The following is a 231651-nucleotide window of genomic DNA, read 5'->3' as shown; positions in this document are numbered from 1 at the left end:
GGTCTAGGCCATTTGCATTCCTACCCCAACTCCCCATAGCCTGGCCAATTGAGTAATATTATCAGCCTCTGCATTTTTGCCATTCTGACGGGTGAGAAATGTTTTCACACAGTAGTTTTAAATTGTATTTACCTTGGAGCACCTGGGTGGCTGTCATTTAAGTGTCTGACTCTTGATTTCAGCTCAGGTCATGATCTCAGGGTTGTGAGATTGAGCCCCAGCATGGATCCTGCTTAAGATTCTCTCTCTCCTTCTTCTTTTATCTCTCTCCCATCTCTAAAAAAATAAATAAATGAAAGTTTTTTAAAAAATTAAAAATTGCCACTTGACGGGATGAGCACTGGGTGTTATACTGTATGTTGGCAAATCGAACTCCAATAAAAAAATTAAAAATTGCATTTATCTTATAAATAAAGTTGAACATCTTTTTATCTGTTATGGGATCTTTTTCTTTTTTATGCTATTTTAATTCTTTTTTTTATAAATTTATTTTTTATTGGTGTTCAATTTGCCAACATATAGAGTAACACCCGGTGCTCATCCCATCAAGTGCCCCCCTCAGTGCCCGTCACCCAGTCACCCCCACCCCCCGCCCTCCTCCCTTTCAACCACCCCTAGTTCGTTTCCCAGAGTTTGGAGTCTCTCATGTTCTGTCTCCCTTTCTGATATTTCCCACTCATTTTTTTCTCCTTTCCCCTTTATTCCCTTTTGCTATTTTTTATATTCCCCAAATGAGTGAGATCATATAATGTTTGTCCTTCTCCAATTGACTTATTTTACTCAGCATAATACCCTCCAGTTCCATCCACGTTGAGGCAAATGGTGGGTATTTGTCGTTTCTAATGGCTGAGTAATATTCCATTGGGATCTTTTTCTTAATTACAGTTGACACATAATGTTACATTACTTTCAGGTGTATAGCATAGTGATTTGACAAGTGCATATGTTACGGTGTGCTCACCACAGTGCAGCTAGCATCTGTCACCATACAACACTATTACAATACCATTGACTAAATTCCTTATGCTGTATCTTTTCCCCCATGATTTATGCATTCCATAACTAGAAGTATTTAGGGGACATTTTTGTATCTCTTTTCCTAGCTGCTTGTTTAGGTGTTTTGTTCATTTTTCTGTGTGACTTTTGGTCCTTTATTTTCTCATATTTTATTTTATTCCTATTTTACCCATTTCCCCACCCACTTCCCTTTTTGTAACTATCAGTTTGTTCTCTATAGTTAAGTCTGTTTCTTGGTTTGTCTCTTTTTTCCCCTTTGCTCATTTGTTTTGTTTTTTATTATTTAATTTATTTATTTGATAGAAAATGAGAGAGCACAACCAGGGGGAGGGGCAGAGGAAGAGGGGAGAGCAGACTTCTGCTGAGCAGGGAGCCTGATGTGGAGCTTAATCTCAGGACCCTGACATCATGATCTGAGCCGAAGGCAGATGTTTAACTGACTGAGCCAACCAGGCGCCCCCATTTGATTTGTCTCTTAAATTCCACGTACAAGTATAAAATCATACGACATTTGTCTTTCTCTAACTGACTTATCTCTCTTAGCATTACACTCTCTAGCTCCATTCATGTTGTTGTAAATGGCAAGATTTCATTCTTTTTATGGCTGAATAATATTCCGTTCCATGTGACGTATATGTAGTGCATCTTCTTGACTCATTCATCTCTCAATGGATGCTTGAGCTGCTCCCATAATTTGGCTATTGTAAGTAATGCTGCTTTAAGGGTGCATGTATATCCCTTTGAGTTAATGTTTTTGTATTTGGGGGGTAAATACCCAGGAATGTGATTACTGGCTCATAGGGTAGTTTTATTTTCAACTTTTTGAAGAACCTCCATACTCTTTTCCACAGTGACTGTACTAGTTTGCATTCCCGTGAACAGTGCAATTCTCTCCACATCCTCGCCATCACTGATGTTTTTTGTGTTTTTTATTTTAGCCATTCTGACAGGTATGCAATGATATCTCATTGTAGTTTTGATTTGTATTTCCCTGATGATAAGTAATGTTGAGCATCTTTTCATGTGTCTGTTAGCCACTGGATGTCTGCTTTGGGGAAATGTCTATTCATGTCTTCTGCCCGTGTTTAATTGGATTATTCATATTTTGGGTGTTGAATTTTATACATTCTTTATACACTTTCGATACCAACCCTTTATTTGATACGTCATTTGCAAATATCTTCTCCCATTCTGTGGGTTGCCTTTTAGTTTTGTTGATTGTTTTCCTTCACCCTGCAGGAGCTTTGTATTTCGACGTAGTTCCAATAGTTTATTTTTGCTTTTGTTTCACTTGTGTCAGGAAACAAATATAGACAGATGTCGTTACAGCTGATGTCAGAGAAAATACTGCCTGTGCTCTCTTCTAGGATTTTAATTGTTTCAGGTTTCACAGTTAGGTCTTTAAGCCATTTTTAATTTATCCTTGTATATGGTGTAAGAAAGTGATCCAGTTTCATTCCTTTACATGTAACTGTCCAGTTTTCCCCAACAGTAGTTTGTTGAAGAGACTCTCTTTTTCCCATTGCATAGACTTTCCTTCTTTGTTGAAAATTAATAGACCATATAATTGTGAGCTTATTTCTGAGTTTTCTGTTCCATTCCACATATTTTTGTGCTAGTACCATATGTTTTGATTACTATGACTTTGTAGCATAGCTTGAAATCTGAAATTGTGATACTCCCAGTTTTTAAAAACGATTGCTTTGGCTATTTAGGGTCTTTTGAGGTTCCATACAAATTTTAAGATTGTTTTTTTTTTTACTAAAAGATTTTATTTATTTATTCATATGAAAGACACACAGAGAGAGGCAGAGGGAGAAGCAGGCTCCATGCTGGGAGCCCAATGTGGGACCCGATCCCCGGTCTCCAGGATCACCGCCTGAGCCAAAGGCAGGCGCCAAACCTCTGAGGCACCCAGGGATCCCCAAATTTTAGGATTGTTAATTCCAGTTCTTTGAAAAATGCTGCAATAGGGATTTCATTAAATATGTAGATTGCTTTAGGTAGTATAGACATTTTAACAATATTTGTTCTTCTAATCCATGAACATGAGATGTCTTTCCATTTCTTTGTGTGATTTTTCAATTTCTTTTGTCAGTGTTTTATGGTTTTCAGAGTATACGTCTTTCACTTCTTTGGTTAGGTTCATTCCCAGGCATTTTATTGGTTTGGACACAATTGTTAATGAGATTGATTTCTTAATTTCCTTTTCTGCTGCCTCATTATTAGTGTATAGAAATGCAACAGGGGCACTTGGGTGCCTCATTTGGTTAAGCATCTGACTCTTGATCTCAACTCAGGTCTCAATCTCAGGGATGTGAGTTCAAGCCATGCATTGGGCTCAACACTGGGTATGGAGCCTACATGAAAAATAAATGCAGTAGATTTCTATGCATTGATTTTGTATCCTGTGACTGATTAATTTATTCCATTTCCTGAATTTTTTTTAATTTTTTTATTTATGATAGTCACAGAGAGAGAGAGAGAGAAAGAGAGGCAGAGACACAGGCAGAGGGAGAAGCAGGCTCCATGCACCGGGAGCCCGACGTGGGATTCGATCCCGGGTCTCCAGGATCGTGCCCTGGGCCAAAGGCAGGCACCAAACCGCTGGGCCACCCAGGGATCCCTCATTTCCTGAATTTTTTAAAGTTCTTTATAAACTTGGTGTATTAGCTCTTTATCTGTAATATATACTGTGAATATTTTCTTCCAACTTGTCATTAATTTTTTTTTGATCATGCAAAATCATTTTCATTTTATTGTCATGTAGTCAAATGTATCAGTTTTTTTCTTTTATCGCCTCTGGATTTTGAGGCATAGGTTTTTTTGTTTAAAGATTTTATTTATTTATTAAAAAAAGATTTTATTTATTTATTTACTTATTTATTTGAGAGAGAGTACAAGCAGAGAGTACAAGAAGTAGAGGGAGATGGGGAGGGAGAAGCTGAGCAGGGAGCCCAATGTGGGATTTGAGATCATGACCTGAGCTGAAGGCAGATGCCTAACTGACTGAGCCATCCAGGTGTCCTGAGGCTGGTTGTAAAAAAAATCCCCTCTACAGATATCTCCCAGGAATTTGGTTGTCATGATCAGCTTGCACATCCCTCCTACCCACACCCACTCCCCAGGACAAAAGTACTGGTTAGGTCAGTTCTTAAATACCCACTTGGGAAATTTGGTTCACTCTGCCTATTTTGGGCATCTTTCTCCTCATCATTTACCAAGGACCAGGTCTTGTTATCTTCTGAATGAGGGAATCCATCACCTAGGTCTTATTTGGGGAACACACGATCCCAGGGAACATGTACCAGATTAGCCTTCCCATATGAGAACTGCTCCTCCTATGGTCCCTTCCATGCCCTGGCAGGTCCTGAATGACACAGTGTTTGAGGCAGAGGTCTGTGACTGTCTCGTATCCTCTTCACTCCCACTTCCTCCTCTCTGTGGCCCCCCGGCTAGGCTGAATGCAGAGTCTTGCAGGTTTACCCTTGGCCTGGAAGAAAGGAATTCTGCTTGTGTTATCATGTGCCAGGGCATGGAAGGATGCTGAGCTGGATCAAACAACCAGCTCTTATTCCTTCTTATTTCACCCCAAGGGTTGGAGCAAGGTATAGAGAGAATAGACAGCTGAGCTGGCCTATCTTTACCAGCTTGTGGGAGATCATAAAATCTCCTTACCTAGAGGTGTTGGGACATCACGGTTCCTCAGTCACTTGATTCTTAACTTCTTTCCCTTTTCCTCTGTTTACTATCAGGTCATCTGGAGCTTGAATGACCTGACTTGGAGTCAAGGGTGGGGGTGAGCATGGGGTGTGGGGATTGTGGCAGCTGGAGAGGGGTGGGTGTGGCTCCAGGTTCCAACCCCGGGTCTGACAGCACTGGCTCCGTCACAGTGAGGTCAGCCACTGGCGACGGAGATGCGTTGTGTGTTACAGAAGAGGATCTGGCTGGTGACGAAGAGGACATGCCGACCTTCCCATGCACACAAGAGGGTAAGGGCTCTGTGGTCTGCCTTCTGATCTCCTTGCCCCTATTCCCACGCTGGTGACTTACCTCCCTACATGGCTACAAAATCCTGGCTGTCCTTTTCCCCACTGCTTCCTGGAGGGTGAAAAGGCAAGAGTTGCATGGGCCTGGGTTATGCAGTATGGATGATGTCAAGGTTTGACACGACTGACATCTGTCACCAGGGTTCCTCTTGAAACCTGTCAGGGACCACTGCCATCTCCCCCAGGGCTTGTCCTCTAACTGACCCGGAACTGTCCCCTTCACCGTATCCCATGCCACCCAAGTGGCTCATCCACTTGGCCTACCGGGCCCCCCTTGGCACTTGGATAATCTCAGAAACCAATGCCACCTGAACTGTTACTTAGAGAAAGACTTCTTGGTGGGTTTCAATTAGCACAGCTGTTCTCAACCTGTGCTATGTATTGTAATCCCCCAGGAAGCCTGTAAACAGCCCTCAGAAATTCTGATTCCTTTTGATCCGGAGTGTGAAAGGGGCATAAGGATTTTTAAACATTCCTAGTACTCATAATGTGCAGCTGAAGTCAAATCTGCCTTAGAAATTTCACAAGTGGCAACATCATTGCTTTGCCACTGGACATTGGTCACTTGCAAGAGGAGCCAGGAATACCAGGCTCCCTTCTTCTTCCATACCAGGGACCCAACTGGTGGGCTGGAACCTTTTGTTCCATTTCCAGGAGAATTGCTTGTCACCTGAGAAGTTTAGGGACTGAGGGGTTTCCCAGGGTGTGTGACTGGCTTGTACCATGTTGCAACATTCCCACGATGGGAGACTCAGTACTACAGCCTAGAAAGTCCTAGGCCAACTGAAACAAGTTGGTCACCCAGTGGTGAAACAAGGCTGGCTGCCCCATATCATGGACCATCTTAAGGCCAGTGTATCAGGAAGAGGTGTTTCCCTACACCACCGGCTGATTGATGTTGGGCTAAGAGAGAATGATGGCAGTGATGGGGGTGTTCTTTGAAGACCCCGACTCTGCTCTCTTCTATTGTTAAAAACTTGAGGACCTAGAGAAAACAGTGAGATGGTAGACATGTGGATGGGAGAACAGCTCCCTTTCTGAGGCTGGTTTGATATGTGATGAGACAGTTCAGAGCAGGGATATGGAACTGACCCTTCACCTGCAGCCTCAGCCAGCGGTCTCCTTTGTCTCCCAACAGGCCGGCCAGGGCCCCGCTGCAGCCGCTGTCAGAAGAACCTGTCTTTGCACACATCGGTGCGGATTCTTTACCTCTTCCTGGCCCTGCTCCTGGTGGCCGTGGCTGTGCTAGCCTCTCTGGGTGAGTGCAGGCTCCCAGCAGCATCTGGATAGTCCAGCATCTTCCTGGTGAGGGAATCTTCATACTTGTTTCAGACTTCCAAGACTGGCCTCTGATTTCCGGCCAGTAAGTAGCTGTGTGACTTTGAGCAAGGCACTTCCCCTCTCTGGAGCTCTGTTTTCTTGCTGGTAAAATGAGAGGACAGGACCAGCTCAGTGGTTCCCAGTTTCGGCAACGTGTTAGGATCATCTGGGAGATTTAAAAAAATACGGATGCCTGAGCCACACCCCAGATAATGTATATCCACGGCTGAGATCACTGGATGGGGCAATTTCTAAGCCCCTTCTATGGTCTTTGTGAGTGTTTTGCAAATGAGGTTGGATGCCTGCCTGCTTCAAGATCATCCCCAGTATTTGCTAAAATGCAGATTCCTGAGTCTCACTTGGTCCTTGCTTGTTAAAGCAGCCCAGGGACCTGGAGTGTGGTGGCTCTCACACACACCACAGTTGTATGACTATGGTAGCCAAGCCAGATGATGGCATGTAGTCAGGTTTGGGCAGCCTCTGCCTTCTGGATGCTAATAGATGATGGTAAACAGAGGGAAACAAATTTGATGCCTTCTGGCTGGAGTCCCCTTCCACTCGGCTTCAGATTTTAAAAATCCAGATGTCTTTACTAAAGGAGGCCAGTAGGTTTATTTGTTCCAATGGACTAGATGCCAGGGACAAGGCCGGGACTTGGTGAGACAAGTGAGGAAGGCGGGGGGAGGTAAGCCTCAGTCTAGGTGCCACTCTGTACTTGTATAACCCTGATGATGAGCACCTCCCTAAAAGGAGGCACCCGGTCCTAGGCCTGGCTGGAGATATTCAGCAACTGGCCTTCTTGGCTTGAGGGCAAGAGGCCAGCATGCTAATGACTTGAATAGACACTCCAGTCATGTTCCAGGAGTCCTGAAGGTGCTACTTAATCCAACACAAGCCAAGTACCTATTTTGTGCCGGGTGATAGGAACCCCAAGATGAGTCCCTTACATTTCACCATCAGAGGGAGCGGTTCTTGATTTTGTCTGCACGTTGGAATCCCTCAGAGAGCTTTTAAATGACAGTGCCAGGGACGCCTGGGTGGCTCAGCAGTTGAGTGCCTGCCTTTGGCCCAGGGAGTGATCCTGGAGTCTTGGGATCGAGTCCCACGTCGGACTCCCTGCATGGAGCCTGCTTCTCTCTCTGCCTGTGTCTCTGCCTCTCGTGTGTGTGTGTGTGTGTCTCATGAATGAATAAATAAATAAAATCTTAAAAAATAAAATAAAATAAATGACAGTGCCAGAGCTCGTGGCTCCAGATGAATGAAATAATAATCTCTGGGTAGGACCCAGCCTTACTAATCTAGAGAAACTCCTCGGTGATTCCAGTGTGCAGCCAGATTTGAGGACCATTGATTTCAAGAACTTTCAAAGCCACTCACCCTGTTCAGCCCCACCTCTCCACTAAATCATCACTTCATGGGGCTTGGCTTCTCAGAAAGCGGCCAAAATCCAAGCAAGGAAGGACAGTGGCTGTCCATAATTCTGAGGTAGCAAACTGGACGTCAGAGAACTTCCAGAGGTTCTGGATCAGGCCTCAAAGGGCCTCCGCTTGCAGCACCTGCAGGACTATTAATAAAGCTCCGAGAGGAACACTTGAGCCCAGCGAGGAACAGAGGCACTGATCCGCTTCAGAGGGTATGGAGAGTTACCAGGTGCTCACCAGGTGCCGGGCACTGTTGTGTACATGATATCCATGAATCATCTCAACAAGCCCCAAAATGGGAGGCAGGCCTCATTCTCCATATCTGGGAAGGTGAAATGATTTGCCCTAAGATCCTGAGACAATGAACAGAAGATCATAATAATTGGGGGTGAGGAGTGAATTCGGGGAATCTAGGGGGAAGTTTAGGTTTCCTTTTTGCTTTTGCCTCTAGCCTGGCTATCCCAAGTCCCTAGAGCAGAGCTGGCACCAATCCGGCCTGGTTGGTAGGTGCTCAATAATATTCATCAAATGAATGACTAGAGATTTGTAAGTATATATGTGGAAAGTCCTAGTCATGGTGTTATGGTCAGGACCATGGATAAAGTCAGGAGTATTGAGCAAAATCAATCTTCCTCATAGGGACTTGTTTAATTATCTGTTGCATTCCATCCTATAAGCCAAGAACTGTACTGGGCATATACTGCCTAATAAAACTTGGGCTTTGTCTTTATGGAGCTTATCATCTAGAGCAAGGTTTGGTAAACTTTCTGTAAAGGGCTAGGTAGTAGATATTTTAAGATTTATGGGCCACACATGGTCTTTGTCAAAATCACTCTGCCATTATAGAGCAAAAGCAGCCAGAGACATAAATGAATGGAGATGGCTTTGTTGCAACAAAGTGACATTGGTTTAGATTAAACATGCAGATCCTGATTTGCTGACCCTTGGTCTAGAGCAGTAATCTATTAACTTTTTTTTTTGACTGTGCACCCCATCAGTGAAAAATTTGATTTAAAATGCATCAGAAAACTAGATGGGTTGATGAATGGCTAAAAAGTAAAAATAAACCGAAGTATAATAAAGTAAATATCATAAAGTGTTAATTATAGAATTTAAGTAGTAGATACACGAGTACTTACTGTACAGGTAGGATATTCACTGTACAAGTCCTTTGATTACTCTGAAAATTTTTATACTTAAATATTGGGAAAGAAAAAATGATAATCTCACACCTGCAAAATATATGTATCTGTTTATAAATTACACATGTATACTCTTTCTAGTATACATCATGAGACACAATTTTGAAAAGATGTGAAAAAATAAGATCTAAAAAGTAAGGAAAAGAGTAAACAGACATTAACACATAATTGCAGATCATGAAATGCACAGTGAGGAAATGAACAGGGTGAATTATATGAATGAGCCTATTGGCTTGGAGATAGATTTTATAAAGCCTTAGAGTAGGAATCAAAGTCATTCAGTCTCTCTACACCCCTGTTCCTCTATCTATATAAGGAATTTTAATTTGAAGGAGGCTCAAATGGAATAATAAATACCATAAACTCTAAGTACATATATATATATACATACACACAAGCATATGCATACATACATATAAACACTTAAGGGAGATATTTAAAGAGGTATAGATACAGATTTTTAAGGGATATATGACAAACTCTGGCCATAAGAAGCACCTTCCTTTACCACCACTGAAAAGGCCCATGGAAGGATTAATGGTTTTGTTTGCAGGGAGGCTGATAAAATTACCTTCTCAACAAACAACTGCTGTTTCTCTGAGCTAAGGCCCTGCCCCAGTTCCTCATCTATATTTCCATATAGTTTTCAGGAAAGTGGACTCTCTCTCAGAAGACATCTCCTTGGCCCAGGCCATTTATGACAAGAAGCTTATGTCTATGCAGGAAAATCTCCAAGGACTGGGTAAGTGTTCAGTGTCCAGATGTGCTCATGACTGTGATAGAAGACCGTATTAATGAGGGATGGGTGAGTGTTCTCCCCTGGGCTATGGTGCCCTGGAGTAAGGCAACCAACCTTCTAGGCACAAGGGAAGGACAGCTATGTATGGCTCCCTGCATTCCTGTCCACCCAAAGGGGGCTGCTGCCCTGGGATTCACCCAACACTGGGGCCAGGGGTTCTGTGTGTGGTACAGATCTAGCCTGAGCCTACAGGTAGAGGAGGAACCCAAAGACAGTCCATTTCTCAGTCATTCTCATGTATCTGAGATGATTATTATTTTTTAAATATCTATTTATCTGAGAGTGAAAAAGAGCACAAGGGCAAGCAGGGGAGGGGCAGAGAGACAGAGGGAGACAAGCAGACTCCCTGCTGAGCAGGGATCCAACGTGGCACTCTGTCCTCTATCCCAGCACCCTGAGATCATAACCTGAGCCAAAATCAGGAGTCAGATGCTTAATTGACTTAGCCACCCAGAAGTTATTTTTTTTAAAGATTTTATTTATTTATTCATGAGAGACACAGAGAGAGAGAGAGGGAGAAAGAGAGAGAGGCAGAGACACAGGAGAGGGAGAAGCAGGCTCCATGCAGGGAGCCCCACGAGGGACTCGATCCCAGGACTCCAGGATCATGCCCTGGGCCAAAGGCAGGCACTAAACCGCTGAGCCACCCTAGAAATTATTTTTAAGATCTTCCAAAGCCTCTTGACGAGTTTACCCTTTCCTCACTATTGCCTTAAAGTGTACACAACTCCTAATGCTCTCTATCTCCTGCTTTCACCAGGGACCTTCTCTTTCTGAGACTGAGACAGAAGATGCGATAATAGAAGGGGTAGAGGTTGTCTGCCTAATGGAAAGGGAAAATACTATCTGAGTGATATTTGGCAAGCCTCTTCTTTGTGCCTTATTTCTCATCTGTCACAGGGGGAAATAATCCCCACACTATCTTTTCCCCATAAGTGTATTGATAACAAATATAAAGATAATTGGAGAAATCTTAAGATAAAGTGTAAATGGGTGGTCCTTGGCACCTTCAAAGAGTTATGAAGATATATTCTCGAGAATTTGGTGGCAAGATGGAAAAAATATCCCAAATTTTACATTTCGGGTCATAGTAAAGATATTTGGTAAAAAATAATATTTCAGAGAGATGGTAAGGCTTTTCCAAAAAGGATTTCCTAGCAGACTTAGGATAGGAAGAGGGATTGGGAAGCCACTTGACAATTCATTATGTTCTGAAATATGTAAAGAAGCAACTTTTGTCCCATGAGCCTTCAGCAACTCAAACTGTTGTCCCTTTCTCCTGAAGATCTGAAAGCCCCAAACAACTGTTCTTTCTGCCATGAGGCTGGGCAGCTGGAGAAGGAGATCAGAAAACTGCAGGAAGAGCTGGAGGGAATTCAGAAGATGCTTCTGGCCCAGGAGGTCCAGCTGGACCAGACCTCTCAGACCCATGAGCTGCTCTCCACCACCAGCAGTCAAATCTCCCAGGAGATGGGCAATTGTTCCTTCTCCATCCACCAGGTCAACCAGTCCCTGGGGCTGTTTCTCGCCCAGGTGAGAGGCTGGCAGGCCACCACAGCTGGCCTGGACCTCTCTCTGAAGGACCTCACCCAGGACTGCTATGATGTCAAGGCTACAGTCCACCAGATCAACTTCACTGTGGGGCAGACTTCAGAGTGGATCCATGGGATCCGGCGAAAGACTGATGAGGAGACCCTGACCCTCCAGAAGATTGTCACCGACTGGCAAAACTACACCCGGCTCTTCAGCAACCTGCGCACCACCTCAGCCAAGACTGGAGAAGCCGTCAAGAACATCCAGGCCATCCTGGGGGTCTCCTCGCAACGCATCAGTCAGAATGCCGAGAGCATGCATGACCTGGTGCTGCAGGTCATGGGCCTGCAGCTGCAGCTGGATAACATCTCGTCCTTCCTGGATGACCACGAGGAGAATATGCACGATCTGCAGTACCACACTCGCTATGCCCAGAACCGCACGGTGGAGAGGTTCGAGACGCTAGAAGGACGCATGGCTTCACATGAGATCGAGATCGGCACCATCTTCACCAACATCAATGCCACCGACAACCATGTGCACAGCATGCTCAAGTACCTGGATGATGTGAGGCTCTCTTGCACGCTAGGCTTCCACACACACGCCGAGGAGCTCTACTACCTGAACAAGTCCGTCTCCCTCATGCTGGGCACCACGGACCTGCTCCGGGAGCGCTTCAGTCTGCTCAGTGCACGGCTGGACTTCAACGTCCGCAACCTCTCCATGATCGTGGAGGAGATGAAGGCTGTGGACACGCAGCATGGAGAAATCCTTCGCAACGTCACCATCCTTAGAGGTAAGGGCCAGACCTTGGCCACACCTGCTACAGAGCTCCCAGAGGACCGTGGTGATCTTGCCCGACACAGAAATACCTGGTTTCAGGCAAAAGTCCTGGTAGGCTCATACAATCCTGTCGCAAATGCCTAAGGCAACTGGAAGCTTTAAAAAATACAGTAGCCCGCCCCCTTTATCTGTGGTTTCAATTTTCTCCTAGTGAAGTATAGTCAGAAGGTCAATGGTAGCCTAACGTATGTCACAACGCCTTTGTCCTTCACCTCACTTCATCTCACCTCTTAGGCATTTTATCACCTCATGTCATCACAAGAAGGGCAGATGCAGTGTGATAGATATTTAGAGAGAGAGAGACAACATTCATATAATGCCTAATTTATAAATAAACTTTATCACAGGGAAGTATCTATAGGAAAAAACAGGCTATATATGGGGGTCTTAGAACGTATCCACCAGGAATAAGGGAGAACTACTGTACTTATAGACCTCTTTTGTAAAGATGCTATGGCTCCTAACTTTGCCTGCCATGCAAATCTGGATTTTCATATGTCAATTTGTGTGATTGGGTCCACACAGAGAAATAGGGAGACCTCGTCTTGGAAACTCTTTTATCTCATTTTCTCTCTTCCCACTCCATCACTGGTGCACTCAGCCATCTGCCCCTCAGATGCCCATCACTCTGAGGCTCTCTTCTCCTCTCACCTCACCCCTGCCTTAGATAGGGTTCACCAGAAAAACAGAACCAATAAGAGAGAGAGAAATTATTTTAAAAATTGGCTCATGTAATTATGGAGGCTGGCAAGTCCATAATCTGCTCAGCTGATGTTCTAGTTTGAGTTGGAAGACCAGAAGCTACTGTAGAACAGTAAGAGATGATGGGTCAGTTCGAAAGTGACCAGGCAGGAGAATTCTCTCTTACATAGGGGAGGGTCAGCCTTTTATTCTATTGTGGTCTTCACTGATCAGATGAGGCCCACCACACTGGGAAGAGCAATGTGCTTTACTCAGTACCAATTTAAATGTTAATTCCATCTATAAACGCCCCTACAGACACATCCAGAATAATGTTTGGCCAAATGTCTGGCCATTCTGTGGTCCAGTCAAGTTGACACATAAAATTAACCATCATAAGTCAACTGGGCATCCATACACATCTCTTTAACTCCTATTTAATTCCCAAATGAAGATCATAACAAGGCTACAATTCTCCCTAATGCTCATGATGCGAGTATCCTGTGTACAACCAAAGCCACACTAACCCCTTCCCCAGAAGAGAAGGTAAAGTCCTTGAGAGCTATTTACTCTTCCCTTTAATATCTCATAATTTAAATACTATGATATAAAGTTAACAATATTAAAACACTGTGATATGAAGTCAATATATTTTATGTTTTGTTACATGATAAGAGGGTAAGAGAGGGAAGAAAGTGAAGATATTTACTGTATATATATTTATATATTTATAACACATCAAGGAGGAAATACTCTTGACAAGTACAGTCCTTATTTTTGTAATGTAACGGGTCACATGGTCATAGCTGGTATGTATAACTACCTTCTTCCACTGCCCATCTGCATTTTCTTTGCCCTTGGCAAGCACCTTAGCTAGTTGTTAGTTATTCTTTACCTAGTAGGGTGATCCAAACCTTCATTCCTGGAGGGCCATTACTAGTCCTTCCTACATTGGATTGGGATGTTGTAGTTTTCCACTGAATTTATTTCAGGGCATGGTAGCACCGAGAGACACCCTGTAGGATCTTCTGAATTTCAGACATGCTCTCCCTAACCTCTATTGTAGAGTAGTGTTTCTTCTTGGTAGTCAGGATCAGTCATCTCAATCAGCACAATAACTTCTTTGCCTATTAATTCAGAGGCATGAGAAGCCCAAAGTGACCAGGCAGCGGTCTTAATTTGCAGTTCAATGGAGTCATTGTTGTATCCCCTGGCAGAAACATTCCTTCCTTTGGAGCTAAGATCTCTAAGCCAGCATAGCATAAGGTTGTGGGAATAAGGAGCAAACATTTTGCTAGTGGGCCGCTAGGGGTGATAGTGGCTGATGTCTTTCCCATCTCCAATCCTTGATCCCAGGACCAGTGAATCCTGGCTATCAGCCGAACAGCACTATACACACTGGACACTGATTCAGGCCACATACAACCATGCAAGATATTGCCACCTAGCTAGCACTGGAACTGAGTTTTCAAAAGGCCATTTCAATCTCTGTAAAGCAAGCTGTTTCAAGATGGGGGGGGACCATGATAACACCAGTGAATTCCGTGATCATGGGCCCATTGTTGCACTTCGTTTGCTGTGAAGTGATTTCCTTGATCATGAGCAATGCTGTGTTGGAAAACCATGGAATACCATGATGATGGATAATGCATTCTCCATGGTATTTTCTGGCTCAAGCATTTCTTGCAAGGCGGGCAAATGTGTATCCAGAGTAAGTTTCTATTCCAGCAAGAACAAAACACTGCTCCTTCCATGACAGAAATGGTCCAGTTAATTAACCTGCTACGAGGTAGCTGGCTTATGACCCTGTGGAATGGTACCATATTGGGGATTTGCTGGTGGTCTCTGTTGTTGGAAGATTAGGCACTGGGCAGTAGCCATAGCTTTGGCCTTGGCGACTGGAAGTCCATGTTGCTGACCCCATGCACAAATTCCATCTCTGCCAGTATGGCCACTTTGTTCATGAGCCCATTGGGCGACGACAGGGGTGGCTGGAGAAGAAGACTGACTGGTATCCTACAGAATAGGTCATGCTATCCACTTGACTATTAGAATCCTCCTCTGCTCAGCTCCCCCTTTGGAGAACATTCATAAGACACAAATATCTTCAAATTTTTTTGCCCTCTTCAGAGAGGACTATTCACACATCTCTTCCCCAAATTTTCTTGTAACCAGTTTTCCAATTGTGTTTCTTATGAGTCCCTGACTATCTAGCCAACCCATTGGCCAGACTCCATGAATCAAGTTATAATCACATGTGTGACCATTCTTCTTCCAAGCAAGCACAACAGCCAGGTACACTGCTGGAAGTTCTGCCCACTGGGAAGATTGTGAGTCACCTCTGTCCTTCAGGGTTGTCCTGAAGAGAGACTGATGTTGCAGCTGTCCACTTTCAAAGTGATTCTTGCATATCCTAGGCCAGAATCTTCTCTTCTTCTGTCAGCTGGTCGGAACTCCCCATAATAGGTGCAGGCTGGGAGAGAGAAGGTAGTATAGTAGGAGTGAGGACCATGGGTATTTGGGCCACTTTATCCTATAACTTACTTATGCCTTCAGGGCCAGCTCAGGCCTGATTACATATACCACTTCCATTTGAGGATGGAATGTGACTCTGTGTGCCCAGCTTTAGAGGTTGGTGGGTCAGAAAGTACCCAGTTTAAGATGGGCAGCTCAGGTCCCATGGTAATTTGGTGGCCAATGGCTAGCATCTAGTCTTTACGTAAGCCCTATAAAAATCCAAGAGCTGTTTCTCAAGAGGAGAGTAGTTAAACACAGGATGGCCTGGCTTTGCTTCAAAATCCCAAGGGTCTATCGTGCAGTTAGCTTATAGGGGCCTGCCAAAGTTCCCAAACAGCATCCCTATCTGCCATTGCCATTTTAAGCATCATTGGATCTGCTAGATCATATGGCCCAAGTGGCAAAGCCACTTACACAGCAGCCTGGATCTGTTGAAGAGGCTTTTCTTGTTCTGGGCACTCAAACCCAGCAACTTTGCAGGTCACTCAGTAAATGGGTCAGAGTAACACAGCCAAGTGAGGAATATATATATGTTGTCTCCAAAATCCAAAGAGGCCCACAAAGTGTGCCTCTTTTTTAATTGTAGGGGCCAAATAAAACAGCTTATTCTTCACCTTAGAACGGGTATCTTAACATGCCCACATCACTGGACTACTAGAAATTTCATTGAGGTAGAAGGGCCTTGAATATTTGTCATATTTATCACCCCCGACACCGCCGACACATAAATGTCTACAAATAGAGAGCTGCTACTTACCTCCTCACTAAATTCAATCCATATAATACCATCAATGTGTGGGCCAGAGTGATATCTGGTGGGAGAGAAAGGAGATCAAGTTCTCTGTGAACTGACGTATGATATAGAGCTGGAGCATTGAGATGCCCTGAGGCAGGGCAGTGAAGGTGTATTGCTGGTCTTGCCAGATTGAAACAACCTCCTGGTAGGCCTTATGAACAGGTGGGGACAAAAAGCATTTGCCAAATCAATAGCTGCATACCTGGGGATGTGTTAATTTTCCCAAGCAATGAAAGTGTATCTGATAGAGCAGCCACTGTTGGAGTCACAACCTGGTTAATCTTACAGAAATCCATTGTCATTCTCCAAGGTCCACCTGTCCTCTGCACAGGCCAGATAGGCAATTTCAAGTTCTTAATGGGGCACTAATCTCTTCAGTCCCTCCAGGAATGCGAGATTGCTTTTGGTTTACTATTTTCATAGGTAGAAGCAGTGCTTCTGGGCCTTCTCCACCATAATTTCCCTTACTCCATACATAGATCAGGGAACCCACATGAGATTCCTCCAGATTTTCAGTATGTCTATTCCAATTACACATTCCAGAACTGGGGAAACAACCCAGGGTGGATTCAGGGATCCACTGGGCCTCCTGTGAGATGGACCTGAGTTAAAACCCTATTGATCACCTGACCTCCATAAGGCCCTACTCTGATTAGAGAACCACAGTGTTGTTTGGGTCTCCAGAATCAGTGCCCATTCAGAGCCAGTGTCTAGTAGTCCCTCAAAGGGCTGATTATTTCCTTTTTCCCCATAGGTCCCTTTAGGGAAGGCTGGAGAAATTAGCAGTATAAATATTTGGTAGTATCCTGGGGTCCTTCCTCATGGGTACCCAGCTTCCCCTTCATTTAAGGGAGTCTGGGTTTGTAAATTGGCTCAAGTCTGAGAAATGATTGAGGAGCCATGACTGCTTTTATAATTCTAGACTTTTGTTCACTTGACCTAGAACTTCTCTGCTTATACAGAGCAAGTAAGAATTTGTTAGGCTTCCTACCTATTTCACTTCCAGGCACATCATGACCACATAGCTAACACCACAGGTCTGTGCATGTCAGCCTATTCCGATCACTGCATTGACCCTGCTGTCCATTATGGTATCCATGCTGTCCTTGCCTTAGGCAGTTGAATGCCACCTTTGGGTATCCACCACCCCAGGATCCAATTACTCTCACTGTGGTTGGGTTTCCCAGTTCAGTGACTGTGGTTCCCCCTGTAAGGTCTGGCCTACAAAGAATGATCACAGAACTCTTCAAGGATTCAAAGACTCTGTTCACAGATTTATTTCTCACAGTCATGGTAAGAGGCATGTCTTCTGGACCTTCCCAAGGTGGGTGAGTGGGTCTCAGATGACAAACACACTCCAACATCCCACCTTCCCTGTTTTTGAGTCCCTTTCTTACATGAAATCAAGGACAGCCAGAATTTCATACTCATTCACTGTAGGTCAAACTTGGGCCTATGTTTTAGCCAACCCACCAAACAAACTACTAACAAACTGTTAGACCCTTTCTAACTCCCCAAGATGTAACATTAAATAGAAAGATCTGCTTAGTTAGCCCATAGAAATAAATTCTGTCTAATGCAATTTTAATGTTTCTTCCACCATTATCCCACATCTTTTGTATCCATTATCACAAATACTTCCCAGATTGCTATCTGTATGAATTAGAAAAAACTCAGGTAGTTCTTTTGGAGTATAGGGCACCTCCTCATAGGTCATACTTTGTACCTCACCTTTAGGGTCCTGCTGAGAACTGAGTCTAGTTATATGTCTAGAAGCAAAGAGGAGTGGTGGGGCTGGATCCTCAGGGGAATCAGCATTGTCTTGCTTGGCAGTGCCTTAGAGGAGGCCACTGCCCTCTTCTCAGGCAATGCAAGCTTCAGACAGGAGTTGAGAGGCCCCCTTTTTATAAGATTTATTTATTTATTGTTTTAGAGAGAGAGTGAGAGAGCAAGTGTGGGGTAGGGAGGGGCAGAGGGAGAGGAGAGAGAGAATCTCAGACTCCTCCCTGAATGTGGAGCCTGATACAGAGCTTGATCTCACCACCCTGAGATCAAGACTTGAGCTGAAATCAAGAGTCAGATGCCTAACTGACTGAGCCACCCAGGTGCCCCAAGGAGGCAATTCTGCTGGGGGTGGAGAAACAGCTTCCACTGTCAAAGATAACTCATCAGAATTTAGGGGTCCATCAAGATCTTCCCGCATATCCCCATTCCAACTTACAGGATCCCATTCCTTCCCAGTCAACACCTTTACTTTAATAGTAGATACCCTGGAAAGCTGGAAATTCAGTCTGCATTGCAATTCAGCCAGTCACAGGTTGAGGTTGTAAGTTAGATATTCAGCAGTCTTATCCCTATGGCTGCAGGAGATATGAGCAAAATTAGAAGCTTGCAGTTCATTTATGTGACACTTGAGCTGGGAATTTGAATCACCAAGCTCAACTTTTTCTTTCCCCACTTTGTCCAGTAACATTAGGAGCAACCAATCTCATTATACTTGTTATTCTGACAAAAAAAAATGTTCGAAAGTATCATACACATGGTCACCCAGATCCTTGCCTCTCATGAGTGGTTGATGAGAAGTCCCCAGTACGTTCCATATCTCTATTGTCAGTCAGATCATGCCTTGGACTCTTAGGCTCTTTTTACTACTAGAAATAAAGTCATTAGCATCTTTAAATCTTAGATCAGAGAGTCAACTGCAGAAACCCTAGATCAACTTAGAAAATTCATCTTTAAAATTCTGTTCCTTTAGAATCATTCTTGGTACCAAAATTTATATTAATTCAGGGTTCTCCAGAGAACAGAACCAACAAACAGTATATATATCTTGTGTCCATTAGGATCTCTGAAAAGAGAGATTGATTGATTTACTATAACAAATTGAAGGAGTTGGCTCAAACATTATAGAAGCCAGTAAAGCCCAAGATCTGCAGGGTGAGTCAGCAAGCAGGAGAGCCAATGTTTATTTCGTCTGAGTCCAAAAGTCTGAGACCTGAGGAAGCTGATGCTGTAGTTGCAGTCTGAAGGCTGGCAGGCTCAAGATCCAGGAAGAACCAATATTTCAGTTCAAACCCAAAGGTAGGTAAGAGCTGACGTACCAGTTTGAAGCAGTCAGGCAGGAGGACTTCCCTTTTAGCCTTTTTATTCTATTAAGGCCTTCGATCGAATGAGGCCCAACCGCATTGGGGATTTATTCAGTCTACTGATTCAAATATTAAGTTCATCCAAAAAACCCTCATAGGCATACCCTGAATAATGTTTGACCAAATATCTGGGCATCCCATGGCCCAGTCAAGTTGACACATGAAATTAATCATCAGACTTGAGAAAGAAAGAGGAATAAGTCAGACATAGCAGGGTCAGCAGGGATGAGCAGAAGAGTTCTAGGTGGAGGGAGCAATACATACCAAGATCCTGGGGAAAGCATATGGCATACACATTATCTCCTTTCATTCCCAGGAGCCCTGAAATTGTGAACCCAAAAAGCCTACAGTTGAAGTACTGGATATTACATGGAGGTCTAGCCAAGCTCACACAGGTATCAAGAATGGACACAGGATTCAGATTTGAGGAAGTTCAGATCCAAAGTTGCAAGCTGCCTTGAATGGCCTTCTCCAAGGACATAAAACCCTGTCCCTCTAAAAGCATCTGAGCAAATGCAACGTGCTCCTTGGTGACAGTGCAGGCTGCTCGGTGTAGTTGCTGTGGTCTAGTCCTGTCTACTAGCCATCAATTTCCCCAGCAAGAGGCTGGCCTCCTCTTCCCTTTGGGGTACCTCCATCCCCAGCTTACCCCTAGATTCCATATCAAAGGTGGGTTCCCTTGCCCACTCCTTCAATTTACTTGAAATGCTCTATGGCTTCTGCTTATGAGAACTTCATTACAAAATAAGCCCTGTATTAGCTGCTCAGGTTGCTGTTACAAAGTACCAAAGACCAGGAGGCTTAAAGAACAGAAATGTACTGTCTCACAGCTCTGGAGGCCAGAAGTCTGAGATTGAAGTGTCAGCAGGGTTGATTCCTTCTGAGGGCTCTGAGGCTCTGTTCCAAGCCTTGGTTTATAGATGGCTCTGGCTTCTCCTTGTCTCTTCATCTCCTCTTTGTGCGTGTCTGTCTCTGTATCTAGTTTCCCCTTTTCATAAGGACACCAGTCATATCAGATTCGGGGTTACCTAGTGGCCACATTTGAAATTGATTCTATGAAGATCCTGTCCCCAAGGAAGGTCATATTCCAAGGTATTAGGGGTTAGGACTTCAGAATATGAATTTTGAGGGGACACGATTCAATCCCTAACAAATACTATTACTTTTTCATCCTACTCCTTCACAGCAGTATTCCCAACAGTTTTTCTCTTGGAAAATAGTCCAAAAGACTCCTAATCAGGATTCCTTTATACTAGGAATCTGGACGGCTACACTCAGGCTCCCTGGGCCCTTCCCAAGGAAACGTAGGTCTTTGTGGGAAGAATATTCAACCTGAAAATATAACCAGTCTTGGCTCTAGATAATATAATTAGTTAGCCACCGAGATCTGGCAGTTCCAGAATTTATGCTTCACATTTGAGGGGCCAAACATCTGGGCCTACTAACCTAGGGAGCTCTAAGGTGGAAGGAAGGAGGACCCCACAACCCCAGACAGCTCTGTTCTCTCTGCAGAACACAGACTTGGAACCAACCTCTCTGATTCTCTATTTTGCTTTAACCATTTAATCTCAAACCTATATTGCCTTTATTTTATATCATTGAGCATTTCTACTGCCACTAGGGTTAATTTTTTTTTTTTACTTAATCTAAATTGATGGTGTTGGGTGGGGGTAGGTCTTGTTTACCTGTTGTCCTATTTTTGCAACAAACCCAGGTACCAAGTGTTTCTTGGGTAACTGAAGCCTCCCCACAGTATTTCACCTAAAATATGTATCTCTAGGATACATGCTCTAGGATGCATTTTTCCAGCAAAGACATTACTAGGTAGTTCTCACAGTTCATTCTCTGGTAATTTTGTATTTTTGTGGCATTGAGCCTAAGAACAAATGAAATATAAAGCTTTCCCAATGACAAAGCCCATTCATGCACTTTATTTCATTTCAGCTACACAACTACCTTAGCATAGTAGACAAGGCAGTTGGTGTCTTTATTTTACAGAAGGGTGACCTGAGACTGGGGAAGGTTAAGCCATGAACTCAAGGTCACACTATGATTTTAAATTCTGACCCCTTGTTGTGCCTCTAAGATGCACACATCCAGAGCATGAGTTTGCAGATACCAAAAAGGACTTCCACTCAGGTCCTGCCTAGGTGTAGGGTATGGGGCAGAATGGAAAAGGGAGACATGATATTCAAAGTCTTGGAGGGGAACCTCATTCTAAAAGCCTACAGGAGTCATGGGAATTTATATTTGTCAGTGTGGAAGATGTTGACTGAGGGCTGGACTCTTAAACTACATGGGAAAGAAGTCTGACTTCTAATTTGCTCTGATTCTTTAGGCAGAATCTTTTAATCTTCTTAAGCCTCCATTTTTTATTTTTGTTCTTTATCTGAAAGTGGAAGGATAAGACCAGCTGTTCTTTGAGAACTCCTTCAGCTCCATTTGCTCAACAGAAAGCCTGGGATACTTCCATAGTGTTTGTGCCTCTCATAGGATAGTTCTCTTCCTACTCTGTAGGATGATTTCTGTGTGTATGATAGACAGTGTCTATGCTAAGAATGTTACTTGAGAATTGGAGACAGGAAACCATCATTGCTTATTAGCCACGTGACCTTGGACAAGGCTCTTGGCTACTTTCAATTCATTTTCCTCATCCACAAATAGGAATATTAATACCTACCTTGCTTGTATCCCATATCATTGTCAATAATGGGTATGAACAATGGACAAAGAAGCTGAGAAGCCAGAGAGAAGTTTTTGCAAAATGTAAAAGGGTGTCCTAATTTCAGGGGTGATTCCAAATCTAATTTGCTTGATGATGGGCTCCTTGTCTCACTCACCAAGTACCCAGCAGAGTGCCTGCCCTTGGAAGGCACTCAGGAAACATTTGCTCAGTGAATGCATAATGAAAGCATAAACAAAGCTAGAGACTGAGGGTGGGCAAGAAAGGTGACACTTGCCCTATTTCTTTTTTCTCTTTGAAAGAGACAGGCCACGTGCTTGAGGAGGGAAGGGCAGAGGGAGAGAGAGAATCTTAAGCAGGCTCCAAGCCCAGTACAGAGCCCCACGTGGGGCTCGATCTCACCACTCTAAGATCATGAGCTGGATGCCTAACCAACTGAGCCACCCGGGTGCCCTAACACTTGGCCTATTTTTGACGCCCTTGTACTTACAGTACATGGTCCTGGAGGACTGTTTACTAGGGCGCTGCCACCTTGTCATTCTTGAACTCCAATTCTTGTCTCTCCAGCACCGCTGAATGAAGCTGAGTGCTCTGTTCGACTTCTCTGCCCTGTGTCCTTACAGCAAACACACGCACAGTCTCCTTCCTCCTGAATCTTGGCAGCCCTGCACTCCAGCCCCAGCGAAGCTGCCGAAAGTCTGCCCCACTTCCCAGCCTGACAGCTGCAGCCTTCTCTCTGGCTTCCCAGCTTCTCTGCCCAAACTAATCACTAATCGACAGATCCCTTGAGAAGAAAAGTGGCAAAGAATGCCAGGCTTTAAGGAGTCTCCCTTCTCCCTGTGATTTTGGTTGATTCCGGCCTTTGATCTCTCTTCAAAGCCATCAGAAGGATGTCTTGCCTACTTTATCTGATGATTCCGATTGTTCTCAGTGGGAAGTTTGGTCGCTGGGGTCTAGCACGTCACGGAAGTAGAAGTCCATTGTCATTTTTCCCCAGGTTCCTCAGGCAACAACAGCCGGTATCGGTATCGACAGTCCCTGACCCAGGCCAACATATTCACTGAATAGAGTAACCCTGAGGTGCCAGGAAGGACAAAGACTTCCCCAGCCATCCGGTTTGTGAATACCAGAGCTGAGACCCAAACCCGGGTCCCCCCACCCCTTTGGCCAGGCTAGCGTACCTTCCATGGCACCAGTCTTCTGAGAGGCGCCCCTTCTGTTTCTATTTCTTTCCATCCTTGCCAGCTGGCCTGCTGCTTTGGTTCGTGAGCAGACCATGGGCCCCTCCTGCCCACGCACCACCCCACCCCTGGGTGGGCAGTGTTGGGTGCTGACAGACTTGGTGCTTCTGCTCACATACACCCCTCCACTACCTCCTCCCATTCCCTGTGCACACCAGGGGGAGACCACCTACTTGTCCCAGACATGCAGTCAGTTGTGGCTCTACCCTAATGGGCCAGGATGGCCTAATTATAGTCTCTGGCTTCCTGAGTAATTATGGGCCTCCCCAGAACTGCAGGGTACTCCGTGCCTCTCCCCCAACTCAGCCATCGCTGCTCAGTGTCCCCCCACAGCCCAGAGCACGATTCAGCCCTCCCCTCCTTCGTCCTTAGCCCTACCGATACCAAGATCTGATTATGGGCTGTGTCAGGGGCACCCTGTCCCGCAGAGTGCCTGGGTCAGCCTCTGTCCACATTCCTGGCTCCAAAGCTAACCACTAAACTACGGTTGTTTACTTCCTCCCAGGCTAGACCCAGGTCCCGCCGGCCCTCCCCTCCGACAGCATGATTCATGGCCAGACCAGGAGGGACCTGCAGAGGCTCAGCTCACCTTCGGGTTCCCCTTCCCCACTCCGTGTGGACCCTCCCTCTCCTCTGGGCAGCACTAGGCAGGAGGCCCTGGCCGTCAGAGGCCAAGAGGGGCTGGAGGTGGGGGGAAAGGAGCCCAGAGCCCTGGCCACAGTGTGATGAGGACCAGAAGAAGCAGGGTAAGGGGAAGGAGCCTGGGTTTCTGAGCTTCAGGCCTGGCTTTGAATCTGGTCTCTCCCCCTTACAGTTAGTTGATGATCTTGGGCAAGCTGCCACCCTCTGCACCACCGTTCCTCCTCTGTAGAATGGGCCAACAATCTCCGTGTGTGGCGTTGACATGGGAGAGACTCAGTAGACACCTGTTCCCTGCTTTCATTGCCCTATCCTTCTCCAAGAGGAGGCAGGTCACAGAGCAGTCAGAGAGGGAGCCCGGGGCTGGATGGCACAGGTATGCCACCACGGGGCAGGCTCCAACCACCGGCCCCTGATGTGGGCTGTGAGGGAGGCCTTGTTAGTAGCCCCAGAGGAGGCCACACCCCGCCCCCAGTGTCCTCAAGGTGACTGTCTAGGACCTCCCTCTGTGTTCTCAGAGATGTGGTGGGTGGTGGCAGCCAGAACTGGGGGTACAGAGAGGGAGGTCTCTCTTTTCCTCTGAAGTCCTCCTTCCACTCATGCTGGAGGCTGCTGCCTCCTGGGGCAATGAGGTGGGCAGTGTGACCCAGGCTTCTGTATGCACCTTTCCCCGGGCATGTGGGCGCCCAGCCTTACCCATCCAGGGAAGCCGCCAAGAGCTTCCCCAGGAAGAGGCACCTGCAAGGACTGGAGGGGGGCACAGAAGAGAGGGCCTTTACCCCCTGCCTTCTCTCCCTTGCTACCGGCATAGAGGCCCTTAGCAGTCCTCGCAGTCAGCTGCTGCACCCGGTGGGCAAGAGAGGGGTGGGCACCTGATGAAGACAGTGGCACGGGAGAGAGTGAGGGGGCCCTGCTGGACCTGGGGGCTGCTCAGAGCAGGGTCACCTTGTCAAGATGAGATGAGACTTCTCATGCTTTTCCTGAGTCGAGGTTGGAGATGGGGACGGTGGACACATCCGTGCAGGGAACAAGAGTGGAAGCTGCGGAAGTAAGTGTAAGGAGAGAGCTGGAGAACCGGGCAGAGGGTGAGCCCAAGGAAGCAGGCCGAGGAGGCAGGAGGAGAGGGGTAGCGAAGCGACAGGGGCCCTTCGGAACTGTCAAGTGCAACTCTCCATTTCATGAATGAGACATGAGCTCCAGCGTGGGCAGGAGCCCAGCCAGCACTGCTCCAGGGCCCTCTGACGCCCAGGCACCCAGCAAGCCTCCAGGGGCCTCTCCACCTCTGAATGGCTCTGCTTTTCCAACCTCAGCTGGCTCGGGCGCCAAGGCCAGAGCTGGGGTGAAGACCGGTGCCGTGGCTTTGCCAGCTCCCGGCAAGTCCTGCCAGGCCCTGTACCAGGTGGTTCTGGCTGCCTCGCTGCGGGGTGGGGTGAGGGGCTGGGGGAGGCCCTCTGAGGACCGAAGAGCGGATCCTGCCTCCCGGCTGCTCCCAGGCCAGGTCCCCTCCGCAGCCAGCCAGCCCGGTGACGGAATCCAGCCTGTGCAGCTGGCAGGCCATGTGAACCCAGCCCACACAGGGCCGCAGCCCCCCGTGTGGGGGAAGTGGGCAGGGGCAGGCGGGGGCAGGGGATGGCTGGAAGGTTTTTATTGGCCCTCAGGGGGGCTGACTCTGTCTGGGCTCCAGTTCCCAGTTTAGATCCCAGTTTCGATCTTAAGAGGCTGGTATTCACCGACACTGTTCCATAGAAACACCGGGAGGCAGACACAGGGAGCAGCAGGGGTGGGGAGCGCTGAGGGGGTGGGGAGGGTGGGCAGCAGGGAGCACCAGCCAGGATTAAGAGCAGTGGCATCTTCGTTAGCTGGGGAGGAGGCCCTGACGCCGCAGACCTGGGTCACGGCCACTGGCAGGGCTCCCAGCTCCCAGCTGCAGGCTCCCTCCTCCCCGAGAGGCCTACCTGGGTTCTGGTTTCCGCTCAGGGGCCCCTGAGGATACTGCTTCACCTCCCTGGGCTTTCGTCGCCTCCTCCGTGAAATGTAGGAGTTGGACTGGCCCCCACCTCGCTCGAAAATGCTGCAAGTCTTTCACAAGAGGAATGATGTAGCCACAGAATTCTCAGGGAGAGCTGAGTATGGGCATTAGAATTCATCCCTCAGGCCAGCCCTCGGCCTGCTGCTCCCACCACCCCTACCCAGTGTCCTTTGCAGAGACCACTAAAGAAAGCCAGGTATTCGCTGGGCCTTTGCTGCATGATCCTCACGAGGCCGGGGGGTCCTCTTTGCTCCATGCTCCGGGCATTCAGGGATGCCTTGGGCAGAGTGATGGCCACACTCTGCTTTGTATCCTCAGAGTTGGCACAGTTCGGGAGGTGGTGACCCTGAGACTTACATAGTGAGAAGGGTGTTACGGTCATCTGGCTTGGGAGCTGACCTGGGCTCTTTAGGGACAGACCACATCTTCATCTCAGCATCTGCCCCAGGCACTAGGCCAGAGCCCGGTGGGAGCAGGGGGGTCCACAGCTGTTGGTGAGCTTTCCCTGCCATGTGCCAGGCTCCCTGCCCAGGGCAGGGGATGTGAGCTGTGGTCCTTACTCTCTTCCGGGGTTCCACAGTCTATCAGGGTTCACCAGATAGGCACCACAGGTTTGCTTTCACTGTACCATGGCTTTTTTTTTCTACATGTCACCTGAAAGATTCAGCAAGTAGTAGCCGCAGAAGCTTAGAGAATAGGTGGGGGTAGTCAGGGTGGGCCTCCTGGAGGAGCTGTCCTTTCTCTGGGCTGTTGTGCCCCATGCACTAATCCTGGGAGGGGTCTGCTTCTCGTGCCTCACTTTTTTGGTGTTCTGACCTATGTCACCTGACTCCATCTCCTGTCCCAGATGCCTGACTGTCAGGGGCAGAGCCTGGGGTTGAGACATCAGTGGGGAAGGGGGTTGTATCAAAGACCATGAGGGGTGCCTGGGTGGCTCAGTGGTTTAGCATTTGCCTTTGGCTCAGGTCATGATCCCAGGGTCCTGGGATCGAGTCCTGTATCGGGCTCCTACTTCTCCCTCTGCCTATGTCTCTGCCTCTCTCTGTGTCTCTCATGAATAAATAAATAAAATCTTTAAAAAATCACGAGGAGGTGTAGAAGGCCAGGCGGCCTCCAGACCTGGACAGACAGTCCCGGGACACTCTTGGCCTTTTCCCAGAGCTGTCTAGTTCTCTTAGTTCCCAAACTGAGCCCTGAGGTCAGAACGATGAATTCCCACTGCACACCAGGCCTCATGCCAGACACTTCTATGCCTTGTCTCTGAATCCCCGCTAGCCTGCCGGTGAGTCTTCTCATCCCCATGTCACAGGGGGTACAGCTGACTTAGAGTCACTTAATCAGCCCGAGCTTCCAGAGACTGCAGTTGGCAGATCTGGCATTGGTGTCTGGCTGACCCTTGGGCCTGTCCCATTGGCCTGTGTTGCCACACCTACTCCGTGGGCAAGCCTCATGAGACCCGTCCCCTCGTGGACTGACTTCTTCCCTCTCTTCTTTGGCCCTAGGTGCTCCTGGCCCTCCAGGACCAAGAGGACTCAAAGGAGACTTGGGCGTGAAAGGGCCCGTTGGCAGCAGAGGACCAAAAGGAGACCCAGGCAGCTTGGGCCCCCCAGGCCCCCAGGGTCCTCAGGGGCAACCTGGAGACCCAGGACCTGTGGGAGAAAGGGGGCCGGTTGGCCTTCGAGGTTTCCCAGGTCTCAAGGGATCAAAGGGCAGCTATGGAAGTGGAGGCGCAAGAGGACAGCCAGGCCCTAAGGGAGACGTGGGGCCCCCAGGGCCAGAGGGGCCCCCAGGGTCTCCAGGGCCCCCAGGGCCTCAGGGAAAACCAGGGATTGCTGGGAAGACAGGGTCACCGGGCCAGCGGGGGCCTGTGGGGCTGAAGGGTGAACCAGGGATTCAGGGGCCCCCTGGACTCCCAGGGCCCCCAGGCCCACCAGGAAGCCAGAGTCACTACTAAGGGCCCCAGTCCCAGACACTGCTACACAGAATGCTGGGAAGGGCCTTGGGGCAGAGCCGGCCACCCAGAGAGCCACACCTACAGACACTTGTGGCCCTTTGATCCCAAGGGGCTGCCTCCCGGCCTGCCCATGCACCTCCGGGCCCCCCAGTACTGACTGTACCATAGAAAGCAGCCCCTCACACACACACGCACACGTACACACATTGCCCTGCTGGCCAGGGGGGCCAGCCGGGTTTCTCTGGCTGGGCAGGAAGAGACCCCCGTCTCCTGTGACTGAGCCTGCCAGGGAGGTGGCTACCTTGGGAGGAAGGTCTTGAGTCTGTTTCTGAATTGCTGACCAACTCTGCTTTGCAGCATCTTCAGAACCAACCTAGCCAGAAGTTGCCTTTGGTCAAAAAGACCCAGGAAAACCCGCAGGGGATGTGGTTCGAACTCTAGGGACAAGGTGGCATGTGACCACCCAAACACTCTCGTCACGACCATGGGAAGAGTCCCAGGAGCTGCCCCTGCCTCACGCGGACAGAGTGACTCCATGTGTGCCACCATTCTCAGGCTCTGGGCCCGGTGCTCCCAGGAGCTCAGCAATTTTTTTCACGTCTTCAAAAAATTCCTCACTTCTTCATCCTGGCCACCTTCTCTCAGGAGCATCCAGGAGGAAATGCAAGAAGGAGTCTCGTCTGCACAGGAAGGCTATCTAGGCCCCAGAACATTCTCCCAGAGTGGTGCCCAGCAGCTGGGACACTGGTGGAAGGGAGGCAGAGGCAAGTGTGAAGAGGCCGCGGTCACTGGGCCACAAGGGCCACCGGGAAGTTCCCCCAGCGAGGTGAAGGCCGCCCACAGGCTCAACTGGTTCCAAAGATTCCGACCACCCAGGGCTGGGGGCCTGGAGCCGCCTCCTCCCTGGCCCCCTCCTCCTTCCCAAAGCCTTAATGCCAGCTCCTCCTTCTAACAGGTGTGCAACTGGTTTGCACTCCCACCTGTCCTCCCCCTCCCCCGCCACCACTGCCATGTAATTCTGTTGACATGATATCATGCGACATAGTAGTAATGACTCAGTAAAGAGCTATTTCCAGGAGGGAGGTGTCTTCTGGTCCTTTTGGCCCAGCCAGGGGCATAGCTTAGCCTTTTGGGGTTCTGCTCGCCTGGCCTTTGACGGGGAACCAGTGGACGAGGGGTCCCCTGGATACTCACTGTGGAGTTTGGGGCTAACCCTCTGGCCCTCGATCTAGAAACACTGAGCCCTGCCAGGAACTCACAGTGGTCTTGTCAGGGCCAGGGACCAAGAGCAGGAGAGGGAATTCCCCTTCAGGAGCAGGAGCCCGGGGAGAAACAAGGTGAGCTTTCTTATTGTTGCAGCAGGATAAAACGGGTCCCGGACACCTGAGGGGTCCCTTCCCGAGGCTGCCTCTAAGACGAGCAGATAAAAGGGAAAAGGAGGAAGAGACCAGGCTAGATCCTCCCCCACAAGGCCTGGCTCTCCAGGATCCAGCAGAGGACAGCTGGGGACCCCCCTCCGTGAATCAGCCAAGCCCGCCCCAGGAAGCTGGAGTGTGTGAGGGGGCTCTGTCCTCGGGGGCTGGCTTCTACAGCCACTCGGGCTGTTATAACAGAATACCACAGATCGATGACTCATGAACAACAGAAATTTATCTCTCATGGTTCCGGAGGCTGGAAGTCCATGATCAAGGTGCCAGCAGATTTAGGGTCTGGCAGAGACCACCTCCTGGTTTGTAGATGGCCATACTCTCACTGTGCCCTCACATGGCAGGAAGGGGGGGGTGTCACTTTTATAAAGTCACAAATCCCATCCATGAGGGCTCCATCCTGAAGAACTAAACACCTTCCAAAGGCTGCCACCTCCTAATTATCGTCGCACTGGGGGTTAAGAATTTCAACATAGAAGTTTGGGGGAGACACAAATATTCAGTCTATGGTAGCATAGTATGTTATTTGCTAGCAAAACATGGCCTGGTTCAAGTCCTATGCCCTGTTTTGCTTCTGTATTTTGTATTTTTGTATTTTGTACTTTCTCCCTAGAAACAAAACCAATAGACTGTACAGTAGTCCCCCATTATCTGTGAAGGATATGTTCCAAGACCCTCAGTGGATGCCTGAAACCACAGATAGTACTAAACCTTATATAGATTATGCTCCCCCCCCCAAATATACATACCTATGATAAAGTTTAATTTATAACTTAGGCACAGTTAAGAGGTTAACAACAGCAATAATAAATAGAACAATTATAACAATATACTGTAATAAAAGTTGTATGAACGTGGTCTCTTTTTCTTTCTCTCAAAGTATCTTATTGCCCTGTACTCACCCTTCTTCTCGCAAGGATGTGAGATGATAAAATGCCTATGTGATGGGAGGAAGTGAGGTGAATGACGTAGGCGCTGTGACATAGGTGTTGAGCTACTATTGACCTTCCGCCTCTAGGTCAGAAGGAGGATCATCAGCTTCTGGACTGCGTTGACAGTGGTAATTATAACGTGGGAAGCAAAGTGCATATAAGGGCAGACAACTGTACACTTGTGTGTGTGTGCGTGTGTGTATATATATTAGGGCGTGGGGGAGTGGGTGGGCAGAGACAAATCCAGAATGAGAAGTCCCATGATCTGCTGTCTGCAAACTGTAGATGCAGGAGAATCAATGGTGTAGTTCTAGTCTGAGTCCAAAGACCTGGGAACCAGGAGAGACCGTAGTGTAGGTTCCAGTGCAAGGCAGGAGAAGACCAATGTTCTAGCTCACACGGTCAGGTAGAGAGAGAATTCTCTTCACCTTTTTGTTCTACTCTCTCGCCCTCAACAGATGGGTTGATACCTACTTGCTTTAGTGAAGGTGCTCTTCTTAATTCAATCTACCAATTCAAATGCTAATCTCTTCTGGAAACATCCTCACAGACACACCCATAGAAGTAGTGGTTAGCACAGAGGCCTTGTGCTGTGGGTCTCACCTCTAGGAGGGGAGGATGGCACATAGGGCACGGTGATAGCTCTCCCTCTCCTGCAGTGTGTGAGGTGGGCCAAGGGTGGGAGAAGAAGGAGTCCCCGGGAGCAAGTGTGGCAGGTGAGGCTGAGTAGGCCATGGAAGGTGTCACCCAGGCGGTGGCACGGAGATGGTGGGCCTTGAGGGAGGCAGCAAGGATGATCCAGTGGTGTCATTTTACAGCCTGGGTCCCCAAGAACACCTCTGGAAATTCAAGCTAATCACTGTCCAGGGTGGGGTTGACGGCATGGCTGGCAGGGCCGTGTTGAGACACACCAACATGAGCCAAGAGCCCAGAGAGCTGGGCTTGGCAAGCAGGAGCTGGAGGAGCCCAAGCTGGAGGGCAAGCCAGTGTCCTGGAGTTAAAATCCAGAAAAGTTAGATCTGCGATCAATTCCAAGGGATGAGTTGGGGTCCAGAATGAGAGACAAGGCTGCAGGGATCAAAAACTGAGCGATTTGAGAGCATAAAAGCAAACACGTAAGAAAAGCTCATGTGTCCTGGACAGTTGGCACCAGCATCCCTGGCTCTGTGGTTTGGAGGGGGGTCAGCTTGATCCACAGGCAAGGGTGAGGTAGTCACCTGGAGCCCACCTGTGCAGTCACACAGCCCTCCACACACACACACCCAGGTTGACACCTCCACTTTCCCTGGTCCCAGAAGTCCTCTCAAGGAAGTAAAAGAGGGGGGATTTAAGATGTGGGCACAGCAGGCAATATCAGCACTACAGACGCTTAAGACCAGCTACCCATGGGAAGCTGCCAGCATCCCAGTCTCCTGTCTTCACTGCAGAGGATGATGGTCTCTCAGTGGCCACTGATTTCTCTTCTCGGCTCCCCTCTGTCTCCTTTCTCCTGACCAGCATCTTCTATTTGTGTAAGGCACAGCTTAACAGGGCTACTGCTTTCCACCCAAAGACTAGTCTTCAGTTTCTAATCCCCAGCCCTAGGAGAGTCATCAAATTGCTAACCCTGGCGCTTAGTCCAAGGTCTACCCCAATCCCATGGGCTAGGACCACACAGGGAGGGGGTCATGTGGTAAAATTAGAGGCATAAGAGCAAGACTGACTGAGTGAAGCTGGCCATGAACACTGCAGTTGACAGTAAAGGAATAAGAGAATTACAACGACAATAATAAAAGTAGACACGGGTGGGGGACTTACTGTGCAACAGAATCCCACTCGAAGGGCTTTGCATGTAATAACACATCTAAACCTCACTACAGTTTATAATGTAGCTCTTCTGTCCATGTGTACTATCATCATTCCCTCTTTACAGGTGGGAAAACTGAGGTTTAGAGAGATTAACTTCCCAAAGTCATATAGATGATGAGTTTTTAGGTGTACTTATATTGAAACTCAGCGTTGGGACACCTGGGTGGCTCAGTGGTTGAGCGTCTGCCTTTGGCTCAGGGTGTGATCCTGGGATCCTGGGATTGAGTCCCGCATCAGGCTCGCCACAGGGAGCCTGCTTCTCCCTCTGCCTATGTCTCTGTGTCTCTCATGAATAAATAAATAAAATCTTAAAAAAAAAAAAGAAAGAAAAAGAAACTCAGCCTTGGGCAAGTTACCCTCTCTGTGCTTCTGTTCCCTTCCCTGTAAAATGGGAGTTATAATTGCACCTACCTCCTGACCTCCTGAGGTCATTGAGTGGGTTAAGTAAAAGGATACTGTAAAAGAACAAAAAACAAAAAACAAAAATACAGCTGACTGAATTTGAAGATCTAATTGGCTTAATTAAATGATTCATGAAACCAGCAGCATCCCCTCTAGTAAATAGGGAAGCACTCGGAGGAGTCGTACAAAATGGAAAGTTTTGTAGGAAGGAGGGTGAGGCAAAAAAATTATAAGCAAAAGAAAAGGAAGGATTATTTCAGGCAAAATCCCCTTCCCATGCTGGGAAGGGTAGGGGGTGGGGGTTATTATGCAGATGACCCCATCTTCCTTTGAGGGAGGGAGAAGGCCCCACAAATGACCTCACTGAGGCTCATCAGAAAATGCCTGATGGACAGGTTAAGCCTTACATTTCTAGGGGCGATTGAAACTACAATTAGGTTAGATATTCAGCCCAGGTTTGATGGCCTGACCTGGCCCAACTAGCACCACCATTTGGGACCTGGGGTTTTCTTTTTAACAATGCACTTGGCTAATTGTTGGCTACATTAGTCAGCTCAGGCTGCCATAACAAAGTACCACAGGCCAGGTGGCTCAACCAATAGAAATTAATTTTCTCGGGGTTCTAGAGGCTAGGAAGTCCAAGAGCAAGATGCCAGCTCTTCCTCACTTGCAGATGGCTGCCTTCTTGCTGTGTCCCCACCTGGTTCTGGGATGGGGGAGGGGAGAGAAGCATCAGAGGAGGAGGAAGGGAGTGAGAGAAAGCATCCTTCTCCTTTTCTTATAAGGCCACAGTCCTAACAGATTAGAGCCCCATCCTTATAATCTCTTTTAACCTCAGTTACCTCCTAGTATCCTATCTCCAGATAAGTCACACTGGGGGTTAAGGCTTCAGCCTGTGGATTTTGTGTAGTCACAGTTCAGACTGTAGTACATGGCAGTGGTGATTATGCCATTAGCAGCCGTTACCATGAGGGTCGTTATGCAAATCCAGAGCTTCTTGAATGGCAGTGGCACTCAACCCTGTCCTCTGCGGACAACTGGCCAGAACTCCAGCCCCTGCAACTCCCACTCCCACATTCTCTGCATTGTTAGGTCCAAGAGTGAGCTGGTGAGTCACCAGGCTCAGCCTCTCTACTTCACATGGCAAAAAGCAAAGGCTGAGACAGGTCAGGAGTTTGTCACCCATCTGGGATTAGAACTCAGGTCTCTCGGGTCCTGGTCCCCACAACCTCTCACATTTCTGGTTGTGCTACAACTCTACTCAGGCCACTTTGCTGTTGGTCACAACCATTGGGCAGCGCCTGATGCACATTCTCCAGAAAGTACCCCCAGTCCCTCTCTCTTATCAAATGGCCCCTCCTACTAATGTGACTCTTCAGAGTGTCCAGACTCTTCAGAGTGTCCAGACCATTTTAGGTGTTGCTGGAAAGCTGACCGTGGGTGTTGGTGGGGAGGGCAGCTGGAACCATAAAGTGTGTAACAACACTATGAATCAGTACACTGTTCTGTGCAAAATCTGTGTGAGATGGATCCACCCACATCACAGTGGGATGATTGGATGGGCTCCATGACGGAGTTCCTTCATGGACATGGAACTGGAGCAGGTCACGCTTCTGCCCTGCTGGGCCTCCTATTCCTGTGGGACTGCAGGCTGACACTGCCCCTCTCTGACTTTTGGGTTCTCTGCTAGGAAACAAAGAGAGTGGCCCAGTCTTAACACCATCAGGGAGTCACCTGGAATGTGCCATATTTATCTTGCCATCCTAGCCAAGTGTTCTTCCTCCTGCCCTGCTTGATTGCTTTCCTAGAACTTGCCATGGCTAAGGCATTCTTTTTTTTTTTTATAGTTTTTTTTTTATAAGATTTTATTTATTTATTCATGAGACACACACACACACACACACAGAGAAAGAGGCAGAGAGAGAGGCAGAGACACAGGCAAAGGGAGAAGCAGGCTCCATGCAGGGAGCCTGACGTGGGACTCGATCCTGAGACTCCAGGATCACATTCTGGGCCAAAGGCAGATGCTAAACTGCTGAGCCACCCAGGGATCCCCGGGCTAAGGCATTCAGGTCTGAACTCAGACTAAGGGGTGATAGCCTGCAAGATTTCAGTCACTGGATAAGACTCATGGCCTTTGCCGGCAGGTTATTTTAATCTCCACCAGATTTATAAAGCCGTGAAGAAACTTCTGGGCTTCCTCCTACGGAGAGCAAAGGGGCTTCCTAGAGGCCACAGGACAGGGATATGTCTAAAAACCCCAGGCCTGCCCACCATTCCTCCCCTGGCCACCTCACTGCCCCTCCAGCTAGGGCAGGACATGGCCCGGAGCAGTGTGTCCAGACCTTCCTCCAGGGCTGAGCTGGCAACGTGTGCTGTGCCAGCCTTGGACACACCTGTCAAAACAGAGCCGTAGGAGAGGCAAGCAGAGAGCTGACAAACATGGTCTGACCGCACCGTGCTTTCCAGCAGGGCCGGGCTGGGCTGGGAGGGAAGTGGCTGGACACACAAGCTACACACTGAGCAGCCTCGCAGGGGCTGGTTTGACCTGCAGAAGCATAGATTGTTTGTTTCCCTTGCCATCACCTGTCCAGTCCCTTTGTTTTCTTTTGGACACTTCAAAGTGCAAGGCTCTGTGTTTGATGTGGTAGGAGAAGCACAAAGATTAGGGCAGTGCTCTTAGCAGGCACAACCACCCAGGAGGCCATACAAATGCAGACTGCCAGCCTCCACACCACTGCTTCAGAATCACAGATGGGGTGGCCTAGGAGGAGTGGGGGGGGGGGAAATCCCAGGGAATTTTGATACCACCCCGCCCCCAATAAAATTTGAGAATCACAGGTGTAAGAGATATAGAAAGTGAACCATGTTTTGGTTTGTATTTTTAATTTGTGAATGGTATCTCATTCAATTCTCACAAACTAAAAGTATTTTCACTTTATAGGTCAGAAAACAAGGCTGAGAAAAGTCAAGTAATTCACCCAAGGCCACACTGATGTTATGTGGATTTGAAGGATTTGGACCCAGAATTCATAGGAGTCAGCTACAGTGAGATACTTCTTACAGAATGGTAGGATTGGGAATTTAGTTGGGCCTGTGCTTTGCAGCTGAGAAAGCGGAGTTCTGCAGAAGCAGACTTGTTCAAGAACCCAGAGCGAGCTATTGACAAAGCAGTCAAAAGGCCCTGAAACTCAGGGCAGCCCAGCCTTTCTGTCCCAGCTGCTTTGTCACTAACATGTTGGGGCACTGGGAAGAGCAGTGCAGGAGTTAGAGGCAGGAGCATGCTTTCTGCTGTGAAAGCTGGAGACTTTGCAAAGGAAGCCAGGTGCCTACCCTCAGCCAGGCCACCAACCTCCCTGTGGTCTTTTCCCTAAACCCAAGATCTCCAAAATGGGCACCCAATTAAATTCTCCAGTGTGAAGAACAAACTATTAAATATTAAAATATCTACTAATTGTGTTTTATCTATACTAAGTCATACTTCGTTTCCATGTAATCAGATCTGATATGAAGTCAGCCAGAGAGTTTGAAGTGACCAAGAATATGATTTGAAAATTAATTTATATTCACAATCTTTAATAATAAGCAATGCCCTAACTGCAATTATGCCTTGAGACATTAGCCAATATTAGAAACATAAAAACAATGTATAAAATTTATTTACATATATTAGGGAATCTAAAAATTTCCCAATTTTTTTTTACTAAAGGGGTATGAAAAAAATATTTGAACACAACTGTCCTAAGTCAGTTCTGTTGCTTCTAACATTCTCTCTTGTGATAAAGCAGAGCTCCCAACTTGGAAAGAATCCCCATGTGATGATTTTAGATTTGTAGTCTAATGTTTCCTTCTTCTGAACTTCAAGAACTTCTAAATGCCCTAGAGAAGCCTGATTGCTATTTACACTATCCTGTTCCCCATTATCCATCATTGTCTTTATTTCAGCTTCATAGAGCTCCCTTCATTCAGACATGGAAACATTTAAAAACTTAATAGGTAGTGTGAAGGTCCCACTGAAGTTGTTCACTCATTTGACAAATAGTTCTTGAGCTGCAACTAGCTGCCACATACTGTACTTGGTTTAAAAAAAAATGGTGAGCTCCAGATTCATTTTAGCTTCCTGCCCAGGAACACTTTCCAAACCACCTCACAGAGAAGCAGGGCCCGGGGCATCTGGGTGGCTCAGTGATTAAGCATCTATCTGCCTTTGGCTCAGGTCATGATCCCGGGGTCCTGGGATTGAGTTCTGCATCGGGCTTCCTGCTGGGAGCCTGCTTCTCCCTCTGCCTATGTCTCTGCCTCTCTCTGTGTGTCTCTCATGAAAAGTTAAACAAAATCTTTTAAAAAATTATTTTAAAAAATGAGAGAAGTAGGGCCCAGATCGTAGTGGTCTCACCAGGTGGAAGGAGTAGAGGCTGGACTTTGGGGCTGTCCAAGGCAATTGGAATTGGGGGCCAGACAGGGTACTGGGAAGGAGGAAGCTGTGCACTGAGTTCTTTTGAATGATTGGCTAAATGTGTAGGGAAAGAATCACAGGGTTCATGAGATGACTGTAAACTGATTTTAGACACACAGTAAGAAAGCCTTTCTTAATAATTGGTAGAATAAGTAAACAGAAAAATAGTAAGGATATAAAAAATTTGAACAATACTATCAACTAATTTGACCTAATGATAAGACCACTGCACCCAACAACAGGTGAATATTCATTCTTTGCAAGGGCAGACAAAATATTTACCAAGATGAAGCATACTGTAAGCCTGTAAAACAAATAACAACAAATTCAAAAGAATTAAAACCATTCAGAGTATATTCTCTGACCACATGGGATTAAATTAGAAATGAACATAGAAAGATATCTAAATCTCCAAATAAATAGAAACTACACAACACACTTTTAACTGCCCAGGAATCAAAGAAAAATATCACAAGAGAAATTAGAAAATATTTTGAACTTCATGAAAATGAAAACATAACATAAAAGAATTTGTGTGATATAACTAAAGCAGTGCTTGGAGGGAAACTTATTAGATACTTACATTAGAAAAGAAGAAAGGTCTTGGGGTGCCTGGGTGGCTCAGTTGGGTAGGTGTCCACCTCTTGGTGTCAGCTCAGGTCTTGATCTCAGGGTCATGAGTTTAAACCTTGCATTGGGTTCCACAGTTAGCATGGAAACTACTTTAAAAAAAAAAAAGAAAAGAAAAGAGGAAAGCTCTCTAACTTTCTAATCAATGATCTAACTTTGACCTTAAGAAACTAGAAAAAGAAAAGTAAATTAAGTCCAAAGTAAACAGAAGAAAAGAGATAATAAGGATAAAAAAATAAAAGAGAAAATTGAGAAAAGTTTATAAAACAAAAAAACTGGTTATTTGGGAAGATCAATAAATGGATAAGCCTCTAATCACACTGATCAGAAATAAGAGAAGACACAAATTATTAATATCAACAATGATAGTGAGGCCATCACGACAGATCCTAAAGACATTACAATAATAATGACATATTATAAACAATTTTAAGCCAATGTGAGTCAATAAAATAAAAACTTAGATGAAATAAACAAATCTCTTGAAAAACATGAACTACTACAGCTCACTCAAGAAGAAATTGATAATAATAAATGTGAATAACTCTGTTACAATTAAATAAATACAACTTTAGTTAAAAAGCCTTCACAGGGAACCCTGGGTGGCGCAGCGGTTTGGCGCCTGCTTTTGGCCCAGGGCGCGATCCTGGAGACCTGGGATCGAATCCCACGTCGGGCTCCCAGTGCATGGAGCCTGCTTCTCCCTCTGCCTGTGTCTCTGCCTCTCTCTCTCTCTCTCTGTCTCTCTGTTACTATCATAAATAAATAAAAAAAAATTAAAAAAAAAAAAAGCCTTCACAAAGAAAACTCCAGACTCAGCTGAGCTCAATGATGAATTCTGCCAAAAATTTAAAGAAAAAATAATACAAATTATACACAAACTCTTTCAGGAAATAGAAGAGGAGGAAACACTTGCTAACTCATTCTATCAGTCCAGCATAATCTTGATAACATAACCTAATACATATTACGGGAAAAGAAAATCCTTATAAGAAAAGGAAATAACAGATACTTAGGATATAGAAGCATAATTTCTTAACAAAATTTTAGCAAATTGAACCCAACAATATATAAGAAGGATAATATATCATGAGTAAGTTTTATCTCAGGAATACAAAGTTGTTTCAACACTTAAAATCAAGATAATTCACCATATTAATAGAAAATAAGCCAATATGATCATCTCCATAGATGCAGAAAAAGCACTTGAAAAAATCCAAAATTCATTTATTAAAAAAAACCTCACACTACACTAGGAATAGAATGGATCTTTCTCAATCTGATAAAAAAAATATCCAGCTTTGCGCAGTGGCAGTATCATAGCCAATGAGGCTTATCCGAGGCACTATTATCGCTAATTGAAAACTGATAAATAAAGTTTCCTAAAACAAAGAAACAAACAACCTAGAGCTAACATCATATTTAATAATGAAAGACTTAATGCTTTCCCCTAAGATCTGAAAAGAATAAAAGATGTATGCTTTAACCACTTTGAATTAACCATGTGTTAAACTACTACAGCTCTTTTACTTCCTTTATTGCATCCAATGCATCCAATTGCATCTAATTGCAGGTTGAAATATCCAGGTTGAAAAGGAAAAAGTAACACTGTCTTTATTTAAGGACAGTTTGATTGTCTATGTAAAGAACACCAAGGATTTACCAAAAAGAAAAAAGTGATTCATAAAAATTATGAGTAAACAAAATTGCAGAATACAAGGTCAATATACAAATATCAATTGTATTTTTATATATTAACAAGGCACAATTAGAAATTGAAATAAAAAATAATAACACAATAGTATCAAAAATGTGAAATACTCAGTAATAAATTTGGCAAAATACATGTAAAACCTGAAATTTAGAAAATGGAAAATCACATAGCATTGCTGTGAGAACTTCAGGAAAACCTAAATAAATATAGATATATACAATGTTCATGGATCAGAAGACTCAATATTGTCTTTTACTCCATATGGCTATATAGAGTCAATGTAATCCTAACAAAAATCCCACGAGGAATTTTTAAAGAAATTGATAAACTTATTCTAAGATTTGTTTGGAAATGCAAAGGACCAAGAAAAGCCAAAACTATTTTTAAAAAGAACAAAATTGAGAGACTTATACTACCTGATTTCAAGACTTACAGAGCTATAGTAATCAAGATAATGTAGTATTTGTATAGAGATAGACTCATAGATCAATGGGACAGAATAGAAGGTTGAGAAATAGATCAACTTATATATTGTGTATTGACGTTCAGTAAGAGTGCCAAAGCAATTCAATGGAGAAAGGATAGTCTTTACAATAAATGGTACTGAAGCAATGCTATAGTGATATACAAAATATGAATCTTGACCTTTATCTTAGAACATACATAAAAATTAACTCAAAATGTATTACAGACCTAAATGTAAAAGCTAAAAATATAAAACATCAAAAAAGAACCATAGAAAAATCTTAGTAATAGTTGGGCAAAAAATTTCTTAAATATATTAAAAGCATGTCAACTTGTCAACATGTAAAAGCACATAAACATGGAGTGTAAAAGAGATTTTCATATAAATGAAGCTGAGTAATTTCATAGCCAGTAGACCTGCCCAAAAAAAATATTAATGGAAGATCTTTAGGCTGATCTTTACGCCAGTTAGAAACTTAAGTTCCACACACAACACCACCTTACCTGAGGAAGGATACCATAAGTGCTATGTATGTAAAATGCTTTTTATTTCTTGATTTATTTAAAATAAAATTTATTGTTAAAGGGAAAATCATCACAATGCATTGTGAAGTTATTTCAAACAAAAAGCAAAATGAGTCATTTAGTGGCACAATGAAGGGGAGGTAGATAAGTGGAAAGTTCTTACATGATATGTGAATGAAATAAATTAATTCAAGGTAGTCTATGATAAGTGAGGATGTGCATTGTAACTTTTATGGCAACCACTAAAAAATAAAAACAAGAGCTACAGCAGAAAAGCAAATAGAAGAGGTAAAATGAAATACTAAAAAAGACTTAATCTAAAAATAGATAGGAAAGAGGAGTTAATAAATAAAAAAATGGTAAATTTAAAAAATGAAAAGAAAGATATGCACTTAAATAAATTATATAATAATTACGTTAGATATGTGAATTAAACACTCAAATTAAAAGGCAGAGAATGTGGCAGCCCCAGTGGCCCAGCGGTTTAGCGCCAACTTCAGTCCAGAGTGTGATCCTGGGGACCCAGGATCAAGTCCCACGTCAGGCTTCCTGCATGGAACCTGCTTCTCCCTCTGCCTGTGTCTCTGCCTCTCTCTCTCGCTGTGTGTCTGTCATGAATAAATAAATAAAATCTTTAAAAATAAAAGAGAATGTCAGACTAGATTTTATTTTAAAGTAAGATCTAATGATACACTGTTTGAAAGAGATGGCTTCTAATGCCACACTTCTAAATAATTATAGGCCAGAGAAAAAAATCACAAAGAAAATTAGAAAATACTTTTAACTGATATTATAAATACATCATACCAAAAATATTTGGATGGAGATAAAGCAGTGCTTAGAGCTTTAAATCATTATATAAGAATAGAAAAACAATTTTTAAGTAATTAATTTATGTTTCTACCTTGAGAAGCTAGAAAACGAAAACAAGTGTAAGCACAAAATAAGATAAAGAAAGACAACAATAAATATTAAAGCCACAATCAATAAAAACAGACAAACAATAAGGAAAATTAACATGACCAAAAGTTAGTTCTTTGAAAATATGAATAAAATTGATACACTCTTACCTAAATTGATCAAGAGAAACAAAGGAAAAAGAAATAAATTAACAATATCAGACATGAAAGAAGGTACAAAGCAAGGATGTTGACTTACCATTTGCATTCAACATTGTACTGGAGATCTTAGCCAGTGAAATAAGGCAAGCAGAGAAAATATAAAGAATAGGAAACTAGTAAAATTATCTCTATTTACAGACAAAAAAATGTGGAAATTCTTAAGGAATGTACTTTAAAAAAAAAAAAACTGTACTTTTACCAACACACAACTTATCAAAGTCAAAGAATACAAGAACAATACATAAAAATCAGTCATTTCTCTATATACTAGCTACAAAAAAATTGAAGAATGAAATTTTTAAAATAGCACAATACATCAAAGAACACAAAATAATCGGGAATAATTTTCACAAAATTTGTGTGAAATCTCTGCATATAATACTATAAAATGCTGCTGAGAGAAAATTTAAATGTCCAGAATAAATGGAAAGTATACATGTTCACAGATTGGAAGACTTAATATTGGACATTCTCCCCAATTAATCTATAATCAGTGCAATCCCAAACAAAGTTCTTGCATGTCTTTTTGTAAAAATTGAAAAGCAGATGCTAAAATGTAAATGGTGGGCACCTGGATGGCTCAGTTGGTTATGTATTGGACTCTTGTTTTCATCTCAGGTCATGCTATCAGAGTGATGAGATCAAGCCCAGCATCAGGCTCCACTGTCAGTGCATAGTCTGCTTGGGATTCTCTCCCTTTCCATCTCCTTCCTTCTCTGCCTGTTCCCCCAGTCATATGCACACCCCCTCCCAAATAAATAAATAAATAAATAAATAAATAAATAAATAAATCAAATCTTCAAAAAAGTAAAATATATATAGTGATATAAGTGACATAGAATAGCAAAAAAGAAAAAAATTCTTGAAAAAAGAACCAATTTGGAGGACTTACATAGCTTGATTTCAGTGATTACTATGAAGATTTAGTATTCAAGACAGTATGATATTGGCACAAAGATGAACAGGCAAATGGAACAGAACAAAATCAGAAATGAGCTCAACAGTAGTCAATTGACTTTTTTTTTTTTTTTTTTTTTTTTTTTACAAAGAAGCCAAAAGAAATCAATGAGAAAAAGAAAGGTTCTTCAAAAATGGTGCTGGGACAATTGGATATTCATAGGAGGAAAATGTATCTTGACCCCCTAATTCAACTACACATAAAAATTAATTCAAGATAGATGAAGACCTAAATATAAATGTTAAAATTATAGCACTTTTTGAATAAAACACAGAAAAATACCTTCATGATATCTGGGTGGCAAAGATTTCTCAGTTAGAACAAGAAAGGCCTTAAACATAAAAAAAATTGATAAATTAAACTTCACAAAATTAAAATCTGCCCATTAAGAGATCTGGTTAAGTAAATGATTGGACATGTCACACATTGGGAGAAAATATTTGACAAATAATTTATAAATAAAATATATAAATATCTATTGTAACTCAGTAATAGGAAGATAAATAACCCATAAAAGGTGAAATGTTTTAGCAGACTTTAAAAAAGACACTTGTGCATGACAAGATGTCAACATCATTAGTATTAAGGGAAATAGAAATTAAAACCACAATGAGATACCACCACAAACCTATTAGAATAGCTAAAATTAAGAAGACTGACCATCCCAAGTGTTGGTGATGATGTAGTGAGGATGCAACTCTCATATACTGCTGGTAGGAATATAAAATAATACAACCATTTTGGAAAATAGTTTGGTAGTTTCTTAAAAAGTTAAACATACATTTATCTTGAGGGTCAGCCATTCTACCCTTAGGAATATATTCAAAATAAATAAAAACATATATCAAAGTATACATTTATTCATAATAGTCCCAAAGTAAAAACAACCCAAATATCCATCATCAGGAGAGTGGATAAGTAAGTTGTGGTACATCCATACAATGGAATGCCAGTGGCACTGAAAAGGGAAATGTTAATGTTGGACACAAAATTATGAATGAATCTTAAAATCACTATGCTAAGTGTATATACACAAAAATAGGGTACATAGCATATGATTCCATTTATATGAAATTCCAGACCAGGAAAAACAAAGAAAAAATGATAGAAATAAAATTAGTGGTTACTGGGGCAGAAGTGGAGTATAATTGACTAGAAAGGAGCAAGAAAGTTTTCTGAGTTGATGGAATTATTCTGCATCTTGATTAGGGAGGTGATTACACAGGTGTGTACGTTTGTCAAAATTTAAGAAATTACACACTTTACACACTTAAAATGTGTGCATTTTATTGCATGCAAATTATACACCAATAAAATTGATTTCAGAAAACAACTAGGATACCATATTTTATTCACTAGAAAAATTAAAGCTGAAAAGACTTAAATATCCAGCAATAGAATGTTCCTGTTGGGAGTGAAAATGGTAGAACATCTTTGGAAAACTAGTTTAGCAGATTCTTGTAAAGGTATACATGCACTTACCCTATGACTCAACACTTCCACCCCTAGGTATTTACCCAAGAGAGATAAAAACATATTCCACAAAAAGACTTGCACAAAAACATTCATAGCCGCTTTCATCATAATTTCCCCAAACTGGAAATAGCCCAAATATCCAGCAACAGAGGAATGGATAAATTGTATTTTCATGCAATGGAATATGAACTACTCCAAAGAAGAAAGAGAAGAAGGAGAGTAGGATGAGGTTGAAGAAGAAGAAAGAAAACAACAATCCAAAATACAAGCAATAACATTAAAAAAAAAAAAAACCACTCTATTGAAGAAAAGCTACACACAAAAGAGTAGATATAGTATGATTCCATTTCTATTAAATTGTAGGAGATGCAAAGGTACTCTATGGTGCTAGAGATCAGAATAGTGGCAGCCTCAGGGTGTGCAAGGGAAGAGCAGGGATTGATGGAGAGCCTGAAGACACGTTTCTCCCATGGAAATGGTCTGTCATTACAGCTGTGTGACTTACACAGATGTACACATTTGGGGAAACTCAACAAACAATATATGTAATCTGTGCATTCCACTGAAGGATTGTAAAAATAACACACAATTTAAAAAAAATTATTTAAAAAATAGAAATTCACTTCCAAAAGCTCATGAGTCAAAAGAGAAATTATAGGGGCACTTGACTGGCTCAGTCAGTAGAACATGCAACTCTTGATCTTAGGGTTGTGAGTTCTGAGCCCCAAGTTGGGTGTGGAGCCTACTTAAAAAAAACAAAGAAAAAAAGAAATTATAATAAAAATTAGGTTGAAATAGACAAAGAAAATATTTTAAAGCTATTTTATAATGAAATATCTAAATCTCAGAAGTTGAGGAGTGTAGCCAAGGCAATACTTGAGGAGAATATTAATGGTCTGGTATACTTATATTAGAAAAAGAAGAAAGGCTAAAACAAATGAACTACATGGCCCACTTGAAAAGTTTGAGGTACACCAGAATACACATCAAGAGGAAAGAAAGAAATAATAAAGGCCCAGAATTAATGAAGTTAATGAAAAGGGAAAAAGAAGTTTTGAATGGTGAGGATTGACAAAGCCAAAAGTTGGTTCTTTTTTAAATATATATATATATATATATATATATATAGAGAGAGAGAGAGAGAGAGAGAGTGAGAGAGAGAGGATTCTTTTAAAAGACTGATACAACTTATAAACTATAGACATTATTGATCAAGACAGATGAGAGAAAGTACCAATAAAAGATAATAGGAATAAAAAAGATGACATTAAACAGAAACGTTATGAACACTTAGTGCCAGTACCTTTGAAAACTCAGGTGGACCAACAAATCATAGGAAAATGTAAGTCATCAAAAATGACTCAAGAAATAGAAAACCTGAATATTCTGAAGCCATAGAGACATTGAATCTATGGTTTAAAATATCCTCACAAAGAAAACACCAGGCCCATGCAGAAATACTTATAGGCAAATTCTACCAAAACATTCAAAGAAGACAATTCTAATCCAACACAGACTCTTCCAGAGAAGAGATAAAATAGGGAGACTTCCCCAACTCTATTCCGTGAGGATAGAAAAGCTTGTTACCAGAATCAGAAAAGAAACAGATGAATAGATGCAGAAAAAGTGTTTCATAAATAAGGCATCCATTCATGACTTTTAAGAAATCTTATCAAACTAGTGCACTTTTTAAAAAAAGATTATTTATTTATTTATTTATTTATTTATTTATTTATTTATTTATTTATTGAGACAGCACAAGTAGGGGGAGAGGGAGAAGGAAAGAGAGAAGCAGATTCCCCACTGATCAGGGAGCCTGACATGGGGCTTGACAAGGGCTCCATCCCAGGACCCTGAGATCATGACCTGAGCCAAAGGCAAATGCTAACTGACTGAGCCACCCAGATGCCTCAGACTTGGAATTTTTAAACCTAAAATGTATTATCTACCAAAAAAAATTCACAGCAAATACCTTTCATAAAGGTGAAAAATGGAAGCTGTTGCCTTTAAGAGAATCAGACATCGCATACCTTCTGATATGATGTAATAGACAGTACACAGCACCACCTATTAAGTCAAGTTGCCAAAATAAAGAAGGAAAAGAAAAGAAAATTGTCCCTAGTTGTAATCAAGCCTCTAGATCTATCTTACAGTCAATTTACAACACCTCCAAAGAGAGAAACATGTTAATGCCATCTTCATGATCTTGAGTTGTCAACCTAGAATGACTCATTTTTCAACAAATAAATGGCATGGGAAAAGTAGAGTAGAGGGAATGTTATAGATTAAAAGAGACTTAAAATTAATCTTCAAGTAAAAGTGTATTAAAGAGAGAGACTTAAATGTATCAACAAGTGCAATTTTGAACTTTGGATTTTATTTCAAACAAATCAATTTATAAAGACATTTTTGAGAAAAAACATAGAAATTTGAACACAGATTTGTTATTAGATCATATTACGAAATTACTAAGTGTGATAATGTATTGATTACTTTTTAAAAAAACTTGTATATGTTAAAGATACATATCTTGAAATATTTAGAGCTGAAATGATTTAATGTCTGTGATTTGCTTTAAACACAAAGATAGACAAATCACATGAGAGAGACAAAACAATTGGTAAAGCACTGATAATTATAAAATTGGGTGATGGGTGGTATATGGGTACACATTATTTAGTCTCTTTGTTTTGTTGGAAACCCTCTATAATAATAATTTAAATGACAAATAATAATGATGATGATAACAACAACAAATGTCATTTTAAAAAGAAAACAAAGGGGGATGCCTGGGTGGCTCAGCAGCCAAGCATCTGCCTTTGGCTCAGGGCATGATCCTGGGGTTCCAGAATCGAGTCCCACTTTGGGCTCCCTGTGAGGAGCCTGCTTCTCCCTCTGCCTATGTCTCTGCCTTCTCTCTGTGTCTCTCATGAATAAATAAATACATCTTTTTAAAAAAATAAAAATAAAACAAAGAAGGCAAGAGGCCCTCCTCCTCTTTTGCCATCATGCAGCCTCCCAGGGAGACCAGGCTGCTCGTTAAACTGTCTCCAGGTCACCTCCATGGTTTTTGCTTATATCATTTCTTCCTCCTAGAATTCCCTTTTTGCTTGTCTTTCCAGTCTTAAGTCCTGCCTATCCTGCAAACTCAGCTCACATGCCACCTATAGCAGATAGCTGTTGAGGTGTCTGAGTCACTTTTCAAGTAATCACTTCAAGTGGTTCAAATAGGGGTCAACCCCCGCCCCCACCTACATCCTCCCAGAAGGAGACCAATGACTCAGGTCTGACCAGTGGGAATACCACTGCTCTGTTCACATTCAGTGCAGGAATGGACGTGTTACCCAGGCAGGACCAATTAGCCAAAGAGTGTCAGTCTCCACACTTTTCACTGGGAATATTAGAAAAGAGGTGCTTTCTCTTTATGGGGCAGCTAGGTCAGAAGACTGAAAGCTTGAAGTGTCTGTGGCTGTTTCCCTAAAAATTAGAGAATATCTATCCTGCCTAAGAAAGTAGCCACTCTAAGAAAGCAGCAACGCAGAGCCTGGTGACAATTAAAGTCCCTGAACATAGCCATACCTTCTTCCCCTCAATCTTCCAGTATATTCATTAGTAAAATGTCCTTGCGTGTGCCTGTGTGTGTGTGTGTGTGTGTGTGCATGCACACACACGAGACTGAGAGAAAAAGAAAAAGAATGCATCTCTTTAAGATCAAGAACAAGGGTGTCTGCTGCTATCACCACTTGTACTCAAAATTGAGCTGGAGGTCTTATAAATTTCATTGACATAAGAAAAAACAAATGGTATAAGGCATATGGTGTCTGAGATCTTTTTTGCCTCTTACTTAATAACATGCTAATTGAGTCAACATCCTTCATTTTGCCATTGGCCCTTTATCATGAACTTCATGACCTGCCTACCGTGTGATTCCATGCACTCCAGTCAACCAGTCAGTGACCAAACCAGTCAATCAGAAAAGGCCTGAAAATCAGGGGTAGTGCCTGAAAGGATCCTGGGAGAGAAATTTGATAAACCGGTTCTGGAAATGTTCAGGGGAGCCACTGTCTAGGTGTGGTGTCTAACCAAGGGGTTGACTTGGAGGAACCATTGGAGCCTTGGTTTTCTCAGAATCTAGAAAGCCAAGAGAGAAAGGGTTTCGAGCCAAGCTGAGGATGGAAGCTCCTGAGGAATGAGGAAGTGAAATAGGTGCTCTGTAACAAGTGTGATTATTCTGTGGCAGTTCCAAGCTAACTGGTGACCAATTTGAGGTTGAAAATGCACTGAGCTGTGTCTCGTTTATATCTCATGATCTTCCCACATTACAGAGGAGGGATTCAGGTGGGTAGAGCAAGCCCTGTCTTTGGAAACAAAAGTCCTATTGTGTTTGGATATGGGTGTTCAGGCACTGAGAAGGCACTAAATTGCTCTAGACTCTGGGGAACCCTATGTTAGGGGGTTACCTTGTCCAGTCCTCTCAAGGTCCCAGTGCATTGCAGAACCTGGTAGGACAAGAGCAGGTCCAGGTGTGCTTCCTCAAGGTGACCTCAAACTGAGGCAGACCCTGGGTGGACCCCTAGGGATCCAGGAAACCCCTAAGACCAATTTGTACCAAAAAGCTGATTTAGGTTATTTATTATGAAGGACACATACTTCTAGAGACTGATATATTTATCCTTTAGCCAGAGAGATGCAACATTTCCCAGCATTAGGGCACCTGACAGCTAGCTCATCAGAAGTTGTCCAGTTACTTTGGAATCGCCAGCACCTTGCTGAGCTTGATTCCACATGTGTTCAAGGATGTTTATTGTCCAGTATGTAATAGCAAACAACTAGAAATTAACCTGAGTTCCCATTGAGACTAGTTAAATTGTGAGACATCTGTAACATAAAATTATCTGGCTACTAAAAAGTAATAAGGCAGTCCTCTATGAACTGATAAAGAATAATCTCCAAAATATATCTAAAAAGTTAAAATTTATAAAAATTGATATGCAAAAGAACATGTACCTTATGTGATCATTTGTGTGAAAAATATAAGTATATACATAGCTGGGCAGCCCAGGTGGCTCAGCGGTTTAGTGCCAGCTTCAGCCCAGAGCATGATCCTGGAGACCCAGGATTGAGTCCCACGTCAGGGTCCCTGCATGGAGGCTGCTTCTCCCTCTGCCTATGTCTCTGCCTCTCTCTCTCCTCTCTGTGTTTCTCATGAATAAATAAAAAAAATCTTTTTTTAAAAAAGTATATACATAGCTATATTCAAATTCTGAGAATATGTTTGGAAGGATCCATAAAAGCCTGATAATAGAAGCCTCTGGAAAGGGGAGGTCAGGAAATTGTGAGGTAGGAGGAAGACTAGCCTTTCCCTTTATGTTCTTTTGAACCTTTTGGATTTTGTGAATGTATTATGCAATTGTTTTTCTTTTTTTTACGATTTTATTTATTTATTCATGAGACATACACACACAGAGAGAGAGAGAGAGAGAGAGAGAGAGAAAGAGAGGCAGAGGGAGAAGCAGGCTCCATGCAGGGAGCCTGATGTGGGACTCGATCCCTAGACTCCAGGATCACACCCTGGGCTGAAAGCAGATGCTCAACCGCTGAGCCACCCAAGGATCCCCTATGCGATTGCTTTTTATTTTAAAATATAAAAAGTAAAGTAAAGAATCTAGGCTACCTTTCCAAACCAAGGAATATTTACATTTAATCCAAACTGGGGAAAGTTCAGCAAATCATCAGTGCTCTTGTGAGAGTACAGCTTTCTAGGGACCACATATTTGAATCCCCCAGCTCAGTTTCTCTCCCTTGGCTGGAGCAGCAGAATCTCTGAGAGATTTTTACTTCCTTTACTTTTTTCTCTTTTTCAAACTCTCGACCCCTTCCCTTCTTGCACTTGCCATGACATCATGATTCATTTCAATATACTTTCATGGCATGCTAACATTTCTAACCTGACTACTCATTCACTCTGATTATAAATGATGTTGGCACCCCCTGCTGAGACTAGGGGAGGCTGATTGCACTCACCTGGTTCCTGTCAATCCACTTGCCAGTGGCTTCTGGGAAAGCTCTCTGTGTGCTGCATTCATCCTGCCTCCTGTAGATTCCTGTAAATTTCACCATTACATTCACCTGGTCCCTGTCACTCCACATATGAGTGGCTTCTGGGAAGGCTCTCTGTCTGCTACATTAATCCTGCCACTGTAGATTCCTGTAAATTTCAGGGCTGAATGGTTCTTTTGTCCCTTGAGGGTTCTATTCTTCCTGCTGACCTCATCTTCAATCACTTGTCCTCCTAGACCTTGGACCCATTCCCTTGTATGAGTCCCGCTCTGCAGTTTTCAATTACTTTAATCTCTGATATCCTCAGCTAAATTCTCCCATCATTCTCATTCTCTTGTGCCTGATTATAAAGCCTCCCGGATCATACAGGTTTCAGATGTAGATTATAACAGAAGAACTTTAAGATCTGACAATTTCCATCAAGGCAATGCTGGATCATTCCAACTCATGAATCAGGAAACTACATGCATTTTGACCAACTTTCTTAACAGATATCTTGCTGACTAGAAAGTATCACATGATGAAAAGAGTCCAGATTTGAGCCAGAGAGATGTTGTTTGAATCTTTGCTCTGTCATTTGCCAGCTGTGTCTTGGGCAACTTACTTTTGCTTCATTGAATGCCTTATTTCTTTCTAAAAAATAAGTGTAAGAATCCCTACTTCACAGAGTAGTAGGCTACATGAATTTTGTATATAAAAGGTATACTTTAGTGCCTTGGCTCAGAACCAATGTTTAGTGAACATAATTCTCTCCCTCTGGATCTTTTCCAGCTTCATGTCATAGAAACTATGCCACACAAACTCTAATATATGCAGGAACACCCCTCATCAGGTATACATATGTAAATAAATTAATACATGTAAATAATTTATCATATAATATAAATGCTATAAATAATTATATTAATTATGTAAATAATATAATGTACATTGATTTACATGTATTAATTGATTTACACAGAGATAGGTATATATATAACTCAAGAGACAATTTTTTTTTTTAAACAGGAAAGCAAGTAGAGGAAAAGCATGTTTAGGAGAAGAAAGGAGGGCAGCCTGGGTGGCTCAGTGGTTTAGTGCTGCCTTCAGCCTGGGGTGTGATCCTGGAGACCTGGGATCGAGTCCCACATCAGGCTCCCTGCATGGAGGCTGCTTCTCCCTCTGCCTGTGTCTCTCATGGATAAGTAAAATATTTTTTTTTAAAGGAGAAGAAATGAATGACAGATAGTTGGAGAAAAGAATGGCTGAGAAGGAGAAGGTGAGAGAATGTGTGGGAATGAGAAATAAACAAAGCTCTGATCAATAAGAAGCTCACCTCCACGAGAGTTTGGTAAGTACAAGTTATTTATGATCTAATTTGTAAGCTTGACTCATTCAGAATAACAGGAAACAGGAAGAGAAATGGAAGCTAACCATAGAGAGATATGTGCCTATTTATTGCCTGCTGGAAGGTGAGCCAAAGAAATCTATCTTTGTGTCACCTCAGTCTCAGCAAGATCAAATCACCAGAGGGCAGGAAAAGGGAATAGAGAAAAACGAATACATGTAAATGGAGTGGAAAATGTGGTAGAGTTCAGTAAAGTAATCCATCCTTATCAGAGTAGATCAAAGGTTTTCTCTTTTTTTTTAAGATTTTAAAAATGTATTTATTTATGAGAGACACAGGGAGAGAGAGAGACACAGGCAGAGGGGGAAGCAGGCTTCCTGCGGGGAGGCTGATGCAGGATTTGATCCCAGGACCTTGGGATCACACCCTGAGCCAAAGACAGATGCACAATCACTGAACCACCCAGGCATCCCTTGATCAAGGGTTTTCTAAGTAGTCTCCCCCAATACCTTACCATATGATACAGAATGAAGTGATGTTGAAGCTTCCTTATCTGAAATCCACTGGATGATTTCAACTTCTGGATATAACAGAGTAACTGGTACCATACCAGCCTCCCAACAAAGCAACAATAAAACTGGACAAAATATGTGACAAAACTGTTTTCAGACAGTGGATAGTAGGTAATACAAGACTCTAGTCCTCCAGAGAAAGAAAACCCACAAGATGAACTCATGATCACTCTGGGAACAGTTTTGTAACAGAGGGCAGAGGGTTAAAGTCTAATCTCCTGAGCTGAGGAGTCAGAGTTTGAAGTAGCTGAAACAACTGGAAATTGTAGAGCAGGACAATGAATAAGAAAGAAGCATGCATACAAAAGGCCCAAAAGTTGTGTTTGAGTTACCTATAGCACTTTGGATGAGGGCTGTACACATACAAGTAAAGACTACAAAGGAATACTTGTGAGGCTAATATGGGCTTGAGAATGGCACAGAGATATGAGATCAAGAAGTCCTGGGGATATTGGAGATCCATGCAGCAGAGTGGAGAGATGTTATTAGGACATCAGGCTGAGACATCAGAAAAGTTGTGCTTTAGGAGTAAGAACTACACCCTAGAGTAAGGCTTATCTTAGATTCACCCTAAACAAGCAAACAAAAAACCCCAAACAACTAAAGCCAAGCTCTGGGGGAAATGTCTAAGAGACAAAGTTTGGAGGTTGAGTTCCATGAAGTTAGAGGGTTGGGAATAACAAACTTGCTGTAAAAAAAAGCATAAACATCGAGTCAAATTCAGAGGGATCAACCAGTGATCAAACCAATTACTAGAACAAAAGTCAATACTCTACTAAGGAAAAAAACAGATTCCATAGTCTCTAAAATGTGTCATCAATAATACCCCCAAATTACTAGTGTGCCCCTCATAAAGAACAAAACCCAGAAAAATCTGACCATTAGGGTACCTGGATGGCTCCGCCAGTTGAACATCCAACTTTTGATTTCAGTTCAAGTCATGATCTCAAGGTTGTGAGATCAAGCCCATGTTGGGCTCTGCGCTGAGCATAGAGTGTACTTAAGATTCTCTCTCTCTGGGATGCATGGGTGGCTCAGCGGTTAAGCAACTGCCTTTGCTCAGGGTGGGATCCTGGAGACCCGGGATGGAGTCCCACGTCAGGCTTGGAGTCTGCTTTTCCCTCTGTCTATGTCTCTGCCTCTCTCTTTCTGTGTCTCTCATGAATAAATAAATAAAGACTTTAAAGAAAATTCTCTCTCTCCCTCTCTAAAAAAGAAAAATGTGACCATCATCAAGAAAAAAATAAGCAATAGAAACTGACCCAGAGGGCAGCCCAGGTGGCTCAGCGGTTTAGCACTGCCTTTGGCCCAGGGTGTGATCCTAGAGACCTCGAATCAAGTCCCACATCTGGCCCCCTGCATGGAGCCTGCTTCTCCATCTGCTCGTGTCTCTGCCTCTCTCTCTCTGTGTCTCTCATGAATAAATAAATAAACAAAATCTTTTAAAAAGAAAGAAAGAAACTGACCCAGAGGTTACCCAAGTGTTAGCATACAAAGAGTAAAAATATGACCATTGGCAATGGAAAAGAAAAAGTCAGAAAAGCGTGATGACAGCTCAATTAAAATTATCCAAATTGAAGGGAAAAATACAGCAGAAAAATAAACAGAACCTCAGGAGCACTTGGAAAAATGTCAAATAGTCCAACATACATGAAATTGGAGAATGAAAAAGAAAGTTGACAAAGAATAGAAAGAAAACTGCACCTATGCACTTACTAGTCAAATTCCAAAAACCAAAGATACAGAGAAAATCTTAAAAATAAGCAGAGAATAAAAGACACATTACATACAGAGGGAGAATGATATGAAATACTGTTAATTGTTTAATCAGAATCAATAGACACAAGAAACAATAAAATAAAATCTTTGAAGTTTTAAAAGAAAATATTGTTAACATAGAATTTTATATTCACTGAAAATAACCTTCAAAAGTGAGGAGAAAATAAAGATATTTTCAGAAAAATTAAGGCTGACTGAATTCAGAGTTGAATATCTTCATTATAAGAATTGCTAACTGGGGGGGTGGTGGTACCTGGGTGGCTCAGTTGGTTAAGTGTCTGCCTTTGGGTCAGGTCATGATATCAGGGGTCTGGGATTGAGCCTCATATTGGGCTTTCTGCTCAGCAGGGAGTTTGCTTCTCCCTCTCCCTCTCCCTCTCTGTGCTCTCTCTCACTCTCTCAAATAAACAAATAAAATATTAAAAAAAGAATTGCTAAAGGATATTTTTCATGCTTATAGAAAATAGTAGATAGAAACTTGTATCTATAGGAAGGAAAGAAGAGCAGCAGAAATGATAAATGAGTGGATAAATATTAAAATGTATGGAATTTTTATCTTCTCTAAGTTTCCTTAGAGAAAAGATAACTTTTTAAGGAAAATAATAACATTATAGGATATAGTTACATTAAATGTTGAAGGACTAAACACTCTAAAATTCAGAGTTTGTCAGGCTAGTTCTTTAACAAAGACCCAATTAGGGGTGTCTGAGTGGCTTAGTCCATTAAATATCTGCCTTCAGCTCAGGTCATGATCCCAGGCTCCTGGGATCAAGTGTCACATCAGGCTCCCTGCTCAGCGTGGAGTCTGATTCTCCTTTTCCCTCTGCTTCTCTCCCAGCTTGTGTGCTCTCTCCTCTCTTGCTCACTCTCTCTCTCTCAAATATATAAATAAAATATTTTAAGAGAAAAAGACCCAATTAGATGCTATCTACATAGAGGTACTTTAGATACAAAGATAGATTGGATGTGATAAATGGCAAAAGATGTACCATGCCAGCAGCATGCATAAGAAAGCTGGAATGGGTATATTAATAACAGGTAAAGCAGACTTCAGAACTTTAAAGGAGATAAAGAGGAACATATCAGAATAATAAAAGAGATAATGCACCAGGAAGACATAACAATGTATGCATGTATAAACAATAACAGAGCTTCAAAATTCATGAAGCAAAAATAAGAGAACCAAATAAAGAAATACACAAGCTCACAATCATAGTTGGGTATTTTAACACCCCTCCCTCAGGAACTGACAAATAAGTACACAAAAAAACCTCTAGTAATTATACAGAAAATCTGAAGCAACTGGAATTGATCGATAACTATAGAATGCTATGCCAAATAAGAACATAATAAACATTTATTTCAAGGAAATATAGGCCATCAAAATAAAATATATCTTGGGTCATAAGTTAAGTCTAAATAAATTTTAGTGGATTGGAATCTTACATAAAATGTTCTCTGACTATAATGTAATTGTATTAGAAATCAGTGAAAATAAAATATCTAGAAAATCCCTCCAATACTTGAAAATTAAATGTCATACTACTAAAAAACACCTCAGTGAAGAAGATATCATAAGAGAGATGAGAAAGTTTTTATTTATTTATTTAATTTTAAAGATTTTATTTATTTATGAGAGAGAGAGAAAGAGAACGTGAACAGGGGGAGGGGCAGATGGAGAGGGAAAAGAAGATCCCCACTGAACAGGGATCCTGATGAAGGGCTCCATCCTAGAACTCTGATTGAGATCATGACCTAAGCCAAAGGCAGATGCTTAACCAACTCACCCATCCAGGTGCCCCTAGAAAACATTTAGAATGAATAAGAAAAATGCAACCTATATAAATTTATCGGGTACAGCTAAAGCAGTTTTTAGAGGGAAATGTATGGCCTTAAATATCTCTATTGAATAAGAAGAAAGCTTAAAAGAACCTTAAGAAACTAGATATAGAAGAGCAAAGTCAATCTAAAGTAAGAGAATAATAAAAGAACAAGAAACAAGTCATACAAACAATAGAGTTAACAAGGCCAAAAATAGGTTATTTGGACAAATTAATAAAATTGATAGATGTCTAGAAAGGTTAATAATAAACAAAAAATGGAGCATATAAATATCAATATAAATAAAAATACTATTACCATAGATCATACAAACATTTAAAAAATAAGGGAATATTATGAACAATGTTATGTCAATGTATTTGATTACTTAGATAAAATGGAATTATTCCTCAAATAGCACAACTTATAAAAACTAACTCAAGAAGAAATTCAAAATCTGAGTAGTACTATATATGTTACAGCAATTGATTTTTTTTTTCAGTAGGTTCCACACCCAACATGAAGCCCAATATGGCGTTCGAACTCATAACCCTGAGATCAAGACCTGAGCTGACATCAAGGGTCAGACATCCAACCAACTGAGCCACAGGTGCCCCAGCAATTGAGTTTTTAATTAAAGAAAATTTCTCATAAACTGAGAACCAGTCTGATGGTTTCACAGATGAATTCTACAAAATACTTATGATCTAACATCATTCTTATGCAAACTACTTCAGAAAATAGAGAAAAAGAGGAATCTTCTCAATTGATCTTGTGAGGCCAGTACTATGGATTGAATAATTGTGTCCCCCCCAAATTCCTATGTTGAAATCCTAACCTGCAAGATAATGGTTTTAGGAGGTGGAGCCTCTGAGAGGCAACTGGTTCATGAGGAAACAGCCATCATAAATGGGATTTAATGCCTTTATAAAAAGACCTACGGGAGATCCCATGTCCCTTTTATGACAAAAAGAAGACTGAACCAGGAAATGGGCCCTCACCAGATATCAAATCTTCCAGTGCCTTGATCTTGGACTTCCCAGACTCCAGAACTGTGGGAAATAAATGTCTGTTGTTTATAAGCCACTCAATCTGTGGTATTTTGTTATAGCAACCTAAATGGACTGAGTAAGCCAGTTTAAATCTGGCGACAAAACCAGAAAAGGGCATTACAATGAAGAGAATTATAGACACCTAAACTTCATGAAACTCTTAAGAGTACAATTAATAATATTAACAAATAAAATTAAACGATACTTTAAATATATATATATATATATATATTGCACCATGACCAAGTGAAGTTTATACTAGAAATGAGAGATTATTTTAACATTTGAAAACTGATCAAGATAATTTACCACATTAACAGAATAAAGGAGAAAGCTTACATAACCTTTTCAATAGATGAATAAGAGTAATTTAACAAAATTCAACAGCCTTTTGTGGTTTTAAAAAGTAACTCCCAGTAAATTATAAATAGAAAGAAAAATTTTCAATTTGATAACATCTATAAAAAATACCCCACAGGGCAACCCCAGTGGCTCAGTGGTTTAGCGCCACCTTCAGCCCAGGGTCTGATCCTGGAGACCCGGAATCGAGTCCCATGTCAGGCTCCCTGCATGGAGCCTGCTTCTCCCTCTGCCTGTGTCTCTGCCTCTCTCTCTCTCTCTCTCTCTCTCTCTGTCTCTCATGAATAAATAAATAAAATCTAAAAAAAAAAAAAAATACCCTACATCTAATCCTATATTTGATGGTGAAAGACTAAAGACTTTTTCTAAAATTAGGAACAAAGCAAGGATCTCATCTCTTATTCTTCTAGTCAATATTTTGCTGGAGATCCTCACCAGTGAAATAAGGCAAATAAAGAAATAAGTATTGGAAAGAGTAATGGAAAATTGTCTTTATTCATAGATTGCAGGGTTGCTTATGTAGAAAATCCTAAGGAATCTACAAGAAAATAATTATTAGTAAGGGAATTTATCAATGTCCCGACATAGATGGCTGATACACTAAAACTCATTGCATTTTTACAAGCCAGGAGCAAAATAATTAGAAAACTAAAATTTAAAAAATTATCTAGCAATAGGAATAAAAACATAAGATATATAGGAAAAAGTTTATGAAAGATGTGCATGATCTCTATATTGAAAACTATAAAATATCTCTGAGACAAATTTTAACATATTTTACAAATGGAAATATATATCATGTTCACATATATAAGAAGATTCAGTGTTATTAAGATGTCCATTCTCCCTATATTCATCCACAGATTCTATGCATACCCAGTACAATCCCAGCAGATTTTTTAATTGACAAACTGATCCTAAAATATATATGTGAAAATGCAAATAACCCAGTAATTCCGCTTTTAGGTATTTACTCAAGAGACACAAAGACTTGCATGTAATATTCATAGCAACATTATTCAAAATAGAAAAAACCCTGGAAACAACTTAAAGGATCTAGAAAAAGCCAACAGAATTTTGAAGAGGAGTCAAATTAGAGAACTTTTACTATGTGATATCAAGAGTTACTCTAAAGTAACAGTAATCAAAACAGTGTGATGACAGTGTAAAGATAAACATATAGATCGATTAAACAAAATAGAAAATGCAGATAGACCTGAATATACTATCAATTGATTTTCTTCAAAGGCACCAAAGGATTTCAATAAGGAAAGAAAAGACTTTTCAACAAATGATTTTTTTCTATATTGAAAAAATTAAGCTTGACATTACCTTATACCATACACAAAAATTTATCTTTTATGGACCACAGACCTAAATATAAGAACTAAATCTATAAAACTTCTAGAAGGAAACGTAAGAGATAGTTTTCATGACCTTGTGATAGGCAAAGATTTCTTACTATACAAAGTCACAAGCCATAAAAGAAAAATCTTGATAAATAATACTTTATCAAAATTAAAAACCTCTGTTCTTCAAAATATACCTTTAATAAAATAAAAAGACAGACCACAGACTGGGAGAAGATATTTGCAATACATTTATTAGACAAAGGTTTTTCATTCAACATATATAAATAATTCTAGCAATTCAATTTTAAAAAGACAGCCCAAATTAAAAATAAGTAAAAGATTTTAACAGACATTTTGTGAAAGAAGATGCATGAATGACCTAGAAGTACATGAGAAGTGTTCAATTACATTCATCAGGAAAATGAAAATTAAACTCCAATGAGATTTCACTACAATGGCTTAAATTTTAAAAACTGACAATATTAAATGTTGATGAGGATGTGGAGCAACCAGTACTCTCATACATTGATGGTGGGATTGTAAAATGATACAACCACTTTGGAAAAGTCAGGCAGTTTTCTGTAAATTTGAACATATAACCTAATAAATAACCCAGTAATTCTGCTTTTAGGTATTTATTCAAGAGACACAAAGACTTGCATGTAGTATTCATAACAGCATTATTCAAAATAGAAAAAGCCCTGGAAACAATTTAAATGTTCATCAATAGATAAAAGAATAAACAAATTGTCATATACCCATATTCCAGAGTGAAAAAAAGGAACCAACTACTGATACATACATCTTTGGTGAATCTCAGAAAAAAGAAACCTGAGCAAAGGAAGTCAGACTCTAAAGAGCACAGACTATATGATTCTATTTATATGAAATTCTAAAACAGGTAAAACTAATCTGTAGTTATAGAAACCAGGTAAATGGCTACCTGGTGTGAGATGGTGAGGATGGGATTGTTTGCAAAAGAACACTAGGGAAGTTTCTGAGGTGAGGCAAATATTCTAGTTGGTGTCATTGTCACATGGACATATGGATTTGCCAAAATTCATTGTACATTGAAGTATGTACGTTGTATTCTTTATTAATTATACTTCAATACAGTAGATTAAAAAAAATCTATCCCTACCTTCCCATTGTCCACAGGTGTGGATATGGTAAAATTTCCCAGCTGCCCCAGCAAGAGCTAGTCTCTACTTTCACCAAGTCCCATGCTCATACCCTCTATTCGATCATTCATCACATGCTATTACGTGTCTGCCACTGTTTCCAGACCATGAGCTGCTTGAGGTCCGGGACTGACGTGACCAACCACCCACATCTTCATTACTAAAACTGGGAGAGTCCCAGACAAATACAGGTGTGTAGGGATCTCAAGGTTCTGCTTTGATCCCCTCATGCAAACAGGCCCAGAAAGGTGAAGCCAGAGGCTGTGCCAAGTTCACTGTGTCCTGCCCATGGCTCTGGCCTCTCTACCATGACGTTCAGTGTTCTGGAAGGCAGATAAACAAGGCCTATTTAAGTTTTATGGAGAGTGAAAACCTTCCAGAGCCCCATCTCCAGGAAGCTCCACTCCCCACCACCTGGCCTGCCATTTACCTACTGTTAAAGTCATCTGACCCCAGGTAGCCAACAGTTTCCTTTCTCCCAACACCTTCTAAACCCTCTGTCAAGTGCCAGCACTGCTTGGGCTTAGTGCTGACCTTCCAGGGAGCAGTTTGGTAGGAAAGTGACTTTAGGTAAACAAAAACAGCCTTCAGGTTTTCCAGAAGCAGACTTGTTTTCTTCTTCAGTTCCCAGGGAGAAAAATACCCAGTGGGAGGAAGGAGAGAGTGACAGAGGGAGTGACCCTGCATCCCAGACCTTGGGCCTCTGTCCTCTCAGGCCTGTCCCTCAGGGCCTCCTTTGCCAGAACTCAGTTCTCAGTGGGGAGAGGGGATGGGGGTTGGGGAGACCGGGGATTTAAACAATGCCACTGTGTCTGGCAGCAGAGCTGGATGCTTGACCTGATTAGGCTCCATGAGCCTGGGGAGAGGGAGGGAGCAAAGGCAGCCTTGAGAAACTGTTTTCTATTCCCACCCAACACACTTTTCTTCCGTGTGTCCCTGCCAAGGCTTTCTTGGGTGGAAAAGGCTGTATCATCTCATTTCCACAAAGTCATGTCTCAGCTTGGACAAAAGCTTTGACTTGCCTGTCCTCCCTCCCTTTTGTCTTTCCTTCCCACCAACTAGCTCCCAAACAGAGTGTTTTTCACACTTGCAGTCTCCCTCCTCAGGCCCTGCCAGGGTGAAGCTGGGCGCAGGAGTCCCGCTGGCACCCACATGAAAGTCCTTCCTGTTGAGAACCCACATGGAACTGAAAGCTGCCCACACCCACAGCCCTGGCCCTGGGTCCCTGAGCACAGGGCCACGGAAACTTGGCCACAATGCTTCAAGGGAAAAAAACAGCCCTGAGACACACAGGAGAGGAGCCTCCCGTGTGCTGCCAGTCAGGGTACATCAAGGGAGAAGGGACCCATGCCCAGGAACCCTCAGCATGCTATTAGGCAGCCCCTGTGCCTGGCGGAGGACATTTAGACTGTGGGTAATAGTGCTTGGGGCAGCACTTTGTGTTTGTTAGTGCAGGTGGAGGGAAAACAGGAGCATGCTGCAATTTCCAACACGTTAGCAGAAAAAGTGAAAGCTGAGAAGTCGGGTGAGGCCCAAAGGGATGTGAGGGGGTGTGTAGCTAGGCCAAGACTCTAGGTCTGATTCCTGAAATGGTGGCAAAAGGCAACAGGCTGGGGCTTCCTTGAGAGAAAAATCTGGTCTCTCAACCTGGGTGTGGTTACTGGGTGGCACAGCCAGGCCTTTTCCTGCTATACAGGTGTAGGCCAAGGAAACGGGGATCCAGATGAGGTGGGGCGGGGAGGGGGGTGATGGAGCTCAAGATGGAGCTTCAAGTCTAGACCTAGGACTCCTGACTCCTAAAGAATCTCCTACTAGATTTTGAAGTATTTATTCTTAAGAAGAAATCTGGGAGAACAGACACCAAAATGTCAACAATACGAATATGAAGTGAACTTTTAAAACGTTTGTTGTGTTTTTCTTTGGTTTTTGCTCACCTGTATTTTCTAATTTCTTTTTTAACAAAAAGCAAGGGTTACTTTTGCAAAACATTCAAAGGCAAAAAAACAATTCTCACTAGACGATGCACTACACATAAGATGTTTTAGCAAAATGAGGGATTGGCATCTACTAATCGGTATTATTAACTTAAGGTGAGAAGGGGATAAGAAAAGGAAGCAGAAGGTGAGAAAAAGGGAGAGAGAGGAACTTCTGAAATAAGAAAGGAATCGAAGCAGAAGGAAAAGGAGTGAAAGAGGGAAGAGTGAAGGACGAATGGTGTGGATATGAAGAGTTAATGTTCTCCTGCCAGATTCTTGGGGATCCATGTTGGCCTCTCAGAGCGTAAGTCACCAGGGACAGCAAAAGAAATTTTAGTCCATGCTCCCTTTTATTTTTTTAATAGATTTTATTTATTTATTCATGAGAGACACGCAGAGAAAGGCAGAGACATAGGCAGAAGGAGAGGCAGGCCGATACGGGACTCGATCCTAGGACCAGAGATCACAACCTGAGCAGAAGGCAGATGCTCAACTGCTGAGCCATGGAGGTGTCCCTCCCTTTGCTTTTCTTAGGGTCAATATTAAAAACCTTGGCCTGGGCTGGACTAGAGGGAAGCTTTTTTAACTAGCTGTGGTTTCAACAGGAGAGAGAGTTAATAAAAGCATTTACAGAGTCCCTGGTTTGTTATATATCTCTGATTTCTGGAACTGTCTCAGCCTGTCTCTCTGTCTCCATCTCTGTCTCCCTGTCTCTATTTCTCTTTGACTCATACACACACACAAACCCACACACACATACTCATACAACAAGAAGACACTGGGCCAGCTTCCTTCAGAGCATCATTCCTATTTTGAAATGAATGCTTTTCTTGTCTCTCTCCTGAAGGAGTGTGAGCTGGAGATGAAGGAGGGGTGTTTTTGCTGCCAGCACACTACAGGGTAATCAAACCATCCTTGGTGACATCATGTTTTCTGAGTGGATGTTTGCTTCAAAAGCTGCAAAATAATCTGAACTTTCAACCCTAACTTCTCCCCAGAGGGCAATGTCCTCTGAAATGGGCCAAAATAGAACTCAAGGCTCTGCTCATTAGGGGAGTAATTAGTAAGGTCACCAACAAGTTGCCTCTCTCACATTTCCCACTCACTTCCTCCATAAAAATCCTCATAGTCTGAATTTCTATGGATGCCAAGGGCTGGAAAAATGAGTGCAAGGGTGAGTTCAGGAGTGGGGGAGGGAAGGAAGCACAGATCCAAAGAGCCTGGTACAGAATGGGGAATGACCCTCTGCCTCCCTCTGAGGCTAGTGTCTTTTATAACGGGCATTGGCTAGCAGGAACCCACTGCAGGATGTTGGCAGACCCAGGCAGGAGCAGCTGAAAATAATGCTGGTGGTAAAGCCACCCCAGAGGACACTGGAAATTTAATCCCTGGGGGGGCCAAGGTTAACATATCTGAGCCAGAGGCCAGGGCCTAGGGAAGTAAGTGCAGCTTCAAAGATTATACGCCTATTGTCAAACAGGGGCCCTCCCAGGGTTTGGAACCAAAAGAGACTTCAATCCAGATCCCAGCTGGGTGAACTTGGATGATTTGCTTGGCCTCTCCAAACCTCAATTTCTGCATATGAATATGGGAATCCAATCATTTACTTATATGTTTATTTGTTCAACAGTCATCTATTGAGTGCCTACTATGTGCCAAGTGCTGTGCTAGGCACTGGGGATGCAATAGTAATCAAACTATTGTCCCTGTTCCAAAGGAGATTATAGCTTAGCAAGGACTAGTAGTGCTACCCTAGGGCTATATATAGAAACCCATAATAGTTTGGGGACAAGGAAAATCTTTCATGGATATGGCATCTAAGCAGAGTTTGGTAATATAGGAAGGAGTTTTTGAAAAGAAAGGAAAGAAAAGAGGAACATGTGCATGGATGTGGCAGTAAAAGAAAGTATGGCTTAATCAGATGAACAGAAATCATTCAGAATGCCCAGAAATGGAGCATGTGTGGTAGCAAGGATATTAGGGAAGAGAGAGACTGAAGAGGACAGTGGAGGTTGGCTATCCATGCTTGAGTTCCATGCCCAAGTCTACACTATAATAGAGGCTTTCAGCAGAGAAATGAGCTGTGGCTCCAGGATGAAGACCTGACTGAAGGAGAGAAAATATGAGAATGTGAAGAGACTGTTAGAAGAAGGCTCTTGGAGCAAATGAGACGTGAGACAACAAGAGATCTGAATGGTGCCTAAGGAAAAAACTCTCAGATACTAATATTCTGGGGGTGGTGTCTTCCAAAGAAATGGCCAAGTCTCATTTCATTCATCCTAAAGTGATAAGCAACACGGAGCTTACAGTCAACTTTTGTGGTTTCTCATTCTTAAATATGAACGATAGATCTCACATATTCATAGAAATATGAGAGGCCATAAAACAAGAACAAGGTGCTATGAAGAAAGAATAATCATTTAACAAAAAGAGTTCTTAGAAATTAAAAAATAAAAGAAAACATTCAATAGAAGGGTTAGAAAATAAGATTGAGGATATTTCCAAAAAAGTAGAATTTAGATATAAGAGAGAAAAGATAAGATAGTTAAGGGATCAATGCAAGGGGCTCAACAACTGACTAGCAGAAATTCCAGAGAAAGAGAAAATGGAAAAGAAGAACTTATGAAATAAATAATAGAAGGAATTTTTTTTTTTTTTTTTTTTTTTTGCAGAACTAAAGAGTACATGTCACTGGATTAAAAGAACCTACCAAAAGCCCAGAACAAAGAACTTTTAAAAATCTAAACCTAAAAGTTTGATCCTAAAATTTCAGGACACCAAACATAAAGCAAGAACTTACAAGCTTCTAAAGACAAAAGAAAGAAAAAAAATACACAAAGGATAAGAAAGACACTAGATTCTTAAATGTATCTTAAAATAATGATAGAAAATTGTTTTCTGTATTCAGTTAATCTATTAGCCTAGTATGAGAGGAGGAGAGAAATGTTTTCTGAACATGCCAAGATTCAGAAAATTTAGTTCCCATCCAAACAGACTTAGGAAACTATGGGAGAATAGGGACCAGCAAAACGAAAAAGTAAATCTAGAGAGAAGTCATAGATTCCAGGAAATGGGATTGCAACCTAGAGTAGTAGTGAAAAAAACATCTTAGAGGACTCTACAGCAGAACTAGAATACGACTTGTCCAGGCTGGAGAAATACTGAGTTCTCTGAAAGGGAGTTCTCTGGAAAAACAAAAAACAAAAAAACATAGACCTGGCAATGTAAATGATATGGTAGATTATATAATGGAGCTTCTGGAAAGAAGTCTGGAAAATGATGCAAATAAGACAAGAGCAATTAATAACTCCAGGAAAAACAAAAAACTATACAGGAAAGAGAATGCAATCATAGTGTGCTACTTGACTCTGCTGCAAACAGTGCTTACAAGATCTTAATGATGTAAACCCTGATTATTGATATAAAATAAAAAATAGTAACTTAACTACACTGAGAAGATGGGGAGACAACAGATGTAATGAGAGCCGACATCATATACTACCATAACAGTAATGTCAATAAATATGTCTAAAACTGACATATCAAGAAAAAAGTAGTAGTATATTATTTTTGTATTGTAAAGTTAACTACCAATAGAAATGGGTGGAAGTGGTTGTGTAGGTGGTTGGTGAGGAAAAGGTTTCGGAATGTAGGGAGAAGTAAAACAGATGGTTACTGTTTTTCATTAGACTTTCAAAACCACATACAGATGTTTCTTTTATACAACTTTTTAGTTTAAAAAATTAAATGTAAATAAAATAACAAAAAAGAAATGTGAGTTCTCATTCCTATCCTTCTCTGCCTCACCACCCCCCAGGCTCTTAGAGTATGAGGAGAACCCCAGCAGAGTACCCTTGTCAGGAAGAGTCAGGGAAGGAAAGGAAGGCAAGTTGCTGAAAATATATCTACAGTCTGTGATTGTCTTCTGGTCAGAGGGCACAGAGATGAAGTTGGTAAAATATCCAGCACAAAAATCTCCTCAAGAAATGTCAGTTTTCCTTTCTCCCCACCCCTTGAAGGAGCACTTCCCATATATTTCATTATTTGATTTAATGAACACAGTTCAGAGAAAGGCAAAGGATCAGGCAGGAACAGACTGATGCAGGAGACTTCATGTAGTTTAGCACATAGTTTCTAACCTGTGTGATTATCAGAATCACTTAAGGAGATTCTGCAAGAAAAGATTTCCCTCCTTAAGACCTGGGGTGACTTGGACCCAGGGAAGAGGAGTAGGTGACCAGGCCAGGAAGAGGCAGAACTAGAACAAGGTCCCAGCTTCTTTCCCACAGTGCCATGGCCTCTACACACCCATCTGGGCTTCTATCACCCTGTTTTTCTCTTTAATAGATCTTATTGGGCCCAGAAAGCTCCTACCATGCGCCTCTTTGGATAGTGTTATTCAATACCAGGGCAAGGGGAAGGTTTGGAGGAATGGTGCCTCAAGTCCCACGGACTTCAGCTCAGACTCATTTGTCTGCCCTTGGATTCCCTCAGACCCAGAGGAGCAGTGGAGCTCCATTGCTAAGTGGACAGCTGCTTGACTTCCCAAAATGCCCTTCTATGCCCAAAAGCATGGGATGCTGGCCCAGGGCTGGAGCCAGAAAATCCAGCTGTGCCATTTGCATGGCCAACCTAGTGCTAATGCATGGTTCCAGCCAACTCTGATTCATATACTTCGTCACTTGGGCAAAATCCCACCCACTGTTCCTCCTTTCTTCCCTCCCTCCCAGCGACTGGTTGATGGGCTGGCCTAGGTAGCTCTACGCCAAGACACAGATGTCAGGATCACCAGGTCAACAAATTCAGTGGTATATGGTCACAGAAAATCAAAGAGAAATGTCTTTTAGTCTTGAATAATTCCCTTATACTAATTTTTCCCTATATCCTTATAGCTTAGGGCCAAGAAAAATTCTTTTCAGGAGAAGGAATTGAAAATAAAAACAATCTCACTTTACATTTGCATATCATTTTCTACATATAGGCTCTCTCGTATATATTCTCTCAGATATTTGAGCCTCACAAGCAATTTTTATGTTTGCTATTGGAGACCCTACACTGCCCACCTCATCAACACTTTCTCTTGTTTCTACTCCCTTATTGTTGGATGGAGACAGAAGAAACGTTTTCTGTTCAAGGGGATACCATTAACACTACATGATAGAGGGTCTCCTGCTCCCCTCAGAAGTAGTGGGAGGCAGGTTAACAGAGGCACCAGAGCCAGAACAACCTAGGCAGAAATCAATAGGTACAGTGAGTTTACTTACATTTAGAAATGTTTATTATGGAAAATTTAAAGCATAACAAAAAAAGAGAGCAAGGGTGCCTGGGTGGCTCAGTCGGTTAAGTGTCTGACTCTTGATTTTGGCTCAGGTCATGATCTCAGGGTTGTGAGATCGAGCTCCACATCAGGCTCAGGGCTCAGTGCAGAGTCTGCTTAAGGTTCTCTTCCTGTCTCTCTGCCCCATGCAACTTGCATTCTCTCTTTCTCCCAAAAATTAAAACTAAAATTAAAAATAAAAAAAAGTAAAAAAGTAGAGAGTATTGAACTACTCTGAACTGATCACTCAGATTTTAAAAAAAGAAATAAACCCATGGTTTATTTATATACTTCTTTCCATTGTGTCATTGCTTACTCCACTTCTCCTCTCCACAAATAGATTGTTTTGAAGCAAATCCATACTATCATAAGGTATTCAGTCAGTGTCCAAATTTCCCCCCAATGTTCACATAGCATTTGGCTATTACGTCTCTTAAATCTCTTTGAAACTACACATTCCTGCTCCCTCTTTTTTCTTCTGAACTTGATTTGTTGACAAAACCAGGTCATTTTTTCCTCTCTAGAGTTTCCCATATTCTCAATTATGCTGGTCACATTTTTAAAACCTGTTCCTCTGCCCCAGATATTTCCTGACAGTAAACTCTCACTTAGATATATACATATGCGGTACGATTTTTTTAACAAAAATTCTTTGTGGGTGATGTTGTATCAAGAAGTGCATAATATCTACTGATCTTTTTCTGATATTAGTGAAAATTGATGATCATTATTTAGGTCCACTAGCTCATAAGGGTTTTGCAGCATGATGATTTTAGTGTTGCATCTTCACTTACCAGCTGGAATTCTTACAGAGAGAAGACTTTATCCTTAAATAATGATTACCTTGAGGAATTCTTACAGAGAGAAGACTATCAAAACTCAAATAATGATTACCTCCAATAATGATATAAAATTCCTCTAGGAAAGGCAGATTGAATTCTTTTTTCCCTTCCTTTTTTCCCCTAGTGTTCAGAATACTTTACCTGCCCCCCATATGTCATGCAAAGATGACCTATGAGTTATTTTTATTGTTTTTATCATTATAATGAACTCATGGGTTTTAACAATTTGGATGTGTTTCAACCTATTGCACTTCTTTTTTTTTTTTTAAAGATTTTATTTATTTATTCATGGGAGACACACAGAGAGAGAGGCAGAGACACAGGCAGAAGGAGAGAGAAGCAGGCTCCATACAGGGAGCCCAATGTGAGACTCAATCCTGGGACTCCAGGATCATACCCTGAGCCAAAGGCAGACACTCAACCGCTGAGCCACCCAGGCGTCCCTGTACTTATTATTCTTATTTGTGGTCAAATAGTCCCATCTTTGGCCTCTTCAAGTGTGTTCCTGAATTCTTCCAACCCAACCTTAATAGTCATTGCTGGTTTCCTTGCTTTCAGGAATGATAATATGTTCTTGGCTTATCTTGTATATTTTTAGTCTTGGACCTATATTTCGGTGCTCTTTAAGGAATTCTGACTCCTTTTGGTGGAAAATGATATTTAGAATTCATAATCTGGGCACAGGAGGCACTCATTGCTACTGGTTGATCACAGCTTCTAATTATTTTTAAAGATTGATTGATTTCAGAGAGAGAGAATAAAAGTGAGGGGAGGAACACAGGGAGAAGGAGAGAATCCTCAAGCAGATTCCCTGTTGAGGGTGGAGCCTGATGTGCGGCTTCATCCCAGGACTCTGACTCATGACCTGAGCTAAAATTGAGTTGGATGCTTAACTGACTGAGCCACTCATGCAGCCCTGATTATTTTTAATGCATAGAGCTAGGAAATACATATATTTTTTGCTATCACTTTTAGTTTTGAAAAAAATCAAACTTATAAAAGGTTTGCAAGTAAAGTACAAAGAACTCCCCTCCTCCCAAAATAATTTTAAAATAAATTTCTGGCATGAATATCCTATAACTCCCAAATCCTTTAGCTGTATTTCCAACAAACAAAAATATTTTCCCCCATAAGAACAGCACAATCATCAAAATGAGAATGTTTTGTCATGGTCTCGTTGTCTTTTATAACAAGAGATCCAAAAAAAAAAAAAAGTAACAAGAGATCCATATACAATCATACATTGTACAGCTGTTATGTTTCTTTAGTCTCTTCCAGTCTAGAACAGTTCTCCATCTTTCCTTAAAAATCATGCCCTTGATATTTGAGGATTCTAGTGCAGCCATTTCGTGGAATGTCCTACAGTTTGTGTTAGTCTGATGTTTCCTCATGATTAGATTCAGGTTATGCATCTAGGGCAAAAATATCACAGAAGTGACAACACTGCATCTTATTAGGTGACACCTGATTTCAATATGATGAATTACAAATGATGTTTGTTTTTATCACTTGATTAATGTGGTATCGCTAACTTTCTCCATTGTAAAGTAACTCTTTTGCCCTTTGTAATGAATACCTATTTTGTGGAGAGGTATTCTAAAAACTTTTTGTCCAACTTTCAGTTTAATTATTTATACATTTATATTGTGTAGACTCAAGTTTTCCTATTTTATTAAATGGATTATAATACATTGCTAACATTATTTAGTTTGGTGCTCGAGTTGTCAAAGATATGATTAGTAGATGCTCCTTCAGACTAGCTCTGTGCCTCTCTGACTTGTACCCATTATGTTCTAGGTCCATCTTGTCCTTTGCCCATCCCAGCTGTGAAATAAACCATTTATTTAAAAAAAATCCAGATTCTTTTAGTATAGAATGGTATTTAGAAAACAAGATCAGGACTCTAGATGGGCTTATTACTTTCTGGGGAGTCTGCATTCACAGAACTTTTCTCAGTGGACATAGGGGAGATATATGTGTGTACATACACACACATCTATATTTATTTCTATTTCTATAGCGCTCAATTCCAAACTAACACCACAGGATCCATTCTGCTTTTCTCTTTCTGTATTTGTAATACCTTTTTTCCAATGGTTAGACAATTGCTCCCATTATCTGTAATGTATTTACCTATTGAATCAGTCCTCCACTATATCCCATAGCAGCTGCCACTTAGTCTCCTATGAGGATCACTCTGCCCACCCTACTGGGGCACTGACTGCACTTCAGGTACTGCCATTAACTATATGGATACCCTCTTCATCCTGCCCACATTCCAATACCCTGTGTCAAGATGCTCCTCTTTACAGGCACTCTCCTTGTCCTACTCAGCTCTGACCCCAACACTGGCAGTGCACCCATCCATAAGGACACACTCTGTACCCCCTGGTCTCCGCTGTCCCCAAACCACAGCATGGATATCTATTTTACTCCTCAGCTGCACATCGTGGTTTTAGGAGTGAATTATTCAAGAAAAGAAAAGAAGAGGTGTGCCTCGGTGGTTCAGTCAGTTAACTGTCTGCCTTTGGCTCAGAGCATGATCCCGGGGTCCTGAGCATCATGCTCCCTGCTCAGTGGGGAGTCTGCTTCTCCCTCTGCCTCTGCTGCTGCCCCCACCCCAGTTTGTGCTGTCTCTCTCAAATAAATAAATAAAATCTTAATAAAGAGAAAAAGAAAGAAAAGAAAGGAAGAGAAATGAAAGGTAAACAGAAGACGAGGAAAAGGAAGAATCGCTGTATTTTTTTCTTTAAATAAAGAGAAAATACTTATTGAGTATATATAATATTTCCAACTCAGATTTAGAAGGAGTACACAATTTTATTTAATTTATTTGATTCCATATTTTTATCTTTTTTCTCTTAAGCTAAAAATCTTGACTCCTGACATCAAGATTATTACTAATGGAGCACCTGGGTGACTCAATGGTTGAGCATCTGACTTCATTCAGCTCAGGTTATGATCCCAGGATGCTGGGATCGAGTCCCGCATCAGGCTTCCCTGCAGGGGAACCTCCTTCCCCCTCTGTCTATGTTTTTGCCTCTCTCTGTGGGTCTCTCATAAATAAATTTAAAAAAAATTTTTTAAAGATTATTATGTATTTACTTCTCACTATATATTTAATAGTTTCAGAATAACAAAACCAATACCATTGTGAATAATATGGTGAAACAAGTTTAAGATCTTTTAGAGTTCTTTTAATCTTTAGGGTATTTCTAACTAAGAGTGTACAGCCAAATCACTATGCTTTCTAGGTCAATTAAAATCTTACTCTCAGTGTGATTAAGCCACCAACTCAAAACGTGGTTGTTTGTTAGTTTCATTTGCCTTTGTCATTTAGGGGTAATTAGAGGAGAATAGAGAACTGAGAGTGGTAAGAAATTTTAGCAGGAAGAACTGTCCGAAGGAGGCTAGTTTGGGATGGGTGCTGCATAGAGTAGAGAGGTCCAAAAAGTTAGATGGTCAGAAAAAAGGATGGAAAACCCACAAAAACCATATAACCTCTTTTAAGAGGAACTTAGCAATATCTACTAACATATATTGGATACTTTACTACCATGTAATATTTTATTACTCATTATAGACATACCACGTAAATTTCTAGATAAGTCTACTTACATATAGAATTACCTGTTGACCCACAAACCCCACATCTAGAAATCTATCCCAAAGACACAATACCAGCATAAATATGAAAAGATATGTGTTCAAGGATATTTGTTGCAGCACTGTTTGTAATAGTAAAAGATTAGGGATGATACAAATGTCCATCAAGATGTCGAGACAGGGGCGCCAGGGTGGCTCAGTTGGTTAAACGTCCAACTCTTAATTTCAGCTCAGGTCATGATCTCAGGTTCCTGGGTTTGAGCCCTATGTTGGGCTTCACATTCAGTGGGGAGTCTCCTTTAAGGATTCTCTCTCTCCTTATCTCTCCCCTTGCTCTCTCTCTATATATATCAAATAAATAAATAAATCTTAAAAATACAAGATGTTAAGACAATCATGAAAACATGCAACCATGAGGACTCATGATAAACCAAAGTTTGAGGAAGCAGAAACTGTAGGGAAACAGAATTATGATGGAGAAATACAGGAAGAGAAGAATGGATTCAATTTGCAGCTCTGTGAAGCCCGTCAAGAACTTTTCTGTTTTAGTCAACACTGTATCTCAAACACCTAAAATGGTACTTGGCGAATAATGGATGCTTAATAAATATTTACTGGTAAATAAATAACTTAGCAAGGTAGGAAGAAAGAATGAACCTGACAGACATGGTGACAAAAACAAACAAACAAACAAACCAAAATCCAAAACAAAACAAACAAACAAAAAACTATGCAAGCCACAGAAAGGAGAAAAAGAAAGCAAGATATTTTTTCCCTACTCCACTATGTTCTTAGGGCGTTTGATTCAAAGCATCCTGGGATCCAAAGATCTCACTGAGGGATCAAGATAAAATCTGCCCCCTGTCTTCTGGAATTATCAGAATCAAAATACTTGGTCAAACTTTTAGCATTTTCCTGTTGGATAGATTAAGAAGTGATACCTCTGTGTAGTTAAATTTGCGTTTCTTTTATTATGAGTACAACTGATCATCTTTTTATATGGTTTTGTTTTGTTTGGTTGTTGTTATTGTTGTTTTAAGTAGGTTCCACTCCCAAAGTGGGACTTGAAATCACAACCCTGATATCAAGGGTCACACGCTCTACTGACTGAGCCAATCAAGTGCTCTTCTTTTCCTATGTTATAAGCCATTTGTACTTTTCCTTTTTGGCCCTTAATGTCCTTTTGGACTTCCTGATTTGAGGGAGCTCTATATTGCCTTTGGAAACATGAGAAGCCTGTCTTAATTACTCTATGATGTAAATTGTTTTTTAATTGCACAAAACTTAATAGCACCCAGACACAAGAAGGTGAATACAAGGTATAAGTAAAACAACTTCCTGACAAATTCCATTCTAAGCCCACCCCCCACCATACCCCCCACCTCACCCCGACACTCCTCAAATCAGCCCAAATATCCAAAACAATAAGAAACCTTATTACATTCTTAGCAACATTATCTGGCCAGAAACCTTAATTACTACCACCCCTTCTCTTTCTCCACTCTTGTTCCACCCTCTATACCACCCTGTCACCTTGGTGACAAATACATCCTTCTCTCCATCCTCACAGTTATAACAACATCCTAACTGGTTTCTCTGCCTCTGGGCTGGCCCTGCTCTGACCCATTCTCCATGGTCTTTCACAATGGGGAAGGCTTTCTAATGATAATTAAATATCTAGAAACCGAAAAAGAAAAGATTAAGAAACTCAGTTATATAAAAATAAAAATTTTCCACATTGAAAATATCCTTTATGCAAAATCCAAAGGGAGATAAAAAAAAGTGGGATAAGGGTTTGCAACTTACATCGCAGACAGAGCTAATAATCTCCCTAGTAGCAGAGGTCCTACAGATCAAGAAGTCAAAAAGGTTGGGAACAAAGAGAAAACGAAATACAAATGGCCTGTAAGAGAATGATGAATTTAACTCTTTTTTTTTTAATTTTTATTTATTTACGGTAGTCACAGAGAGAGAGAGAGAGAGAGAGAGAGAGAGAGAGGCAGAGACTCAGGCAGAGGGAGAAGCAGGCTCCATGCACCAGGGAGCCTGACGTGGGATTCGATCCCGGGTCTCCAGGATTGCGCCCTGGGCCAAAGGCAGGCGCCAAACCACTGCACCACCCAGGGATCCCTGAATTTAACTCTTAACAAGAGAAATGCTCCCAAAGGGGTAATTTGGCAAATTTATCCAAATTACAGTGCACTTCCTTCTTTAAACCAATAAACCCCTTGTGAGAATTTATCCTGCAGATTTATCTGCACATGTGTAAAATAATGCTAAACAGTGTTATTGATCATTAATTTCAACATTCCAACAGATTGGAGTCAATCCAAGTGCCTATCTAAATGGGACTGATTAAATAAACTAAGATACATCTATAAAATGGAATACTATATAGATTTATTTTTTAAAGAAAGAAATATATTGGGATGCCTGGGTGGCTCAGTAGTTGAGTGTCTGCCTTCGGCTCAGGACATGATCCTGGAGCCCTGGGATGGAGTCCCCCATTGAGCTCCCTGCATGGAACCTGCTTCTCCTCCCTCTGCCTACATCTCTGCCTCTCTCTCTATCTCTCATGAATAAATGAATACAATCTTAAAAATAAATAAATAAGTAAATAAAATAAATAGGGGATCCCTGGGTGGCTCAGCGGTTTGGCGCCTGCCTTTGGCCCAGGGCGCAATCCTGGAGTCCCGGGATCGAGTCCCACATCGGGCTCCCGGCATGGAGCCTGCTTCTCCCTCTGCCTGTATCTCTGCCTCTCTCTCTCTATGTCTATCATGAATAAATAAATAAAATCTTTTAAAATAAATAAAATAAATAAAATAAATAAATAAATAAAATAAGAAATATATTAATAAGAAAGATCTCCAGGACATATTAATGAGAAATCAAAATGCAGGCCCATGTATACATATAAAGGGCAGACACTGGCTAGTTGTTTTCCCAAATGTTTCCTCTTTTCTCCTGGTACAGCTAAGCAACAGTTTTCAGCCTCCATTGCAACAGAGGTGTCTATTGATTCAATTCTGGCCATTAGAATGTAAGCAAAAGTGATTTAATGTGACTTGCAGTCCTGACCCATAAAATTGTCCCATGGGCCATTCACCATTCTTTCTCTTTTTGTACCTACTGTTCAGGTGCATAGGATCCTATAGAGCTTTCCAAAGTTTTAGTGGATGGTAGAAGTAATAATTAGAAGCAAAGTTCTTGAAGGCCTATATGATCTGCCAACCAATACCAGATTGTTGTGAGCAAAAAAATCCCACATAAAGCAAAACATATTTTTTGAGATGTAGGGACTTTTTGTTATACCACGCACCACACATTGATTATGCTACTATGCTACTAAAGTAGTTACTTCTGTGCATCAACTTGGGTAGGCCATGCTCCTCGGTTATCTCATCGAATACCTGTCTAGAGATTGCTATGCAGGTATTTTTTAGATTGATTAACATTTACATCAATAAAGACTGTGATTAAAGTAGGTTACCCTCCATAACTCAGGTAGGCCTCATTTAATCAGTTGAAAGCCTTAAGAGTAAAGACTATAGTCTCTCAAAGAGGAAGGACTTCTGCCTCTTGACTGCAACATAGAAATTTTGCCTGAGATTGCAGCCTACTGATTGAAAATTACAATATCAACTCTTTTTTGGATTTCTTGCCAGCCAAGCCCTACAACTGCTGAGCCAATTCCTTAAAAAAAAAAAAAAAAAAAAGCGTGTGTGTGGGTGTGTGTGTATGTGTTGGCTGAGATGTCTAGTAATGGTGAGCCACACAAAAATGGCATTAGAGCTGGTGGCAGGGGAAGCCCAGTGGTTGGCTACATGAATGGGATTTTATCCTAATGGGATTGAACAAATAAGCAAATAAATTGAGGACAATGGGAGTCAGCTTTCTAGTTGACAGAGACTGTAAATATGAAAAGGGGGAAAGGAAGAATGAACCCTGAAGTATAGATTGAAATAGAAAGTATCAGTGTGAATTCATGATCAAACAGATTTATCTTACAAGAACCAGATAGATAGATAGTAGATAATGGACATGTAAGGGATACGTGTGTGTATCTCCACTGAGAGGGAGTCCACTGCACCCCAGCAGAAATGAGCACATCTGGCTCTGACATCTAAATGGCCCTGACCTTTAAATACCTCTCTCTACTAAAATGACCAAGGAATTCATGAAAAAATGTCTGATTCCAGGGCTGGAGCAATGGAAATACAAGATGAGCCTGGAACTTAACTTTTCTTTTTTCTCTTTCTTTCTTTTTTCTTTCTTTCTTTCTTTCTTTCTTTCTTTCTTTCTTTCTTTCTTTCTTTCTTTCTTTCTTTCTTTCTTTTTCTTTCTTTCTTTCTCTTTCTTTCTCTTTCTTTTCTTTCTTTCTTTCCTTTCTTTCTTTCCTTCTTTCTTTCTTGTAGTACCAGAAATTAAGGAAATTCCCAAAGAACAATGGGAAGATGTAAAAGGACATGGAAACTAGCTTGCAGGGGCTCCTGTGTGTCAAATCTAGAACAATTTAATCATCAAAACAATGATATTAATAGATGTTTAATCCATTATTTAAAATAAGAAATCCACACTGATATATGTAAACAAACTAATAAATAGATTGCAAGAAGAGAAACCTCTTCCACATAATGAAATGCCATATAATACATACAAAGGAATAATGAAGTTTAAAAAAAAACCCACTTCACCTCCACCATAGGAATAATTAAATCAGACCAAAACAAAATTCTTGGATGTTAAAACTAGTAGGTGAGAGTGGAATAAGAAATAGAATAATCACATAGTCTCAAAGGATCACCACACCAAGTTTCTTTTTGGTACAAAGTAGGAAATATGTAGATTTCCAGTGGAAAAACCTGGCAAACACCATCTTAATTAAGTGATTGAAACTAACACCACCAAGAATGGAACAAGTCAACAAGTGAAATCAAATAAGGTGTAACAAGAACACAGCATCACTTCTGTGCTATTCCTGACCTGCAAAATGCATAATCTGTGTCTAATCCCAAGGAAATATTGAATGAATCCAAATCGCAGGATCTTCTACAAAGGCTGGCTTTATAATCCTAAAAAAAATACACTCCGGGTCTGAAATTCAAGGAGGACCTGTTACAGACTGAAGGTAACTAGCCAGGCATGACAGCTGGGTGTGATGTGTACCCCCGGACTGCACTGGGGCCAGTACTAGAATATCACTAGAGCAATTGGTTTAACATAAATGGGGGCTCTGGGTGACGTTCTTCGTAGCATTTTTGCAACTTTTCCATAAGAACGAAACTGCTTCAAAATAAAATAGAGATATAGTGTAGCTACAGATACAGGGATAGGTGTAAATGTAGATATAAACATCAGAATAATTTTTTAAAAACCCAAGTAAAAAGTGATAAACTAAGGCACCAGGGTGTGGGAAAGGGAATGGTTGGAGTCAGGGACAAGGACAAAACTTCTCAATGCATATCTTTTGATATAATTTTTATTTCAAACCATGCAAGTATTGATTAAAATAAACCAATTTTAAGAAGTCTGACCATGTCCCTACTCTGCCTAAACCTCATCGTGGCATTTAGTTTGGTCTGTCTTCCTATCTCAAGCAAGCTTCCTTGCTGTTCTCATCTCCAGTCACACCCCTTCTACCCTGCCCCCTCAGGCCGTCCCTCGGGTTCTATTACTACCATGAACACATGGGTACTCAGTAGGTACTCAGATTGTGCTGAGCACTCAGCAGGTACCTTATCTAATAGCATGTGCTTCCCCTCCTATGGCCTTCCTTCCATGAAGACCCTCTACCAAGAATGTTCTTCCAGAACTAGTGAGTTCTACTTTAAAACTAAGCTCAAACTCAGCCTTCTCTGTGGAAGCTTCCTTGGCCCATGCTGGTTAATCGCCCCCTCCCCTGGGCCCTCAGGGAACTTTGTCATTTGATCACTTGTCACTGTGGATGTGTCTACCTCCAGCAACTTCAGAAGTGTCTTTGGGGAAAGTTAGCTACTTCTGCAGATCCTCAAGCAAGACGGGAAAGGGTCAGATGTAGTGAAAAATTTACCTAATTCATTTGGATTGAGAAAAATGTTCCCCAAAATGTTAGACCAGCCGGGAAGATCTTTCTGGGCAAACAATGGATTTCAAACAAATTTGGGTCTATAGTTCTTCTACCTGAACAGAATCCCAGAGAGCTCAGAAGTTTAAGGAACTCTCACCAGCAACATTGTTCCCGAAACTTCAGCTGGACTGTTGGCATAATTGCAGGCCCACCCCTTGGGCGATGGAGGAGTATCTCTTGGGAAAAGTATCCAGAACAGTGGAAATAATTCATTTAAGCTGCAAAAGATGCAATACACAAGTGTAAGCACAGCTTTTCATCAGCTGAAGACAGAAGGACTCTGGGTGGAGTGGGGAGATGCCCCACGTCTCCTCACCCTCCACTAGAATTCATCAGAATTTCACAGCACCCAGATGACTGGATAAAAGCAAAAATCTCAAGCTTTTACATTACATTCTCTCCCCTTCTTTGAAGTAAGGTGTCTATACTCCTATAACTAACTTCAGAAACACAGAAAATAATTCTTTTTTTAAAAAAAAAAAGATTTTATTTATTTATTTTATTTTAGAGAGAGAGAGAAAGAGAGAGAGAGGCAAGGAGGGACAGAGGGAAAGGGAGAGAGAGAACCTCACACAGACACCCGCTTAACCAACTGAGCCACCCAGGTGCCCCAGAAAATAATTCTTATGTTCTCCTGAAAGGGAAAGAATAATCATTTTCCCTTCCTCTTAAATCAGCTAGGCTCAGACACCCAACAGTCTCCAGACACAAGTACAAGATCATTATGTTTGGAATGTCACACCTTACTAAGTATTTTAATGCCAAGAGAAGCTAGTTCCCCTGCAAGAAGAAATGCAGGTTGTTCCACTCTGGGAGATTGTTAGGCAGTGGAGGTTTTGAAGACAGGGTTTTGAAGGGCAGCATGTGTGATCCTGTCCACACAGGGAGGACGGGGCGGGGGTGGAGGGGATGGGAGGGGGTGGTGGTGAGTGAGGATTTCTTCCCTGACTGGTAAAGCTCAGGCTGTGTGATGCTGAGTGAGTGGCTTCGCTTCTCAGGGTCTGCGCTCCCATCTGTTTAATGTGCATACTAGCAAAGGAGTCTTAAGGATTGAAAAACACTGTACCTGGCACAGAGGAGGCACTTAGTCAATTCCTTGTAATTGCTTTTTCCCCTATGCTTTTTACGTTTTTGCAGCTAAAAAAGCAAGTTTGGCCCTTAGCAAATGAATTGTCTCCATTCCCAACTGCCTTTACGTAGCCAACCCTCCTCACTTGTTTGAACTTCTGCTACCAAAACGTCTTTAGATTTAAGAGATAAAAGGCATAGTCCTTGCTTCCTGGGTACAAATAATTGATAACTATTTACTTTGAGAAGTGTGAAATATAGATAATTCCAGAAAACCAAGGAACACAGAGAAAGAACAGGTAACTCAGCCTGCAGCAGATCAGAGAGATCAAAGCCTTCAAGGATGAACAAGGCCTTGGCTGGCTCAAAGGATGGGAGGGCACCTAGAGGACCTAGGTTTGGGGTTATGGAGATTACAGAGAGAAGGCAGGGGGCTCCAAGGCTGGGTATCCTCTGGGTGAGAAAGTGCACCTGACCCTGGTAAGCTTAGGTCAAGAGGTGCTGAGCAGCCCTGGTAATGGAGGCTGGGTCTCCAGCCTTACCCAAGTCTCAGAAGATTCCAGGTGAGGCTGATGGTTTGGAGGCAGCAGAAGCTTAGGTGGAGCCACGGTCACTGCCTCTGGCCCCAGACTTCTTTGTTCTTTGAGCATGAAGGTCAGGTCTTCTCAGCACCATATTACGGGGTGGAAGATGCAGAGGGAATAGGTGCCCTGGGCAGGACCTCATTCTCTCCCTGACTACCATCCCAGCCCACAGGATAGTTGGCTTGCCAAAGCCTACCCCTTCCCTTATCTCTTCAGCAACGCCAGAACTCATGCAGGAAAAGGAGGGATTTGTCCCCCAAACCACTCTATTTTCAACCTCTCGAATGAGACTGTTGCAGGTCCTTACTAAGCCATGGCCGAAAAATAGCACCTTTTGGTGAATCTTGTCTGTTCTCCAACTTTGGGCCCTGATGGGCCTGGAAGGTGGGTGGATCAGTCCTTTATAGATATGTGTATGGGGTGGGAGTGGGGAGTGAGGTAGGCCATTCAGTCTGTGCCCAAAACTGGGTGGATACCAATTTTGGGGAAGCCTGAAGCTGATACAATCTGTCAGGACGCACTTTTAAAGAAGAGGAACACAACATTGCAAATGCAAAAGTATAGACCTTAGGTATAAGTCTGTGCAAGTGACTTGACTCTACAACTTAAGCATCATTGACCTCATGCCCGCTAAGATGCTCACCACACCCTCCACCCACTGTGCGTGGAGCTGGTGGGGGGTGGGGGAAAGAGGGACACAGGATGGATGCTACAAAGAGAGTACAGGCTGTGGAGTCAGGATTCTGGTTCCAGTTCCACCTTTGCAATTCCCTGGATGGTGAAATCAGAGCACACCTCTGTCTCGCTCATCTCTAAGGCCCTTTCCAGCTTCATTCATTCATTCATTCATTCATTCATTTCATGAGCAAGCCCATTTATTTATTTATTTTTAAAGATTTTATTTATTTATTCATGAGATACACAGAGACAGAGAGAGAAGCAGAGACACAGGCAGAGGGAGAAGCAGGTTCCACACAGGGAGCCCGACGTGGGACTCGATCCCCAGTCCCCAGGATCACACCCTGGGCTGAAGGTGGCACCAGACCACTGAGCCACTGGGACTGAGCCCATTGAGCCCATTTAAAAGTCATCCAAGCCCCTGTTACTTTTTTAGAAGCCCCCTCCAGCCTCACGTTAAATACAGCAAGATGCATTCATATCACCCATTAAATATATACTCATATGTGCTGTAAAATTTAAAATATTTTTAAACTTTTTTTAAACTTAAAGCTGAACTTTTTCAACTTCACTTTTGAAAATTTCGTTCATTGAACAAATGTTTTATTGAGCGCCTAGTATGAGCCAAGCACTGCTCTAGATGCTGGGGTGCATGGTTAACAAAATCCCTACCCTTATGGAGCCTATGTGGAATCGAGCCCAATAAATAGACAAGAAATATATAATATGGCAGATGGTGATAAATGCTAGGGAGAAAAATAAAATAAGAAGGGAAAAAAGCAAAAAATTTAGAAAACTGAAGCCAGAATGGGGGCAAGGTTGGCTTATTGCCCATAAAGTTCCCTGGGTTTCAGGGGTTAGTGGCTCAAGGCCATGATTAATAATCATTGAAATTAGCCCTAGTGAGATAAAGTCTGTGAGACTGAAGGTCTTGCCAGGAAAAGTCAGGATCCTGGAGCTCAGCCTTGACCCAGAGATGATTCAGATGTTGTCTGGCTTTGATGAACTCAATCACGATTTCTCAATAATCGATGTGTATTGCTAAGTTACAAGTTTAAAATGGAATGTTTATGAGCGCTCAATCTAAGCATAAGGAAGGGATCCTAGTATTACATTTGTAGACATGAGTTAAGTAAATATATTAGATTGTGCTGGTTCCTATTTTAATCTGGATTCAGACACGTGTTTTTAAAGGTCTCACATATTTTGTATGCCCTGGAAAGCTCACCAGAAATCATCTTGTTAATGAACTCCGCATGCTGGGTAGCGGCTCCTGTGGGTGTTGGAGATGAGTAAAGACCCAGGCAGGCTCTGCTTGCAGGGCACTCATCTTTTATGTTCATATCTACTCTGGGCTGCTGCATTCATGAAAGAGAGATCATCTCCACCCCTCAGGGACAGTGTGAGGCTGCAACAAGATCACTCCTGCTCCTCAACAGACCCGCCAACTCTCTGTGACTTCCTCTATATTATCCACAGCAGTTCTTCTTGAAAAAACAACCACCAGCTCCACTGCTAGGTCCTGCAGCTCCCCACAGGCCTCAGCCTCATTCTTGAAAGTCTGACTCCCAGAGCCCTGCCATTCCAGCTTCATTACTGTGAATTTCCATTTACTCTCAATGTCTTTCTCTCCTTTGCTCTTTTTCCTTTTCTTTAGTCAAAGTGGCTTTCCTCTGTCCTTTGGAGACATTTGGGGAACCCACTGCCATCACATTCTAGGGCCATGTGGGAAACTGCCTTGTTCCCTGCTACAGCATCCAGACCATTAACCCATTGCTGTTCCCCTGCTCCTCCTTTGAAGATCATGCCATCTGGCTCTGGAACTTTCCCTTTCATCTCCAGTGACTCTGGCACCTAGTATGTGGGCCTGGTGCCCTGACCGTCAGTGGTGCTCACCTGCATAGGGATGCCCCCACCTGAGCCTATTCCCACCCTCTTGACGTCTTCAGCAGCAGACAGCACCACTTCCCAGGCCACACGTCACCCTACTCTGTGCATCTCCTCCTCAGGGCCGTCCCTTTCCTACCATAACCAAACTCACCTCTCGTTAAACCACCAGTCACATAACCACCCCCCATCTTCCCCAGTTCACACCTCCCTTTGTTCCACCTGATTTCCATCCCCTGGGGACTGGAGTCCCTGATCGCCTCAGCCTCTTAGGTGTTGCCCCCACAAATGGCCTAAACTCACCTAAATTTCCCCCTTCCTTGCTGTATTGTCAGTCCTAGACTATCCTGTCTTCTTTCTCCTTTCCTGCTCCTTGGCTGGGAGTTGGCTGGTGGAGAGGGTTATCATTCCATGTTAAATAGACCGACTACAAAATCATCTTAACTCTACTATTTCCTTTTGGCAATCTGATGCATTTCTCATAAAAGCACGCTTTCATTACTCTAGTGGGTATTGCAACCTTGCTCCTTCATCCTTAAATTCTTAATCCCACTCATTGCCAGTTTCTGAAAATTACTTCATCTGCCACTTTCTGGAAGCTGATCATTAAGAGCTTTGTTCTCCTCTCTGTAATAAAAATGCCCTCCTTGTCCCAGCTGGTTACTCTCATCCCCTCCAAGTTAGAACTCCCTGGCCCAAGCAAATGACATTCCAGGTACTGAAACCTTGCAAAGGGAGGTCACCCAAGTGTTATTTGTGAACTCAGAACTCATGGAAGGCAACAGATTAGAAGGTGGAGTTCTAAATTTCTGAGAGTCTAAGGTGATTTCCTACAACCAACCATAGGTTTGGTGAGTTTGCCATCATCTCTGGCAGAATGACTACAGGGCCACTTTATGTGATGTAGAAAATGTTACAGCAATTACTAGGAGCCAGTACAAGTTCTCTAAGTCTCATTTTGACAAGGTTGCTGAATGAGTAAATCAGGAAAGTGTCATAAATCCATTTAATGTGGATTTCAAACAAGGTGTTTTCTGATACTCATGTGAGCAAGTAGAAAAATATGGTCTGTATTAAAGTAAAATTAAGAGGATTAGTTACTGGGCTGCCTGGGTGGCTCAGTGGTTGAGCGTCTGCCTTTGGCTCAGGGCATGATCCCAGGATCCGTGATCGAGTCCCACATTAGGCTCCCTGCATGGAGCCTGCTTCTCCCTCTGCCTGTGTCTCTGCTTCTCTCTGTGTCTCTCATGAATAAATAAATAAATAATAAAATATTTTTTAAAAATAAGAGAATTAGTTACTGGGAGGCTGTCTCCAAAAAGTGCTAAATAATTAATTTCAATCAGAAAGGATGGTTCTAGAAGTTTGCTAAAGGTACTAGCCTGAGACCTTCCACATTTTATGTTTTCCCAAATTTTTGGATTATAATATAGAAGGAATGTTTTTTTTTTGTTTTGTTTTGTTTTTTTGTTTTTTTTATAGAAGGAATGTTAACAAATATGTAGGTAATATTTGTAAAGGGGATTATTTTGGGGTAAATAATTAAAACCAGAAATAAGTGAGTGGACTCTCACAAGATATCTTTAATGGGGAAAATTCATTAAACACATTATATTAAGTAATGAAACAAAACCATAGGAAAAAATTTCAATAAGATTCCAAGTGATTGTATCTTTCTATGCACTCCTTTGGGTATTTGTTACGTTTTACAGAAAAAAAAAATCAATCCATCCAACCATGGGTCTAAAGTCTTCGAATCCAGATAAACTCCCCAAAGTCCAGAGAGTCTAATCATCATGATGTGTGGAAAAGACTTTGGGGACTTAGCTGACAGTGTCAGTCAAAGAGTCAAGTGGTTGAGACTACATGATCCACCCCTGCTTGGTCCAAGCCTCTGGGGCCAGGGCCATGAACCATGAACTGTTAGGAAGCTGCTCTTTACATGGGAGTTAGGCAAACTAGGGAGTGAGGGGCACTTGCCCCATGTGATGTGATGGGTCATCCTCTGTCCTCAGATGCCTGTTTTTTTCTGCTAATGGGATGTTTAGGCACAGTCACAGGGGGCAACTGACATGTTTCAACCTTTAAAGGCTGTTCATAGAAAAGGAATTCAACCTGGCCTGGGTGTGGCTCCAGAAGACAAAATGTTGGATAGAAGTCACCATGAGACCTGTTTGGCTTCATGAGTAACTTTCTAATAGATACATGGCTTTAGATCTTTTTTTTTTTTTTTTTTTTTTTTTTAAGACTTATTTATTTGAGACAGAGAGCATGAGCAGGAGGGGTAGAGGAAGGAGAGAGACTCTCCAGCAGACTCTGTGCTGAGTGTGGAGCCCAATGCAGGGCTCAACATGGGGCTTGATCTCATGCCCCTGAGATCACGATCTGAGCAGAAACCAAGAGTCAGGCACTTAACCTATTGTGCCACCTAGGCGCCCCTAGATAAATGGCTTTAGTAAGTACTGGGCTTCCTGTCTCCAAATGCATTCATGCTGACACTGGAAGAGTTCTGTTACCGGATTTCGTAAAGGGCACAGAAGATCATAATCAGCTTAGGTGACCTCCAAGGTCCCTTCCAAACTCCACTGGCTACATTTCCATGAAAATCCATAATTCTATGAAACCTGTGCATAAATGCTCACGAGGGAAAGCTAGAAGCTGAATCCGAAACAATAGAAATCTGTTTTTAAGTGTAGGCATTAGGTTTTGACAGCCATTTTCTTTTTAAATCAATACATGGAATTGGTTTAGAAGATTCAGGCACCTTCTACCCCACATTCTAAGATTTCAATGACAAAGAGCTTTGAGACCCCTCCCTCCCACCCACCCACGCACCAAAGCATAGCTTTTCCAGATGTGCTTCGAAAATCTTGGTGCTGGAGGGATCCTGGAGGTCGTGTGTTTCTCCACCCATACAAATGCAAGAACACAGTACCGACTCACAAAGGTGACAGCTGGAACTACAACTGCACCTACGCTGAGACCTGTGCTATTCCCTCCTGCCACCTGCTGGCCCTTCCCTTCAGGTCTCTTTTCTGCAGGACACTGGTGGTGTCTGCCCAGGAGAATTCATTTCCAGGAGGCGTCTGGCATCCAGAAGTCCTAGAGGGGAAAGGAAGGAGTTTCCCCTGACTGTAAGAGGAAAGCTTGGATGACTTCCAGTGGTTCTTATTCAATCTAAAAAAATCGGAACTTTGCAGATGACAATGATTGGAAGAGACCCTCAAACCTGTTCTAAGCCAGCCCTCAAGTGAGAGCCCACAGACAGGCCTGGTTTGGCTCAGGCGTGTTGAATAATTCTGAGCTAACATATACAAATTTGACTTAAAAATCAGATGCATGATGTAATTTGCTATTGGATATTCACGAAGTTGTAAAGCTCAGAGCAGTATGTAGGTGAGTACACCCACATTTCAGTTACAAGACACTCCAATAATGAGATTACAATAGTACCAGTCACAAAAGGCCTGAACCTGTTTTATCTACCTTTCTAGCCTCTGCTAGATCCACTGAGATCACTTCAGCTTCTAAGAGCCAGCCTCTAGGGAAGAGAGAAGCAGCTGGAAGAGGTAGTGACCAGTCAGACCTAAGCTAGCAGGTGAGTTGAAGTTTTGAATTATATTTGGGATTCAAGTTTTGATTTAAATGATAACATTTTTTCATACCTAAAAGGAAGTTGTAATTTTGAAATGGAACGTTCCTATTCTGGGCATTTGATCAGAAAGTCATGGAGTCTGACCTATTGGTCCAATACGTCATCAAAAGGTGGACAAGAGAACCCAGAGTTCTGCTGAAGAAAGGCCTAGAAGGAAACAGCCACTTCTTGTTTCCTGTTCTATCAATTTCAGCCCCTCTGATGAATCCATTAATAAAATCTTGTTTCCCCCTGGTGATTGTTGGCCAGAGCTGAGAAGCAGCCACTCCCTTCAGAAGCTCACTCGTGGTGTGTGTATGTACTTGCCCGCCTTGCCGGCCCTTGTTCCCATCACCTGCCTGACCCCCATGCACTGGAATTTACCCTGCTCTCATCCTAGTTCTCATTTTCCAGTGGGCAAAAGGAAGCCCAGAGGGGACAGCTGACTTATGCTGGGTCACATAGAAAAGGAGCTGAGTTTTATCCTAAAACCCCCACTCCTAAAGGTAAAATCTAGGCATGGAGGGATGCCTGGGTGACTCAGTGGTTGAAAGTCGGCCTGCGGCTCAGATCATGATCTGGGGGTCCTGGGATGGAGTCCCACATCAGGCTCCCCATGGTGAGCCTGCTTCTCCCTCTGCCTATGTCTCTGCCTGTCTCTGTGTCTCTCGTGAATAAATAAATAACATCTTTTTAAAAAATAAAAAATAAACAAAATCTAGGCATGGAAATGGTGTACAGTTCCCTTTCCTTCACATTCCTGTGCCCATCCCCACCCAGACTAGATCTTTCCTCCCTTTCCTTCTGTCACAGGAGGAAGAAGCACTGGGATGCTGGGTAGTGAAGGTAGCAAGTGGTGGGGGCAGTCACAGGGGCATTGGGACAAGGACATCTTGAGTTGCTTGAGGCCAGTTTTGTCCTCATCACCTCCTCTACCACCCCAAACTGAGATGAAAGCAAGCAGATCTCTTCCTTCCTTGTGTTCCTTCTCCCCTGAGCTCAGATTGAACTAGAACACAGGAGTTCATCAAGAGACAATCTGCCCTTTTACTTGGTGTCCAAGCAGACTTTGTTTTGTGGGTGGGGACACCAAGGCACTCCTAGTCCTCTTGTTCCTCTCCATTTCGGAACTCATTACCTGGCCTAAGCCCCAGTAACCAGGTGTGATGTCTGGGAAGTGGCTAGGCATTTTGGATTAGGTGCCCCAGGAGGCAAAGGTAGAGAGAAGCCTCTCCTCCCTCCTTAGCTGGACATAGTCACCCAAGAAGTGGGCAGAATTACCAAGCCGGCCTGAGTCCAGACAGAGAAATTCTACCTTTGATAAAAAACAAAAAACAAACAAAAAACCACCCCAAAACTGGTAACATTGGTTGCCTCCAAGAAGGAACTGAGAACACATCACTCTGTACCCTTTTCTTCTCTTAAATAGTGTTTATTTGTTAGAGTAGTTTTAGGTTCACTGCATAATTGAGCAAAGATACAGAGCTTTCCAATTTCCACCTACCCCCACACCTACACACAGCCTCCCCCATTATCAACTTCCCACCAGAGGGGTACATTTGCTACCATTGATGAACATCCACTGACACGTCATAATCACCCAGAGTCCAGTTTACCTTATGGTTCATTCTTGGTGTAGAGTCTACGGGTTTGGACAAATGTATACTGACATGTATCCACTCTAGTTATCATACAGAGTATTTTCATTGACCTAAAAAAATCTCTGTCCTCTGCCCTTTTACACCTTTTGAATTCTGAACCCTGTGTACCTAATTCATAGAAATGCAAACATTTTTTAAAATATTTTATTTATTTATTCATGGGAGGCAGAGGGAGGAGAAACAGGCTCCATGCTGGGAGCCCGATGTGGGACTCAATCCCAGGACCCTGGGATTACGCCCTGGGCCGAAGGCAGATGCTCAACTGCTGAGCCACCCAGGTGTCCCTGAGTAAGAACATTTTAAACATTCTTCCCAACTCAGAATCCTAGGAGATCCTGGGGGTGGGGGGCCCTTCTCCAGTGGAGATCATTCACAGCGCCTGGAGGCAAGAGTGGGCAAGCTGAAGTGAGGGAGGGTTTGAGTTTCCTGCACTTTCTTAATCCCTGCTATATGAGCAGTTGTCTGAAAAGTGAGGAAGAAAAAGTCCAGGTAATCACCATGTTGTTCTGCTCACCAAAGTTTTACTCTATTACAAATCTTCAATCATTAACTGGTTTTAAACATGGCGGATAACGGTTTTCACCATGGCAGAAGAGGGACCAAGCAGAGCCTCACTTTGGGGGTGAGGGGACAGGAATATGGACCACCTTCTCCCTTCTTATTGAAAAAAGAAATATTTTCTAACTATGGGCATCCATAAAGCTTTCTCTGTGACCAAATTTAAGCTTTGTCTATTTGAAAACTTCCACCCCTTTCCAAAGACTTTTTTTTCCCCTCATGAAGCATTTTAATAACATCCCAGAGAAGGCCAGGGAGAAGGAATTTCACAGTGTCTGAGCAGAGAGCCATAACTTCAGCCCCTCCTGCAGCAAAGGCAGTAGAAAGACCAGGCTGACCCTGGGAAAAGGCAGGGGCAGCAAAGACCAGGCCTGGCAGGGTGGTGGGAGAAGCCACAAAACTTGCCACTTGCTAGGAGCTCCGGAAGCACCTTTGGGGAGGCTGGGACATGATGGTGGGTGGGGTTGCTCAGGGGATGCTTTCACATCCAACATTCACACCTCTTGACAGCAACTTTGGGAAGTCTCACGCCCATTTTGCATATGAGGAAATGAAGCCTCTCAGAAGTGAGGTGGATAGACCAGCAGACAGCAAAGGCAAGGAGAGGAGGGCCCACACAGTTTCATGTGAGGTCGGAGCAGAACTGTCAGCACAGGGGTCCCCACAGTGACATCCTCATATAAGCCAATGTATAGTGGCCGGCTGAAGATGGGCCGGTTGCTGTACTGGTTGATGTAGGTGATCTTCCCTTTGGCATAACCAACATGGTCAGGCACTCTCACTGGCAAAGAGGTCAAAGTCATAGTGGTGCACCATCTCAGTCCAGGGCGACAGCCCCCTTGATGTGAATGTCGCTTTCACTTGGACAGAGGGAGGGGAGATATGAGGTACTGGGAGTCATTCCCTACTGGTTATACCTTGAACATGCTGTCCAGGCTCAAGCTGCTAACTCTATACAGTCCTCTTCCCAAGGGCCATAGGGCAGGGATGAAGGAACAGTGGAGCTTAGAAACCCTGCCAGAAGAAATGGGAGTTTGGAGAGGTTGATTAAGCCACCCAAGGTCAAACATGATGTTGGAGGCAGTGAGGATAAAAGTCCAGGCCCAGCTCTCAGGCTGGGGTGCCTTCCAGGCTGAGGGAAGTGGGGTCAGGGCATCCCCTGATTGCAGCTCCAGTGCAATTTGAGTTACCAGAGCAAACAGAGAAGGTAACGCTGAGCACTCCAGGGCCAAATCCGAGTGGATACTGGCAGGTGAGGCCAAGCAGGGAGTTGCCCCGAGGAGTGGAGTTTTGAACTGGCTTATGAATGAAGGGAAAATGAACTAGAAGAGCTCCAAGACTTTTTTTTTTAACTTTTTTTTTTTTAAAGATTTTATTTATTTATTCATGAGACACTCACACACACACACACACACACACACACACACACACACACACACAGAGGCAGAGAAACAGGCAGAGGGAGAAGCAGGCTCCATGCTGGGAGCCCCATGTGGGTCTTGATCCAGGGACTCCAGGATCACGACCCCCGGCCGAAGGGAGGCACTAAACTGCTGAGCCATCCAGGGGTCCCTCCAAAGGCTCTTAAAGCAATTCTAGTTTAGGCTAAGTTACATACGTCTCACGTTAATACTGAGGACATTAACGATATAAAAGAAAAAGTCAAGTCTTAAAGGGACAGAGCAAAGCTGAGGGCTTCACCACAGAAGAAAATTCTGGGAAGACTGAGCTGGGTAAAGGGCACTGCCTCTAACAATATTTTTCTCTTGACCTTTTTCAGTCTGTGGTTTAGACCTGCTGACCCTGGATTTGGCCGAGGAGCTAGAAAGGTTCAAGACTAACGGACCAGCCTTGAGTGGCTGAAAGATCCTATTCTCCGAACAGATCCCAGGAATCAGAAGCAAAGGTTAGCTTGTTCTATGCAAGGCAGACTGCAGAAGCAGAACCCAAAATACCAGCAGGAGAGCGGGCGCCTAAGGCCTCAGCCAGGCAGGATGTGAAATGTCAGGCCATTAGTCTTACATTTTTACTGCAGTGGTTACAGGATGGGGTTGATGTGGGAATGAAAACACATACTGACCTAGGAGATTTTTTTTTTTCAGCCTTAAATATCGACGCCCACTCACCAGTTGGAAACAAGTAAACATAAGATAGGAAGGGTGAGCCTTCATTTCCCTTGGCCTCCATTCCTTGGCTATCGACAGACAAAGGCAGAAAATGCCAGGTCAGTGCCAGTCCGGTGCCTGCCAACAGCAGAGAAGTTTCTTATTTCATCTGGCTCCGGGGCAGAACTACAGTCACAACCACTAAGGTGGGAAGTTCCTCAAGTAAGTGATACTGTGAAATCAGAAAGAATGAAGCAATCAACGTGAGCCAGAAAAAGAGGTTAGATCTATTTTAATTATAAACTGCAGTTACCATATGGTGTAAGATGGGTATTTGTATTTTCAGTGGACTCCCGAGTCCACCAGGTATATGCATGGATCTCTACAGTTTGGGTGTAAGAATTCTGGTTTCAACCTATATTCCCCGTATCAGTTAATTTACTCAGAAATTGAAATCCAAGAACTTTCATAGCTAAGGCAGTTACAACCAAAAGTAAGCATTGCCCCGACTAGTGAGAAATAGGACTCAAATGTCTTCTAATAATCATTTAAGAATTCATATATGCAGGATCCCTGGGTGGCTCAGCGGTTTAGCGCCTGCTTTTGGCCCAGGGCGCGGTCCTGGAGTCCTGGGATCGAGTCCCACTTTGGGATCCCGGCATGGAGCCTGCTTCTCCCTCTGCCTGTGTCTCTGCCTCTCCCTCTCTCCATCATGAATAAATAAAAAAAAATCTTAAAAAAAAAAAAAGAATTCATATATGCTTTTGCAGCTGAGAGCGACACTTGACTGTTTCTGCAGCTCCCTCCACCCCAGGACTTCTCCCTGCAGATGCATTCAGGCACAGAGCAAGCACCAGCACGGAAAGGGTGAATCTGTAAAGAACACTGGTCCAAAGCCACTACATTCTTTTTTTTTTTTTTTACATTTCTATTTATTTTTTTATTTTTATTTTATTTTATTTTTTTGTTTTTTTAATTTTTTATTGGTGTTCAATTTACTAACATACAGAATAACCCCCAGTGCCCGTCACCCATTCACTCCCACCCCCCGCCCTCCTCCCCTTCCACCACCCCTAGTTCGTTTCCCAGAGTTAGCAGTCTTTACGTTCTGTCTCCCTTTCTGATATTTCCCACACATTTCTTCTCCCTTCCCTTATATTCCCTTTCACTATTATTTATATTCCCCAAATGAATGAGAACATATAATGTTTGTCCTTCTCCGACTGACTTACTTCACTCAGCATAATACCCTCCAGTTCCATCCACGTTGAAGCAAATGGTGGGTATTTGTCATTTCTAATAGCTGAGTAATAATCCATTGTATACATAAACCACATCTTCTTTATCCATTCATCTCAAAGCCACTACATTCTTTACGGGTACCATTTCAGGGCGCCTGGGTGGCTCAGTTGGTTCAACTTGGGACTTCAGCTCAGGTTATGATCTCAGGGTCCTGGGATGGAGCCCCACCACAAGCTTCCTGCTCAGTGAGGAGTCTACTTCTCCCTCTGCCCCTCCCCGACTTGTGCTTTCTCTCTCAAATAAACAAAATCTTAAAAAAAAAAAAAAAAAAAAAAAAGATACCATCCCAGCAAGTCTTCACATATGTAGCCTCATCCTGGTTAAAATCTCAGCAGACCCCTAGGAATTCGAAGGCAGGGTATCAAGTTGTAAATTTCAAATAACAGTGCTCAATCCTGGCCCTTGAGCTCCAGGCTCTCTGCTTCTCTTCCTGGAACTCTTGGGCAATCTTCCCTTCACCCTGATGTATTCCTTTCCTCCTGCTAAGAAGCAAACCTGACCATTTAGAGGGTGTCATTTCAGGCAGCCACCAACCTCCTTCTTCTTACTCATCTAAAAGAAGTATGCACATCCCATCAGTGAGGCAGAGGCTTGGGGAAGCAAAGTGAAAAGTAAAATCACACACACACACTTGGTTCTACTCAAACTAAAAGCTTTTATTGTATTTTACATATTGCTCATCTCGGATGTGATGGATATGTAGTTGGCATCTTCTCGTTCGTGAAATGACAAGAGTGCACATAAAGCCTCCTGCCCCGTGCTGGGCCCACGGGTGCCGAGCAGAGAAGAGGTCTAAGTGAAACTGGAACGGGAGCCTGCTTGGGCGCTGGCAGTGGTGTCCTCATTTCTGAGCTGCCATACTTATTGCAGTTAGAGGGGTTGAGAGGAAATGTAGCTTGGAATTTCAGTTTCTAATTTTACACTTCCGATTATATTATAGTTTGATTGTTTATAGGCTTCTTTAAAATCAAAGTTTGCCCACTCACTTGACCATGATCATTCTGAGCATGGGTTTTGTCATTCACGATGCCATATTTGAAATCAAACAGAGAAAAGGCAGGCTTCAATATCACTAGAAGGGTGTTCTATTTCCCTGTCCTGTGAAGTTTCCCCTAGAACCTATTCTAGCCCAGAGACCAAGGGCTTTGCCTCTCAGAGGCGAAGATGGGGGGTCCAGGGGAGAGCTCTGGTCCAGAGCTGGAGGCTAGAGCTGATGTCTTCCTACTCCTGCCCTGTGTACACCTGACATCTTCCTTTTTTTTTAAAAAAAAAGATTTTATTTATTTATTTATGAGAAAGAGAGAGAGAGAGGCAGAGACACAGGCAGAGGGAGAAGCAGGCTCCATGCGGGGAGCCTGACGTGGGACTTGATCCTGGGTCTCCAGAATCACACCCTGGGCCGAAGGCAGGCGCTAAACCGCTGAGCCACCCGGGCTGCCCCACCTGACACCTTCCTTTCTGAGTGGGGCAACCCCTGGCTCTGAACAGTTAAAAGGCTCAGCAAAAGCTGTGCTAGGAGAAAGAGTTAAATATAAAACAATAAAAATAAACAAGAGCTACTGCCTTCAGCTAGTTTGTTGCCTATTCTGCTAATGTCAAACAAAACCTTCCATACTTTGGTAAGTAAGCTTCCCCATATGCGTTTCAGCACCAGCACTGTGTCTGATCTCCTTCGGCCCAAGATCTTGACCCCAGATCAACAAAGGCTGATAAGAAATGGATTCTACAGCTGTTAAGAATAAAACAGAGGCGACTTTGTTTAACAAATTAAACGATAATGTGAACCTCACCCACAGCCTGCAGATCTGAGTAGGGAAATGAGACACAGTTAAAAAGAGACACCCTCAGGACCCATGGATCTGATCAAGGGCACAGCTCATCAAAATAATGATTAGGAATTTTCCTATAGGAAGTATAGTTAACAGGCCACTAGGAAGAAAGATGGCTTTAGGGCCAACAGTGTGACCTGTAACGCCCTGTACGGAACCAACACCCTCAAGAGAACAGGTCCTTGCTTTTCTTTTTTTTAGGAACATGGGTGCTGGGGAAAAGACTGCCCAATACACAGAGCCACTCAGGAAGCTTGAGAGCTAGGAATTCAACTAAGAGAATGCAGAGGAGAGGCTCTGACATTTTAAACCAGTGTGAGGTGATAATTAGGATATGTTCAACATTTAGACCCCAGGATCTCTCACACTACACTAAAAACAGTCATCTATTTCAAAAGCTCTAACCATATCTGCTGTCATGGCGGGGGTGGGGGGGCCATGGTACAGGGGAGTCCTTCAGCAGCAGTGGCAGGCTGAGGGGACACAGGTGATGCCAGAGCCAAGATCCCCCTGTTCTAGATGTTTGCCACAGTGTGAAAGATGTGCCTCTGGTGGCGGGCAGGGGCCGTGTGCGTTTCCACTCAATCCAGAGAGGGTTTGGGAAAGGTCATCCACTCGGACCCCGTGGGCATCTGAGGGAGAGACACACGTGGCAGTGAGGGAGATAGAGGATAGCTTCTAGAAGCTGCCATGCTGAGCTAAGATGGATGAGGATTTTTTACAGCCAGGATCACCCCAGAACCAGTGTGGGGATGGGGATAAAGAGCACATTCTAAGAGTTCATATATTAATGTCCTTCCAAATAGAAAATGATTCTTTATTTTTACATTTCTAAAATCACGGAACTCCAGGCTGAATGTTATTAGACACAGACACACACATACACACATACACACAATCACTAATTTCTGGAGTCATCTCCCATATCTCCCCTCTCAAAATCTGGCTGAGGTATGCCTCAGGGCAATTTTCCAGTTCAACCTCACACACCAACTTGGGATAAATAGAAACACTGAAGTCTTTAGTTTTACCCACAGTTCCAAAGTGCTCTTACAGGTAGAGTATTTGTTGGAGAAGGATAACTTTTGCTGGGCTAGAATACAGTTAAGAATAAAAAGTTTGTGTAGAGTTCTGGGTGTGGTTAAAATATGAATTTGTATGCCTCCTGACCTGCAGGCTTTTCTTCTTCCCCTTTCATGTTTTGTTTTATCTCTTCCTACAGGGATTGCAATAAAAATACACCTTCTATTCAGAATCCCCCTGGAGAGTAGGTGGTTCAGATGAGGAGTCCTGTTACCTATTACATTACTGGACCTACAACTGAGAAATCTGAACTCTGGAGATACAACTCAAAGTAAATATTATTTCAAGGTAAATAAACAAGTTAATTTGTTGGCTCGTAAAATGCCTCATTCTTTCTAAAAGTATAACCCCAATGTGGGACTTTCGCTTTCTGCTGCATCCCCAGGCAAAAATCAGGTAACTTACACATTCTGAAAATGATTCAGATCATGCTTCCCCATATCTTCCCTTGGCGCTGAGACATGGCTCTGGAGCCTGAAGTTGTACGTATGTGGCTTGGGTTACTAGGTGCTCGGGTAAACACTGCTACATGCTCAACTTTGATTAAGGTGGACTACTTCTCTAAGCATGATGGTACCTAGGGGGAGGCCCTCGCTCAGAGAACGGATGTGCAAGACAGAAGCCAGGACAAAATGAGAGCCGCGGACAACTCTGCAAAGAGACTCACCCGGCACAATGGGACGAGAATGCTGAAGCCAGCAATCTTCTGAAAATATCACTATCACCATCAAAACCCATAAGCATTTTTGTTCTAGTCAGGAAATGAGGGTTGAGGGCAACGTTCGCATATATTGCTCACTGATACATTCTTCTTAACAGAAGTGAAGCTATTTTAAGAAATATGAAAAGTTTTTCAAGACATCTGTTTTCAGGGACAGATCACAGGAACAAATACTTTGCAGAGCTGGTTTGTTCTAAAGTCTATCCCAGAAATAGGGGCAGCCAACTTTCATGAGGTACCAAGACATGTTTCAGCAAAAATATTTTCACTTTCCTAAAGTTATATGCTGTTTTCAAGTCCAAATATATTATAAATATCTGATCCTTTTCTGTCAGCAAAAAAGGGAACACTTTTTTTTTTTTTTTAACTCCAACGTTGGTAGTATTTGTGCAGAATGAAGGTAGAATTTGTTTTTTTTGTATCTCTGAATACAGGTGAAATCAGACCATCTGAAACTGTCCTGCAATTCACATCTTTCAAAGGTCCTTTCCTCCATTCACATGAATTCATCAGAGTCATTGCCGTCCTGTAGAAAACAAAAAGGTGAAACTGTAAAAGCTTTCAAAATAAATAACTCAATTTTTAAAATGTACACAATTATTAAGTAACAAGCTTCCTTATGCGTAACTGCAGAGTTCAGAAAGTAAAATCATTACATGCACTCACCACCTCTCTATCTTAAAGTAGGAGTTGAATTTCTACGGTGTCCTAATATGGCCTGAATTACATATAGCAACAAGTGCCCGACGGTTTCCAAATTATGAAGTAAAGGTTCACCTGGCCTAGGATAGGGCGTAGTAAGTGTGACACAAAGAAAACGGATTGCTCCTTCAACAAACATACCAAAATATGAATCCAAGCAGATCCTGCCTCATATCCTTATGCCACCAATGCTGCCAATAGGCTAACACATTTTTTACCTGAATTCCATTATTTTGAACCTCAAGGTTGTCACAAAATGGATATTTTTCTTCTTCTTCTTTTTTTTAATAGAAAAAGTGATTAGGAAGCCATAGGCTACTACCAAGTTAGGTGGCCTGACAAGTTTAATTAAAAAATCTTACATGATGATATGTGTGTATATATATGTATATATACATATCATATATATATACTGATATATATACACATTATACACACACACACACACACACACACACACACACACACTGATATATATAATCAGTATAAAGGCACTGATTTTACTGTGTGGCTTAGAGACAAGTCCTAAAGACCAAGGACAAGAGTAGAGCCCCAGACTCCTTTCTGAGCTATTGCACACCCTGAAAAAACTGCTCTGGATGCCAACATTCACTAAATGTCTAAGTCTGGGACATTTGCTTGCAAATGAACTTATCCCTTATCCCTTGCTGCAGCTTCTCTTACCCATGGCCTGATACCTGAGCTGTTAGAGAAGGGGAGAGAGGGCTCAGGGTTCCAGATGTATACACTCTGCTCCTTCTTAATAGCTCTTAGTAAAGACAGAAATATAGGCAGGAAACGATGGTTTCTGAAGTCTGGTGTGATCTCCAGTTCCCTTCAATGAGCACAACGAACTGAGGCCACAGTAAAAATGCTTTTGATAGTTGTATGAAGAGCGAACTAATTGGTGTTCTATACAAGAACTGGAACTGTGACTGTCCTGGAGTCAGTCCTAAGCAGAAATCCTAGCATTAAAGATGTTCAAAGAGTCACCATCTAGCATGGAAGGTAAGTATTAGATCCCAAACACTGGGAAAAACACTCTTAAGATAATTTGGGTTGGTGACAATGAAAGTCTGTCACTCCCTAGGCTGTGAGTCAGATTTGCAGGGTGTCTGTCCCATGTGTCTGCTGGTAGTTGGGGATTATGGTATCTTTTAAATATACATTTGAGGGATCCCTGGGTGGCGCAGCGGTTTGGCGCCTGCCTTTGGCCCAGGGCGTGATCCTGGAGACCCGGGATCGAATCCCATGTCGGGCTCCCGGTGCATGGAGCCTGCTTCTCCCTCTGCCTATGTCTCTGCCTCTCTCTCTCTGTGTGTGTGTGTGTGTGTGTGACTATCATAAATAAATAAAAATTAAAAAAAAATAAATATACATTTGAGATTCAAGACTTAATGTGAACTCCTTTTTTGTTGTTGTTGTTAAGAAAGAGAGAGCATGTGTGAGAACAGGGAGTAGGGAAGGGCAGAGGGAGAGAGAGAATCCCAAGTAGGCTCCAGCATGGACATGGGGCTTGATTCCATGACACTGAGATCATGACCTGAGCTGAAATCCCAAGTTTAACCAACTGAGCCACCCAGGTGCCTCTATTTGGACAATTTTTACATTTACCTTTACTTTAAGAGTCAATATGTTTTTCAATACAGCAAGACAAGCTTCCTGTCATCCACCTATAAAGTGATTAGCAAATAAAACTGAATTGAAAGGAACTATTTACTAATACCAAATTTAGAAAGATTAGGAAGAAGTTACCGACTGAAGAGGATTATTCTAAATAGGAGAACAAAAGCTCAAAATTAAAATCAACTTCAGAGTGGAAGATTAACATTTTTCCTGATGATTTTATATAAGCCAAATTAAAACTCAAATCCTACCTTACATAAACACAAAGCTGCATCTGAAGATCAAGTGATCATGGAGGCAAACTGAATAAGGTCTGTATCCCCTAAACAGAAGATGGTTACAAGGAGAATTAAGACCTATCCTTTTGGGGATGCCTGGGTGGCTCAGCGGTTTGGTGCGTGTCTTTGGCCCAGGACGTGATACCTGAGTCCCAGGATTGAGTCCCATATCGGGTTCCCTGCATAGAGCCTGCTTCTCCCTCTGCCTGGGTCTCTGCCCCCGCCCCCCCTCTGTGTCTCTCATGAATAAATAAATAAAATCTTAAAAAAAAAAAAAAAAAAGACCTATAGACCTATCCTTTTGACGTATGGGGGAAAGCTGTTAAGAGTCCTTCCATTGCGAGAAAGAGTAAAAACACCCAATGGAAGACTTTCTTGGAAATGTGAATCTGATTGAAACCTGGAGCTCAGGAGAGGAAGAGGAAAGGTAATAGTAGTCCTTTGGTCTACAAAACTGACTTGCTAACCCTAGAGCTTTTAACATCTGTCGCTAATGAGATCATGTATTAATGTGTATACAGAACATGTGTGTGTGTGTATATATATATATGCATCTGTATTAATTCCAGAATGTCCATATTTTTAAAATCCACAATGATGGAAATGAATATGCCTCAGATTAACATAATACAGGTGCCAGATTTCTGCTGGAAAATAGCCTCTACATAAAAGAAAATTCTGATAAGCAACAATAACCCACAACAAAGACATTAGACTGAGAGTATGTTAAAGAATTCTGCTTCACTGTGAAGCTGTTTTAAGAGTTCCAAGAAATCTAAGAGTAGTTTTCAGAAGGGATTAAATACATATCATCATTAATCCTGAAACTCTGTCCCACAAACAGCAACTAAAAACTATAGTGATAAGAAATAACAATGACCGTTTCTATTCAGAGATAACTTTCACATATACATCTTTGTTTATATTTTAGCACAGACCCAGGAAGTAACAGGTCCCCCTTCCACTGCTGATGAATAATCCCTCAGAGAGGTTAAAGAACTTTCTCAGGCTTATCTACTTAATAAACGACAGCTTAGGACTCTACCCTTCAAATTCAAGGCTGTATTTAATTATATAATGCTATTCCTGAATTTTTCAGGAATAAATTACAAAGCTACATCTCTGACTCTGACAAAGGAGCCTCATAAATTCAGAGATAGGAATAAGAATATTGTTCTTATGAACAAGGTAAAATCCTACTAACAACCCCAAGTGATGAATTACCCTATGGGGTTTGACTAGATGACCTTTAAGAGAGCTTAAATTCTGTTAATTATTTCTAAGCATCTAAGGCAGTAGTGTTTAACGCTATTTTCTGTGATGGTGGAAATGTTCAATTTCTGCACTGTCCAATATGGCAACCACTGGACCACAAGTGGCTACTATGACTGAGAAACTGAGTTTTTAAAGGAAATCAAATTTTAATTACATTTAAATGACCACATGTAATTAGAGGCGAGTATCCTGAACACCACAGATCTGAAGTGTATAGAGTTGACTCCTGAACAACATGTGTTTGAACCACATGGGTCTACTACTCACACAGCTTTTTCAATAAATATGATTTGGGGCTCTAAATGTATTTTCTCTTCCCTATGATTTTATGGTCTTTTCTCTAAGCTGACCAGATTGCGTGAATATGGTACACAGTACACATAACATACGAAATATGTGTCAACTGACTGTTTACGTTACAGGTAAGGCTTCTGGTCAATAGTAGTTAAAGTTCTGGGGAAGTCAAAAGTTATATGCAGATTTTCAACTGTGTAGAGGGGGTTGATGCCCAAACCCGTGTGTTGTTCAAGGGTCAATTGTATTTATAAACTATGCTACATGCAAAGTAACAGCAAACATATCCACCCAGTTTCAATTTTTTGCAGCTTGTTAAGTAATAGCTAAATTGTGCGCCATCCATTTCAAAATAGATTTTCAGAAGATAGTACTCTGGGACAGTAAGTCCCTGACATAGTTCCAATAAAATTATTAGATGCTGATGCTAAGAAAATTCCTTCAGTACTCTAATATGGAGCTCCATGTCTCCTTATCTGAGGTCCCGAAGAGCATGAAATCAATGCTGTCACTTAGGCTGCAGGTAAGATCTTGGGGTTAATATTTTGATTTTATCTTTTAATTGAAGGTGACAATTTTGTTTTCAGTTGTTATAATACAGAATTTACAGTCACATTAATATAGAATATTAATAAGGGCACTTCTGCATGTAGCACTAGAAAAAGGGAAATAAGGTTCAGGAAAGTGCTGGAACAGACCTGCACTCCACAACAAATTCCAACAGTCTTTTTCCATGAGATGACCTACTTAAAAACACGTGAGAAGTCCGCAGGGAAGGAGGGATGGTGCCTAATAGAATCCACTTGAATGTTTGATGGTTGCCAAATCACGCCAAGCCATCAGCAACATGTGAATCAGTATTGACTAGTCACCCAATTATTAAAAACTCTTAATTATTTCACAGCACAACACTGAAGCAAATAACGTGAACATACCTGATTTGAAGACATGTTCTCAACTTTCATCAATGATGAATAGCTCCTAGAAGAAAAAAACATTTACATTGTTTATCCAGAGGTGCCTGGGTGGCTCAGTCAGTTAAGTGTCTGACTCTTGATTTTGGCTCAGATCATGATCTCAGGGTCATGAGATTGAGCCCTGCGTTGGGCTCTGTGCTAGGCATGGAGCCTGCTTAAGATACCCCCCCAAAAAAAAGATTCTCTCCCCAAATCCCTCTGCCCTTCCACCCCCTCTCTAAAAATAACTAAATTAATAAAATAAGGCTGTCCAGCCAGAAGTATTTCGTGAACATGTGCCATGAATCCAGCACTGTTGAGGGTCTTTTGGAGGAAAATACGATCCCCGCCCTCAAGAAGATTGCAACAAAAAAAGGGTAGATATCTACGAACAGTAAATAAGATGTGTACTACATGTGATAGTCTACAAAGTGCTTGCTCATACTCATTTCATGTCACTTCCACAGTACCGTGAGGTAGATGACATTATTTAGATGAGGCAACCCATCTATGGTCAAGAGCAGACAGGATCCCTAGCTGGGGCAGACTGCCCAGAATGTAGAGGCTACAGGAACTCATGAGGAGATGAGTCAGCACCCAAAGGGAGCCTAACCAGTGTGGAGGATGATTGAATGATGGCAGAGACAGATCCAGAGAATGGTAGGAGTGAAGACAAAGAGACAGTATTTGTAATGATGTCTCAAATCAATTCAAGAATCTGAAGGCAAAGTACTGAGAAATTTGTCTGGATATGTGGGCCCAATTATGCTGTCCTATGTGTGAGCTAACACAATTGGCAAGAAGTTACAACATAGGATGGAGTAGAGAGACACGTGAGATTTAATACATATTTACTGAATATCTGGGATGTGTAAAGCCCTGTGCTAAGCCTGGGTGAAGGAAAGATGGGAAGAAAACAGAAAATGATGAATAAGACAGAGCATAGCCTCAAAGAGCCTACCAGGAGGGGAGATAGGACCTATTCAGCCATAACCATGCAAAAAATTCAACTAAAAACACACAGAGGGACACCTGGGTCGGTCAGTGGTTGAGAGACTGCCTTTGGCTCAGGGTGTGATCCTGGAATTCCGGGATCAAGTTCCACATTGGGCTACCTGCGGGGAGCTTGTTTCTCCCTCTGCCTGTGTCTTTACCTCTTTCTCTGTGTCTCTCATAAATAAATAAATAAAATCTTAAAAAACAAAACAAAACAAAACACAGAGACACAGGAAAGTGATCCCATAACACCAGTGTTTTAAAAAGAATAATCTTGGGGCGCCTGGGTGGCTCAGTTGGTTAAACATCTGCCTTTGGCTTAGGTCATGATCCTGGGGTCCTGGGATTGAGCCCCATGTTAAGCTCTCTGCTCAGTGGAGAGCCTGCTTCTTCTCCCTTTCCCTCTGCCTGCCACTCTACCTGCTTGTGCTATCAAATAAATAAATAATAATAAAAAAAAAGAATAATCTGTATCAGATAGAAGGGAGAGAGAAAGGAAATTAAGGCAAGGAGAGAAGTTAATAATAATAGTACCTACCATTTAACAAGCATCCTTTATTTGCTAGACCTGTTCTATATACTTCATAAATTACTGCTAATCAGGCAACTGCCTTATAAGGTGAGGGACAGTATCCGGCCTACTGAAGACACAGGAGGCAGTCAGGGAAGTTAGGGAAGTTGTCCAAGGTCTCCCAGCTAACTAGGGGGAGAAGCTAGCGTCTGAACCCACCATCGGACTCTTGAGCAGCTCACACTCCTGCCAACATGCCTCAGTCCGCCGCAATGTCCCCAGCAGAAGGCATGAATCCATGCTGTTAACAGCTGTCCTGGTAAGAAGGGATAAATCTGAGAGGAATCGACGAGGATATCAAGGTTTCTAGCTTGGGTGGTTTGAAGGAAGTAATGCTACAGTTGAGAGAAATGGGAAGGTGTTGCAAAGCAGGTATGCTTGGGTTGGGGCATGTCGCATATGAAGTAATGGCAAGACATCCAAGTAGAGAATATGAACTGCCATTTTACCAAGTAGAGAATACGAAACGGAAAACTGAGGAGAGGGAAGGAGAACTGTCCCATTTAGAGACAACCATCTGGGAGACATCTCTCTGGGAGAGATTAGGTGATGCTTGTCAGAGGAGGTGGTATCTATAAGAAATACACAGGTAAGATCGACAAGCTGCATGAACAGAAAGAAAAGAGGCATACTGAGCACAAAGTGGATAGAGCAGGGAACCTCAATCCTGGCTGCATTTTAAAACTGCCTAGTGAAGATAGGCATCCACAAGCCATGTTCAAGAACCACTAGGTCTGAGTGCTCACTTCAATGAAAGCAACATACAGATTTAGATTTAGCCTTTGTTAGGTCACACTTTTCCTCTGAGTGACCTGTCTCATACATCCAACTGCCTATCTGATGTTTTGGATACCTCAAGATATTTTCAGATTCATATATCCCCTCACAACTCATGGTCCAAAAGCAGTTTGGTTCTTTCCCAGTATTCCCTCAACTCAAAGAATGGTTCCACCATCCATTCCTGCTCACACACCAGAAACCCAGGAGTCACTCTTTTCCCCTGCCCATGGCCCCAACCCAACCTAGCTTCAAATCTTCTAACTATTCACACATTAACAATCTTGCTAAAGTAATCTTTGCCTCCAAATCAAGCTCATGTTACTGTTGAAACTGATGATACATTCAGTTGTGACTTGCCATTTTACTTGGGTCTTGTCCTGGTCTTGACTTCCATCACCTGAGTCTTGGGTTCAAATTCCGACCTCTCAGACTCCCAATTTTTAAATATCTCTATCTCAGGTAGCCATAGTCCCCACCTTTTTCTTTTCTGATCTGTTATTTACTTATCCTCTATTAACTGCCTTCCTCTATTATTTCTTCTGGTTTAAATACCCACATGTTGGAAGAGCTTGATTTTGATGTTGGTGCTTATTACACGATACCACAAAGCCCAAATAAATAAATACAAGATTGACCTACAGCAGGTGAGCTTTCATTTGGATCCAACCCCATGCATTCCACTGAGATGAAACAACAGGGTTAGAACACACCGAAGGGAGTCAGGGATGCTTTTCCCTAGCACCTGCCAATAAATGGTGTCTGTTGGGAGACTCATGGGTAACCTGCCTAAAAGATTTCTCCAAATGCCTGCTCTCTCAAACCAAATGTAGACCCAGCAAAAGCCCTTCTGCTTCTCTTGTTCTGCAGGAAAGGTCACACCTAAGACAAAAGACTACTCTGAAAACCTGTGTTGGGTCTCTGGTTATCTTGTCTTACTTAATGCATGCCTTACAGTGCAGTGGTTATGGAAAGGAAGGAATGTGTGAGATTTCTTCCCTACACCTGAACCCTACACAAAGACTCTCTAAACCAAAACCCCATGAGTTCCTGGGCTCACAGGGCATGTGTTAAGGAGCTAATGAGTAAGATGGGCAAGTGAGAATTAATATGTGAAGTCTAAGGAAGGGGAAATTTTCACAATGGTTAAATGAAGAAAATAAATGGTGAACAGAGGGTGTTCATATACCATCCTTCCAACAACCCAAATATTTCTAAAACCTATCGAAAAGGATGATCTTTACGGAGACCTATTTACATTGTCAAACAGATCGTTATGGTTCCTGCATGCTGAGAACAAGGAGTAAATCATCGGCAAGAACAAGATGGAGTTCTGTCTCCAGGTCTACCGCTCTTTGCCTCTGAGCAGAAGTTGTGTCTTCTAAGGGGTGGGCTTGGCTTTGTTCCTTGTTGAGCTGAGGGCTGACAAGATAGGGACCAAACTAGAGCTCAAAGAACTTGAGATTTTACAATGGCAATTCCATCCATTTCTTTTGTCACAGTAGACATTAGAAATGAGAAGCTTATTGCCATTCTTGCCCAAAAACTTGAGAAGAGAAAGGAGACTAGAGTGCAAATAATGGTTTTAGAATTGGAGGGAAGTTGGATATCCCCGGATATGAAGCTGTTGAATATTTCTTTGCTGAAATCATCTGCAAGCATTGCGGATAACTTCTGGGATGAGAATATCTTCTTGGCTTCTCTACAGAATCCCCTGCAGATTCAAAAGTCGTTTCTTAAGCAATCGCAGCAACTGAAGTGGATATATGCTACCAGATGGTCCAAATAAAAGAACTGACTGCTGGTGAAAGTTAATGAAATTTTCATTGTCAGAAAGCCAAGTGAAAGACTTGAGAATGAGAAGATTCCGTAGGCCCAGCATTTGATCTCTTGGGTGGGAGAGTCAAAGAATAGAAACTAAGGTGATAGATGCACCAGAAATTTTTTTTTTTGCACCAGAAATATATTAAAACAAATTCTAAGACAGGTCAGAAGCAAGCACTGGTAGCTGGAATTTCACAGAAGTTGCAGGACACAGCACGCAAACAAGCAAGTCCTTGGTCTGTACCTGCATGGGTTCCCCACTCTGCAGCTCTGCCTCACATCCTTCTAGCTCCAGGAGCTTAGAAAAGCAAGTCATTGTTGAGGCACAGGTCTCAGAAATAAACACATCAGTTGTTTTTGGTTTTTTGAGATCCATGATCATTTATTAAAAAGAAAGCAGCAGGGACAAAACTGTGTAGAAAAACATGGGACTAGAAAAGTAATTTTTCCATTTATTCCATTTACATTTTCCTTTTGATATATATGTACCAGAGCAATGTAGGATAAAAATTTGTGTCTGAGAAAACAAATGGAAAAATTACAAGGGACTAGGGACAGCTTAAAAAATAGGACTGGTTAGATAAATTTGTTTTTGAGGCAAATATTTCATTCAATTAACAATGAGATTTTTCCCCCCCTCAGCTTATTTAAATATTTTATGTGTTCTTGATACTACAAAAGAAAACCTGGGAGATATGAACATTGTGTTTTATTTTAAACTAATAGAATCACACATACAAAATCCCCTATTTACTAGTACGCAGCTTGATTTGAAACAAAAATGCATTTTAAGAAGATTACTCTATCTATAAATTACTTGATTCATATGGAATAAATTTTACTTAGTTTTTAAAAATATTTTATTTATTTATTCATGAGACACACACACACACACACACACACAGAGGCAAAGGGAGAGATAGCCTCCATGTAGGGAGCCCAATGAGGGGCTCGACCCCAGGACCACCACCTGAGCCAAAGGCAGACGCTCAACCACTGAGCCACCCAGGTGCCCTGGAATAAATTTTACTTTAACGCCGAATAGACTGAGCAGAGGTAGAAGAGTGGTAATAGCATGTGTGAGCTTAAGACTCATACTAAACTATGTGTGACTTTGTACAAGCTACTTAACTGCTTGTCAAGCTGTTGCCTCTTCTGGAAAATACAAATAATAACAATATTTGTCTCATAAGACTATTGTTGGGATTAAATGAGATAATGCAGCTAAACACAGTACAGTGTTTGGCAGATGACGAGTGTCCAAAATACTAGCTATTCTTTCCTGTTAAGTTTTTAAGTAAATTAGGTGGTATTATATTCCCAACATATGTTTCTAAATAAAACTGTTAGCTTTGTAAAGGGCACAAGAAGGTATGTTTTCAATCTTTTTCCCACACCACACAAAAAACAAAAATGAATATATTACTCTCAATCTCATATTGCTCAAAATTCCACACATCTTGTTGCGCTGAGTTGATAATTTTTCTTTCACTCACAACACAAAGCAGACTCACAATCTAGGTCAAACCCAAATCTGTAAATTTGTTTGTCTTGTGTTGACAGATAACTCAGGATAACATTTCCAGAGTTCTCCATTCGAATACTGTATTTTAAATGAAGCCACTTATCCCGTTTTCGCAGAACCCCCAAAGGGAGCATATGCATGCAGATAACTGAAAAATACCAGTACTTCATCATAATACCTATGTTCTGACCCAACAATCTAATAATTCAGTGTATTCCAAGAAAACTGAGTCAGGACATGGCAAGACAGCTCATTTTGTTCCTATATACTATTCGCAAAGGCACAACAATATATTTTCTTCTCCTCTTTCTTTTTGGTATACTTAACACAAATGGCTATCTATGGAGAATTGTGGGAAAATCTAGAAATTCAATGAGTAGAAACTGCAGGACTAAATTCCTTCTGTGACAAAGAAAACCTAGGAGTACCTTTAGGTATGACACTAAACACATCTACTACAGATTCACTATGGTGGGCAGAATAATAACCCAGAGATGTCTACATCTCCAGAACCCACAAATATGTTACCTCATCTGGCAAAAGGGACTTTGCAATGTGGATCTTAGATGGAGAGGTTATGGATTGTCTGGGTGGGCCCAATGTCATCACACTAGTCCTACACAGTAGAGAAAGCTGTGGTCAGAGATGGGACTGCAATTATGGAGGGAGGGTCTCAGAGATGCCATGTTGCTGACTTTGAAGATGGAGGAAGGGATGTGGGTAGCCTCTAGGAGATGGAAAAGTCAAGATTCTCCCTTAAAGCTCCAGAAAGGAACACAGCCCTGCTGACACCTTGATATTAGCCCAGTGAGAATCATGTTGAACTTTTAACATATGGATGGATGGAACTATAAGATAATAAATCTATGTTGTCTGAAGCCACTAAATTTGTGATAATTTGTTATAAAAACCACAGAAAACTAACAGAGTCAATATTCTCATACCCTAGAATTTCAGGATCCAAATTGTATACTAACTACTATTTATTATCTTACTTATTTGTATTTATTTTTCAAAGATTTTATTTTATTTTATTAAGCAGGCTCTACACCCAATGTGAGGATTGAACTCACAACCCTGAGATCAACAAGACTCAGAATGAGCCAGCCAGGTAACCTCTACTATTTATCATTTTAAAATGTAGTGCCTTTATATTACATTGGGGTAGGCCACATTACATTAATTATTTCCAACTTTCAAAATACTGAAAAAAAGGGGGGATTATTTTTTAATTTAAAAAAATATTTATTTATTCATGAGAGACACAGAGAAAAAGGCAGAGACACAGGCAGAGGGAGAAGCAGGCTTTCCACGGGGAGCCTGATTGGGAACTCAATACCAGGACCATGGGATCACAACCTGAGCCAAGAGCAGACACTCAACCACTGAGCCACCAGGAGTCCCAAAAGGGGGAGGGGTTTAAAAACAGATTTTAAGAATTACTAGCATTGGCCTTCAGAGCTAAGACAACCTTATTCAAATACCATAGCTAGTCAATGTTAAACCGCTAATATACCGCTTTTTCTTTTCCTGAAGAGGTTTACAAACTGAATGCTAAAGATAACCTCTGACGGTTTATCTAAGAATAAAATGGGCTCTTTTACTGCACACGCACTTATACCCTGTCTCTACCAAAGGGCGTCAATTGACCAACACTCATCAGTACAACCACCTTCTCCGAGGCTACTCAGGCCCTGAGTGTGTCCTGCATCCCACCCTCCACCAGTATATCTTTCTATGGGCTGGTCCCTGATGAAAATCAGCAGCAAGGAGCCTCCAAGGTTGACACCAACACTGCAGCTCCGACATACCTTAGTTCGTCCATTTCTCGCTTCTTCTTCATCTCTTCCTTTTCTCTCCTTTTCATCTCCTGAATTTGGGCTTTTTTCTCATTCCTCTCTTCCCGGTCTCTGCATTCCTTCTCTGCTGCTAGGTCAGGGAACCGCTCCATTTTGGTCTTTTCCAACCGGTTCAGGATCTCATTCACTTTCTTCTCCACAGTCACAATTTTCACCTTTGAGGGGGCCAGGAACAATATTGAATCTTTATTGTAGATTTTGCCCCCAGAACAGAGGAGATGCTTTCTAGGGGCCAGAGCAAACCAGCTGAAAGGGATTTAGAAAGCAGGCATCATGCTGAGCCTTCAGCAATGCTGGCAGGAAACAGAAAAGCCCAGGACTCCACTCCACCTCCTCTGGTGGTACGCAACACTTACATCCTTCTGCCTGTGAAAGCCTATCTGTCCCACATCCATGTCAGCTGTTTTCTTCAGGTTAGCCCACGGTGTATATACCACATTAACGTTGTTCATCTTGCAGCCTGCCAAGAGAGACTATCTTCAACATGCAGGTAGGAGGATACTGAGTAATACACTCCCTCACCCACTGGCAAATTACCAAAAGCCAATGAAGGGAGAGGCTTAGCACAAACAGTCATCCAATGATTCAAATCACCAAATACTTTTTTTTAAAACACACCCACAGGGATCCCTGGGTGGCGCAGCGGTTTGGTGCCTGCCTTTGGCCCAGGGCGCGATCCTGGAGACCTGGGATCGAATCCCACGTCAGGCTCCCGGTGCGTGGAGCCTGCTTCTCCCTCTGCCTGTGTCTCTGCCTCTCTCTCTCTCTCTCTCTGTGTGACTGTCATAAATAAATACAAAATTAAAAAAAAAAAACTTTAAAAATAAATAAATAAATAAAACCCACCCACAGAAGGAAAATGGTAAAGGTGACCAACACAATTCAAGCAAATGTATTACAAAGGAAAGCAGGAGTCTGTGGATTAGATTAGCTTCAGGGATTTCTGAGACTCCCAAATATTGAAGGCAAAATTTATGATATGCACTTTTTTAAAAGGAGAAATGAACCAAACAAGAAAGTTTCATCAGTTCCCAAAAGAGTCCTTGCTCCAGGAAAGACTAAACAGCAAGATAAAGCAAAAAGCCATGGCCTAGGATTCAAAAGTCCCACACTCTACCCTGGCACCAGCACAAACCAGCTGTGTCATTTAGGCAAAATCCCCATGGCTCCCAGAATCTCAGCTGAAACATGAGGAAATTGGACTAGTTCAGTAGAGTTTAATTGTTGTTGCTGTTTCTTTTTCACATGGAACCTTTTTACCAAAGAAAACATCAAAGTCATAAAAGTGGAGATGCTCTGGATGAAAGGGGTACTGGGTACTCCATTCATTCCTCCTCCTACCTCCCTACTACCTCCACCTCACATTTTCCCTCTGCCCCAGACTGCTGCTCAGACAGCTCTAAGAATTCCTGTTTAATCACTGGTCCAACACTCTTCAAGGCCCTTTTCAACATATTTCACAGTTTATTAAATCACAACATACACTGGAGAAATCTGGTGAACACCTCAAGTGATCAAAATTAATGTCAACAAAAACGGGGCAAAATGGCACCACATGCCTCCTGACTGTAATGCACAAGATTTCCCTTATCCGGTATTCCTGCCTGAAAACGCATGTGGTCCTTTCTCAGATGGAAGCATCAGACCAACCCAAATCACAGGGTATTCTACAACTGGTCTCCATTCAAAGTGTCAATGTCTTGAAAGACAAAGAAGTGTCTTTAGATTAAAAGAGACTAGAGACTTGATGTATATAACATATGTTCTTGGATCAGAAAAAAAATGCTATAAAGGGACAGTAGTGGGGCAATTGGGAAAACTTACATATGGACTATATAGCAAATAATAGTATTCTATTCATGTTAAATATCCTGAATTTGGTCACAGTAATGCAGTGACTCTTGTTCTTCGGACATGCTAAGGAGTAATGAGATCGAGAATTTTCCATCAAATGGTTCAGTTAAAAAAAAGTAATAATTAGATTGTTATATAGAAAAAGCAAATACATACAGAAAAATTGTTGAGGGCAGCCCGGGTGGCTCGGCGGTTTAGCGCCGCCTTCGGCCCAGGGCATGATCCTGGAGACCCAGGATCAAGTCCCACGTCAGGCTCCCTGCATGGAGCCTGCTTCTCCCTCTGCCTGTGTCTCTGCCTCTGTCTCTCTGTGTCTCTCATGAATAAATAAATTTTTAAAAATCTTAAAAAAAAAAAGAAAAAGAAAAAATTTTGAATACAGGAGTCATATTTTTCTTACAACTTTTCTGTAGGTTTGAAAATTTTATTCTCAAAATTAAGATTTTAGAAAATCTCCATGTGCATGCTGCTATGGGACATCCAAACATAGATTAGACAATGGGTCTTGCCTTCCCAGACTAAAGGAAGGCAGATAAGTACATAAGTAGTTACAATGAAAGGCAGAACTCATCGGGCAACTGGGTAGCCCAGTCATTTAAGTGTCTGCCTTCAGCTCAGGTCATGTTCTCAGGGACCTGGGATTGAGCTCTGCATCTGGGTCCCTGCTCATTGGGGAGTCTGCTTTTCCCTCTCCCTGCCTCTGTTCCCCACTCGTGCTTACTCCCTCTCTCTCCCAAATAATAAAATCTTAAAAAAAATGCAGAACTCGTCAAATGATATTGGAAGGGTACAGGTAAAGTGCTAATGTAGCTCAGAGAGGGCAGTGATCACCCATACTGTAAGAAGGGAAAGGCTCTACTGGAGAGGTAATACAGTTTAGCGGTAAAGATAGAAGACTTTCATGTCAGATTGTCTGACTTCAGATGCACCCACTGCCATAATTCAGAGCTCTGAGACCTTGGGAAGGCTCCTTAACTACCTTAAGCTGAGCTCCCTCATCTCTAGAATGAAAGTAGTAATGCACATCTCGGAAGGGTTGATAAATGAAATAATCTGTAAAGTTTTTAGCACAGTGCTAGGCATGTAATTAATGTTCAAGGTTAGCTATTAATGTTCAAGGTTAGCTATTACTACCATTACTACAACTACTGGGTAGGCCTTGAACCATAGCTTGCATCTAGACATGAGATGACTTGAGAAGCAGACAAACTGAGGGCAGAGGAGATAACGTAAGCAGAAGTATAAGGTAGGAAAACAGTCAATATGTGCTTTGGCTGGAGTGTGAAATATGTGATGGGAAAAGATGCCTGTAGTCAAAGCAGAGATGCTTAACTTCAGCTTAAGAAATCTGGACTTAATTGCACAGATAAGGTGAGGTGTGCCATAGAAAATATCTAAGTTTTAGAAAGTTTAATCTGGCAAGATTCTATGAATAAACTAACTGATCAGATTCTGTGATGACAAACAAGTTTAACCTAACTCCCATGGTTCTGAGAGTCAAAGGAGGGGAAATATTTTAACAGCAACGCAAATGTAGTATCCCCAGCATTCTCTGCTGTCAACTCAGGAGTGAGGCTCCTGGGCTTAGTTCCTTATTCTGCTAAAGAGCTCTCTCATTGTGAAAGGCTGAAGTGGAGAGCAGAGGAAGGCTGTGGCATGACTCTTCTGCCTTTTCTGTTTTCTCTAGAACTAGTAAACTATAAAGAGATTAAGAAAAAAGAGGCTGGATTGAGGATAAAGAGTCCAAAGATCCTTTAATAAAGCCACATCTGCTACCCAGGGGCATGGAAAGGGGACAAGAACATGTGAAAGAGGTTGCAACACACAAGAGGATAATGATTGTTTTAATTTTATTATTTTTACTTTAATAACTGAAGCTCTTAACTGGAAATCTTAAGAACTCTGTTCTGTTCATAAAAATGGAATGTCTTAAAACTAAGTGCAATTTAATAATTTAAGGAGTTGAAAATCAGTGACTCTGCAAGACCAGACTTCTACTTTCTTTGGCTAAGTATCTGACCCAGCTTTAATGAAAGCTGCCCAACTGAGATTTAGGAAACACAGTCTAAGTGATGAGGAAGGGATACACTGGCCAGCTCTTATCCTGTATTCACCAGCCCTATTACCTGTTATCAGCTATGTGTCTGCCCTCTCTCCAAACCATAATTTATTTCTAACCGTCTGGATCATCCCTCAACCTCACATCAAACCAAACTTACTTTTACTCTATCTGCTCTATGTCACACACCCCAAAATCCTACCTACTAGCTCAACCATTCTTAGCAGAACACCATCTCCTGGCTCTCCTTTTTTAACTCCTATTTCCTCCTCCCAAATTGTCTTTCTTGACCTATATCGACTAATGACAGATTGAATCTACTACGGACAGCAGAACTAAACAAATGCCAAGCCCAGAATTACAGGCTTCACCTAAAACAGGCCAATTGTTCTCAACGGTCTGTGTATATTACAATCTCCCAGAGAGTGCGGTAAAAATACTGATACTCATGGATCACCCCAGACCAACTAAATGAGATTCTCTGGGAGATGAAAAGATCAACAGATTTGTTACCTTCACAATACACAGAGAGAAAAAAGTATGAAAGAGAAGGAGAAAGATTAAGTAGGAAACAGGTATATAAAGACCTGAGTTCTAGAATTTAAGGATAAATGATAGAAAGACATCACACAATACTAAAAATAACCTACCCTTATTTCCAAAAGTCTTTTTTTAAAAACATATTTATTTGATAGAAAGAAAGAGAGAGAGAGAGAGAGAGAGAGAGAGAGAGAGAGAGAGAGATGGCGTGCGTGCGCATGTGTGTGGGAAGAGCAGACAGGGAGAATATTCAGGCAGACTCCCCTCTGAGTGTGGAGCCTGACTTGGGGCTTGATCTCACGAAGCATGAGACCTGAGCTAAAACCAAGAGTCAGATGCTTAACAGACTGAGCCACCCATGAGCCCCCAAAAGTCTTTCAACATATAACATCAAGTAGGCAGATCTAGACAAGCTTCTAGTCCAGGTAAGGAAACATGATAGAAAGAGCTAAGAAAGGACCATGAACATTAGAGGGGTAAAGAGATTAGTTTTCAGTTCTTTCATAGGTAGCAGAACTGCCACCTTAAAGAACAAAACAGGGGAAAGGCATATTACATATTATTTGTCTGACTCAAGCCAAAGTCACTGACAGGTTCTCTAAAACGTATTCAATTTCAGACACAGAATTTGGTGTTAATTCTGAAAACACCTCTAGGAAAACTGACCTTGAATGCTATTCGCCTTCACAAGATGGGCGCAGTCCATCAGGACTTCCTTTGGAATGTCTTCTATCTTCTCCCCCTGAAACATAAAAATAAACAAGATGGTCCACCACCTTGTTACTGATCAATACTGGAGCACTTAGAAGGCTTTAGTGCCTCGGCACAATTCTATTAAAAGCAGAGGCTCTTCACTCTATCTCAGGACATTAAAAAATGAAGTCTATTATGGAATGTCTGAGAGAAAGCAGTACAAGTAATATGGAAAATATTAATTCTTAATAAGTGGGGAAAAGGGTATTAAGGGAAACCACCAAAATATTAACTGTAATTATGTGCCAGGAACTTTACCCCCCTTTCTTGTTACTTCTCTTCACTCTTCTGGAAACTTTGTGGGAAAATAGTGCCTATTTTTGATAATAGTCAAGTCTTCTTTGCTGAGGTCCCTGCGACCTTCCTCTCAAAGAGATATCTTATTATCTTGGGTCTCAAACATCGTTTGAGGTAGGTCATTGATCAGCCTTAATTAGGAGCCCAGCTCTTGGCGTGTTAGATATAACTACCCACCCTAAGGGAAAAATAATATTGACTCAATTTCTGTGTAGATACTATAACAAAGTCAAAGCTGAATAAGCAAAGCCATTCCAAAAGAACAAAAATATTTCAAAGGCAGGGCAAGTGGGAATCACCTCAGTACTCGTCCCAACTAGACATGGGATTAAAGAAGCACTTCTGTATGGGAATGAAATGTTCTACCTACCTAAATAACCTGAAATAAATTAAGCTTATTCCATGATGTTTTTGAATTTTTTTGTGTGCTTTAAAATGGGGATCTCTCAAATAAACACATTTTGACCGCCCCCCCAAAAAAAGTGATTTAAGTTTTCCACTAATTTAATGACATATCTCATGCTGTGCAATTCCCTGACCACCTGCAGAAAGGATTCTGAATTTAACACCTTGATAACACAATGTCATTACTAAGAATATCAACCATTACACCAGGCCATATGGTGATAGTGATGCCTTCTGGATCTTCTAAAATACACAGAAACAAACCGACCCTATACTAAATAAATCAAAATGAGTAATTATAAAACAAAACAGCTATTGCTTTTTAAGTGCCCACTGTATGCCAGGCACTAAGTAAATAGCCATATAACATGGATAATATTATCTTCACTCTAGCAATGAAGGAAATGAAGCTTAGCAAGGTTAAGTAACGGGGCAGGGTCCCCTCAATCCAGCAAGTGACAGAGCTAGAGCTGAGAGATGAACCCAGGACTAAAGACTGTAGTAACTGACCTGAGTATGGTACTGATGGAATTCTTACAGAAACATAGTTTTTTGGTCCTTGATGTCAGGCTACATCCTGATATCCCTTACTACCTGCGTCTGTCACTATTCCTAAAGCAATCTCATCTCTCTGCTGGCTACTTCTAATATAATATGAGCAGACTTAAAAACAAACAACAATCATTCAACTTAACATTATGCATAAAGTCAGAGTGAACTCAATACATAAATCTCAAAATTGTGACTGTGGGCTTTGTGCCCTCTGTGTTAATGAAATAAGAGAGACCTCTAGGTAAGTGAGGTTTCTCTGTGGGTTTTCAAAAATCAAAGAAGCCTAGGAAAGAACACTGCTGAAAATCTATGATCTTCAAGGTCTGGGTTGAATTCAACTGAATTCAACAACCAAAAAGTTAACATATAAGATGCTTAGCATGTGCCAGGCGTTATTCTAACTGCTTCAGTCATGCTAGCTTATTTAATCTTCACAATGGCCTGAGAAGATAGGTACTGTTAGCTCTCTTTTACAGAGGAGCAAACAGGCACAGCTAGGTAACTTGCTCAAAGTCACACAGCCAGTATGCAGGAAAGCCAGGATTCAAATCCAGCAGTTTGGGTCCCCATCCACTTGGTTTTACTCCATCTCTAACACTTACTTAGTACCTACTAACCACAAAAGGCTACGCCATTTACTGCAAATCGACCAGGTAAACGTTCCCTAAAGTGCACGTATTTTTATTGAGCATATTGTGTGCTTCCAAAAGAAAATGAAATTAAACTTCTTTTCAAACATGGGGTAAATAAATGGTGGTAATATGGACTTGGGACAACCACTGTTATTTCCATTTTCTGACACAGCAGAGTCTAAAGGAAAAAACTTTAATCTGAACCAAAAGGAAACTTGGTAACACCATACTCTATTTTCTCTAAACTTAAAAATAGTTCCAATGGCAAAGAAGCTGCCAAGGAGAATCCAGACTTTTGTTTCAGCACAGAATTCCCAACCTTCCTCTTTTCCTTTGCAACATAAACAGTATAAATAAAGATGGGGCACAGTGTTTAACCTTGCTGGTAAATTAAGAAGTTGAATATTATAATTATAATGAAATAGCATTCTATTTCTTTTTAAAAATTGCCAAAAGGTTGCTATTTTTTTAAGTTATAAAGTCCTAGGAAGGGTTTGGAAAACCTGTGTATATCAGGTAGCATTTTAAACTAGTGCAATTATTTTTAGAGTGCAATCTGGCCTCTGAAACATTTACCAAATGTTTCTATCTTTTGGCTCAGTGATTCTATTTCTGAGAATTATTGTAAAAAACTTAATTCGAAAGAAAAACAAAGTGGTTGATAAAAAAACTTCTTGTTAGAGATTCATAACGCTGAAAACTGTAAACAACTTATATTCTGACAAGGAAGGTTTCGTGTTAATTGTGGTATACTATCTTATCAACTCAAAGTGGCCAGTCAAAACAATAAATATGAAAATAACACAGTAAGATTAAAAAGTCTATCAAACTGTCACTTTAAAGAGTAATTCAATTAACTAGGGGAATCATCAATTGTAATAATATAACACAATGGAATGTAAACTGAGACCAAAAAAAATCTAAGTGCATGGCATAAGATCACTGAAAGGTCGTGAGGTTAAAAAAAAAAACAGCTTACAAATAACTTTGGAAAACAGCATTTTGACTGGAAACTAAAAGGCAAAAAGATAAAAATAATTGCACATAAACACTGTACTTTAGTTGATAAAGTTGTTTTGCATGGGGAGACAGCTTAACAAATGTGAAACCACTTACACAAATAGTGGTGTCAAATAAGCAAATAGATGGTGAGTGGTGGGAACCAGACTTCTCAATGAGAAGGAAGTAATAGAGAAGCAAGGAGAAAAGGCTAGAATGGCCTCTGTAATAACAGATTTGTCATAAGACATTAGTATGAGCTCACATTAGCTTAACATAGATACAAATGGAGACACAAAAACAATCATTTCTATGAATTACTAATGTGTCTTAAGTATACATACATGTATTTCCTAGCTCTGTCTGCTGAAAAGGCCTAGAGGCAATGACACTCCAGGAACCGTGAACACACCAAGTCCAGATCTTGGCTTCTATATACCATTCCACCCAAAAAAGGAATCAATGTTCCTTGGTGAAAGAGTTGATTCTAGGACTGGAGCAGGGAAAATACAAGATGAGCCCACAGCATCTTAACAGTGCCAGAAAGTAAGCAAGTGCTCAAAAAACAAAATGACAGGAGCATATCAAATGACCACAGGAGCCAAGCTGAAAGAGCTCCAACCAAAGCTGGGACAATTTCAACAACCACATAATATAGAACTGGATTATATCCCAGAGTATAAAATAAATGAGTCCACAGTGATATAAATAAGCTACTGTATTAAATATATAGGGGAGAATGTGTAAATACTCCCCACTGTAAGAAGTGGAGCTTAATTTCATCCCCTCCCCCTTCAGTATGGGCCGGACCTGGTGACTTGTCTCCAAAGAACAGAGTATGGAAGGTGGAAGAAAAACAACATTCCAGTGGATAAACCCAGCAAACACTGGCCTGGCCAGGACACGAAGGTTAGCAACATTAGTGCTAAGTTCTATTAGTGCATGTACCCCTGACATGATGTGATGAGGAGGATGCTCCACTCTGCTATTCTTCCTCTAAAACCCTAATCCTAACCCCAGTCATGAGAAGAACATCAGATAAACTCAAATTGAGTGACGTTCTGTAAAAATATGACCAGTGCTTCGCAAATTGTCATGGTTCTGAAAAATAGGGAAAGTCTCACGCTAGGTAGATATGACAAACACAATGCGGGACTGGACAATATAAGACATTAAAAAACCCCCAGTAGGGATCCCTGGGTGGCGCAGCGGTTTGGCGCCTGCCTTTGGCCCAGGGCGCGATCCTGGAGACCCGGGATCAAATCCCACGTCGGGCTCCCGATGCATGGAGCCTGCTTCTCCCTCTGCCTGTGTCTCTGCCTCTCTCTCTCTCTCTCTCTGTGACTATCGTAAATAAAATAAAATTAAAAAAAAAAAAAACAGTATACATAACAAGTATATACATCCTATGATTCAGCTGTATAAAATAAATGAACTTAAAGGCATTAGAAAAACAGTGCTTTTATGTTACTAGGAACCACTGCATGTTTTCCCTTTCTCAAAGAAGCCCCTGATAATGGGAATATCTGCCCTTAGTGAGGCAGGAGAATCACATGAGCATGAGAAAAAAGGAACCACACATGATTTCCACTGGAGAAGACAGAAGGTCCACAACTGTCAAATGAAATGAAAGGGAGAAAAAGCAGAGGTGACCAACAACACACCTGAACTGGCAGGATAATTACGGCAGTGATGGCAGTGGTTCTAGCCATGGTATATGTACTATGCCCCCTTCCAAGTATCAAAAATCACCAGAATTTCCCTTAGTGATTGGTGGGGTCAGGGGTAAGACATCCCTTCATCAGCTAATTTTTTCAACTTTTGTACATAATTTATTACTTTACGAAATTTAAATCGCACAAAAAGGACAGGGGACAAGATAGGATGCTCATCATAAAGAAAAAGTTATGAGTCCATGTTTAAATCCAGTTACCTTATGTAATCGAAGGTATACATGAGCCGAAGAGAGTTTGTCCACATGAAACCTACAAAGAATGAAAACCACTTTTAGCAAGAGGTACAAGACAAGCATCTCCTCAGGCCCCTTGCATTTAAAGCATTCCAATCCAGAAAGTATTAGCTCAGTGCTTACCACATGCCAAGCATCATAGGGAGTATAAAAACACAATGATTGCCTCCAAAGGCAGTTATCAGCGGGAGAGGCAAGATAAACATGGAAAGCTCTGCAGCTGTGTGAGACTAAGTGCCAAGATGTAGAGACAATGGAAATGCCCCAGAAGGGGTGATTTTTCGAGTAAGAAAGAACCATCAGTGACCAAAGGCTTCACCAATGGACTGAGTTCTAGAGGGTCCCTGGCTGAAGCACAGGATTTAGAAAAAAAACAGGGAAGGGTATTTTAGGCGAGGAGAGAAGGGAATGAGAGAAGTCATCAAGACGGCAGGACCACAGAAAGAAATATTTTACAGCTGGAGAAGACACCAGTTTGGGGGGAAAATGAGAGGTTTGGTTTGGGACACCCTAAGTTTCAAGTGATGGCAAAATAATCCAAAGAGAAGCACAGAGTTATACGAGTCCTGAAATGGGGCAGACCAACAATTCATCCTGCTTCACACTTGACAATGGCATCTTCTGGGAAAGCATGGGGGTTGACCTTTATGATAGTGTCCTGAAAACATGTGGAATGCCCTTCCATTCCATTGCCCCAAATTTACCTTTTATTAAGGCTCTCTCATCCACCAATTTAATGAAGTGTTTCTAAACTTAATTCCTCTCTCATCTAGTCTAACGTTTTGAGATATTAAGCTTTTCATATTTATAATTCACCAAATAAAGTTGACTTTCTCTTTCCAAATTCCAGAGATGGCCCCAGGATTCTAGGACCAAACAATGTAACACATAATGGTCACTTTGGGATTCTGTTAACTTTAGTCATCTCTTCTTTAGTCTCTTACCTTTCCAGGCTGAAGAGTTATAAGGAAAATCCTAAGGAGGTACCACTACATCCCATTATATGCTTCTCTAAACATTTTCTTAGCATTAACGTATCCTTTGGAGGTGAAAATGGTCACACAATCATACCTAGTTACAAGATGCAGACAGTGTCATTCTATATAAATATTAAGATTGTGGTGTTCCTAATGCCCTCTTCAACATGTTAAGCATCTTGTTAGTCACTGTGGATACAGAAAAATATTACACATTTTTGGCAGTCTATGATGACTCTAGGTTCTATTATTAACGATTACTGCTAGCCAGAAGTGGACGTTGATTTATTTTTCCCCAACTGGTTCATTTATACATTTGCATTCCCATATAAGATTCCTACTGATTATTGTCTTTAGCTTGGCCTTTTCCACCAAAAAAAAAAAAAAATGTGTTTTTGCAAATCTAGAAATTAAATATCTCATTACCTGCTTTCAGGATCTAAGGAAAAGACTTTGTTAGGAAGCAAGTTCAGTTGAGATGTCTTCTCCCATTCCAACTTGTTTTAAGCCAGTTCTTTACTGACTACAACTTTTTCCTACATACCCACAGTAGCTCAACTATATTGTGATTTTTCTTAAGGTCTCTGACACACAATTTTGTCAAAAGAAATATACAAATAATTCAATGTATATCTAATGAAGTGATACATAAGTCATCAAAATCCCAAAACACACATGGGAATATCATTGCTGATACAGAGACCAACTCCAGGTTGGTAGGTACTTCAACAGGACACAGGGAATTTGGGGGAGGTATGGGGCTTTGGCTGAGCTGTAGAAACACACAAAAAAGCAAGCTCTGTAAATAAACTATCATGAGCAAGTTTCCTTAAGAAACCTTTACAAACCTTCCTAAATGTTTACTACAAAAAGTTCAAATTATGGCCAGTAGTTCCCTAGTTCCTTCTTGACCTTATTATCTTCCTCACTCTTCCTCACTACTTTATCACTGTTTTCTTTACTGAATGCAGAGACTAGAAAGCTCAATCAATGAGCATCAATGACCAGGGGATGCAGAGATATGGGCCCTCGGAAGCAGAGTCATTTAACTCCAGAAAGTGGGGTCCCTGGAAATACTGTTCATTAGGGAGTTTGGAGGCAGTAAACAGATACTATTTCTGTTTTCTTTTGATTAAAGATAAATTCAGTTCTATTCTCATTTTGTCCTGGGAAAATCCTTTGCTTACAGGTGCCTCAGAAAGTTTTCTGGTATAAACTGAGATGCTGATATTCACACACATAAAGTTCCAAAGTTTACCTCAGAGAGAAGCAGGATGAAAAATTGCTCTGGAATGTCAATCAACCAAATCATTCCTAGCATGCCCATGAACGTTTCCAGGATTGACAGAATGGTTTTGAAATTTAGGGCTGGCTACTCAACATCACATTAGGACTCGAATAGCTTCTGAAAATAAAAGTCAATCACTTCCAACAACAGTCATTAATCTCAAGAGTGTCAAGATGGGTATCAAAGTATCTGTAGACACTGACTTGGTTTAATAGCATTCCAGAAGACAGCCAACAATAATGAAATTAAAAAAAAAAAAAAACAACTCAGAACATATAGGGTATAGATTAGAAATTTCTCTTCCACTTATTTATTTTAAAAAAAAAAGTCAGGTAAAAGGCTGTGGTAAATTGACTTTCATGGTGCATCTGAATATGTAACATTTACTATGCAAGTATTTATGCCTCAAATCTGACATGTAAAAAATTCATAGCAGATAACTACATAACATATGCAGTCATCTGAATCTCCCTTGACAGGATCTGGAGACCTTTGGGTTTTAAGGACAACTGAAATAATCCAGTTCGGTGACAGGTGCTCCAAATGGAGATACCAGAATACAGTTGCTGTGAAGAAATGTCCAGTAGAGATCATTGCCAGTGAGGCAGAGAGTTAATTAGGAAGTCAACAAATATTTATTGAATGTATACCAGGTGCCAGATCCTATGGTAGGTAACGGGATGTGGTAGTTAACAAAGTGATCTGAGATGAGAGGGTACCAAGTAGCATCTACTTTGATGACACTTGATATTTGGGTTGAGAAGACAGATAGGCCACTTTACTGGAAAAGGGGGCTGATTAAAAAAAAAAAAAAAAAAAAAAACTTTAAAATTCCACAGGTTGATAGTGTCTCTTGGTTCCTGGAGTGTGGACTTTGGAGAGGGCAGACAGGAAAGCACTTCCTCTGCGTCATGAATTAGCCCTGCCACAATGGGGGCAGGCTGGAGCAAGAGAGGAGGCGCCCTTTAGTGGGTACCTGTGGCCAGGCTCGGGGGTTCTGAGGATGGCCACGTCTGGGGGGAAGCTTCAGTTAGTCTCTGTGCGATAGTCTTCCTATTAAATGCCTGATGCTGTCCACTTTACTGAAAATCAAGCAGCTCTTCTAAAAAGTGCCTCACCTCTGTCTCTGTAGGGAAATAGGTGAAGGATCCAGGCCCACCCTTGGAGAACAGAGGTCCAGAGAGAGCTGTGGCAAAGGCTGGAAAGGGAAGGAAGTCACCCTCAGCCAAGAGCAGCAGCCCAAGGGAAGAAAAACAACCGGTAAGTCAGAACTGGAGTTGACTGGGGGGCCAGCAACAACCAGAGCACATCTGTTCAGTTTCTTTTAGCTTCAGTTTCTCCATCTGAGAATGGGCACACCACCAGTAACTCTTTTACAGGACTACTGTTGAAATTAAATGTATCAATAAAGTGAACACCTACCAGTATTTGACATATAGTTATTCAGTAAGTGTTCACTGTTACTATTGTAAAAGCAAACAGGATCTGTGCACTTATCTTCAGGGATAACATGTGTAGGGGGGAACCGAGGGTAGAGGGGGAGGCAGTCTGGAGTTCTGGAGACCACACCCCGCTCTGTATGTGGGATTCAGCTCCAGGAAAGACACATTACAAGAGCAGAAGCTGGAGACAGAACAAGAGGAAACTGAGCCCAAGAGTGTTACATCAAAGACATAGGAGTCTGGGTCCCCTAAAAGGTTTGAGGTCTGAGTGGTAGCAACACCCATATGGCATTCTAAGGCAGTTAGAAAAAGAAAAGAATTCAACTAAAATGAAGGGCTTCTTTGTCATTGTTTTTTTGGGGCTGGGTTTTGTGAGCAGCAAAAATTATCTTGGAAATAAGTGAAGAAAGTATAATTGTTATTTTTTAAGTTTCCAGAAAATAGTTTAGAAAGAGGGAGAAGAGGATGGATCACAACAGGGCTAACCTCACGAGGCAGCTGAGACGACAAAGGGAACCTAACTCATGTTTTCTTTCAAGCTGGACCTGGTCAGATGCTCTGGCTATTCCACGTACATGGAAGCTTCTATTTTCCTCACTGCTCCCTGTGAAGCCCTCATCCATTCTTTCTTTTTTTTTTTTTCATCCATTCTTTCAAGAAGAGTGGTCTGTGTGTGTGAGTGTGGTGGTCTCACCAGCCCACTATAAGAAGACACACACAAGGTTAAAGAAAGCCTCTGGTTCCAGAGGCCTCTGTGGTCAGGCCTGAGATCCAGCTCTAAGACATCATCCCTAGTTTACATGGTGATTACAAATGAAGGGCACCGGCAGTCAGTTACTTACCACTGAATATTCATAAACAAAATGTAAAGCATGATCCCAGGTTTCATCACAAAAGTCAGGTGGTTGGCCAAATCTGAGAAGATAAATAATGCACAGAAAACAGAAGCAAAATTGTTACTCACCAAATATCTTCAGGCCAGCCATGCTTTATTAGATCTTCATCTACAGTGAGATACAAGGAAACAAAGAAAAGATTAAGAAAAAAAAAAAAAAAACCCATCAGGTGAAGATATATATGCCAGAGTTATAATAAGCTGGGGAGTGGAGAAAAGGTCATTCAGAGAAGCTTTGATGCTGAAAATAGGGAAAAGTTTTGTGTTTTTTTTTTTTTTTTGTAAAAATGGTTTTTATATTTGGGCCATCATAATTGTTATTATTTTTACAATAATACTTATAGGAAACTTCAAAGATATTTCTATTAAAAAGTAGTAAAACTTCAAATTAGGGCAGCTGAGAAGTTGGATGAGGTCTTAGAAGACTGATATACTGTAAGAAACTTATTTGTTAAAATGGTTTTGCTAATCAGTGGACTGCATTTTACTTTTTTTTTTTTCATTTTACTTTTTTTAAAACACCATTGCTCAATTATAAAATTGTAGAACCTTAGAAAATAAAACCACCAGAACTATAAAAAAGGAAATAAATATCATCTAAAATTCTGTCACATGTAAAAAGAAAAAGAAATGGCTAGAAGTTAAAAGAAACTATCTCTGTGGGATGGAACATTGGTGTTGGAAAGGATAGGGTGAAAAACTGATGTTTACACATTCTATAACTATTTCAATCTTTAAGCTATGTGTGTTAGTGTAAGATCAAAGTAAAATAAAAAATGAAAAAGGTCTTTGGAAACAATGACTACTTAATTCTATCATGTGAATAAACTTTTCTACTGTCTACATTTGGGTTGTTTTTACTTATAAATGCTTTGGTAAATATTTTTAAAGTAAATATATCCATTTTGCCTGATTATTTCTTTCAAGCATATTGATGAAAGGTGAATTATTAGATCAAAATGTATACTTTTACATTTTTAAGGCTAATAATATATATCACTACAGAAACTTAATATCAATATATACATCTAATAGTGACATTAATAATTAGAAAGTAATTATGTTTAATACAAAAGCATTATTTAAAGTATCAGATACAAAATTAAAAACTGTAAGGTAAACAAAATGACTAATATGATGATTTAAAACGTACCCAAGAAAGTATAATCTTTTTTTTTTTAGAGAGATTTTATTTATTTATTCATGAGAGACACAGAGAGAGAGGCAAAGACATAGGTAGAGAGAGAAGCAGGCTCCCCATGGGAAGCCTGATGTGGGACTTGATCCCTAACTCGGGATCACACCTTGAGCTGAAGGCAGATGCTCAATCGCTAAGCTACCCAGGCATCCCCAAGAAAGTATAATCTATCTAACTTGAAAGGGGTATTCATTTTCCAGAAAAACAAAAGGATAATATACCTTGGATAAAGATACTCTCAGAAACTGCAGACACTATTAATTTTCTGAAGGGCTTTCTATTAGCTTAAACAGAAAGCTGAGCCAATAGCTAACAAGTAATCAAAAAAAAGTAAAGAGAACTATAAAAAAACCTATTTTCCTCAGTCAGGCAATGCTTGGCTCTCCAGTGACACCTGCTGGCTAATAAAAAGAAAACATCTGAAAACTTTTTTGAAAGTAAATTGCTCATTAAAAAATCATTTATGTTCCACCCAGTCATTTGTCTGAAATCATCAAAGTTATTAGAAATAAGTATGAAGTGCTGGGAGCACTAGAGAACAGGGTGGTTTAAATGTGTAATACCTTTCTTACAAAGCAAACTAGGAAAGCTGACCTCTTCAAATGATTCCAAGAGGTCCTGGGGAAAAATGTTCTACACATAGATCTTTTTCCTACATACATTAAAAAAAATTTTTTTTATTTAAATTCAATTTGCCAACATATAGTATAACATCTAGGGCTCATCCAATCAAGTGCCCTCCTTAGTGCCCATCACCCAGTCACCCTACCCCCCCCCCACCTTCCTCCCTTTCCTCCATACATTTTTTATTTATTTATTTTTAAAAGATTTTCTTTACTTATTCATGAGAGACACAGGGAGAGAGGCAGAGACATAGGCAGAGGAAGAAGCAGACTCCTCGCAGGGAGTCCGATGTGGGACTCGGTCCCAGACCTCAGGATCACGCCTTGAGCTGAAGGCAGGTGCTAAACTGCTGAGCCACCCAGCTGTCCCACCTACATATATTTTAATGGCAGCAAAACACCACCCTAGTATTTCCAGTGGGCTCTGGAAAGAATCTAAATTTATACCTGTGGGAGGTAGCCCGGGTGGCTCAGTGGTTTAGCGCCACCTTCAGCCCAGAGCCTGATCCTGGAGACCCGGGATCGAGTCCCGCATCAGGCTCCCTGCATGGAGCCTGCTTCTCCCTCCCTCTGCCTATGTCTCTCTCTCTCTCTCTCTCTGTCTCTCATGAATAAATAACTAAAATCTTAAAAAAAAATAAATTTATACCATATAGACTGTATATCTAGATTTGTATCTTTAGACACAAATTTCTACAATGGACATTCAAAGGATTCTACAATCAAGCCCATCCTAACCCACTCCTCCATGAGGCCTTCTTGGTTCTCTTCAAATCACACTTACTCTCTGCCCCCTCTGTTTCTCCAGCGCTTATTAACATGGCTTCATTTCACCCATACATTTTTATTTTTATTTTTTGTTAAAGATTTTACTTATTTACTCATGAGAGACAAAGAGAGAGAGAGACAGGCAGAGGGAGAAGCAGGCTCCATGCAGGGAGCCCGATGTAGGACTCAATCCCGGGACTCCAGGATCATGACCTGAGCCAAAGGCAGATAGATGCTTTAACCGCTGAGCCACCCAGGCATCCCTCACCCATACTTTTTAAAATAGACATTATTTTTTGGAGTTTTTAGGTTCACAGCAAAATGACCCACTATTTGTTTTTGTGTACGCCTCTCTATCTTACATGCTGTGAAAGCACAGACTGCATCTTCCCCTTTGGATATTCAGAGTGGCTGGCATACGGCCCCATGCAGCAAAGTCCCAGCAGACGGTAAACTAGAATGGAAGGGAAAAAGAGACACGGTGGCCCTGGCACAGTTGCCTTAAGTCAGTACCACTGGGAGCCCATCAGTGTGAACCAGTATCAATGCAGTCCTTCACTGTGAGAAAGTTCCCTGCCCAGAGTCACACAGTGCAAAACCCACACAAGTGTATGTAGCAGCTCTCCTCCTCTAGGTGCTTCTCAGTTACCTAAGTCTTGGGTTTGTATCCTTGATGTGGTAGAAAGTAAAGTAGGTTTGATCAGGTGTAGCTCTACATCTACTATACGTAACCATGACTGGTTATAACCGTGCCTCCTTGCTCAATGTAATACAAGGAGATAGCATCCCCTTCTCGGCCACATTCATCAAGAGAATGATATGAAAAATATACAAATCATCCGTGATGATGTAAGAGTTACTAGGAAAAATAGAAAACTCAAGTATTAATATATCGCAGACTGCTCCTCTATTAAGTCACACCAGAGACAATGTCATAAATTCATTTTAAGGGAAAACTTTTAAAATTAGTTATTTTATTCTGCTGTGTTTTTCTCTCAGCTAGGATGTAATAGTTGTGCTTATTCTGATTCTGCTTTATGGCAACCAGTATTATTGCAAAATTTGAAACCATTTATATAGATCTGATTAATAACTATATATATTTACACAGCTATTACATATAGCACATTACATATTTTATATGTGTTACACTATGTTATATTAGATATGTGAATGTATTAACTAGAGTTATATATACCTATATATATGTACCTATACAGTTACATGTAACATTACTGTTCTTTGACATCTTTTCATTTTTTGGCTTAATTTTTCTGTTGGTGTCAAATGTTTCATACTGGAGACTATTATACTTGCCTCTTTTAAAATAATCAAGTTTAAAATGTTGTCAGTTTCAACCTGCACCTAAAACAAACACTGATGGTTTTGGGTGGGGGTGGGGGGAAAGCAATATCTGAAGGCTAAAGATAAATAACTACAGGGAATTAGCCAGCTCTCGGACTACTGAGGTGGTCATCCAGCCCTGGAGTTTTCCCAGGAGAGGGAGGAGCCAGCTCTGAGGAGCTAAATAAGCTCCAGCAGTGACCGCTACCATTGCTTAGAGCTCACCCTGAGCCAGGCACTCTAGTCAGGCTCTTTTATTTAACCTTCACACCCCTGCAAGGCAGATACTATCCTATGGTCCTCTTTTCACATCTCAGCAATATGAGGGTTGGAGAGGTGAAGTGACTAGAGCTATTCTGTTAAGAGCTGGGATTTTTTTTTTTAATACATATATATTTTTAAAGATTCATTCATTCATTCATTCATTCATTCATTCATGAGAGACACACAGAGAGAGAGAGAGGCAGAGACACAGGCAGAGGGAGAAGTAGGCTCCCTGTGGGGAGCCTGATGCAGGACTCGATCCCAGGACCCTGGGATCATGACCTGAGCCAAAGGCAGATGCTCAACCACTGAGCCACCGAGGTGTCCCAAAAGCTGAGATTTTAACCCAGATGGGCCTGACTTGAGAGCAGCCCTTTTCAAAACATTACACTACCCCTGTGAGAAGAGCCACTGTTTTCTCCAAGCTTGAGAAAGAGTGGTCCTGTGAGGTCTCCAAGCTCCCCTGTTGCAGATCTTTTCTCCTTCAGCTCAGTGTTCCACACCCCAAGGGCCAGTGCTGTCAATTCACTGCTCCAGAGCAAGAAAGCTCAACTTTGTCACCCTCCTCGCTCCTGCAGTCAGAGGCCATCCCCTAAAGCAGTTTTTCCTTTTAAACTTTAGTTCACACTCATTAGTGGGTCCAAAAATCAATTTAGCAGGTTGAGACTGGCTTTTTAAAAATAAAACAAACAGGGCAGCCCCAGTGGCTCAGCGGTTTAGTGCCGCCTTCGACCCGGGGTATGATCCTGGAGATCCAAGGATCGAGTCCACGTCGGGCTCCCTCCATGGAGCCTGCTTCTCCCTCTGCCTCTGCCTCTGTCTCTCTCTCTCTCTCTCTGTGTGCCTCTCATGAATAAATAAATAAAATCTTTAAAAAAAATAAAACAAACAAATGAGGGTATAGCAGAGTATGAGTATTTTTTTGGTAAATTTTTGTTATGGTTGCATAAATGTGTACAGTATGGAATACTGTATTTCATTCTGTGGGGAGCTTATCTCCTTCAGATATGTCCTTTCAGACATTTTCAAAGTCTGAAAAAATTGTTAAAATTTCATGACTCAAAAGGAGCCTTCTCCAGCCTGAAAAACCCTAAAAATATGTTTCCTTTATTCATAAATGTGGTAAAATTGTACAGAAAATGATCTTTTCAACCAAGTCACAGATTTCTACTTGACATAAATTAGTACAGGTTAACCTCTGACTGACATCGCCCTAAATCAAATGATATGACAAAACTCTTAAAGTTTCTAAGTAGCAAAAAGTGGTCTAATAGGCCCCAATATTACTTAATATAACTAAATTCAAGGAAAGTTACTCACTGAAGTTTTGTATAATGGGCTTAAGTACTAGTAGTTAGTTGAAAACTCATAACCAACCAACCATGGGGGCTGGGGGAGGAGGCAATTAACACTTACCTGCTGGAAATTTCAAAATCAATGCTTTTGAAAACTTACTTTCATATTTATCTTTTCCCATGTAAATAGTGTAAGCTGATGAGTTAACTAAGACAAAAACAAAAATATAAAAAACAGTTAGATAACTTCACTCCCAACAAAACTGCTTCACAGGAAAAGCAAGTAACAAATGCTTAGATTAGGGGTAGGCAAGACATGGCTTGTAGGCCAGACCCAGTCAGCCTCCATGCTAAGAAATTACTTCTATATTTTTTTTAAGAGTTGAAAACACAAAATGAGGAAGAATAAAGCTACAGAGACTGGATGTGGCTCACAAAGTCTAAAATATTTACCACCTGGCCCAAAGAGGAAAAGTTTATTGACCCTTATTACAGAATAGCTACTTCTCTACTTTCATTAGGGATATAGTTCAATACAATTCCAGTCCTATACTTCTGCCTTCTTCAAAAGAGTTAAAAAAAAAAAAAAAAATCTTCACTTCCACCACTTAAAAATAGGTTCTTATACTTAGCTGAGTTTTTTCATAATTTTATTTAGCAAATATTAGTTATCGTCCAGTGTGCTGCATATTATAATGGACTCTCTATCCCATTCTGGGGAAACATGATTTTCAAACATCTTCTAAATCAGACTCTAAACCCTAATTATACATTAGAATCACCTAATTATGTCCCAGCTCCATTAAGACTAACCAGATCCAAATCTCTGGTGGGTAAGCAATGGTGTTTGTTTGTTTTAAGGATCTTCAACTATTTCCAATGTAAGGTAGAATGTTAGGAACCACAACTGAATATTCTAGGTATGGCTTACTTTAGAAACGACATATGCTTTACTGAGCTAGTGTCTTTTAACATAGGCATCCTCCATCTAGGGTCAAACAAAAAGTTAAGTTTCCTAACTGAAATTCTTTCTGGGTACTGGGTTTCCAAGCTAGTCTACCAAAACTTGTTTGGCTCCATCTGCATCTAAACTCCTGAATTAATAGTCACCAGGCCCTCAGTCTGGACAGCTTATTGGCTATTGCTCCAGAGGACTAAATTAATACGTGTGAGTGAAGCTCTAAAGGCCAGGGAGCAGCACTTGTTCGTTCATAAATTCTTAAATTCTTCAATAAATTGCCTTGCACTTTCAGTACTGAGGAGCTCCTTAAATTATCAATTATAGTTGCCTCTCTTGGGAAGGGAAAAATCTCATTTCCTTCAGTCAACACTTATAATGACTACAACCCAAAATCACTTGGAAGTAGTTGAGGGAACTGGGAAGGAAAGAGTATTTGCATGGACTTGTTGAGAGAAATACTTGTCTATAATTGAGCATTACATTAGCTTGCTAAGCCTCAGCATAGCCAGAACAGCCATTATAATAAATGCCAGAAGTGCAGGAATAAAACCATTTCAGGTTCTCTCTGTACAACCTAGCATTCTATGTGTACGCTCTTTGATCCTGTAATACTATATTTTTACTATAAGTACATACTATAATTACTCAATCAAGCAGTAATGTTCTTTTTACAACTCAAGCACTCATTAATTAAGACTGGTTAAACACACTGTAGAACATCCGTAAACAAAATACCATGTACCCACTGAAAAGGCAGAAATTAAATAGCAGTATTACATACAGCAAGATTCAATGTGTAAAAAGTGAATATATAGTTGTACACACATTTACAACTATATGCTTAATATACGCACCTATTTTCTTTTTATGTTTGGGGAGCTAGACATATAACTGTTAACAATACTTACCTTGGCTAGCTTGCTTACCAGACATATAGATGGCTTTTGTAATCAGAATGAAAGTAATTTTTCAAATGATTAAAATAAAAGTGTCTGTGCAGGCTAAGCTGTCTAAATTACAGTCAAGAGAGTGACAGACAATTGTTTGGATAGGTGACCTATAAAATGAGGTGATTAAGCAAGCACATAACTCCAATGCAAACCGAGGGGCACTTTACAAAAAAATTCTTCAACAACAGTGTCATGAAAGACAAAGACTGAGCAACTGCTCCAGATTAGAATAAAGAGTAATGAGTGCCAATTGAACACAACAATGATTTGTAATGTTCCTTTGTTATAAATGTATTATTAGGACACTAATGAAACCTGAATATAAAGGCTGATTAGATAATGGTATTGCTGCGATGTTAATTTCCTAATTTTCATAATGAGGAATGCTTTTTGATAACAGAACATCTTTGATTTTAGGGGGGAAAAACCCTGAAGTATTTAGGGGTAAATTGTGACCTACCAACAAATGGTTCAAGAAAAAGATCTGGGGTTGGGGGAGAAGAGAGAGATGAAAAGAGGAAAAGAAATAAGTGAAAATGTTAGAATTTGGGGGATCTGAAAGATTACAGAGGAAATCTTTTATTCTTGTTGTAACTTTTCTGAAAGTTGAAATTAGTCAAAATAGAAAATTCAAAATAAAAAGGAGCATGACCGTGGAGCAAGAAGTCAGAATGAAGTTCCTGTCTATGTTAATAGGGATAAAGGAAACATAAATTATTCTAGTACTTTTGTTAGTTGTGCCCAAAAAATAGGGTTGATTAGTATGGGAACTAGTTATCTCGAAGGTACTGGATTCAGGTGTAGTGACCAATCCAACTTTAGTTGCTCTGTGATTAGTTCTTAATTTACATAACAAGCTATCCTGAGGTAGATGCAATTAAAAGGTACTAAAAGCACAGACGGACTTGATGGGCCAAGTGCAGATACTCTGTGGGTCCATAAACCAAAGGGTCTTGAATTTGACAGCAGCAATAGTTAAGGCTAATGTTTCATCATTCCATTAGGACAGAGCATGAAAGAGGTATAAAGCTGAAGAGATTTAGTCAGATACTAACTTTAAAAGGAAAGGCAAAAACTTTCTATTGAGATGTTCTCTCCATTTTAAAAATGTTTTCATACTGTTAAACCCTAAGTTGGTTGAAAAGCTTGGCTAGCTATATGAAGTCATTTCCTGAAAATTCTGCTTGTTCAAGTTGTTTTCTCTACAGGAATATGTAAAGTTTTACTACTATTTTACTGACAAAGTTATGATTTTTTCCATTAACTTTGCAATTTTATTTTATTTTATTTATTTATTTTTAACTTTGCAATTTTAAAAGATTTGCCGCACAAGTGTGTTTCTGTTAGACTTAAAGGCCAAATATTTTTCCAACAGGAAGCAGTTCTGACCTTATAATGGAAGCCAATGAGAAAAATATGACCCATAATCTGCTGAACGACTGTTCAATTACAGGCATCTGTCTGTATGAAGAGTGCTCAAAGAATTCAGAATGGCTTCAAGAAGAATAAAGCAGCTAACATAAACTACATCTAGTACCATACATCCTGCCTGTATTTTTTATTCCATTGTTGGGTTTGTATGGGTATCTCTGTCGTTGGGAACTCTCAAGAGTGGAGAAGCTAAAAAGAGATGTTAGAGTTATGACAAAGTGAGCAAACAGAAAAGAGGGAGGATGAAAAGGCCTATTACGACTTTTCAGGCAAGTGTGTATATTGTTTCTGCTAATTTTAATAATACGAGTTAAGACAAACCAAACCTATAAAGGCAGAGAAATGGCTATGGCACACGGTGCCATAAAAATAAAAATAATGAGATGTGGGGATCCCTGGGTGGCTCAGCAGTTTAGCCTGCCTTTGGCCCAGGGGGCGATCCTGGAGTCCTGGGACTGAGTCCCGGGTCGGGCTCCTTGCATGGAGCCTGCTTCTCCCTCTGCCTGTGTCTCTGCCTCTCTCTCTATGTGTATCATGAATAAATAAATAAAATCTTAAAAAAAAAAAAAAGAGAGACAGGAAGGGTCGGTGTGTGTGTGTGGGGGGGGGGGGGGTGGTCTCTGGCTTACAAATTCCCTGGACCTTATTGTTCTCATCTCTCAAGAGAAAGTATCACCCTACTCAAACCCACGCAAACAACAAAAGGGCTAGCTTGGCATAAAATCTCACGTTTAAGGTGCAAGCAGAGAGAGCGGCAATGGAATAGTACCTGCTAAGACAAAGTCAAAAAAATACCATTAGTTTGTTCAACAAGCATTTATTAACTACTGTGGGCCAGGCACTGGTCTAAGGAAACAAGGAGATCCTGCCCCTGTCCTCAAGGAGCTTAGACCCCAGGTCAAGCAGGCAGCATTTAATATCCTATGATAAATGCAATACCAAAGATACACACGGGGCGTCAAGGGGGGGGTCCCCCAAAGAGGCCCAGCTAAGCAATCTCTGGGTGGGAGTTAATGGGACTGATCAGGCAAAGGGAACAACATAGGCAGAAAAAACAGGGTCAAGACGTAGCACTTCCTGGGAACTAAATGCACCCCTTCCTTGGCTGCCAAAGACCAATCAGGAACACTATCATACGCCAATATTTGAGATATGGGACAACTCTGCCCAGCGAGGGGCTGCACCGCCACTCCAGGGTCCATACTGTTTTCTGTTGCATTCCGGGCCCTACGAGGCTATCCTAGCAGGGAAGGGCGCGCTTCCTGTAAGGCAGTGTGGTTGGCAGGTATCTCCTTTCTCCCTCAAAGTGGATCATTACCAGGACGCAGCCAGAATAAAGGCGAAGGGGATGAGGAGGAGTCTCGAGATGGGGATGTGAAGAAGCCCACGAACTCTGCCCACTTCCAGGGAGCAAAGGGACGTCTTTTGCCGAGGGAAAGGAACTCCCGGGTGCAAAGACGGCAGGGGTGATAGACGATCCACACGACCCCCAGGCCCTGGCACGAGCCATACGGGGGCGACAGGGGCGGACAGAGGCTGGGAACCGAAAGGGCGCAGGAAAGAAGCGCCCACTGCCGAGGAGGCGCTTCAGGATCAAGTCCAGGCTGAACAGCAGCTTGGGAGCCCCGCCGTCGAGCAGGGACCGAGGAGGTCACGGCGCCCACTCACCGCTGCTGCTGGTGAAGTAGAACACCATGATCCCGGCGGCGGCGGCGCAGCGGCTCCAGGGCGGAACAGCAGCACTCAATTCGCCAGCTCTGGAGACCACCGCGCGGAGGCCTCCCGGTCCCCGGAACTCCTCGCGCACTTCCGGCGGAAGTCGGAAGTCGGGGCGCGTCATAACGCCGGCCCGTCGGCGCCATTTTTAATTCTGGCGAGGAGGAGTGTGTAGCCGGGCTCGGGGGCTTGGTTGGTTTGGGGGTTGGAGAGGGAAAGGAAGATGGAGGTAGGACAATTCATGGTCGGGAAACGAAGCGGGGAAATTGTATCTTCCTAAAAGAAAAATGCCTTCGGCTGACCATTTTGAGACTCTCCACCGAGTGGGCGGTCTTATCTTGAAGTTTACCTGTTGGTTGTGTCTCCTACCCATCACACCCTGGTGGCGCCCCTCCCCCCCCACCCCGGACTGCAGGAACCCTTGGCCTTGTTCACAGATGGGCGTTCCCTGCGCCAATCACAGCGCTTCTTGGCACGTAGTAGGTGCTCATTTTATTTTAAAATGAACCCGAATTCTTCCACTCTGCACATCCTTACCTGGCTCCGCCACTTGTAAGGTACTTGTGGGGCACATTCTGTGCGTCCCTTCCATCATCAAAGTGGAAGATGAACAGAGCAGCTTACTCATAGGTTGTATTGTGAAGGTTAAATAGGTCAACAAACGGAAAGGGTTTAGAACCTACTGAGCGCTCAACTAAAGTGATTTGTTAACGACATTCCCCAGAGGCATATGCGTCTTGGGGTTTGGACTCTACATTGTCCTGCCTTTAAATCTAAGATCTGCCATCTATTATTATCTGTGTGATAGGGCACTTCCAAACCAATGGACCTCCGAAGTCTGCTTTTGTCAAGTGGGCATAATCTTACTCCTATAAAGCTCCCCAGCCGTTAATTTTGGCCTGATTGTTTCTCTTCACTCCGACAGACTAAGTTCTTTTTATTCTTTTTTAGGATTTATTTATTCGTGAGAGACAGAGACAGAGACACACACAGAGAGAGAGAAGCAGGCTCTTCACGGGGACCCTGATGTTGGACTCCATCCCTGCACCTCCGGATCACGCCCTTGTGCCCAAGATCGCGAATCCGAGAAACCGCCAATGCAATGCAAGCCGACACCGATGCAATCACACGAGGGTTTATTACAAGCCCGAACCTGGGTCCAAGTATACCCCACGCAGCGGAGCAGGGACTTGAACCCCGAGACGAAGAGGCTTAGCAACTTTATAGGGGCCAGTGGCCAATGGGATACGCAGAAAGTTGCACAGTCATGCTGGTCCGCTGAGCAGGATTTCCGATTAGGGTGTGCCCTGGTCTTTGATTAAGGCGGGGCAGTGCCCTAAGTAATAAGCAGGTCAGCACAAGGCAGGTGCAGCCCAAAATAGAGTCAGTCCTGCTCTGCTTGTCCAGGGGTAGGGGATTCTGTTAAATTTCCTGGGTCCCACACCCTGAGCAGAAGGTAGCCGCTCAATCATTGAGCCACCCAGATTTCCCTCGAGAGACTAGTTCTATGACGTAAAGTGAGTGCATCCCTTAACTAAATTTATTTAGAACTAGAAATGAACAAAGACTGTAGCAGGATCTGGTGACACAGAGAATAAACAGTAGCTGACAACCCGTGAGTACTTTAAGAACACTACGGCTTCCCAGAGCAAGAACTCAGCTATCTCCTATAAATACTAATTGTTTGCAGGCCCCCAGTTTTCATTTCAGTGAAATGAGAACGATAATCCATATCTCAGAAGTAAATGGAATAAACCTAGTAAAGCGCGTGAGACTGCCTGGCTGGCACATTACAGATGTTTAGTGCCATGATTTAATTTTTAAATTTAAGTTGGAAAATTAAAAAAAAAAAAAAAAAGAACTAGGAATCTAATGAATAATTAATAAAAATGTTAAGCTGATGAACAAAGTTTCAAATGTGAAAGATAGCCGCCTGGAGAATCTTGCGGAGGCTACTTTACAAAAACATGCTAAGCCACGTGACCCCAGAATCCACCTCGACCTCAAGCGAGTACCTTTATTCTGCCGAAAACTACAATTCCCAGAATGCATCTAAACCAGACCTCGGGAATGGAGCCCGGCGCTGCCGCAAGGGATTATGGAAGGCGTGGATCCCTAGGCCAGGAGAGACCGTTTCTCCCTGCCCAGGGCGGGAGAATTCTGGAGACCGCCTCCTGGGTAGGCGGGGCAAGTGCTAGTGAGCGACCAATCAGCGAGCCAGCCCTTGGAAGGTCCGAAAAGCGGCGAATCAGAACGCAAGCGGCTTCAACCTTCACGGGCGCGCGGTAATTTGAATACAGCGGAGGAGAAACTGGCTCCGCCGAAGAGAGGTTGCGGGCTTGGAGACTCAGGTAAGTGCTGCGCGGGGCTGCGGGGTGGAGGCGTGGGGCGGAAGGCGGAGGAGCACGGGGGATTCTGTGGAACGTGGGGGTGAACGTCAAGGAAAACGAGCTCTAGCTCAGGGCTTGGCGAACTCAGCAGCTCGAGACCGAAGCCACGCAAGGGATTCTCCGCACTCTGAGGTCAGCGGGTTTCCATCTTTCTGATTTAGGATTGCCTTGTCTCTTTCTGCCATGACTGGGTTCGGGGACAGGCGCGCTTTTCTGCCACACATTTCTTCACTCAGCCTCACAAGAACCTTCTCTTCAGCCGCGGTTCGACCTTGAGTTCCAGAGACCCTGGTTTCCTGTTTAACCTTGAAATCATGCTCGTGAATAATAATAATAATAATAATAATAATAATAATAATAATTACTATTATTATACCTGCTCCGAAAGAAGGGGAAAGGAACGTACCAGGCTCTCTGGTGCTCGAGAATTAACGTGCAGGGTTGTGTTTATTTTCAGCAGCCGAAGGAGGTCCTCGTATCTCAGGAACTAGGAAACCTGCGGCTTGCTCTAGGCTCCTCAGGAGTAAGCTGGGAGGCGCTTATGCCAAACCCGTTTCCTTGCTGAACTCTGAAGAAAAAGCTAGAAACAGCCTCTGTCCTCATGGAGCATTCAGGCTGTTGAGGAAGACAGTTAAACCAACAAGAAAATGTATCAAATGGAGCGTGAAGGAAGTGTAGGGTCTGCCGAGGGAAATCACAGAAAGATATCCCCGCAGAGTATTTGAACTTGGTATAAGTTAATCAAAGGGGGAAAATGTGCCCTAAAATCGAGTTTTTTAAAAAAAATGCTTCCTCCTTGGTAGGATCATTTACCATCTTGAAACAGATGTGCTAATTCTACTTTTATTTCTTGTTCTTCATTGCCATGGTAAAGTGTTTTTCCCTTTTTTTTTTTTTTTTTTTACCTTCGTGGTTTAAATGTTTATTAAAGTGATTTGCTTTTTAAAAACCCTTCACTCGGGCAGCCCGGGTGGCTCAGCGCCTTTAGCCCAGGGCCTGATCCTGGAGACCTGGGATCGAGTCCCATGTCAGGCTCCCTGCATGGAGCCTGCTTCTCCCTCTGCCTGTGTCTCTCCTTCTCTCCCCCCCCTCCCATGAATAAATAAAAATCTTTTTTAAAAATTGCCTTCACCCATCTAAAAGCTTTTTCAGACTCTGCAAGTATAATTTGATATAGTGATTTTTATATGTTATTGGATAAATTTGGTTATTATAATTTTCCTATTGCTTTTAGGAGTTCAGTTAAGAAGATGTCAGCTTTTACTCTGAGAAAAAGGAAACAGCCTTTGAACTGTGACAAGTGAGTCTCATCCTGTGTGTAAAAACTCTTAAAAAAGAAAAATCCATCTCCTTGTGTTTCTTATATTCTCTTTTCTGTTTCTTAAAATTTCTGTTATTCCACTTGTCCTTTCTTGTGGTTATAGGAACATTTTATATTCTAATTCTAATCTGGAAATACTGTAAGCTTTCAACCTTAGTTATTTAGTGTCTTTGGAGAGAATCAGAAAGAGCTGTTTTCTATGACTTGGAAATGTATGTCAAATCTTTTATTACCTTGCTCCTTTTTCTTATATAATAATTTACAAAGTGTTTTTCATACAGTACTCCTCCTCTGTGAGCCATCCTAGAAGTGTGTTTACTCAGTGCTTAGTACATGTCCTAACAGGGTATAAATTATTCCCCACAGAACAAGCTTGAGGGAGTCAGTTTATTACTTAGAATTAATACTTTTAGGGGACTCACAGTAGCCAGTAAAGCCAGATGAGCTATAAGTATATGGCCAAAACTTAGAAATAGGTCTTAAAGCATATACACAGGCACATGCGCACATGATGTCAAAGGTTCTTTCTTAACAGTGTTTGTTTTGGCAAGCGTTGTTGGGACTTACTTCTGAAAAATATTTCATTGCTTCGGTATGGACACATTTTGAGAATCCTGGTAAACTAATAGAGAATGTGTATGGATGGATGTTTGGTAGAGAGAATGTATTGTTTTTAGTATGATCGACAAGTATGGTTGTTTATTAGTTGTAGATTGGCATAAAATTGAAGCAAAATGATACTAATGTACTTCATTTCTTTTCATAGCTTATTATCAGACATTCCATCGAAGAAATTAATTTTGGACTCTGCTGAAAATACATTTCCATCACCTGATGAAAATTACAGTGATAACAATGAAAAGAAGGTTCATTGCTCTCAGCAAAGTCATTTCCTTTCAAATCCATCCGAAACAACTAAAACCAGATTGCCATCTGCAAGTCAAGGTTCACCACTTAAATCTACTATGTCTACTGTATCCTTTTATAAGAAAGATAAGTGGTACCTCAACCCATTAGAGAGAAAGCTGATAAAAGAAAGTCGACCCACTTGTCTAAAAAGTAATAATGAAGACCAATCTTTTCCTGTTGTGACAGAAAAAATTCAGGGAAAACCAGTCTGCTCCAAGAGGATGATTAAAAGGCCACAAAAGAGTTTAATTTCTAAATGTCAACCAAAATACAAATGCATCAAGCCTCAATCAAAAAATTCTAAAAGTTCCAAGCAAAATCGAGTGGCCTATAAGCCAATTGTAGAGAAAGAGAATAATTACTATTCAGCTCAAGATAATCTGAATGCTCCTCGGGTTCTAAGCCAAAAAGTCAAACCACAAGTTACACTCCAGGGTGGAGCAGCATTTTTTGTTAGAAAAAAGCCCTGTCTTAGAAAATTGTCTCTGGAAAACAAGCCATTACTGGAACTCACAGAAAAGAATATATCAAAAGTGATCAAAGATTCTTACGCAGAGACTGCAAGGCAAGTGCCAAAGAGCTTGTTACTAGAAAAAGAACCAAACATTGAGTTGCTTCATACAAGAAGTAAAAATGAAGAGAAATTAACAAAGGTAAAGAAAACCAAATATGTCACTTTAAAAACTAAGTTGACTATATGAATAACTTCAGTATACATAATACATATAACATGGTTAAAAACTTTTTATTTTCTTTACAGTCCAACGGACTGCTTTTATGAAGCCAAATACTATATTTTAATCGCTATAAAGAATTTAGGGGCAGAGTGGGATAATGGGACTTTTCTCTTTTGGCTTAAGGAAGCCTACATTTTCTTGCATTAAGGTATGCATTTCATTAAAAATTACTAAAATCCGGGGAAGCTTAGTAATTTTTATTTGGTAGTATTTTAGAAAGTAGAAATAACAACACAAGTAGTAGTTTTTCAGTATATGAGCATTTTTTTTTGTTTGTTTCAGGTCATTATTTAAAGTACTAGATTATTTTGGAAATTTTAGAAAAATTTTAGAGAAGAATTTTTTTTTTTTATATCTTGTTATTGCTGGCTAAGCCATGACATTCTGATTTTACTAATTGTCTTATTTTTTTCTGCCGAAAAACACCCCCATATCTTGACTGGATTTATTGGTATGAGTGTATAATTTTATCAAAACTAATCATTGTATATTTTACATCTGTGGATTTTGCATAAATGTACCTCAATTTTAAAAAATGCACAATTCATGCTAGAATTCTCAAATTAGTAAAAATGGCAGGGGGAGAAGGGTGTCCACATTTCTACCCATCCATCTCCTGGTTAGTATTCTCCCTATCTGGTAATAAAGATACAGCCTTTATACAGTGACATGATGAATTCTCCACTACACTCTCCCTCTGCCTTGTTTTCTTCTCTGAACTTCATTATAAGGGGCATGATACTGAGTTCTGTCTAGTTTTCAGTAATCTTTGAGAAGCTGGGCTTTTGTGCACCTTACGTTTGTGAAACTGAGCTCTCTGCTCAAGTTAAATATCACTACTAGTAGTCCTCTCTCCTAGCCAAGATGAATCCTGTCTTCTTTAGAGAGTACATCATCTTTCCTCAAATCCCTGTGGAGCCCTGAGAAATAATAGTAAACTGATGCATTGTCCCATCTCTACTGAGATATAATGGTCTTGAATAGGAGTTCTACTTTAGTTGAAAGGGGTTTTTGGGGATCCCTGGGTGGCTCAGTGGTTTAGCGCCTGCCTTTGGCCCAGGGCCCGATCCTGGAGTCCCGGGATCGAGTCCCATGTCGGCCTCCCCACATGGAGCCTGCTTCTCCCTCCTCCTGTTCTCTGCCTCTCTCTCTCTATGTCTATCATAAATAAATTAAATTAATTAATTTTTAAAAACTTTAAAAAAAAAGAAAGAAAAGGGTTTTTTTCCTTTCCTCCCAAGCTATATGTATTTTCTGAGTCTTACCAAATTAGTAGTGTTAGTGAAATACTTCAAAATGTTTTCTACTTTTTCCCCCTTCCCTGCTGCTGCCCAACAAGTGGGATGTAGAAGCCTCTCAGCTACTCCAGAGAGTTCTTTTTCTTTCTTTGGCTGCCTGTTTTTGTTGTTGTTTTTTAAGATTTTATTCATTTATTCATGAGAGACACAGGCAGAGGGAGAAGCAGGGTCCTCATGGGGAACTGTTGTGGGACTCCATCCCAGAACTCCAGGATCACGTGCTGAGCCATCCAGGTGTCCCTGGCTGTCTTTTCTTTTTTTTTTTAATTTTTATTTATTTATGATAGTCACAGAGAGAGAGAGAGAGGCAGAGACACAGGCAGAGGGAGAAGCAGGCTCCATGCACCAGGAGCCTGATGTGGGATTCGATCCCGGGTCTCCAGGATCGCGCCCTGGGCCAAAGGCAGGCGCCAAACCGCTGCGCCACCCAGGGATCCCCCTGGCTGTCTTTTTAAGGCTTATGACAGGCTGTCCCTTCCAGTTTGGTAGCTGCTCGGGAAATTTTTTTTGCCATTTTTACTTTTTTTTTTTTTAATTTCATGATCATAGAAAGGATGTTTTATAATCGTCATTCTACCATCTTTATCAGGAAGTATATCTTATACTTCCTGATAAAATATAAGTATATAATATACTTCCTGATATTATATATTATATTTCAAACGTGTAATACGTTTTTGACAGGATGACAAATTACAGTTTTTTTTTTTTTTTTTTTTTTTTTTTTTTTTTTTTACAAATTACAGTATTAAATATGCCCACTCTCTTTTGAAAGGTTATGTACATTTAGGGGAAATTATCCTTAAAGTAGTTTGAAAATTGAGGATTTAAAATCAGTTTAGAAGTGTAATTTATAATAAACTAGATATTTTGTTTTAGAAATAGATCTATTGGGATTCATTCATGAGATAGAAAATAATTAAGAATTATAGGTTTCCTTTAATTTTCTCTATTCATTATTTCAGGACTCATTTGGTGGAGTAGTTTGTTTAAGAGAATGTAAACCTAATGAAAATGCGTGTTTTCCTTCAGAGGATTCTCTCAGTAAAAACAAGGCGGGTAAGTAAGAGAAAACTTCTCAAAATGAGTTTATTTATTTAGAGTGATAATTCATTACATGAGTCAATATGCAGTTATATACAATACTGTGTTGGTTTTTTTTTTATTCAAGTATGTGGTGTGCTTATGTTTGTGTCTTTGTGTTTATCTCAGTGACACCTTTTTCTTTGATAAGCAACATGGTGCATTTTAAAAACAAGGGAGACAGAGGAGAGCCGGAGATGTTAGGCAGGAATTTTAAATACGGATGTATGATTGGTTCATGAGATGTGGTCAAGTTACTTAAGCTCCCTAAAACGCAGTCTTCTCATCACACCTAACCTACTTATCTTACCCAAAATTATAGGAAGGAGTAAAAACAATTTGTGTTACATATTTGTGATCAAAGCCTTATTGTAAGATAATTTACAAAGCCATAGAAAGGACACTGAATTGGGCATCAGGAACCTTGGGATTTTGTTTAGGTCTACCACTAATTAGCTATGTGATCTAGGGAGGAGAGCTCTAAAGTAAGAGGTTAGTCTTCATTTTTATATTTCTCTTCCGAAATCCCATTACTAACTTGTGGTATCATTGTTCGATTAAACAGTATTTACTAAACTATGAATATATAAAGAGGTTAATTAACATTTTGTTTTACCAACCAGATTCTTGGTCACTTTACTTTGTTGGTTATATCTGTAAGTTTGGAAATAAATGAAAATCCTAGGAGTATATATGTTGATTGAAGTGAGAAAACTGCAGTTCGTAGGAAGAAAACAAAGATAAAACTAAAAGCATAATCTGGAACAATAGTCCTTAAGAGGATCTAATGATATATATAGAAGAATTGTCAATAATGATAATTCTGAGATACACTGCTAATAACTAATATTTACTAGGTGCTGAATAGGTACCAGGCAGTGCTAAGTTTTAGTATGTGTCAGGCTTCACATGGGTTGTGCTATTACTGATATAATAGAACATGTAACAGAACAATAATGGCTTTCTCTTTACAGTATTTATAAAGTTTTTTTTTAATAAATTTATTTCACTACACTAAGTTCATTTAAAGAAAACTAATGAATAAAAAATAATACAGATGGTATAAGGATATGGCAAAATTGATAAAGGTAGTATACAAATGGCAAAAGTTTATTACTTAATTACAATTTATCTTTTCTCACAACAACCCTTGGAAATGGATTTGTATACGCATTTTATAGTAGAGGAAACAAACTTATGTTAAGTAACTTACCTACAGCAGATCAGACCTGTCTTGTCTTTATCTAGAGAACGGGCTCTTTTTCTTTTTCTTTTTTAAACGGGCTCTTATTTTTCAATGGAAAGTTAAAAGTTTGCTTTTTACCACATAACCCACTTGCAATATATTTTTCTCTAGTCAACTGCTATTTTAACTTTGGTCCTTTTTTAAATTTAAAAATTTTTTATTTTCTTTTTAAAGATGATTTATTTATTTATTCATGAGAGGCAGAGACATAGGCAGAAGAAGAAGCAGATTCCTGCAGGGAGCCCAATGTGGACTGGGTCCTGGAACTCTGGGATCATGCCCTGAGCTGAAGGCAGACATTTAATGACTGAGCCACTGGTCAGGCATGCCTGGTCCTTTTTTTAAAATAGGCTTTTTATTGTGCAGTAATTTTAGATTTATAGAAGAGTTAAAAAGACAGTGCAGAGGGACGCCTGGGTGACTCAGCGGTTGGGTGTCTGCCTTTGGCTCAGGGCATGATCTTGGAGTCCTGGGATTGAGTCGCATATCAGGCTTCCTGCATAGAGCCTGCTTCTCCCTCTGCCTGTGTCTCTGCCTCTCTCTCTCTCTGTGTCTCTCATGAATAAATAAATAAAATCTTTAAAAAAAAATGCAGAGAGCTCCTGGATCTCTCTCACCCTATTTCCCCCCATTATACCATTTTCTATCTCCATGGCACGTATGTTAAAACTAAGAGACTGATGTTATTAGTACATTACTATTAACTAAATGCTAGCCTTTATTTGGAGCTCACCAGTTTTTCCATTAATGGCATTTTTCTGTTCTAGGATCCAGTCCAGGGTACCACATTGCATTTAGTTATGTCTCGTTTATCTCCTCTGCTCTGACATTTACTCAGTCTTTTGCTTGTTCCATGTTTTTCATGATTTGACCTTCTTGAGTACTAATTGGCCAGTTATCCTATACAGTGGCCCAAAGTTTGGTTTGTCTGATCCTTGTCTCATCAATCGACTGGACCTTCCGGTTTTGGGGAAGAATGCAACTAAGGGGAAGTACCCTTCTCACCACACTTAGTTGGGAGGGAGTACTGATATCCAAATGACATTACAGATGATGTTAACCTGTCATTTGATTAAGATCAGGTTTGCAGTTTTTTCCTATTCCTTTTCTTCTTCTTCTTTCTTTCTTTCTTTCTTTCTTTCTTTCTTTCTTTCTTTCTTTCTTTCTTTCCTTCCTTCCTTCCTTCCTTCCTTCCTTCCTTCCTTCTTTCTTTCTTTCTTTCTTTCTTTCTTCCTTTCTTCCTTTCTTCCTTTCTTCCTTCCAGCCGTCTTCCTTCTTCCTTTCTTCCTTCCAGCCGTCTTCCTTCTTCCTTTCTTCCTTCTTCCTTTCCTTTCCTTTTCTTTTCTTTTCTTTTCTTTTCTTTTCTTTTCTTTTCTTTTCTTTTCTTTTCTTTTCTTTCTTTCTGTTTTATTTATTCATGAGAGACACAGAGAGAGAGAGGCAGAGACACAGGCAGAGGGAGAAGCAGGCTCCATGTAGGGAGCCTGATGTGGGACTTGATCCCGGGACTCCAGGACCACACCACTGCTGAGCCACCTGGGCTGCCCTCATATTCCTTTTCCATACTCTATTCTTTGGAAGTAAATCACTAAGTCTAGCCCATCCTTTCAGGGAGGGGATTTCAAGCTCCATCATCTGGAGGGAGAATTACTTGCATATTTTATTTGGCATTCTTCTATAAAGAAATGTTTTCTCTTCTCATTATTTATTCGATCTTTAAATAAATGGACTCATGGAATACTTACTAGTAGGGACACATGAATATTTTCTATTTTGGGTGATAATGGCATACTACATTATTCTACTGTTCAGATTGTTCTAGCTTTGACCATGAGAAGGTCTTTTCAGGTCCTTCTCTTTGGCATGTCCCATCCTTTTGTTTTTTTGAACGCTTCTTTACTTTCCGGCACTTCAGGGTGCTCCGGGCTCATCTTGTATTTCCCCTGCCCCAGTCCTAGAATCAGCCATTTCTCCAAGGAAACTAATTCCGTTGGGTTTCTATTTAGAAACCAAGATCTGAACTTGTGCTCACTGTTCCCGGTGTGTCATTGCTTCTATGCCCTGTCAGCAGACGAAACTAGGAACTAGATGTATATATACTAACCCATATAAACCCACGTAAACACACATGTCTGTAGCTGTTCTTATGTCTCTCCATCTGTACAGATACTAAATACAAGTTCAAACCTAATGTCTCTGACTCTAATCCAGTACCATAACGTGTATCCCTTCCTTGCTTATTTATCCATAGCTTCCCACAGACGGTGGAAAACCTGGTTCCTACTGTTCACCATCCACCCATTTAATTGTTCAGTCCCACTACACCTGCACAATAATTTCAGAATTGTTAATTCACACTCCTGTAAGAAATATATACCAGTTAAGAGTATATTTTCAGTCCTTTTGTCTTTAGCCTCCTAACTTCTAGTTAAAACACAGTTTTGTCAAGTCAGCTGCCCATTCTTCCCATACTTCTTTCATTGCAGTTATCCCATACAGTTCTGATACAGTTAGATTCACTTGTCACAGTCTGCATTTCATCTTGGGATCCCTTACCATCACGGCTAATGTTTAAATTTGATAAAGTTCAGCTTAATATTTTCTTTCATGTATTGTGTTTTTGATGTTATATGTAAAAACATACCCATAACATAAAAAAATCTATGTTCATCTGGATTTTTCTCTTATTTATTTATTCTTTTATTATTTTATTTATTTATTCATGAGACACAGAGTGAGAGGCAGAGACAGGCAGAGGGAGAAGCAGGTTCCATGCAGGGAGCCTGATGTGGGACTCGATCCCAGGACCCCAGGATCACACCCTGGGCAAAGACAGACGCTCAACCGCTGAGCCACCCAGGCGTCCCTCTCTTATGTTTTCTTCTAAAAGTTATATAGTTTTACATTTTGCATATAGATCTGTGATCCATTTTGAGTTAATTTTTTTTTTTTTTAAGATTTTATTTGAGAGGGAGAGAGAGACGGGCAGAGGGAGAGGGACAAGCTGAGCATGGAGCCCAAAGCAGGGCTTGATGTTACAACTCTGAGATTATGACCTGGGCCCAAACCAAGAGCCAGATGCTTTAACCCACTGAGCCATCCAGGAACCCCCCATTTTGAGTTAATTTTTATGGAAAAGTGTTGCCAGGATTTTTTGCATATGACTGTCCAATTGTTCCAGCACCATTTGTTGCCCATCCTTTCTCTGTTTAATTACTTTTGTCTCTTTGTCAAAAATCAGTTGGCTGTATTTGCGGGGGTCTGTTTGGGGCTATTTTGTTCTGTTGATCTAGTCCTTTTGACAATACCATACAGCCTTGATTACTTGTTAAGTCTTGAAATGAAGTGATTGGGATATTTTTATCATATTAACCTTTAAAATTTTATGATTTAAAGTTTTGAGTTTATTTTCTAATATAATTATTGTCATTTTCCCCCTGACCAGTTTCTCCTGAGTCCATTGTCTATCCTATCTTCAGTGTGTCTTCAGTCAATACAAAAAGGTAAGGATGGCTCTTGTTTCAGTGTTTAAAGTTTACTTAATTTTGAGTTCTCAGGGATCCCTGGGTGGCTCAGCGGTTTAGCACCTGCCTTTGGTCCAGGGCGTGGTCCTGGAGTCCCGGGATCAAGTCCCGCATTGGGCTCCTGGCATGGAGCCCCTGCTGCCTGTGTCTCTGCCTTTCTCTCTCTCTCTCTCTCTCTCTCTCTCTCTCTCTGTGTCTGTCTATCATGAATAAATAAATAAAATCTTTAAAAAAATTTTTTTGAGTTCTCTGGGTATCTTTCTTTCTTGCACTATTTAATTGGGAGAGTATTTTTAGACCTCCCCACCAAGGGGATATTGAAAATAAGATGAAATCAGGCCCTCTCATAGAAACTTTGTAAGAACCTAAGGGTTGAGAGAAGGGAAAAATCTTCATGGGTTTGAGCAATAATAATTGCTAAATTATTTTTTTTTTAAGATTTTATTTATTTGAGAGAGTAAGAGAGGACGAGCAAGGGGAGGAGGAGAGGGAGAAGCAGACTCCTTGCTGAGCAGAGACCCTGATGCGGGGCTCATTCCCAGGACTCTGAGATCATGGCCTGAGCCAAAGGCGGAAGCTTAACCAACTGAACCACCCAGGTGCCCCATATTGCTAGCATTTTTATACAGTACCTAGCCCATAAGAAATAGTTTATATCGTTTATCTCATTTGATTCTTAAAACAACCTAGAAGGTAGATCCTATTAATGATTCCATTTTCAGTTAAGGAAACTGATAGTAATCCAGTTAAAATTGCACAGCTTTGAGGTGCAACAGCTCTTAGCAGCCATGACTAGAATCTGTATCTGGATTAAAGCCCATTCAGCTATATTGCCTTTACCGGGTGACTACATATTAATAATAGTTAATGTTTGACGAGCATTTACAACCTCCTGATGTAGGTACCATTATTATTGCCCCCATTTTATAGACTAGGAAACTGGTGAGAGGAGTAACTTATAGCAGCTCAGTGCTGTTATAAATCCCAGCTGAAGCTGCTGCTATCTTAGGAATGGGTGGGTATGAACAGAATAGATGGGAAAGCTCTGGAAAAGATGTTTCTTATAGCCTTAACATCTTCCTGAGTGGCTTTGGTCCTTCTCTCTCCACTTGATGATAAATAACTAGAGGTATTGAGCAAGGAGCTTGTAGCTAAGTTCTACTTTTCAGAGCACCTCACCATAAATTAACTGAGATTGGGTTGGGTGGGCAACTTTCCCTCTTTAAAGGCCATATTTCTAGGTTTTTGCACCTTTCCATTTTTTTCCAATTTCTGTCTTTCATAACTATTCATTGAGGATTGAAACCTACCACAATTACCTGATAACAGTGTATAAACTAATTTAATCTAGCCTAAGGAGATATTAGGATATGGTTGGTTAAATTATTTGAAGTTTCTCTTTATGCAGGACCCAAAGGTCAGATCTCCTCATTCTCTTGTGGATTAACCTATGACTTTTACTTTAGATAGGTTACAGATTCTCCAGGCTCTTTGTTTACTCTTTTGGCAGACATTTATAGAGAACTACACGGTATTGAACTATTACTGAGTTTTGGAGCTGTGAAGATAAAATATTGTCCTATCATGGAAGTTATTATGGTTGGAAGAAGACAGGCATTTAAATGAATGCATGTAATGAAGTATTAAAATTACTAAGATAGAAATAAAGAGATTGTGGTCATATGTGCAGGGATGGGAAGAGCGGAGTTCCTTAGTAAAGGAACAGGAGAGGGCCAAGCAACTAGAGAATGTGTTTTATATTATGGGCATGTACCATAGGTGGTTTGTCCAAGCAGTTTTAAACCATCATATCCAGAATCTTTAAAGTGGAATAATGCATCTCTCACAGTAATTTATTTACAGTAAATTATTTAGTGAAACTTCTTGGTTTTTAGTTTTATGTATATTTCTGTATTGGTCAAAATGTAAAATATATTTCTTACCATAATGTCAAGTCAATTTGAAAGACATTCTAGTCAAATACAGGATAGCTTGGCTTAGTCTTGAAGCACTGGACAGATTTTTTTCCTGTGTGTGTGTGTGTGTGTGTGTGTGTGTGTGTGTTTAACTTGTTTTTTCTGAATCTCTTACTTTGGGCACCTTTTTTCCTTGCCAGTTTTCTTTTACCTTTACTCTCCACAGATTTTTATTCCTTTGGTCCTTGGAAAACCAGGGTCTTTGATGATAAGACAAGTTTATAACTCAGGGCCTTCAGAGATTGGGTGAAGAGTGGAACCAACTGAAGAATGTATACCTCATCTAAAAACACATGCACTGCTGTGTTAATTACATTCTTTGAAGAAAGAATGGTCTGGTGATCTTACAGTGGCTCTTGCAATATTGGAAATACACATATTTAAGTGAAATCTCTAGGTATTGAAATATTGGTAGCTAATCCAAAGTTTTGAACACTGTGTAAGCCAATCAAAACATACCTGCTAGCTGGATTTGGCCTGAGAGCCTCCAGTTTACAACCTCTGTAAGCCAATCCCAACATTCTTTCCTAATGAGAACAGGTTGTCTCAACACCATCTATCCAGCCAAAATATTTTTTTCCTAAGCATTTGAGACTAGTGGGGTGGTGCATTAGGTATGAGGACCAGTGAATATGTTAGCCTCACCCAGCTGCCCAAGTAGAGCTGTTGGATCATAATATTCCTGGTGGCTGATGTCCTGTGGAACTGTGAAGTTCAATAATAGAATCTACTTATTTGCTCTGCTGCTACTGGAATTTCTTTATGTCTACATGGGTAAACATTGCCCTAAAGTTGGCAAAGCAAAAAAAAAAAAAAAAAAAATCACTTTTTAAGAGAAGTAAACTTGTGACTGCATATGTACATCTGGTAGTATTAATGAGGGTCCCTTGGACTTGGAGTTAGAAGATGAGGATTTGTGTCTAACTGCCATTCTTTACTAGTTAATTTACTTGGAGTAAACTACTGATCCTCTCTGGGCTTCAGGTTTCTTATTCTGAACCCTGTTACTTCAAGTTACTGTCAATAGAGCAATAAAAATTGCAAGGTGCTCTGCAAATATGTACATATCTATTCTCATTGTAATTCCTCCGACATTTTTAGTTTATCAAGTAATTAAATAATATAGTAATAGTTTATTAACTTTCATTTCAAAGATCTTTAGTTGAAGAACAGTCTTCTGTGGGATCCGTCATATCTGCTAACTTGAAACAGATCAACATGCAGAAAAGTACTAATGCCAGGGATACAAATAAAGAAACAGAAGACCAGCTCATCATTGTGAGTAAATTTAAAACAGCTTCTCTTGTGCATGTGGCTTAGACATGTTGTCTTAGCATAGTTAACATGGTTTACAGACATTCTGAGTTTTGTAAATGCCAGCTTTGTTGTAGTGATAGCATTTAAAGATAGTCAAGTAGATTTTCAAACTCATAATGTTGGACAATGCTAGTAATTTAGTAAAATGTTGATGAATGAGTGGTCTTCATATAAGGACAATTCTTGTTGATCCACAGAATATTTAATGATAATAGCTACACTGTATTAGACTTGGGTTTGGCATATTATGGCCGTGGACCAAATGGCCTATAAGCTTAGAATAGCTTTTATGTTTTTAAAGGGTTGGAAAAAAGAAAAAGAGAAGAATGTGAGACAAAAAAAGCCTAAAATGTTTTCTGTCTGGGCTTTTGCAGAAAAAGTTTCCCAGTCCCCCTGTATTCATTCGGAACTTGGTATTTTCAGTAGCATTAAACAATACCTCATGAGATAGAATGGAAGTTAATAAGCCAAAAAATGGAATATTCCTGACTTTCCTGTATTCATGAATTTATGCTTTTTCTGAACTTTTATTATATATTATATTTTTTATCAACTCTTGCAGCAAATAATTTTAATATTCTTAATCACTTAAGGAAAAAATACTATATGATAAATATATAAGTCCTGAGACTTTTCCCCTGCCTCTTTGAAACAAGGCCTTTTCCCCTGCCTCTTTGAAACAAGACTTTTCCCCTGCCTCTTTGAAACAGATTTAAGATCTTAGTAAAGAAACTATTATTTATCTTAGCTATTATCTTTATGATTTAATTTGATTCCTTCTAAAATTGTGGGTCTGCCAAAGAATCTTCTTTTTTTTTATACCATTAAAATGGTATAATAAATAGAAATTCATTTCTTTCATCAAGTTCTCTTCTCATTCCATTTTGTTTAGGAGATGGGGGAAGAGGATATAGTAACCAGACTTTCATTTAGTATTTTACTCGTACCAGCACAAAAGAAGAATTAGGGAGAAATATGAATGAATGGTTACATGAACTAAATACAGAGCTATTTGTGATATGTTTAAGATGGACTTTTTCTTTTCCCAATTACAGGATGCAGGTCAGAAACATTTTGGAACCACTGTGTGTAAGTCCTGTGGCATGATCTATACTGCCTCCAACCCTGAAGATGAACTGCAGCATGTTAGGCATCACCACAGATTTCTGGAGGGAATCAAATACACAGTAAGTAAAAAATAGGCTTTCAATTTGTTCTAAAAGTAAAACTGCTTTAAAAGATACATTTCTTTTGCTTAAACATTGAAAGGTTTGTATATCCATAAATACCATCTGCAGTTGTGTTGTCTTTATACTTGAGGTTGATGATATTTAAAAGTTAACTTTTAATAAAAGTGCTATTTCAAACTTTCTATCCTAATAGAAGTATTGTTCTAGGTTGAGTGAACACCCTTCATCGTCAACTCTAGCCTTTTGAGCAGAGCTGAACAATTTAGAATACAAAACTTAAAGAGTTAAGGAGACTCCACTTCCCTGAACCTCCTCACTTTACTTTCTTTCTTGTAGATAGGATTAGAAAAACGCTTTTCTGTGGCTTCTGCAGGCTTTTTCTTTTCTGTTAAGAGAGGTTCCACCTTTTTATAAAGCACCTTTCTACTCCAATACATTCTATTGTTGGCCTTTGTGATTTGTGCCTGCTACTCAAGTGGATTATCTTTTTTCCTATATTTTAGTGTGGTTTATTAAAACTGCTTATCTTAGCCCTCTTCCACCTTCCTACTCCTAATAATTCATCTTTTTTTTTTTCCTATATATTCCTATGAAGGGCTCTTTAATTGATTTTGCTTTATTTTGTAGTGGATTATGTACATATCTCCTTCTAGAGTGTCAGCTCTTGAGGACAGGCACTTTATTTTAGGCATCTTTTATTTCCCTTTTCGTATCCCTTTAGATAAATTGTGTCTTTTTTCATATCCTTCATTGTTCATCTTTTTGTTCTTTCCAGACTATTTAATGTTTCTCTCCCCCCTCTTCAAATTAAACTGTGACTTTTTTCCTTTGGTCAGGGCTGGAAAAAAGAACGTGTTGTAGCAGAGTTTTGGGATGGGAAAATTGTGTTGGTCCTGCCACATGATCCAAGTTATGCTATCAGAAAGGTATGGAGCATTTGTTTTTTAATCCTTGTTCTCCTCCTACTCCCTCTTTCTCCTCTCACCAAGAAATCAACGTAGTTTGACTTATAAAACACCTTTCCTGAGAGCTAATCCACTTTGGTGCTCATGCAGGGATGACTTCCATAGTGGTTTATATAAAACTAAATTTGGAATTATAAGACAAAGTGTCAGTCAAAGATTAAAGAAAACAGTTATCTGTTTTATCCTTTACCTTCATTTTTACTTGGAAAAATAAACTAAACTTTTCAATATTGAGACATTAATGGCCCCAGAATATATTTCTCTAGTGGTGGTGTTTGTTTCTTGGGCTAGATGTTGAGCCCCCAGTGAACATTGGATAAAGCTGAAACAAAATCTGTTTTGGCACTTTCCACTCCTAATTCCCCCAGGAGTCTGCATTTCTTTCTGTTGAAAGTGATCTGTAAAATATGTTTTTCAAACCCTGTTTCCAAAGTGGCAGATACATGCATCAATAGTAAAGTAATTTGAGGAGTGTGTAAATTTTAGGAAATAGAGGTAAAAAGCTAAAATGATAGTAATCACAAATTTTGTATATATAAACATAGATTTTTATATATTTATTAAATACATATATAGTTAGTTTCTATTCTTTTTAAAACAAGTTAATCTCTTTTGGTTTTTAACATCGTTAGGTAGAAGATGTCCAAGAACTTGTTGATAATGAATTGGGCTTCCACCAAGTTGTTCCCAGATGTCCAAACAAAACCAAGACTTTTCTCTTCATATCTGATGATAAGAAAGTAGTTGGGTGTTTAATTGCAGAGCCCATCAAACAGGTATGGTATATGTCTTAAATTATTAGTGTAATGTGTGAGCAAAAACGTAGTTGGGTGAAATCTCAAGCACTTAAGAATACTATTAATGACTTTTTCCACCTCCAAAAGTATCCTTGGCCATATCAATAATTGAAGTCATTTAGTTCTATTATATTTGGCATTTTGTCATATGTAAGAATAAGTCAGTCAGTCTTATGTTCATGTGGTCATTTCCATACCTGGACTATAAAATACAGTGATTTTAAATAAGCAAATCTATAGAGCCCAGATATTGTACATGTGATTTAGTGCAGGTTAATATATTTGGCAAAATAATTATTGTTCCTTAATTAGAATCTATATTAGGTGCTAATTAGCAATGTTCTGGACAAGGAGTTGGCAAACTTCAGCCCCTGGACCAAGTTTGGCCCACTACCCTGTATTATAAATAAAATTTTATTAGAACACAGCTATGCTTATTTCCATATCATCTGTGGTTGGTTTTTGTAACAGAGATCACATGGCCCAAAGAACCTAAAAGTTGCCAACTTTTATTCTAGAATAAAGAGATACAATTTTTGCCTTCAAGATGATTACAGTATAATCTTTAGCTACAGAGAATTATAGTTCAAGTGTGTTCTTTTTTACCTGACTTTATAGTATCACACACTGATGTCGTCTACCTTTTAAAAATATTGTCTTAAAATGTCTTAAAAAGATATTAACATAAATCATATACATAAATATGTATAAAGATAACATAAATTTATCTTACACCTTTGTGTAAGTGCCTCCCTTTCTCCTCTCACTTCTATCTTTTTTTTTTTTAAAGATTATATGTATGTATTAGAGAGAGAGAGAACAAACAAGTGGGGAAGGGGCAGAGGGGAGAGGGAGAAGCAGACTCCTGGCTGAGTGGGGAGCCCAAGACCCTGAGATTATGACCTGAGCCAGTCACATAACTGACTGAGCCACCCAGGTGCCCCTCATTTCTACTCTCTTTATTGCTCTTTCATATTTTCTCTTTTTATATATATATGTGTGTGTGCATATACACACATATATCACATACATAAATCACACACATATATATATATACACACACACACATATGTATGTACACACATAATATAGTCTCATGTGTGCTTATCAACAGTTGGGGCAAAAAAATAGCTGGTTTGTATTAATGATCAATTTGGCCTTTTATTTTAAAGAAGTAGACTGTATATGTAGTGATGATAGGCAAATATAGCCAACATATTCTCTTCTTTTTATTTCAAAAGCAGTTTTCTTGATGGTAAAAATTAAGTACCCAGCTATCAGAGCAGCTACACTAAAAAAATTGTGACAATACCAAATGCTGGGAAGGATGCAAGGAAACTAGGTCTTTTGGACATTGTTGGAGGGAACATAGAATGTTAAGACTGTAAAACATTTGGCAGGTTTTTTTTGTTTTTTTTTTTAAAGATCTATTTCAGAGAGAGGGAGCAGAGCATGTGTGCACACACAGTGGGAGAGGGGCAGAGAGAGGAGACAGTCCAAAACAGACTCACGCCGAGCACGGTGCCAGCGCAGGGCCCAATCTAACGACCCTGAGATCATGACTCAATCTGAAACCAGGAGTTGGAGGCTCAACCAACTGCACCACCCAGGCTCCCTGACTGTTTCTTTAAAAAATTAATCATATAAATTGAATTTAAATAGAATATTAAAAAATAATAATCCTATGTTTTTCGTATGACCCAGCAATCTTACTCCTGGGCATTTATCCCAGAGAAATGAAAACTTACTCCACACAAAACCCTATACCCTAATGAGGATGGCAGTTTTATTTGTAGTAGCCTGGAAACAATGAAAGTGTTTTTCAGTAGGCAAATGATTACACAACTGGTACATTCACTCAATGGAATATTACTTAGCAATTAAGAGGAACAAACTGTTGATATATGCAACAGCTTGGATATATGTCAGGGGCATGGTACCAGTGAAAAAAAGCCAATCTCAGAAGGTCACATGATGTATGAGTCCATTTATATGACATCCTCCAAAAAAAAACCAGAATTATAGAGGTAGAGAACAGATTGAAGTTGCCAGAGCTTAGAGATGGTGAAGGGGGAAAGGTGGGTATGTTATACAGAGGTAGCAAAAGATCTTTGAGATGATAGAGTAGCTCTGTATACAGGTTGGCTGTGGTGGTGCTTAAATGATTATGCAGGTATGATGAATTGCTCCATGACATAGAACAATATGCCTATGTTAATACCTGTATTAATTTTGGTTTTGGTATTCTAGGTTAGTTACAGAGGAAACTGGGTGAAGGATACATTATTTCAAATAGGAAGTTTAAAAAAGTCCTTAAATGCTGACCAAATTTTATAGTTAATATGCAAAAATCTTCTTTAGTGTTATCAGTTTCTTAGGATATCATATAGTTTAGGCTGGAGAGAATGGGAGAGCTTTATGTACTATATTAAAAGGAAGAGTCTGATTTTTATAATTTTTTTAATCAGAAGAAGGAAGTTTCATAATGGTATGTAATACACTAGAATGTGGGAATATCTCAACGTCACTAGTATTTTTTTAAGCATTGTGTCACTATAAATGGATAAGAATTCAAAAAGCGCCAGAATTTTAACATTTTTGGTGAAGGTATACGATTAATTTTAGATACTTAAGTCTTGTTTAAGGAATGATTTTTAAAGAGAAATGTAAACTCAACTGTATTGCTAGCTCTATATGCATCTGTACATTATTGCAGGCCTTCCGTGTCCTTTCTGAACCAACTGGTCCAGAATCTGCAAGCTCTAAAGAATGTCACCGGGCTTGGCAATGTTCAGATGTGCCACAGCCTGCAGTATGTGGAATAAGTAGAATCTGGGTCTTCAGGTTGAAACGAAGAAAGCGCATCGCAAGACGATTGGTAGATACTCTCAGGTAACAAATAACATAAAATGGATCTAGGCCCAGATTAGCTTTCCTAGAACCTTTCCTGGCTCATGAGTCAAAGGGAATGATGGATGATGTTAAGACACTTCTGTTTAAGTACTATCAAAGTCAGGCAAAGGCAAGTGTTGGCACTTGAGGGGAAACTCCCCCCCCTCCCCACTAGATGTACTCACTCAGTTTAGGGCACAGCATTCCAAGTATGAACATTATAGCCCAGTGCTAATCAAACTACCTGCAGTGAAAAACTAGTTTAGTTATAGACCAACACTTTAATAAAATGAGATGAATTGCTAGAAAGTGAAATAGAAAAATAAAAAATGGAAGATACAAGCCCAAATTTTTATTAGACTCAGCAGATATAAAAAAGTTAACATGCACTAAATATAATTTATACAAATAAAATATAAGTTTATAAAAAGAACTACAGAAATTGCACATATTCATGAACTGGTATGTGATCAGGTAATTAGCGAAGACTTACTATAACTCATATATATAACTAAATATAAAACTGAATTAGTGAGGCAACCCACAAAATGGGAGAAAATATTTTTCAATTATTCATCTCATAAGGGTCTAGTATATCCAATATATATGAAAGAATTCTTACTGTGCAGCAATAGAAAGCCCAATTTCAAGATGGGCAAAGGATTTTAATACACAGTTTTCCAAAGAAGAAATATATATGGCTGCTATCGAGGATTTGCAAATCAAAACAATGATGAGATACCGCTTCACACTCACTAACGTGACTATAAATTTTTTTTTAAAAAAGGGAAAATAAGTATTGGTGAGGAACAAATATTGTGGAGAAAATTGGAATCCTTGTATGTTGCCGGTAGGAATGTAAAATGGTACAGCTGCTATGGAATAGTAGTCTGTAGTTTCTCACAAAACTAAACTGTTAACCATATGACCCAGTAATTCTACTCCTAGGTATATACTCAAAAGAAATGACAGCAAGTGTCCATATAAAAACTAGTACATAAAGTTTTATAACAGCATTATTTTTTTAAGAGCCAAGAAAGTGTAAACAACCAAATTTATGATTAGTGGATAAATACAATGTGGCATTTCTGTACAATAACACAATGGGATATTATTTGGCCATAAAAAGGAATGAAGTATTGACATCTACTACAACATGGATAAACCTTGGAAACAGTATGCTCATTGGAATAAGCCAGTGACAAAAGACCCTGCATTGTATGATTCCATTTATAGAAAATATCTAGAACAGAAAAATCCATAGATAGAAAATAGTAGTTTCCAGGGACTGAGGGCAGGGTAAATGGAGAGTGACTATTGATAGGTATAGGGTTGCTTTTTGGGATGATGAGATGTTCTGGAACGGATATTGGTAGTTCCACAGTTGTGTGAGTATACGAATAACCACAGAATTGTACACTTTTAAGAGTTTTATGATGTATGAATTGTATCTCAGTAAAAAATAAGTGATTTGCCATTTTAAACTCCCAGGTGCACACTTTCAACTAACATTTAATTACTTGAAGTTTCTTAATGTGACAAATGAACTTATTTCTTGCTTGTAAATGTACCTGATGTAGGTTTGCTTGAATGAGTTTCACACAACTTACTCTCTCGACTTCTATACATAAGAGGTTACAATCCAGTGACCACACTTTGAGTAGTGCTATTCTAGCCTTTTGAGTCCTATGCACTTTTTAAGAAAGAACACCCAAGACCATTGTGGGATCCAGTGTTGGGCCATAATCCTAGTCCCCTGTACATGCCTTATAAAGGGGAACAGTGAGAAAAATTAGTGTCTGTAAAGATTTTTATTTGATGGTTAATGATGAAATACCTCTATTTTCTATATTTTTTAAGGAATGCATAAATTTGGCATGGGTAATACCAGTATCTAACCTAGTTCCACCAGTCTAGTCTGATGTTTCTCAAACTTAGAAGTCTGTATGAATCACCTGGGGATCTTGTTAAAATGCAGGTATGATTCAGTCGGTTGGGGTGGGACCTGAGATTCTGCATTCCTGATAAGCTCTGAGGTGATGAAGAATGTTGCTGGTCTGTAGATCATACTTTGGGTACCAAAGCAATAGGTTATCTATAAGCAATAATGAATAAAAAATTAAGTTACCTTTAACAGAGAAATAAAAACATTCATTTGAGAACACATCTCTTCTCACATCTGTGAGTTGGAGATACAGGTAATTGGCAGCAATCCTGTAATGAGGAGCCTTAGGTTCAGTTCTCTCTTGTCTGTACAGGCAATATATGTTTAATCCTCATAAGAGTAGAATATTGTTCCTAGTTGTTTGATATAGGCAACTGAGGCTCACCTGGGGATTATTAGTACACATCTATACTGACAGGCAAATGAAATGACAGGACTCGAACCCACAGATCTGAAATTCTTTCCATAGCTGCTATCACTTGTAAAGACAGTAAGATCTGTTTAATGAAACCAATGTTTTGCTTTGGATTCTAGGAAATTTAGCAATAAACTTTGTACAAAATTACATATTATCATATGCTTATATCTATCTTCTCACTGAATCCAGTCTTTAATTTTATATTTTTTGAAATCACTTCAAACCTATAAAAGAGTAGCAAGAATAGTAAAAAGCCCTTATTTACCTTTGCCCAGATTCATCAAGTTGTAACATTTGCTTTCTGATTTATGTGCGTGATGTCCCTTTAGCCCTTAGTGCTTCAGCGTAATTTCTTAACACCAAAGATAGTCTTTTACATAAGCACACTTCAGTCCTCATATATGGGATATTTAATGTTAATGGAATGCTTTTATCTGACATACTGTCCATATTTCAGTTTTGTCACTTATCTCCAATGTCCTTCATATTCATAGCATTTTTTTTTCCTGCCAGAATCACATTGCATAGTTGTCCTAGCTCTTTTGTTATCTTTCCTAACTTGGAATAGTTTCTTACTTAGTCTTTGTCTTTTATGGCATTGAAGAATCTGAAGAGTACTGGCTACTTTATGGAATTTCCTTCAATTTTGTTGAATTCTTTTTTTTTTTTTTTTAAAGATTTTATTTATTTATTTATTCATGAGACACACACACACACAGAGAGAGAGGCAGAGACACAGGCAGAGGAAGAAGCAGGCTCCATGCAGGGAGCCCTATGTGGGACTCGATCTCCCATCATGACCTGGGCCGAAGGCAGCGCTAAACCGCTGAGCCACCCGGGCTGCCCCTGTTGAATTCTTTTTTTTTTTTTTTTTTTTAATTTATTTATGATAGTCACAGAGAGAGAGAGAGAGAGAGAGAGAGGCAGAGGGAGAAGCAGGCTCCATGCACCGGGAGCCTGATGTGGGATTCGATCCCGGGTCTCCAGGATCGCGCCCTGGGCCAAAGGCAGGCGCCAAACCGCTGCGCCACCCAGGGATCCCCCCTGTTGAATTCTTTTAACCGTTTCATTGTATTACTTTTAATCCTGGCTGAGCTGGGTCAGGAGAGTTGTGGTCAAAATGCAGGTTAGTTTTTGCCTCCTTTAAGCTCCGAGTGTGTGGTGTGGTTGAGGAGAATAGTTGTTGGTTAAAGTTGTTGATGGTGAGTTTTTGGTTTTAATGCACTATTGCTTTTAGTCAGCAATATTACCGCCTGTTTGTCGCTCATTACCATGGATCCTCTCGAGTCAGCTACATAATTTGAATGGTTCCTTTTGCATCTCAGCAGAATTTTTTTCTGGACCTCAGTGTGCTCATGTGTGAAATGGTATCATTAGACTTCCACCTCTAAAATCTAAGGCATTAAATCACTTTATCACTTACTAAAATATTTTTTATTGTAATCAAGAGAATTTAAAGAAATTGAAATTTTATATATGAATTGCTTTTTCTTGAAGGAGACAAAAATATATATATAATTAGAATTTTAAGTTGATTTCATTGTTAAATTGTCTTTTCTTTAGGATTAAATTGTCTTTTCCTCTTCTTTAGGAACCGCTTCATGTTTGGCTGTTTTCTCAGGACTGACGAAATAGCATTTTCTGACCCAACACCAGATGGCAAGTTATTTGCAACAAAATACTGCAACACCCCTAATTTCCTTGTATACAATTTTAATAGTTGAGCCCAGTGTCTACTATAGAACAGTTACTATGTGGATGACTTCAGACACATTTGTTAAATGTGAACTATTTAACAAATATCAAAACAAAAATACTAAGATGCACACAGAGACACATAAACCTGTATCAGTTTTGTTCCTTATGAATTAAAAAGTGAGAGATAAATTTGTTGAAAATTATCTGGGTATTCAAAAAAAATTCTGTCCAGCACTGGAATCCTTAATTATGAAACTTTGTAGCTATAACTGGAAAATGACATGCCTACTACATAAAAACATTGACAAAACAAGGTGGTTTCCACAGATATGTGACCACTTATCTTTTATAAAGCAGACTTTGGCACCAGGATTATCTCATGCCCAATCAGAGGCAAATAGCAAAATTTAAAGACAGGCAAATAATTTCCATGCCCTGCCTTTAAAGGTAATTCCTGAATTCTGTACACAAAATTCTCACTTTATAGGTGTTGGCAAGAGCAACTTAGTTTGAAAGTATTTAGAAAGTGTCTTGAATTTTTAATTTTTAAGAGGACTCTCCCATCTTTATTGTAAAGAATGAGTAAGATTTCCATATCCTTTTATGTAACACAATTCTGTAGCTTAGGGTTTTAATCCTTTTGAAAAACATACCTGTCTTCAGACTTAATTACAGTTAAACATAATAGTTGCACTATTGTCATTTCATGAATTTCAGTGTGTGAAAATGCTGATTGTGCTACTCACCTTTAGTGCGCTTGTCACTGAGGATCAGTGTCATTAACAAAATGGATCCCCAGTTGGATTAGATGATTCCTGTGGTTACATTCTTTAAATGTTTGAATGTTTAAGATATATCTTGCTCTGAGAAGTCTGGCAAACGTTCTGACAAAGCGAAGAGTAATATATAACTGAGGTTAGTAAATAAATGTATCTAGCCTGATGGGCCAGAGAATGTAATGACATTATATAAATACAGCTCAGTATGTGCACATTTTTCTAGTATAATTCTTGGATACTTACTTTAAAGAGCAAAGAATTATTCATATTGTTTTGATTTTAAAATTCATATAACTGCTTATCTGGCAATAGGACTCTAGGGAAATTTTCTGTGTTGTGACTCTGTAGAGTCAGTTCATCTGCATTCTTTTATTTTCCTATAAGTCAACATGTTCCCCAAGTTTAAAAGCCTGGATTCCAAAAAGAATGTGGAAGTGTTAAAATGTGTGTGATTATGCCAACATTTTAATGCTGTTTTCTGCACTGCTGTTTTTGTTTTAAATATTTTATTTAAAATTTTCTATTAACATTATTTTGCTTGCTCAGTGCTTTGTGATGAGTCGATTAAAATTCCTTTCAATTGTCTGTCTGTTCTTATATAACCAAATGCACTGATTTTCTTTCTAAAGTATTTTTGTGATTATAGAAACCGTATATGCTCTTTGATTGTAAAAACCAATGATGGGAAACATATCCACACAAAAACCTGCACACTGGACATTCCTAGCAGTTTTATTCATAATTGATAAATCTTGGAAGCAACCAAGATTTCCTTCAGTAGTTGAGTGTACATCCAGACGATGGGAAAAAAGGAATGAACTATCAAGCCCCCAAAAGGCACAGAGAAACCTTAATATTACTGAGTGAAAGAAGCCAATGTGAAATGGTTACCAACTGTGTGATTCCAACTGTATGATATTCTAGAGAAGGCAAAACCGTGAAGACCATAAAAAGATAAGGGGTTCAAGGGGAGAGAAGAATGATTGGTGGAGCACAGGATTTTTAGGGCAGTGAAACTACTCTGTATGACACTAAGGGTAGCTCCATCTCAGACGTTTGCCCGAACCCCTAGAATGGATAACACCGAGAATAATCCCTAATTTGTCAGGGTGGTTCAGTTGCAACAAATGTCCCATGTTGATAGGGAGTGTTGATGGTAGGGGAGGCTGTGCATGTGAGGGGGAAGGGAGTATATGGGAAATCTCTGCTTCCTCCTGATTTTGCTATGAACTTAAAACTGCTCTAAAAAAAAAAAAATCTTACAAAAACAAAAAACCCAGTAAAGTCTGAAATATTATTATAGCCAAGGAGACATGACCGCTAAATGTAATGTAATCCTGCATCAGAAGAGGACGTTGGGTGAAAACTAGATAAATCTGAACAGTATATTTAGTTAATATATCAATATTGGTTTGTTGGTTTGTTAATTGTGACAAATATACCAATATAAAATGTTGATAATAGGGGAACCTAGGTGTGGGATATGTGGGAGCTCTCTTTGTTGCAATTTTTCTGTAAATCTAAAAAATTTTTTAAAGTTTATTTTTAAAAATGTACATAAACTTTAAAAAATGTACATCTCAGTTATCAAACACCTTCATAATTACTACCCAGGTTAAAAAAAAAAAAACACTGCCAGCTCCTCAGATGTCTTCCTCATTGTTCTCTTCAATCATCATTTTCCTCAAATGTAACTACCTTTAAAAAAAAAAAAATTACAGAGAGCACCAGCAGGGAGGGGATGGGCACAGGCAGAGGGAGAGAGAGAAGCAGATCCTGCCACAGGGAGTAAGACACTGAGGCTCCATCCCAGGACCCCAGGATCATGACCTGAGCTGAAGGCAGACACTTAACCACCTGATCCACCCAAGTGCCCCAAACTACCTTTTGATGTCTAAAATTGTAGTCTGTTTTTGAACTTGATATAAATTGAGTATGGTGTCAAGATGCATCCATGTTATTCCATCTATTGGAACTGGTTCCATTTTCATCGCTGTATATTCCATTATAGGAATGTACCATAATTTATACTACTGGTGAGCATTTTGGGTTGTGACTACTCGACTCTCTTGCCCTTTTATCTATTTTTTATTATTGATTTGCTGCCTTTGTTCATAGATTGTGTCCAGCGTATGTCCAACCCACTAGCCTTGCAGGTTTTCCTCATGCCGGTACCACATTGTGTTATATTCTTGTTGTGTATTATAAATATTCCTACCTTTTTTTCCTACAGGAGTTTTGGGTCTATTCTTGGTCCTTTGCATTTGTGTGTACAGTTTACAATTCAGTTTAAGATCCTCCAAAAGACATCACCAATTCAAAAAATATCTGTTGGGATTTTGCTGCAATTGCATCAGATTTATAGGCCAGTTTGGGAAGGATTGATAGTAAAAGCCATTTTATCTCTTTTTCTGTGCACATGGGCACATGGTGTCTTTCCCCATTTATCTAGTTTCTCACTAATTCGGAGTGTTTGGCATGGAGTTCTTACATACTTTGTTTGGATTTATTCTTAAGCATTTGATACTTTGACCCCACTGGAAATAGTTAATGTTTCATTTGCTGATAATAAAACTGACCTTTTTTTTTTTTTTTAAACTGACTTTTCTATATTTGACCTGCACTCAGCAACCTTTCTAAACTGATTTAATTCTAAAGGTTCATAGGTAGATTCTTTTGGATGCTCAGTTTTGAATTAATATCTCATTTCATTTTTCATAGGAAAAGCTTTCAACATTTCACTGTTGTCTTAGGCTGCTGTAACAAAAATACTGGGTGGCTTACACAACAGTTTATTTTCTCAGTTCTCGGGGTTGGTAAGTCAGACCAAGGCGCTGGCGGATATGGGACCCGGTGAGAGCCCACTGTTTGCCCTGCAGCCTTCTTGCTGCATCCTCAGAGGGTGGAGAACGTATCTCCATCAGGGACACTAAGCCCAATCTGAAGGGCTCTCCTTCATGACCTAATCACCTCCCACAGGTGCCTCCCCTCCCTTCCAGATACCATCACATCAGGGATTGATTAGGCTTCAGCGTGAATTTTAGGAAGACATAAACTTTCTATCCATAGCAACTATAAAATGTTATTTATAGCTTGTTAGATGTGGATACCCTAGGGAAGTTCCTCCTCTCTGCTCCGAAGTTTCTTGGAGGTTTTTGTTTTTATTCTCTAAGAAGCTTTCAAACATTTTTAACTGGATTTTCTTCTTTTTTCTAATATATATTTTTTAAAGATTTATTTATTCATGATAGACATAGAAAGAGAGAGAGGCAGAGACACAGGAGGAGGGAGAAGCAAGCTCCATGCCGGGAGCCCAACGTGGGACTCGATACTGGGACTCCAGGATCTTGCCCTGGGCCAAAGGCAGGTGCTAAACCGCTGAGCCACCCAGGGATCCCCTTAACTGGAATTTCTCAAAATTTTTCTTCTTTGGAAATTATTAGATTTTCTTCATTGGGTGATTACATTCAGTCAACCTAGTCTTACTGAAATAATCTCAACTTGGCCTTGAAGTTTTTATGTTACTGGTATTGGTTCACTAATACTGTTCATGAATGAGATTGGGTATCTGTAGGATATGCACCAGTGTCCTTTTTCATTCATGATAGCTTTTTTGACTCTAGATGACTCTTGTTAAGGCTTATTAGGCTTATGAATTTTATTTGTATTTTCAAACACAACCTTGGCAAAGCCTATTATAAATTTGTTGTTTTCTGTGGTAGATTTTTTTAAATTTATGCTCATTTCTTCTATTTTGTTTTTCCTATATTCCTCGCTTGCCAACTTTTCAGGATTTTAATAGCATTTAAGACTGTATAGAGCACAACTCTAGCTGCATCTCTCAAGCATTTATATATAATTATTTATTTAAAGATTTCTTCTAGGGGTGCGCCTGGGTGGCTTAGTCGGTTAAGCATTTCTTGGTTTCGGCTCAGATTGTGTTCTCAGGGTTGTGAGATCAAGCCCTGCATCAGGCTCCGTGCTCAGCAGAGTCTGCTTGAGGATTCTCTCAAATAAGTAAATCTTTGAGAAAAATCTCTTCAATCTTAATCTACAAATAGTGGATTAAGTAGGAAGTAGGAGGCAATAAATAATCCATGTTCCTTGAGCAACTACTGATCTCCATTTTCTAGAGGTGCAAACAAGCTCTTGGAGGCCTTACCCTGATATAGCAAAGGGAGATTTTCTGGGAGGTGCGAAAGCGACTTGGGATAAACCTGTTTGGATTTGTCAGTTATGATTACTTCAGCAAAAAGATTATTCCTGCTGTATCCTCCACCTAATCACATTACTGTTCTGAGAATAAGGCAAGTGGCCAAAAAGAAGGTAACGTGTGAGACTTAAAGAGCAAGTTCCAGAACAAGGTTAAAAAACTTCCTTGGAGTTGGCAGCAGATAGTCTGCAACTTCGTGTTGAGGACAAGGCCCTATCCAGACACGGGGAAAACATCCGGGAACATTTTACAATGTCTGCCATAACAAGTGCCATGAATTCGTTGACCTAGTTCTTGGGCATTAGTTTGTTCTCATTTAGATATTCCAGCTATAGCAACTGGAAACTTCTCAAGGAAAAAAGAATTACTGGATTGTGTATTAAAAAGAATGCAATTCAGGAGAGAATGGGCCAAGAGACACACTGCTTTGTCACCTTGGCAGACCTGATGAGATCATATAAAACTCATGTGAGGGTAACTAATGTCAACATGCAAAATTGTATGTAAGATTTTCCTACGAGTCAGCTTTCAATTTACTATGTCACTTTACTGCTATGCTGATAAAAGATACACCCATAAAGTACTATTGCTTGATACAATCTCATTCTAAAAGGAACCTCCGGTGAATCCTAGAATTGTTTAAACTCAGCGTATAATGGTTCCTCATCTTTCCAAGCTTTCCGAAGTGCCAGTAATTTTTAAAACTTTCTACAGTCAAGTCCAGGTATTATCACCTCAAGTCACAAACATAATTAATTAAAAATGCTCGGGGGATGCCTGGTGCCTCAGCGGTTTAGCCCTGCCTTCTGTCCAGGATGTGATCCTGGAATCCTGGGATGGAGTCCCACATCAGGCTCCCTGCATGGAGCCTGCTTCTCCCTCTGCCTGTCTCTGCCTGTCAATCTCTCTCTCTCTCTCTCTCTCTCTGTCTCTCATGAATAAATAAAATATTTTCAAAAGTAAAAAATAAAAATGCTTGGGGAGCGGGGGGAGCCTGATGGCTCAGTTGGTTAGGCATCCAACTCTTGATTTCATCTCAGGTCATGATCTCAGGATCCTGGGATCAAGCCCCACGAGCCTGAGCCTGCATCGGGCTCCCTGCTCTGCTGGAGATTCCTTCTCCCTCTGACCACCCCCCACCCTAAATAACAGACCTTAAAAAACAAATGCTGAGGCAGCTGTGGCACACAGAAATCACCCTCGTCTTATAGGCCGTTAAGAAACTCATTCACTCACATTCATTCAATACATTTAATGGTGACTCTCAAATTAATAAAATATAAGACACCTTCTGGTAACTGAAGTCTCCTTTATTCTATATCATCCTACTAGGATTTTATTTTTATGCCAGAACTACAAAATGCTTAATATATAGATTACTAAATAAAAAAAATATTTCAAAACAGAAAATACATCTAATAAAGTGAAAGCCAAAGACCTGGGGAGAATGGAGAGAGCAAGATAAGCCTTAACCAAAAACATCTAAATACCCAGGGAAGCTAGTCTTGTGAGCCATATTCTCTCAGCTTCTGGTGACCATATTTAATAATAAGCACATCAGCCAAAAAAGGCCAGGAAAAAGTTAAATGGCTTAAAAGATAAGCAAACGTGTAGACTTCTTTTTGTATGGCATAAAGTGCTAATTTCAATAGATCATTAAGATAATATTTGAGAAACAGTAAAAGTGATGGGTCACTCGATCCAAATTAATGTTAGGCATAGAGTTTATAGCATTGTATTACTGCTAGTGTTTTATATATATATATATATATATATAAACGTTCAAATACATAAGTAGCTAGTTTCCTGAACTTAATAGAAAACCTATAATCTCAAAAAAAAAAAAAAAAGAAAACCTATAATCTCAAATGCTTATCATCAGAAGCATATTAACAAATACAACTGTTTAAATGTTAACTAAGCGCTGTGGTCCTAAAGTGGGTCACTTCCAAAAAGTCTAAGAATTACAGCTTATCATAGTAACTCTATAGTGTATTAAACAGAACAGTTCTATACATGAGCCACACGTAAAGGCAGTAGTCATGAATATGCGGGGATCACTGGACATCTATTTCCAAAGCTTCCACGATGTGTGCGGCAGAAGGACGATCTTTAGGATCTTCGTTAGTGCATACAGAGAAAAGTTCAATTACTTTCTGGTACGTTTCATCCAGTTCTTCCATATTAACAGGTGGCCTCGTCCCCAAAGCTGCATAGTATGCTTCATCATCAAAGTCGCTTTCATCAAAAGTTTTATCTGTTTGTGAAGGAGTTGAAACAAACAAAATAACTAAGTCATGGAAAAGCTTAGCAACTGCTCAAACTCACCCTCCTGAAACAACTCATCATCCAGGATGCTTTTCATCATATATAGGTGGTCTCTTCAATACCCGGCCGTGGTGGAGATTAGCTATTATCATGGTTTATAGGTCATGAACCCCTCCCCTCTATGTCTATACAGTATACTGTAGGATAGCTTTCCAATCCTTTCCTTAGGTGAGGAGAGTTTTTAAAGAAACTTTTTGCTCTGCAGGGTCTTCTCAATTTATCTCCCTATTATTGTCAATTAACCTACATCTCATTTGTAGGAGATTAAACAGATATTGCACCAAATTAGTCAGTATAAATATAATCCATATCTCATGCCATAGATTGAAAAACTTCCTCAAATTTTAACAATAGAAAGATGAAATATAATTTTATCAGCTAATCTTTAGTTCAAACTGAAGAGACTGGGGTTTATGTTAAAAAAATATGGAGTGATACCTTCATCATCATCATCATCATCTGGAAGATTAATGTGTGGAATAGACAAAGTCATCATTTCCCACAGAGTCAGGCCAAAGGCAAATATGTCTGCCTTGTCAGTAATAATGCCATTCTCTTCCAAAGCTTCCTTGGGTTTCCAAGGCTCGGTGCCAATGTAACAGGCCTCAGGATCAGTCACTGAGACAAGTAAAACACAAGTAAGATGGTCATTAGGGCAAGCACTAGAAAATGGGCAAACGATTTAACAGGTAGTGTAAAGGTTAATAAAGGTAGGCAATAAACACGAAAATGCACTCAACGTCATTACTAAGAATTATTTTTTTCCTTATCCGACTATTAAATATTCAGGAAGCTGGCCAGTTGGCAAGAGTATAGAGAAACAGCACTTCTCTCAGAAGATGGCGGGTGCCTGGGTGGCTCAGTCGGTTAGGCATCGGACTCTTGACTTCAGGGCAGGTTGTAATCTCAGGGTCCTGGGATGGAGCCCCACGTTGGGCTCCCTGCTCAGGGGGGAGCTGGCTTGAGATTCTCTCCCTCTGCCCCTCCCTCCACCCCTCTTTCCCTCTCAAAAAACAAAAAAAGGAAAGAAAAGAGGAAGGAATACAGACTGTGGATGTCAAGAGCACAGACTGGAGCCAGACTGCCCTGCCTGGGCTCAAAGACATTTGTGAGCTATGTGACCTCGAGCAGTTCACTCAATCTCTGGGCTTCAGTATGCTGTCATTAGGCTCAGAGAAGTACCATTTCTTTCCTTCTGTAATTGCTAAATCAGAGGAAAGGGAAGGGGTCAAATCACACATTGGCTCCAGGAGTAAGAGGCCCACTCACATTGTCACTTACATTACAAACAATTTTTAGAATTTTGACTGGGATTGTGTTGAATCTCTACATCAATTTGGGAAGAATTAACATGTTAACATGAGTCTGCCAATCCCCAATCATGATTACTCCATTTCTTTACATCTTATTTAATTTTCTCAGAGGTCTTAGACTTATTAGAATTACTCTTAAATATTTTATGCTTTGTGGTACTTGTAATTAAAATTTTAAAAATTTTCATTTTCCAATGATGTCCTGCTAACATAGAAATATAATAGCTAACTTCACTTATTAATTCTAGTAGTTTTATAGATTCCTCCAGATATTCTACCTAAACACTCAGGTCAACTACAAATATGAACAATTTTATTTCCTTTCCAATCTTGATGTCTTACTTTTCTCTTGCCTTACGTCAATGGTGGGACTATAAACAATGTAACACTGGCAAGAGCAGGCAAACTGGCCTTGTTCTCTTGGTTGTGGGGTTGCCTCAAAGTTCTCTGTATACATTTTCTGAGGCTAAGTTCTGTTCTGTGTCTAGATAGCAAGAGGGGTTATTTGTTTTTTTAACTATGAATGGAAGTTGGATTTTGTCAACACTTCCATCAGCTATTGAGATGACCATGTATTTCTCTCATCCATTAATATTGTAAATTCTGTTGACTTCTGAACATTAAAATAACTTTTCTTTCCTGGGATACGCCCTAGCCAGTCAGATGTACTACCCTTTTTATATATTGTTAAGATTCATTTGCTAATATTTTGTTATGGATTTTTGCATCTATGTTTGTGAGAGAGGTTTCTTGAAGTTCTTTTTTCATTATTTCTCAGGTTTTGATACTGGAGTTATGCTGGCCTCAGAACAAATTGGGTAGTGATCTTTACTCCTTTTCTGAAAAAACTGTATAAAATCAGTATCATTTCTTCCTTGGATGTCTGATAGAAATGAACAGTGAAAACATCTAGGTCTGTATCTCACACATTTTGATATGCTGTATTTTACCTTTTATTCAATTAAAAATATTTTCCAATTTCCCTTTTCATTTTCCTTGATGCTAGGTTATCTGAATCTGTGTTACTGAATTTCCAAATACTTGGGGTTTTCCTAGATTATCCTACTGTTGTTTTCTAACTTAATTCCATTGTGGTCAAAGATATGCTATTATTTCTTCCACATTCTTATACATTTTCCTTTTCAGATTGAAAACCTTTACTTCTGGGGCACTTGGGTGGCTTCAGTGGTTGAATGTCTGCCTTTGGCTCAGGTCATGATCCCTGAGATTGAATCCCACATCAGCCTCCTTGCAGGGAACCTGCTTCTCCCTCTGCCTCTGCCTTTTTCTGTGTCTCTCATGAATAAATAAATAAGATCTTTAAAAATAAATAAGTAAATAAAAATAAAACCTTTACTTCTGCTAAGAGTACAATAATGTCAAGCTCTTGAACATTTTACAAGGCAAAGGTAGATGTATTAACTAAAAATGGAAGTTTTCAGTATTTGATGCTATAACTTTCATTTCTCCCTAAGGTTAGTATGAAAACAAACTGAATTGATATAATTTGTTTTCAAACAATACATAGGAAAAAAACAGGGAGCATGTTTAATGAAAGAAGCTTCTCTTCAGAACTAAATGAAAACTCTGTCTTGAGGGCCTCAAGAAATGTACAGGGAAAGGAAAAAACAAAGAAACTAACATATAAAGAACAAAAGGCAGGAAAGGGAAGGAAATATGAGAATCCAGCAGTCAGGGAGGAGCCAGTAGACAAACATTAACACTAAGGTTGGGGATAGACCTAGTAAGTACGTACACTATGAAAACAGAGAACAAAGATGCCAAACTAGGGGAGTACCCAGCACTGGGCAGCAAGAACAAAAGCTGTCTCTAGGACAGCCTTCTTACTCAAATCTGCTTTAGGAAAGTAGTTTGGAAAGCAGTCATGTCCAGTATAAGCTCCCTGAAGGCTTTTCCCCATCCCATTTGAATTTAAGAGGCACCTAATGAAATGTACAAGGTAAGAGTATAGACATGGTTTTAACAGCAGTGATTCTGTGGTGGTAAGGAGGCACACCTCCCTCTAAGTCAGTCAAATTCCTACAGAAATGCACCAGGCCAAGTAGCTTTTTAGAACTCTGGATCTAATATATGAGCTCCAATTGGAGATGCTAGCCAAGTGCATTTCCTATATGTCTGCTTATATTTGTCCAAGTGTGAGATTAGAATTTAAACATAATGGAAGTGGTTCCCCCTCATATGTTACTGATTAAGACTGCTTCTCTGTGAAGATGGGTTGTTCTGACAAAAGTTGGGCATCATCATATATTGATAGGTCACTCATTCCTTTTTGTCAATACAGAAACAATTGATATTTTATTGTCCTTTGCTACCTTCAAAGACCTTAAGCAGACATTACCTTATATCTCATGGACACTATATCAAATTGAAAAATAATTAAACTGGAGCTTCTCCTCATCCTTCAATTTTTACCCAAAACATTATTTAGGGAGGCCTTTCTCAATATCTAGGGTGTGTTAAGTGATGCTCTCATGTTTACATAATCCCTTTTATCAAAATAGTCATTATACTTTAGTATGAATCATTCAAGAGCAGCTTTCAATCCTAGATATGAACCCTAAAAGGGTAAGAACTGAAAAAACAGAAGAGGAAGGAGAGCTTCCAAATATATTCTATGAGGTCAGCATTACCCTGATACCAAAACCTTACAGAGACACAATCAATAAAACTACCAGTCGATATCTCTGATGAGCATTAAGTAAAAATCCTCAACAATGTATTAGCAAACTGCATACAATGGTACATTAAAAGGATCATTCACCACAATCAAGTAGATTTTATTCTGGGGATGCAAAGATGGTTTAAGATGGACAAATCCATCAGTGTGATACACCACGTTAACAAAGGATAAAAATCATATGATCATCTCAATAGATGTAGAAAAAGCATTTGACAAAACTTGACATCTGTTCATGATGAAAACTCACAAAACAAAGTGGATTTGGAGAGAGTATACTTCAAAGCTACAATGGAGGCCATACATGAAAAACCCACCGCTAACATCAATCTCAATAATGAAGAACTGAGAGCTTTTCCTCTAAAACCAGGAACAAATAAGAATTTCCTTCTGTGCTACTTTTATTCAACATAGTACTGGAAGTCCTAGAGGTAGTAATCAAGAAAAAGAAATAAAAGGTATCCAAATCAGCAAGGAAGAAGTAAAGTGCAGATGACATGACACTATACCCCTATAAAGACCCCACCAGAAAACTATTAGAAGTAATAATGAATACAATGAAGTTACAGGAGATAAAATATACAGAAATCTGTTGTATTGTTGTGCCCAAGATCGCGAATCCAAGAAACCGCCAAGGAGCCGACACCGATGCAATCTACGAGGGTTTATTACAAGCTCAAGCCTGGGTCCAAGTGTACTCGACACAGCAGAGCAGGGACTTGGACCCGGAGACTAAGAGGCTTAGCAACTTTATAGGGGCCAGTGGCCAATGGGATACACAGAAAGTTGCACAGTCATGTCGGTCCACACGCAGGTGGCCGATTGAATTACATCTTACCCTATAGTATCCATTTGAGCTGGCCTATTACTTTGGTCAGAATTGGCGCACAGCTTTGGCGGGCACAAAGCAGGGTTACACTGTTATGAGCCGATTTCCAATTAGGGTGTGCCCAGTGGTTTGACTAGGGTGGGGCAGCGCCTTAAGCAATAAGCAGGTTATGTGGGGGTCATACAGGAGGTGGCAGGTGTAGCACAAAATGGAATTAGTCCTGCTCTGCTTGTCCAGGGGTAGGGGATTTTTGTTAAATTTCCTGGGTCCCACAGTATCTCTATATGCTAATAACAAAGTAGCTGAAAGAGAAATTAAGAAAACAATTCCATTTATAATTGAATCAAAGAGTATATAAAACGGGGTGGCCTGGGTGGCTTGGTCAGTAAAGCGTCTCCCTTCAGCTCAGGTCATCATGATCCCAGGGTCCTGGGATGGAGCCCTGAGTCAGCCTCCCTGCTCAGTGGGGAGTCTGTTTCTCCCTCTGCCCCTCCCACCTCTGCTAGTGTGCAATCTCTCTCTCAAATAAATAAAATCTAGGGATCCCTGGGTGGCGCAGCGGTTTGGCGCCTGCCTTTGGCCCAGGGCGCAATCCTGGAGACCCGGGATCGAATCCCACATCGGGCTCCTGGTGCATGGAGCCTGCTTCTCCCTCTGCCTGTGTCTCTGCGCCTCTCTCTCTCTCTCTCTCTGTGACTATCATAAATAAATAAAAATTAAAAAAAAAAAAAATCAAATAAATAAAATCTAAAAAAAAAAAAAAAAAAAAAGTAAAATAGCCAGGAACAACCTTAACCAAAGAGGTGAAATACCTGTACTCTGAAAACTATAAAACAATGATAAAAGAAATCAAAGATGACACAAATGAAAAAATATTCCATGCTCATGGATTGAAGGAATATTGTTAAAATGTCTATACTATCCAAAGCAATCTACAGATTCAATGCAATCCCTATCAAAACACCAACAGCATTTTCACAACACTAGAACAAATAATAGTAAAACTTGTATGGAACAACAAAAGATCTCAAATAGCCAAAGCAATCCTAAGCAAGAAAAACAAAGCTGGGGATTCCTGGGTGGTGCAGTGGTTTGGCGCCTGTCTTTGGCCCAGGGCGCGATCCTGGAGACCCGGGATCGAATCCCACATCGGGCTCCCAGTGCATGGAGCCTGCTTCTCCCTCTGCCTGTGTCTCTGCCTCTCTCTCTCTCTCTGTGACTATCATAAATAAATAAAAAAAATTAAAAAAAAAAAAAAAGAAAAAAGAAAAACAAAGCTGAAGTTATCACAATTACAGATTTCAAGATATACTACAAAGCTCTAGTAAAACAGTATGGTACTGGCACTAGCAGACAAACGGACACATAAAGGAACAGAACAGAGCCCAGAAAGAAACCCATGCTTATATGGTCAATCTATGACAAAGAAGGCAATCAATCAATGGTATTAGGAAACCTGGACAGCTACATGCAAAAGAATGAAACTGGGCCACTTTTTTTTTTTTTGGACCACTTTCTTATACTACATAAAAATAAACTCAAAATGGCTTGAAGACCTAACTGTGAGACCTGAAATCATAAAACTACTAAAAGAACACATAGGCAGTAATATCTTAGACACTGGCCTTTGCAACATTTTTCTAGATATGTCTCCTCAGGCCAGGGAAACAAAAGCAAAAATAAACTAATGGGCCTACACCAAGACAAAACACTTTTGTACAATAAAGGAAACCATCAACAAAACAAAAAGGCAACCTACTGAATGGGAGAAGATATTTACAAATGACATATCGAATAAGGGGTGAGTATACAAAATATATAAAGATTCATAAAACTCAACATAAAAAAACCAAACTATTGATTAAAAAAAAAAATGGCCAGAAGATCTGAATAGAACTATCTCCAAAGACACACAGATGGCCAACAGGCACATGAAAAGATGCTCAACATAACTAATAATGGGAAAACTGCAAATCAAAATCACAATGAGATACCACCTCACACCAGTCAGAATAGCTGGTATCAAACAGATAAGAAATAGTAAGTGTTGGTGAGGATGTAGAGAAAAGGAACCCTAAGGTGCTGCTGGTGGGAATGCAAATTGGTGCAGGTACTGTGGAAGAGAGTATGGAGGTTCCTGAAAAAATTAAAAACAATTTCCTTATGACCACTAATCCCACTACTGTTTACCCAAAGAAAACAAAAACAAGAATTCAAAAAAGAAATATGCACCCTTCTGCTTACTGTAGCATTGTTTACAATAGCCAAGATATGGAAGCAACCCAAGTGTCTGTCAATAGATGAGTAAATAAAGATGCGGTATATATACACATATACATGTACATGTACACGTACACACACACACACACACACCATGGAATATTACTGAGCCATAAAAAAGAATGAGATCTTACTATTTCTGACAGTATGGATGGACCTAGAGAATATTGTGTTAAGTAAATTAAGTCCAGGAAAGACAAATACATATAATTTCACTTATATATGGAATTGATAAAACAAAACAAATGAACATACAAAAAAGCAGAAATATACCTATAAATTCAGAGAACTGATGGTTGCCAGAGGTGAGGGGGTTGGAGGGATGGGTAAAGGGGAGTGGGAGGTACAGGTTTCCAGTTATACAAAGAGTAAGTCATAGGGATGAATGGCACAACATAGGGAATAGTAAATGGTATTGTAACAGCATTGTATGGAGACAGGGGTAGTTATACTTGTGGTGAACACAGCATAATGTACAGACTTGTCAAATCACTTTTGTTATACACCTGAAACTAACATAATATGATGTTTAATTGATGTCTAGATGCTATAGTCACTAAAAAATACATATAGGGCAGCCCGGGTGGCTCAGCGGTTAGCGCCGCCTTGGGTCCAGGGCCTGATCCTGGAGACCCGGGATCGAGTCCCACGTCGGGCTCCCTGCACGGAGCCTGCTTCTCCCTCTGCCTGTGTCTGTGCCTCCTCTCCTCTCTCTCTCTCTCTCATGAATAAATAAATAAATAAATAAAATATTTAAAAAAAAATACATATAGAAATTTTTAAGACAGACTGTATCTATCCCATTTTCCTCTATATTCTTAGTACCAAGCATAGAGCCTGACTATTCAGTACTAAAAATATTTGTTCAATCAATCTAGAGATTATCACTGATAAAATCAGGCTTATCAGAGAACATCTTATATATATTATAGTTGTAAAATGTGAATGTATCACCTATTAAAACACAAAAGTTAAAAATACGTTTTAAAGATTTAGGTGTATTTTTTCCAAATGTTTCTTAATATGTACATATTTAAGTGTTATTTTATGATGTGTTCATTTAACTCCATATATTTGGATATACCATTCCTACAAATATACACCTATATAATTTTAATGATATTCTATTGTGTGGGGCTCCAACAAATTAAACCATCCTTTATTGATGGGCATTCACTTAAAGTTTCACAGACTGTTCTGCTACAAGGTGTATTTTTGTGACTAATTTACTGCATACACAATTAAATATAAAGAGATTAATTTTTTTTTCCCAGTGCCTGTTATTTTTAAGTGATCAGGAATAAACTTCCTCATAAAGAGAAAACCTTAGCCCAAGAGAAGAGAAATGCCTCCTAATGCATGGCTGGTTTGGTAGCTTTTAAGTACTACGCTGGGGAGCCCGGGTGGCTCAGCAGTTTGGCACCACCTTCGGCCCAGTGCCTGATCCTGGAGACTCGGGATCAGGATTGAGTCCCACGTCGGGCTCCCTGCATGGAGCCTGCTTCTCCCTCTGCCTGTGTCTCTGCCTCTCTCTCTCTCTGTCTCCCATGAATAAATAAATGAAATCTTAAAAAAAAAAAAAAAAAAAAAAAAAAGAACTACTACACTGACTAAAACCTGAGAGTGCCAGGAAAGGAGCTTCCCCAAGCTTACAAATTTTTTTTTTTATTGAGAAAGTCAGATCAAATTTTTAATTTTAGTTAAAAGTATCTATTGAGGGCAGCCTGGGTGGCTCAGCGGTTTAGCGCAGCCTTTGGCCCAGGGTGTGATCCTGGAGACCCAGGATCGAGTCCCACGTCGGGCTCCCTGCATGGAGCCTGCTTCTCCCTCTGCCTGTGTCTCTGCCTCTCTCTTTCTCTCTGTGTCTGTCGTGAATAAATAAAATCTTAAAAAAAAAAAAAGTATCTATTGAAAATAAATGCCCCCAGGGAAGCACAAACGCAGGGTTTATAGCCACACAAGATGGACTGATGCTGGGGGCCAGCGAAAATTTCATGTTGTAGTATTTTTATCAGGATTGTTATGTTTTTGTTACTGCTTCGTTTTCAAAGCTACATGGGTTTTGATTCTTCTGTCTCAATGCTGTTTCTTCTATAAGCCTACATCTCTTTGGTTTTGTAGAAATTAATGTATCAGGTTATTATAAAAAAATGCCTACGCTGCCCGATTATTTTTTGGAATATGTTCCTGGGAATTAATTATAGGATCAAAGGGCATTTTGAAAGGGTTTTATTCATTTTTAAAAAATACATATTTCCAAATTGCCCTACTGTAATACATATTTCCAAATTGTAACTACTGTAGTAGTTACCAGTGCTGTTCATCAATTAGTTCATCTTCTCTTCCTTCAAGACACACAGAAGGATTGCACTTTCTGGCCTGTCAAGTTTGGATGGAGCCATCTGCCTAGTTTGGGTCAGTGAGTTATGAAAGAAGTGACTTGTGTCATTTCTAATCTCAAGCACTGTGTCCGTATAAGACTTTCTAGAGCAGTACTTCCCAACAGAACTTTCTGTGACAATAGAATGTTCTCTATCTGTGTTGTCCAGTGTGGTAGCCACTAACCATACATAGCTACTGAACACCTGAAAAATGGCTGGCTGGAGTGGCTGAGGAAATGAATTTTTTAAATTAAAAAAAATTAAGTAGCCATATGTGGTTAGTAGCTACTGTAGTGACCAGATCTAGAGCCTTTTTTACCTTCCAAACATACAACAATGGCAATATTCCATATAGTGGATGGTCCAGCAGCTTATGTCCTAAAATGAGAATGGCATGGAACATAGCCATATGGACCTGTGACTTGAATAAACCTTGGTTTGAGGTCACTGAAGTTTTTGCCACCACAGCAAAACTTACCCTAACTTGAATGATACACCAATCTCAACTTCTACTTAGCCTGTGAGAGTGCACGTAAGCTATCCTATTGCTCATAGTAGCATAGAGAAATTTTTCAAAGAATTTTTCAGCAGTCATGGCTTTTTTTTTTAACCGTTTCTAGCTTTTGTGCCCAATATTATGGAAATATTGACCTACAATTTTTTTCCACTTTTTTTTTTTACATCTTTAATCTACGAAGATGGAAGGAAGGAAAACAGCTTTATTTTTTCTAAAATGTCCAGACATCATCATTTATCAATTCAACTACCTCTAATACTAAACTACCTCTAGCACTAAAATGTCACTTTTATCATATCGCAAATTCGATATATTGGGGAATACCTGACTTCCTTATATTTTTCTGCCTATTTTGTCATGCGTATCACTGCTTTAATTACTGTGGTTTTATAATACTTAACATCTTCTGAGGAAAATTCCTACTCATCATTCTTTCATGAATTTTCCTGGCTAAGTTTGAACATGTATCAGGAATAAACTGTTCATATGTTTATGAACTGTTTTATGTGTTTATAAACTATGAACTTTGACATTTCTAAAATAAAATAGATCACATTGGGCTAATGCAGAATTTATGGGCTTTTTAATTCATTCACTTCTGCTTTCTATTTTTAAACCTTCATTTTTTTCTGATGAGCTGAATACTCAAACTTAATTTCACAGGGCTAAATAATGAAAATGTTTTCTTCTGTGTAATACTGACCATATCAAATAGGTTCGATTTGTGACATTCTCATATTGTCTAAATATTGTATTGGTGGAATTTAATTTCAGCTAAGAATTATTTACAAATATTTTGAATTCCTAAAAAATGTGAATGTCTTTGTTTCCAATGATGTCACTAATATCTGGATTTATAGCACCGAGGATAATGAATGTCAACAATTAGACTATTTCTATTTTTTGTAATCTGAGGTCTTCTCTTATAAATTAATATATGTTCAATTTTAATAAATACTTGGATATATAAAGATTGACTTATTATCTACTCAGATCTTCTCTTAGTTGTATCTATTTCATCTATTAAGGATTGAGAAAATTATGCTTAATAAATCTTAATTTTGTTTCACAACTTCGCCTTTTATTTTCAAAAGCTTCAACTTTGTAGCAGTTATATAGCCTAAAGACTCATAATAATCTTATCTTTATGAATGATTATAGACATCTCTATAAAGTCACTCTATTTTTCTTGGCTTTTTCCTTTGACTTAATTCATAGACTTTTACTTTAGCCAGAAATTAAAAATCCTAAATAGGGGATCCCTGGGTGGCTCAGCAGTTTGGCGCCTGCCTTCAGCCCAGGGCGTGATCCTGGAGTCCTGGGATCGAGTCCCATGTCAGGCTCCTTGCATGGGGCCTGCCTTCTGCCTGTGTCTCTGCCTCTCTCTCTCTCTCTCTCTCTCTCGAATAAATGAATAAAATCTTTAAAATAAAAAAAATAAAAGTTCCAAACAGCATTCACTAATGTTCCATTTACCTTATATTCATATAAAGAAGCAAATGTAAATGTTATTTATTAAATAAAATGTTGAAAGCAGAGGCTTTCTTTACAAGACTGGCTCTTGGTTCTCACCAAGATTTCAAATTTCCCTGAGGATATCAGTATTTTTATCAGAGAGAGAAGAATGAGTTAGTTGGTGCAGGCCAAGGAGCAAAGAGCAGCAGATCGGCTTTTATTACCATCCTGCTCTCCTACTTCTATCCCAGTTTTGTCTTCTACCAGTTTGCCCAGTCTTGTTCACTACACCATACTAAATGAATTCCTTTCTAAGACCTCATTAAAAGTTTGTTTTCCATTCCTAGATCTTTTACCATGCAAAAATCCCAATCCAGGTTAGAAACCATTCCTAAAGTTGTCATCAGTTAAGGTAGATATTAATAAAAACACAATAATTTATATTATAGGTATGGCAAGCGAGGGGGCTAGAGGCTTAGTGGAAGACAGACAGGAGAAATATTGTTTACTATATACTTTTCATATATAGGTTTTGATTTTTGAAGAAAACTTATTACTTATTTAAATATGAAAAAAATAGAAATTTTAAAAACTGCATAAAGTTTTAAAAATTCGAATACTACTTACCAGTCATATTTTCATCAAGTGGCAGAGAGACTCCTACATCACAGATTTTAATTGTTTCAAAATCACCTTTAATTACAACATTTGAAGACTTTATGTCTCCATGAAGCAGTTTCTTTTCTTGGTGTAGATACTAGAATAGTGGAAAATTTAAAAAAATATGAGCAAATACATAAATTAATAAAAAGATACGATAACCTTCAAACAAAACCAACTTGAACTCCCTTCCTGAACTGCATGCAGGATTTTATTTGTCCACCATTCCAGATTATTTGAAGTCAGACAAGGGAACATTTCATGTTACTTTGGTCTGCCACACTGACCAGACATAAAAGAGTCTTTGGAAATCAATATCTATTTACAGATAAGCTAACTTTTTATTTTCCAACCCATCTCATATTTTATAGCAAAAGGAGGATACTGCAGCTTTAAAAATGTATCACAATTTTACTCGAGGCTAGTAAATTTAGAAATAAATTTGGAATCTTCATGGGATGGCTGGGTGGCTCAGTGGTTAAGCATCTGCCTTTGGCTCAGGACATGATCCTGGAGTCCCGGGAAGGAGTCCCACATTGGGCTCCCTGTAGGGAGCCTGCTTCTCCCTCTGCCTATGTCTCTGACTCTCTCTCTCTGTGTCTCTCATAAATACATAAATAAAATCTTTAAAAAATAAACAAATAAAGTTGGAATCTTCACAATGAGGCACACATTTCCCAAATTGTCAAGATGTTGCAGAACGACAGATGAGTAGGGGCTACATGTAAGTCACAAGCAAAAGAGGAAGGAGAAACGTCATCTAAGACTATATTTTATTTTACATATTAGCTCTTAGTAACAATATTCATCCATAATCAAAAATAATCCTGCAAAACTGTTTGTTCATGCATTAGCATTTGAGCATCTACTCTGTGAGCTGGGCTTGAAATGAGTGGAGACAATTTTCAGTATATATTTTGGAACACACTGCTTAATTTAAATGTTGCTGATCATAAATTGAGTATGCTCAAGTATTTTTTAGTGAAATTTATTATTTTCACTATATACATTTAAAGTCATTATTTATTAAATCATTCAAATTATTAATTTAGCTTAGCCTACCCATTTACAATCAGTTTTTCTACATAAATATATATTTAGAAATATTGCTTTTATGCAGTTTCACATTTCATCATTCAATTTAACATGAGACTTTGACATCAGTTTCAATATATGATCCACTTTTGAGTCATCCAACAGTGTTCTAGAGCCATCATTACTTCTGTTTGGGTACCTATGAAAAAGAATTCTTTTCCTTCCTTAACACTATATCTATTCAAAGGCACAACAATTTATCTGAAAAACATGGAGAGGTTCTTCCTTTTTTTTTTTTTTTTTCAGTCGATCTACATATATTGATATCCAAAACTTAACATCTCACAAAGCAATCTTTAAGAGGCTTGTTTATCAACACAGGATTAGGCTATACCCCCAGGAATAATTACTAAATTTGTGTTAAATTGATTAATCCTTTTAACTAAATCTAACATATGATCTCTATTAAACAAAACTACTTGACTTGGGTTATTTCAGCCTACGTAAAGGCCTCAAAAAATACCTTGCTGAACAAGATAAGGAAATAGTGCCCTCCGCAATATGAGAGAATCTATTGACTCTAACTTGGGGCAACTACCTCTTTCAGGGGGGAAAAAAATTCCACCCTCTAATTAGGTATGTAAAGTAGTTCTTTCATGTTCCACAAAAACCATTTAAAATATAATATAAAATATAATTTAAATAAATTTAAAGGCAGTTACCTTTAACCCTCTTGCCATGTTCAAAGCAACTTTTAAAATTACGGCTGCTGGAAAAGGATCTTGGCTGTCTTTATTTCGTTCTTCTATTAAGTCATTTAGAGACTTTTCACCTCCATATTCCATAGCAAGACATAGACTACCATCACTGGCTTCAGTGAAGGCACGATAACCTTAAAGAAAACAGGACATTTTCTTACTAGAATAAGGAAGAATAACAGTATTTAAGTTTTTTTACTGTGATGTGACTGAAAACATATCTGGATTAACACTGACAAAATACAATGGGACAATTATTTATAAAGCTAATTTAGTAGCTATAATTTAAAATGACTTCAGTGTTTGCCAATAGTATTACAAATTAAAATATTTTTAAATGTTTTATGCCTTCCTAAATATAATGGTTTCACTAGTCCTATTTACATTAAAAATGAAAATAAGGAAATTATCTAAATGAAGATCATTTTATATTCCCAAATTCTCTACAATACCAGCATCATAATGAGTGTATCTACTCCCACGAAATTTTAAAAATATATAAGCATCAGGGGCACCTGGGTGGCTCAGTGGTTGAGTGTCTACCTTCGGCTCAGGGCGTGATTCCAGAGACCTGGAATCAAGTCCCACATTGGGCTACTCACAGGAAGTCTGCTTCTCCCTCTGCCTATGTCTCTGCCTCTTTCTGTGTCTCTCATGAATAAGTTAAAAAAAAAAAAAAAAAAAAACTTAAAAAAATATATATAAGCATCTAAAAATATTACATAATTCTTATTTTGGAACATTCACAATAATCTGATTCTTGCCAAACTCCACTACTGCCTTCATTTTTATTAGTGCAACTGGTCAAGAGATTTTATAAACTGTTTCTGAATAAACATACATACTGTTGTAAGATAAATTTAAACTTACCTACAATGTTTGGGTGATGGAGGTTTTTCAAAATCTTAGCTTCATCTATTAATCTCTTTTGATACATACTTTGGTAATGATCATTACATTTAGGGTTAATCTTTTTCACAGCCCAAGGAGAATGAGACAAGCCTCTTGGAGATCTTAAAAAAATAATCAAAAAAATGTATAGAAAGAATAATAACCATAATGCATTTCAAATGACTAACAACTTTCAAATTTTAAAAAGGGCTCAATAATACTTTGTTTAAAATTTTTCTTTAAAAAAAATTTTTTTTTCTTTAAATATTTTCAACTACTGGGGCACCTGAATAGGTCGGTCAGTTAAGCATCTGACTCTTGATGTCAGCTTAGGTCATGGTCTCAAGGTCAGCACAGTGTCTGCTCAGGACTCCCTCTCCCTCTGCCTCTGCCCCTCCTCACCTGCCCCCTCCCCACCATGAGCACTCTCTCTCTCTCTCTAAAATAAATAAATAAATTTTTAAACAGTTTAAAAAATATTTTCAACTATCAACACCTCTGCTCCACATCCTTTTAATTGGAAGACAGATATATAGCTGATATATCTATTAATTCCAAGAGAAGTCTGGTATCTATTGCTGAAAGGGAGGGGTTAAAAAGAGACGACTAAAAGGAAAAAGATGAAACATTATAAATTTCAAACTTCATAATTACTATGCTGTTCTCTAATTTTTCCCATTTCAGCATGTCAGACTACCAACTCCCTATCAAACATTTAACTGTATGTACCAGAGGTAAGTTACAGAATGCTAAGTAATAAGTGTTTATATCCAAAAAGTTGAATTTAAAGAAAAGATGTACAAAAAACATTTGGCCCATATATGGTTGTGCAAAGAATGACAGATTCTTCTTTGCCAATAAATATTGTGCCTCTACAGTAACCAATCCATCCTATACCCTTCACCATATGCTCAAAGACATACATTTAAGAAGATAATAAACATAGAAGGATGCCTGGGAGGCTCAGAGGTTGAGCGCCTGCCTTCGGCCCAGGGCATGGTCCTGGAGACCCAGGATCGAGTCCCACGTCGGGCTCCCTTCATGGAGCCTGCTTCTCCCTCTGCCTGTGGCTCTGCCGTTCTCTGTATCTCTCATGAATAAATAAATAAAATCTTAAAAAAAAAAGATTTTATTTATTTATGAGAGGAACAGAGAGAGATAGAGAGGCAGAGCCACAGGCAGAGAAAGGCAGAGCCACAGGCAGAGGGAGAAGCAGGCTCCATGCAGGGAGCCCGACGTGGGACTCGATCCTGGGTCTCCAGGACCATGCCCTGGGCTGAAGGCAGTGCTAAACCGCGGAGCCAACCAGGCTGCCCAATAAAAATCTTAAAAGAAAAAAAGAGATAATAAACAGAAATGAGAAAAAAATGTAAACCATCTATTTTTCAGGAAGAATCAGACATTTTAAAACTATTTAAAGTATAGGGACACCTGGGTGGCTCAGCAGTTGTGCGCCTGCCTTTGGCCCAGGTTGTGATCCCAGGATCCAGGATTGAGTCCTGATCTGGCTCCCTCTGAGGAGCCTGCTTCTCCCTCAGCCTATGTCTCTGCCTCTCTCTCAATCTGTCTCTCTCATGAATAAATAAATAAATCTTTAAAAAAAAAAAAAGAGTATTTAAGGTATAAACATTTTGAGATCTAAAGAAACAGGTAAAACAAAGTCAAGGAGAAGTTTACATGATAAGGTAGATAGTTATTCATCCGTACAGCAAATTAAGGACAAAATATATGCACCATATGGGCACAGAGGTAATGAAAGAATCTTGACAGAGATAAAAGTTTTACCATAAGATAAAACAATAGACTGAACTGAGAATCCACTTGGTTGTGCACTAACTCATGAATATTGGCTCTATGATGGCAGGACCCTTTTTTTTTTTTTAAATCAAAAAACATGCGCTCAAAGGATCACTAGATTTCTTAATTCACATACATCTATCACAAATAAGTTTATCCAAATTTTTTTTATTTTTAAAGATTTATTTACTCATGAGGCACACAGAGAAAGAGAGGCAGGCAGAGACACAGGCAGAGGGAGAAGCAGGCTCCATGAAGGGAGCTTGATGTGGGACTAGATCCCAGGTTCCTAGGATCACGCCCTGGGCTGACGGCAGCACTAAACCGCTGGGCCAAATTATTCTTAAACCTCCAGTTTTAGGTAACAACAGCATTTGGGGATGACCTCTTCCATGTCATTGTATTATGAAAAATTTATTTTTCAAGTTCCAAAGGGTACCCCTCAGCTCCCAAGTATTGAGAATTCAGTAAACATATCCACCTTCACCTTTCCCATAACATATCTCAATCTACAGAATGCCAAGAACATATTTATAAAATCTTTTTTTCTTTTTTAAGATTTTCTTTATTTATTCATGACAGACACACAGAGAGAGAGAGAGAGAGAGAGGCAGAGACACAGGCAGAGGGAGAAGTAGGCTCCATGTAGGAAGCCTGATGTGGGACTCGATCCCGGAACTCTGGAATCATGCCCTGAACCAAAGGCAGACGCTCAACTGCTGAGCCACCCAGGCATCCCAAGAACATATTTATAAAATCTTAATAAAATATTTTGCCAAGCTAAAAGTTTGTTCATTGAAAAGACAAAACAGGCAGATTTTTAATGAGATTGCACAAGGAAAAAAAATATTGCCAACAAAAATAGAGACAATCACAGATTCATCAGAGAGAAAAAAAATTTAAGTGAATAAATACTACTACTTTTACCCTAATATATTTAAAGGACAAAATAGACAAATTCTTAGAAAAATCTAAGAAAACTGACAAAAGAGAAAATGGAGAAAATGTAATCAAGAGTTTAAGACATTCCATAAGAAACACAAAGCCCAAATGATTTTATAGGTGAGTTTACTGAACTTTCAAGGAATATATCATTCCATCTTACACAAACTATTCTAGGGAATAGAAAGAAAATGGGGTAGAGGTCTAATATAACCTTAATAGACAAATCAAATAGGGACAGCAGAAAAAGGAAAATCACAAGCTAATTTCACTTAAATCATAGATGTAAAAATCCTAAATAGCAAAATGAATTCATCGGTTTTATTAGAAAATAATAGTGTATCACAACTAAGTGAATCTAGGAACACAAATTTAACATAAAAAATAGACTTCTAGATTAGAATACCTCGAACATACACATTAATTTTGATCTCTCCCAAGCCCCCACTGAAATAAAAGCAAGTGGGTATTTTAAGACCTATACCCAATGAAAAGGATGTAAATAATGAAAAGGAAACAAAACACTTTTGGAAGCTTGGAAAGCAGATGAAAGTAACAGACTTAACAGACCTAGTGAACTTCTTGAAAGTCACTTAAAAAAGCAGGTGAACTCCTAGACACTCTCCCTGATTCTGCATCTCTAGCGCCTGTCTACCTCCTATTCCCCTTCTGAAGACTGGAGACTAGCTTTGGAAGGGGTTAAAGCAGAGGGTCTTTAGCTTTAGCTTTACTGGCATAGCTGAGAACCCATGAAGCACACAGGGAAGAGTAATTCATGACCATATGCATACTAAATGCTGAATGTGTTTTCACATGTGTATATTCCTGTGTCACTAACATCCAGATCGGGATACAGAGCACTGATAGCACCTTAAATAAACTTAGGGTGCCATGTGAAAATGGAAAACTTTCAGATAGTTAATTAAAAACAAGACAGACAAAAATGAAAAAAATATAAGTTATCAGAAGATAAAGTTGGAGAAATGTCCCAGAAAACAGAGCAAAAAGAAAACCAGGCCAAAAAAAAAAGTAATAATAGGAACTCTAGAGAGAGAAGAGCATAATGGGGGTGAAAATTATCAACAAAGTAATTTAAAAAAGAATTTCCCAAAATTTAAGAGTAGGAATTTTCAGATTCCAAAAGGCTCACACCCATGTATGTCATTGTGAAATTTCAGAATACTGGTGACAAACAGAAGATCATAAAAGGTTCCAGCACAGTGGGAGGGACAGATAACCTAAAACAGATTATATAAAAAGCAGGAGCAATCAGAAAGGCTTCAGAAATCTCAATAGCAACACCACAGGCTAATAAACAATGGAACAATGACCTCAAAATTCTGGAGGAAAATTATTTCCAAACAAAAATTCTGACTCAGAAAAACAAAAAGGCCATTCAAGTATGAGAGTAAAATGAAAACATTTTCATAAATGCAGATTCTCAAAAATGTTATTTCCTGTGCATCTTTTCAATGGGGGGGCTACTATATGCCCTCAGTCAAAATGAGATGTAAACCAAGAAATAGTTAGATAAAAGATACAGAAAAACAGAGGATCCAATTCACCAGAGAAGTGAGAGACATCTCTAGGTTACCAGTAAAAGAAAACCCCAGGTTGAAAGTCCACATCAGGAGCAGTGGTGAGGTCAGTCAGTGACTACCATTTTTCAGTATCAACAACATGAAGCTTTCTAATTAAGTCTTACATACAATAGAACTTTGTTGGCAACATAATACATTAAGAACATTTTTTCAAAACGAGGAAAAAAAATGAGACTAGACAATGAACCTGTGAGAACCTTTTCTTTCAAAAACTTGTTTTTAGACACTAAAAAATGAATGTCTACAAAACAAATAGCACAGAAACATACAAAGGCGGTGTTTAAACTACAAAACTTATTCAATAGCCACACACATATAATTCTATGCTATTCTCAATTCATTAGCTTTTTATTGAAGAAAGCATTTCTATTTGGAAACAACAAAAACTTAGATGAAGCTAACAATATGCTAGTAGGATGATTCCAAGAACACATTAAGGAATATATGTTGACCTAAGTTGTTTGCCCACTTTATAACCATGAAACCAGGTACAAAGTAATGAGTAAAAGAAAAAACTTTTTAAAAAATGTCTGTTGACACTTAGAATTTTATTTTTCTTTAACATAATTTTCCTACTTTAAAATCATATATATGCCCTTCTTACTTAATAGTGTGACATAAGAAATAAAAAATTTCACGTCTTTAAATGAGAGAATGCTAAGAAGGCTACTCTCCAGATAAAAGAGGTTAGCAGTCACTGACATCCCCAACATCGGAGTCGACTCTGAGGTTTTCCTATTAAGACTCCTGCATTGTTACCACACAGGAAACACCTTCCCTCTGTCTCTTTCTCTTCCCACACCAAGGAAAGCCAAGGAAAAATCGTAAGGTAAGTTCCTTCTCCTTTAATAATCTATCAGTAGGAGGGTAGGAGAAAAGTATTACCAGGCAAAACTCTGGCAAAGTAATAAAAGGTTCTAGGACCAGAATGTAGCCGTCAGACAAGATCAGGAACATACCTCAAATCTAAAATATTTGAATTTTCATATTCTTTATTGTCTTCAAGTACAGAGCAACTATGGTTTCATGTGAAAAAGTTAATCTGGAATGTTATACTCACCTTTTCATAAGGTACACATTTACCCCAGTACCAAAGCCAAGCTTCTGCATAAATGGAGAGGCAGGAATATTTATACATGGAGTTGAACATAATGCTAAACGTCAGAAAGAGAAATAAAAAAATATAAAATTAGTATTTAAAAAGACCTCTAGGGCAGCCCTGGTGGCTCAATGGTTTAGCACCACCTTCAGCCCATGGCGTGATCCTGGAGACCCATGATAGAATCCCATGTCAGGCTCCCGGCATGGAGCCTGCTTCTCCCTCTGCCTGTGTCTCTGCCTCTCTCTCTCTCTCTGTGTGTGTGTGTGTGTGTCTCTCATGAATAAATAAAATCTTTTAAAAAAATTTAATTAAAAAAAATAAAAAGAGCTCTAACAAGAGCATCCTAGTTTTTTCAACATAGGAGTATTAATTGGCATAGTCTTCTGTAGAGCAATTTGATACTATCTACACTAATTTTAAATGGATACCCTTTGACCAAGTCTACTTTTGGAGCCCTATCTCACAGTAACCCAGAAGCAAGGATCTGCAAACAGTTGATTATTTTTTTTTTTTTTTGGCTCACAAGCTAAGATTGTTCTTAGATTATAAAAGTGTTGTTAAAAAATAAAGAAGAATATGCAACAGAGTCCCTATGTGGCCCACAAAGCCTAAACTATTTAGTTTAGTGTGTGTATGCTGTTTGCAAAATTGTGCACTATTGCATGTGCCCAAAGGCATTACACACACACACACACACACACACACACGTATGCACACACATTTCAATATTGGGATTTGATTTTGTGACGGCAAAAAAACAAACAAAAACCTAAGTAATCATCATTAGGGTCATAATTATATTACAATGCATTATGTAGTCATTAAAAAAGATGACATACAGTTTTAACTTTTGTTCGAAAACAATTAAACTGCCTTCTCGCCAGTAATAACTAAAACACTTGACAAAATATAAGTTTTCAGACATCTGACAACAGGCAGAGCAGGGCTGTGAACTCTGAGAGAAGAGAAACAAATGATGTGAGCCCTATCATTGCCCTTACTTACTGCCTGAAGGCAATTTCTGGGCTCCAGCACACAGAAACATAGCCCAGAAGTCTTGCTGAATTCAGGAGAAAGAGATCAGAGGTCAAGGAGATCTAAGCATCTAGAATTACAGGGAGAGAACTACAGGGAGCCATTTGGAAGGATGGCTCCAGAGACCTGAAAAGAGGTTTTCCTTGGAGTGTTTGGTTATCTGCACATACAATGGATGGAACTCCCCAAAGTAAGCGAAAATACCAAACCCAAGTAGTAGACTAAACAACTGTTGGCAGAGCACACTCTAGGAATAGTTCAATTACCATCAGCCAGAGTGTGGTAACTCTGTAACACACAGGTAAGGAGTAAAGTCCTCTAAATGATCACAATTTAACAGTACCACTGTATTTTTGCCCAAGAAAAATGTTTACAGTAAAGCTTAAAACCACACCTCAAAAGAAACAAGCTAATGTGCAGGTAACTTAAGTGGACCATAACAAAACCACACACCCCCTCCACGGAATAAATCTAGCACTCCACAATGTAAAACATGCAGCAGCCACTTAAAGAAATTACCAGGCATGAAAGAAGAAATACAATCCATACCAGGAGAAAAATAAACCAAAGAAAGGTACCATAAAATGACAGTGATATAGAGTTAAGAGGTAAGAACCTTAAATCAGAAATCTTAAAAATGTGCTCAATAATGTAATGGAAAATGTGAGCATAAGTGAAAAAAAAATGTTAAAAAAAAAAACCTAATGGAACTTCAAGGAGTAAAAATAATACAACAAACAGATAAGAATAAGAGCATCTAAAGATGCTGTTAGAGAAGCATCTAGGGAAGAAGGTAACTGAATTTTAAGACAAAGCAACAAAAACCACCAAAAATGAAGCACAGAAAAAAAGATTTAAAAAAATACAAAGAAATAATCAGGAAGCTTTGGGACAATAGCAAAATATGAGATTTGATCCAACCACAGAGAATTACATTAAAGGTAGTCTAAACAATGTTGTCCAATAGAACTTTCTGTCATGATGGAAATGTTATATATCTGTGTTGTCCAGTATGGCAACCACTAGTCACATGTGGTTATTGAGCACTTGAAAAGTAGCTAGTACAACTGAGGAACTAAATTTGTAATTTTATTTAATTTTAATTCATTTGAACCTAAATTTAAATCACCACATGTGGCTAATGACTAAACAGTCCAATTAAAGGCAGAAATTATCAGAATGGATAAAAACAAAATAAGACATAACTACATGGTGCCTATAATAAACTCACTTTAAATATAAAAACACAGGAGTTAAAAGTAAAAAGTTGGAAAACATCCTATTCAAACAGCAATCAAAATAAAACTGGACTGGTTCTATTAATATCACATAAAGTGAACTTTAAACAGCACAACACTGGATAAAGAAAGACATTTCATAATAGTAAAAGGGGTAAGAAGTCATCAAAGAAATAATCATCCTAAATGTAGGTATCTAGTAAAAGCTCTAAAACACATATAGCAGTCACTGCAGAACTCAAAGGGAAAAGTAGATAAACCCACAATTGTAGTTGGAGACACCCCTCTCAATAACAGAGTAATTAAAATTAGTAGAGATATAGAAGACCAGAACAAAACAACGTAAGTCAGCCAGCTTGACCTAAATGATATTCATCAACCACTGTACCCCAGAACAGCAGGAAGTATGATCTTTCCAAGTACCTGAAACACTCACCAAAATAAATAAGCCTTAAGTCAAGAAATGTAAATACCAGTATCAGACATGAATAAGGAGGTATCACCACAGATCCTACTGACATTAGAAAGTTACTAAGAAATATGAGCATATCATGGATAACATTTTGCCAGTATATTTGACAACTTGAAAGTGAAAAACTTCCTTGGAAAACACTAACAAAGTTTACACAAGATGAAATAGATCATCTGAAGAGCCCTGTATCTATTATCTGTGAAGTCACAGTTAAAATCTTCCTCCTAAGAAAATTTCATCCTGCACGGCTTTACTATCATCAAAGGAAGAAAAATTAGTTAAGGAAAAAAAAAAAAAGCTCTATCAATTCTATATATACTTTTCAGTAAAGGAAGAAAAATCAGTTAAGGAAAAAAAAAACCCCTATCAATTCTACATATACTTTTCAAGGAAAAAGAAGGAAACCCTCCCCATATTACTTTAAAAATATAGAATAAGCTTATATCAAAACAAGAAAGATATTCCAGGGACAGCCCCAGTGGTGCAGCGGTTTAGTGCCGCCTGCAGCGCACGGTGTGATCCTGGAGATCTGGGATCAAGTCCAGCATCGGGCTCCCTGCATGGAGCCTGCTTCTCCCTCTGCCTGTGTGTCTCTGCCCCTCTCTCTTGCTCTGTATCTCTCATGAATAAATAAAATAAAAACATCTTTTTTTAAAAAAAAAGAAAGAACGATATTCCAAAAAAAGAGACAACTACAGTCCAATATCCCTTATGAACACAGAAAATATTAGCAAACTGAATTAAGCAACATATAAAGTACATTATGACCAAACTGGCTTTCCCCCGGAATGAAAGGTTGGTTTAACATTTGAAAATTAACATAATTTACCATATTTAAAGACTAAAAAAGGAAACTATCTCAATAGATTCTGAAAAAGCTCTTGACAAAGTTCAATATCCATTCATAATAATGAAGGATAATAAAAGGAAATCCCTCACCCTTATAAAGAATAACTGTGAAAAACCTACATCTAACATAAAACTTCACTGGGAACAAGGCAAGTATGTCCACCCACATCTCTTCTATTCATTTTTAAGATTTTATTTATCCATGAGAGACAGAGAGAGAGAGAGAGAAAGGCAGAGATATAGGCAGAGGCAGAAGCAGGCTCCCTGCAAGAAGCCCGATGCGGGACTCCATCCTGGACCCCAGGAACATGCCCTATGCTGGAGGCAGGCGCTCAACTGCTGAGCTACCCAGGCATCTCAATATCTCTTCTATTCAAAAATATACTAGAGTCAGTGACATAAGGAAAGGAAAAAGAAATAAACTAATACAGATGGGTAAAAAAAAAAGTAACACTGTCTTCATATATCCATCTATAATAGTACCAACTATGTATATAATAGCCTAAGGAACCCATAAAAAGCTAATAGAATAAGTGACTGTAGCATGGTTGCAGGATACAAGGTGAATATATGAAAATCTATATACTAGAAATAAACAAGATTAAATTTTCTCCTCTATTATCTTCCAGAAATTTTATAATTTTAATCATTTTTGTAAGTGATGTAAGTGATTTCGGAGAGAAATTTGCATATGAATATCCAAATGTTTTTGTTGAAAAGATTATATTTTATTCATTGATTTGCCTTGGAAAAATATCTTTCTCTCACAAGAGCAGTGAATGTATGGAAAGGGGAAAGGTAAAGTAGTTCATGGGTCAAACTGATTCTTTACTAGGGAGAATCTCCAAATCTGTTAGAATGTCAGTAAGATTTGCCAAAAGATGGCCAAACCCTGGCCTATAAAATAACTCTTAATTGTTAAAATCAACATTACAAAGAGGACTTATGCTGAAATTATGTATAAGTAATAATTAAAGGATCAAACTCTAATAATGCTAAAACATTTCTAAAAGCGGTAACAATGAAAAAAGATTTTATATCTTACCAGATTTCTTTTTTTCTGATAATTTGCTTGGTGTCTTGAAATTATTGATTTCTTCCATTGTAATAAACACTCTAGGTGATGAAAAGAAATTCAAAGTTACACTGCAGTTATACAGAATACAACTCTAATTCATGAAGAAAAAAAATCCCATAACTCCTTTTCTCATATAAACATAAAATTTGAGAACAGAAAAAGACCATGATAAAGATTTGGCCTAATTTTACTTACAACGAGAAAACTGAAACCTAGAGAAGTATAACTACTTACCCAATGTCCTACTACCAGTGATTAGGTTTTTGTTTATTTGTTTGTATTAAAAAGTAATACACACACTTGGAGAAAAAAAAGTAATAAAAGCAATTGGTTAAAAAAAAAAAATCACCTAGTACAAAAGGTAAAGATAAGTTTCCTTCTCACATTTCCCAGGGGTCTTTGTTAACAGGTCTTTTATACCCTTTAAAGAAACTGTCTATGCAAGCAGTATTTACTCAGAATAGCCAAAAAGAGGAAACAAGTATTCATCAGATAATGAATAAACAAAATATGGTATACAATACATACAACAGATTATTCAGTCATAAGAAGGAGTCCTGATATATACTACAACATGAATGAACCTTAAAAACATGCTAAGTGAAAGAAGGCAGAAGCAAGAGGACACATATATGACTCCATTTACGGAAAATGTTCAGAATAAGCAAATCCATAGACAAAAAATAGATTATCAGTTGCCAGGGACTGGGGAGAAGGGAGAACATAGAGTGATTCCTAGTGGGAGTGGGGTTTCTTGTGATGATAAAAATGTTCTAAAATTGGGTAGTGATTTGATATATTCACCTCTGACTACCCCTAAAGTCACTACATTATATACTTACTATCAGAGTGAATTTTATAATATGTGAGTTGTATCTCAGTAAGTTATGTAAAAATTGTTTAGGAACAGAAAATTTACATACTGCATATACAAGCAAGTTATTCAAGCTCTTTATTTCTTCTGTAACATAACTGTTAAATAATCCTTTTTAATAAAAGTTTTATTTTATTTTAAAAAAAATTTTTTTTAAAGATCTTATTCATGAGAGACACAGAGCTAGAGAGAGAGAGAGAGAGAGAGGCAGAGACACAGGCAGAGGGAGAAGCAGGCTCCATGCAGGGAGCCCGACGTGGGACTGGATCCCGGGTCTCCAGGATCACACCCTGGGCCGAAGGTGGTGCTAAACCACTGAGCCACCCGGGCTGCCCTTAATAAAAATTTTATATATTACTTTTTCTTTTTTAAAAATAGTTTGGTTTCCTATTAAATTTACTGTAAAGCAAACTGTTACTACATGTCTGGAAGACTGGTCTATTAAAAAAATGGGAAGCTGACAGAGTGTTTGCATCCAAAATATATAAAGAACTTATACCACACACACACACACACACACACACACACACACACACAAATCCAATTAAAAATGGGTAGAAGACATCAACATTTTTCCAAGGAAGACATACAGATGGCCAACAGGCACATGAAAAGATGCTCCACGTCACCCCATCAGGGAAATGCAAATTAAAACCACAAGGAGACATCACCTCACACCTGTCAGAATGGCTAAAAACAAAACCACAAGAAACAGCAAGTGTTGGTAAAGAAGTGAAGAAAAAGGAACTCTCATGCACTGTTGAGGGAATGCAAATTGGTGCAGCCACGGTGGAAGACAGTATGGAGGTTCCTCAAAAAATTGAAAACAGAACTACCCTATGATCCAGTAATCTCACTACCTGGTATTTGCCCAAAGAATACAAAAATACTAATTCAAAGGGATACAAGCACCCTGATGTTTACTGCAGCAAAGTACAATAACCAAATTATGAAAGCAGCCCACGTCCATCAACGGATGGATAAAGAGGATGTGGACATACATACAGTAGATTATTCATCCATCAACAAGAATGAAATCTTGCCATTTGCAACACAGGTGGATCTAGAGAGTATAATGCTAAGTGAAATAGTCAGAGAAAGACAAATACCATATGATTTCATTCATGTGTGGAATTTAAGAAACAAAGTGGGGATGAAACAAAGACAATTGAAAAATAGACTCTTAACTACGGAGAACTAATTGATGGTTACCAGAGAGGACGAGGGTTGTTAAAATGGGTGAAATAGGTTAAGGGGATTAAGAGTACACTTATCATGTTGAGCACTGAGGAATATACAGAAGTGTTGAATCACTATACTGTACACCTGAAATAAATATAACACTGTATGCTAACTACAGTGGAATTTTTAAAAATAAAAATTGGCAGGCAGAGAGAATATATGCTTAAATTTTGTATAGCGCTCTCAATAAATAGCATTTTTAAAAACTCTGCCAAGAAAAATTGCCTCAAAGGCCCAGCTTTAATTGTCTATCGACAAAAAGTTTGTTTTTTTGATGTAGCTACAATCCCCAGTCTTTAGAACACCAAAGATCTTTTTGTCATGCAAAAATACACAAATTTGGGCAGCCTGGGAGGCTCAGCCGTTTGGCGCCGCCTTCAGCCCAGGGCATGATCCTGGAGACCAGGGATTGAGTCCCACGCCGGGCTCCCTTAATGGAGCCTGCCTCTCTCTCTCTCTCTCTCATGAATGAATAAATAAGATCTTTAGAAGAAAAAGACACACAAACTTGATCAAGTGAAACATTTAACTAAAATGAAGGAACACGTTTTTCTGGAACAAGTTTCAGGCCTTTCCGGAATGATAAACTACTTTAACAGAGTGGGTGAAGGAGTACTTCTACTTTGGAAATAACTTCCCCACATGTGGTTCTGATTGCCCTTCTTCCATCTTCATTCACCTACCCTCACAGGAAGCAGTGAAGGAGCACCTCGAGGAGCTTTCTACGACTTCTACCTACCCATGGGAAGCCACTCTGCATTCACTAAGTCAACATACACTTACTGAGCGTGTACCATGTGTTACGCACTGTTCTAGGCACCGGAGGGAGACCCAGCAGTGCACACGACCTAAACAAACAAGAAGATGCATACATAAAATAGTATACGCCAGTACAGGGAAAAACAGGCCAATGAAGTGAGTCGGTGTTGGGAAACGGCTTGAAGTTTGAGTTGGGCTGGTCGAGGGAGGTCTCCCTGAGATGTCATTTGAAGGAAGTGAGGGAGCCAGACCATGAAAATATCTAGGGGGAAGTCTGCAGGACAAAAGTAGTAAAATAGGGGACGCCCGGGTGGCTCAGCGGTGGAGCGTCTGCCTGCAGCCCAGGGAGTGACCCTGGAGACCCGGGATCGAGTCCCACGTCGGGCTCCCGGCATGGAGCCTGCTTGTCCCTCTGCCTGTGTCTCTCATGAATAAATAAATAAATATTTTAAATAAACAAATAAATAAATCTTTTAAATAAATAAAATCTTTTTTTTTTTTTTTAAGTAGTAAATGCAAAGGCCCTGAGGCAGAAACGTTCAAGGGAAAGCTAAACTGGCAGGGCTAGCACAAGGGAGAAGGAAAAGCAGCCAAAGAGCTTGAGGATGCAGGATGGCACATCACGTAGAGCCCTGAAGCCATAAAGACTTTAGCTTTTATTCGCAGACCTTTGGCCACAGTTAAGGATTTCAGCTCTTGCTGAGAAAGGAGAAGCTACCGGAGGATCTTTAACAGCCTGTCCTTTGTAAGCTCCCGGGTCCAAGGAGAGACAGTCTGTGCCTCTACCTTCCACCTCTTTCCTGAAATCCCCCGCCCCTCCCCCGCCCCTCCCCCACCCCCACCCTAAGATTCGGACGCGCCCTCGGGCTGGGTCGCAAACGCTCTTGCGAGGTAACTCCCAGCCGAACGCCACACTCCCAACGGCGCCACCTCGCCCTCTGGGCCCGGAGCCGTCACGGAGCCAACGCAGAGGCCGCGGCGGCGGGGTCGCTCGGCCCCAACCCGGGCCCGCCAGCGGCCAGGGGTCCACTGAAAGCTCCCCTTACCGGAGCCACGCCGGGGAGGAGAGGTCTCGGCCAAGCCGGTCTTGAAATCTGATCCCGAGCGGCCCCCCCACCGCCACCCGCCAACCCACCAACCCACCAACTCACGTAACAGTCTTTGCGACCGGACCCTCCCCACTTTCAAAACCGGCGCGCGCCGCTACTGCGCAGCCGCGAACTACGGAGTGGCGAGAAGGACAGAAAAAGCCGATTCGCCGTTTCTGCACCTTCTCGCTTCTTTCTCTGTTTCAAGGATCCCACCTTACTACCAAACGGGGATGCCTTGAAGACCAATAAAAGGAGCTCAAGAAAGGATAAACTGATTTTTATAGCCACTGTCAGCCTTTCAAAATAGACAGCTTCGGTTAAAAAAAAAAAAAAAAAAAAGAATATTTATCCATGTACTGAAGGCTGGAATTCTTCCCCAATTAAAAACACCTTTCTCAAAATGTGTGGTGACTATTTTATGAATTTGTACTACAGATTTATTTGGCCTTGAAACACTCTAAACATGCATTGGCTAGAGTAACAATCATTTTTTGGCTACCAAGAAAAATAGATATTTGGAAATTTTGCTGATTCTTGTAATCACTACATTCAATCCAACATTTGTTCATCTATTTCTGGAGCATCGTTGGTAGAGCACCTACCATTTGCCAGGTGTGTATTGGATGCCCCCTGCATAGGATGGGCTATAGTAGTTACTACAAGAGGTGCAAAGATGATTAAGTCATAGAATGACCTACCGCTCAGGAGAAGCTTGGACTCTAGGAGGTGGGAGAAGGAGGAGAGGGATGAAGATATGCCCTAAGAACACACACATACATGCAAACGCACATGCACACAACATAATACCAAAAATACATATTATACATATTAATACCTAATACCAAAAATATCTATTTTGTAGGTTATTTTGATCATAGATCAATTTTTTAAATTTAAAGTCAATTAAATAACAGTGTATCATTAGTTTCAGAGGTAGAGTGTAGTGACTCATCATTGCATATAACACCCAGTACTCATCACATCAAATGCCTTCCTTAATACCCATCACCCAGTTACTCCATCCCTTTACCCACCCCACCTCCAGCAACTGTCCGTTTATAAACCCAATTTTTCAAATGAGGACAGTATGGCACAGAGAGGTTAAGTCATTTGCCTAAAGTCACAGAGTTAATAAATGGTAGGATCAGAATTTGAAATCATGTTGAGCTTAGACATCTTTTTTTTTTTTAAGAGTTTATTTATTTATTCATGAGAGACACAGAGAGAGCGGCAGAGACACAGGCAGAGGGAGAAGCAGGGAGCCCGATGTGGGACTCGATCTTGGATCCCGGGATCATGCCCTGAGCCAAAGGCAGACGCTCAACCGCTGAGCCACTCAGGCATCCCAGAGCTTAGACATCTTTAACAAATGTGCTCAAAATCTCTTCCAACACACACACACACACACACACACACACACACACACACACTCTTCTACCTTCTCATTTGGGCATCCTCTCCTAAAGCATAGATGGTCTCATTGCACCTTCCCTCTATTTGCTTGCTAATGTTTTTTCTACAGGCACAACATAAACCTCATCATCTTTTTAAAAAAATCTTTAATTTTCTTTTTTGGGGGGTAAAGATTTGTTTATTTATTTAGGGAGAGAGAGTGAGAGCATGCAAGGGTATTTGGGGGAGGGGCAGAGGGAGAGGGAGAGAGAATCCCAAGCAGACTCCCTATTAAGCACAGAGCCTGAGGTGGGGCTGGATCTCACCACTCTGAGATTATGACCTGAGTGGAAATCAAGAGTTGGATGCTCAACCGACTGAGCCACCCAGGTGACCCCAAGTCTATAATTTTCTACACTTTTAATTAAGTCCTACATTTTTACAATTCTCTATTTTCTATTCTTACTGGTTAATAAAATCCTGCCTAAAGCCCGAGACTGAGTGCTTCTTAGATAACCAGTGCTTGTGAAAAGGAACTCGAGGGAGAGGGGGGTGTTGACACAGGTATAACACAAGGCAGAAAATATTCACAAGAAAGAAGGCCCTTGGGTAAAGACTTAAACCATCTTGTTCCCCATCTTGTAACCAAAAAAGTATCTCCAGAGATTATTCGTAGAAGCATCTGAACTTCACAAGCTTAATGTTATTGCCTGTGAAATGGAATCATTAATCTCAAAGTCTTGCATACCAGTCAGTTGTAATGGAAGCAGCTGCCAACTTGGATTGGCTATTTCTTCCAGTGTATAAATGGTCTGGAATCCTTGGTTTATGCAAAAGAACTGCAAACCCTATTTGGCTCTCGGTTGGTTGTGCCCAAAGGAATATCTGCATTGTCAACTTTTTTTTATGACATAAACTCCAACTTCTGTTCCAATCAGGGCCTCTCCTTCTGGCTTTCAAGAGCCTAATTTGAAGGAAAAAACAAAGAATATTAACATTTTTTAAATCTTTTCTACTGCTGTTACATTTGCATTCTCTTTGAGGCCATATGGATCTACTGATTGGCTAAAAGATTTGGTAGGAACGTTTTGGGAAGAGGGAGAAAAATAAATTACAACATTTCATCTTGTTACATCCGTACATCCAACCAGTCAACTTCACATGTGCCTGGGGTGCTGCTCAGGCATCCTGAAGGGTTTGTCAGGCTTCTCAAGATATGGAAATGCCTCTGTGTCACTCTGTTCCGGGGGGAGGACTTCAGAAATGCCAAGTAGCCTGTTTGTTCTCATGCAGCACTAATTTCCAGGAAATTATTTTCAATTTGGGACAAAAGTGGACATATCATCACAAACTCTAGCCTCATGAAAACATTTAACTAATATATATTTTTAAAGTAATCTCTACACCCAATATGGGTTTCAAACTCACAACCCCAAGATCAATAGTCACATGCTTTATTGGCTGACCAGCAGGGTGCCCCCTTAACTAATATTTTTGATGCAACTACTGCATGCCAGCCACAGGGGTACATACTGGGGAGTCAGCATGGGCAAGGTCAACAACTTGTCCCCTTGAAGAGTTTACTGTCTGCTGGGGAAGGTAGACGATAAATGAGTCATTAAAGCACTTGCGAATGTTGATCAAGGCTTTGCAGGGCATATGCAGGCTGCTGTGACAGAGAATGATGGGCAGTTGTGTAGAAGGTTCTACTTTACAGGGTAGTTGGAGAAGCTTTATCTGAGGAGATGATTTTAAATTGAAGTTTCACGGAATAGAAGAAGCCACTCTCGTGTGGAACCAGGAAAAGAGTCTTCCAATCAGAAGTGCTTGCTTGTGTAAAGGCAAGCACAAAAGCAATTGGATTGTTTAGGGGGCTGAAAGCAAGAAAAGCTGACTGGTATATAGTGGGAGGTAGGTGACAGTTGGCCCAGGATGAGATTGGAGAGCTAGGCATCCTCTTAGTGCAGTGAGAAGCCACTGAAGAGTTTTCTTTTTTCTTTTTGTATATATATATTTTATTGAGTTCAATTTGCCAACATATAGTATAACACCCAGTGCTCATCCCGTCAAGTGCCCCCTCCCCTTGCCACTGAAGAATTTTCACAGGAAAAGGGCATGGTCTGAATTTTACTTTAGGGGGATCACTTTGGCTAGAACACCTGTCCTGCTTTTTCAACAAATGATGCTAGAGCAAGCAATTGGACATCCATAGGCAAAAAAAGAAAAGAAAAATCTTTACCCAAACCTCATTTTATTAAAAAATTAACTAAAAATGTAGCATCATCATGGGGCATGTGGGTGGTTCAGTGGTTGAGTGTCTGCCTTTGGCTCAGGTCATGATCACAGGGTCCTGGGACTGAGTCCCACATCAGGCTCCTCACAGGAGCCCACTTCTCCTTCTGCCTATGTCTCTGCCTTTTCTCGCTCTGTGTCTCTTATGAATAAATAAATAAAATATTTTTTAAAATGTAGCATCATCCACCCCTACTTACATATCTAACTGAAATGCACATGAGTACACCAAAAGACATGTACAAAATTGTTTATAGCAGTATTATCTGTCACAGTCATACTGGAAAACCACCCAAATGTCCATCAATAGTAGAAAGGCTAAATAAATGGTGATATAGTTATATTGTGGAATACTATACAGCAATGTCACTATCTGCACTACCTAGGATTCACCTCACAATGTTGAGCAAAGAAGCTAAACACAAAAATATAATATGGAACAATTCCATTTATAAAGCCCAGAAACAAGCAAATGAAACCATAGTATTTAAGGGTATGTATTTAACTGGCAAATATATATATATATATATACACAAATATATATATACATATATATTAAAACCACCAAGACAATGGCCAAAACAGTCAGGTTTGTTGTCATTTAGGAGGAAGGGAGCAGAAGTGATTGGGAGGAGGACAAGAAGGACTCCATAGTGCTGACATTCTAGCTCTCACCTGGGCTATGCTACATGAGGATTTGCTTTGATCAATCATTGAGCTCAAAATTTTGTTTTGAGTACATTTTTGTCATCTTTTATGATACAGGAACTTTGAAACAGAATAAAGGAAGGAAAAGAAAGTGCATGGCGGAAGGTGGGCCTGAGAAGGTGGACAGTGTGAATGGGCTCTGATTGTGCATTTGACTCTGCTGATGAGATGTAGCCATTGCAGTTTGGAAGGCAGAAGTGAGATGGATCCTCCTTCCTGCTCCTTCGCCTATACCCCCTGGCAAGCAGAATTGTGGCATTTGGAAGTTTCGGCAGCTGTGTTTAGTGTTTAGTCACTCACTCTCGTGGACATTAAAAGACATCTGAATGGCCATGGTGGTGTCTTCACTCCTGGATTACAGCTACAGCAGATATCCTTGAACCTGCCACTCCCAGTCTCAATCTCCTGCCTGGCAACAGGCACAGATATCAAATATTCCCAAAGGGCAAAGGGAGAGGGAACAATGCAAGCAGCAATATGGTTCACCATAGTATCCTAGAAATCTTCATAACTGTGTAATAAAGTTCATCATGGCAAACAACAGGAAAAACACGCATTCAAATATAAGACATAAAACCCTAAAACTTCTAGAAAAAAATGTAAAACGTAAAACCATAAAACTTCCAGAAATTAACTGGTGCTACTTGGGGGAAAAATTCTGAACCAAGGGCTAGGTGAAGAGTTGGTGGCCCTGACATTAAAAGCATGCTCTGTAAGGAGAAAAAAAAATGATAAATTGAGCCTCATCACAATGATGAGCAAAAAAACTTTTGCTCTGCAGAAGACCCTGTGAAGGGAGTGAAGAGACAAGCATGGCAAAAAGAAATATTTACGAACCATGTATCTGCAAAGGATTTGTATCTAGACTGTTAAATAAAACACTCTCAAAACTCAACAGTAGAGAAAACAAACAATTCAGACAGAAAATGGGCAAAAGACATTGTAATAGGCTGAATAATGGCCCCCAAAGACTGCAGGTTTTAATCTCTGGAATCTGTAAGCGTGAGCTCATTTGAAAATCAAATCTTTGCAGATGGGATTAAGTTAAAGGATGCTGAGATGGAGAGTTCATCCTGGATTATCCAGAGAGCCCTAAATGCAATCACATGTGTCCTTACATGAGGAAGCAGAGGCGATTTCACACACACACACACACACACACACACACACACACAGGGGAAGGCAATGTGAAGATGGAGCACAGAGCAGAGATGTGAAGATGTGGCCCTGTGGCCACAGACCAAGGAACCTGGCGGAGGCAAAGCACAGATTAACCCTCCTCCCTCGCACTGTATTCCACAAGGATCCACAAGCCTGCCAAAGCCTCCTGCTGCCTCTGAGACAATGTTTCTGAGGATCGTGTTTGCCCTTTGCACTTAATCTCACAAAGAAACCACCTTTGCCTAATTTTTGGGCATCTGCCTCACAGAGCACCTATGAGAAGTGGGGAAATGGTAAGACATCGGGCAAATATAGCATCTTAATACAGTTTTAATTACGTTTGGCTTCATCATCTGCCCCCCTCCCCCGAGGACAGTAAAGGCCACGTTAGTTCAGATGGATTGTGATCAAGAGACGGAAACATTGGAGCCTAGAAAAGAGAAGATGGGAATGGGAATATCCGTGAACTCTAAGAGGAATGCCGCTTGCCTGGAGCAGCGTCCTGATGCTGGGGATCTGGGAGAGGGTGCAGCTGCAGCCTTGGAGTAGAGCAGGAGCTGGGAAGCCCTCCACGCAGCTGCCTGCCCTGGTCCTCCTGAATACCAGCCTTTACTCATCCTCAGTGGCTAAAGATTTCCACTTGCAGCTCTCTGATTTTTCCTACCGCCCAATAAGAAGGGAAAATTTGCTGGTTCTGGGAACATGGAGCTTGAAAAACAAGAAATGCTTTGGAAAATGTGCTGGGATCCGAGTGGCCTGTAATTGATGAGTTCCTTCCTCCACTGTGGTCCAAAGAACTGAGAAGATGTGACAGAGAATTCTAACCTCCCTCAGGGAAGCCGCCTACTTAATGCCTAACAAAGATGAATATTCCAGCCTCTGTGATTGTGGGAGACTTCTGGGCTGGCCCTGACATCTGGCCACATTTTGGGCACCCTGACATTGTTTTTGCTCCACAGTGTTCCTTGCTTTCTAATTCAGCCAGAAAACATTTTCTTGATTCTCAGCTTCTTGGGATAAATCAATACAGTGAGTAACAGGAAAGAGTTTTTAGTAGTTTATATTTTAAGTACTCAATTCCCACCTGGAATGTATAGGGAACTTGGAATGGAAGTCCTGCTCACTTCATGCTACTGGAAATTATCCCACCTCTAAGGCAACAGCATCTATTGAACAGATTGTGTGATGAGAAATAGACCAGATGATCTCAAGACATCTGAAAATCATAGGTTCAGGGCCTTTTCCCCAGGAAGATAGTTAAATGGAGAAGCTGGTCAGGCTGTACACATACGTACCATATATTAAAACCAATGAAGCAGAGCCATAAAAACAAGCTCAGAGCTTATTACCACCAAAATACCATTAACCAGAGATCGCTTTTCCAGTAACATGATACACCCAGTTTTTAAAAATAATTACTCCTCAGGAACTGTGAAGAGCTAAGCAGATATCAGAAGGGAAGGACCCCCTCCCCCACCAAATCCCCAATGCTGTGACCAGTCATGTACCTATTGACATTCCCAGCACAAATCAGCAATCCTGAATCAGAGAACAGTCCTAAGCTAGGTATATAGCTTCTTAAGAAGTGGCTGTTACAGTGAACAGGAGCTATTCATTTCTTTAAATATTTATTTAAATTGTAAGGGGGAACTAGGTAGACTTTGATGAAGCTCTTTCCTGAGTGTGGGAAGAGAGATTACACTTTGACAATCATTCATGCAGGGGCACTTACGTGGCTCAGTTGGTTAATTGCCTGACTCTTGATTTTGGTTCAGGTCATGATCTCAGGGTTGCCAGGTTGAGCTCTGTGTGGGGCTCTGTGCTCAGCAGGAAATCTCCTGGAGATTCTCTTTCCTTCTCCCTCTCCCTCTGCTCCTTCCCTGACCCTACTGCTTGCTGCAGCACAGGCTTTCTCTCTCTTTTAAGTAAATATATCTTAAAAAAAAAAAAAAAAAAAAACAACGAATTGTTAATGAAATATCCAGAAGTGGGTGAACTCATTCATCCCCTGCCTCCTTCTCTTATTCATTTCATTTCTTCATTCACATGATCCTGAGCCAGGTGCTAGAGATTAAAAAGATGAAAACAAAAACCAAAAATACCCTGTCTTCAGGGAGCACACAGACGAATTAATAAATAGATATAATACAATGTGTTAAGCAAAAAAGTGGGAGTCTCTGTACTTGAGACCTCACCTCTGTACTTGAGGTGTGGGGAATGGAATATTTCACTGATGTGGGTCTTGAAGGATGAAAAGTTTGCGTGACTATCCTACTGGTGGGTAGAAGAGGCTGGCAGGGCTCTCCCAGGAGAGGACAGAGTTTATGGAGGCATGAGAAAGAATGTATAGTCTTAGAGCAATAAATAGCAGGGAAAGTGACTGGGAAAATAGGTAGAGCATGCGCTTTTCTGATGGTAGGAATTTGGATTTTGTTTTTGTTGGTAGTGGGAAACCACAGAAGGATTTAAAGCAGGAGAATTGTAGGAACAGAATCGCCTATTAGATGGAGAGATCTCCTTGGTGTGCGCTGGTTGGGCAGACGACGAGATATTGCTTCAGAAGTCCAGGGGAGAAATCAAGAGGGTTAAACTGGCCACTGAATGTGGGGGGAGGGGAGGGCTGGGTGGACAAAATTAATCTGAGCAGTATTTGCAGGGCAGAATCAATTTGCAAGACTTGGCTTGCAGAAGGTCCTGCCAAAGCAAAAGGTTAGTCCCTCAGAAAGAGTATTGGAACATGGTTAAAAGAGGGAAAGGGCCAAAAGGGCTTTCCCAGATATTGCTCCCCTGTGGTAGGAAGACAGAAAGCTGAAAGGAGAGGAAGCTAAGAAAGGCGTCCACCAAACTGAACTGACATCACATTGAGTTCCCCTTGTGACTTAGGTCTAAAAATCCATTGGTATATAGTTAGACATTCCAGGCGGGATTAAGACTGAAAGCATGCCTTTTTGCATCTTCTGTTACGTTTCTTTCTTTGTATTTCTTCCCTTTCTCTTTTCAAAAAAAAAAAAAAAAAAAGACTAATTTGAAAAATGCATTTATTTTCATTCATGTTGAATCAAAATTCACATACAATGAAACACATAGATTTTATATGCACAATTAATAAGCTTGACTTATCTCACACACAAAATGCAAATGTATACCTCTGGATAACAAATACTGCAATCAAAATAACATATATTTCCATCACCCAAAAAGTTCCCTCAGCCCCTTTCCTGATAATCCCCACCACCCGTAGGTAACCATTGTTCTAATTTTTATCATCAGATTAGTTTTACTTGTCTTTGAGTTTCACATAAAGGAGTTATACAGTATTTACTGGTATTTTGTTTCAACGGATATATAACAATTTGTTTCTATAATTTTCTCTTGATGGATATTAGAGCTGGTTTCAATTTGGAGCTATTATGAATATAACTGCTATAAACATTCTTGTACAAGCCTTTTTGTGGATATATGTTTCATTAGTCTTGGATAAATATTGAAAGTGGAATTTCTAGTTCATGGAGTAGATATGTATATTTAACTGTGTGAGGACTTGCCAACTCATTTTTTCAAAATTGTGCCATTTTATACTTCCACTAACAATGTATGATTTTATTTCTAGTGCAAAGTAGTACCGTGTTATGGTTTTAATTTCTATTTCCCTGATGACTAATGATGTTGAGCATCCTTTCACATGTCTATTGATCATTCACATTCTTTTCTAAAGTGTCTGTTAAAGTATTCAGCCTATTTGTTTTAAATTGGTTGGTTGTCTTTTATTATTGAGTTGTAGGAGTTGTTTATGTACTCTGAATACAAATCCTCCATTGGATATATGTAATTCAAATACTTTCTCCTAGTCTTTGACTTGCCTTTTGATTTTCTTGACATCTTTCGAGGAACAGATTTATAAATTTTTGATGAAATCCAATTTAACATTTTTTCATGGTTAGTGCTTTTTATGTTCTTTATAATAAGACTTTGCCTAACCCAAAGTTGCAGAGATATTCTAAGTTTTCCTTTAGAGGCTTTATAGTTTTAGCTTTTAATTTAAGTTTATGATCATCTCAATTTTTGTGTATGGCATGAGGTAGGGCTCAAGATTCATTTCTGGCACATACATATATATCCAGTTCTTCCAGCACTGTTTACTGAAAAGACTTTCCTCCATTGGATTATCTTGGTGACTTCATTGAAAATCAATTAGCAGTATATATGTGGGTATATTTTCTGAACTTTCTAATATGTTTTGTTGATCTATTTGTTGTCCTTATGTCAAAATCATACTGTGTTGATTATTATAATATTATGGCAAGTCTTTAAGATCAGGTACTGGAAGTCTTCCACTTGTGTTTGTTCTTTTCAATGTTGTTTTGACTATTCTATGTTCTTTTCCATATAAATTTTGGAAATATCAATTTAAACAAAAAAAAAAACCTCTTGGAATGAGATTACATTGGATCCATAGATCAATCTGACATCTTAGTAATATTGTATCTTCACAATCATGTGAAGATTTACTTCACAAAGTAAAGTATTTCACATTTATTTAGGTCTTCCTAGCAATTCATTATAGTTTTTTTGTGTGTAAAGGTTCTGCATATCTTTTGTTAAACATGTTCTTAAGTATTTTATGTTTTTTGATGCTATTATAAATGATCTTGTTTTCCACTTTAGTTTCCATTTTTTGTTGCTAGTATAAACTATACAATTGATTTTTGTATGTCAAGTTTATATCCTGCCATTTATTTTATTTTTAGTTCTATTGGTTTTTTTTTGAGATTCCTTAATATACACAAATCATATACATGTATTTCTGAATTTAATTTACTGATATTTCATTAAGGATTTTTCTACCAATATTCATGAAGAATATTGGCCTGCAATTTTCTGTTCTAGTAACATCTCTACTGGGTTTTGGTATTCAGGTTACGCTGATCTTGTAAAATATTGTGAAAGTATTCTCCCCTTATCTATTTTCTGAAAGAATTTAAGATTAGTATTACTTCTGCCTGATTTACAAATTATAAATTTAACTCTTAACAGATATGAACTATTCAGATTTTCTATTTCTTTTCGATATCTTAGTATTATTGATTTCTAATTTAATTCTATTTAGTTAGAGAACAAACTTCATAAGATTTTTTTTAATTTATTGGGACTTATTTTTATGACCTAAAACTTGGTCTGAGTTAGAGAAATTTCCATATTTAGAAACAGTATATTCTGCATTTTGGAGTGTTTTACCCTATGAATGTCAATTAAATCAAGTTGACTGATGTATTTGTTCTAAATGTAGAACAACATATATTCTATTTATATAGTGGCTTCTATATCCTTAATGATTTTCTGTCTACTTATTCTATCAATTATTTAGAGAAGGGTGCTAAAATCTTGAATTATGATTGTAGATTTGTCTTTTTTTTTTCTTACTTAGTTCTATTAGCTTTTGCTTTATGTTTATTAAAACCTAAGTAGTTGCATGTTTTTTAGACAGGCACAGAATATGAGTGGCTCAGTTGGTTAGGCATCTGACTTGATTTTGGCTCAGGTCATGATCTCAGAGTTGTGAGATCAAGCCCCATCGAGCTCTGTGTTCAGTGGGGAGTCTGCTTGAGATTCTTTCTCCCTCTCCCTTTACCTCTCTCTCTCCCCCCACCAATAAATAAATAAATATTTAAGAGGGAAGAAAAAAAAGAGGCACAGAATGTATGGTTCTGTCTCTGTTACGTTAGTAGTTATTGATGCTCGGTCCCTAGATCCATTAACTTCTTGGAAGTTAAAGGTGATATTTTAATTCTATCAGTTCTTTTTCATTCAGTAGTTTCTTCTCAGCTATTATTTTTTTTATGTAGTTATACCATTTGCATAAGTGCTTCATTATTTCCATTTATTTATCAATTTTCAAAGTAATGAATTGGTTGAAATCATCCTTCTAAGGTGACCACTTAAGGTTTTTCTAAAAATATTATTATAATTTATAATTATATATTATAATTATATTATTATAGATTTAAACAGATCTGATGGCTTTTTAATCCACTGCAACTGTTGTCCTGACTGACACTCATACTGTAACATCTTTGGCTTTATGGGAGCCTCTTCAACTTGGCCTCTGAATCTTGTTTACATGACTTTAATAGTTTTTGGTTACTTCATCTTTAACTGATGTAACAAGATATTTCAGATTCATCTTGCACGTTTCTCACCCAAGACTTGGTGTTGGCCATTGCTCCAAAAAGCCCCCATGTTTTTCTTTTTATTATTCTTTTATTTTTTAAAAGATTATTTATTTATTTATTCATGAGAGACACAGAGAGAGAAAGAGGCAGAGACACAGGCATTGGGGGGAGCGGGCTCAATGCAGGAAGCCGGTTGTGGGACTCGATCCTGAGACCCCGGGATCACATCCCGAGCCAAAGGCAGACACTCAATCGCTGAGCCACCCAGGCATCTCGTGATTTTCTTTTTAAAGTGGAAAATGAGAGGCACCTGGGTGGCTCAGTTGGTTAAGCATCTGTCTTCCGCTTAGGTCATGATCTCGGAGTCCTGGAATCGAGCCCTACATCGGGCTCCCTGCTCAGTGGAGGGGGCGTCTACTTCTCTCTCACCCTCTGCCCCTCCCCCTTGCTCTTGTTTTCTCTCTCACACACATAAATAAATTAAATCTTAAAAAACAAATAAAGTGGGAGATGATATTTCAATTCCACAATCTGGGTGCTAGGGATGATCTTTTGATGTGGTTCTTGTTTCTAGGTCTGTTTCTTTTTCTTTTCTCTCTCTTTTTAAAAAGATTTTATTTTTAAATAATCTCTACACCCAACATGGGGCTCAAACATACAACCCCAAGATCAAGAGTTGCATACTCTACTGACTGAGCCAGCCAGGCACCACCTAGGTCTAACTATTTCTTCAACAGACATTTAAACAGTCCTCTAGTTTTAGCTACACTTTTATCCCCGCTTCCAAAAGTGGCTACTACCACTGACTCCTAAGTTTTCCGGGAATTCTGTAGCCTTCTCTACTTCATTCAGCCTTACATTCAGCCTTTTCATGTCTGTTAAGTCATTCACCACTCATCCATCAGCTTTCCAGTTTCAAAAATGTTGTTGCTTTTGTCTCCCAACTTGTTAACCCACTCTTATAGATTTATGCCTAAAAAAGACAAAATAGCTTTATTCTTATCTCTTTCTCTTTCTTAAAAGATTTTATTTATTTATTCATGAGAGACAGAGAGAGAGAGAGAGAGAGAGAGAGAGAGAGAGAGGCAGAGACATAGAAGGAGAAGCAGGCCCCATGCAGGGAGCCCTGATGTAGGACTTAATTCCAGGACTCTAGGATCACACCCTGGACTGAAGGCAGACGCTTAACTGCTGAGCCCCCTAGACGTCCCACTTTATTCTTATCTCACAATTGGGGGAGAGAGTAAAAGAAGGTACATATGTCCAACCTACCATTTTTAGTTCTGAAAGTCTCTCCTTCACCTTCATGCTCCTGGTCCAAGCATAGGCTGCACTACTCCTTGGTAAATATTTATAAATAAAAACTACCCTCTCACAAGCCTTTCTTGTGACAGGATAGGTCAGTCCAAGACATGGGACAAGTTGTTCCTAGACATTTTTCACTTCAGTCCCTGACTTTGTCTTGCATATTCCTGGCCAATCACTTCATCATTTAGGTTTTAGATCCTAAACTGTGTTGCCCCAAGGACTCCTAGTTTAAGCACATGTCTGGTTGATCTGGACTTTCTGATTCAGTCAGGGTCCTTTCTTGTTTATTAACCTTGCTAGTGACTGTCTGACCACCAAATCTTGACCCACAGCTCTGATTCTCAAGTAAGTTGCAACAGAAAGCCTGACGGCAGAGCTCTGCTATGACTGCCTGATTATACTGACTTTTAAGGCAGTTAGGCCTTCTCAAACAGAAAAAAACTTTAGGAAAGGACCATTCTGATCTGTCTATGAAGTATGGAATATCATCAGCCTAGATCTCCTTTTGGCTTGATGGAATCTGAGCTTTACTCTCCACCCTACAGTCCAGGGAAGAGACTTTTTTGCCAGAATTATTTATTTCAAAATATTGTATATTCTGAGAAAGGGCAGAGAAAGACACTTACATTGTTTGTTTTGGAAGATATTTTGCTTTGCCCCAGGTTATTTCTCATCTTCCAAATAATTTGTGGGATGAGTGGATTACCTGATTTCTCTTGTGAAAGGGAAAAAGGAAGAGAAAAATAACTCATAATTCTCCGGAGAAGCAACATGGAATTAAAAATGGAAAAAGAGGCACCAGTTATACATTCCATTTACCTCCAGCAAACACTGTGTAGGGGATGCCTTGACCACAGAATCCACAATGCCAGAAATGAATGCCGACTTCTTTTTTCAAATGTGACATATTTTCCACAGAATTTGATTCTGATCTTTGCTATGACTGCCTGTGGCCACTCAGTTACTGGAAACCTACAATGCCAGTCCTTTGCTAAGTGGCTTTGGCAAGGCCTTTCCTAGCATTTAATCTCAGTAAGAAGGCTCCAGAGACTTTATTAGCTGTATAAAGAATTATAGAGATATTAGCCTAAGTTGGATGAGGCCCAGAGCAGCTGTACTGCTCTTTAAGTACAGGAAAATTTCTCAGAGATATATTATGCTAAGAGAAAAGTATCCTGGGATTTAACCATAAATTATGTAAATAATGAACATAAGTATTCCTGAATTTTACAAAATCGCTATATTCCTGAAAATTGTTGTGTTAAATCTAATGTTTCATACTCAATCCTGATTCCCATTTAATACCTTATAATTTCAAAAATTTTTAATCTCTATTTATGGTTGAATGTCACTCTTATACTGTCATCTTTCAATCCCTCTATTCTCTAAGTTTCTTTGACAAGTACTTGAATATAAAAAATGTAAATATAGTATGATGGCCATGTATTTAGAAAAGAGTTGTTAAATATTTTGGTAAAGTGAATATTCAGTCAGTATTTTTTTTAAGATTTTATTTATTTCTTTGAGAGAGAGGGAGTGAGAGAGCATGAGTGAGGGGGGAGGGTCAGAGGGAGAGGGATAAGTAGACTCCCCACTGAGCAGAGAGCCCTACATGACACTTGATCCCAGGACTCTGGGATCTGGACCCAAGCTGGAGGTAGAGGCTTCACTGGCTGAACCACCGAGGCACACAGTATTTTGGTTTTTATATATTGATTGGAGTTAAGTCTTGGCTTCATCCAAAATGTACAAATGGGAGAGGGGTAACTTGTGGAAACAAAGTTTGCCATTTTTATTTGTTTAGCTTACAGATTTTGATGGTGCCAAAATGCCAATTTTCCAATCTGTCTATAACAAATTTCCTACATGTGTACCATAAAAGGAGTAAAATTAGGGAAATAAATGATATTTTAGAAGGCTAAATGCATTCAATTTATAAGATTTTGCTTCATAATCCTGAGATTATTACCTTCTTTCTTTATTGATGCTTAAATGCCCTCTTAGATCTAAAATTGTGGCAGTTTGTATAGATGGTTTTTCAAAGATGTCCTTATATGACAAATATTAAAAATAGGCAATATATATAACAGTCTCCCAATTTGGAGGGAAAAGTAGCTGGTCAGTAAAATTCCATAGTGTGGAATCTGCTGGCTTGCTTAACCTTCTGAAATGTATTTTCCTGTAATTAATATGTACTGGCATGAGGTGGTGATAATGCTTTGACCATGCATACTTTATCAAATGAGATAAATATCCTCTTCCTTTTAAAATCCTATATAAATTGCATTTCCTGTTGAAATAGGTATAGTCTATATATTTTCCATTAATCATTAACTATCATCATTCTCATCTTACTCTATTTCTCAATTTACTCCAATGCTTGATTAGCCTATATCCGTGCTTTTCAAAATAAATTTTCAAAATTTTGTACAGCACTAGTTCCTTGTATAATAGTTTTCCATGCTACATAATAAATTACCTCAATCCTAGCAGCTTTAAACAACAAACCTTTAGATTTCAACTTATGGAATGACAGCATGAAGAGTTACACAGTCTCCAGCAAAACAAGCATAACTAGTGAAAATTATTCTTCAAATCTAATATTTAAAGCCTCAGGAAATTGTCCTTAAGAGTATAACAAATAAAGAAATATTTATTCAAGAAAATCTAGTAAAACTTGGTAGAACAGTGAGAGCATTTGAGCAATGACTCATTGCTTCCCTCCTAAGCCCCAGCCCAATGTGACAGAAACTCCATTCCAGGCAGGTAAAACCAAGAACACAGGGCTCCCTCTTCTCCTAGTTTTCACTTAAGGGATATATGGATCTCCCTGGGAGGGGCAGACCATCAGAATTTTTCCAGCACCCCAGCTACATATTGGCAAGGATACAGAGAATCAGAGCTCTTGGTAGAAATGTAAAATGGCACAGCTGTCTTAGAAAACAGTTTGACAGTTCCTCAACAGTTTAATCACAGAGTTACCATATGACACAGTAGTTCTACTCATGCATATGTTCCCAAGAGAAATAAAAACATACATCCACACAAAAACCTGGGCATGAATGTTCACAGCAGTACTATTTATAACAGCTAAAAGGTAGAAACAACCCAAATATCCATCAACTGAAGAATAGATAACCAAATGTAGTATATCTATACAATGGAAAATTATTCATTAATTTAAAAAAGTTAGGTATTCATCCATGCCATAACATGAATAAACCTTGAAATGTTATGCTAAATAAAGGAAGCTAGTTGCAAGAGACCACATATTATATGATTCCATTTATATGAAATGAAAAGAATGGGCAAATTTGTAGAGACAGGAAGTAGATTAATGGTTTCCCTAGGGCTGGGGGAATGGGAGAATGACAACTGACTCTTAAAAGATATGAAGTTTCTTTTGGGAGTGGTCAACATATTATAAAATTGATTGTGGTGATGGTTTCATAGTGCTTGAATACAAACTATTGAATTATATACTTTGAATGGGTGAATTGTAGGATATGTGGCTTGTATACCAATAAAGTTGTTATCTTTACCTACAAAAACCTACACTTATTATTTCATATTTTCTATGGATCAGGAGTCTAGGCATGGCTTAACTAGATACTCTGTTTAGGATCTCACAAAGCTGCAGTGAAGATGTTGGGCAGGGCTGGGATCTTATCTGAGGTTGAGATCCTCATCTAAGTTCACTTGTTGGCAGTATTGAGTTCCTTGTAATTGTAGGACTGAAGTCCTCAGCTTCTATAGGCTACCCTGTCATTCCCTGCACATGGCCCTCTCTGTAACATAACAGTTTGCTTCTTCAAGGCCACTTATTAGCTTTTGTGATTTTGAACAATTGATCTAACCTGTATATCCTTCATTCTTTGTTTGAAAATGGTAATAATAATAATATCTTATTATTACAGTGGTGCACTACCTTCAAATAAAAAGCCAGTGCATGTGTGCCTGGCTTTTTCATATCCAGTCATTTAGTCTTAGCTAATACAATTAATAATATTATATATTATACTATTAATAGGATATTAATAAATGTTGCATAAAGAGTTCTACTTTTAAAAAAAGTTTGAAGAGTCCAACTTCTATAATGATCTACAAAAACCTACTCCTCCATAAAGCCATGAAAATTGAGAAAAATTGCCAAAATCAACTTTTTCATAACTCTGAATATTGAAGATTTGCAACAGGCTGAAGAGCTTTTATTAAAAAAACAAAGACAGCTGAATCTTAGTAAAAAGAGTGAACTGTGTAGCACTTTAACTTACCCTATCCCATTCCCTTCTCCTCAGCTCTATGGTAGCCCTGAAAACCAACAACCTCACAATAATGGTATCCATGAATCAGCAGGCTAGCAACCACTAAAGGGGAAAATATGTTTAAGTTCCCCTGAAAGTCCCATTCCCAGAGCATTGTCACTATTTGACCTGACTGGAAGTTCCCTGGAAACACTCATTTGCAGGGCTTCTCTTTATTTGATCTGACTCAGAGTTTGCTCAGTGTGATCAGCCTTTTCCCTAGGGCATTTGTTGAAAACAATTAGTGGCAATTGCTTAACATCACAGCTGGTTTTGGCAGCACTAAGAGTTGGGGCAAACAAGCAGCTGACCAAAAATTGTAAAAAGAAAAGCTGGGAGATGAAATTTTCATAGGGGCTTTGAAAAGCTCTGACACATTCCTGGGAATCTAGAAAGCCACATATATTTGTAGGACTGTGAACATGTTCAGGAAACTCCCATGAAGGTTGTAATCTCTCACCTCTGCTTGACCCTGAAGCTTCATGCAAGCAGGGAGTGAAGGCCAAGGCAGTGTTGCAAACTGCTTGCTAGATCACTGAAGGCATTTCCCGAATGAACTCATTGGTTCAAGGTATTTAAGGAAATCACTATCCTTCATTAGCTGACCACTAAGATAATCTACTTTGGTGGCTACACACTGACTGCAGACTTTACAGATATCACTTAGGAAAGTCACTAAACAAACCAATACAACAAACAGCAACAACAAAGAACCCTGTGGAATGTAAGGAGGGGGGATCTTGTGAAAGAGTTTCAATTTAAAATAAAACTAACAAATATAAAGTGGAGAATCTCACTCATGTGCCCTCAGAAAGACAAAAGTTAAGGATTAAGATATTGATTTACTGTAAATGCCTGATTTACAGAAAACTGATAGTGTTGGAATTTTTTTGGATAATGAGACGGCAATCAGAAGTTATCTTAAATTGGGGTGCCTGGGTGGCTCAGTCAATTAAATATCTGCCTTCAGCTCAGGTCATGATCTTATAGTCCTGGGATTGAGCCCTGAGTCAGGTTCCCTCCTCAATAGAGTCTGCTTCTCCCTCTTACCCTGCCCCTCCCCCCTGCTCATGCTCTCTCTCTCTCTCTCAAATAAAGAAATAAAGTCTTAGAAAAAAAAAAAAAAAAGGTTGTCTTATATCATATATCAACCTTGGGAAGTTCCAAAGGCATGAGTGGTAGATGACCCAGGTCAGATTAATCTCCCAAAACGGGCTGAACTGAGTTTTGTGTTTGGACTGATTCTGGCTGCTTGGGAAATTTTCAAGGATGGTCTTCATTTGTTTTTGATTTTTAGCTGACTGTAAGTGGAATGTTCCTTTATATTCCCTGTCTATAAATACAACCTATCTCAAAGCCTTAGTAGACTCAGTTATAGCTTGCTACAATTCACCTGTTATGAATTGCAATTCCTCTGCAGTCCCTGTATAAACTAATCTTTTTGAGTTTGCCTCAGTTTACCTCCTTATTTAGGCCAACATCGATTTCCAGGGTTATCACAATATATTACTTACATGTCCCATTTTCAACAACAAAAAATTGTGAGGAATAGCAAAGAAATAGGAAAATGTAGTTCATACACAGGGAAAAAAATAGCAGGCAACAGTAACCCTGAGGAATACCAGATGTTGGAATTACTGGACAAAGACTTTAAATCAGCTATTATAAATATTTTTAAAAGAACTAAAGACAACTGTTTAAAGAACTAAAGGAGAATATGATAAAATGCCCAACAAATAATGGACATTAATAAAAAAGATAGAAGTTATAAAAAGAATGAAAACAGGAAGCGAACAAATGTGTTCTTTAAGAAATACTAAAAGAAGTGAGTCCTTCAGGCTGAAATGAAAAGCCACCAGAGAGTAATTTGAATAAAGAACATTGGTAAATACAACTGCATAGGTAAATATAACATAGCTTTTGTTCATAAGCCTCTCTTTCTTTTATCTGATTTAAAACAATTGTATAAAGCAATGTAGTTGGCCCTTGAATAGTGTGGGGGCTAGGGGTGCAGTTGAAAATTCACGTGTAACTTTTGACTCCTCCAAAACTTCACTACTAATAAGCCTACTGTTGACTAGAAGCCTTGCTGATAATGTGTTAACATATATTTTGTATATGTATTGTACACTGTGTTCTTACAATAAAGTAAGCTAGAGGAAAGAAAATGTTATTGAGATAATCATAAGGAAGGGGTGCCAAGGTAGCTCAGTAGGTTAAATGTCTGACTCCTAATTTTGGCTCAGGTCATGAAATCAAGATTCTGGGATCAAGCCTGTGTTGGGCCCTGCACTAAGTAGGGGGTCTGCTTGAGGATTCTCTTTCTCTCTCCCTCTGCCCCTCCGCCTGCTTGCACTCTCTCTCAAATAAATAAATAAATCTTTATAAAAAATCATAAGGAGGAGAAAATGTATTTACAGTACTGTATCAAATTTATAGAAAAAAATCTACATATAAGTGGACCCATGCAGTTCAAACTCATGTTGTTCAAGGGTCAACTATAATTATAAATTTTTAGTGATGAGCACACAATGTATAAAAATATAATCTGTATGGTGACAATAACAATACTAAGGAAAGTGGAGGAAATGGACTGGGGCTGTAGAGGAGCAAAGTTTTTGTGTAATACTGAAATTAAGTTGGTATTAATTCAAACTAGATTGTTATAAATTGAGATGTTACTTATAATTTCCAGAGCAACCACTAATCAACTTTTAAAATATAAACATTTTTAAAGGGAATTAACAAAAAAGGGAATTAAAATAGTATATTAGAAAATATTAAAGAAAAAGGCAGCAATAGAAGAATAGAGAAACAAAAGATATAAGATACAGAAAGCAAATATAGCAAAATGGCAGGCATAAATATTGTCTTATTAGCTATTACATTACATGTAAAAGGATTAAAACAGTCCAACCAAAGGCAGAGACTGGCAAAACAGGCCCCTTTTTTTTTTTTTAAGTTTGGGGAGTAATGGGCAAAATAAAATGAAATAGATTTCTTTACTTTTCAGAACCTTAAACAAGCTGAAGGATATGCTGGTTTACATCATTCTAATGAGTAATAAATCCTATCTTGAAGTCAAATTTCTATGCACTTTTCGTCAATTTTGTGTCAGAAGTGGTTTGTACATAGTATTGCAGATTTTGTTGTCAAAATTTCCTTAGTTTCTCTAATATAGTTGTTTGGTCTGACTTTTTCTCTTGCAGCTCCCTCATTTTAGCTATTAAAAAAATATCTCCTTGAGTGGAACACATTATCACTTTTTAGTTCTCCTGGATTTCTTTCATGTGGCATAAATTGGAAGGCAAAGAGTCAGTTAACAGTGTAATACTCCTGTTGATGAAAATAACCTGGAGACAATTCTTTTCAATTCTTTTCACATCTCCACTATGAAAAGGTATTTTCAATGTCAGCTATCAAGGTGTTACTTGCACATGAAAACATTTATCTACAGTTCACTGAGACAGGGTATTAGACTAGAAGCCGCAAATGTTTTATTCTAATTTTGTTACTTACCAACTGTCTCAGTTCATTCAGACTGCTATAACACAGACTGGGTACCTTATAAATAACAAAACTTTATTTCTCACAGTTCTGGAGGCTGGATGTTCAAGACCAGGGTGCCAGCCTTCTTCAGGGGTGCAGACTTCTCATTGTATACTCACATAGTGGAAGGGTCTGGGGATCTCTGAGGAGTCTGTTTTATAAGAATACTTATCCCATTTGTGAGGTCTCCACCCTCATAGCCTAGTCACTTCCCAAAGGCCCTACCTTCTAATGCCATCACATTGGACTTTATGATTTCAACATGTGAATTTGGGCAGGGCAGTGGAGCACACAAAAAAATTCAGACCATAGCACTAATTATGTAACTTTAGGGAATTTACCTAAACTTGCTGTGCCTCAGCTTCTTTACATAATGGAGATCATAACTGCCTTAAGAACCTCACAGGGCAATTATGAAAGCAAAATTAAATAATACATAAAGCTGCCTTAAATTAGGTTATACTATGCAAATATAAGGGTTTATTTTTATTGATGATGATAATCATGATGATTAATCACTGATTGACTACAAATGATTGGTAGTTTAAGAAAGCCTGGTTATTCAAGTGATTTATCCTTTTTTTAAAAAAATAATATGGGGGGACCTGGGTTGCTCCGTGGTTGAGCATCTATCTGCCTGCAGCTCAGGTCATGATCTTGGGGGCCTGGGATTGAGTCCCACATTGGGCTCTGAGCATGGAGCCTGCTTCTCCTCTGTGTCTCTGTCTCTCTGTGCCTCTCATGAATGAATAAATAAAATCTTTTTAAAAATGAAATTAAATTTTAAAAATTATTTATTTGAGAGAGAGAGAGCATGAGCTTGGGAGTAAGGGAGAGGCAGAGGGAGAGGGAGAAGCAGCCTCCTTCTGTTCCCTAATGCAGGGCTCAATCCCAGGACTCTGAGATTATGACCTGAAGGCAGACGCTTAACCGACTGAGCCACTCAGGTGCCCCAAGTGAGTTATCCTCGATTAAACAGGTTTATTTATTCATTTATTTAGAGAGAGAGCTGTTAGCATGCCAACCGAACAATGGTGTGATGTTCACTGCCTTAGAGAGAACTGAATGGCAGAGGGCCATTGTGTGATGGTGGTCATGCATAGTTGTAGATCCTAGATTCAGTTTTGGACATACTATATCATAATTTTTAAAAACTGACATACAGTAAAGTTCAGGGATTTTTGGGGGTAGGCAAAGAATATACTTTTCTATGAATCTTGGCAAATGCATTGATTCACATAACCACTATTATCAGGATACGTACCAATTTCATCTCCAAAAATTCTCACATGCTGACTTTTGTAGTCAACTCTTTCTTACTCCCACAACCTGGCAATCTGATATAGTCTTGGGCCTTTTAATTTTACCTTTTCAAGAATATCAGATAATTGGAATCATACAGTATATAATCTTTTGGGTCTGACTTCTTTCAGTTAGCATAACTAGTATTTGAGATCCATCTGTGGTGTTGTGTTTATCAATATTTCAATTTTAAAAATTCCTTTTTTAAAATATAAGATCTATACTCAGCATGGAACCCAATGCAAGGCTTGAACTCACGACCTGTGATCACGATCTGAGATCAAGAGTTGGATGTTTAACCATATGAGTCACCTAGGTGCCCCTAAAAAAAAAATCATGAGTAGTATTGCACTATATGGGTACACCACAATTTGTTTAGTCACTCACCCATTGAAGGACATTTGGGTTTCCAGTTTAGGGCATTTATGAATAATACTGCAAGAAAGATTCATGTACATCACCAATGTGAACATAGGTTTTCATTTTTCTAGAATAAATGTCCAGAATTGGGGTCGTTGCCTTGTGTATGTTTAACTATAAAAATACTGCTAAGCTAGGGATGCCTGGGTGGCTCATGGCTGAGCGTCTGCCTTTGGCTCAAGCTGTGACCCCAGGGTCCTGGGATCGAGTCCCACATCAGGCTCCCTGCATGGAGCCTGTTTCTCCTCCCTCTGCCTGTGTCTCTACCTCTCTCTCTGTGTGTCTTTCTTTCATGAATAAATAAATAAAATATTTATTTTTAATATTTTATTTATTTATTCATGAGATACACAGAGAGAGGGAGAGAGAGGCAGAGAGAGGCAGAGACACAGTCAGAGGGAGAAGCAGGCTCCACGCAGGGAGCCTGACATGGGACTTGATCCCGGATCTCCAGGATCACGCCCTGGGCTGAAGGCAGATGCTGAACTGCTGAGCCACCCAGGGATCCCCAAGAAGATAAAATATTTAAACAAAAACTGCTAAGCTATTTTCTAAAATGGCTGCACCATTTTGTATCCCAACTAGTGAAGTATGAGAGTTCTAGCTACACCACATCTTCATCACTACTTGGTAATGTCATTTTTTGCTTTATAAAAATGTGGCCATTCTAATGGATGTGCCTTGGGGTGGTTTTTATGGCACTGAATGTGCGTTTATGCATTTATACCTATGTGTATATCTTCTTTGCTGAAGTGTCTGTTCAAATCTTTTGCCTAATTTTTAATCAGGTTGTTTTCTTATTGATGAATAGGCCAACTTTGTGATATATGGGTGATAATAATGTAAGCCATTGGAAATATAAGCTTGAGGTTCAGGGGAGATGTCTGGTCTGAAGATACTCATTATGGAGTCAGGGGCATATAGATACCTGAAAGTCCAAGGAGTGCTTATAGAACTGAGTCTTGAGGAATTCCAGCACTTAGTGGCCAGGGGGAAAAGGTGAGCCTACAAAGGAGAGTGAAGATAAGCTGTCACAGAAGTTGAGGGAAACCTGAAATGTAAGTGTGGTGTGAAGGAAGCCAGGTGAGCATGATACAAAAGGAAGATGGTAAACAACAGAGCTGAGTGCTGGTGAGTGATCATGCATTATAAACACGGCAAAAGGCCCATTTGGTTCACCAACTCTACTCACAACCCTTTCTGACACCAAATGTGTGAGTTTTTCACACCACCCATTTCTTCAATTCTTTGTAGACACCAACTGGATGTCCTGCAATTTAATTCAATTCTGCTAACTATTGGGAGTTAACACAGACACCACAGGTGAGGGGCTCAGTCCTAGAAGACTGCCCCACAAAATGCCAATCATAAGTCTGGATCTCCTATATTTCTAGCCAACTGGCTACATATCTGGGCTTCCCATGAGTCTCTCCTTTGGACTGATCATTTTCTAGAATGGCTAACAGGACTCAAGGAAACACTTCATTTATGATCACCAGTTTATTCTAAAGCATAAAACTCAGGAGCAGCCTGAGTGGAAGAGATGCATGGATTAAGATATAGTGAAGAGGCATGGAGCCTCCATGGTCTTGCCAGGCATGATGACCTTCCAGGACCTCCAACCCAGAAGCTCTCCCAATCCCATGTTTAGGATTTTTATGCAAGTTCCATTATTAGGCATGATTGATTAAATCATTGGCCATTAATGGTCGATTCAGTCCCCACCTCCTCTGCCCCTCTCCAGAGATCAGAGTGGGGTTAAAAGTTCCAACCCTCACATCAAATGGTTAGTTCCTCTGGTAACCAGTCCTCATTTTCTAAGAGTCACCTCATTAGCGTATACAAGTATAGTTGAAAGGGACTTATTATGAGTATCTAAAGACTCCTCTTCTTGTCCTTATCACTCAGGAAATCACAAGCACTTTGGGAGCTCTGTCCCAGGAACCAGAGACCAACACCAAGTTTGCATATTTCATAGTATCATACCAACTTGGAAGTCACTGATAAGCTTCAGACTATTTCAGTGTCCCTAAAGGGATAAATGATGAGAAAGGGAGTAGGAAGTGAGGAAATGGAGTTAGCATTTTTTAAAAAAAATTTTAATTTTTTAATTTTAATTTAAAAAAATTTTTAAATAATTTTTTTTTAATTTGAGTATAGTGGTACACAATAGTACATTAGTTTCAGGTGTATACCATAGCAATTCAACTTCTCTATACATTATGCTATGCTCACCACAAGTGTAGCTACCATCTGCCACTATGTATCACTATTATATCATTGAAGCAGGTCATCTTTTGAGATTTGGTTTTGAAGAGGAGCGAGAGGACAGCAACTGGAAGTAGATCAAGGAAATTGTGTTCTTATACTTTGCCAAAATTTTAGAATTTCTAAATTAAGACTTGATTCTTTTCATTCATTTACTAAACACATATGAGTTCCTGCTATGTGCCAAACATGATGCCACTGATGCAGGCAGGCAAGTCTGAGGATCCATAGGGGGTCCCACAGGATGGGTCAAGAGGGTCCTCAGCTATGCTCGGGATAGAAATCAAACACGAGTCAGCAAGAAGTGAAAGCAGAGCTTATTGAAGATATATAGAGAGCAGATACATAGAGAGCATCTGGGAGATGCAGAAAGGAAAAAGAGAGTGAGTCTCATCTTTGTTTGGGGCCTGGGGTTTTTACTGATGATGATTGTGCTCCAGTGCATGTGTCATCTCAGTCATCCAGAAACTGGTCAGAACAAGGTGAAATGCTCAAATGTCCATCCCAACCCCACCGCCTCCCAAGTCACTTATGCCCAGGAGCCGGGGATCTTGGGTCAAGGTGGAAAAAGTATGTGAAGACCTCACCCAGTCACTCCTTAGATGATATCTATTGGGCTGGAAGACTCCAAAGAAGTCATTAACTCCTTGATCTCTACAAGGAGGACATACATTATCGATATGATAAGCTATGTGTAGGGCAGGGGTGCAGATCCCAGCAAGAACAGAAGCAGGAAAAGGAGCAAAAGACCAGTTTTTTCATGGGACCCCTTCAGTTTCTCTGTCTCATTATTTGCTGAAGAAACAGCTACATATGATCAAGATCCCAGATGACAGGCAACTAGCTGTGTAGATAGCTCCTGAGAAGAACAGACAGTTCCGTGTACAACATTAAGGTACAAGTATATTCTTACCAGCAACATTTTTCTTGTGTAGATACTGTGAATTGTCTCTTGCAGGTTTTGAGGTCATAAAATATTGGGGCTGGAAGGGAACTGAGAGATCATATAATACAACCCCTTCACCTCACAAATGTAGACATTCGAGTCCCAGAGTGGCTAAAGAGCTTCTTGCCCAAGGACACATGTCTAATATGTGGCAGATTCATGGAAATTTCCATTACCCTTGCCAGATGGTACACACAAGTGTCAATTTCTGCATTTCCGAATTCAGATAGCTTAACCATTACTTTAAATGATAATGTTAATGAACTCCATGAGTCAGTGCTTATGTCCCATATTTTGCCAATTAATTGTGGTCTGGGGGTAAACCATTCCAAGGTCCTGGATTATAAAGTGCAGTGTCAGTTGCTTTTTCAAGGTAATTCATTCCAAAACTTGGACCAATTACACCTAATACAGTTGAGACTTAGCTGAATTTGTTTCTAAATGTCCTTGAATTAAAAATCAATAGTCCTGTTTATTTCCTCAATTGCAAGGCTAGAGGGAGCAATTGTGACATCGGTTGGGGCATCCACAAAACCTGGAGAAGAGAATACTCTGGCTAATGTTAAGGGTCAGGCTTGAGGCAACCCTGCTGGACCTGGTGGATGATATGCTACAGTGACTATTTTGGGAGTTGGCCTTTCTTTGTTGTTGTGGTCAGATGACAGCAGGAAGAACCTATGGTGATTTCTGACCTTGACTCCCCTTCAGCAATCTGGACTGGGCTCTTACCATCTGGGAAGCATCAATTTCATTTGGAACCAGGAGCATCTTTTACCTCATCTAGAACTGGTTACTACCCCAGCCAGCAGCACGTCAAAGAGAAATGGGGAAAAAGCATCCGTTGCGCAAAACAGCCATTTTCATGTCTAAGTGGTGTAGCTCTGGGCAAGTGATATCGTCATTAAATATTAGAGCTGGAAAGCCTTTCTCAGCTCACAGAATTTGCTGGTACAGACAAGAGAGCCAGGTTTAGAGAACTGAAACATCTTACATTATTCACATTTGTGGTGCTGCCCACCTTGTCTCTCTGTTCTCAGCTTCCTCACCTGTAAAATAAGGAGGTTGAACAAGATGACCTCTAATACCCTTTCATCCCCTGACATTCAATACTCTGAAAGTTCCTTGGAGCCTTGCTACTTGACATGTGGTTGTGGCCAATCAGCATCGTGGCGTTACCAGGGAGACAGACCTGCAGAATCTTGGGTCCTGCCCCAGATCAACTGAATGAGCATCCAGGTTTGAACAAAACACCCAGGAGATTCATGTACACAATATGGTGGGCTTTAGAAATCTAGTTGATTTTGGCCCTAGACGTGTCTTTCCCTAAAGCTTCCAGTTCTCATTCTCTCATTAGTCTGAAGATGTCACCAGAGAGCCAGCAGTGGTCTTACTGGAGAGGAGGGAAATACACAGGGCATTTTTCTCCATTTACTTGCTATCTACTCTACCCTCTGGCCCATCAGATTCCCTTAAGCTCTTTGGCCTGTTACCCAGTAAGCTACAGAGAAATGGACTACAAAGTGTATTCTGAAGCTGTCCACACTACAGATTCCTCAGTGTCTGCTTTTCCAGGAAAGAACTAGGCCCCTAGGGTAGGCTCCCATGGAGTGATTAAAAAGCTCAAAATCCTATGTTTGCTTAACAATTCTGGTAAATATGTGATTGCTATCATCACTCTAACAATGTAATACAAGGAAATATGGCTTGTTTTGGTACCAGAATTTATTTAATAGGGGATTTGTATTGTATCACATTATCAATCAATTCTTATAATTTTAAAATAGAATGTCTCCAGTAAACCAAAGGCCAAAGTCTTTCAAGTTATTGCATAAATGTCATGATTTGTATAGCCCTTTAGATTTTGTAAAAGACTTGCAATTTAACACATATTTCTTAATCGTCGTAACATAAGGTGTGTAAGAATATCCCGGCTTATAGATGATGATTCTGAGGCTGAGTTCCTAAGTTGAGGAACTAAGACTTGGATCCAGGTCTTCTAATTCCATATTCCATAATCTTTCTATTTTACCAAATGGTCCCCCACATTATAATCAAATTTCTGCCCAATGAATGATGTCAAACTATAGTTACACACCATTGAGATGTGTTTTTTTTTTTTTTTTGGGGGGGGGGTGGAATTTTAACATTTCTGCCTACTAATCTTTTTTCCAGCAATGCAATTCACCAGTAATAACAGATTAGAGTAGTGGAATTTCTAGAGAAGATCCCATTATGTCTGTTGCTGGGAAGCTGCTACTGGGCAACATGGACTTCAGAAATAATAATATTCTAAAATACTGTGGGATGGGGATGTTTCCCCAGAAAGTAAACTCCACACCAGCTTCACCTCCCAACCATCTGCCTACCCAGCCCCCAACATACAAGTTCTCTTTCTTCTTTCTTTAGTGCAGAAAGGAGATTTTTCTTCCTCCCTATTTCCCATTCTTTCTTCAGATAGTAAGCCTCCCATATTTGTCAGGCCCTCTAGCAGGTGCTTATGACATAGTGGAGAACTAGTCCCTGCCCTCGTGGAGTTGACTGTCTACTGAGGGAATTAGACACTGAACAAACAGGAACAGTGATGTGAAAGGGGGAGAGCAGGGAAGCATAGTAGATGTTTATAAAGGAGCATACTCTAGTGTGGGGCTCAGGGAAGGCTCCTCCAGAAGTAGTATATTGGCTGAGACCTGAAAGACAGTACAAGTGAAGTTTAGGAGAGGGGCAGTGGAAAAAAATTAAAAAAAAAAAAAAAAAAAAAAAAGGAGAGGGGCAGTGGGAGGAAGGACTCTCTCTGCAGGGGCAACGGCATTGGGCCTGTCAGGTAAACAGAATGGAGGAGGGCAGGAGAGTGGGCAGTGGACTATGATGCAGCTAGAGAGATGGCCTGGGGCTGCATGGTCCAGGGCTTGGTGGGCCCCAACACAGTGCTCTGTGCTCCATCTGTTTAAACACTTCATGGAAGCAATTGGCTGTTATTCATATCTTTTGAGGAGCTTGAAAATTAACACTGAAAAAAAAAGAAAATTAACACTGGATTATAATTTTTCATTTTTTTAAAACTTCAGAATTAGCAGTATACCTGAAGGTGAGTAGATATCAGAATGAAGGACTGCATGTTTACATCTCTTTTTCTTTCCATTTAACTTCCATATTAATTCTAATAATTCATCCATATTCTCAGTTTTCTGTGTGTAAGATCATATCATCTGCAAATACTTAGCTTTGCTTCTTTCTTTCCAATCCTCACATTTTTTATTTCTTTTTCTTTTCTTACTGCAGAGGCAAAGATGTCTGTTGCATTGCTGAAAGTTTGTAGAGATAGCTAAACATTTTTACCTTGTTTTTGATGTTTAAGAGGAAAATTGTTGATATGTGCATTCAGGTATATGTTTTATAAGCTTTTGATCAATACAGAGGGAAAGGGAGAAGCAGGCTCCTCTCAGGGCAGGGAGCCCAATGCAGGGCTCCATCCCAGGACCCTGCAATCATTACCCGAGCTGAATCAGACACTTAATTGACTGAGCCACCCAAGCAACTCAAGTACTGAATTTTCTATCATCTATCCAGATAATCATACACATTTTCTCCTTTAATCCATTGATGTGATGATTACATTAATAGATTTTCTAATGTTAAACCAAGTTTGCATTCCTAAGATAAATGCAACTTGGCATGATGTAGAATGCTTTTTACATTTTGCTGGATTCCATTTGCTAATATGTTGTTAAGGATATTTGTGTCTATGCTAATGGGTGAGATTGACCTATAATTGTTCCTTATTCATGAATTTTTGTCTTGTTTTTGTCATGAAGGTTGTTCAAGTTTCATCAAATGAGTTGAGGGAGTGTTCTCTCTTTTTCTCTTCTCTGGAATTACTTGTTTAAGATTTGCAAGCTCTGTTCTTTGAATATTTGTTAGAGCTTACCTATTAAACCATCTGCAGATTCTATTTCTTTAGAGATCATTGCACTGTTCAAGTTCTTGATGCCTTTTTTGGCATTGAAAAATTATCTCTAATTTCACTTCAATTTTCATCTAAATTTCATCTGAGTTTTCCAAAAACCATAATACAAAGGCAAAGAGTCTGTACTATGTGACTGCACTCTGTGGTTGGCTCCTCTAGCTTGGCCACAGCTGATTAGACCAAGTAATGTGTGGCTGGCATGCAACTTTTTAGGTGAGCCAGTAAGAGTGTGTCTCTTTTTTTTCAATCATTTGAGACCCGGCTGGAACAGACTGTCAACTTATGTCTCCAGAACCTAGCAGAGTGCTTGTCTTAATGAAAAGTTTCAACAAACATGTGGACATGTTATTTCCAGCTATTGTACAAATTAAGAAACTTAAAAGCAGGCCATCATTCAGTTTCTTAATATAAATTAGGCTTCTTAATATAAATTAGGCATAACATATATACTGTTTGGAGGGAGGAAGGAGAAACAAAGAAGTGTAATTGTCAATCAACTAGGTGGAAGAGGTCCAAGGAGCCCTTGTTATATACCTTGAATATGTATCTATATGACCTTGAATGTACTTGTTCAGAAGACTGCTTATTTACCAATAGGCCTGCCTCATCTAAATGCTTCTACTGGAAGGTGGAGTTTTTAGCACCTTCATCCCCCTTATTCCTCCCTACTTTCCCTTCTGGCAGGGAGGGGATCACTTAGCATGATACCAGCATTATGTTCTGAGAGGCAGTCAAGATAAACAACAGAAATTTGTTGGTATTTACATTCCCTGCAAGCATTAGGAGTGACCATTGCTTCCAAGATAGGCTTGGTCCATGCAGCAGCAATCAGATGAAGTGAAGACAAGTTTTGCAGCAATATTTGGATTCAGGGTGTACTCACGATAGGTTGTAAGAGTGGGACAGACATACCATAGATTGATAGACATACTATTCACTATTGTAAAAGGAGATTTCAAAAAGAAGCAAGCAAGCCCAACTAAGAGTCTTTTTAAAAATAGGGTCAGGAGGCCATATGGGAAGAAGAATTTATGCACATCCTTGTTGGAAGAGCTATGAACTTTTAGAGCTTTTAAGCCAGCCACAAGCCCTCAGCCTGGACTTGACTTCCTCCTTACTATGGCAATTGGATCATCCCCATTCTTCACTTGGAAAGGGGTCAGTTCAGTTTAACAAGCTTCAATCCCTTATTTGCATATTACCCCAACCAACCTCACTTGATCTAATATCAATCTCTGTTTTGCATAGCAGACCTAAGTGAGAACTACTCTTATAACCTTTTTCCTTTATTACTTTGCTTCTCTCTGTGTTCCTCAGACAGTTTAGGTTTCTTCCTGATTTTATGTCTCCTGAATTACAATTCCGATTGCCCAAAAAAATGCCTGTTTGCTTAAATTTTCAGCAAATTCTTTCTTAATCTACACTCCAAAACACTGAAGAACAGAATAGGCTCCCCCTCCTAACACGGTAGCACAAATGTCAGCAAGAGAATGAATCTAATTTTCTTACCCTAAGGAATTCCTATCTCCTTTCTTTGTGAGCTTCAATAGTGTGTTGGACGCATAGATGAGGCACAAGATAGTTGTTTATAAACTTATCTTTCATTTTGCTTTATGGAGAGCCAGAAACATCAAGGATAAGCATCATTTCCTAAATCTTTCAGTTCCAACATCTTGTCTCCAGGCCTGTGGCCCTGGCCTTAGTCAAGACAGGAACTTAAACCCTAACCCTACCCCCTGAATAGCTACATACACTAGGCAAATTACTTAACTCCTCTGGGCTTCCCTTTTTACATCCATAAAATGGGAATAATAATAATTTTCTCCTCATGGAGTAGCCATGAGGATTGAATAAATCAATGTATGTAAAACATGGAGCACAGTGTCTGGCAAATATTAGGTAACCAATAAATACAGTTTCCTTTCTTTTCTTAATTTTTTTTCTTTTTCTTTTCTTCCCCTCTCACATTCCACATTCTTGATATTCCACAGCAGAGTCAATTACTGACTGCTAAAGAAGAGCTAATAATGACATGTTTGTTCAAGGATCACTGTTCATAACACCAACCATAAAAGAAAGGTCAGTTCTTACCCATTGCAATTTTCCCCACTCCTTAGGGTTGCACTAATTAAGACCACATTGGCATTATCTTGTCTTTTCCACTAGAATGAGAGCTTTCTGGAGGCAAAGAATGCTGCTTTCTTCATTTTTTAAAGACCCACTTTCCTATGTTCTAGTACTGTACCATATGTATTCAGTTTGAATTAATTCATTTCCTTTCCTTTGAGAAGAGATGGATCCATGCCATCTAGCTTGTGGAGGCAACATGGTATGCCTTTGGGTTTAGATCTGAGCATAAATAAGTCTCACCTCTGCCGCTTATTGGTTGTCATCCTGGTTTGCTTATGGTCTTTTCTCGAGGTCACTCTATCTATAAAATGGGAATACTTTTCCCAGGTGGCTCAGCGGTTTAGCGCCACCTTTGGCCCAGGGTGTGATCCTGGATACCCTGGATTGAGTCCCACGTTGGGCTCCCTGCATGGGGCCTGTTTTTCCCTCTGCCTGTATCTCTGCCTTTCTCTCTCTCTCTCTCTCTCTCATTCTCTGTGTCTCTCATGAATAAACAAATAAAATCTTTTAAAAAAATAAATAAGATGGAAATACTAGCCTACAGAACTGTTTTAAGGCTGTCACAGGTAGAGTACCTTACAAATTTCAATTCTACTTCTTTGAGTCCAAATGAGGGGAGAGCCAATTTTATTTATTGATGTGTTTCAAAATCTTGGGTTTTTTGCTTGTTTGTTTAAGTGCTTAAAAATGTGACCTAGTCTAGAAAAAAATGGTGGCCTTTGGTGGCTGTCTTTAAAGGAGAGAGTTCCCTGGCAATGATTTTTTTTAAAGCTTCAATTGCTGTATCCATCAGGGTCCAGCCAGAAGGCAAAACCATACCAGTTATTTGAAAGAACATTCAATATAAAGAGCTGTTAACGAGAGAACTAAAAGTGCAAAAGGGGAATTCAATGAGACCATGGTGGTAGCAGCTGTAGGAAGCAACCATCATCCATGTAGCTGTGAGAACAAGAAAAGTCCTGTAGAGGTGCCACGCAGAACCTGGACAGGATACTGGAGGTCGGTGCCAGTGTCTCTGAGAGAGCATGAGGAGGCTGGTTCCACAAGCATTGGGAAAACTGCAGTCTGAATCCAGCTGATGCTACAGGAAGGCACCTTGGATGTTACAGGAAGATGTCATGCTGGTGTGATGTTTACAGAAACCTCAAGCAAACAAGGAAAGCTCACAGAGGGAACAGCTTTCTCCCTGGAACAGCAGAGGAGCAGACAGGATCAAGCCTTTCTCTGTTCTCCAGCCTCACAGTCTCCCTCTGGTGCTGCCTACATGAAGAGTGCAACAGGGAGCCCACAAAGCAGTACAGTTTGTGAAGTATCACAGAGTATCTCAAAGATGAGTATTACAATGGGTTTGGAGCTAAGAGACAACTAACTTAAACATTGACACAGATGTTCAGAGCAGCCATTGCATAGGACAAAGGAACACAGGTACAGGGCTTTGGGCTCTAAAAGAAGCAAGGAATTACAGTGGAATCTTTGTAAAAGGTTAGAGTTTGAATGGGCATTATGTCACACAGACAAGTAGGTATGTGACTGGACAACTTATCAAATGTTTGTTTTGGTCATCATTTTAGTAAAATGAGCAAATATTATATGTAACTGTTCTAATAAAGACTTCTGGCTTGACATTTACTGGAATGAGTAGAAAGTTGATGGCTCTAGATTTTATATTGGCTGTGCTGTTCCAGCAAAAGCCTATATAAGGCAGCTGGTGAGAGATGACCCTAAATGAAGGCACAGTGTCCGAGGAGATTGATCAACTAAGTATATGGAACAACTACCAAATCACATACTCAAACGTCTTGTTTCTTAGATGAGGAATCTTGCTGTCAGAAGATACTAATGCCTACAATTGTAGATAAGAAGGTGACTGTAGGAGAGGGACTCCCACTATTTATAATAAGAGCCCCGATTCCAATCGCCTTTCTCTGGGCTTGTTTATATCACAGAATCTGAAGTTTCTGGTCCCCAACTTGAAACTCTAATTCCTCATAAAAAGCTCCAGAAAAGTCGGTTTCATTGGTTTACTTGCAAAACATAAATCATCTCTTTTCCCCATCATTTAACCTCATGTCCTACTCTGACCCCACTCTCTTCTGACACACCCCTCTCTCTGCAAATAGGGAGACATCCCATCTGCCCTTTGCCTTCTACTGCCCAGTAATAAGCTACTTGTGAAGGACCTCAAAAGACTGTCCTTTGAGAAAGATTTCTTAACCTTCTGGTTTTCTATGCTTGTGTATAACTATGTTTCAGAAACACATGGAAGGAATAAGATATTTGTCTGATTGGAACTGGATAGCTCAGGAAATCTGTTCAGTGTAAATAGTAAATGGCTCTTAATCTTGATTCGGGAAATGTTACCCCATTTGCTATGATTAGCGTGTACTGTGGTGGGACCCGCCTGACATTCTTCTTTGCATAAAGTTATACAGCTCCAAATGTCAAACAACTTCCTTTTCACTCTGATTTGTGATACAAGAATAAATAAATATGTCAAATGATTTTAGAGAGGGAAGAAATTATACCCAAAAATGATTTGAGTTGAAATCCTTAGCAATGAGGGAAGATTTTAGGAATCATTTCAGAAAGACCAAAGGTGCTGAGTAGAATGGGAAGAGAAAGAAAGACACCAAAAGTATTTGGAATCACAGATGGACTCCTTTTACGATGTAGCAGGAGAACAGACCCTGGCAACTCCATAACTTCACCCTCGTCTAACTCCTTTAAAGGCTCTGAAAAGCTGAGATCTCCCAGAATTGGCCAGAAAGAAAGAGCCTGCAGCCTTCTTTAGGGAGTCCATTGGGGGTCAGAGGGAGTCTGTGATTGTTCTGTGCGGGTTGGTCCTTGTTGTTGTTGCTTTTAAAAGACTTATTTATTTGAGAGAGAGAGCACACAGAAGGAGAAGGAGAAGCAGACTCCCCACTGAGCAGGAAGCTCGATGGGGGGCTCAATCCCAGGACCTTGGGATCGTGACCTGAACTGAAGGCAGACACTTAACCAACCTGAGCCACCCAGGTGCCCCAGGTTGATCCTTGTTAAAGGGCCTGCTGTGCATTCACTCTATAAGCAATGCATCAGGATCATTTCAGCATAAATAATGGAATACACAACGGTTTATTTCAGTAAGCAGGTTAACAGGACTCAAGGGATGAAATATGATGTATTCATAATTGGTCTATGGTCTCCATTTCCCCCTTCCTCAGATTAACCTCCTAGAATTCTAGTACCATGGTTGCTTGTGTTATGTATGGTGATAGTTTAAGATTTCTTGGATTCAAGTCCTACCTTCTCCACTGTATGATCCTCCCAGGACTTGAGTCTCCTCCCCTCCACCCCTACAGAATTGGGATGATTAGAACAGAACCAGTGGTTATAAAAATTCAGGGAGTCCATTCTCGTCTGTCACACAGCAAGTGCTCAAGGGGTGTTAGCCGTGGTATCTGTCATATGATTTCTGCTTATTTACTACTATTTTGAATGAATGGGCATGTATACTTACTGTTTAATCATCCCCATTTCCTATTGATGATTATTTGCATTACCAGAGCCACTTGTGCTACTGTCATCTCACTAGCAGGAAGATAATTTTTTAGACAATTGGGCTATTTGTGTTTTGCATAAATAGTTTGGCAGGCAACCACTGTCCCTTTTACCTGTACATTTCTTGCTGTGGGACATTATTATTCTCTTATGGTTAATGTCATGCTGAAAGCCTGTTAAAAGGATAAAAGCTAGAATGGAAGCTCAGTGAGGGCAGGAAGCAAATGGGTCTGGTCTACCACTCTATCCCTTCTACGTAGTATGGGGCCTTGCACACAGTCGATACTCAGTGAATACTTATTCAATAAACATGCACATGATAGAAGGGAAGAACTGTGTCAGAACCATTCTCCTGTGGGTAGAGCATGAGTTTCCTCAGAGAGGAAGGTGCTTCACTGTGCCTGGTAAAACTGGTCTGGATCCATCCATCACAGGAGGGAGAGTTCTTTCCCTCAGACCTAGAACAAGCTCCCAGTGACCGAAGCCCTGGTAGACAACAGAGCCAGCACACTCTTCTGCTCATTGAGGAGAACACAAGGTGGGATTAAGAGAGCATCCTGGTGTGGACACAGGTGAGGCCTAGAGGGAAGTGAGCCATGCAAGGAGCCAGGGAATGTTTATTAAAGATGTTCGTTATTTTTCTGGAATTATTTCTTTGTTGCTCATCCTCAGCTTAACTCAGCCAGTAGTAGGAACAGCCCTCATGGAGAAGGACAATGACTCTTCTTTTTCTGCCCTGTCTAATGTCTATAGGGAACCACTGTCTCACTTCAGATGCTGGTGAGAACCAACCCTTGGGGCCCTTGTGTGCTGTAGTTAAACCAACCACCATGGTGGACTTGATATGTGGAAAGGAGCCCAAACTTTCTCTACCATAAGCACCCCTTAGTTTCTCCAGTTACATTGTTTTATGACAGTCACATTTATATCAAATAGATCTATGGCAGGGGGGGCAAGGTGGCGGAGGAGTAGGGGTCCTCAACTCACCTGGCTCCACCAACTTACCTAGATAACTTTCAAACCATCCTAAAAACCTACGAATTCAACCTGAGATTTAAAGAGAGAACATTTCTAGCAAATGTTCAAATGTGTGAATCACTTGTGTTTCTCTTCTTAAAATGGTTCTCCTTTCAACCCTTAGAATACCCCTCTCCCTTCCCTCCTTTTCTTCTCCCTTCCCTCCACCTTCCACTCTTTTTTGGAGCTTAGATGGGGTTTGACTATAGCTCTATTGATCCCTCTCCATCAGCTCACACCCCATCCCCCCAAGTAGAATAGGCTAAAGAGCTTTCAAGAAGGATTTTCAGTCCCCTAGGTGATTCTCCCACTCTGCCTGGAGGGAACTTGAACAATTCTCAGCTCTGCCTGAGCTCTGATAATGATACTTTCCTCAGAAATTGTTTTAGCTGGCCGCATAGGGGTTCACACAGATTGTTATTCAGCTGACAAGTCAAGGGAACCCGTTTCTGGAACTTTCTTTGTATAGTTCTCTACTCTTGAGCACTGTGCCCTGCAAATTCCAGCCATCTTGGCCTCCTCTACTTTCGATCTTTGTTTCTTTGCCTTAGTAATATTTCTGGACTCAGAGCTCCCCTCCACTGTGCCACAGTCTGACAGAGAGCCTAAGCCAGGGTAAGCTCACTTCACCATGTTGCCTTTTCTCAAGTATCACAGTCTTGTGTTACATGTTGTTCAATGTTTGAAATTATATGTCTCAAGCACTTTGGACGATGTTCTGGTTATGACAGAGGGAAGATAATTATAGGAAGCACTCTTTCATTCCCAAGTATGAACTCTGGAGATGTGAGTAAATAAATAGGTGTTCTTTCCTTGATTGAATAAAAATGAAATTCTCTTATAAGCTGGGCCTTGATTTTTCTGTTGCCTGGGACTCTTTCCTTAGGTCACCTACTAAGGCTTGAGATGTCATGTTCCACCATGTTCTTGGTCTAGACTGTGTTTTGTTGTCCTCCAGAAGTATGAAGACAGCTCCTCTCTCTCTCATTTCCTCTCTCTCTCTTTCAGAGATTGAGTGGGGGAAAGGGGCAGAGAGAGAGAGGGAGAGAGAGAATCCCAAGCAGGTTCCACATC

The 231651-nt window shown here is 40.2% G+C and overlaps 4 protein-coding genes, 4 long non-coding RNA genes and 1 pseudogene across 16 annotated transcripts in view; 5 read left to right on the top strand and 4 right to left on the bottom strand.

The window, feature by feature from the left end:
- Positions 1-30157, top strand: part of SCARA3 (scavenger receptor class A member 3) — a 49346-nt gene extending 19189 nt beyond the window's left edge. The window contains exons 1-6 of one of the 2 annotated variants that reach the window (XM_038573747.1): positions 4795-4816; positions 4911-5009; positions 6205-6324; positions 9653-9751; positions 11094-12137; positions 27419-30157. In XM_038573747.1, the coding sequence (XP_038429675.1) occupies positions 4982-5009; positions 6205-6324; positions 9653-9751; positions 11094-12137; positions 27419-27870 (1743 nt within the window). In that variant the 5' untranslated portion in view covers positions 4795-4816; positions 4911-4981 and the 3' untranslated portion in view covers positions 27871-30157. Of the gene's footprint in view, positions 1-4794; positions 4817-4910; positions 5010-6204; positions 6325-9652; positions 9752-11093; positions 12138-27418 lie in introns of those variants that run through there. The other variant, XM_038573746.1, reaches the window with a different exon arrangement.
- LOC106557781 lies at positions 13499-24847 on the bottom strand. 2 transcript variants are annotated; one of them, XR_005378637.1, is made up of 2 exons: positions 22498-24847; positions 13499-15338 (listed from the first exon to the last, which is right to left on the bottom strand). It is a non-coding gene; the product is annotated as an uncharacterized LOC106557781 (long non-coding RNA). The 2 variants fall into 2 exon arrangements; XR_005378636.1 differs by lacking the exon at positions 22498-24847 and adding an exon at positions 16140-16258.
- Positions 30158-35421: 5264 nt separating the features above from the next.
- Positions 35422-56782, top strand: LOC119865847. Its single transcript, XR_005378227.1, has 3 exons — positions 35422-35549; positions 51090-51214; positions 55886-56782. It is a non-coding gene; the product is annotated as an uncharacterized LOC119865847 (long non-coding RNA).
- Positions 38863-38947, top strand: LOC119866010 (annotated as a pseudogene).
- Positions 56783-93263: 36481 nt separating the features above from the next.
- CCDC25 (coiled-coil domain containing 25) lies at positions 93264-132269 on the bottom strand. 5 transcript variants are annotated; one of them, XM_038573742.1, is made up of 9 exons: positions 132136-132269; positions 127286-127333; positions 121703-121742; positions 116996-117047; positions 112091-112166; positions 107328-107431; positions 106924-107126; positions 99399-99444; positions 93264-94814 (listed from the first exon to the last, which is right to left on the bottom strand). In XM_038573742.1, the coding sequence occupies exons 1-9, from the start codon at positions 132161-132163 to the stop codon at positions 94785-94787; spliced, it is 627 nt and encodes a 208-aa protein (XP_038429670.1). In that variant the 5' UTR covers positions 132164-132269; the 3' UTR covers positions 93264-94784. The 5 variants fall into 5 exon arrangements, with proteins under 5 accessions (XP_038429670.1, XP_038429669.1, XP_038429671.1 ...); XM_038573741.1 differs by lacking the exon at positions 121703-121742 and adding an exon at positions 121581-121653; XM_038573743.1 differs by lacking the exon at positions 127286-127333 and having other exon boundaries at positions 132136-132267.
- Positions 132270-133569: 1300 nt separating this feature from the next.
- ESCO2 (establishment of sister chromatid cohesion N-acetyltransferase 2) lies at positions 133570-159254 on the top strand. Of its 2 annotated transcripts, none has more exons than XM_038573738.1 (11): positions 133570-134534; positions 135808-135873; positions 136661-137456; positions 139804-139897; positions 144613-144670; positions 147822-147945; positions 149040-149171; positions 150011-150100; positions 150772-150915; positions 153653-153828; positions 157783-159254. In XM_038573738.1, exons 2-11 carry the CDS (start codon positions 135824-135826, stop codon positions 157913-157915), a joined length of 1797 nt encoding a protein of 598 aa, XP_038429666.1. In that variant the 5' UTR covers positions 133570-134534; positions 135808-135823; the 3' UTR covers positions 157916-159254. The 2 variants fall into 2 exon arrangements, with proteins under 2 accessions (XP_038429666.1, XP_038429668.1); XM_038573740.1 differs by lacking the exon at positions 133570-134534 and adding an exon at positions 134572-134705.
- A 4916-nt stretch (positions 159255-164170) lies between these two features.
- Positions 164171-194226, bottom strand: PBK (PDZ binding kinase). Of its 2 annotated transcripts, none has more exons than XM_038573737.1 (8): positions 194167-194226; positions 190108-190178; positions 185427-185520; positions 180006-180148; positions 179100-179269; positions 177310-177439; positions 165648-165827; positions 164171-165138 (listed from the first exon to the last, which is right to left on the bottom strand). In XM_038573737.1, exons 2-8 carry the CDS (start codon positions 190163-190165, stop codon positions 164939-164941), a joined length of 975 nt encoding a protein of 324 aa, XP_038429665.1. In that variant the 5' UTR covers positions 190166-190178; positions 194167-194226; the 3' UTR covers positions 164171-164938. The 2 variants fall into 2 exon arrangements, with proteins under 2 accessions (XP_038429665.1, XP_038429664.1); XM_038573736.1 differs by having other exon boundaries at positions 194062-194188.
- A 1609-nt stretch (positions 194227-195835) lies between these two features.
- LOC111092346 lies at positions 195836-221090 on the bottom strand. Its single transcript, XR_005378635.1, has 3 exons — positions 220973-221090; positions 217641-217717; positions 195836-196462 (listed from the first exon to the last, which is right to left on the bottom strand). It is a non-coding gene; the product is annotated as an uncharacterized LOC111092346 (long non-coding RNA).
- A 53-nt stretch (positions 221091-221143) lies between these two features.
- LOC119865941 lies at positions 221144-227628 on the top strand. Its single transcript, XR_005378634.1, has 3 exons — positions 221144-221202; positions 222992-223011; positions 226814-227628. It is a non-coding gene; the product is annotated as an uncharacterized LOC119865941 (long non-coding RNA).
- The last annotated feature ends 4023 nt before the right edge of the window (positions 227629-231651 follow it).

This window comes from Canis lupus, chromosome 25 (genome assembly GCF_011100685.1).
Source record: "Canis lupus familiaris isolate Mischka breed German Shepherd chromosome 25, alternate assembly UU_Cfam_GSD_1.0, whole genome shotgun sequence".
NCBI lineage: Eukaryota > Metazoa > Chordata > Mammalia > Carnivora > Canidae > Canis > Canis lupus.
The sequence above is the reverse complement of the archived record's forward strand: the minus strand, read 5'-3'. Positions and strand labels throughout refer to the sequence as shown.

Excerpts from the sequence above, each read along its gene's own strand:
- CCDC25 (XM_038573741.1), bottom strand. The coding sequence starts at position 132,163 with ATGGTGTTCTACTTCACCAGCAGCAGCG. Across the intron at positions 127,334-132,135 it reads CTACTTCACCAGCAGCAGCG|TTAACTCATCAGCTTACACT; the intron begins GTGAGTGGGCGC and ends TTTTTGTCTTAG. Across the intron at positions 107,127-107,327 it reads GCTTTCACAGGCAGAAGGAT|GTGAAAATTGTGACTGTGGA; the intron begins GTAAGTGTTGCG and ends GCCCCCTCAAAG.
- ESCO2 (XM_038573738.1), top strand. The coding sequence starts at position 135,824 with ATGTCAGCTTTTACTCTGAGAAAAAGGAAACAGCCTTTGAACTGTGAC. Across the intron at positions 144,671-147,821 it reads TCTTCAGTCAATACAAAAAG|ATCTTTAGTTGAAGAACAGT; the intron begins GTAAGGATGGCT and ends TTCATTTCAAAG. Across the intron at positions 153,829-157,782 it reads CGATTGGTAGATACTCTCAG|GAACCGCTTCATGTTTGGCT; the intron begins GTAACAAATAAC and ends CCTCTTCTTTAG.
- PBK (XM_038573737.1), bottom strand. The coding sequence starts at position 190,165 with ATGGAAGAAATCAATAATTTCAAGACACCAAGCAAATTATCAGAAAAA. Across the intron at positions 177,440-179,099 it reads ACATGGCAAGAGGGTTAAAG|TATCTACACCAAGAAAAGAA; the intron begins GTAACTGCCTTT and ends CCACTATTCTAG. Across the intron at positions 165,139-165,647 it reads TGATGATGATGATGATGAAG|ATAAAACTTTTGATGAAAGC; the intron begins GTATCACTCCAT and ends CTTCACAAACAG.